The sequence below is a fragment of the Anthonomus grandis genome, chromosome 13, assembly GCF_022605725.1.
Source record: "Anthonomus grandis grandis chromosome 13, icAntGran1.3, whole genome shotgun sequence".
Taxonomy (NCBI): Eukaryota; Metazoa; Arthropoda; class Insecta; order Coleoptera; family Curculionidae; genus Anthonomus; species Anthonomus grandis.
Window position 1 is genome coordinate 1,904,463 of NC_065558.1, and position 288,358 is coordinate 2,192,820.

General features: G+C 30.0%; 1 protein-coding gene and 1 long non-coding RNA gene across 4 annotated transcripts; one reads left to right on the forward strand and one right to left on the reverse strand.

The window, feature by feature from the left end:
• Window positions 1-8,892: 8,892 nt before the first annotated feature.
• Window positions 8,893-220,155, reverse strand: LOC126743757 (LIM domain transcription factor LMO4-A). 3 transcript variants are annotated; one of them, XM_050450975.1, is made up of 6 exons: window positions 220,131-220,155; window positions 105,493-105,760; window positions 86,177-86,521; window positions 26,627-26,810; window positions 26,392-26,540; window positions 8,893-9,404 (listed from the first exon to the last, which is right to left on the reverse strand). In XM_050450975.1, exons 2-5 carry the CDS (start codon window positions 105,638-105,640, stop codon window positions 26,417-26,419), a joined length of 801 nt encoding a protein of 266 aa, XP_050306932.1. In that variant the 5' UTR covers window positions 105,641-105,760; window positions 220,131-220,155; the 3' UTR covers window positions 8,893-9,404; window positions 26,392-26,416. The 3 variants fall into 3 exon arrangements, with proteins under 3 accessions (XP_050306932.1, XP_050306931.1, XP_050306933.1); XM_050450974.1 differs by lacking the exon at window positions 220,131-220,155 and adding an exon at window positions 150,819-151,184; XM_050450976.1 differs by lacking the exon at window positions 220,131-220,155 and adding an exon at window positions 150,819-151,180 and having other exon boundaries at window positions 26,627-26,803; window positions 86,179-86,521.
• An 8,573-nt stretch (window positions 220,156-228,728) lies between these two features.
• LOC126744259 (uncharacterized) lies at window positions 228,729-229,651 on the forward strand. Its single transcript, XR_007663093.1, has 2 exons — window positions 228,729-228,778; window positions 229,073-229,651. It is a non-coding gene; the product is annotated as an uncharacterized LOC126744259 (long non-coding RNA).
• Window positions 229,652-288,358: the final 58,707 nt, after the last annotated feature.

Genomic DNA, 288,358 nt, shown 5'->3' on the forward strand with positions numbered 1-288,358 from the left:
TGTATTCAATAATACAAATAATAATAAATCCGCACCCACCTCGCCCCATTTTCAATTTTAGCATCTCGCCGTTTAGCAAACCGAAGAGCCGGCCCAAAAACCGAAAACAAAACGCGGATACTAAGTTCTCTTGGCTCGGTAATTAAAATAACTTAATAATGATTAAAGTTGTAAGAGAAAATAATTACTTAGTTGGTGGTTTGGCAAAAGCGGGCGGAAACCGCGCTTCGCTGCAATTAGACGAGAATGCGAGTGGAATGCGCCTCTTATAAATTATCGCTATGTAAACGGGATATTGAGGATTCGCCGTCTGATGCGAATAATATTAATAATTAGACTTTCTAAGTAAATAAGAAATATGATAAGGTGTCATGAATCATTATCGTAGTTTATGCACCAGTAAACTTAACTCGTAGATACATGAAAGACTCTGGAAAATATTCGTGTAGTGTTAACAACTTGACGTACTATGATCTTAGAATTCAAATTCAAACCGCTTATTTCCAATATCAAAAAATTACAAAACAGTTGTCAATGCATGTCGTTTATAAAAACCGTTTCTCAAAAAATACATCCTCAAGAAAAAGCAACAAAAAAGAAAACAAAAAAAAACTTTACGTAATATCTTTTCGATACATTTTGATGGAAGCGCAGGAGAGGAAACACATCCAAAATATATGAAAATGTAATAACGAAAATGTAAGTGTAGACTTGACCCAGTACAGCTATATGAATATGACACAACCTGAATGAAAAGAGACTGGAAAAAATCCAATTGACATTAATCTCATTACATATTTAATTATTAGGCATCAAACTGTGACTGCATAAGCATAATTCTTATGTCTTTCTTATTCTTTAACACAATAAAGCAAATTGTTCCACAAATGAACTGCAACGTAACTAAATGATTTTTGAAAAGCTACTGTTGTATGCTGAGGAACCCTCATAATATTAAACCGTCTGGTATTATGGATGCACATTGAGAAGTTTTCTTAGATACGGTGGATTTCCCGACTACAAAAATTCTGTATATGAAAGAGTACATGTGATATTTACGTCTATTTGACATTGAAAAAATAAAATGATTATTAAGACATGAGGTAATATGACTTATGTAGCAAATATTAAAGGAAAAACGCATACAGGAATTTTGCACTTTTTGAATAGAAGATGAAAGTGCCGAAGTAATTGTATTATTGTAGATTACATCACCATAATCAAATAATGATAATATTAAAGAGTTGCACAAAAAATTAAAATTAATTTTAAATATTTAAATATTTTAAGAGCATATAAGCAGTGGCAATTTTTTTGTTTATGTGGGTTGAAAAAGACAAAGTATTATCAAAAATAATACCCAAATGCTTTGCTTCATTAAATACCGGTACTACTGTATTATCTATTTTAACCACAAAGTCTTGAGAAACATATTCTGTGTTATTTCTATTGGATCCTAGAAATAAGAGACACGATTTTGAAGGGTTTAGTTTTAAATAATGAGCCTTAGCATATATATGTAAATTATTTAAGTCGGAATTAAATTGTGTTTGTGAATGTCGTAAGGAGTTTAATGAGAACGATGTATCAGTCTGAGAATCATCTGCGTATTGTTGTAGTTTTGAATAAGATATGATATTTTTGATATCAGCAACGTATCATAAGAATAATAAGGGTCTTAATAGAGATCCCTGAGGTACCAGGAATAAATTCAGATTTTGAGTATAAGGGGTGAAAATCAATCTCCACGCATTGAAACCTGCTGGTCAGGTAGGATCTTAGTAATGCCATAGAAGTATTAGAAAAACCAAAGAAATTTAATTTAGCTAGCAGCATATCATGATTTAGAGTGTCAAATGCTTTACTAAAATCCAGCAAACATATGGTGGTTTTTGTTCTTCATAGTACCTGATATCATTCATAAAATTTACCAGGCAAGTAGTTATACTAAAATGTTTCTTAAACCCGGATTGGCATTCAAGTATAATTTTATAGGAATTTGAAAATGCAGTAATTTCACTATACATGTGTCTCTCTAAAACCTTAGACAAAACAGGTAAAATTCTAATAGGGCGTAGATCTTTAGCTTCCTTAAGGCTTGAGACTTTTGTAACTGGTTTAATAAAGTGCTTGCAGTGCCTATAACTATAAGAAAATGAATAACTTTCTGGCCGCCATTAACTGGTATGAGTATGCTTTAAATATGAACGATTTGAATCTAGTTACAAATCTATTTTATCAAATAATTGTCATGTGTGTATTTTGTTCAGTTGAAGATATACAGAACATCTTTATTTCCTAAGTGGTTCTCTTTAGAATTGAGAAAGTTGAGTGTATTCACAAGATCGCACATATGCAAATTAAGACTTTTGAAACTCTGGCGTTTTATTATAATAATTAGTCTACTTCTACTGGTCAAGATATTGCCAATCTTTTTAAAGACTTTTTTCAGCCCGTTAACAGTGATAAGCAAGATTTGCCATTTTGAGGTGAGACAGTTACCGACAATAATGTAAGTAGTAATATAAATAGAGTAATATAGTTCGAGAATAATAAAAGAGAAAATCTTTGAGCGGATAAGCTTTCTCTACCTAACTATTTTTTAAAGCAATGTGTTTGCACAACTACCTTGCCATTGTATATTTTCTTTAATAAATTATTGGAAATTTCGGTGTTTCCTGATGCCTGGAAGGAAGAGTTAAAGATAATATTGAGAATTATTGGGGTGTCTCTACCCAGTCTCTAGTTGCCCAACAGCTTTGCTGAAAACAAATCTACTCTTACAAATTTGATTACCCACCAATCAAACGCATTGATTGATAGAGTATAGATAACATTGGTAGAGTACAGTATAAATACAGTAAGAGTATAGATGGACATGAACTGCTAGACTATATCTTTACTGACTTTTCTGAGGCATTCGATCGCTTTAACCTTTGTATCATATTGGGGAAGTTGGTGAAACAGAGAATTTATTGGCAATTAAGGATGATCTTTTAAATCCTCTAGTTTTCTCAGAAACTATTAAAAACTCTTAAGAATTTTGGCTTTATTCCAGGCAGTTGATTTTGTTAACCTTCTGAACTTCTTAGAAACTATTAAGAAACTTTAACTTTAACTGCCTGGAAGAATTTTGTTTTTATTCCAGGCAGTTGACTTTGTAAACCTTCTGATCTTCTAAGAAACTATTAAATACCCTTGGCTTCAATTGTCTGGAATAATTTTGTCTTTATTCCAGGCAGTTGAATGACTAAATCTTTTAATATTATCAGAAACTATAAAAAACCTTGGTTCTAATTGCCTGGACGAATTTTGTCTGTTTTCCAGGCAGTTAATCGACCAAACCTTCTGATCTTCCCAGAAACTATTAGAAAACCTCGGGTTCAACTGCCTGGAAGAATTTTTCTTTATATTCCAGGTAATTGTTCACCTAACCCTTCTGATCTTGTCACATACTATTAAAAAACTTTGACTTTAATTGTCTGGAAGAATTTTGTCTTTATTCTAGGTAGTTGATTGAGTAAATCTTCTGATATTATCAGAAACTATAAAAAACCTTAGTTCTAATTGTCTGGAAAAATGTTGTCTGTTTTCCAGGCAGTTGACCATTTAAACTTTCTGAACTTTCCAGAAACCATTAGAAAACCTTGGCTTCAACTGCCTGGAAGAATTTTTTTTCTTTATTCCAGGCAGTTAATCTAACCCTTCTGATATTGTCACAAACTATTAAAATACCTTGAGTCTAATTGCCTAGAAAAATTTTGTTTTTATTTCAGGCAGTTGTTTTTGTAAACCTTCTGATCTTCTTAAAAACTATCAGGAAACCTGGGCTTCAACTGCCTGGAAGAATTTTGTCTTTATTCCAGGCAGTTGATTGATTAAATCTTCTGATATTATCAGAAACTATAAAAAACCTTAGTTCTGATTGTCTGGACAAATTTTGTCTGTTTTCCAGGCAGTTGACCATTTAAACTTTCTGAACTTCCCAGAGACCATTAGAAAACCTTGGCTTCAACTGCCTGGACGAATTTTCTTTTAATTCCAGGTAGTTGTTCATCTAACTCTTCTGATCTTGTCACAAACTATTATTAAACCTTAGCTCTAATTACCTGAAAGAATTTGAACTATTCAAAAACCATGGTTCTAATTGCCCGGATAAATTTTGTCTGTTTTCCAAGTATTTGATCATGTAAACTTTCTGACCTTCTCAGAAACTATTAGAAAATCTTGGCTTTAACTGCCTGGAATTTTTTTTTTCTTATTCCAGGCAGTTGATCTAACTCTTCTGATATTGTCACAAACTATTAAAAAACCTTGAGTCTAATTTCCTGAAAGAATTTTTTTTCTTTATTTCAGGTATTTGTTCATATAACCCTTCTGATCTTGTTACACACTATTAAAAAACCTTGGTTCTAATTGTCTGGAAGAATTTTGTTTTTATTCCAGGCAGTTGATTTTGTAAACCTTCTGATCTTCTTAGAAACTATCAAAAAACCTTTCCTTCAACTGCCTGGAAGAATTTTTTTCTTTAATCCAGGCAGTTGTTTATCTAACCCTTCTGATATTCTCACAAACTATTAATATACCTTGGCTCTAATTGCCTGGAAGAATTTTGTTTTTATTCCAGGCAGTTGATCGACTAAATCTTCTGATATTCATTATTCATTCAATTCAATTCATTACAACACACTCAATACTAATTTCCCAGTTTAGTTTTGATAGTGGAAAAGTAAACATAAACCATTGTTGTGTGTTGACACACCTTCTTAATTAATAAAAATTAATTGATAATTAATCAATGAATAAATTATTCCAGGCAGTTGAGATCACGTCCCTGAATTACTTCAAATACCTGAAATTTCCAAACGTGTCCTGTTATTCACTAAAGTTATAGGAGTCATTTATTTTTTATTTTGCAATTGTAGGCAACCGAGATAGACTAATTCTACTAGTTTAATTGCCTGGAATTACCAATAAAATAAAATTACATATCAAGAATTCTAGGCAGATGATATTATTCCAGGCAGTTGATCGACTAAATATTCTGATCTTATAAGAAATTATTAAAAAACCTTAGTTCTAATTGCCTGGAAAAAATTTGTCTTTATTCCAGGCAGGTCATCATGTAAACTGTCTGACCTTCTCAGAAACTATTAAATAACCTTGGCTTCAACAACCTGGAAAAAATATTTTTTTAATTCTAGGTAGTTGTTCATCTAACCCTTGATCTTGTCACATACTATAAAAAAATTTTAGTTCTAATTGCCTAGAAGAATTTTGTTCTTATTCCAGGCAGTTGATCTTGTAAATCTTCTGATCTTTTTAGAAATTATTAAGAAACCGTTGCTTTAACTGCCTGGAAGAATTTTGTCTTTATTCCAGGCAAAAAGGGGGAAAAAGTAAACTCAAAGTCCAAGTCTCATAAATCAAGCGTCTATTAAAAGGCAATGCTGCATTAGGACATCATCAGACCTATTTGAATACAAAAAAATACCCACTCATTCACACATACATAAATAAAAATATAAAATAAAATAAGTTTACACCATCGTGTACTATTATTGACTAAAATATCTAACATTAACGATACACGATGGTGTAAACTTATTTTATTTTATATTTTTATTGAAGCAAGATCAGAAGGGTTAGATGAACAAATACCTGGAATAAAGAAAAAAAAATCTTTCAGGCACCTGAAGCCAAGATTTTCCAATAGTTTCTGAGCAGATCAGAAGAACCCTTTGCTTTAACTGCGTGGAAGAATTTTGTCTTTATTTCAGGCAGTTGATCGACTAAAGCTTCTGATATTCATTATTCATTCAATTCAATTCATTACAACACACTCAATACTAATTTCCCAGTTTAGTTTCGATAGTGGAAAAGTAAACATAAACCATTTCAACATATCTTCTTAATTAAAAAAAATTAATCAATGAATGAATTATTCCAGGCAGTTGAGATCACGTCCCCGAATTACTTTAAATACCTGAAATTTCCAAACGTATTCTGTTATTCACTAAAGTTATAGGAGTGTCATTTATCTTTTATTTTGCAATTCTGGGCAACTGAGATAGACTAATTCTACTGCTTCAATTGCCTGGAATTAAAAATAAAATAAAATTACATATCAAGAATTCTAGGCGGATGATATTATATTCCATGCAGTTAATCGACTAAATCTTCTGATATTAACAGAAACTATTCAAAAACCTTGGTTCTAATTGCCTGGATAAATTTTGTCTGTTTTCCAGGTATTTGATATTGTCAACTTTCTGACCTTCTCAGAAACTATTAAAAAATCTTGGCTTCAACTGCCTGGAAAATTTTTTTTCTTATTCCAGGCAGTTGATCTAATCCTTCCGATATTGTCACAAACTATTAAAAAACCTTGAGTCTAATTGCCTGAAAGAATTTTGTTTTTATTCCAGGCAGTTGATCTTGTAAACCTTCTAATCTTCTTAGAAACTATGAAGAAACCTTGGCTTCAACTGCCTGGAAGAATTTTTTTTTTTATTTCAGGTATTTGTTCATATAACCCTTCTGATCTTGTTACACACTATTAAAAAACCTTGGTTCTAATTGTCTGGAAGAATTTTGTTTTTATTCCAGGCAGTTGATATTGTAAACCTTCTGATCTTCTTAGAAACTATCAGGAAACCTTTGCTTCAACTGCCTGGAAGAATTTTTGTCTTTATTCCAGGCAGTTATTCATCTAACACTTCTGATATTCTCACAAGCTATTAAAAAACCTTGGCTTTAACTGTCTGGAAGAATTTTGTCTTTATTCCAGGCAGCTGATCGACTAAAGCTTCTGATATTCATTATTCATTCAATTCAATTCATTACAACACACTCAATACTAATTTCCCAGTTTAGTTTCGATAGTGGAAAAGTAAACATAAACCATTTCAACATATCTTCTTAATTAAAAAAAATTAATCAATGAATGAATTATTCCAGGCAGTTGAGATCACGTCCCCGAATTACTTTAAATGCCTGAAATTTCCAAACGTGTCCTGTTATTCACTAAAGTTATAGGAGTCATTTATCTATTATTTTGCAATTCCAGGCAACTAAAATAGACTATTTCTACTGGTTCAATTGCCTGGAATAACCAATAAAATAAAATTAGATATCAAGAATTCGAGGCAGATGATATTATTTCAGGCAGTTGATCTAACCCTTCCGATATTGTCACAAACTATTTAAAAAACTTGGCTTCAACTGCCTGGAAGAATTTTATTTCTTTATTCCAGGCAGTTGATTTTGTAAACCTTCTGATCTTCTCAGAAATTATTAAAAAACCTTGGCATCAACTGCCTAGAAGAATTTTGGTTTTATTCAAGGCAGTTGATCGACTTAATCTTCGGATCTTCTCATAAACTTCTTCTTCTTCCTCAAATACAGTTTAACGTGGGTTCCGAACCACAATATTTCGTTTTTATAAGACAAACACAAACAACCATGTCCATGCCGGGATTCGAACCCGAGACCACACGATTGCATCGTGAACGCTTTGCCCACGGTGCTACCGGGGTCGGCTTCTCATAAACTATTAGAAAATTTTGGTTTCAACTGCCTGGAAGAATTTTATCATGTAATTCATCTGAGCTTCTCACAAAATATCAATAAATCGGTCAAGTGCCTACTTTTCCAGTTTGTTTGGTCATGTTCAAATTGGAAGTTTTTTGTCTATATACGTTAACTCAGGTGTTCCTTAAGGTGGACACTGTTCGTCTACTATTTAATTTATTTGTATATGATATTACTTATAGTTTTTACAACAGTAAATATCTAAAATTTGCTGATTTGCAGATCTGCTATGGGTCCATTAGACCAGGAACTCCTGCATCAAGCTCTTGATAGATTGTGTGTTTGTTGTACGAAAAATCTTAACATAAGGAAATAATGCGTATTTATTATTAGGCAATTCGAATTAATTCAGGCAATAAAGAGAAAAAAAATCTAGAGCTTTTAATAAAGATATTGTTGTATTACTTTGTTATTTAAATAAGTTTTTTTTTGTAATTTATTAAGAAAATCAGGTATTTTTCTACTGCTCCACAGAGTCAATTTTACGAAAGGCAACAAATAGAGATTTTTTCAAATTCACGTTCACGCAATTTAGAACTTATTTCTTTGAGACTATTACCAAGTCCAGGCAGTTAAATTTATTTCTTGATCTTTCAAGGCAATTACGAATATTTCAAAATTTCTTAGGCAATTCTAATTATTTTTTCACATCTAAAGCTCTATAGGAAATTTTGCATGGTTTGTCTAAAGAATCATTTTTAAGCAATTTAGACCTAAATTCTTTCAGACTGAAATCAAGTCAAGGTGTTTCTTTTTGTTGCTCCTAGAGATGTACAACTTTTTTTTTTTTTTTTTTTTTTTTTTTTTTGGGGTCGGTTGAGAATTTCTTTATGAACACTGGTTACGCGGCGCCGCCCCCAGTAGTGTGGGACTCAGTGTCGAGTCTGTTTCGTCCTGTACCCTGTGCCTTGTGGCTCCCTACACTGCGGTCTGCTAAGAAGCAGTCCTATTGTGTCCCATATGTTTAGTCCCACAGGTTCAATTCTGTAGCTTCAAGGAAGTCCAGGATTGTGCCCAGTGGTAGATTTCTTATACCCTCTGGTGAGGGTTTCTCTTCTCCCAGGAATGTTGCCCTGGTTTGATTAAATGCTTCACAGAAGCACAGTATGTGCAGAGTTGTTTCGTCCTCCTCATTGCATATACAACATGTACAACTTAGTTCAGGTTGCAATATTTTAATGAAATTCAAAACAGAGCCTATGTAGTTTTAACTCTCTTATAATCAATCTAAGAAATTCATAGTCTTTTTTTTCAATTGACTTAATTATGGTGAACCCAAAAATAAAAAAAAAACCATACTCAGAATTAACAATACTTTATTATTTACAAAAATAACAACAACATACCAAATAAAAAAAAATGATCGCGATTGTTAAAGATCCGCTTATTGGTCACTATACAGTTCGCTCCCTCAAACAATCACTATTTTTTTTCTTTTATACAAGAATCACCGACAAATATGTACAATGAATTCGTTAACAAATTGACAAAAACTGGGTTATTTAATTCTAAACGAGATCCGAGAGAATATTCGGGGTCAAGATGATCACCTAGATTGTCATTAATTTAAGCATAAAAGCGATCATTTTGAGTAATATTCCTCTGATAATGATAGCGGTGATGGGAGGATCAAAAATACAAAATAGAAAAAGAGGGGTCGCTTAAATTGCTTAGGTCATATGTTCATCATCAGCACGATCATTTTGATATGACGGAAGATGAAAATGGTTCGGGCTTGTTCGCAATTTCTTGTTGTATTTATTGCACGTCCATGTGGTAGTCGGCTCCTGGTTGGACTGTGTACGTCAGAACTGAAAAGAAAGAGAAGAAAATATTAATTGAGAATCGTAGTAAGTTTGTCGAAAAAAAGGACAGAATTTGGCCTTATATATTAATTGTCACACGCAAGTAGTTGAAAGTAATTCAATGTCTTATTTGCAGATTTTTATGACCCTGGAAGAAAGTTTTTTTTACATAGAAATTTAGAAAAGCAGACAATTAGAAGCAGTTGGGATTTTTCTTGTAAACTGGACCTTTTGCACTTCAAGGTCCATTAAAAAAAAAAGGCATTCCTATAAATCTAGCTGTATAAAATTTTGAATTTCTTAATGGTTTCTCCAGGTTTCAACTGCCTGGAAGAAATAAAAAATTTAATATTGGCTCTCGCATAATCCGATATACTCAATATGTGACTACCAGAGTACAATCCTACTGACTGCACTAGATTTAAACCGTTCGCAGATTTTCAATTTTGAAAGAAAGTTCTTATTTTTTTAAAGCAGCCACATCCAAGAAATATCCATATCCATTTTTTAAATATTTGAAAAAGGTGATTTTAAGGTTTGAAAAAAATTGTTGCTTCTAAGATTTAAACGCGGAACGCCTGCATTATTCACAGTATACCATATAATATAGTTTTTAGACACTACATCGATTAAGAAAATCAGGAAATTTGGCAGGTATTAACTGAACTGCCTAGAAATTTTTTTTACACTACATTAATAAACTTTGCAATCAAAATAAAAATGATTAGGTAACCGACAATTCCAATAAACTACTTCTTTTCTAGGTTTATTAAATCAAATAAAAATAGTCTTCCACACTTTTTTTAAGTATTTACCGATTTCTTGTAACTTACAATTTTTAAGAGTCATTTTAAATTTTATTCTAGGCATTAAGTCACCCTAAATTTTACCTTCACGTATATCACGTATTTTTTGTTTGTCTTTCAGGCATATTAAAAAATAATGATTTATTCCTTCCTAGTATTTAAAGTAATTTTTGAATCCCTAAGTTTTAAAATTCACAAAACATTAAAAAGATTAGCTGAACCTTCTTCTTGCTTGAAAAGAAGTCTGAGAAAACATAAGAAACCCTGCATTTTAAAGTTCCTAATTTTGACGTAATTTTTAATTTTTTCCAATATAAGATGTCTTATAAATTCAAGTATTTTAGAGTTGTTTGCAATTTTATTCTAGGTATTTAAACCTTTTTTATTATTAGTTTACCCTTTTAATTTTTGATTTTACATTTTATTTTCATATTTTGTTTCGTTTAATTTGGTAATTTATGTAGCTTAATGTGCGTAATTGGTGTTATGTTTCTCTTTCATTTATAAAAAATAGGGCAGTATAATAGCAGCAGGTAATAAAAATTAAGGCAGTAAATCTACTGCCTTAATTTTTATTACCGGTTGAACTAGATGAAGAAAACCTAAGTTTACTTGAAAAATTTTAATTTTTATTGTGATTTTTTCAGTAATGGTTTTTTTTGTAAAAGAGTTATCTTGAACATTTATTTTTTGACACCTCTAGAATATCATGAACATTTTTTATATAGTCAGACCCTTCGACAAAGTTCTGAAAAATGTAAAAGTGAAGTCAATAAAGACCATGGTAGTTTCGCCTTCTGAAACATCCTGCACGGTTGATAAAAAATTTAAGAAAATGATGTGGATGTTATAGAATGGACGTCACAATCACCTGATCTTATGCCAATAGAAAACCTCTGAAATCAAATAGACAGAAGTATCAAGTCACACACTGTAAAAAATAAGAAAAAATTTATTTAATGCAATAGAATTGAAATGCGCAAAATTAATGGACTCTATGCAAAGTAGCGGTAGAGCAGGATTAAAGGCAAAAAAATGTTGCCACTAAATACTAAAGTTTAAGAAAATATTTACCGTATAAACTGTTTATTATTTAATCGTGAATAACTAATTAATTATTCCAGGTAGTTGAGGCTTAATTCTATTTAAAGTGTCCGAAGTTTCGAACTAAATCAAAAAGTCAACTGCCTCTTATTTTTATTTAAATGTGAATAATAATTAATTAATTAAATATTTATTCCAGGCAATTGAGGCGCAATTTTAATTAAGGTGTTTGAAATAAAAAAAAAATCGGCGAGTCAACTGCCTGTAAATATTATTTAAATATTATTAATTAATTAATTATTTCAGGCAGTTTAAGCACAATTTTAATTAAACAGCCAGAAATTTTAAATAAAATCAAAAACTCAACTGTCAGTTAATGTTATTTAAATATCAATAATAATTATTTAATTAAGTATTTATTCCAGGCAATTGAGGCACAATTTTAATTGAAGTGTTTGAAATTAAAAAAAATCGCCGGGTCAACTACCTGCAAATATTATTTGAATATTATTAATTTATTAATTATTCCAGGCAGTTAAGGCACAATTTTAATTAAAGTGCCCAAAATTTCGAATGAAACCAGAAAGTCAACTGCCTGTTATTGTTATTTAAATGTCAATAATAATTAATTAATTAAATATTTATCCCAGGCAGTTGAGGTACAATTTTAGTTAAAGTGCCCAAATTTCAAATAAAATCAAAAACTCAATTGTCTGTAATTGTTATTTAAATGTCAATAATAAATTAATTAAATACTTATTCCAGGCAATTGAGGCACAATTTTACTTAAAGTGTTTGAAAAAAAAATCGGCGGGTCAACTGCCTGTAAATATCATTTAAATATTATTAATTATTGAATTATTTCAGGCAGTTGAGTCACAATTTTATTTATAGTGCCCGAAATTTCGAATAAAATCAGAAACTCAACTGTCTTTTATTGTTATTTAAATGTCAATAATTAATTAATTAAATATTTATTCCAGACAATTGAGGCACAATTTTAATTAAAGTGTTTGAAATTTAAAAAAAAACCGACGGATCAACTGCCTGTAAATATTATTAACTAATTAATTATTCCAGGCAGTTGAGGCACAATTTTAATTAACGTGGTTACAATTTAAAAAAAACATCGGGTCAACTGCCTGTAAATATTATTTAAATAATATTAATTTATTAATTATTCCAGGCAGTTAAGGCACAATTTTATTTAAAGTGCCCGAAATTTCGAATAAAATCAGAAAATCTGCTTTAATTTCGAACTGCCTGTAATTTTTATTTAAATGTCACTTATTAAAATAATTAGGGAATTATTCTAGGCAGTTACGGCACAATTTTAATTAAAGTACTTGAAATTGCGAAAATGAATCGGCGAGTCAACTGCTTGTAAATATTATTTAAATGTCTTTAATTAATTAATAAATTAATTATTTCAGGCAATTGAAGAACAGTTTTAATTAAAAAGATTTAAATGTCGAAAAAAAATCAGTTATATAAACTAACACACCGAACATAAACTGGAAGTTTATTAGAAGAAGTCTTATTCTTTATACTGTGACTAACAGTAGTATAAAAACGTGATAAATTTAAAACTTTTAAAATCAATAGATCCAATCTTGGCTGTATATTCCATATAATATTCTAAATTCATGATTTGATTCATGATTGACTGTGTTATAAAATCCATGCCACAATTCTTGCCAAAAATTCAACTACAAGGTTTCCAATTTGCACATTTGAAATTTATATTTCTAGGCAATTAGAACCATTCATGGCTAAGAAACTCATTTTTTTAATATAAAAACATGTAAAAAAAGCTTAAAAAACAAAAATAAATCTAAATTGCTTGACAGAATTTGCTGCCTGCAATTGAACAATATGAAAAATATGTTTCAAGTACCTGGAATAAATATAAAATTTAATATTATCTTGCGCTTAATTTGATACACTCAATATGTGACTACTAGAGAGCACAATCCAACCGACTGCACCAAATTTACCAAACCAACAAAAACGAGTTTCAAAATGGAACCATAGGTTTTAAATTTCCAACTGGAGATATAATTAGATCGACCTATTTTAATTATTAATTAAATCCATCGTATGTACTATAAGAGACTTTTTTTTTAATTTTTTAGGTAAATTCCTATAATTTCAAATACTTGTATTTCGCTTTTTTTTGTTATTCTTATTTTTCTGGTTAATAATTATAGTCAAACTATATGCTAAATACTAGCTATGTATATGCACTAACAGACGTATGGAAACGTGAAACTAGGCAGAACTGGCTGTCTGTAATTTAATAAATTAAAAAATATTGAAAATTTGTTTCAACTGCCTGGAAGAAGCAAAAAATGTAATATTGGCTTTCGCTTAATCCCATACACTCAATTTGTGACTTTCAAAGAATACAATCCTACTGACTGCCCCAAATCTAAACCAATAACGACGAGTTTCAAAACGGACGCACAGGTTTTAAATTCCCAATCGGAATGTAATAACATCGACCTAAACAAAAACAAGATTAAACAGATTTTCTAGAAAATTAATATCGAATCCCTCCTGCGTTTCATTTTTCCCTCCGCACCCTCCGCATCATTAAAATATTAATAACATCTCGTCTTTGGAGAAGTGTGTATTAAATTTAACGTTACAGGGTAAAAACAAGATCTACCCTAAGAGAAAGAGAGAGAGAGAGTGAGGCAAAATTTTAATGGAAAAAGTAAATTTTCTGGAGGGATAATTTCATTTAGCATCAAGACGAGAAACAAAGTTTGTAATCCGCCGGCTCGAGTCTCATCAATATGCTTTTTAACGTAATTTGCTTGGCGGGTCGCCTCTCTGCGCCAATTAATATTTTGCGGCGTTTAAGTTATTATACCGCCCCGTTAAATCTTGAACAATACCGTTACTTTGCGGCGTATAATTGAAATTAAGCCTTTATTACAGTATATTACATAAATCGAGTATAGAAACTAAAAAACTACTTTATAAGTAACTTTTCACACACTTCAAGGGAATTGTTAAAGATATTTCTTCTCCTTCTAAAGCGGTTTAGATTTTTTATGATTTCTTTAAAATGTCATTGTGTTTTATAATCTATTATTCCTTCTTTTGGTCAAAAAAATTTGTAACAATCTTTTAGCCTTTATTAGAGTATTTTACATATATCGCGTACAAAAAGTGAAAAACTACGTTATGAGTAACTTTTCACACGTTGTTGAAGACATTTCTTGTTCCCCTAGAGCAGTTTAGATTTTATATGATCTCTTTAAAATTTCATTGTGTTTTTTAATCCATTTTTCCTTTATTTTGGAAAAAAAAGTTTCAATTTTTTTTAATTTTTCTAAATAGTCGGAGCATATTTCTTGACGACCTCAAATTTCAGAAAATGTTACTATTTGAAATTTTATATAAATATTATTAATTAATTTATTAAATAATTGATAATTATTCCAGGCAGTTGAAGCATATAAAGTTTCCAAAATTTTGAATAAAATTAGAAAGTCAACTGCCTGTTATCGTTATTTAGATGTCAGTAATTTTTTAAATAATTATTCCAGGCAATGAAGGCACAATTATAATTAAAGTGTTTGAAATTTCAAAAAAAAATCGACGGGTCACCTGCCTGTAACTATTATATAAATATTATTAACTAATTAATTATTTCAGGCAGTTGAGGCACAATTTTAATTAAAGTGTCCGAAATTTCTAATAAAATTGGAAAGTCAATTGCCTGTTAGCGTTATTTAGATATCAGTTATTAATTAAATAATTATTCCAGGCAATTGAGGCACAGTTTTAATTAAAGTGCCGTAAATTTCGAATATAATCAAAAAGTCAATACCTGTTATTGTTATTTGGATGTCCGTAATTAATTAAATATTTATTCCAGGCAATTGAGGCACAATTTTAATTAAAGTGCCCGAAATTTCGAATAAAATCAGACAGTCAACTGCCTGTTAGTGTCATTTAGATGTTAGTAATTAATTAAATAATTATTCCAGGCAATTAAGGCATACTTTTAATTAAATGTGTTTTAAATTAAAAAAAAATTGACGGATCACCTGCTTGTAACTACTATTTAAATATTATTATTATTTAATTGATTATTCCAGGCAGTTGAGGCACAATTTTAATTAAAGTTTTCGAAATTTCGAATAAAATTAGAAAGTCAACTGCCTGTAATTATGATTTAAATATTAAAAACTAATTAATTATTTAAGGCAGTTGAGGCACAATTTTAATTAAAGTTTCCGCAATTTCGAATAAAATTAGAAAGTCAATTGCCTGTTATCGTTATTTAGATGTCAGTAATTAATTAATTAAATAATTATTCCAGGCAGTTGAAGCACAAATTTAATTAAAGTGCCCGAAATTTCAAATAAAATAAGAAAGTGAACTGCCTGTTATCGTAATTTAGATGTCAGTAATTAATTAAATAATTATTCCAGGGAATTGAGGCACAGTTTTAATTAAAGTACATAAAATTTTAAAAAAAAGCAGCGGATCATCTGCCTTTAACTATTACTTAAATAATTTTAATTTTATTAATTATTCCAGGCAGTTAGAGCACAATTTTAATTAAAGTGTCCTAAATTTCGAATATAATCAGAAAGTCAATATCTGTTATTGTTATTTAGATGACAGTAATTAATTAAATATTTATTCCAGGTAATTGAGGCACAATTTTAATTAAAGTGCTTGAAATTTCAAAAAAAAATCGACGGGTCACCTGCCTGTAACTATTATGTAAATATTATGAATTAAATAATTATTCCAGGCAATTGAGGCACAATTTTAATTAAAGTGCCCGAAATTTCGAATAAAATCTGACAGTCAACTGCCTGTTAGTGTCATTTAGATGTTAGTAATTAATTAAATAATTATATCAGGCAGTTAAGGCACACTTTTAATGAACATGCTTGAAATTAAAAAAAAATCGACGGGTCACCTGCTTGTAACTATTATGTAAATATGATTAATTAATTAATTATTCCAGGCAATTGAGGCACAATTTTAATTAAAGTGTCCGAAATTTCGAATAAAATCAGACAGTCAACTGTCTGTTAGTATCATTTAGATGTTAGTAATTAATTAAATAATTATTCCGACCAATTAAGGCACAATTTTAATTAAAGTGTTTGAAATTTAAAAAAAAAATCAGCGAGTCACTTGCTTGTAACTATTATTTAAATATTATTATTTAATTAATTATTTCAGGCAGTTGAGGCACAATTTTAATTAGGGTGCCCGACATTTCGAATAAAATCAGCAAGTCAACTGCCTGTAATTATTGATTAAACATTATTAACTAATTAATTATTTAAGGCAGTTGAGGCACAATTTTAATTAAAGTTTCCGAAATTTGGAATAAAATTAGAAAGTCAATTGTCTGTTATCGTTATTTAGATGTCAGTAATTAATTAATTAAATAATTATTCCAGGCAGTTGAAGCACAAATTTAATTAAAGTGTCCGAAATTTCAAATAAAATAAGAAAGTGAACTGCCTGTTATCGTAATTTAGATGTCAGTAATTAATTAAATAATTATTCCAGGGAATTGAAGCACAGTTTTAATTAAAGTACATGAAATTAAAAAAAAAAAGCAGCGGATCATCTGCCTTTAACTATTACTTAAATAATTTTAATTTTATTAATTATTCCAGGCAGTTAGAGCACAATTTTAATTAAAGTGTCCTAAATTTCGAATATAATCAGAAAGTCAATATCTGTTATTGTTATTTAGATGACAGTAATTAATTAAATATTTATTCCAGGTAATTGAGGCACAATTTTAATTAAAGTGCTTGAAATTTCAAAAAAAAATCGACGGGTCACCTGCCTGTAACTATTATGTAAATATTATGAATTAAATAATTATTCCAGGCAGTTGAGGCACAATTTTAATTAAAGTGCCCGAAATTTCGAATAAAATCAGACAGTCAACTGCCTGTTAGTGTCATTTAGATGTTAGTAATTAATTAAATAATTATTCCAGGGAATTGAGGCACAGTTTTAATTAAAGTACATAAAATTTAAAAAAAAAGCAGCGGATCATCTGCCTTTAACTATTACTTAAATAATTTTAATTTTATTAATTATTCCAGGCAGTTAGAGCACAATTTTAATTAAAGTGTCCTAAATTTCGAATATAATCAGAAAGTCAATATCTGTTATTGTTATTTAGATGACAGTAATTAATTAAATATTTATTCCAGGTAATTGAGGCACAATTTTAATTAAAGTGCTTGAAATTTCAAAAAAAAATCGACGGGTCACCTGCCTGTAACTATTATGTAAATATTATGAATTAAATAATTATTCCAGGCAGTTGAGGCACAATTTTAATTAAAGTGCCCGAAATTTCTAATAAAATCAGACAGTCAACTGCCTGTTAGTGTCATTTAGATGTTAGTAATTAATTTAATAATTATTCCGACCAATTAAGGCACAATTTTAATTAAAGTGTTTGAAATTTAAAAAAAAAATCAGCGAGTCACTTGCTTGTAACTATTATTTAAATAATATTATTTAATTGATTATTCCAGGCGGTTAAGGCACAATTTTAATTAAGGTGCCCGAAATTTCGAATAAAATCAGAAAGTCAATTGCCTGTAATTAATATTTAAATATAATTAACAAATTAATTATTTCAGGCAGTTGAAGCACAAATTTAATTAAAGCACTTGAAATTTAAAAAAAGCAGAGGATCACCTGCCTTTAACTATTACTTAAATAATTTTAATTTTATTAATTATTCCAGGCAGTTAAGGCATAATTTTAATTAAAGTGCCCTAAATTTCGAATATAATCAGAAAGTCAATAACTGTTATCGTAATTTAGATGTCAGTAATTAATTAAATAATTATTCCAGGCAATTGAGGCACAGTTTGAATTAAAGTACTTGAACTATTACTTAAATAATTTTAATTTTATTAATTATTCCAGGCAGTTAAGGCACAATTTTAAATTTCGAATAGAATCAGAAAGTCAATACCTGTTATTGTTACTTAGATGTCAGTAATTAATTAAATATTTATTCCAGGCAATTGAGGCATAATTTTAATTAAAGTGCTTGAAATTTAAAAACAAAATCGGCGGGTCACCTGCCTGTAATTATTATTTAAATATTATTAACTAGTTAATTATTTCAGGCATTTGAGGCATAATTTTGTTTAAAGTGCCCCAAATTTCGAATAAAATCAGAGAATCAACTGCACGTTATTGTTATCTAAATGTCAATAATTAATAAATTAAAAAATAATATATAGATCATATTTCTTGAGGACGTCAAGGATCAGGAAATCTGCTTCTTTGAAATTGCTTAATAATCTAGATTTTTTGCAATAAATTCTTTTCAGGTATGTAATATTCTTATGATCTCCAAAAAACATTTTTTACAGCAACTATTTTAGATTTTTGGTAAGGCGGTTAAATTCTTTAATTATTTTAATATTTTTTATGTTACTATCAGAAATAATTTCTTTTCTAGTTTTTTTCAACCTTTCTATTTTTATCTAGTAACTTCCATTTTTTTAAAAATGTCACTATCAGTTAATATATATTTTCTTTTACCAGGAAGCCTTTTTTCCAATAAATTAAAGTAATGTGCAATTTTAAAAGTACAATTTTACCAGAATCAATCAGTCAAGCCAATTTGTATTTTGTAAAGCTGTAGTTGCCATGAAGTTTTTTTTTAATTTAAATTAAAGATTTTTTTTAGAATTTTAATTCGATTTTTATTAAATCTATTTCTGGCAATTAAATCCAATCCATTTTTTTAAAGAAATGAACACTTGGTATTTTTATATATTTTTTTTTTAATTAAACAATTCTTAATCTTGTAAAATTTAATTCCAGGCAATCCAATCCTCCAATTAAAAAATTTACCAACGCAATATTTAAATATTTTAATAATTTATTTTTTGTTGTCAATTTTCAGCTTTATATTTTTGTTAATACCTAATAATAAGAAAGAAACTTTATTTAAAATTAAAATAATTTTCTACATTTTAATCAGGCAGGTTAATGTTGTTTTTTTTTTTAAAATTTATTCCAGACAATTAAATTCAATTTTCAATTTTTTTAACGCTTCAACTGCCAAGGCCATTTTAATTAATTTATAAATTTAAAAAAATGATTTTTTATAATAATAATAATAATTATAATTTTTTTTTTAATTTATTCTGAGATCTGATTCTTATCATTATAATTAATTTTTTTTAATTGCAATACTGTATTAATTCTTTAATAAATTTATTTCAGGCACTTAAAGCCAATCCCTAGTCTAAAATTCTGCACATTTTTCTTAAGGCCTCTACTACCTAGAATTTTATTTTTAAATTAAAGCAATTGTTACATTGTTAACAGATGTTTTAATTATTTTTGTTAAATTTATTTAAGCCAATGGAAACTAATGATTTGGTTCTCTAAGGCTTTAAATGCCATGAAGATATCTTTGAATTTTACCGAGATTTTCACGTTTTTTTTTTTTAATTTTAAAATTTTCAATTTTAATTATAATTTTTAAATTTGATTTCAGGTAATTCAATGCTCCAATTTTGAATTTATTTGAAGCTTCAACTGCCAAGGCGAATACTTTACGTTTTTTATCAAATATTTTAATGATTTTTTTTTTATTTATTCTAGGTAATTTTTACATTTTAATTTGATTCTAGGCAATCCAATCCTCCAATTTTAATTTTTTTAACGATTTTAGGCGAATAATTTAGGTTTTCGAAATTTTAAACTTATAGAAAGATTTTTTATTTAAAATTAAAATAATTTTTTTTTCAATTTAACCAGGCGATTAAATAAGTTTTTTTTTCTTTAAAATTAAAGCAATTTATACACTTTTAATAAAGATTTTAATTATTTTTGTTATAGGCACTTGGAACCAGTCCTTAAATATTGAATTACTTTTTTAGACTTATTTTTTAATTTAAAGTTTAAGAGACATTTTAATAAATATTTTTATCACCTCAACATCTATGAGAATCTATATTTTACAGTTTATAATCATTTGCAAAGTTTTTATGCTAGATAACGAATATCATATTTTTTTTTGTTAAATTTCAGGCAATTTTTCCAGGCAGAAATATCCACTTCAAGGCACCTCCATTTATTTAGAAATACTATTGTTTTTTTTTACATTTTAAGTAATTATTTGAAAAATTTAGCTTGAAAAGTGTCTGGAATAAGTTTACCAAAAATAATTAAATTTTCTGATTAAAATTTAAAAAAATACTTGTAATTTAAAGAAATAAATCTTCCTGGCAGTTAAAAAAATGCAAAATTCGAAATTGAAGGATTGATTTTAAGTGCCTGGAATAATTTTAACATAAATAATTAAAACGTCTGTTAAAAGTCGCATTTCTTAAGGTACTCTAGGGAGATAAAGCCGACCTTTTAAATTTCAAATAAATTAAATAATATCTCTGGAAAAAAAACATTCAAATTTAGATATTTTTTTAATAAAGATATATAAAAGTTGCTTCTTATAAGTACTTTCGATTAAAATTCTATATAAAAAAAAACCCTTAAAATAAGTGATTTTATTGAATAAAAAGTGCGTAATAGATTTTAAAGTAAGCAAAGAAAACACACCTTTAGTAGTAGCAGCAGGGGCTCTTAGCGATAGCGGCGGTCGTTCGGGGTCCTAGAGAATAACGAATTGCAGCAGTAAGGAAACCTAATGCTTTTACTGCAGCATTATTCTTAAAAGCTTCTTTTAGTTCCAAAAAAGGATCAACACTAATGTAAAGTGTAAGTACTATGACTAAGTGTTAAGGCGACGCCACCCTAAGTAATCTAAAGTTTCTACTCTCCCCGTCGCTACTGCTATACTGCCGCTGCTAAGGGAAAGACTGGCTTTTTAGGATTAATTTCGTAACAATGGGACTTTCTCGCTAATTTACTACGTTTGTTGTTGATGCTGCGGCGCTTTTTAATGGACACGCTTTTAACTTTTTTTTTTTTTTTTTTTTTGAGGAAAAAATTAGTCCCAGGTTACGACTTAGTGAGCGTATATTTTTGTCAGTAAGAGAACCATATACCTAAGCAATAAATGTGTCGTTGGATATTGGAAACCGATAGTTTGGCAAAACAAAACGATTTAAGTTATTATAAAATTGATACAATTATTAAAAAAAAAAAAAAAAAAAAAATATTATGATACATGTATTTAGGCTTCCAGTACAAGTTGTGGCCAAGAAACACGAAATTGCATTAATTCAAAATTACTTTAATTATTAATACTAAGAACGAGTCTTGTTACACTCTAACACAGTATGAAAATATGCTTTACCTCCAATGGGATCAGAAGTGTGCAATAATTTAATTATGGGTATTTGTGATACGGCACATCTGAAGCATTGGCCTTTATTACAATTGTACCATACGCTTAAGATCTTAAATAATTAATTAATTCTTGCTTGTTTCTATGGATCCTTTGCCCATTATTTTACCCTGCCTAATGGTTTTCAGTAACTTAAAATTATTTACCCTTCATAATATGTCCTAAGTATTGTAAGATGCGCTTAATAATAAGTATTAATTCTCTTTCTTTCTGCAGTATTTCTACGATATATCGACATTTCAAATACTTGTGTCCTCTTGGTATCGACCTTATTCAATGTCAAAAGATCGATACCAAAAGATCTTTTTATTTATTTTTTTTCGGTAAAAACAGTTCCTAGGTAATATATTTTCTTACGCTTTTAAACCATAAATATAAAGGAAGTTTCGTAGTGATTAAAATACTACCCTGATTTTCCTGATGTGCATTCTACTATTCTATTTATTAGTACCTACAGATTTTCTAGGGTCAATTAATTAATTTCAGCTGCCTATTAATTTTCATTTAAAAAAATTAAAAGTGTCTTACAGGAGCTAGATGATCGTTAAAAAATGGATTTAATTAGGGCTCGTTATAAGCCGCCCTAATAAGATCCGCCAATTCTTACGCTATATAACATTGTATAGCGCAGACTGCGGGCTCTTTGTCTCTCTAATTAGACAATCCTTTGTTTCAAAAAGCTGGGGGGGGACGGGGACGTGGAAGGCTAAAAATGGCTAAAAGAGGCCCTATAAAGTATACAAAACAAGCAGGGCTCATTAGAAGAACGACCGCGCGGTGGTATTTTAACAATGGCGGCAAGACTCTCGGATCCGCCGAAATCCCTAATTGACCGACTCTCCTCTCCGATAGATTTTTGTACGGTGAGGAGGGAAGGGTGAAAAAAATGTTGTCGATGATGCCTAATTAATGTTATTGCAAATTTTCAGTCTGGTCACGTAAGAACCCTCTAACCAAACCCAATTAACTTGCCATATATTATTAGAACGATTCTAAGAACGCGTTAAAACTTAGAACGTCATTTTTTTTTCTTCATCTTCTTCTTGGCTTAATAAATTAAATAAGTATTTTTTTAAACGGTGTTAGGTAGTGTTTTGTATGTAAGGGACTCTTATGTCTTATTTGACCTATTAAACAGTCCCAGTTAAATTAAACTTTCGTTCTTAAGTACAAACAAGATAACGATGCAACAGAAAAACATAGAATAAATGAGAGAATTGGCAAAATTGTAAAATAAGTTGAGCCTATCCTACAGACAGGGAAAGAGGAAATATTGGTGAAAATCTTCAAGGAGAAACTAGAAATAATTTTATTTATGTCAATGAGCACATGACACTTATTAGATGTCTTACAGTTTACTCTTGTATGTAAATTAAGGAGACTTTGCTTGACATGTGAAAAAAATTGAGAGGATAAGGAAATGTGATGTTTTTTTTTGTCTCTTTTTTGTCCAGAGCCAATTCCGGGCAGTCCATTAACTTAAAAAAAACGCTCGGACCCGTCGATTTTATTTTCGAGGGGGACACTTAATAATCACAAAATCACTTTCCCACCTACAACTGCCCTTAAAATCTTAAATGGGAAGGGGGGTCGAGTGATACCTCATTGGAAAGGTCTTTTAATTCTCTTTACAAGGGTACTTGGTTTGACGCAATTTAAGTAAGTACTTTTTAAAATTTTCGCATTCAAACCTTAAAAGGTAATTTTTAATATTTTTACTTTATCATAGACTACTAAAGGTACTTTTAAGAAAAACAATGCCAGGCAGTAGGACAAAACCATCAAGTATTATGAAATATGAGACAAAAAATGAGATAGCTCTATCATATTACAGAATATTTAGACTTTAAGTTAGTCATTCAATAATTTATCGTAAAAATAGATTTAAAAAGAATTTGCGTAAGTGTTAGCTTATAATAAATGGTCAATATGGCCACCTCCATTCTCCATACAATAAAAAAGATTTTGCTCAAAGCGTTGTCGCACGTTCTGCAATACTTCAGGCGTGATTTGAAGACACTCATTTACAATTCTGCCTTGTAAATCTTCTAACGAAGTGTGTTCAGTCTCATAAACCTTGCTTTTTAAGTGACCCCAGAGAAAAAAGTCTAATATTTTAAGTATATTTTGGTAATACCAATCTTTAATAAAATTTGTTTACGTTTCTAAAATTGTTAATTTGTTGGTTTTTTATTACACTTAAAATCATTTAAACATTTTATGCCTCAAGGTAATTAAAGTGACAGTTAATTAATTTGAGTACCTTATTAATAAAGTGGCTACCTTAACTTTTTTTACACATTTATTTTTTATTTAAACCAGATTTTTTTTAATTGTTTATTAATAATATTAGGTTATAATATTAATTTTTGTATCTCATAACTTGCTTTTCGTCAATTTTCACAAAACCGGTGATATTTACCATTTACCGACTTTTACTAAGAGCACCTTTTTTATGTAAAAAGCATAGGAACATCATAATCTAATACCCAAACGGGCAGAAATTAAAGTCTTAAAGAAATGGGCCTAAATTTACCAAATACCCCCCTGATTCTGAAGCCCCTGGTAAATATTTTTTTTATTTAGTTGGTTCAAAAAAATAAACGTACTAACAATAACTTACCTCCCAAAATTGGTTGCGGTAGCTAAAGTAGTTCCGGAGCTATTAAAAAAAAACTAGTTTTTAAAGCTTATTTTCAAAGAGCTCTAGCTCCCTGAGGAAGCTTTTCCGAACCCATGTTTATATGAAATTTTGTTGTTCTTTTGACGTTTTCTATCTGCCCTAAAAGTTTTTAACATGATCACCGGAACACCCTGTATAATGTGAAATAATCGAAACAATATGAAAAATCCTGATTTTTTAAGAGCCTACGAAACCTAAAAATTCTTTAAAAAAGGCATGAAAAAATAAAAAAATCACAAGAAAAAAAGCCCTAAACCCCTAAAAAACTTAATACAAATAAAACCAAGGAAACCAAAAAAAGTAAAAAAAATAAAGCAACAAAATAATAAAAGCTGAAAATACATAAGAAACTGTGCACTAATTAACCCATGGAAATGTGTGAGAACCTTAAGAATTAAAAAAAAATATATAAAAAATTGTGAAAACAGAAAACAACTAAGTCCAAGTTAAAGAAACTAAATTCAAGGAAAATCAATAAATAATTCTTAAGAATTATTTTTCTATTTTCCTTGCATCTGAAAACCAAATTAAGGATATCAAAAAAAAATGAGGTGTCATAGAAACAGAAAAAATATAAAAAAATATTTCTTGTTGTGCATCTTTTGCCTTATAAACACAAAAAATAAAAAAGACTTAACTATATTTCAACAATCTCCTTTTTCTAACTATACTGTTCTACTTCTTAACTATTTTTTTAAGTGAATATCTTTTTATTTAATTAATAAATAATTTATATTAAGAAAATCAATTTTGTGAATATACGGCAAAAATTTAAATATATGTCTAGGAAATTCCAAAAAGGCCCTTACTTTCAAAATAATACACAAAATATAGTAAATATTTTGGCTATACAAAAAATATTCTTCTAGACAAAGTATGTAAAAATGTCTTTTTTAATTTGTAAAAATTATTAAAATAAAAGGAAAAATTCTTGAAATTTAAGATGAAAATATAAAGAAGCAAAAAGACTAAAATCCCTAATAAACTGTATATAATAAACAAATCCAATGAAATGGTTTTGTACGAATAAACCTAAAAAACCCCTAAGAAATCTCTAATAAAAAAGTGTATAATGTGGAAGCATGAAAAAAATATAAAAGTTCTGAAGTAACTTCATATTCTATAACATAAGAATCCGTTGAAAAAATCATGAAAAATATAAAAATTTCAATTAAAAAAAGGCTAAAATCTCACCCAAAACAAACCCAAGGAACTTGAAAAAAGCCAAAGAAATTCCTTGAAATAATATTAAAATGCATAATAAACTTTGCACAAGCCAACCCATGGAAATCTATAGGGAAAAACATAAAAATTTATGAAAATTATTAAATAACAAACCTAAGGTAAAAGAAAAAAAAACATCAATATTCGCAAAAAATAATAATAATAATAATAATAATAATAATATTAGATTATTAAATATACCAATATCAAATTTTAAAAAAATCGTAAAAGTTGAAATAGAAAGGGATAAATTTCATGAAGAGATTGATGCTTAACAATATACAAATTTAGTTTTGGAACAAAACAAATTAAATTTATTAATAACAGTAAATATCGAGGTATAAAACTCAAAAAAAAAAACAGAACCTAAAATCCCAAAAAGAAAAATCACCCTGTACAATTTAATTTTATAAAGTCTTTATAAGACAAAATTAAAAACCGAAAATAGTCCCTTTGATGTCCACAAAATAATTAGATTTTCTTAGAAAAGGACTCCGGATGGAGGTCTTTAAGCTCCCTCCTCCTTTAATGGGGCTTTAATTATAATCAGATTAAATTTAATCTAAATTTAATTTACTAAAGTGGTCACGTCTGAGTGCGGTTACATTAAGAAAAACGAATTTACTTAATACTGTACCGATATGGGAAATACTTAGAAACCAACTGATCTTCCGGAATTATAGACAGCCGAGTATATGAAGAGCCGTGTTGCCGCTGGAAGTCAGTTGTCAGTTAAGTGAAGTGTGGAATATTGGCGCGAAATTTAAATAATTGTAAATAAATACAGTGAAAATAAATATCTCTGGTAGTTGTGAGTGATTGTGTTTTTGTAGTGAAGTGTGCAAATAAGTTAAAATAATTAATATAGGGATAATCTACCTGCGTCAATTTGATTTTCCATTATTCAGTCTCTACTTCTGCGCGGTCGTCCCACTTTTCCTTTTCGTACCGTAGGCGCCGCCGCTGAACTTTTGAGCAATTTATGCCAGTCTTGTTCGCACACCAAACTACCCGCTAACATGTAATACCTAAAAACAAGAAAATTATAATAGAATTATAATTAAATATTATTGCCTAAAAATTAAATAGAAAAAATGAAGTTACGATTGCTTACCTATCGCCGGGCACCAGGGGTGCCAAACACTTGCTACACATAAAACACTTGATGTGGAAAATGTGTAGCGGAGCCCCGGGGGCGGAGGGATTGCTGCCGCCCCCGCTGCGCATGACGAACTCGCTGGCCGGGATGCTCTGGCCGCAGGCCGAACACGCTCCCGAACTCCCGAACAACCTGCGGGACCAACAAAAGGAAAAGGTAAAATTAAATTTCAATTTTACAACAACGAAAAACGTATAAGAAAATTCATGGTTAATTAATGGGGTTCTCTTAATGGCGAAGGTTTAATTAATAACAAAAACGTAGATTTTCGTAAGGCTTTTGACATTATCAAGGTTCTTTCGTAACCGACTCAATAACTCGAAAACGGCAGTATTTATAAGAGAGCCGAATAAAAACCAACATATTAGCAAGTTTGTTTTCATCTTGGTCTATATTGACCATCAAAAAGTACCCACTGGTGGTTTTGAACCCTGGGAAATGAAACCCTCCAGTTTCAAAAGAACCTCTATGAAACGTGGGCTTCGAATAATTTTGAAATGTTACTTTTCTTATGTGATTGAACTGATCACAGATGTGTACAATTAATTTATTACGACTGGCAATGATTTCTGGGCCTCAAATAGGTTTTGATACCAAAAAGGGGGTCAAAAGATTATTATTTGGCATTCTACCGCATCTCACCTTCCTAAAATGCCGTAAATAATTTAAAAATGTGACTTTTCGTATGTACCTAATTTAATCACAGACGCAAATTTTTAATTCGTTGCGATCGTCAATGATTCCTGGATCTCCAATTCCTGGAGGTCCAAAGTCCATTATTTGGCATTCTACCGCATCTCACCTCCTTAATATGCCTCGAATCATCTTGAACTGTTACTTTTCGTATATAATTGAACCAACTACAGACGTAAACCATCAATTCATTGCGATCGTCAATGATTCCTGGATCTCAGATAGGTTTTCATACTAAAAAAGAGGTCAAAAGTCCATTATTTGGCATTCTGCCGCATCTGACCTCCTTAATATGCCTCGAATCATCTTGAACTGTTACTTTTCGTATGTAATTAAACCAACTACAGACGTAAACCATCAATTCGTTGCGATCGTCAATGATTCCTGGATCTCAGATAGGTTTTCATACCAAAAAGGAGGTCAAAAGTCAATTATTTGGCATTCTACCGCATCTCACCTCCTTAATATACCTTGAATCATCTTGAACTGTTACTTTTCGTATATAATTGAACCAACTACAGACGTAAACCATCAATTCATTGCGATCGTCAATGATTTCTGGGTCTCAGATAGGTTTTCATACCAAAAAGGGGGTCAAAAGTCCATTATTTGTCATTCTACCGCATCTCACCTCCTTAATATGCCTCGAATCATCTTGAACTGTTACTTTTCGTATATAATTGAACCAACTACAGACGTAAACCATCAATTCATTGCGATCGTCAATGATTCCTGGATCTCAGATAGGTTTTCATACTAAAAAAGAGGTCAAAAGTCCATTATTTGGCATTCTGCCGCATCTGACCTCCTTAATATGCCTCGAATCATCTTGAACTGATACTTTTCGTATGTAATTGAACCAACCACAGACGTAAACCATCAATTCGTTGCGATCGTCAATGATTCCTGGATCTCAGATAGGTTTTCATACCAAAAAGGAGGTCAAAAGTCCATTATTTGGCATTCTACCGCATCTCACCTCCTTAATATACCTTGAATCATCTTGAACTGTTACTTTTCGTATATAATTGAACCAACTACAGACGTAAACTATCAATTCATTGCGATCGTCAATGATTCCTGGATCTCAGATAGGTTTTCATACCAAAAAGGGGGTCAAAAGTCCATTATTTGGCATTCTACCGCATCTCACCTCCCTAATATGCCTTGAATCATCTTGAACTGTTACTTTTCGTATATAATTGAACCAACCACAGACGTAAACCATCAATTCGTTGCGATCGTCAATGATTTCTGGATCTCAGATAGGTTTTCATACCAAAAAGGGGGTCAAAAGTCCATTATTTGGCATTCTACCGCATCTCACCTCCCTAATATGCCTTGAATCATCTTAAACTGTTACTTTTCGTATATAATTGAACCAACTACAGACGTAAACCATCAATTCATTGCGATCGTCAATGATTCCTGGATCTCAGATAGGTTTTCATACCAAAAAGGAGGTCAAAAGTCCATTATTTGTCATTCTACCGCATCTCACCTCCTTAATATGCCTCGAATCATCTTAAACTGTTACTTTTCGCATGTAATTGAACCAACCACAGACGTAAACCATCAATTCGTTGCGATCGTCAATGATTTCTGGATCTCAGATAGGTTTTCATACCAAAAAAGAGGTCAAAAGTCCATTATTTGGCATTCTACTGCTTCTCACCTCCCTAATATGCCTTGAATCATCTTGAACTGTTACTTTTCGTATATAATTGAACCAACCACAGACGTAAACCATCAATTCGTTGCGATCGTCAATGATTTCTGGATCTCAGATAGGTTTTCATACCAAAAAGGGGGTCAAAAGTCCATTATTTGGCATTCTACCGCATCTCACCTCCCTAATATGCCTTGAATCATCTTGAACTGTTACTTTTCGTATATAATTGAACCAACTACAGACGTAAACCATCAATTCATTGCGATCGTCAATGATTCCTGGATCTCAGATAGGTTTTCATACCAAAAAGGAGGTCAAAAGTCCATTATTTGTCATTCTACCGCATCTCACCTCCTTAATATGCCTCGAATCATCTTAAACTGTTACTTTTCGCATGTAATTGAACCAACCACAGACGTAAACCATCAATTCGTTGCGATCGTCAATGATTCCTGGATCTCAGATAGGTTTTCATACCAAAAAAGAGGTCAAAAGTCCATTATTTGGCATTCTACTGCTTCTCACCTCCCTAATATGCCTTGAATCATCTTGAACTGTTACTTTTCGTATGTAATTGAACCAACCACAGACGTAAACCATCAATTCGTTGCGATCGTCAATGATTTCTGGGTCTCAGATAGGTTTTCATACCAAAAAGGAGGTCAAAAGTCCATTATTTGTCATTCTACCGCATCTCACCTCCTTAATATGCCTCGAATCATCTTGAACTGTTACTTTTCGTATGTAATTGAACCAACCACAGACGTAAACCATCAATTCATTGCGATCGTCAATGATTCCTGGATCTCAGATAGGTTTTCATACCAAAAAAGAGGTCAAAAGTCCATTATTTGGCATTCTACCGCTTCTCACCTCCCTAATATGCCTTGAATCATCTTGAACTGTTACTTTTCGTATGTAATTGAACCAACCACAGACGTAAACCATCAATTCATTGCGATCGTCAATGATTCCTGGATCTCAGATAGGTTTTCATACCAAAAAAGAGGTCAAAAGTCCATTATTTGGCATTCTACTGCTTCTCACCTCCCTAATATGCCTTAAATCATCTTGAACTGTTACTTTTCGTATGTAATTGAACCAACCACAGACGTAAACCATCAATTCGTTGCGATCGTCAATGATTCCTGGATCTCAGATAGGTTTTCATACCAAAAAGGAGGTAAAAGTCCATTATTTGTCATTCTACCGCATCTCACCTCCTTAATATGCCTCGAATCATCTTGAACTGTTACTTTTCGTATGTAATTGAACCAACCACAGACGTAAACCATCAATTCATTGCGATCGTCAATGATTCCTGGATCTCAGATAGGTTTTCATACCAAAAAAGAGGTCAAATGTCCATTATTTGGCATTCTACCGCTTCTCACCTCCCTAATATGCCTTGAATCATCTTGAACTGTTACTTTTCGTATGTAATTGAACCAACCACAGACGTAAACCATCAATTCATTGCGATCGTCAATGATTCCTGGATCTCAGATAGGTTTTCATACCAAAAAGGAGGTCAAAAGTCCATTATTTGTCATTCTACCGCATCTCACCTCCTTAATATGCCTCGAATCATCTTGAACTGTTACTTTTCGTATGTAATTGAACCAACCACAGACGTAAACCATCAATTCGTTGCGATCGTCAATGATTCCTGGATCTCAGATAGGTTTTCATACCAAAAAGGGGGTCAAAAGTCCATTATTTGGCATTCTACCGCATCTCACCTCCTTAATATGCCTCGAATCATCTTGAACTATTACTTTTCGTATGTAATTGAACCAACCACAGACGTAAACCATCAATTCATTGCGATCGTCAATGATTCCTGGATCTCAGATAGGTTTTCATACCAAAAAGGAGGTCAAAAGTCCATTATTTGTCATTCTACCGCATCTCACCTCCTTAATATGCCTCGAATCATCTTGAACTGTTACTTTTCGTATGTAATTGAACCAACCACAGACGTAAACCAACAATTCGTTGCGATCGTCAATGATTTCTAGATCTCAGATAGGTTTTCATACCAAAAAAGAGGTCAAAAGTCCATTATTTGGCATTTTACCGCATCTCACCTCCTTAATATGCCTCGAATCATCTTGAACTATTACTTTTCGTATGTAATTGAACCAACTACAGACGTAAACCATCAATTCATTGCGATCGTCAATGATTCCTGGATCTCAGACAGGTTTTCATACCAAAAAAGAGGGTCAAAAGTCCATTAGTTGGCATTCTACCACATCTCATCTCCCTAATATGCCTTGAATCATCTAGAACTGTTACTTTTCGTATGTAATTGAACTAACCGCAGACGTAAACCATCAATTCATTGCGATCGTCAATGATTCCTGAATCTCAGATAGGTTTTAATACCAAAAAGAGGGTCAAAAGTCCATTATTTGGCACCTTACCGCACCTCACACCTCTCTGCTATGCCTTGAATTATTTCGAAATTTTACTTTTCTTTCTCTTTTACATACTATAAAAATTTAATTAATCCATTGCAAAAAATAACTCAAAAACGCTTGATTTACCTTGGTAAATCTTAAAATCATCCAACCTAATAATAATTAAACCGTCACTAAACTAACTACCCTTAAACTTAAATTAATACGGCAAAACATATAGAAAACTCCTACGCAGCATCATCATGCCCTAATTGAAGTTTGACAGGAAACTGTTTACTTTATATGCCCTCCCATCATCTCGGGGTACATATAGAGAACTTCGGCCCTTATCGGACCTTGGCAGTTGGTCCCTTAAGTCGAGTTTGATATAATATGCACACGCGAAACTTTGACGCTGATTAATTTCCAGGATAAACTTTAAAAAAGAAACTAATAAACGGAACGCTAATTGACGGCGCAGAATTTCCAATTTGCATCCCTTATGGCCCGTCACAAAGGGGGTGCAAATTGGCACCCTCGTTAACCGGTCTTTATTCGGGAGCCCAGGCCGCTAAAAAGCCGAATGTAATGAGCACCAGACACGTACGTATGTGTGAAGTTGGTTTTTTCTTCTTTTCGAGGCACTCACTAATGATCGACGAAGGAAATTTGTGCAATTTGGAGTCGGTTTTATTTATTAGGGAAGAAAAAAGGGGATCGGGTCCATTTAAGTTATGCTCACTTTTTTTTTGGTTTTGGCATACAAATTAAAAATAATGATAATATGGTTATTTTGTAAATTTACAGAAATAAACGAAAAAATGCGATGATAATAAATAGCAAAATGGAGCCAAAAAAAATTTAAAATTAAAAAAAAAAACTTTTTTCAAATCCAAGCCCGATTTCCCTTTGTTTATAAATGTTTGCAACATTTTAGCTTACAATTAAATTAAGATACTGATGCTTCTGAACAATTAAATTTAAAAAATGGTGCCTTACATCATAATTTTGCAAGAGTAATTTTTTATCCAAATTAAATGGGGAATCCAACAGTTGACATCTTATAAAAAAATTATTTATCACCTCGCAGATTTAGTCCCTCTGTATGTTAGACCACTGGCAATTTTTTTTTAAATTAGCTTTATCAATAATTAACAATTTACTACAATAACCTGCATACAAAATTTATTTCAAATCAGTATGCTTTTAAAAGTTATGATAAATAAACAAATAATTATTCTTTAATTTAAAATTAACCTGACAAAAACTTTATAATGAAAGTATATTTCTTTTTAAATTCTCTATAACCTATAAAATTTAATGATAATTAAACTGGACCACCCTGTATAAAGTCTATATACTATGACTTAAAGGACACCATTTTAGAAAAGAAAATATTATATACGAAAACTAATTGTGTACATTATAGAGCTTGGTTTAATCGGAATGAAATTTTTTAAACTATTTTAGTTAGGTCAAGTAAAGTAAACTTTTTAATAAACAAAAATATTGTGCATAACCTAAAAGTACATGTCGAACATTTTTATATTATTTTATCATAATGTCCTCAATATGATTCATATTAATAAAAAAAAAAAAAAAAAACGTTTCTACATAATTTACCTACACCATCGCGGTCCATTAATATTAAAACACACACTGTAAAACAATGACATGAGCGCCCACATGAATCTAACGGGACTTCTTTCAGTCTTCCCACATCGTGAACTCATACTCGAAAACGGTGTTAAAAATCATATAATGTTTATTCATTTTTAAACCATATAGTATTTCGTCCATCCGTCCTTTATAGATAAAGTGGAAAAGAGTGAGGAGGAAAAGCATGGCCCCTTTTATGTGAGGAGGGACCTACGCCCTCGGGCCGTAATCTAATTAACACAGCGCAGCAAACTAATAATTTCCTCTACACAACGCGCCCATAATTGGGTTCGTTAATCTGAAATTGCCCGCGGACAATCGCGCCATTTTCCACAATATAAGATACTTTTAATTAATGTTGCCGACGGCGTATCGAGTACACTTCTTCGGGCTATGGGCTATGGAGGGCTATAGAGTTTTAACCGGCGGTTTCTATCCAGTTCGATTAATTAAGGATTTTTTTTTTTTTTGATTCGAACATTCTATAGTCACATTTTGTCAATTATCAAATCAAATCGTTGATTTTTATCGAGATTTTAACAATGTATAAGAATTGTCAATAGGAAAAACTACAATGCAAAAATATCGTTTGTAATGTTGTTGGGTTTAGGGATCAATAAAGTATTCAATTCAACGTTTTGCAACATATATTTACATCTTCCTATATTAAATAAAATTGATTATTCTAATTCTAGTATAAACAACGTTAGACATATAATACCAACGAGAACAAAAAAAAAACTTTAAAAATTTTGGACTTAAGTGATAAAAGATTGGATAAGTCAAAAAATAGATTTAAAATTCAAGATTGAAAGCGGAAACAGATTAAATCATGTTGTATGCCCCCCCCGTGTTTAACATTTTTTCTAAATTCAAACCTGTCTCTATGTTAAAAATGAAAAATACTCTAAAAAACTTAAAAAATGTTGGTGGCAGTGAATTTGGTATATCAAAACATATCCTCTGGATGTCTCTCTTGTGGTTGGTAATAGATTGTTAGATATTATTAATACTTCTTTGTCTAACGGTGTTTTCCCAGAAACTGTCTACTGTTATTCCTGTTCCCGAAGTACAAAACACAAATTTGCATAATGAATTTAGATCCATTAATACGGTACCTGTCTATGAAAAGCTCCTTAAGAATTGTGTTAGAGAACAACTTGTTGAGTTTTGTGATAAAGGCAAAATAATTGTTCCTGGACAGTCGGAATTTCGTGAGCATCATTCTTGTGAATCCGTTGTCGTTAATATTTGTGATGATTTTCTCAAATCTATCGACTGTGATAATCTTGTTTAAGCGGTATTTTTAGATTTTAAGAGAGCCTTCGAAACGATAGATAGACAAATTTTAATTACCAAACTACAGCAATTAGTAATTAGGGATAATGCTTTGAGTTGGTTTAAGTCGTATGTGTCCAACAGAGTCCAACGTGTAATATTTAAAAATAGGATATCTCAGTGTGCTTCTGTTAATTATGGTGTGCCTCAAGGTGCATGTGGTGCGCCTTTTAAATTATGCATAATATTTTTATTGATTAAAAAAATGTCCTTAATCCGACCCTAAAACGTTAATATTTTATCTCCTTCTCTTAAACACGCCAAATGGAAAACATGGGAATTTTAATTAATTATTTCATTATTTACAAGGTTTTTTTTTAATTACTTTACTTAATTAAAATAAACGTCATCAAATGGGGTCCCGGCTTCTGGAAAATTAATTATTTTACAGAGCGAGACCGATTTGGGTAAACGTTACTTTCGGACCCGGTTTAGAGTTATACAAGGAGAGAAAGACTCGTTTGTTTATTTAGGACAATTATGTGTTTTTTTTTTTGGAATTTTTATAGTAATACAGAGTGTCAATTAGCTGGGATAACATAAATTTTATAAAATATGCATAACTTAATTGGACATGATATCGTAGTTTATCAGGAGAAAAGAATAAGGCAAGTTTTGATGAAGTAGACTTGATTTTCTTAAATCTATATTTCACGCTACAGGATAGCCATTGTTGAATCTTTTAACTTAATTCTACAAATTAGTGAAATACCTAAAGATCTAAATGTAAAACTCATTCAAAAACACAGATCCGAAGGGAACCAGAACAGAATCGCCATAGAAATATGCCTCCAGCAATTAAAAAATTTATTATTTATTGACAGCTAGTAGAATTATGTACTTGTAATAAAATAATAAATAAAAATCAATCTGGGTTTAGAAGGCATCACTTATGCTATAAAATTGCGTTAATTGAGGACTAAGACTTAAGGTTTTTCTTGTTCTCAAATCTTGTATTAATGGTATTTTTTTAAAGAAATTAGTACTGCAACTTCCATTACTTGATGGTCCATTTCCAAAGATGATGAAGGCAAAGTTGTTCAATTAATTAGAGTAATATTAATAGCTGAATTGGATTGAACACTCATGACATTCTAAAGAATAACCCAGTCACACCACTGGCATTCATGACGAATTCAATTTCGAAAAATAAACAACAAAACCGAAAAACTGCCCCCCCCCCCCCATCAAAGCCGAGAAAATAAATCCTTTCTCAACAAACGCTATCGGCCTCATAATGAAGTAATTTAAACAGAAATAAGATTATAAATTGAAATACATTTTAAATTTGCATTTAAATCAGTATCCGTGTAATCAAGTCGAGGCGGCGGCGGCGGTGGTGGCGGCAAGCGAGGGTTTGAACCGCCCCTTCGTGCCGCCACTTTTAGAGAACGAGCCGTTACGTAAACACCGTTTTCAAAGAGAAAAGAGACTGGGGGGGTGAGCTGCTTATTTTGCGGTGCATAACAACACGAAAAAGACGAGATTTTTTTCTGCTAATTTTTGAAGCCTATAAACGTTCGGAAACCGCAAAAGTACATTTAATACCGCGTTTAGTTGGTTGATTTCTTTTCCGCTTCGAGAGAACTTAAACGGATTTTAATTTGGTTAGGAGTAATCAGAAATAGTGGGATCGCGATTACTTCTTCTTCGGCATTTAAAATGTTTTTTTTTTGTCTCTTTTAGTGATTAATTTTTATTTGCAAACTATTTTTTTAAATTCTTTTATTGCGTTACTCTTTCTTTTTCAAGTAATAAAGGGGTAAGGGTTGTGCCGATGAAAAGCCATACTTTTACAGAAAATATATATTTAATATTTAGTATGAAAACAGCGTTATTAGATTGCATGATATGAACGAAAAACAGTAATTTTTCAGAAGAATTTCATCAAATATTTGAGGTATAGTTTTAGCATATTATGCCAGAAAGCATAAAATCAGAAGTGGGATTAGCCAAAAACGTGTCTTACCCGTTACGTGAGCTATTGTGAACTAGGATTGCATTAATTAACCGAAATTTGTACCTGGATGAGATGACTTGTGAGGATGGGTGAATGATCGCTACTAACTTATGGAGTACTGGTATACTTATGGCTGCAATTGAAAATTGTTTTGAAGGGAGGTGCGTTTAAAAAGAGTTTTGTGTGAAAGTTTTGCAGGTAGTGCAGATTTTGGTCAATTAATGTCCGATGCATTGGCCTATCTTTCTGACGGTTGTCCATCTTTTGGTTCATACGGTCGTTTAAAATTACAACAAAGAAAGCCGGAGCAACTTATAAGTCTAATTTGTTTTGGTGCAAAGAATATCACTTTACAATCCCACTTCTGATTTTAGAATATTAGATTTAAATGAAGGTCTAATAAAAATTAAAAACACACTGAATTCGTGACTGAAAATGAGGAATATCAAATGTGACCGTTTACACCAAGGCTCGTAAAACATCGTTGAATAAAAATATATTTATATGATGTGTTACTTGGGATGCGTTGTAGGTAGGTATTTGTTAAAGAGGATCATACAGTAGTCTTTCCAGCAGTTAATCTTATGACTAGAATTATTTTAGTTGTTGTTCCTTTAAATAATAAGGACATAGTATTTTATGAAATTAAAGATCTTATTAGTCAAAATAATAAAAACGTAAATCAGGATCTTTAAGATCATAAGAGACAAATTATTTTGTTCCTTATAGGTACTCCTGGAATAAGAATTACAAGAATTATTACCTAACAATAGAACTGAGGGCAAGAACATTAAAGTGCTATGTGTTTTCAATATTAGATTATGATCAGAAACATTGGATATTTAAACAAGCGGCAACCGTTCGAAAAGTGATGTTATAGAAAGATGCTTACAACAAAATTAACCTATTTAAAATATAATATTTCTTAAAAGACTATAATTTTAATCATAGGAAAAAAAGTGAAAATGGAAAGTCTAATTAACCAAAAAACCATAAATTCCTCGAGAAACGAACTATAATTGGCAAATTTCTCATAGTACTACTCTCGTGCGGCATTTTTTCCATTATTCGCCGTTTCCTATAAACGTTTTAATAATATTAAATAATCTGAGACTCACGTTCGGCACTGAAAATTACAAATCGAGTTTCGCGTTATAATTGACTCCATTATCTCGGTCGACCGTACAAGAAATTTAGCACGTTTCGCCGATAATATTTTCTCTTCTTTAGCCGGATTACATTCATAATATTAAAGGTCCTTTTACGAATTAATTCGTCTATTTTTCTAACTGAAGAAGAAAAAGAAGTCATCACGATCCCACTTTTTCTTATTACTCTTAACCAAATTAAAATCCGTTTAAGTGCTCTCGAAGCGGAAAAGAAATCAACTAACTGAATGCGGTATTAAATGTATTTTTGCGGTTTATGGGCTTTAAAAATTAACAGAAAAATATATTCATTCATTTTGGCTATTTTCTGAGATATGGAGAGAGTTGTCCAGGGAGTCTAATAATTATTGTAATTGAAGATATATATTAGAAACACTCTCTATTTTTAGGGCATTTTTTGTGGTTAGATATTTAAAAAATGGACACTAGTAAGCACTCAAGTGTTCTGTACAAGGTACACTAAATTATATTCAAAAGTTATATTTTATAATAATTTATTTACCTGATAGTAAAAGTACAAAATTATTTGAAAATCCTAGTATATAGAGTTGATTTAAGTGTTGAGTATGAGTAACTCATATAACTGCGAAATACTTAAATTATTATAGTATAAACTAGGTTTCTCATAGAGCAACAACCCTTAAAAACATTGGATAACAAATATTTCAGGAAACAATAACATTAATAAAAATACGGTTTTTATTGGTAATTTTATGTAAAACTAGGAAAAAACAGCAATTTGGATGTGGTAAATTATGTCCTTCAAAACGCAACTAGTTTGAAATTATTAATTTAATATATTTAGGTAGGAAAATGATAGGGAATGAGGTTAAGGTTTTAGCGGGTATACAGGTTTGTCAACTTTATCATAAACCATTTTTTAAAATTTTTAAATAAACAGAAATATAAATTGGAATGTCCCATTTCCATTATTTGACATACGAGCTAGCAATTGCTGGGATCCTGATTTACGTTTTTATTATTTTGACTAATAAGATCTTTAAAATTAGTCATTCATTATCTTCAGGGCTCTTGTAGTCGAAAACTATTGATTGAAGTTTAAAAAAAAATACTATAATCAATTCATAGAAAGTTAAGATAATGGAATTCTTATTTCTGGAATATAGGATTGTTTTTAGTGTTACAAACGCATTTCTTGCTGTATATATTCTAATTATCGTTTTTGTTGTTTGATCATTGTTTCCTGTAATTTAGGCTTTTAGATGTTTGTATTTTCGAACCCCTTTTATTTGCCGATCTAGTAAATTTATGTGTTTTATGCTTTTGGTTATAGTTCTCTCTATTCCTCTCACTTTCAAGTGCCTGGAAGAAATATATAATTATTGACTAATTCCAGGCAAATGATCAAGTAATTTTTTTAATCCTTTTTGATATTTTTAAGGAGAAATAAAATGACAAAAGGGCTTTATACTTTTGGGAACAGTTCTCTCTGTCTCTCTCTCTCTCTCTCAAGTGCCTTGACGAAATATATGATAATTGATTAATTCATCTTTCAATTTCTCTCTTAATAAAATCATTCTTATAATCCTGTGACACTCTCTCTTTGTCTACTTCAATACCCTGTAAGGGATAGAAATATTTTACTAATTCCAGGAAGTTGATCGAAACATTTTATTAATCCTTTAATAGAAATAAATATAAAGACAATAGAGCTATATTCTTTTGAATAAAGTTTTCCCTGTCTCTCTCTTTCTCAAGTGCCTTCAAAAAATATATAATAATTGACCAATTCCAGGCAGTTGATAAAGTCATTCAAATAATCCTGTGACACTCTCTCTTTGTCTGTTTCAATACCCTGTAAGAGACTATTTTAGTAATTCCAGAAAGATGATAAAGACATTCCTTTAATCCTTTCATATTTACAGGAAAAAATATAAAGGCAATAGAGCTTTATTCTTTTGGATACAGTTCTAACTGTCTCTCTCTCTTTCAAGTGCCTGTAAGGAATAAATAAATAAAGACAAAAGAGGATTATGCCTTTAGGCACAGTTATCTCTGTCTCTTTCTCTCTCAAGTGTCTTGAAGAAATATATAATAATTGACTAATTCCAGGAAGTTGAGCAAGACATTGCTTTAACCCTTTGGTATTTAAAGGAAAAAATATGAAGACAATAGAGCCTTATTTTTTTAGATATAGTTCTCTCTATCTCTCTTTTTCAAGTGCCTATGAGGGATAAATAAATAAAGACAAAAAAGAGGATTATGCCTTTGGACACAGTTATCTCTATCTCTCTCTCTCAAGTGCCTTGAAGAAATATATAATGATTGACTAATTCCAGGCAGTTGATAAAGTCATTCTTACAATCCTTACAATCTTGTGACACTCTCTCTTTGTCTCTTTCTCTTTCAAGTGCCTGTGAGGGATAAATAAATAAAGGAAAAAATATAAAGAAAAAAGAGAATTACGCTTTTGGGCACAGTTCTCTCTTTCTCTCTCTCTTTCAAGTGGTATGAAGAAATATATAATTATTGACTAATTCCACGCAGTTGATAAAATCATTTTTACAATCCTTACAATCTTGTGACACTCTCTCTTTGTCTCTCTCTCTTTCAAGTGCCTGTGAGGGACAAATAAATGAAGGGAAAAATATAAAGACAAAAGAGCATTATGCCTTTGAACACAGTTTTCTCTGTCTCTCTCTCTCTTAAGTGCCTTGAAAAAATATATATTTATTTACTAATTCCAGGCAGTTGATAAAGTCATTTCTACAATCTTGTGATACGCTCTCTTTGTCTCTTTCTCTTTTAAGTACCTGTGAAGGAATAATAAACAAAGGGAACTATAAAGACAAAAGAGGATTATACCTTTGGACACAGTTCTATCTATCTCTCTCTCTCCCTCTCTCAAGTGCCTTGAAGAAACATATAATTATTGACTAATTCCAGGCAATTATTAAAGTCATGCTTACACTGTTGTGACACCCTCTCTTTGTCTCTTTCTCTTTCAAGTGCCTGTGAAGCAAAAATAAATAAAGGGAACTATAAAGACAAAGGAGGATTATGCTTTTGGACACAGTTCTCTCTCTCTCTCTCTCTCAAGAGCCATGAAAAAATATATAATTATTGACTAATTCCAGGCAATTATTAAAGTCATTCTTACAATCTTGTGACACTCTCTCTTTGTCTCTCTCTCTTTCAAGTGCCTGTGAAGGATTAATAAATGAAAGGAACTATAAAGACAAAGGAGGATTATGCTTTTGGACACAGTTCTCTTTCTCTCGCCCTCTTTCTCTCTCACAAGTGCCTTGAAGAAATATATAATTATTAACTAATTCCAGGCAATCGATAAAGTCATTCTTACAATCCTTACAATCTTGTGGTACTCTCTCTTTGTCTCTCTCTCTCTTTCCAGTGCATGTGAAGCAAAAATAAATAAAAGGAACTATAAAGACAAAGGAGGATTATGCTTTTCGACACAGTTCTCTTTCTCTCGCTCTCTCTTTTTCTCTCAAGTGCCATGAAAAAATATATAATTATTAACTAATTCCAGGCAATCGATAAAGTCATTCTTACAATCCTTACGATCTTGTGACACTTTCTTTTTGTCTCTATCTCTCTCTCTCTCTCTAGTGCCTATGAGGGATAAATAAATAAAGGGAAATCTGTCTCTGAAATATCTCTCTGTCTCTCTTTCAAGTGCCTGGACGAAAGATATAATTACTCACTAATACCAGGCAGTTGATCAAGTCATTCCTCTAATCCTCTTTGATATTTCCAAGGAAAAATATAAAAACAAAAGATTCTATCATGTGGATTCCATTTATTCTGACTCTTCTTAGGCCTTTGACAGATCACCTCCAGAATCAGAAGGATCAACATCAGAACTTCTACTAATTAAATTTTTACAGGTAGTTGAGTTGGAACTTAATGATCAATGACTTCCTTGTCAGTCGGTAGAACACATTCAACTGCCTAGAAGAAACAAAAATCATTTTTATCTTAGTTGTTTTGGACACTGATCCTCTATGTCCTCTTATTGAGCTAGTAAAAGGGCACTCAATTTCCTGGAAGAAATAAGAACTCTCCTTCAGAAATTTAGGTTTGAGCCTGATACTCTATGTTAGCGAAAGGAATGCTCTCAACTCCATCCTTTCTAATTAAACTTGCTATGGAGGTATTTTTCGGCTCTGCTTTACATGTTAATGTATGATGATCTGTATGCAGCTTATATCAAGACATATCATAACCATAACCTATTATTATATCATAACCTATTATTATATTTGATCCATAAACTTATTGTTGTGACTTCAGTTTAGATGTATGAAACTGCTATTTATAGTAGTTTACTCTGGATTACACTGGTGTACTGCTAGACTTCATTTGCTTTATATTCTTTTAGAAGTGCATTTACGATATTGACACAACTGTTCACCCTCCCCCTTAAATTTCTAAGCCTAAAATAGCTTAATCACTTTAACTTCTTTTTATTTTCAAAAGAGCATAATTTTTTGTAGATAAATCATCTAAATTGCGGCAATTAAAAATTAACGGAGCCGAATAAAACGAACATTCAGCAATATATGCTCGCACACAGGATCGAGCACCGGCCAAAGCAATATCAGCATTATTATCGATATTACAATAGGCGTAGAATGATTTAGCAGGAGGAAGGGAGGAGGAGGAGGAAGAGGAGGCACGTCCAGTTTGTATGTTTGGCTACCTATAGATCTGCAAATTAATATCTTCATTACGGACGAACGGGCATCATTAAACGATAGTGGTGAAACGGAAAGCGGCATCGACAAAAGCCCTTTCGCCTATTTAGGCAGTCAATTCGGTCGAATTTGGGCCATAATCAACGCTTTGTGCATTACGTATTGGCCCGGTGCACGTAGCGGCGGGGGGTCCCGTACCCTAATAAGCATCGGACAAATTGCACGGACGGGAGCACTTTTATTAAATTTGTATTAGGAATAGGTCCAAAACTATACGACAAATTACCGGACGATATAAAGATTAGCAGAAGCGTTTCGATATTTAAAGGAAAGTTAAAGGAATTCCTGGACAATAAATGTTTTTATGGTGTAGATAGCTCTCTAGCCGATTAGGCAGTTAAGTATTATATTATTTTTGACTATTTTAACTTTTTTTGTAATATATAGTATAGGTGGATATTTTTGAATTTTAGTTATCTAGGTAGTTAGTAATATTTTTTTAGGCCTTCCATACACTTTGTGTCTATTTTTTTCTTATATAATAAAAGTTTTTGATTTTATTTCTGATTTATTTTATATCATTCAGAAAAGGCCTTGTTAGTCAGTGAAATAACAAATTGACGATAGATTTTAATGAAACCTTCTTAAAACTAATCACAACTTTTTCTGGTGGATCGTGAGCTTTCCATTGGGCTTATATTTAATAGACACTATTTGACTGTATTTCTTATTATTATTCTTTCATTGTTCCTAACAGTCAAATTAATAATTTCTTCACGTCTTTAATAATAATAATAATAATAATAGTAATGGGTAACTAAAAATGCTTCGGTCATCCTCCACTAAATTTATTTAAAAATTATTCTTCGTCCTACATGTCTCAGACATATAACATGTCCATCATCAGGGATCTATAAAGAACCAAGGAAACTTCCAAGACTCAAAGTGTTAAATCTTACGGTATTAAAAATACTTACACAAATTGAGGGTTTTCGTCAATACATATAAAAAGTTATAGTGCCTCTAAATTAACAATGAATAAAAATGGCATCTACAATAATGATAAAAAAAGCCTTAATTAATTAACGAATAAACAATTGGACGTTGAAGACAAAAAACTTTAAGTTTTCTTACTTGAGTTTTAAATATCATAAATTTTTTATTCAATCAAATGCTCAGCACGTAATATTCTTCCCATCGATACACGTTGGAATATTTCTCAAATGCTACTTATGACATTAGAAGAATCTACAATTCTGTTACTTAAATCATTCTCATCTACAACTGGCGTCGCATAAACCAGTGATTATGCATATATCCCTAAAAGAAATAGTCCAGAGGATTCAGGTCTGAGAAACATGCTGGCTATAGCTGAGAAAAAGTGTTATTAAGATAGTTTCGAGCGACAAGACCACATACAATGAGACAAAAAAGTTCAATTTTTAATTGTTTCATTAATAAAAAAAATTAGCACTCGAAAAGGAAGCGTCTCCGGACTTTTTTACTTAAAAAAATTAGGGGGATTAAAATTGAGGAGTTACCTCTTAAAATTAAAGTCATAACTTATGTTACACCCTGTATATGGCTCAATATACACAAATAATTGACAGCGATTTTACTGACTTGTTCAAGTAGGGATTTAAATGTTGTTCATTTTATTGTAAGAAGGATGGTTAAAAATTTTGAAAATTAGTTAATTAGACTTTCTTTACTGCAGTAAAAACTGAAAAAATGCACTTATTGCCCAATTTTTGACGTTTAAAAATATTTGAGACCCATGAATCCTTGACGATCGCTATGAAATGATGCTTCACGTCTCTAGCGGGTTTAACTAGTTAAAAAAATTAAAATTTCAAGGTGATTCAAGGCGTGCCTAGACCATGAAATGCGGTAGAAACCGAGAAAATCCGCCTATTGCCCACTTTTTGATCTTTAAACATATCTGAGACCCATGAATCCTTGACGATCGCTATGAAATCATGCTTCGCGTCTCTAGCGGGTTTAACTAGTTAAGAAAAGTGAAATTTTAAGGTGATTCAAGGTGTGCCTAGACTATGAAATGCGGTAGAAACCGAGAAAACGCACTTTTTACCCACTTTTTGACATTTAAACACATCTGAAACTCACGAATCCTTGACGATCGCAATGAAATGATCCTTCACATCTCTAGGTGGTTTATCTAGTTAAGAAAAATTAAATTTTAAGAAAATTTAAGGCGTGCCTAGACCATGAAATGCGGTAGAAACCGAGAAAACGTACTTTTTACCCACTTTTTGATATTTAAACACGTCTGAGACCCATGAATCTTTGATGATTACTATGAAATGATGCTTCGCGTCTCTAGCGGGTTTAACTAGTTGAAAAAAGTAAAGTTTCAAGATGATTCAAGGCGTGCCTAGACCATGAAATGCGGTAGAAACCGAAAAAATGCACTTTTTACCCACTTTTTGACATTTAAACACATCTGAGACCCATGAATCCTTGACGATCGCTATGAAATGATGCTTTACGCCTCTAGACGGTTTAACTAGTTAGGAAAAGTAAAATTTCAAGGTTATTCAAGGTGTGCCCAGACTATGAAATGCGGTAGAAATCGAGAAAACGCACTTTTAACCCACTTTTTGACATTTAAACACATCTGAGACCCATGAATCCTTGACGATCGCTACGAAATGATGCTTCGCGTCTTTAGTGGGTTTAACTAGTTAAGAAAAGTGAAATTATAAGGTGATTCAAGGCGTACCTAGATCATGAAATGCGGTAGAAACCGAGAAAACGTACTTTTTACCCACTTTTTGACATTTAAACACATCTGAGACCCATGATTCTTTGACGATCGCTATGAAATGATGCTTTACGTCTCTAGACGGTTTAACTAGTTAAGAAAAGTGAAATTTCAAGGTGATTCAAGGCGTACCTAGACCATGAAATGCGGTAGAAACCGAGAAAACGTACTTTTTACCCACTTTTTAATATTTAAACACATCTGAGACCCATGAATCCTTGACGATCGCTATGAAATCATGCTTTGCGGCTCTAGCGGGTTTAACTAGTTAAGAAAAGTCAAATTTCAAGTTTATTCAAGGCGCGCCTAGACCATGAAATGCGGTAGAACCCGAGAAAACGCACTTTTAACCCCCTTTCTAACATTTAAATAAATCTGAGACCCACGAATCCTTGACGATTGCTATGAAATGATGCGTTACGTCGCTAGTCGATTTAGCTAGTTAAAAAAAGTGAAATTCCAAGGAGATTCAAGGTGTGCCTAGACCATGAAATGCGGTAGAAACCGAGAAAATGCACTTTTTACACACTTTTTGACCGTTATGATGATGACTTTTGAAAATGGATGATTCAAGGAACTTGCATTTTTGCAATCTCTTGATAAATATTATTAGAAATCCATCAATGCCAGCTTTACTTAAGAACCGCCTTATATTTAAAAATGAACTTTATAATAAGGCTCTAAGTTTTCTATGCCTCTTCACCGAACGGCCATGTTTCAAAGAAATTTTTCATATAATGCTGTCAAATATGACCCTTTGTTTGGAATTCATATGCCAGGCAGTTGAAACCTAATTGTCCTTTGACTATCTGAAAAAGTGAAGATGTTTCAATTATCTGCGTGTTAAATTTCAGCATCAGGTTCAAAGGTTCAACCAAAGGAATACTAAATTTCAACAGTCTGATTGGAATCTTTAGATTTTTCTAATGATAGTTTTCCAATCAATTCAGTTTAGGTAGGAACGTACTAAAAATTCCGGTTCAAAGGACCAGAATTATGTTTTCCTTGGCAGCAAGGTTTGTTTAAAATTATAAACCTAATTTAGATTTGTTGAGTCCTAAGTATAACTTAATACGAGTCGAAACTGAGGAAATCACCTCTTCTCGTTTTATATTCAAAATTTGTGTTAATTTCCTCGTTATTCCAGGCCCTTAAATTAACTGGAATTCATATGCCAGGCAGTCGAAATCTAATTGTCCTTTGACTATCTGAAAAAGTGAAGATGTCAGAATTATCTGCTTCTTAAATTTCAGCATCAGGTTTAACTAAAGGAATACTAAATTTCAACTGTGTGATTGGGATCTTTAGATTTTTCTAATGATGGTTTTTCTACAATCAATCAATTTGGTTTGGGAGGAACGTACTAAAAATTCCGGTTCAAAGGACCAAAATTACGTTTCTCTTTTCAGAAAGGTTTGTTTTAAATTAGGACAACAATGCCCTGTCTGCTGATCTTGCCTTACTTTCTCATAAGCAATTTAGGTCTAAATACAAATATTTTTGATGAGGAATTTCTTACTACAACTTGAATTTTCTATATAATTTGTGTCTTTTAATAGAAAAGAGATTATATGATTATGTTATGGTTGCGCCATAATATACTTAGTTTAATTTTCCAATCATGATTTTTACTCGGTTAAGTAGAGTAGCTATATTAGCTAGACTGCGCCAAGTAGGGACTAAACAAGTTGTTTAAAATATTGTTATTTGTACATATAATAATGTTATAACTCGACTTTTTTTTTCTTTTGTGTGTATATTAAATACTAAGATAATAAATGAGGTATATACAGGGTTACTGTACCTACCAAAATTATAAAAAACAAAAAAAAAATATTATATATGCCGATGGTGCAGTTTGTCCCTATCGGCCTATATCCCCGTGTTCCCTGATTGACGAGTCGTGTGTTCCCGGCAATGATGAGGATCCCGCTCCCGGGCACAATCAACTACACGACCGACGACGACGGGATTCTCGCGCCTTTCTGCCCTCACTCTGCCGCCGTGCCTCTGCCATCCCTTTTTCCTCCCCCACGTAGGGCGAATTATTGTCAATCAGCTGAGTTTTGTATTTTTCCTGTGAGTCTGTACGCGCGATGCTGACGACCCCTGACCTGATTATCCCCAGTCATTCAGTCAGGAGAGAAAACCTTCGTTAAAAATATACCGGAGAAAGTGAGCGACGAATACGACGACGGGGGGAAATGAAAGAAGACGAATCAGGACGGTGATTAGATGGAGTATTGTTTCGTTTTAAAGGGAATTTAGAGAAATTTATTTGATTGTATAGAGAGCCCTTGTGTATAATCGGATTTTAGGTAAACTTCAGAGGAACTTCAGGGGCCAATTATTATTGATCTCAATCGTGGAACAATTATATAATTATATATCATGTTACTCATCGAATTTCTTAGAATATAAAAAGACATTGATATATAAAGTGTAATGATTACAAGAATGGAAATAAATAAATAAATAATACGTCTGTTTAGCTAAAAGCTATATATTAAAACAAAATAAATGTATAATATATAATTACTAGTAAGTTATTACAATTTTTTTTTAGTATAGTCAGTACCCTACTTGTCTATCTTTTTAATGTAAACACTTGTTCCATTTGGTGACCATCTATATGGATATCTGTTCCAGAAACATCATCATCGGTTACATGAGTCTCCAATCATTCATAATAATAATATTATTAATAATAATAGTAATAATAATTCAGCTTTCGACAGCCCCTACTAATTGTTAGGATGCTAAAAATTAGGCCATTTGATCCCGCACAATTATATTAATATTATTTCTTTTACAGCAATGTAAATATTGAATTGTTAATTGTATTGGGAATTAATAAACGTTATTATTATTACCAAAATCCTAACATCTATTCCAGCCTAAATTTATTATTTATTTACATATCAACGAGTTATAAGTATTAGAGTAGACTTACTATAAACTAAAGAAGTTTATAGTATTTATCCTTCAAAGTAATTTTATTATTTAGATCAAAATTATTTTCTATTTATCAGCAATATTCAATAATCAACTAACCTGAAAAAATACCTGACATATAAACTCTCCCTAATAAATCAAATCTAGAATTGGCTTTCAGTTTCCAATTAATTGCCAACCTCTCAAATAATAATTAATTGCGGACCGTGTGACCCTCGAATTTACCCTTTCGAACGAAAAGAAGTTTTCCTCCTGCTGCGCCCTTATATACACTTTGATTGAAGACGAAAACATGCGACTTTCGAGGAGCGAAGTGTGGATAAAGAACCGGGGGGCGAGATTTTATTGGAATTAAAAGTGTATCGAAAGAAGTGTCCAGTGAGGGCTATTCTAGTGGGTGTACAAATATAATTAATTTAAGTGGAGAAGTCGAGGTAAGGTCGATATAAATGTCGATATTTTGGCTCTCCTAAGACCTATTTTATCATGGGCGCAGTTTGAAATAAGTGAAGAATTGTTAGGAAATGAGTGTTTTCGTTCGTGATTGGATAAGAGAACCTAATGTCATAGACGTAACAATTAATAAAATAAATATTTTTTTTTTCTATGTTCCTCTCTTACCAACAAAAAAAGGGGAAAAAACCCGCCTACAAGTGTGTGTAAAAATGCAAATATAATTAATTAATTAATTAAGCAATGGGCGAGGGAGGAAAAACGGACACGAGGGAAAAGCGCACACCGTCCAGCGGTAAAAGTAATGCGCGTGTTCCTTTCGCTCCGGGACGTATTTGCATTTACGGGATTGTTAATGTAAAGTGGTTGCATTAATCAGGGGTCTCTCGACCGCAGTGACAACGGGGGTAGTCGGCCCACGACGACGATATTAAATACGCCACGGGTGGCGTAAGTTCAGATCCCCGTGCTCTCGCAATTTAACCTGCTGATGCCAGTTTAAACTACTTTAAGAGGAAAAATAATGAATCTTTGACCTGCGATAGGCCTTTGATAACATAACTCACCCTTAAGAAAACCCTTTAAAATCAGGTTTATTTAGGGTTACAGCTATATTTAATTATAGCTGTCGTTGGTGAAATATTGAATCCCAAGTAAGTGTGCACTTATTACACCAAAGAGATTTTTTAGTCTAAAGTATGGTGCCAAGGGAATATCTGAGTTGGATTGAGGAGATCCAGGGCAGTTTAAAGCAACAACGGAAGGAAGTAACAAAATAGCTTTAACCAAGATACTGATGATATAAGCACTATAGTGGAGAAAAGCAACTAAAATGTTTTGAATATGGTCATGCAGAGCATTTAAAGAAAGATTGAATTAAAGATAAGATGTTTAATTTTTCTAAAAAAAAAGGGCATGCTATTAACGACTGCTGGCTTCACAAGCATGGCAAAAGTGTAATTAATGCAATACAGTAAATGATGGCTAGATAGTGCAGCTATAGAGCATATGTGATAACATAGAGAAAGATTTAAGAAAATTACACTTCCTTAGGAAACTCGATTTGGAAATGATACGCCAATGTTACAGGCTTTGGTAAATGGAATGCTAAAAATTGGGCTTGTGTAACATATTATTGGTGCCTTTTTTTGTCTATAAAATCCAATCTAATAGCACTATTTTTTTATTAAATATTTATTAATTATACCAAATTTAAATTAACAAATTACGTTATTAGATTAAATTTTAACTAATTAATTCATGCATAATTATTACTATGGAAAATAATGATTTTTCAAAGTAATTTATTACTGGTAAATTATGTGGGGGGTAACGGTAGGATTAATGAAAAATGGTTTTTTGCATAAAATAATTGCTTGAGAAAAATATGATTTTTAAGAAAATTACAGATGATAAAAAAATCTATAGTTTTTGTATTTGTACATTTTTTACATAACCTTTAAACTTTAAACTTTAGGTTCAAAGATACAGTTTTTAAATTAAAACTATTTGCAATTGGTATATTTTATATTATTTGTAATTGGTATATTTGCCAACCGTATATGGTTAAGGTATATTTATTAACTGTAGAATTTACGTATATCATATACGATTCTGTTCACGCAAGAAAGAAAATTTTAGCATTTAAAAAAACTTGACAACTCAAAAATTACACTCAAGTCACTACACCTCAAATATGTGATAAAATGACTTCGATATCACATATATGGAATACTATATGCAAAGAAATCTAGAAAATAGTAGAAAATAAATTAACGTGTATGAAACAATAATATTATACCAAATAAGATATACAAATAAAAAAAAAATCAAGAATATTAATTTGCTCAAAACCATAGAGAAATATTTAAGAAAATTACACTTCCTAAAGGAACTCGATTTGGAAATGGTACGCCATTAAATATTCTAGGCATTGGTAAATAGAATGCTGAAAATTAGATGAAGATAGACTTGTGTTACGGTGCCTGACTTGGAAGTAAATTGTAGTCACCAACTTTTTTATTTCATCATTTTCTTAATAGTGTTCAGATTAGATAAAAATAGTGTTTTTCTCTCGTAATGTGTCTAATTATACACGAAGAACATCATTTAATTCCCATTTTCTTGTAATTTTCGAATTAAGATAAGGATATATAAATGAGAATTCGATTTTTCTACCTATTTTCTAGTGTTTAGATTGCCTGCTTATAGTGTTTTTCTCTTGTAGTATGTCTAACTATACCGGAATAACATCCACCGGAGTATTTGAACTTACTACAGTTTAAACTGGTGAAGTCAACTTAGATAAACAAAATGAATTTGGTTGTTTAGAGGACAGTGTTGAGGAATTTTCTGATGTATCTAGCAAAGAAAATTCTGTTTCAAGTGTTTTGGATGATCTGGAAGCGAAAAAATACACACTTGGAGAATCTGAAGAGGAAATTAGATAAAGCCATTTATAGACTTAAAAGTAGTCCAAAGTGTTGGTATTGATTATTTCATAAAATATTTAGGTCAGAAAATGACAGTGGTCTACATTTTAAATGTGCAAGAGATATGGAATTGTTTGCATTAATTTACGTTGACGACTTACTTATTTTAAGAAATGACGTATCCTTAAAGGATATTAAAAATTTAGGTATTAACATAAAGCAGAACTTAAAAGAGGAATCTACTCAAATAAGTCAAAAAGTTTATTTTTTATTTTTTTTAAAACCATTTTCTAGTAATTGCTCTTAGAATAAAGCTGAGGTATGTAAAAGGTACTAAAATTAACTTGACACTCCAGGTAATTTCATATGAGAGTTTGTAGAGTCTGATTGGGGTGCAGATATTCAGGATATGAAGTCTACAATGAACTATACATTTAGAATGTTAGATGGTAGAATATCATGGCTAAGCGAAGAAGCAAGGATATATTTCAATGTATTTAAAAAAAACAGAGCTTCGCCGTGACTAAAGTTGTTAGATAAAGAAGTTAATTAATGATCCATCCATAAAATTATTCGAAGATAACCAATCAGTTAATAGGATCGCTTATAACCCTGAAAATAACAAAATATTTAAGCAAGTATGTATTAAAAATCTACTTTATTAAAAAATAGTGGATTTACCATTTTCAGGTGGGACAGTAACCGACAATAATGTAGGTAGTAACATAAACGGTTCGAGGACAACAAAAGAGGAGATCTTTGAGCAGATAGTTAAATTTCCCTCGAAGCTTTCTCTACCTTATTTTTTAAAGCAATGTGTTTGCACAACTACCTTGCCATTGTATGTTCTCTTTAAATAAATCATTGGAAATTTCAGCGTTTCCTGATGCCTGGAAAATAGAGATAAAGATAAAATTAAAAATTATTGCAGTGTCTGTATTCAGTCAGCCGTTCCTAAGCTGTTTAATTCTCTAGTTGCCCAAAAGCTTTGCTAAAAACAAATCTACTCTAGCTAGCTGATCGATCAAATCTTCTGATCTTCTCAGAAACTATTAGAAAATCTTGGCTTTAACTGCATGGAAGAATTTTTTTCTTTATTCCAGGCAGTTGTTCATCTAACCCTTCGGATATCCTAAGAAACTATTAAGAAACCTTGACTCTAATTGCCTGGAAAAATTTTGTCTTTATTCCAGGCAGTTGATCGACTAAATCTTCTCAGAAACTATTAGAAAATCTTAGCTACAACTGCCTAGAAATTTTTTTTTTCATAATTCCAGGCATTTGTTAATCTAACCAAGTTCAAGATTAAATAACAGACATTTTCGCCAAGCCACTTGGCAGAACTAAATTTAAAATAAAAGTTAAGAAAATACCTAAAGGCTAAACTAAAAGGATTTAGCGATATATTATAAAGTTGAGCTCCTTGTGTATTATATAATTAGTGCATTATTAATTTAACAACATAGGTAATGTTGTTTTTTTAATGTTCAAATAGTTGTTAGAATATAGACAATAAAATATTGATTGTTTCATTCTTTCATTGTGGGTGGACGCCTTTTTATATTATGAAAGAAGGAAAGGCGAATAAACATAACATGTGAGTTCCTTGAAGGAGTAAGGTTTTACTTATTGGAGTTGTTTGTTTTATATTCTCTCAGAAATTTAGGTAATAATAGGGTAAGTCGTAAATTCATTTTTTTTTTCAAATAAAATTTTATTTAGCAGATCCACAGTGTTTTATTGTTAGCACAGATTATGACCTAAAGGAATACTCTCTTTTGATTACAACAAATTGCAAGAAATGGCCGAAAAAGTAAAAGAATTCTGATTCTAAAAGATTCTGACAAAACTAAGCTATTATGCATTGGCAGTAAAATCAAAAGAAACTCTATTAAAAACAACTTAAAATTAAAAATAAATGATACTACATTAAAATTTGTATCTAACGCAAAAAATCTTGGCTCAGATCTCAGATTTAGTGCACACGTTCAGAATATAACAAGAAAAAGCTTTTATGCGCTGAAATTATTAAATAATAATCGGCACAATCTTTATTACTCGTTGGAGAAAAAATTATGACACATTAGTACTCTCACATTTTAACTATGTTGACTTTTTATACGGTCCATGTCTCGATATATGGAAAACCGTAGAAAACTACATCTTTCTAAAAATAAATATTATATTGATAAATAAAAACTTTTTTAGTGAAATGATCGCAGAAAGTACAAACATTATATAAAGTATAATAACATATAAGCGTTCTACTATGCGGCGTTGCGATGTTGTCGCCTTTTTCTCTAATATAGTGACGTTATCTACATTCCTTGAATGTTGATTTCTTTATAAAATATCTTACTATATTTTTAATAAAGCGGAATAATATCCCAAGCAGCACAGAAAGTCAACTATGAAATAATTTTTTTTTATATTAGTTATATTAAGAGTGTATTGAGCAATAAAATATTACTGAACGGTTTTAATTAAAATAATTCTCTCTTATAAACAAACTTATTTTATAACAAAGTTTTATATATTTATTAAAATATTTTTATAATGCAATAAATAATTTGGTATAAAGCATTTATAAAGGAAGGTTTTATAACTATATTGTGTTAAGCAAAATTTGTTATTTAGTTGCTTTATAATTATTTTAAAACATATCTATAAAACAGATATAAAATCATTTCATTAGGATTTTGTAGTAAAATTAGGTGAACGAAGACTTTATTATAAAACAAATTAATTTTCCTGATTTTATAGTTTTAACTATTATATTTATAAAAATATTTTATTACACGCTCTAAAATGTTATTCATTATGTATAAAAGTTTAATAAAATTAATATGCGTTTTTCTTTACAAAAATGTTGCTTAAGATGAATATATAATAATTTTTAAAGACTACGCTCTAAATTAATTTAGAATAATAAATAAATTATAAAGAACCTGGTTTGTTTTTTCTTACCAATAGATATTTTTAAATTATAATTTTTTTTAAATGTCTAGATTTTTTTCTTAAAAAAGCACTAAAAATCGGGACATTTTAAAATTAAAGTAAAGAAAAATATTTTAAAAATCATTCATTCGAATTCAAATATTAGTGAGATAATTAGATCGCTTTCAAATTTTGTGCATAAGCTTCTCAATACCACTAACACCTTGAATACTCTTAAAAATTAATTCATTACCTTATATAGTTCCATACCTGATAATTTTAAAATATTTAATATGAATAAATTCGAATACAAAATGCGTTTATTTTTATTTAACCAACAAACTCACCATGAATAAGAAAGGATTTCTTTTTCTTATTAAAGAGAAAAAGACACTTAAAATGAGCATGTTAAGGTAATACTTACCAAGAAAAGCATATCTAACTTGTGTAATAAACCAACCTTATAATATATTTAAAGAATTTATAAACAGGTATTGGCATTGTAAGCTGAACTGGACTAGGTTTTGAAATTATTTCACTATCTACTTTTTAAAAAAAAACTCTACCTGCCACTGGATAAAGCCATTAGATTACGGTCTATTGTATTGCACAGTTTGTCGTTGTGTATAATAATTTTTTAAGTAACTTTCATTTTTTATGTCCCTATAGAAATGCATGTATGACACTCACAACCGTAAATTATTTGTTTGTTAAATAAAAAACGTTTATTAATATTATTATTATTAGTAAGACTTGGGATGCACTGGATGGATGGACCATAATAGCTTACTATCTCTGAATTATCCTTAGTATGGTATTAGTGTATATTGGAATTGACCATAAATTACTGAATAATAATAAAATTAGAAAAAAAGAGGATAATATTCCCTGTCCACACTATAAAACCTGCGAGCCGTCAGACAAAGCAACATTGTTCCTCCCTTAACAATGCAAATTGCTATACGGCAGCCGCAAGTTACTTATATATGTATGTTGCCATTATGTTCTATATAAGAAGGTTAATTGGCCCGGGCCGGCCAATTATCCGAGAACGGGCCTATACGAGACGTTCGCTTAAGTAAACGCAAAGACCGACTCTATTTTAATATGCTCGCATAATAAATTCCCGACTGCACGCTAATTGGACGGACGTTTGACGGTTAATGTTTACTATCTGAAGCCTTTAGTCTCATCTTTTGACAAGTCTTATTGGGGAATTGATCAAAAATCAAGTAGGATTGTTTTGGCATTATTTAATCCAGTTTTTTCATTTTTCAACGTTTAGTCTAATGAAGTACGTTAAAAAAAACGCATAAAGTAAATTTAAAGCGTAATTTATTAATAATAAATATTTATCCTTTATACCGATTGTTACCGATTGACTTTGACGAACGAGCATGATAAAAGCGTTTTTTCGCTTTTTGGCATAGAAAAAAATTATTTATTGTAACATTGTCAATGAAAAAGTTGTTCGTCTATAATTATCTTCTTTTTTTGTTATTTTATTTATATGAATATACTTGCATGTACATATCTATATCACCGACTAAGTTGATTTAATTTTTTTAAGTTTTCCAACTTTGTTTACATTATTATTATATTGTGCACTCATGTACTACTATGTATTATTATCGCAAAAGGGTCATTTACACGTCAATGTATTTAATGCATAAAAAATTTATGATTGGGAATAAATTTCTTCAAAAACGGTTTTTAAATTACGTGTTGAGTTATTGTATTTTTTATTTTTTTTGATTTCTTGTGTTTTTGTTTGCTGTTTTTGCTTTGTGTTTCTATTTATATCTCTGTATTTCTGTTTTACATATTAAATTTATTCTAAGTATTTTATGGTTCTATGATTTTAAATTAGGTGTTTGCTTTGGCCATTATGTATTTTTGTATTTTGCATTTCTTTTTAATTATGTTTATTTCAATTTTGTTACTCTACCTTATTTTGTAATACCTTACTTAGTAATATTGTAATACATTACCTTAGATTTTAAATATTTAAAAATGTAAAAGTTTTAATACATTTGTGTTTGGGCTTAAGCAGTGCCTTACGACACTTCTATTGTAAGGTGTCTGAGGAGCCTTTTAGGACATATTGCATTGAAATTTCTGTATTTTTGGTTAATATTGTTGGTCCTAATAAACGAATTATTAAAATACTATTGCTACAACTAAGTATCGTTATTCTTTTTACACATGAAAAAAAAGTAACTAAATTGTACTATTTATAAATTCTGTTCAATATGACCTCCCAAATCTTGTACGCACGCAAATGAATCAGTAACTTTTTTCAATATGATTGGCGTAACTATTTGAAACATCTTCCGAATTTTGATTTTACCAATTTTACTAGTGATTGTTGTCATTTGGCATATTTTTTCACTCACATATCCAAAGAAGGAAAAAATCAGTTTGGTCAAATCGGGAGATCTTGCTGGCAAAGCTTCATCTACCTCTAAGTCTGATTGGTCTATTTTCTATTAAATTCCAGATAGTTAAGCCATAAATACAATTTCAGGCAATTCGGTAAAATTTTCCTTAAATTCCAAACGGTTTAAAGACGATATTCATTTTTGATTGTTCCAGGCAGTTGAGCTATAAATTCGTTTTGGAATTTCCGGAAGAACAAAAAGAAGAAGAAGAAAATAATGCGATGGGGAATTTTAAAGTAAAGCCGCCACGAAAAGTCCCGTCAACGGGGTGTATTTTGTCGTGAGATGGATTAGTTACATAATTGAAATGTATCACGCGACATTTTACATCGGCAATAAAGCGACGGGCCCCGGCCAGCTGTCAGTCTTTACGATGGCGAACAAATTGAGTTTTCGTCCGGTAAAGGGGGGGACAAATAATAAATTGTGTGTCCGGCAGAGACCCATAATCCCGAGGTGCAATATCGACTCGGTATCGGCGACGTCCCTCCTCCTACTACGTCTCTTCCTCATTTTGGAGTTTTTTTATCATCCTGACCTTCTATGCTTAAAACATTGAAAGACTAGAATTAGCATTAGTGGGGAACTATGGGTAGTTTGTTTGCTTGCAACATCTATGATGCTTGAGTAGAAATGGCACAAAAAATTCACTTATCAAACTTGGTCTCATAAGCATTTTAAATCGTGTTTATAAACTAAAAAAGGGTACACGCTAATAAAATACTTTAATTTCATTAAACTCGTTTAATAGTTTTTTTAAAGATTATAGAGTCAATTCAGGTCATAATGAAGCATGTACAAAATTATTTTTTATTATTGCCTAACTTATAAGACTATATAAATACCATTATAAAATATCAATAGTTCAATCAACACAATCATAGAGATTATTAGCTGATCATACCTGTAATGATTTTTATAAAGGAAAACATTGTGACCATGACGCATATTGGTTTTTTGTATTTCATTTATCTCGAGAATGGTAAGTTTTTGGAAAAATTTGTAAGAATAAGAAATATCGGGGAGATCATTTTCTACAACTCTTCTCATTGAGACCACTTGCTGCGATGAAAATTACTAGAAGTAGATGGCGCCAAAGTACCCAAAAAACTTCTTATAAAAAATCTTAGGTCCTTGTAAAATCATTTAAACATCCTTTTACAACCATTGTCCGACTATGCTTGAGAAATGATCTGGTCTCAGTATGATAGTTAAACTATTAAAAAAATTTTAATGTTAATTTTGATAAGTCATCGATTCTCAAAATGCTCAATTATCAAGATTTTAATAGAAAATGGACCGAGCACAGTTAACTGGAAAAAAATCTAGAAATTCGTGATTTAATCCCCGGAAATTCCAAAACGAATTTATAGCTCAACTGCCTGGAATAATCAAAAATTTATATCGTCATTAAACTGTTTGGAACTTAAGGAACATTTAACCGAATTGCCTGAAGTTCGTCAAGATTATGGAAAAATTGTATTTACGGCTTAACTATTTGGAATTTAATAGAAAATGGAATTTAAGGAAAATTTAACCAAATTGCCTGAAGTTCGTCAAGATTCTGGAAAAAATTGTATTTATGGCTTAACTATCTGGAATTTCATAGAAAATGGACCGATCACAGTTAACTGGAAAAAAAATCTAGAAGTTCATGATCCCTGGAATTTCCAAAACGAATTTATAGCTCAACCGCCTGGAATAATCAAAATTTATTAAATTAATTTTTTTTTATTTATTAATTTTTCATAGACATTGTGTATTTCTAAATTTTTATATTGTATTTTGTACTTGTTTATGAAAATTAATAAATTTAGTTTATTATTATTATTATTATTATTATTAACTTTCAATGTTCATGATTCTATTTTCTTGCAAATGGTAGGCAAGTCAATGATCCTTTTTTAAAACTCGAAGAAATTTTGACTTAGAAGAACCGAGTGTACGAGCTGCTTATTATTCACGAAGAGTTCAGTTTAAACAATTCCTTTATTGCTGAATAATAACTCTATTTTGCCCTTTATCAAGTCCAATAGTTTTGAATCGTTAGTGCATGTTAACAAACACTGAGGAATTCGAATAACGCCTTCCCCGTTTTAATTTTTCACCCGGGAACGGTTCCTTGTACGTAGAAAAGTCAAAAAACAGAATTTGCTCCAAATTAAAAAAGGATGTTATTCAATATTTTCGTTTTTAAAAAATCGGTGGCATAAAAATATTTAGTCTCCAGGCAATACGAACGCCACTGGTAAAATAAAGAAACTATCCTTTTTTTTATTTTTCAAATTTCAAATTTCATAGAAATATTTTAATCAGTGTAAAAGTTATAAATAAAAACCTTTTTTTTTTCTTATATATTTTATACCCAGTTTCTTGCAGAGGAAGTAGTTCTCGATATATGTCTATATAAGAAACTTGGGCATATTTTTGACGTGGTTGAGATCTAAACCATCCTGTTTACTGGATTTCAGGAGCTTTTTATATTACAGAGGTGTATTTGTCACAAAGAATTAATATACCTTAAAAAAAATATTTATTTTTGTTTTTGCTAGAAATAAACAATTAATTATATTATTTTTAAAAACATAAAAATTATAAGACAGAAAAATTAAATAAAATTAAGAGACAGGAATAAAATTAAACAAGAAAACTGAGAAATAACGACAAACTTTTAGTAAAACGCTAATAAATACCTAAATAGATGTCGTAAAAAGACGCTTTTGGTATTTTTTAGTAGTTCTTGTCGAGCTTAACCATACCCACCTAAGAATAGAAGGCAAATCTTTGATTGTGGGAAATAATAATAAATATATTAATAAAATAAAATTTTTGCCTATAAAAATATAACTGTAATTAAATGCTTTACTACGAGAAAGATCCATTTTCTTATTCTCACTATTTATTTTTTAAATTTCAAGTTTCACAGAAATATTTTAATCAGTGTAAAAGTTATAAACAAAAAAAATTTTTTATTATATATTTAATACCCTGTTCCTTGGAGAGGAAGCATTTCTCGATATCTGTTTATGTGACCAACTTGAACTTATTTTTGACATGGTTGGGATTTGTCACAAAAACTTAACATACCTTTAAAAAAATATTTTTTTTTTACTAGAAATGAACAACTATATTATTTTTAAAAACATAAAAATTAGAAGACAGAAAAATTAAATAAAACCAACAGAAAAGAATAAAATTAAACAAGACAAATGAGAAATAATGACAAACTCTTAGTAAAACCCTAATAAATACCTAAATAGATGTCGTAAAAAGACGCTTTTGGTATTTTTTAGTAGTTCTTGTTGAGCTTAACCATACCCACCTAAGAATAGAAGGCAAATCTTTGATTGTGGGAAATAATAATAAATATATTAATAAAATAAAATCTTTTGCTTATAAAAATATAACTGTAATTAAATGCTTTACTACGAGAAAGATCCATTTTCTTATTCTCACTATTTATTTTTTAAATTTCAAGTTTCATAGAAATATTTTAATCAGTGTAAAAGTTATAAACAAAAAAATTTTTTATTATATATTTAATACCCTGTTCCTTGGAGAGGAAGCATTTCTCGATATCTGTTTATGTGACCAACTTGAACTTATTTTTGACATGGTTGGGATTTGTCACAAAAACTTAACATACCTTTAAAAAAATATTATTATTTTTTTACTAGAAATGAACAATTACATTATTTTTAAAAACATAAAAATTAGAAGACAGAAAAATTAAATAAAACTAACAGACAAGAATAAAATTAAACAAGACAAATGAGAAATAATGACAAACTCTTAGTAAAACCCTAATAAATACCTAAATAGATGTCGTAAAAAGACGCTTTTGGTATTTTTTAGTAGTTCTTGTTGAGCTTAACCATACCCACCTAAGAATAGAAGGCAAATCTTTGATTGTGGGAAATAATAATAAATATATTAATAAAATAAAATTTTTTGCCTATAAAAATATAACTGTAATTAAATGCTTTACTATGAGAAAGATCCATTTTCTTATTCTCACTATTTATTTTTTAAATTTCAAGTTTCATAGAAATATTTTAATCAGTGTAAAAGTTATAAACAAAAAAATTTTTTTATTATATATTTAATACCCTGTTCCTTGGAGAGGAAGCATTTCTCGATATCTGTTTATGTGACCAACTTGAACTTATTTTTGACATGGTTGGGATTTGTCACAAAAACTTAACATACCTTTAAAAAAATATTATTTTTTTTTACTAGAAATGAACAACTATATTATTTTTAAAAACATAAAAATTAGAAGACAGAAAAATAAAATAAAACCAACAGACAAGAATAAAATTAAACAAGACAAATGAAAAATAATGACAAACTCTTAGTAAAACCCTAATAAATACCTAAATAGATGTCGTAAAAAGACGCTTTTGGTATTTTTTAGTAGTTCTTGTTGAGCTTAACCATACCCACCTAAGAATAGAAGGCAAATCTTTGATTGTGGGAAATAATAATAAATATATTAATAAAATAAAATCTTTTGCCTATAAAAATATAACTGTAATTAAATGCTTTACTATGAGAAAGATCCATTTTCTTATTCTCACTATTTATTTTTTAAATTTCAAGTTTCATAGAAATATTTTAATCAGTGTAAAAGTTATAAACAAAAAATTTTTTTATTATATATTTAATACCCTGTTTCTTGGAGAGGAAGCATTTCTCGATATCTGTTTATGTGACCAACTTGAACTTATTTTTGACATGGTTGGGATTTGTCACAAAAACTTAACATACCTTTAAAAAAATATTATTTTTTTTTTACTAGAAATGAACAACTATATTATTTTTAAAAACATAAAAATTAGAAGACAGAAAAATTAAATAAAACTAACAGACAAGAATAAAATTAAACAAGACAAATGAGAAATAATGACAAACTCTTAGTAAAACCCTAATAAATACCTAAGTAGATGTCGTAAAAAGACGCTTTTGCTATTTTTAAGTAATTCTAGTCAAGCTTAACCATACGTACTTTTGTTGTAGGAAACAATAATAAATATATTAATAAGATAAAGTCTTTTGCCTATAAAAATTCAACTGTAATTAAATGCTTTACTACGAGAAACATCCAATTCTCTTATAATTATTAGCCAGATCTCTCAAGACGTCAATCCATAAAACAATTTCCCTAAATTCCTCTAAAAAAAACAAAACCCCATAATCCCCATCTCTTAAACCATCAAGAAATGTATGCAAACGCGACTTTATAGGCAGTAAGTGGGCATGTAATTGGCCCCAACGCGGCGCGCCGCCGCTCTTATTGATTGGGGGGCCCCGGGGGGTGAGGGAGAGAAGAAGGGTGGCGGCGACGGCGACGCCGAACGTCCCCCCCTTTTTCCCCCTCGAATCGAGTTAGGGACCACCGGAGTCCCCAGGGGGGCTCCGGGGACCCCGTTCCACGTGTGCATTACGCGATCGCCCTACGGCCAACTTTCTACTTATGACGCGAATACCGAACGGTTTTATTTAAGTAAAAGGGATGGGGCCGAGGGGTTGCCTTAAGAGGGTTTTGTGTAGGAAATGTGTGTCTTAGGGTTTTTTTTCGGTACTTCCATTTATATATCAATAATCAATTTTAAATATTCAACCTCTGATTTTATGGTGCTACTTAGTTTTATGTAGTTTTGGTAGGTTTTTAGAACTAGAAAATTTATTTACTTCCAGGCATTTGAGTACTTAATTCCAATTCAATTATCAGAATTTTGAAAAAGTATCTTCCAAGCAGTTGGGTGCATTTAACCATTTCGCAGAAGCAAAAAAGAGGGACAGTCTGGGATACAATTATCTTAAAGAATTTTTTATTTAATTCCAGACATTTGAGTGTATTTTACCATACTATCCAAAGTAAAGACAGCAAAAGCCTCTAACTCAATTATGTAAATTTAAAAAAAAAATACTTCCAGGCAGTTTAGTGAATTCAAGCATCACACCAAAGAAAAAGAGACAAAAAAAACTGTAACACAACTCCTTAAAAGAACGTTTTATTTAATTCCAAATTTTTAAGTATAATTAAGTTCACTATCCAAAGTGAAGAAAGCAAAATATTCCGATTCAATTATGGGGATTTAAAAAAAAAATGAAGGCTCTTGAAACAGACTCTGTAACTACCTTCAAGTACCTGAAAGAAGTTTACAAGTACTTAGAAGACACTCACAGGCAGTCAAATTGACTCAAACTCCTGGAAGGGATTTTTAAATTACCTTCAAGTACCTAGAAGAAGAGTATGAGTACTTAGGTGATACTTACAAGTAGTCAAACTGAGTCAAACACCTGAAATAGATCCTTAAATTATCTTCAGTCGCCTGAAATAAATTTGTGAGTACTTGGGAGACACTCACGGGCAGTCAAACTGACTTGTATACATCCTTAAATTACCTTTGAGGTCCTGGAAGAAGTTTATCAGTACCCAGGACATACTTACAGGCTTTGTGAGTAATAAGAAGTCCCTTACAAGCAGTCAAACTTTTTAACAATTAATTCAGGCCCTCGAGATATTTTGAAATATTAAAAATTTAAACAATTTATTCATGCGTTCTAGATTTTTTAATATTTATCATTTAGATATTAAAATTATTTTGAATTTTAAGCATGAGGCTCTGGAATAGAGTAAGAATCGAACTTTCAACTGCCTGGAAAAAAAATTATTTTTATTTATATTAGGATGAAAGTAATAGCTTGAAAGGCTTCAAAAATCACTCTAAATACCTGAAAAACCATCAGAATCAACCACTACAGTTGCTTAGAAAGAATAGGAAGTAAAGCGTCGTTTTACGAAATCTATTTAGGTAATTATTAGAGGTTTATTAAAAATTCGTCGCTGTTTCTCGGTTTTCTTGTTTAATTTTATTCTTGTCTTTTAATTTGATGTTTTTTTTCTGTCTTCTGAAGAAGTTTACGAGTAATGAGAAGACACTTACAGGCAGTTAAACTGACTCAGACTCCTGGAGTAAACCCTTATATTTCCCACAAGTGCCTGGAAGAAGATTATGAATTTTAAACACGAGGCTTTGAAAGAGAGAGAAACACAAATAAAAAAAATTATTTTTCTTAATATTAGGATGAAAGCAACTGCTTAAAAGGCTATATACATAACTGCAAAAGCCTGGAATCCATTTACTATAGTTGCCTAAGAAAAATAGGAAGTAAAGCGTCGTTTTACGAAATCTATTTAGGTATTTATTAGCGGTTTATTAGAAATTCGTTACTGTTTCTCGGTTTTCTTGTTTAATTTTATTCTTGTTTCTTAATTTTATGTTTTTTTTCTATCTTCTAATCTTCACATTAAAAAAACACATTATTTATTTCTATTAATAATTTAAAAGAGTATACTGATTTTTTGCGACAAATAAACTCATGCAACCAGAAAGCTCCTAAAATCTAGTATATATTAACTGAAAAGAGTCTTTTTACTATATTTATTACGGATATAACATATGTATACGTTACCTATATAGTTGAAAATCGCCTCTTTAGGATTTTTCAACTTTTCTGTTAAATTTTAGTTTGTTGAAATAAATCTTTAAATTATCTTCAGTTGCCTGGAATAAATTTGTGAGTACTTGGGAGACACTCACAGGCAGTAAAATTGACTCAGATTTTTTGTATAGATCCTTAAATTACTTTCAAGGACCTGGAAGAAGTTTCTGAGTACTTAGAAGACAATTACAGGTAGTCAAACTGACTCAGACTCCTGGAGTAGACCCTTACATTCCCCCCAAGTGCCTGGAAGAAGTTTATGAGTACCCAGGACATACTTACAGGCTTTGTGAGTACTAAGAAGTCTCTTACAGGTAGTGAAACTCCTTCTAAAATTATTGATTTAGTAGAAGAACAATTTATTCTGAAAAATTATTAAAAAATTAAAATATCTCAAATGCCTGGACAAGTTATCAAATATTTAGGCTACATAGTTGTATAAATTAATTTCTCTAGGCACTTTAGATATTTCATAATATTTAAACAGTTTTTCCTAATATTCGAAGTTTTTTTAACTTATTAACAATGAATTCAGGCCCTCGAGATCTTTTGAAATATTTAAAATTTAAACAATTTGTTCATGCATTCTAGATTTTTTAAATTTGTGTCATTCAGATATTCAAATTATGTTGAATTTCAAGCATGAGGCTCTGGAAGATAGAGAGAAGCCAACTTTCAACTGCCTGGAAGAGATATTATTTTTGTTAATATTAGGATAAAAGTAATAGCTTGAAAGGCTTTAAAAATTACTTTAAATACCTGCAAAATCATCAGGATCTATCCACTATAGTTGCTTAGAAAGAATAGGAAGTAAAGCGTCGTTTTACGAAATCTATTTAAATATTTATTAAAGACTTATTAAAAATTCGTCACTGTTTCTGGGTTTTCTTGTTTAATTTTATTCTTGTTCCTTAATTTTATGTTTTTTTTTCTGTCTTCTAATCTTTACACAAAAAAATACATTATTTATTTCTATTAATTATTTTAAAAAGTATACTGATTTTTTGTGACAAATTAACTTTTGCAACCAGAAAGCTCCTAAAATCTAGTATATATTAACTGAATAGAGTCTTTTTACTATATTTATTACGGATATAACATATGTATACGTTACATATATAGTTGAAAAGCGCCTCTTTAGAATTTTTCATCTTTTCTGTTAAATTTTAGTTTGTTGAAATAAATCTTTAAATTATCTTCAGTTGCCTGGAATAAATTTGTGAGTACTTGGGAGACACTCACAGGCAGTAAAATTGACTCAGATTTTTTGTATAGATCCTTAAATTACTTTCAAGGATCTGGAAGAAGTTTCTGAGTACTTAGAAGACAATTACAGGTAGTCAAACTGACTCAGACTCCTGGAGTAGACCCTTATATTCCCCCCAAGTGCCTGGAAGAAGTTTATGAGTACCCAGGACATACTTACAGGCTTTGTGAGTACTAAGAAGTCTCTTACAGGTAGTGAAACTACTTCTAAAATTATTGATTTAGTAGAAGAACAATTTATTCTGAAAAATTATTAAAAAATTAAAATATCTCAAATGCCTGGACAAGTTATCAAATATTTAGGCTACATAGGTGTATAAATTAATTTCTCTAGGCACTTTAGATATTTCATAATATTTAAACAGTTTTTCCTAATATTCGAAGTTTTTTTACCTTATTAACAATGAATTCAGGCCCTCGAGATCTTTTGAAATATTTAAAATTTAAACAATTTGTTCATGCATTCTAGATTTTTTAAATTTGTGTCATTCAGATATTCAAATTATGTTGAATTTCAAGCATGAGGCTCTGGAAGATAGAGAGAGAGAAGCGAACTTTTAACTGCCTGGAAGAGATATTATTTTTGTTAATATTAGGATGAAAGCAACAGCTTAAAAGGCTTTAAAAATTACTTTAAATACCTGAAAAATCGTCAGGATCTATCCACTATAGTTGCTTAGAAAGAATAGGAAGTAAAGCGTCGTTTTACGAAATCTATTTAGGTATTTATTAGAGGTTTATTAAAAATTTGTCACTGTTTCTCGGTTTTCTTGTTTAATTTTATTCTTGTTTCTTAATTTTATGTTTTTTTTTCTGTCTTCTAATCTTCACATTAAAAAAACACATTATTTATTTCTATTAATAATTTAAAAGAGTATACTAATTTTTTGCGACAAATAAACTCATGCAACCAGAAAGCTCCTAAAATCTAGTATATATTAACTGAAAAGAGTCTTTTTACTATATTTATTACGGATATAACATATGTATACGTTACATATATAGTTGAAAAGCGTCTCTTTAGAATTTTTCATCTTTTCTGTTAAATTTTAGTTTGTTGAAATAAATCTTTAAATTATCTTCAGTTGCCTGGAATAAATTTGTGAGTACTTGAGAGACACTCACAGGCAGTCAAATTGACTCAGATTTTTTGTATAGATCCTTAAATTACTTTTAAGGACCTGGAAGAAGTTTCTGGGTACTTAGAAGACACTTACAGGTAGTCAAACTGACTCAGACTCCTGGAGTAGACCCTTATATTCCCCCCAAGTGCCTGGAAGAAGTTTATGAGTACCCAGGACATGCTTACAGGCTTTGTGAGTACTAAGGAGTCTCTTACAGGTAGTGAAACTCCTCCTAAAATTATTGACTTAGTAGAAGAACCACCTGAATTTAAAACCTTAAAAAAAATTAAACGAATGCCTGAAAAATTATTAAAAATTTAAAATATCTCAAATGCCTGGACAAGTTGTTAAATATTAAGGCTACATAGGTACATAAATTAATTTCTCCAGGCACTTTAGATATTTCATAATATTTAAACAGGTTTTCCTGGTATTCGAAGTTTTTTCATTTTATAACAAATTATTTATGCATTCTAGATTTTTTAATTTTTATTATTTAGATATTTAAATTATTTTAAATTTAAATTACGAGGCTTTGGAAGAGAGTGAGAAGCGAACTTTGAAATGCCTGGAAAAAATATTATTTTTATTAATATTAGGATAAAAGTAATATTTTGAAAGGCTTCAAAAAGCACTTTAAATACCAGGAAAAGCATCAGAATCTATCTACTACAGTCGCTTAAAAAGAACAGGAAGTAAAGCGTTGTTTTACGAAATCTAATTAGGTATTTATTAGAGGTTTATTAAAAATTCGTCACTGTTTCTCGGTTTTCTTGTTTAATTTTATTCTTGTCTCTTAATTTTATGTTTTTTTTTCTGTCTTTTAATCTTTACACTAAAAAAATACATTATTTATTTCTATTAATTATTTAAAAGAGTATACTAATTTTTTGTGACAAATTAACTCTTGCAACCAGAAAGCTCCTAAAATTTTGTATATATTTACTGAAAAGAGTATTTTTACTATACTTTTAATTTAAACTTAGATTTACTCTTGTTAAATTTTAGTTTGTTGCTTAGTTTTTATTATTCTGATCACTATTTATCTTAATTTTTTCAAAACTATATATGGCGATTAAAATACTTAACCAACATCGTTTTCTTCGAGAGCCTGGAAAAAGTTTATCAGTACTAAGAAGTCTCTTATAGGCAGTCAAACTCCTCCTAAAATTATTGATTTAGTAGAAGAACAATTTATTCATGCATTCTACATTTTTTAATTTTTATTAATTAGATATTCAAATAATTTCGAATTTTAAACACGAGGCTTTGAAAGAGAGAGAAACACAAATTTTCAACTGCCTGGATAAAAAAAATTATTTTTGTTAATATTAGGATGAAAGCAACAGCTTAAAAGGCTCTATAAATAACTGCAAAAGCCTGGAATCTATCTACTATAGTTGCCTAAAAAGAATAGGAAGTAAAGCGTCGTTTTACGAAATCTATTTAGGTATTTATTAGAGGTTTATTAAAAATTCGTCACTGTTTCTTAGTTTTCTTGTTTAATTTAATTCTTGTCTTTTAATTTTATGTTTTTTTTTCTGTCTTCTAATTTTCACATTATTTATTTCTATTAATTATTTAAAAGATAAGAGTATACTGATTTTTTGTGATAAATAAACTCTTGCATATATAGCTGAAAAGTGTCTCTTTACGATCTTTAATTTTTTTTTCAAAAACTGTATATGCTAATTAAAATACTTGACCAACATCGTTTTCTATAGATAAACATTTTGTGACGTATAGAACTAAATAACTGATATGTTAAAGGTAGATAATCGAAACAGTTCATATAAAAGAAAAGAGTTATCAATCAAATCCTTAAAGACGGAATAGGGGGGAAGCAAAAACAATAATCTCCCTTAGCCGACAATTTAATAATTCCTCGTTGGGAAAAAGAAAAGCCGGTCGTAATAGATTTTAAAACGACGTCGTCCGTGGGAACCGTCGTCGTCGTCGTCGTTGGCGTCGTCGACGACATCGATACCTACGACGTCATAATCGTTCAGCGAGCGATTTTTGCCGCGGTTTCAACGGCTTGACAATTCCCCGGGAAACCATAAGGAACATTTACATTTACCCCCGTTTTGCCTGATGCTCGAATCCCCGTGTTTACTTCCGGTGCTCTTGTTCTTCTTCTTTTCTAACTCTTATTCTTTTCCTCGCGTTATTGCGGCCCATTTGTTTCGAGTGGAGGATCTCTTAAGTGCCACCACCGTTGCCCTTTTTTTCGTTTTACTCCTTGCCATCGTCTCTCATCGCCTCGTGTGTTTAGTTTTTGAAATGTGCATCAGGTGATTTTTGTGTTTGCCCATTTCATGTATTCGGCATAAATTTGCTTAATTCGTGAAATAAGCAGTAGAGTTGACGATTTCTTTTAATAGGCAAAACTGTGTCTTAATACGTGAACTCGGCATATATATACAGTGTGTCCAAGATAAGGATGTTTATCAAGGGGATCTCGGCAGCTATAGAAGATACGAGGTTGATTAAATTAGAGAAAAATTGCGCATTTTAGAGCCTAACAATACGATGTTTAGGCAGTTTTGAAATTTTGAGTAGTTCCGGAGATATTCGAGAAAAATCGAAATTTGCCGATTTCGTTTTTATTTTTTCTGGCGTTATTTGAAGAGATATGGAAAAACAAAAGACATTTCTCGTGACCACTTTTTAAGCTCATAACATATAGCCTACTACATCAAAACTATCGGAATTTAATAAAAAATCATTTTTTACAATTTGAGTGTTATAGAAACATAGTCTGTCATACATCGTTGTAATCGTAAAAAAATATGCTATTTTATACAGGGTGTACTTTTTTACGCGCCTTATAAAAAATTAAGTTGATGATGGTTTCTTCGAAATGAAACGTCGTACGAAAAATCTCGCAATGTTATTTTTTAGAGCTTAAAAAGTGGCTATGAGAAAGTGTCTTTTGTTTTTCCATATCTCTTTAAATAACGCCAGAAAAAAAAAATTTGGTTTTTCTCGAATATCTCCGGAACTGCTCAAAATTTTAAAACTTTCTAAACGGCGTATTGTTAAACTCAAAAAAGCGCATTTTTTCTCTAATTTAATCAACCTCGTATCTTCTATAGCTGACGATATGAAAAAATTGTAATAAAAACGTTACAAAAAATAGGCAATAACGAGGCAGTGAATAAAAATCGACAGTTCTATCATATCAAAAGTTCCTTTAAATTAGCGAATTTAGCTGGAGTAACAACGGTTTGTAGAATTAAAGATAATAAAATAATGACTATCAAAATGAATGCGTGGAACGTAATTCGAGATTTACATACAGCATGCGGACAAAAGTAGAAAAAAAAATTGCTGAACATTATTCTAAGAAAACAAATAGCACAGGCATTGTCGTACGACCAATAATAAGTAGAGATCTAAATTCAAGAGCCCAGATTGATTTATTAGATTATCAGAGTTTGCCCGATGGCCCGTATAAATTTATTTTGCACTATGAAGAACACTTCTTAACAAAGTACAGCATCTTAAGGCCGCTCGTATGTAAAAAAGTTGCCAAAGAACTTTTAAATATTTTTGGAGCTCCAATCGTGCTTTAATCTGATAATGGCGGGGATTTACTGCCAATATAATTAAAAAGTTTGTTGATCTCTTTGTCCAGCTTTAGTTCTTGTTAATGGGAGGCCAAGACACCCGCAAAGTCAAGGAAGTCAAGGAAGGAAAGGGGTAACTGTGTTGTAAAAGAGTCATACGTTGAGTCTCAATTGCCTAGAAAATAAATATTTAATTTCTTCCAGGCAGTTGAAGTGCACCAACCAAGTTACTGCCCGAGGTTTCAACTGCCTGGAAGTAATCAAATATTTATTTAAGACGTTACAATAAAGATCTTACATTAACTTATAATTGCCTGGAAAATGTTTTTTTTTTCCAATAAATTATTAACTTGATTTTTGTACCTCAAATGCTTAAAAGTATTTTTTTCTAGGCTCATCTGCTTGGAATTTTTTTTACAGACAATTAGAGGAACTGCCTGGAATAAAGAACCTCATGCTAAGCCTCAACTGCCTGGGAAATAAATATTTAATTTCTTCCAGGCAGTTGAAGTGCACCAACCAAGTTACTGCCCGAGGTTTCAACTGCCTGGAAGTAAACAAATATTTATTTCCCAGGCAGTTGATGCTTAGCATGAGGTTCTTTATTCCAGGCATTTCCTCTAATTGTCTATAAAAAAATTCCAAGCAGTTGAGCCTAGAAAAAAATACTTTCAAGCATTTGAGGTACAAAAATCAAGTTAATAATTTATTGGAAAAAAAACATTTTCCAGGTAATTATACGTTAATGTAAGATCTTTATTGTAACGTCTTTAATTTAATGGAAAAAATCAGTTTTTTTTTCCAGGCATTTGTGTGCAGCAACCAAGTTAATTCCTGAGGTTTCAACTGCCTAGAAGAAATCAAATATTTATTTTCCAAGCAATTGAGGCTCAACATGAGGTTTCTTATTTCAGGCAGTTACTGTCAACATTTCTTTTAGACTCTAATTATCTATACAAAAAAAATCAAGCAGTTGAGGTACAAGAATAAAGTTACTGTTTTAGTATTCAACTGCCTGAAATGAACCATTTCCAGACAGTTATAGGTCAGCATATGATCTTTACTGTCAAGTCTTCAATTATCTGGAAAAAATCGCTTTTTTCTTCCAGGCATTTGGGTGCAGCAACCAAGTTACTGCCTGAGGTTTCAACTGCCTGGAAGAACTCAAATATTTATTTTTCAGATTCTTTAATCTAGGCAGTTACTGTCAGCATTTCTTTTGGACTCTAAGTGTCCAAATTCAAAGCAATTGAGGTACAAAATTAGCATAAAATAATCTTACAAGCAGTTGAGGTTTAAAAATAATGTTACTACTTCAGTATTCAACTGTCTCAAACAAACTATTTTCAGACATTTATAGGTCAGCATAATATCTTTACTGTCAAGTCTTCAATTGCCTGGAAGAAATCAGCTTTTTTCCAGGCAGTTGAACTGCACCAACCAAGTCTCTGCCTGAGGTTTAAACTGCCTGCAAGAAATAAAATATTTATTTTCCAGGCAGTTAAGGCTTAGCATAAGGTTCTTTATTCCAGGCAGTTCCTCTAATTGTCTATAAAAAAAATTCCAAGCAGTTGAGGTACAAGACCAATGATACTGTTTCAGTATTCCACTGCTTGAAATAAACCATTTCCAGGCAGTTATAGGTTAGCATAAGATCGGTACCATCAAGTCTTTAATTGCCTGAAAAAGAGTGATCTCAATGAGTTACTGCTAACATTTCTTTCAAACTTTAATTGCCTAGAAAAAAATACTTATAAGCATTTGTGGAAAAAAAAAATTCCAGGCAGTTATAAGTTAATGTAAGATCTTTATTGTAACGTCTTTAATTTAATGGAAGAAGTCAGTTTTTTTTTCCAGGCAGTTGAAGTGCATTAACCAAGTTACTGCCTGAGGTTTCAACTGCCTAGAAGAAATCAAATATTCATTTTCCAAGCAATTGAGGCCCAACATAAGGTTTTTTATTTCAGGCAGTTACTGTCAACATTTCTTTTAGATTCTAATTATCTATAAAAAAAATTCCACGGGGTATAAATACAACTTATCACGAAGCCATAAAAATGGAGCCTTACAAAGCCATGTTGACGGACAACCTCCAAAAGTAGGTTTGAGAACAAAAATATCGCAAGAATTTCCGGCTGCTATTTCCAATGGAATAATGGAAGAAAAGATAAATGAATTACTTAAAAATCCAGAAAATTAAATGAAATGTGGACCTTCAAAAATATGCTACAACGTCTCATAATGAAGAAAAATCAGAAGACATAAAACTTCAAGCAGATAGTATCATAGAAAGTAATGCACAAGATTTGATCTGCAACCAACGAACTGTGATAACTGTTACTTCTGTTGAGATAGAGGCGGAAAAAGGATTGAACATGAACGATAATTACGTCATAATCATGGAAACTGGTGTAAGTATTTTTTTTAAATAATAAAAATTAAATTAAAATTTTAGCCGTTTCAGGAAAATTATGAAGAACCGTATGTACCTTTCTAAAAGGATTTACTTATTACTGAATCTCAAGAAGTGGGCGTAGATTACGACATGGGTGATGTTGTGTTAAACAAATATGTTGTTATTTTAAGCAATCAGGTTGGTAAATAGAAAAATCATTTATATTGTTAAATTCCATTCAAATTTTTCTTTTAAGATTATTGGCAAAGCTTTTACTGAAACGTATGAAGTTGCCTCTGACAATTCACATAACATTGAAAATCAAGACGGGCATCACGAAAATCTTTTAAATCAGGCTTCGAACATAACCGAAAGATCAAATAAAAAACTGGGCTCATTAAATATTGGTGAAAATGTGCTTGTAGGTAAAAAATAAACAATTCCAGGTATTAGCGAATTTGACAGAAGAAGAGGGGGTCCAGCCAATCTTATTGGAGTAGTTATGGATAAGAAGGATGGAAAATTTTAAATTGGTACAAAGCATTGCATTGTAAATACTTGGCTTGAAAGGAATTCCGTACAAGCAACAAAATTTAAGAAGCTTAAATTAAGTGAAATTGAGTGTTCGTAAAAATTCAATAGGTTCTAGACAAGGTTATAAAAGGTGTAATTGTACTAAAATGTGCATATCAAAAAGATGCAAATGTTTACAAAACAACTATATATTTAATTCGGCTTGTCATACTGGACGAAATTGTGACAGTTTGTAAGCATATAACACGTTTATAAATCAATAATGTTTTAATTTTCAATTTAATTTTCATTTATTTCTCATTAAAGTATGTAAAAAATACATATTATATAAGTTGGTGATAAAAACATTGTGCTTATTTCGTGAAATAAGCAATTTTAACTAAACTATTTGTCTATTACAAGAAATCGGCAACTCTGCTGCTTATTTCACGAATTAAGCAAAATTTTGCTGAAATTACACGAATGCGGTATAACACATGTCCCAACGAAGGCGCTTCTTTAGTTATTTTACAAAGCGATTAGGGCCACGAATTTTTGAAATTTTCACTGAAATGTCCTGCATGTTTTAAGAGGGTTTTATCAACGGAGACCACGCTGAACCTGTTCGTAAGTACATTTGTCAGTACACATCTTGATGCAAAAGTAACATATTAACAAATAACGTTGAAGAAAACTCAATTTTTGACTGTCCACGCATTTAGGCTTCTAGAATATCCTTATAGGGAGTTTAAGCGACGCCTGTAATCTATTTTTATAAATGCATTATCCGATTGCCTATAAAACCTTAACAATCCCCTTCACCCGTCTGAGCTTTTACGACCAATCAAATAATGCATTTTAAAAATTATTCCTTCGCGCTCGCTCTACTTTAATTTTGCAAAACTGGGCCCTTATCCCCGCGACCGTAAATTTTAATAAAATGACGAGGGTAAATGTCGTAAAAAAGACAAAGTAATTTTGGGTTATGGCATATGACATAAGGATTTTTTTTTTAATTGAAAATAAACAGTTGTGTTAGGCAAAATAAATAAATGAGAGTTCTAACCAATCGACTATTCGTTGCTGTCACTAAATAATCTTTTATGTATATAAGGAGTGGCCGAAGAATGTCCGTGTCACGCGGAAGCACGAATGACTAGTGAGTCATTAACATTTCGAAAGTGGCAATTTTTTAAGGTAAATTAATGGGCCTTAATGGACGATTTGACAATGGATATTTAATGCCCAACCTTATAATTTAATATTAGGTCAGTTGGGTTTTAATTAATGAATAAATTTTATGTTTTAAAGGCAAATTTTAATTTAACACAATCAAATCGCGACCTTTCATAGTAAATTCCTATTTGCTTGTAAACTTTATTTTTTGTTTGTATACTTTGTTTGAGAGAACAAGTTAATCATAACAAAAATTGAAATATAAATTTAATGACATTTTAAAATTTAATGACATCCCTAAAATAAATATTTATTTTTTTTTAAACGAGAGCAATAAAAACAAGATTAAAATTAAATAAGAAAATTGAGAAAAATGACAACCTTCTGTTAAAATAATGATACATTTTTGTATCGTAAAGAGGCCTGTCTTTCGACTCTTACTTCTGCATAACTTTATCTAAATTTAAGAGAGGACAAAATTAATATCCCAACAAAGTATATAAAGGAATTATGCAGAAAAAACAATTTTTTTCTTATTATTACATCTTTTTTTTTGACACTCTATATATTACAGTTTCTTGTTTCTTACCTTCCTTAAATGTGAAAAATTCAAATTTTTAGTTTTTAACCTCAAATGCCTAGACTAAACCTAAAATTCAAGTCTAATATTCGTCCAGGTATTTGAAATTCCATTTAAAATAAAAATATTAACGCCAACAGCGTGATATTTTTATTTATGTTTCCAGACTTTATTGACAAAATACTGCTGCTTTAACTAACTAGTAAAAAATAAGTTCTAATAAGTGCCTGGAAAAAACAATTTTTTTTTAAATATTTCAGGTATTCTAAATTCAAAACAACTGTCAATAAAAAACAAAATTAATAAAGTAAGCCTGTGTTCTTTCAGGCATTTTTAATTTATATTAATTGACACAGAAAAAAACAAAATATTTAATAAGCAATAAAGAAATCAAAATAAAAAAAAAGCACAGAGAAGGTAAATAAATTAAAAAAACAAGAAAATCGAGAAACGATGACAGACATGTATTAAAACTGCAATAAAATTCAAAATAATTATCGTAAGGAAACGCTTCTGCTACGAACGGTTATTTCACTTAAATTTATAAGAATTATTCTAGCAAAATTCTTGGATAATTTTTTTCTCATTCTATATCAGGACCACACCCTGATATAGAATGAGAAAAAAATTAACCAAGAATTTTGCTTAAAGAAGAATATATGGTTTTTTTGTGTACTATATTAAATTCGCTTGCTTGTTACCTTCCTTAGATGTCAAAAATTCAAATTTTTAGTTTTTGACCTCAAATGCCTAGACAAAATTTAAAATTTAAATATAATATTCGTCCAGGTATTTGAAATTCTATTTAAAATAAAAATATTAACGCCAACAGCTTGGTATTTGTATTTATATGTTTTTCCAGACATTTAAGATCTTTTCCAGGAGTTTGGAAGATAAAATAAGGCAACCTTGATTATTGAGAAAATACTGCTGCTTTAACTATTTAGTAAAAAATAATTTCTAATAAGTGCCTGCAATAAGAATAATGACGTGAATCGCCTGGAAATAACAGAACTTTTTAAGATATTCCAGGCATTTTAAATTCAAAACAACCGTCAATAGAAAACAAATTTAACTGGCTGAAAGGCATTTTTAATTTATATTAATTGACACAGAAAAAAATGAAATATTTAATAAGCTATGAAAAAATCAAAATATACTTCAATATTCTGATCACCAAATTTATCAAATTCTTATGCAGAATGAGTGGATATGAAACGAAATAAAAAAAACACACAGACAAAATAAATAAATTGAAAAAATAAGAAAAAAATTAATCAAGAAAATCGAGAAACGATGACAGACATGTATTAAAACTGCAATAAAATGAAAAATAATTATCGTAAGGAAACGCTTTTGGTAGTGAGGAATTGAAATGATAGTGAGTGTAGAATTTTGCTTAAATAAGAATTAAAAGAAGAAAAAAGAAAGAAAATTTTAATTTATGATCTAAAATGCGTAGAAAAAAATTAATTATAATATTCGTTCGGTTATTAGAAATCCTATTTAAAATTAAAAAAAAAATGTCAACTGCATGGAATAATTGTTTATATCTTTTCCAGGCATTTAAAATCTATTTCCGGCATTCGGAATATAAATTTAGACAACCTTGGTTTTTGGGAATACCAGAAAAAATTAAAAACTTGAAAACTATCTTCTAGATATTTTTAATTCAAAAAAGTCAAAAAAAATTAAATGCCTGGAAGAAAGAAGGATGTCAACTGCGTGTAAATAACAGAAATATTAAGTAAACCTGCATTTTTTCAGGTATTTTTAATTCATAACAATTTCCACAAAAAAGCATGATGATAAAATTTATCAGTTCTTCTGCAGAACCGGTAGTTATAAAATGAAATAAAAAAATGAGAGACACAATAAATAAAATGAAAGAATAAGAGGAAAGTTAAACAAGAAAATCGAGAAACAATGTCAAGCATGTAATAAAACTGCCAGAAAATGAAAAATAAATAGCCTAAAGAAACGCTTTTGGTTGTATTGGCTATTTTACTCCAATAAGATGACAACGAGAGAAAGGTTATCTAAGAATTTTGCTTAAAAGAAATATTTTTTTTTTGATACTCTGTGTATTAAAATCGTTATGTTCTTTAGACTTAAAAAACTTAAATTTAAGAGAGTCGTTATCATAATTTTTAACTTATGACATAAAGTGCCTAGAATAAACATATAAATGAATGAAATTATTCGTCCAGGAAGTTGAAATGGCATTTAGAATAAAAATATCGACGTCAACTGCATGGGTTAATTATGTTACTTAATATAAATTTATTCGCAATATAAAATAAGGCAACCCTATGGTTTTTGGGAAAATATAACAAAACATTTACTTATAAGTATGTGAAAAACTCAAAGTATATTCAAGCAAATATCACCGAAGAATTGATACTTATAATATAAAATAAAATAAAACGACAGACAAATAAAATAAAATGATAAAACAATAAGAATATTAAACAAGAAAATCGAGAAACAGTGACAGACATGTATTAAAACTGCGATAAATTAAAAAATAAATGTCGTAAAGAAACGCTTTTGGTAGTAACGATTATTACACTCAAATTTATAACGTGGCTGTGATGTGTGTATTAATAAGAAGGTTATCCAAAAATTTTGCTTAAAAGAGAATATAGTGTCAAATTTTATTTCACAATTAAATGTTCACGTACTATTAGACACTATTTTTTTACTATTAGTCCTGATCTAAAAAAAAATCAACCTTAGGACCGAAAATTTGCAATTTTTCCCACTTTTCGTTAATATGACTTCTGTCTAATTCAATTCACTTGGTAAATCAATAAAGCTATTAGTAACGACATGTATAATACATTTCATTGATTACTAAGTCGTCTAATGCGGACCAAACTAAGTGGAGCTGTCTCGAAACTAAAACTCAGCTACACGGCAAATCCATAATATAATTTAAATATACCCCTCCGCGCGCTTATCGTTGTACATAAATCGGACTCAGCTAAAAGCTTTAACTTGTAACACAGTTTTTTTTTTGCCCGAGCCAGGTTTTATCACAAATTATTGGTTCCATTAGGCCCTAAAACGCTCGTTTCAGTAACAATTTTAACTAAACAAATAACGCTCGTTACCGGACTCTATATCGTTTTTTTTTCGTTACTTTTTTTCATTAAATGGGCAATTCGAACCCAATTACCTTTATTGTCCGATCTGGAAATCTCATCCCTTCCCTCCTACCCGTTGGACATATTTATTAATAATAGATTTATTGGTTTTTGACGATGTATTTATTTTTTAGCAATTGAACACTTATAAGTTTATTTTAACTGACATGGGCAGACGTTTTTCATGATAAGTCTGGAAGTGTTTCAGATATTTTAAAATGGTTTTCAGTGTCATCTGAAGCAACGTTCAAGGATTCATTTAAGGTATAAAACGTTTTTATAGGTTAAGAACTCCAAGATATATCTTAAGTCATTGGGCGCTACCTGCTTCTAACTGACATGGGCAGAAATTTTTTATGATAAGTCTAAAATGTTTTAAAACTTCAGCGTTTTTTGAAAAATGGACATGGGGTTGAGAAAAAAATAATAATTAAAAAAAATTTTTTTTTCTAAAAATTCCACAAAATGCTCATAACTCAAAAACTAGACCAGATACAATTTTGAAAATTTGCACACAGATTCTTTGAATTATTTCATTAGACACCTATTTCAGCGTTTTTTAAAAAATATACATGGGGTTGAGAAAAAAAATAATTAAAAAAAAAAATATTTTTTTTTTCAAAAAATTCCACAAAATGCCCATAACTCAAAAACTAGACCAGATACAATTTTGAAAATTTGCACACAGATTCTCTGAATTATTTAATTTGACACCTATTTCAGCGTTTTTTGTAAAATATATATGGAGTTGAGAAAAAAAATAATGTTTAAAAAGAAATATTTTTTTTTGTCTAAAAATTCCGCAAAATGCTCATAACTCAAAAACTAGACCAGATACAATTTTGAAAATTTGCATACATATTCTCTGAATTATTTTATTAGATACCTATTTCAGCGTTTTTTGAAAAATATACATGGGGTTGAGAAAAAAAATAATGTTAAAAAAAAATATTTTTTTTTCCAAAAATTCCGCAAAATGCTCATAACTCAAAAACTAGACCAAATACAATTTTGAAAATTTGCATACATATTCTCTGAATTATTTCATTAGATACCTATTTCAGCGTTTTCTGAAAAATGTACATGGGGTTGAGAAAAAAATAATAATTAAAAAAAAAATTTTTTTTTTCAAAAAATTCCACAAAATGCTCATAACTCAAAAACTAGACCAAATACAATTTTGAAAATTTGCACACAGATTTTTTGAGTTATTTCATTTGACACCTATTTCAGCGTTTTTTGAAAAATGGACATGGGGTTGAGAAAAAAATAATAATTTAAAAAAAAATATTTTTTTTTTCTAAAAATTCCGCAAAATGCTCATAACTCAAAAACTAAAACAAATACAATTTTGAAAATTTGCATACAGATTCTTTGAATTATTTCATTTGACACCTATTTCAGCGTTTTTTGAAAAATGGATATGGGGTTGAGAAAAAAATAATAATTTAAAAAAAATATTTTTTTTTCTGAAAATTCCGCAAAATCCTCATAACTCAAAAACTAGACCAGATACAATTTTGAAAATTTGCACACATATTCTTTAAATTATTTTATTTGACACCTATTTCAGCGTTTTTTAAAAAATGGACATGGGGTTGAGAAAAAAAATAATGTTTAAAAAAAATATTTTTTTTTTCTAAAAATTTCACAAAATGCCCATAACTCAAAAACTAGACCAAATACAATTTTGAAAATTTGCATACATATTCTCTGAATTATTTCATTAGATACCTATTTTAGCGTTTTCTGAAAAATGTACATGGGGTTGAGAAAAAAATAATAATTTTAAAAAAATATTTTTTTTTTCTAAAAATTTCACAAAATGCCCATAACTCAAAAACTAGACCAAATGCAATTTTGAAAATTTGTACACATATTCTCTGAATTATTTCATTAGATACCTATTTCAGCGTTTTCTGAAAAATGTACATCGGGTTAAGAAAAAAATTATAATATAAAAAAAAATATTTTTTTTTTTTTAGAAATTCCGCAAAATGCATCACTCAAAAACTAGACCAGATACAATTTTGAAAATTTGCACACAGATTCTTTGAATTATTTTATTAGACAGCTATTTCAGCGTTTTTTGAAAAATGGATATGGGGTTGAGAAAAAAATAATAATTTAAAAAAAAATATATTTTTTTTTCTAAAAATTCCGCAAAATGCTCATAACTCAAAAACTAGACCAGATACAATTTTGAAAATTTGCACACAGATTCTTTGAATTATTTCATTTGACACCTATTTCAGCGTTTTTTGAAAAATATACATGGGGTTGAGAAAAAAAATAATTATTTAAAAAAAAAATATTTTTTTTTTCAATAAACTCCACAAAATGCCCATAACTCAAAAACTAGACCAAATACAATTTTGAAAATTTGCATACATATTCTTTGAATTATTTCATTAGACACCTAGCTTTTTTAATTTTAGCTTCGTCTGACGCAATATTTATACCACATCTTCTGGAAAGATTATTTTTCTGGCATGGTTTATCTAATTAAACTAGAAAAACATCACTTTATTCTAATACTTTTCTAATTATTAAACTGAGATAAGGATATACAAATAAGAACCCCGTTTTTTTACCTACTTCCTATATCATCGTATCATTTCTTTAATAGTCTTTGGATCTCCTGGAAATAGTGTTTTTCTGGCATGGTTTGTCTAATTAAACCAGAAAAACAACATTTGTTCCAATACTCTTCTAATTATTGAACTGTGATAAGGATATATAAATGAGGACCTCGCTTTTCCACCTACTTCTTATATCATCGTTTAATTTCTTTAATAGTGTTTGGATCTTCTGGAAATAGTGTTTTTCTAGCATAATTAATATGTATACGCAAATTTGCCATTCCACCATTCAATTCAGCACCTCTCTACTATCTGAAATTTTCAACCGATCATGAAAACCTTTGGTGCCGAATTCCATGGCAAATATAGTCCGCCAAAACTCCCTGTAAGGCAGTTAAGATTTCCTTTAATAAATTTGAAGTCATTTTAAGTAAATTCATGGAATGTGAACTCATATTAGTAGCTGAAGTAATTTCTTTAAAGCAGTTGAAATATTTGTTTATTTCTTTAAGGAATTTGAAGTAATTTCTATATATTTCGAAATAATTCTATGCCTCTTCTGTAAACAATAAATAATATTCATTTTTAATTTTCTTTAATTTGTGGGCTCTTTATGAGAAATCTGTTCCATTTGATAAGCACCACTTGCCATTCCACTATCCAATTCAGCACCTCAGTCTTACTACTGTCTGAAATTGTCAACAAGTCAATTAATCCAGTGGTGCCAGGAACTCCATGGCGGAATGGCAATTATAGTCCGACAAATCTGTAAGGTAAGTCATTTTAATTTTTTTATGGCACTCAAAGTCATTTAAATAAGTGAAGTAATTTCTTCAAGGCAGTTGAATAAGTTGCTTATTTCTTCCAGGCATTTAAAGTAATTCAATTAATCGTAATTTAATTAAATCAAAAAAACCAAGATTTGTTAAATTTTTCAATCAAAAAATAAGTGTAGGTTCCAAGATTCAATTAGAACCAATTCTAACAAACTGGAATATTGCACAATCTTCAAAGGCTCCATTGAAGGTATTAAGAAAGGCGAGAACTACATACGAGAACCATCACTTCAAGATAATTAGCGCTCTTAAATAATAATAGAACGCAGCAATTCTTATTTTTGTCAATTTCAATACTGAAATAAATCCTAATTATTGAACGCAGCCTTTTATTACATCTTAGTGGAAGTCAGAGTCAGTAACGATACTTTTAAGAACTAAGTTTAAAACTTTAAAAATATTTTATGAAACTACAGTATTTTTTTTTTTTTAGTTTTTTTATAGTAGCTTTGATAGCTTTTTCTATTGGTTAAATGGAAACTACCGTAGAAAAGAAAGCTAGAGACAAAGAAGTGATTTTTTTAATTACTTAGTACTAAAATATTTTAAATATTGGAACGTAGCTTTTTTGATACTCTAGGGAACATAAACGTGAAATAAATCAGCCAAATAGATTTGTTGGAAATAGTAAGAGCCAGATTGACCAGAAAAACAGGTGAAATCCTCAGCTCTGTTACCTCTGACACGCCAAATTCAACCTAGAAGCTCCGAATCGATCTAAATCCAAAGTACAAAATTACTTTTAGATTGTAGATTAAATTCAAAATTCACGAGAAAGATAAAATATCAACTTATTAACCGCGTACTCAATCAAATCAAGAAAATAAACCGCAAAAGCCTGTAACCCAGAAACCCCGAAAAAACGAAAGTCCCCGAGACATCCCCCTCTATTAAATTATCTAATCGTTCCTTCGCACAGACCTCGGCAATCGTTTCCATCCCCCGACTGTTCTTATTTGCCGTCAAATTATGTTCACGTCTGTCATTCCGTCAAGGGAGGAAGAAACCCGGAGACGAAGTAGGCACGTGACCCTTCACTTCTTATTCCAAAAGAGGCAAAAACTCCCGGTACGTGAGCGATTTATGTGAAAAACTGGATTTCGTCTAATATAAGTCGTTTGAATATAAAAGGGTAAGTTATCGACTAACCTAGTTAATCCCTAATTCGCGTGTGATAAACTCAATAATACTGTTGCGCGGGAGAGAGAGGGGGAAGGAAATTAAAGGGCGGTTGATTTATTAAAACGAAACTGAAAATCGTGATTGGGGTGCCCCACTGCGGTTTTTGTAGCGTCATATTTTAGTTAAAATAATAATAATAATAATAATTATGCATCGATCTGCAATGCGGTCCTGTTTAGAAACAGCCCCCTAATTTATTAGCATAAGTTGTATGTATACGCCGCGGGTTGTATCGATCTGCCACCCTTTCTCTTTTCGCCTCGTACTCTTTTGGCGATACAGTAGAAAGGTTAAGGGCAAACAGAATTATTTGTTTAATTTTTCCTCAGGATCATTTACTAGTTTTTCCAGTACATTCTTGGATTCTAGAACGTAGCTTTTTTATAGTATACTAGATTTAAGAGTGAAGTTATATATCTAGAACTAGGCTAGTAATTTTATTTTTCCTGGCTATTAATAGTTAAAGTGTTTTTAAATCCCAGAGCGTAGCTTTACGTAAAAAAGTGATTGTTTTTGAAAATTGATTCAGACCTTCTTTAATTTTTGTAGGTTTATGCACTATTCATTGAATATTTTTATAGATCACCTAAAAATCTTTACCACAATTAGGAAGGGATCAGATTTTCGTGCCCCGCAATCTGATCGTGCAAATTTTGAAAAGTACTGTACCTTAAATAAATTATTTATTAATCCAGAAAAATGTCCATCTCAGTTACAAAACAAATGTCCTACAAGTACATCATCATAAATGAGAAATTACCTGTTAGACCTATTAGATCTTCAAGTCATGTGTGCCAAGGGGGATTTTAAGGAGTTTATTACGGATGATTTACCTTCTGCAGTAACTAAAGCTTTACTATGCTTAAGGAGCTAAATTCCTTTAGTAAAAAAGACATTTGGACCCGAAAATTCGAATATTCTAAAGCAAAAGAGAGTAGTGGAATGTGAGAGTGAAGAAAGCAAAACTTATCGTGCAAAACTGTTTGCCAAAGGATCTACACACAGAGAAAATGTATACTATGCACGTACTTTTACCCTTGTACTAAGATTTAGTACACTTCAATTATGAAGAGCATTAGCAGTAAATTTAGAGTTAAATATGAATCAAAATTGTCTTCTCTTTCTTGGAATACTAGACTTGACGCTTTTTTTCATAAGTTAGGATCCAGTATGTCAATGTTTGAACCTTCCTTGAATACTAAAAGGAAAAATTATTTAATTTACTATATTAATCTCTAAAGAAGTCCGAAATATCAAATGATATACAAATGAACCAAAAAGAATATCCCTGGAATTGGAAAGTTTCCTATCAAAACCATCTTGGTGTATCCAGAGGGTGCTGTCTACTCATGGAATTATTTTTGGATCTTGGTGACCTAAATTTATTTACTTATCCAGAAAAAAGGAATAATTTCCTAAAGGTATTCAATGAGATAAGGATCAAGGAAAACGCGTTCAAACGCCTAGAAGAAGATAAGAATTACTTTAACTGCCTATGGTAAAAACAAGGTAAATTTCAGAATCTTAAAATAAGGAAAAACTGCTTTTAAATGCTTTGAAAGAGGATAGGAATTACTTTAAATGCTTGTGGTATGAGTAACTTTAAGGATTCTAAAACAGGAAAAAACTGCCTTCAACTGCCTGGAAGAAAATAAAAACTACTTCAATTAATTAAAAACTGCGATAAAACTAAAATATCACACCAACCATTCCAAGTACTTGGTATATCCTGAAATAAAGAAAATATGTCTTTGATTGACTTAAAGTCAATTAAATTGCTGAAATTTGACACCAAGACACTCCCTTATCTATAGGAGATAAAAATGAATTCTGTGTAAAGTGGTAGAAATGATTGGCAGAGTCTATAAGTGAATCCAGAAGAATGATTTCAGAATGCCTTCTTAAGTTGATTTATTGTATCCAGAAGGTAGTGTCAATTAAGAATTATCCTTGAACGAATTCTGAAGAACTTAATCATCCTTGAGGAAGAGGGATGGGTTTAAATAGAGGTTCAGTGCTCCTCAATGTACTCAGATGTGTTTAAAAGTCAAAAAGTGGGCAATCAGTGCGTTTTCTCGATTTCTACCGCATTTCATGGTCTAGGCACGCTTTAAATCATCTTGAAATTTAACTTTTCTTAACTAGTTAAATCCCCTAGAAACGTGAAGCATCATTTTATAGCGATCGTTAAGGATTCGTGGGTCTCAGATGTGTTTAAAGGTCAAAAAGTGAGTAATAAGTGCGTTTTCTCGGTTTCTACCGCATTTCATGGTCTAGGCGCGCCGTGAATCATCTTGAAATTTAACTTTTCTTAACTAGTTAAACCTCCTAAAGACGTGAAGCATCACTTCATAGCGATCGTCAAAGATTCGTGGGTCTCAGATGTGTTTAAAGGTCAAAAAGTGGGCAATAAGTGAGTTTTCTCGGTTTCTACCGCATTTCATGATCTAGGCACGCCTTGAATCATCTTGAAATTTAACTTTTCTTAACGAGTTAAACCGTCTAGAGACGTAAAGCATCATTTCAGAGCGATCATCAAAGATTCATGAGTCTCAGTTGTGTTTAAAAGTCAAAAAATGGGTAATAAGAGCGTTTTTTTCGGTTTCTACCGCATTTCATAGTCTAGGCACGCCTTGATTCATCTTGAAATTTTACTTTTCTTAACTAGGTAAACCCTCTAGAGACGTAAAGCATCATTTCATAGCGATCGTTAAGGATTCGTGGGTCTCAGATATGTTTAAAGGTCAAAAAGTGGGTAATACCCGCGTTTTCTCGGTTTCTACCGCATTTCATGGTCTAGGCACGCCTTGAATCATCTTGAATTTTAACTTTTCTTAACTAGTCAAACCCCCTAGAGACGTAAAGCATCATTTCATAGCGATCGTTAAGGATTCGTGGGTCTCAGATGTGTTTAACGGTCAAAAAGTGGGTAATAAGCGCGTTTTCTCGGTTTCTATCGCATTTCATGGTCTAGCCACGCCTTGAATCATCTTGAAACTTAACGTTTCTTAACTAATTAAACTCCCTAGAGACGTAAAGCATCATTTTAAAGCGATCGTCAGTGATTCATGGGTCATAAATGTGTTTAAAGGTCAAAAAGTGGGCCATAAGTGCGTTTTCTTGGTTTCTACCGCATTTCATGGTCTAGGCGCGCCTTGAATCATCTTGAAATTTAACTTTTCTTAACTAGTTAAACCTCCTAGAGACGTGAAGCATCACTTCATAGCGATCGTCAAAGATTCGTGGGTCTCAGATGTGTTTAAAGGTCAAAAAGTGGGCAATAAGTGAGTTTTCTCGGTTTCTACCGCATTTCATGGTCTAGTCACGCCTTGAATCATCTTGAAATTTAACGTTTCTTGACTAATTAAACCCCTTAGAGACGTGAAGCATTATTTTAAAACGATCGTCAGTGATTCATGGGTCATAAATGTGTTTAAAGGTCAAAAAGTGGGCCATAAGTGCGTTTTCTTGGTTTCTATCGCATTTCATAGTCGAGGCACACCTTGAAGCATCTTAAAATTTAAGTTTTCTTAACTAGTTAAACCCCTTAGAGACGTCAAGCATCATTTCATAGCGATCGTCAAGGATTCATGACTCTTAGATGTGTTTAAAGGTAAAAAGTGGGCAATAAATGCGTTTTCTCGGTTTCTACCGCATTTCATGGACTAGGCACGCCTTGAATCATCTTGAAATTTAACTTTTCTTAACGAGTTAAACCCCCTAGAGACGTGAAGCATCATTTCATAACGATCGTGGGTCTCAGTTATGTTTAAAGGTCAAAAAGTGGGCAATAAGTGCGTTTTTTCGATTTGTACCGCATTTCATGGTCTACACACGACTTGAATCATTTTGAAATTTCCAGTTTTTTCTTATAAAGTAAAATTGAAAATTCTTAAGCCTCTTAGCCTAGACAAGCTCTAAAATACAACTCATACTGTTAACAATAAACAGAACTCAACTGAGCAACTTCTCGCCATTAAGAGCCCCAGTAATGCAACAAACGTTAAAAATTAAAAAAAAAAGTACCAAATTAGTTACTTACCTCATATAATCCTGTTTGCACAGGATCATGCCGCCTTTGGTAAAACACGAGGTGCCGATATCGGCCAACATGGCGCCACAACACGAACACTTTAAACAGCCGTTGTGCCAATATCGGTCCAGCGCGTGCAACAAATATCGTTCCACAATTTTACCGCCGCAACCCGCGCATATTTTCACTGTATTGTTGTTGTTGTTGTTGTTGTTATTGTTGTTGTTGTTCGATATGCTGCCGGGGTTCTGATGGTGGACTTGGTGAGGGTGGCCGCCGTCGGGGGTGGGCGTGCCGCTGTTACTGTACGCGGGATGTTGATGGTGAGGGTGGCTCGGACCGTTCTGCAGACCTGCAGCAAAGAATTGCGTCAATTTAATGTTGAAAGTTTTACTTTTTTTGGAACCTAAAGGTGCCATAGTTTGGAAACTGGTTGAAGGGGAATGGGGTACCAATGATACATTGATTTTTTTTTAAATCATTCTCAAGGCACTACAAAGAGTCATCAAAGACAAATAGGGTGAAGGAGGGACTGCTTGGCATATAGGGACATATTAGGTTTGTTCTTACTGCAAATTTCTTCACTACAAGTTTGAAACTGTTTCCAAACCATTCCTAATTCGTATGCCTAAAATATTACAACTTCTAATCGATTTGAAAGCGTCTGTGCGAATATCGAATACGGGTTGAGTAGAGTCCATATTAAAAAAAGAAGAGCAAGAAAAATAACCTCACTTTTTTATGCCAGTGGGAAATGGGAAAATAAATAAAAAATAAACAAACAAAAAAGTTACACTACAACCATACAACAGATGTATATTATTAATAGAGTTTAAAATTGTGTAATTATTTGCTACTTCAGGGTTTACTCTAAAATGGTCGAGAAATTCTATTCTATTAAATTGAGAGACAGTTTTATCGGCTTATCCATTCTTCAAGTAAATCTTCTTTAAAAGTCAGTATCGGATTCAAAATCACTCGTTTCCTTAATGTGTATTTTTAGACTAATCCGACAATTTAAAATACAATTTTTCAAAACGACTATATAAAACAACAATTTAGAGGTTATGTTCATATTCCGAAGATCGGCGTTGACTGGCTACACGAATTCTCTGACACTTTGCCTGAAATAAATCCGAAAACAAGTGTGACTCTCAGATGACGATCAGAAATTTGTTTAAGTACATCAAACCGATCAGAAGGTGCTGTGCGAACGCATTTTACTCTATTGCGCATGTTTATTTATAAAAAACTTGTTTCTTACTGCTGTGAGAACAAACCTATTTTCACAGTAGATTTATTTTAATTTTTCTCACCCTAAACATTGCTCCTTAATAAAATTACACTTATACAGAGACATGGCAATGTTGCTTAAATACTTAGATAATAAAAGTAGTATTTCAGTGTGCTCTTCAGGGCCTTGAAAGCTTGAGCAATTAACAGAAGACTGAAGAAGCTAAAAAATTTTTTTCCCTGAAAAAAATGCATACATTTGGTCGTCAAAATTTTCAAAATTCGAAGAAAAAAAATCTCTCAAATCTTTTTGAAAATTTGTTTTTTTATAGATTTCGACCCGTACATTACGAAAATGCTATTCAATTTTTCCAAAAAAATTATCTTATATTTTTTTTTTAACTCAAAGTCAAAAATTTTTTTAAAGGTGAAAACTAGTCCAACTCTGATAGCCATAACTCAGCTACATCGCTGACTTCGGTAATGCGGATTGCGGCCAGTTATAGCGAAGGGATAAAGCTATATGCCAGTATACTCGGCTCCATTCAACTAGTCGAGAAACAAAAAGTATGGATATCAGAAGATGACCTATTTTTTTTTAATGGTGAAATCTAGTCCAACTCTGATAACCATAACTCAGCTGCATCGCTGACTTCGGCAATGCGGTTTACGGCTAGTTATAGTGAAAGGATGAAGCTATATGCCAGTATACTCGGTTTCATCCAACTAGTTGAGAAACAAAAAATATGGCGATCAGAAGATGACATATTTTTGTAACTTTGAAACTTTGAGGTCAAAGTCAAAAAAAATATATTTTTATATGGTGAAAACTAGTCCCACTCTGATAGCCATAACTCAGCTGCATCGCTGACTTCGGCAATGCGGTTTACGGTAAGTTATAGTGAAAGAATGAAGTTATATGCCAGTATACTCAGCTTAATCCAACTAGTTGAGAAACAAAAAATATGGCGATCAGAAGTTGACCTATTTTTGCAACTTTAAGGTCAAAAAAAAATATAAGATAATTTTTTTGGAAAAATGAATAGCATTTTCGTAATGTACGGGTCAAAATCTATAAGAAAACAAATTTTCAAGAAGATTTAAAAATAAAAATTTTTTTCTCTGAAAAAAATGCATACATTTTGGTCGTCAAAATTTTCAAAGTTCAAAGAAAAAAAAAATCTCTTAAATCTCCTTGAAAATTTGTCTTCTTATAGATTTCGACCCGTACATTACGAAAATGCTATTAATTTTTTCCAAAAAAATTACCTTATATTTTTTTTTTACCTCAAAGTCAAAATTTTTTTTTTAATGGTGAAAACTAGTCCCACTCTGATAGCCATAACTCAGCTACATCGCTGACTTCGGTAATGCGGTTTGCGGCTAGTAATAGTGAAAGGATAAGGCTATATGCCAGTATACTCGGCTTCATCCAACTAGTTGAGAAACAAAAAATATGGATATCAGAAGATGACCTATTTTTTTTAATGGTGAAATCTAGTCCCACTCTGATAGCCATAACTCAGCTGCATTGCTGACTTTGGCAATGCGGTTTGCGGCTGGGTATAGTGAAAGGACGAAGCTATATGCCAGTATACTCAACTTCATCCAACTAGTTGAGAAACAAAAAATATGGCTATCAGAAGATGACATATTTTTGTAACTTTGAAACTTTGAGGTCAAAGTCAAAAAAAATATATTTTTATATGGTGAAAACTAGTTCCACTCTGATAGCCATAACTCAGTTACATCGCTGACTTCAGCAATGCGGTTTGCGGCTAGTTATAGTGAAGGGATGAAGCTATATGCCGGTATACTCGGCTTCATCCAACTAATGGAGAAACAAAAAATATGGCTATCAGAAAATGACCTATTTTTTTTTAATGGTGAAATCTAGTCCCACTCTGATAGCCATAACTCAGCTGCACCGCTGACTTCGGCAATGCGGTTTGCAGCTAGTTATAGTGAAAGGATGAAGCTATATGCCAGTATACTCGGTTTCATCCAACTAGTTGAGAAACAAAAAATATGGCTATCAGAAAATGATCTATTTTTGCAACTTTAAGGTCAAAAAAAAAATATAAGATAATTTTTTTGGAAAAATGAATAGCATTTTCGTAATGTACGGGTCAAAATCTATAAGAGAACAAATTTTCAAGAAGATTTAAAAAATTTTGTGACCTTAAAGTCAATTTTTTTTTTAAATGGTGAAAACTAGTCCCACTCTCATAGCCATAACTCAGCTGCATAGCTGACTTCGACAATGCGGATTGCGGCCAGATATAGTGAAAGGATGAAGCTATACGCCAGTATACTCGGCTTCATCCAACTAGTTGAGAAACAAAAAGTATGGATATTAGAAGATGACCTATTTTTTTTAAATGGTGAAAACTAGTCCCACTCTGATAGCCATAACTTAGCTGCATCGCTGACTTCGGCAATGCGGTTTGTGGCTAGTTATAGTGAAATGATAAAGCTATATGCCAGTATACTCGGCTTTATCCAACTAGTTAAGAAACATAAAATATGGCTATCAGAAGATGACATATTTTTGTAACTTTGAAACTTTGAGGTAAAAAAAAAAATATATGATAATTTTTTTGAAAAAAATGAATAGCATTTTAGTAATGTACGGGTCGAAATCTATAAGAAAACACATTTTCAAGAAGATTTAAAAACAAAAATTTTTTTCCTTAAAAAAAATGGTCGTTAAAATTTTCAAAATTCGAAGAAAAAAAAATCTCTCAAATCTTCTTGAAATTTTGTTTTCTTATAGATTTCGACCCGTACATTACGAAAATGCTATTGATTTTTTCCAAAAAAGTTATCTTATTTTTTTTTTTGACCACAAAGTCAAAAAAATTTTTTTTTTAAATGGTGAAAACTAGTTCCACTCTGATAGCCATCACTCAGCTGCATCGTTGACTTCGGCAATGCGGTTTGCGGCTAGTTATAGTGAAAGGATGAAGCTATATGCCAGTATACTCGGCTTCGTCCAACTAGTTGAGAAACAAAAAATATGGCTATCAGAAGATAACCAATTTTTGTAACTTTGAGGTCATAAAAAAAATATAAGATAATTTTTTTGGAAAAAATGAATAGCATTTTCGTAACGTAATATAAACATTGATGACATTGCATTTGCATAAATAGTAGAGAAATTGATTCTGAAAGGATATTGTTATGTTGAATCCATGGACAATAAAAGATACAGATTTCTGGGTTTTATTAACAGGCCCAATATGTTTAATACTTGGGTTTAGATTTTTAAGAAACCTCAGTAATAAACAGTAACTATGCATGTGAAAATTTAAATTACTCCTGATTTATTCATTCCCAATGCAAGGAGTGGTATTAAACCAGAGGTCCAAAGTCATACCTTCAGTAAACCTCCCAGTGTTATTACATGGTAAGTTAAAATGTAATTTGTAACAAATGGCCCCACCAGAGATGGTAAGCTTAAGTTTAATTATTAATGATAACCCGCTTAATTTAAAGTAAGTTTTTTAAGTACTAATTTACCTTTATCATATGCTGAACTAGCAATGTTTGCGTTAAAGTGACATCAATGTTGTGTGGCCAAATGACGTTGTTTTGCTTGATATATTTGAAATTAATATTAAAAAAAAATTATTTGAGTCCAAGATGGATAGATTGAAATGTACCTACAAAATGTACCTAGGTCTTTAGCAATTGCAAGCATAAGATTCTAGATAAACAATATAGCACGATTTAATTTTTTTTGCTTGATTTAATAAATGAATACCTCAAAATTTGCCATCTATTTCTAGACAAAGTACAATGTTTAATATGGAGTAGAACAAAAGTCCCGTTTTAACACTTTTTCTATTTGCGTACCATAGTTTCCAAAAGAACCACACTATTTCAAAAGAGTGTGTGTGCAAAAGCAAAATTTTAAATTTCCCGCTCCTATGACGTCTCAAACTCATTTTCATATCCAGTTAATAATACTCCTCGACATTCAGAGGGCGCGACGTTCTATTAGCTCTTATGGAGGGAGTTTTACATTCTAAGAAGTATTTGGTTAGGTTTGTCTTAACTGCACGTGCTGCTCAGACAAAGGCATATTATGTCGATTGCTATATATTTAGAGAGATAGATTATTGTTTTACTTTAAATTATATAAAGAAGAGAACCTACACAAAGCTTTATCTGAAATTAAAGATGGAGAAAGAATAGTTGCTATTAAATATGGGTAATTTACACCTTAGGAATTGACTTTGTCAATGTTTTTAAGTCGTTTTTCATGTATTCCATGCAGTTTAGAACTCAAAGGTACGTATTTCCAAGCATTTTAAGCCTCAAATTCATATTTTATGTTTTTTTCAAACAATCAAATCAAACCATAATTAATTAATATTTGTATTTATTTCATGTGGTTAAAACGTGTATTTCATAGTATTTCTTACTCTGAAGATACTGATACAATACTTGATTAAAAAATTGCTTATCTGTGCATAGTAGTCGGTACATACAGCTTATTAAAAATGTTTCATTGTCATAACCCTCCAGTTCAATTTCAATTATTTTTATAGACCCAACTTGTACTAACTTGTGGGTACAAGATAATTTACTTTTAATAAATACTACACATCCATCACATTTATTGACTTGGCCCTTATTACAGATTGTATTGTAATAGTCAATATGAAAAAAGTATAAATTTTCAATATAGTGTGTTTCAGTTAAAACAATAACATCAAATTTCTGGTGAATACTACGTATATTTAAATGAATTAATTTAAGTCGATTTTGAGGAATACCTTTTTGAAATAAGACAATATTTTTGTTATCATAATTGGGTGCCACAAGAATTGGCTCACTTTGATAATCACATGAATAAAATAAATTATTACCAGATTGTTACCGACTAAACTACAAAAAAATTTATTATGGCTTCATAAAGAGAAAAACATGAAACAAAAAGTCAATTAATGAGAAATAAATCCCTAAATAAATTTAAATAAACAAAAAAAAAGGTTCAGGATCCAATAAAACCTTGCCGAAACGAAAAATTGCCTTTCATATATTTTCTCAATAAAGCGACTTAATAACCGAACCCGCCGACTGGAAAAATGGGAAATAACAGAGGAAATTAGATCCGATATGAAGTTCATTGGGAAACCATCGGACATTTCCTTTTGTTTTTTTTTTAAACCACAAAAGACCACTTGAACAGCCCATTTTGACAGGCAGCGACGAACGTAAACGGTCATAATAATAATTATTCCCGATCAAGATTGACGCGTTTAATGGGGTTTTTGGCCGGCTGCGTCACACGATTTACAACCGCTGGACGTCGATTAGCGACCGCCGTTTTAAATTTAACGGTCGCATAAAACACCCGGTATAAAATGTAAAACGCGATAAAATTAGGTAAAAGGTGTTGTTGTGGTTGGACAAAGTAACATATGGACATGTGTGTGTGTATGGAGAAAAGGTGTTTGGTTACCGATAAGGATCTTAAAAAGGGTTATGACACCTTTTAAATATCTAAATTTTTACTTAAAATCCGATAAAAATCTAGAATAATGAGTGTATTTTAAACCACTAGTTAAGAAATCTAGAAATTTTTGCCAAGTATTTTCTTGTATAATTTAATTAAATTAATTTTTTTTAAAGGTAGTTTATATTATTTTAAATAGCTTAGAAGCATTAGTTTATGGTAGTGTAAATCTCATACATCGTTGTGTATGTATATGGTCAAGGTATATTTATTTAACTGTAGAATATACGTATATCATATGCTATTCTGTTTACAAACGGGAGGAAATTACGGTATTTAAAAAATTGATAAGGGATCTACATATATAGTGTTTTTAAACTTGATTACTACACCTCGAATATTTCATGAAATTTTCCTGAAAAATCACTGTTTTTCATCCATATTATCTAATCTAATAATGCTGTTTTTAATCTAAATATTTTATATATAAATTTATATTAGATTTAAAGAAACAGTGTTATTAAATTGAATATTGCCTATAAATTTTCTGCAAAAACATTGTTTTTTATCAACAGAACCCTTACCCCCCCACCCACCCCAAACATTTTCCCAGTAAGAAATTCTTTTGAAAAATCACTGTTTTTATTTTATAATATTCAATTTAATAGCACTCTTTTGTATTAAATATTTATTAATAAACATATATATATTTATATTAAATTTAAATAAAAAACTGTATTATTAGATTGGATATTAACGACGAAACTAGCTGTTTATTATGCGTATTATTTTAGAAAACAATGATTTTTGAAAAGAATTTCTTACTGGCAAATTGTTTGGGGCGGGTGGGGGGTTAAGGGTAGGGTTAATGAAAAATGTTTTTTTTGCAGAAAATAATATTCCTAAAAGAAAAAAAGACTCAAGAATACAAATTTGCTCAAAACTAAACAAGGATTAAAAAAATAAAATTTATTTTAGAAAAATACAGTGGTGTAATTTTATTTAATAAAAAAAATATTAGAGGAAAGTAGCCTAATACTGCATAAGTTCCTAATATCGGACATTACTCTAAATCTGTAATAGCACAACATCCATAGTAATCAAGAGAACTATTACGCAGATCATTTCCTACAAGAATTACAGAATCCTATAATTGTTTATAAAACGTCATTTTGCTACTGTAACGGTTTTCGATGTGCATAGATTTTAACAGTGTATAATTTTTGGCGTTATTTCTGGAAAAGGTAGGTTAAATTATTTGTTTGTTACATACCATATCATTAAGTAGATTGCAGATAATACCTTTTAATGCTTCTTTGAACTATTTTTTAGATGTAAAAAAAAACGGTAAATTTAGTGAGGTTATGTACCGTAATATCGGATACTTTTGGTTTCCTAATATCGTATAGTATCCGATATTTGGAACCAGTTTTCTGGAGCTGCTTTTAAATGAATCAACTGATTTTCTGTCATAGATACTTGCGTTTTACTCTCTTTTTTTTTAATAATAAATGAGAATAAGTTACATATAACATATTATTATGCTTTTAACCTTGATTAAGGAGGTTTTTTGCTTTTTTTTTCTAGATGAACCGAAAACAAGAGAAAGATCGTAAAACATGGGATGCAAGAGCCATGGAGCTTGCGGTAAATGCTGTTAGAAGCAAAGAAATGGGGTATTTAAAAGCGTCAAAAATATATTAAGTTCCAAGAAGTTGATTACGTAAAATCAGACAAGCCAACAGAAGTATTAACAGCTATACGAAATTAGGAAGAAGACCTGCGCTAAGCAACGAAATTGAAAATCTTTTAGTTACATATTGTTTAGATATGGAGTAAGAGTTTCCGATATTAGAAGGCTAGCGTTTTAGCTAGCTATCCAGAACGGGCTACAACACCCTTTTTCTATGACGAAATCAAGTGCAGGAAAAAAGTGGCAAAAAGGGTTTTTAAAGAGACATCCTGAACTGAGTTTTAGAAAGCCACAGGGTGTATCTGCAGGGTTTACTCGAGAAAATTGCGCGGCTTTTTTTGATCTGTTAGAGCCAGCCTTAGCAGAAATCAAATTGAATCCAGCCGGATTATTTAATGTAGATGAAACAGGCATTACAACTTGCCAGTTGGGGCCTTGACGACATCCGAAAGGGGAGTTCTTGTTACTGCAGTGACTTGTATGAGCGCTACCGGAATATATTATGTTCCACCTATGCTAGTATTTCCTAAAAAAAATATGAAGCCTGAACTTCTAAATGGAGCACCGCCAGGAACGATCGCCAGATGTCATCCTTCCGGTTGGATTCAGCATGATCTGTTTACAGCTTGGTTAACACATTTTATAAAGCATGTTAAACCAGCAAAGGGCGATCCAGTGGTTTTAATATTAGACGGGCACAGCTACTCTCATACGCGCAACATCCCTTAAATTGATTTAGCAAGGGAAAACTATGTGCATATTTTATGTCTACCTCCTCATTCGACACATAAGATACAACCCCTAGACGTAGCTTTTATGTCTCCATTTAAAACATATTATGCATTGGAGATTGAGTCATGGCTCAAAAATAACCCAGGAAGGGTGGTAACTCACTATCAGGTCGCTGAACTGCTAGGGAGAGCATACCTACGTGGCCGTAAATGGTTTTAGAAAATGTGGAATTTTTCCGCTCAACAGGCAGGTATTCCGAGACGATGATTTTGCTATTCATTCCCAACGTGAAAGAACCCCGCCACCACCCCAACAACTATCTTCTCATCAGGCCAGAATCGGAGGAAACAGAAAGCGAAGATGAAATACCTCTATCTTCTATGAGGGACAGGATTAAAACACCTGATGCTATCCCCACAAAACCCTTAATAAATAGCTTGACCACTCCTTCTACAAACAGAAAGTTGGTGAAACCGCGACAGATATCAGCCCTATGCCTAGTTGCTCGTACACGTCCGGATCTACAAATAAGCGAGGAAAACGTGGCATCACTACTACGTTAATAACTGGATCGTCTTACAAATCAGAACTGGAAGAAGCTTTAAACAAAAGAAAATTAAAACAGTTCAGAAGCACAAAAGCTAAACCAAAAAAAAAAATGGTAAAGGGAAGGGAAAAGCTAAAAAACTCTCACCTCATCCAGTGATGATGACACTGATACTGAATTGCAGTTAGTAGACAGTGATGATGATATGGACAGAGATGCCGAAGACGCCGAGTGTCTGTATTGCAATAATTTTTAATCAGAGGACAGAGCAGGGGAAAAGTGGATCAGATGCAATCAATGCTTTCGTTGGTGCCATGAAGAATGTGCAGGAACTGACAAAAATCTATGGTGTATTTGTGAAATGTGCTTAGATTAACTTTAAGGTTTTTCATAAAATTTTTGAACGTATTTTCAATTTAATATTAATAAAAATCTAAACAAATACCTATGCTTTAGCAAAATAATAATTTATGCACTGTTATGTTTTGTGAAAGTTAGAGCCAGTTAGAGCTATTTCGTGTCACATAATGAAAGAACATATATCATCCTTTTAACATGCAATTAATTTATGTGGTATGTAGGTATTTTTTGTTAATTAAGAGAAAAAAGTATTCGATAATAGGCAACTTTCCTCTACGAGTCCCTTATGCACGCCACTGGTAAAATTTTTTCCTTGTACGTCGAAAAATGCCCCCCGAGGCATTAAACACATCAGCTAATTTAAAACAAAAATATAAAGTTATTTAAAAAAAAAATTAAAAAGAGTAAAAAAATTGGTACCTACTACAGAGACAAGAATTCCGAAAAAGCCAGATAAGATAAAGTGAAATTTAGTCAAGATAAAACCTAAAAAGAGTAACAAAACTATAAAAAAAATAATGAACTAGTTATACAAAAGATGCAAAAATTAATAAAGAAAATATTAAGTTCTTAATGCATTATTTAATAAATTGAGTTAAGACTGGAGAAAGAAGAAAGTTGACTTTTTGCAACGGTTCTTTTTAAAGGTTCAACACCTTGTAGATCCAAAAAAAAAAGACGTTTAGAACATATTAAATTCACAATATTATATTCTTAAACATATATCGTGCGGACATTTTATCCGATATTTATCCGTTAGAGTTCAACCAAAAATGTGCAACTGGTGTAAACCAAAAATCAAGGTCAATATTAATATAAGAGGGGTGAATTAAGAATATCACCTTCAATGTCTGAAAAATATTATTTTTTTTGACCAATAATTCAGAAAGTGGTTTTTTATCGGTTTCTTAAGGATTAAAATTTTTGTGTCAGGTAGTCAAAGTAATTTATTATTTTTCAAGGAGTCAAAGAAGAAAATAAGCTATGACAGGAAAAGTGCATTTTTTCAGCAATAATTCAGAAAATTTCGAAAAATGAAAATTATTAGAAAAGACGTGTTTGTTTTTTTAAGTAATTTAAATTATTTATATTTTTCCAGGTAGTCAAATAAAAAATTACTTTTATAATTTCTTATTTTTTCAGAAAATATATAGAATATTAACCACAAATGCCTGGAAAAGTACATTTATTCTTTTTTATTTAAAGGAAAATTAAAGGATTTTGAAGGACTCTTTTGAGGTCCAGTCAAAAAAGAAATTACAGTTTTCTTCGTGTAAATAATAACAATTTCAAGCAGTTCAGTGGAATAATTTTTTTTTTAAATTTGAAAAGTCAAAACTCCAAAATTTTACCAAAGTAAGAAACAAAACTACCAAACGGGACGTTTATCGCTAAAATTCATTATAATACACGACCGTTGCGTCACTAAATAAAATAAACTTAAAAAATAAAAAGCGACTTCCGGCCCGCCATTTTCACACTTTCCGCCCACTGTGTCCCACGTCTGTAATACAAATTATTTCATGCTTCGATCCCTCCGGGGCATTTTGTTCCGCCGGTGGGACCCCATAACAGGAAACCTGGTTTTCCGGTGACCAGCTTTTGCCATCAAATCGCTTTTAAGTTATGCGTTATTATTTAAGTTTTTGTTAAAAAAAAAATGGACATTTCAAATGTTTACTAATACACTTCTTATTTATATTTTTAATTAAAATGCTCGATAGGAAACTATAACAGTAATTAAAACTGTTCATTGCTTCTTAACATGTAAACATTAATTAAAAGATATTGATCTGGGCAAGCGTGGTCATATGTTTACCACTTAATTGTCTTTGAATGTGTCTGTCTACTGGGGTTATAGCATAATGGTTGTTAATTTACTCTTGTTATGGTCGAGTTATTAAGGCCCCCTATACGGAAGTGATTCAACCTAAATTTATATTAAAAAAAAAATGAATCTCTTAATAAAAAGCCTCTGGTGCATATTATTAATTTAATATTTAAGTCTGGAGAAGTACCTCAGGAATTTAATTAATCTATAGGAACCCCAGGACATAAGGCAGGTGATAGTGGTCATATCCCGGTCGCAGTTCATAGGATAGAACCCAACCCGACCTTTTAATTAATTTTTACAAAAAAAAATTAGTTTGTCGAAATTCATACCCACTATAAACCGATTTAGTTATCCATTGTTAATATCTCGATAAAAACTGATTAAAACTCCTTTGGAATTCCAGCAGACACGGGCATTATATTGATTAAATAACAGTGGGCGCGGACTATAAATATGTTGCTGGGAAACGACATATGCTGCGTTCTCGATTGTTCCAAAAAGTGATAAATTTTTTCTCGAAGTATGAAGCACTGTTGCCAAACTAATCAAATTTTCTGTAAAACTTTCCAAAAAAACCGCTCATTTAAATAACCCCTGGCAACATAGCGAACACTAGCAATTAGCCAGATAATAATAACTATTATAGTCGCGGAACAAACAAACAAACAAACAAACATCAGGCAGCACGATTCGAAAACCCGAAATCCAATTAAGCAGCGGCAGCGTCTAATTACCAGCGATAAATAATAGAAAAAGATTTTTTAACAACAAATAACGTTAATTGGCAATAAGAGTTGCGGCGCGGCGAGGGGGAAGAGGCGCGAGGGACCCCGTTAATCAAGGAAATAAATGTTAATGAGCACGTTATTGTTGGAAAAATTAATTAAAACGAAGGACGGGGACATGTCATCCTAATTAAAGATGATAAATAGAACATAATTAGCGTTTTCATTAGATATTCTAGTTCGTTTTCTGTTTTAATTGGCACTGGTGTTGATAAACTAGCAGTTTTAATTACTTGTGGCCTATAGGCAAATTTGTTTGATCGCCTCAAAAAAAAACATGCCTTATTACATGCGTTTGTCTAAATAGTCGAGATAATTTCATATAATTTAATATAAAGCGACTAATTTTTACTTAATTAAATTGTAAGGACTTTAATGTTGTTAAGGTTAGAAATTCTATATGATAAACAGCTATAAGTTGCACTTAACTATTAAGGAATTTTTTTTTTGTATTTTTATTTATATAATATTAGATCTACAGCACTAGTAGCAGCCAAAAAAAATCAATTGTTTCTTATTTTATTCCGTTTCAATAATATATTTTTTATTTAAGATGGAATATATTAATTTTATATTTACTTATTGGTTTCTTATGAAGCAAAAAGAGCATTTACTTCCAAAATATACACTTGACAATTCTAACGGAGTTAATCTCTTAAATTCTTAATCTTCTTAGTCATTTTAAAGAGCATTTTGTCTTCTGCTCTTTGCTTTCCTCTTACTGTTTATATTAATTTGCTTTTTTAAAATTTTTTTATTATGGAGTCATTTTCGTCAAAGGACAATTTGACAAAAAACCCTTTGGTTTCCGTTGCAATTGCAGCTGTTTGAATTGATGAAATTTTTTTATTACTGAAATGTATATGGAGGCGCAATTCTTGCAGAATGTTAGCTTTCTCTTTTCTCTTTCTTTTTTAATTCAACGCATTCAATTATACAGGGTGTTTCTTAACCTATACGCATTAACTTGGGAAATAATTGCTGACGGCAAATAATGACTAAGAGTGAATAAAAAATTAGTAAAATAGTTTTAGTTACGGAGATAAGCGACTTATTAATTAAAATTTAAAAAAAACGTAAATTCTCCAAAATCAATGTTTATTTAACTATTATAGTAACTGTTTGAAGTTATTTCCATGACTTTCAATACATAATTGAGCACGCCTAATCCAAGAGTTGCAGACAGCAGCTAATCCAGGTTGTAGTCGAATTTCCTCGGCGGCAGCAAATATCCGATTTCTTAATTCTTGTTCATTGTCAACTTCGGTTACATAGACCAGAGATTTTAGGTGGCCCCAAAAATAAAAGTCAAGCGGATTAAGGTCGGGTGATCGAGGAGGCCGATCCAAATGCCGTCGCACTGTTTTTTTCATTGGTCTAGTTTAGAAACTAGTTTATTTTCTTTTCATTGGTCTTTAAATTTGTAACTCTTTAAAAACATTTTCTTTTTTTATTCTGGCTTATAATATATATTATCTGACTTTTTTCAAATTCTATTTTCTGTAAGAAAAGCATATCATCGTTTTTTATCAATTCCCGTCCTGTATTTTTTTTTTTAATTTTATATCTTAATTCATTGATTTTCTATAAAAATATAAAATAGTTTTTTAATTCCTTCCTGTTTTAAAATTTTTAACTCTTCTTTGCTGCTTAAGTTCGTTGCATATCGTCCAAATTCATGTCGTAACATTTTTAATATTTCTTCCTCTGTTTATTTGTCTCTATTTAATCATAATTTTAATTTTCTTTTCTTTCTCTAATTTCTTAAATAATTTTTATCTTGGCATTAAGTTTTTTCCAGTCACTCTTATTTACTACTAAAGTTTGTATATGAACAGTTTGTATATCATCCATGGCTTTCTTTTTGAAATAAATTCGTTATATATTAATAAAAATTTTACCCAAAATTTTAATCCATTATAGTTTGTTTTTGTCTCTATAAATTCTCTATGGCCAAGTTTTTCTCTTCATTTTTTCCCAGCCATGCTTTGCTGTTTAATAATTAATAGTGGTTTCATCTCTTCTCCATCTTCTCACTCAGTTTCGCTCTTTTGTTAATTTTTTCATTATATAATTAATAATCAGTCTTCTACTCCTTGCTTTTCATTGCAGAGGTTAATGTATCGATTTACTCATCGATTCTTTAGAAGGAAAATTCTTTATTTATTACATATAAATAATATTCAATAGTGCTTATGTCAGGATGCTTTTCGATGATATCTAAAATCAAATTCTCCAGATTTAAAATGCGCCTAGGTCTAATGGCTCCACCATGTTGCCCTGGCCTCGGCCGCAAATTTCCAGTTTCTCTACCCCGCTGAACCACACGCAAAAAAGCTTCACGCGACGGATGATACTTATGAGGGAACCTTTGTGCATAAAGATTAGCTGCAGCCACACTGTTTTGTCTTGATTCCCCGTATGCCAGTAACATGTCGATTAGTTCCTCATTTGAAAAATTATGCGGCATAATTTTAATAAAAAACGAAATACGACCACAACTGAATTAACTGATAGCAAAGTAGGTACTACTAAACATAATAAACATCATCCGGATTTGTTTACTTCTAAATTTGAAAACAAAATTCCACCTGATAAAGTTATTACATTTTTGTGAAAAAAAAAAGAATTATCTCAGAAACTAAAAATATTTTACTTAATTTTTTTTTCACTATTAGTCATTATTTATCATTAGCAATAATTTCCCAAGTTTATGCGTATAGGTTAAGAAACACCCTGTATATCAAGAATTTAATTTTTTTTTAATTTTTTTTGCAACTAGTTTATTTTCTTTTCATTGGTCTTTAAATTTGTAACTCTTTAAAAACATTTTCTTTTTCTATTCTGGCTTATAATATATATTATCTGACTTTTTCCAAATTCTATTCTCTGTAAGAAAAGCATATCATCGTTTTTTATCAATTCCCGTCTCGTATTATTTTTTAATTTTATTTCTTAGTTCATTGATTTTCTATAAAAATATAAAATAGTTTTTTTATTCCTTCCTGTTTTAAAATTTTTAACTCTTCTTTACTGCTCAAGTTCCTTGCATATCGTCCAAATTCATGTCGTAACATTTTTAATATTTCTTCCTCTGCTTCTTGGTCTCTATTTAATCATAATTTTAATTGTCTTTTCTTTCTCTAATTTCTTAAATAATTTTTATCTTGGCATTAAGTTTTTTCCAGTCACTCCTATTTACTACTAAAGTTTATATATGAACAGTTTGTATATCATCCATGGCTTTCTTTTTGAAATAAATTCGTTATATATTATTAAAAATTTTACCCAAAATTTTAATCCATTATAGTTTGTTTTTGTCTCTATAAATTCTCTATGGCCAAGATTTTTTTCCCAGCCATGCTTTGCTGTTTAATAATTAATACTGGTTTCTTCTCTTCTCCATCTTCTCACTCAATTTCGCTCTTTTGTTAATTTTTTCATTATATAATTAATAATCAGTCTTCTACTCCTTGCTTTTCATTGCAGAGGTTAATGTATCGATTTACTCATCGATTCTTTAGAAATAAAATTCTTTATTTATTACTGGAGTTGTTATAGAGCAATAATGCATTAAAAACTAAATATTTTCTTTATTAATATTTCTGTGTTTTGTATAACTATTTTGTTATCTTTTTAATTGTCTTGTAACTCTTTTTAGGTTTTATCTTAACTAAATTTCACTTTCTCTAAGATCTTTTTCTATTATCTGGCTTTTTCCGAATTCTTTTATCTGTAGTAGATATTATTTTTTTTACTCTTTCCTCAGAAAAGTTCCTTACATATCTTTGAAAATCGTGTCTTAAAATTTCCAATATTTCTCCTTCAGTAGTAGTTTCTTTCTCTCTTTTAATCATCTTTGCATTATTTTTCTTCTCTGTCTCTAAATTTTTTAAATTTTCTGAATTATTTTGTATATTATTAGTTTTCATCACTCAGTCAAGTTTATGCATCATCCGTGCGTTTCTCATAAAGTAAATTATTAGTACGTTATTTATTATCAATTTTTTTATTTTAACTTACTAATTTGTTTCTTCTATTTAAATTCTTCGTTTTTTCTAGGTCTTCTACTTTCCTCTGTGTTTTTTTTGTTTAAATTTCTCTCTTTCTTCCACCTATACTTTCGAATTAAGTCTGATAAAGTCACTTTTTTTGATGACCATCGTCATCTTGTCTTTACTTTATGTTTGTTATCGATATTTACTTATATCTTTCAAAATATTTTTCTGCTTCTTCTTCCTCTTTTGTTATTGGTTTTGTGGCTTTACTATCTTCGTCCTTTTCCGATATCAGTAGCCGATTCTGCTATCTTCTTTTCTTTTTCAGTTTCGCTCTACTATTTATTTTTCCTTTATATAATAATTAATCACACCTCTCCTTGTTTTTCTCGTAATGATGATTTTATTATTTTTTTTTCTTAATCCCTTTTAAGGTTTTCATTGTAATTGCAGACATTATGTATTGATTTAAGTATGTGATTTATTGTGTATAGAGCAACAGTTGCAGAGAGTTAGTTTTCTCTTTTCTATATTTCTTTTTTACTCAGTGCATTTAATTAGTCTTCAAAAATTATTGGTTTTTGTAACTAGTTTATTATCTTCTTAATGGATCTTTTTCTATTATCTAGCTTTCATTCAAATTCTCTTTACTTGTTATCGGTTGTTTTCCTTTTTATTTATTATGGAAGGCTATATTATCGTTTTCTAATATACTTCTCACTCTTTAGGCATTTTGAATTTTTCGCTACTAGTCAAATTCCTCGCATATCTTTCAAAATCATGTCTTCATATTTTCAATATTTCTTCTTCTGCTTCTTCCTCTCGTTTTCAGCAAGTTTATCTTGTAATTTTTTTCTCTTTTTTCTCGAATTTTTTAAAACATTGTCTCTTTGATTTTTTGACTTTTCTTTTAATTGGTCTTTATTACTGAAGCTTATACAGCATAAGTTTGTGCATCATCCGTGGATTTTTTATGAAGTCAATGCGTTATTTGTTACCAAAGATTCTCTTCAAATATTTGACTTACTGTAGTTTTGTTTGTTCTCTTAAATTCTCTATGACCATTTTTCTCTTCTTTACATCTGTTTGTTTCAATTCATTCGTTCTCTCGTCCATACCTTGCAATTAAGTAATAATCTGATAAAGTAAGTTTTAGTAGTTTAGTTTTTCCCTTTTAGTAATCCTTTTAAGGTCTTTTTCTTCCTGTTCTTTTCCTTCTTCTCTTCTATCATCATCGGTTTCAATAGAATCTTATAATTTAGATATTATGCATTTATTTTATATTAACTTATTCGTTTCCTATGAAGAAAAGTGGCAATTTATTATCAAAGTGTACACGTGACAAATTCGACAAATTTGTTCGCTCTACTGTTTATTTTTCCTTATTATAAAATCAAAAATCAGTGTATTTTATTCTCTGCTTCTTACTCTCCTCTTGAAAGATCTTTTTATTGTTATTTTTTCTTAAAGTTTTCCTTTTCTTTTCTCTTGTCTTTAAGTCATACCTCTAGTTTTGATTGTCCATTTTCTTTAAAATTATTGTAAAATCGTTGGTTTTCTCAAACTTATCGATTAACTCATCGATTTTTAACCAGGAAAATTCGTAATTTATTACCGGATTACATGTAAAGCAACCCTTGCAGAAAGTAAGTTTTAATTCAATGCATCAAGAATTTATAATTTTTTTCTACTCTCTTTTGTATAACTGGTTTATTCTATTCTTAATGGGCTTTAATTTAATGACGTTTAGTCTGGTTTTTATTAAAATTTTTTGCCTCTCAATTTTTTTAAGAAAACCACATGATCGTTTTCTACTATACTCCTTTCTTTTCAATGTTAATTCATTAATTTATGAGAAAATAAGCCAATTTTTACTCCTCACTCCTTTAACATTTTTTTATTTTTCTCTGCTGCTTCCTTGCATATCTTGCAAAATCCTAAAATTTTCAATATTTCTTCTTCTGCTTTTTTACTCATCTATTTCTTTACTATGTTTTTCTCTTCTTTATCCCAAATTCTTTTCTCTATTTTTACAAGTTTCTTCTATCACCTTTTTCTTCACCTCTCTACTCAATTTTTTCTGGTCAATACTTATTTGCTTAATTTAAAAAGAAAATATTATTCAATTGAATGAGAAAATAAGTACAAAAATAGACAATCTTGTAAATAAGTAAAAAAAGAAATAAAACAACTAATAGACTTAAGACGATATAGATAAAAAAACAGAAACTACAATGCAAGAATAATCAATAATATAATTGAAAAGAATAAAAACATGAAAGTAGTTAAGACGCATATTATCAAGGGAAGAACAACGTATACATCGAATTAAAAATTAAGAGAAACAACTGATCACTAACATCACAGAAGTCATCCAATACTTTGATACCGAAATAATATAAGCTGTTCACAAAGAGCAACAGCAGGAACTCCAAGAGGCTTTACTACTATTGACCACTTACAGACCCTACGAACCATTAGATCTGGAGTTTGTAGACTTCAAAATGGCTTTCGACTCTATAGAATCCTGGTCAACATCTAAGGAACTAAGCTACGCAAGAAAAATGATATCATAGAATCATCGACAAAATACTATCCTGCACATTAAAACAGTAAGTGGAAATCGCTTGAAAACTCTCTTTCTAAGACATATATACATAAGTGATCTACTTACCAATAGATCCAATAGAATGTCCATTGGAAGGATGCATGCCTCCGTGGGGTCCTCCGGGCCCCCCATGGTAGTTATTGTTGTCAGGTGATGGGGGATGGGGCGAGGTGAGCTCCCCTGGCCCCCCATACGGATGGTAGTGCGGATTCATCGAGGCGAGGGCGCTTGCTGCCAGCTTGACTGGAATAATGCGCTTTGGGGCGCTTACACGGGGGGGCAGGGGGAGAAACAGGTAAAGTTCTTAATAAATTAGGACGTCCTCGAGGTGTTTCTGAAAGATAAGAATGAGAAATTTCTCAATTATCGGTTTGATAATATAGAGAGGTTGTGGAGATTAAGGGGGGTTTATATATAATTGTTACAGGATTTCTGATTTTAAGGCGTCGAGTGATCGCTTTGGAGACTACCGCCCTCTACTCAAAAACACTCCTTTTTTTAGAAACTATTACTTGGTCATGTTTGAACTATATGCAACATGTGTCGAGCATATATTTTTAATTGTTCTACTTCCGGTTTTACTAGAATGTCCCTCTCTCTAGTTTCTAAGTTTTTGAAATTGGCCTCTACTTATCTAGACCCATACTTGTAAATTCAAATTTTAAAAATAGTTTATTCAATAATTGCTGAAAATACAACTAAGTAAAAAAATTTATTAAATAAATTAATTATGGAAAAGAAGACATCTACTAAGGCAACTAGTGCGCCAGCGCGTAGCGTTTCTTCGTCCTTCAGTCTTGCTCTAATAACTAGTCCTTTGTAAGGTTTATCTTAAGTAATTCCATTAATTAATTTATACTAATCAATTTTAAAAATATAAAATTAGAAAATCGACAAGAACTAAACTATAGCAAGTATAAATAAAATAAGTACTAGAAGATAGTACTTACATACTGTGACTAAAATAGACTAAAAAAGAAAATGACTAAAAAACTAAAAAGACCAAAAAAAAAGAGGTTTTTATGCAAATCTCGATTTCAACTTTCCACAATCAAAGTTCAAAATAAACGCTTTTACGGCTTTTTTAAACTTTGCTCTGTAGTGCATTATTTTCTTTAGATCGGTAAAAAGCAAATTAAATATTTTATTATTATTTTATTAATGTTTATTAAGTGGGAATATCGGGGAATTCAAGTAATCAACTGCCTGGAATAAAAACAAAATTATTTCAGGCACTCGAGGTTCATTAATTTTTTGAATAAGAATATTAGGGAATTTAGGTAATCAGCTGCCTGGAATAAAAACAAAATTATTCCAGGCACTTGAGATTCATTAATTTTTTGAATGGGAATATTAGAAAATTTAAGTGATTAACTGCCTAGAATAAAAACAAAAAAATATGCCATGCAGTTGAGATTCACTCGTTTATTATGTGGGAATATCGGGGAATTTAAGTAATCAACTGCCTGGAATAAAAACAAAATTACTGCAGGCACTTGAGGTTCATTAATTATTTAAATGGGAATATTAGGGAATTCAAGTTATCAACTGCCTGGAATAAAAACAAAATTATTGCAGACACTTGAGGTTTATTAATTTTTTGATTGGAAATATTAGAAAATTTAAGTGATTAACTGCCTAGAATAAAAACAAAAAAATATTCCGTGCAGTTGAGATTCACTCGTTTATTAAGTGGGAATATCGGGGAATTTAAGTAATCAGCTGCCTGGAATAAAAACAAAAAAATATTCCGGGCAGTTGAAATTCACTTGTTTATTAAGTGGCAATATCGGGGAATTCAAGTAATCAACTGCCTGGAATAAAAACAAAATTATTACAGGCACTTGAGGTTCATTAATTATTTAAATGGGAATATTAGGGAATTTAAATGATCAACTGCCTGGAATAAAAACAAAATTATTCTATTATAAGAATATAGTCAGCAGTGTTTTTTATTAATAAAGGGGTTATGTTGTCAAATCCAGGGGCTTTATGGGTATTTAAGCTAAGTATATTGCTTTTTATATCAGTTTTATCTATGGGTTTTAGAGAGCAGAATTTTGTATTTTGCATTAAAAGTATGTTTTTTGGTATGGGATTTTTATTTTTTCGGCCAAAAACTTTCCCACGTCGACAAAAAAATTCATTAAAATATTCCCACTCATTAGAGTATTCCTGCTGCTATTTTTTGTTTCTCCTGTTTGATTTTCATCCTTTTATATATTTAGTGCATTTTTTATCGTTTTCCAAAATGTACGAGGGTTGTTTTTATTTTCCAATAGCTGTGCTTTGTAGTATTTATTTTTTGATTTTTGTAATAATATATGAATTATGTTCCTATATCTGCTGTCCCGTCTTTAAGGTTTTCATCATGGAAAGTTTGTCCTGCATTTCAATTGATTTTATTATTGCATCTGTTATCCAAGGGGTTGTTTTCTTTGTCCTGTTGTAAATTCTTACGTTTATAGACATTTAAATATTCCTATTTAGGACTTGTACAAATTCGTTCAAATACTTGAATCGGGATTTAGATGTTTATATATATCATTCCATTTTTCGTTTGCTAAAGTATATTTTAATTTATTAAATATACAGAATTTTTGCTGCGATCTTTTCTTTTCGCAAAGTTTAATGAAATTGACATACCTACTGCATAGTGTTCATCCGTTATTTTTGTTATAATTATAAAAATTTAAAATAAATCAAAAGACAACAATACGAAGTCTTGGTCTCATTTTTTTTTTTTTTTTTGAGACCAAACCTCAACACCGAACAACCGAACAAGGTCTCTTTGAGAATATTCTTCTTTCAACTAGACATCTAAATTTCTCTTATCCCAGACAAACTCCCCGCACTAAAAACAAACGAAAATAAATAAAGACAGCTGCTGTTGCTGCTACATATGTCTGTCTGTCTCGGAAGTTTCGATCCGCTCGTCCAATTATTTCTTTAATGATATTTCAGTAATTAGGGCCCTGCAATCTTTCTCATCTGGACTGGATCTAATTGGACCTCTTAATAGATACACAACCAGTTTAGATAATTAGCAAGAGGCCTCCGGAGAAAGGATAACCTCTCATTATCATTGATTAAGGGATTTAATTAGGCAAAAGAAATTAATTAGGAGAGATTTTCGATTTTCCCCGGTCGCATGTTTTTCAACACAGCATTAAATCATATCTCTTTTTTTTTTTGTAGGTAAAATTATAATCGTATGTATAATAATTATACATAATGCGACCCCTACAAACTTATTTTTAATGAAGATTAATCCCATGATGATTATAATTTGGTACGTAGCGAAGGCCATTAGCGGTCCGATTAAAAATATATGAGATTTGAAAGGACGCTTTAAAGCTCCTAATTCGTTGTAACTTTTTTTTTAATGATTATTTAATAGTCCGGTCCTCTATGAGAGAAATCAAACATGTTGGAGTGGGAGAGACAGAAGATGAAAAGAGAGTCGAAGCAGTGGGGAGAAAGAAAGAGATATTGTTGCAGCACGAGAAAGAAAAAAGAGCGAGAGTGAGGTTGAAATAGAGGGAGAAAGAGAGGGGCATTAGCTAATCATTTTTTTATATCACTTTATTATGAATCAAAAAGAGAGATACTGAGAGGCTGAAATGTACTGTCAACGAAGAAGAAGGAGACAGTACAATTGACACTCTTTACGTGTCCAGAAGACGTTAATTAATTTATACTTTGCGATGACGTATGAGTTGAAAAGAGAGAGAGTGGGAGATTAAGAGGTTACAACATATTTAAATATCACATCTATTAATGATGCCCTCTAAATTATATATTAATTAGAAATCATTTTGTAATTTTGAAGTTACTGTTAATATAAAAACCAACTGATACAATGAAATATGTAATGAAAAGAGAAACCAACATGTTAAATAGATAATCAAATATATTGACATACTAAATCTAGAGATTGACAAGCATATGAAAGAAAAAAAGTAATGTCGACGAAGGAGAGCGAGAGAGAGGAGTGAAAATATCTGATACCCTTTACCCGTCTAAAAGACGTGAGCCATTTTATTACTATGTCATGGCTTATGAGCTGAAAAGAGAGAGAAAGATTGAAGAGGTTGAAGCTGATTGTATGTAATATAATAATGAAAATTCATTTTATAATTTTGATGATTCTTTTGAGAGTAAAACGAAGAGAAACCGATATAACAATATATAATTATACGCAAAGAAAAGAGAAACGAACATGTTAAATAAAGGATTAGATAAAACGACATATTAGAGCTCGAATTAGACGAGAACGAAAGAGAAGTGTAAAAAAAGAGATCTAATTGCAGAATATGATAGAAAAAGAGAAAGAAAGTGAAGTTGAAAAGTACTGTCAATGAAGGAAAAAGAGACAGTACAACTGACACTCTTTAATTAATTTAATATTTTGCCATGACTTATGAAAAGAGACAGAGAGAAAGAGCGAGATATTAAGAGGTTACAACATATTTAAATATCACATCTATTAGTGATGATCTCTAAGTTATATATTAATTAAAAAGCATTTTGTAATTTTGAGGTTACTGTTAATATAAAAACAAAGAGACACTGATACAATAAAATTTAATTACATGTAACGGAAAGAGAAACCAATATGTTAAATAGAAAATCAAAAATATTGAGATTGACAAGCATATGAAAGAAAAAGAGAGAGAGTGTGAGGCTGAAATGTAATGAAATTTCTGAGGGAAAGAGAGGACATTAGCTAGACTTACATCTTTTTTCTTGAGATAGTATATATATCTTATGGTTGACATGTTGTCAGAAATTAATAATTATTTTGCCGTCGATTATGAATGAAAAAGAGAGATACTAAAAGCAATGTAAAGTCGACGAAGGAGAGAGAGAGAGAGAGAGAGAGAGAGAAAGTGAAAACATCTAGTATCCTTTACGTGCTAAAAGATGGGAATCATTCTATGACTTTGTCAAGGCTTATGATCTGAAAAGAGAAAGAGTGAACCGGAACTGCTTTGTACGTAATATAAAAATTAAAAATCATTTTATAACATTGATGATTCTTTTGAGAGAAAACAAAGAGAAATTTATAAAACAAAATATAATTACATGCGAGGAAAAGAGAAAACAACAGGATCAAATAAAAAGACATATGAGAGCTAGAGTAGACGAGAATGAGAGAGAGTGGAAGAAGTGAGGAGAAAAAAAGAGATCTAATTGCAGAATATGATAGAAAAAGAGAAAGAAAGTGAAGTTGAAATGTACTGTCAATGAAGGAAAGAGAGAGACAGTACATCTGATACCCTTTACGTGTCCAAAAGACGTGAATTATTTTATTAATTTGTCGTGACTTATGAGTTGAAAGAGAGGGAGAGAGAGATTAAGAAGTTACTTGGTAAATAATCCTATTCTTTGCGCATTATAAGAGGTTTAGTCATGGCTTATGAATGAAGAAGAGAGAGAATGAGAGAAAAAGAAGAGAAAAAAAGAGATGGTACGTTTGACATATTAAAAGACGCGAGTCATTCTATTACTTTGTCATGGCTTATGTGCTAAAAAGAGAAACATACTGAGAGGTTTCAGCTAATTAGTTAAGTTGCTTGTAAGAGAAAAAGAAAGAAACATCTATGGAAATTTTGAAGTTTTCAGCAATTTCAGGTCTGGATTCTTTCCATGCAGTTAAAGTCTCTTTTTCGCAATTTCCAGATTGATTTTCCAAAGCAATTAAAGTTAGTTCAGTTTTGACCAGTTCCAGGTTTTCTTTCAGTGCTTCCAGATTGAAATTCTAAAGTTAATCGAACTCTTTCGCGCCTAGAGTTTTCCAGATATTGAGATAATATCACTTTTATATTCAGGCAATTAAAGCTACCTGCATTTTTCCATATTCTGTTGAAGTTATTTTAGTTTTTATTATTCGTAGGTTGTTATCCAGCTTTTTTCTTTCAAGTTCAGCACGAAATTTGTCCGGACACTTTTCCAGATTTTTTTTCCTGCTAATTTGATCCTTGACTATAAGACTTTATAATTTTAAACTGTAGTAAAATTTGACTATATAATAAAATGCAATTACATGTAACGGAGAGAGAAACCAACATGTTCAAGAGAGAGATAGCGGAGAAAGGATGAGATTTTGTTGCAGCATAGGAAAGAAAAAGAGAGAGGGTGAGGTTGAAACATAAGGTCTACGAAGGAGAGAGAAAGAGGGAGAGAGAGTAGATCTGACATTTTTTTCATTGTAAAAGACGTTCATTATTTTATTACTTCTTCATGATTTATGAGTTGAAAAGAGAAAGAAAGAGACTGAGAGGTTGAAACATAATATTAGTCTGTCACTCTCTTCCACTTATTATTTTCGAACTAAGGTTGCTCGTGACAGAAAATTTTCCAATTTTCAGCAATTTGAAGAGTAGATTTCTGAATTTTTTCCAGGCAGTTGAAGTCCTTCTTTTGTCATTTTCACCCTTGATTTTTCCAGAATTTCAGTAGTGCCTGGACGAAAATTCTGTTTTTTCTTTATACAGTTGACGTTATTTTAGTTTTTTTATATGCGTTCCAGGTTTTCTCCAGGACGAAATATGCCCAAACATTTTTTTTTCTATGAATTTGACCTCTGACTATAGATCTTTACACTCTAAGACAATAAAAAAAACAGTTAGCTAATTATTTTTTTAAATAAACACAATAGTCCTGCCCTGTACAAGTTATAAGAGGGTAAGTAATTGCATTATTTTATCGTGGCCTGTGTGAGAGAGAGGGAGAGAAAGAGAGGGTCAAATGTAATTACGTTTCAGTGAGGGAGAGGGCGCCAACTAATTAGTTTTTAAATTCGAGGCGATCGATGGGAAAGGAGCGAGTAAATTGGATCCTTAATTGTTTTACACCTGGACTACAGTAAGTACGGGAAGGGTGAGGGGGGAGGAGAGAGGGGAGGTAATTCGATTTTTTTTTAATGAGTAGGCCGGAAAAATTAAAAATTGTGTTTTTTCCCAAGGGGAGCGTTCTGATTGGTTGATTGGTTAATTATCGCGAGAAGGTTGATTAAAGTCGCTTAATTGGTTGGGAAGTTAATTAACGGGAATTTAATGAGTATTTTAAAGAATACGTTGGTTGGTTGGATGATTGAAAATTGTATGGTTCCAATTAACTCGATAAATATCTGAAAGTTTCTTAATTGCATAATAGTTTCATTAGTGTAATGAAAGTTAGTTTGATGATGGGGTGGATTATTGCCAAAAGTGTGGATTTTCTGGGGTTAATTTACCCTCCCGAGGATTTAGGAAATAATCAATATTTCTTGGAAGATGGGACAAAAATTCAATATTTTATTCAGTTCAGATTTTTGTTCAAAAAAACCTAAAATTGGTCTTTTGGATTCAAATAAATTAAACCAAAAAATCAGACAAATAATTTTATTAAGTTTTTTGGAATTTCACTGAACCGCAGAAAAACACAATTTTAGAATGATACCGAAGATATTAAAGAGCTGAGACAGGGATATGTCCGAAAAAGTCGAGATTTTTAAAAATAAGTATAATATTATTCCAAAAAAAGTCAAATTTTATTTAATTTTTTTTAATTTACTGATAAGAAAATAAATTTTTATATAAAGTATTTTTCACCTAAATTAAGTTCCTTATCAGTCTATACAATTAAATTAAATTTATGGGTACAAAAAATGGAGATATAAGTCAAGAAATTAAAAAAGATATTAGGAGTCATACAATTACCCAAACCTGTTAAGAAAATCGAAGGAACATCTCAATTTTTTCACATTAGAATTCTTGTAAGAGCATTATTCTGACGTAAATTTAATAAAATTTTAAATTCACTAAAAACTCACTTTTTGGATTTTTTCTGGAATTTTAAAAACTTAGAGAACTAAGAAAACCACAAAAAACCCAAAGAGTCACTAGTATTGTCAAGAAAACTTAAATAAATCTCCGAGTTTCTTTAAGCTTCCTTAACTTTTTTAATTTTTTTTAGTCATTCAACCTATTTACTATCAAATTTAGTTAATTTTTATCAATTTATTTATCTATTTACTTTTATCTATTTTTTTAGATCTATTTAAGTGTACTAAGTTCTATTTACAACTTGTTTTCTTTGAGATTCTGCAGTTCCCTAGGTTAAGTTATTGAAATTCTCTTTTAATTTAAACAATTACGTTCAACGCATTGTAATTTAATTTTTCTCAACTTCAAAACAATTCTGAAAAAAATTAAAAACTTGGACATAGGTTAATGTAGGATACCCGACATAAAAATAAACCGTTTGAGCTCAATATCGCTTAGCAAAATGTTATTGGTTTTCATTCTATAAGGTATTAAAACTAATTTTTTACCAAACATTTATTGAAATATTTTGGAATCCACTGGACAGATTAACCTAAAATTTGATGACGCCACATACAACAACATTGAGTGATTAAAATGGTCATAACTTTTTTGACCTCCCTGTACGTACATTTGCGAGAGAAAATAATAAAACAGCATTTAATTCTAGTCAAAAAAGGTAAACTTCTTTGATCTTCAAAAAGTAGACCGGGTTCGAAATAAACGCATTTTTTATTAGGTTGCGTATGAACACATAATCTAAAATTTAATTAACAACGATAAAATTAGAATTGGCTGTTGATTATAATAATTGTTCAAAATGTTCACCATCCACTAGGACACATTGTCTAATTCTTTTATTTAAATTTTGCCTGACTTCAAACAATGATTCTTCTTGGGCCCTGATGGTATTGACTCCTTCCACAATCTTTTGTCACAATTCCTGACAGTTATTTATTCTATTTTTATACACAAGTGGTTTCAAGGAGCTCCAGAAATAAAAATCTAAGGGATTAAGATCGGGACTATGCACAGGCCACGGATATTCACTACCTCATCCATTTATGAGGATAAATTTCGTCCAAGTAATTTCTGACTTGCAGTGAATAATGTGCCGGTGCACCATCGTGCATATACCATATAACTGTCACGTCTTAAATTTAGAGGCACATCTTCTAGAAGAATTGGTAGATCGTTCCTCAAGAAATTTAGATAACGTTCTCCATTGAGTTTAGCTGGCAATTCCAACGGTCCCACAATACAATCCCCACCAAATATTTATTGAAAACTCATGTTGGAAATGGTGTTCTTGGAAAACATGAGGATTTTCCATCGAGTAGATATGATTGTTACGCCAATTAAAAACACCTCTCCTTGTAAACGTGACTTCATCCGTAAATAAAATTTTATTACAAAAAAATGGATTATTCAATTGGCGCTCTCTTAAAATTTGACTGAATTGGAGTCTTGCAGAAAAGTCTTGAGGAAGAAGATTTTGAACTGGAGTGAAATGATACTATATATAATTTTGGACACCGAAGATTTCCTTACATCAGTAATAAAGCCTCAATACGTCTTGTGCTGGTTTCAGGATTTTCGATAACACGAACCAACATTTCATCTTCCATATCTGCTCCAATTATCCTTGGTCTTCCCGCATTTACGTTTTTTGAACCGTTTCGCCTAATCTATCGTACAACGCTTTAAATGTTTGATGTTTTGGCTGCCTTCTATCCGGATACAGATCTAAATAACGCTGCGCTGCTCTTCGACTACGAAAATTTTCTTGAGCATATACACATACCATATTCCGCATCTGAGCATTAGAAGAATCATTCAATAAGCGCCTGCTCATTTTGGTCGCAATGTGCGTGAGTCGATGAATAACCATTTTCCTGAACGTTGGATTGGTCGAGGTGGTCCTATAAATTGGCCTCCTCGATCTCCAGATCTAACTTCGTTAGATTATTATTTATGGGGACATTTAAATGAGTTGGTTTATGCCGTGGACATAAATACCCGTGAACAACTGATGCAAAGGATTAATTGGGCTGTTAATGAAATAAAGAGAAATCCATTTTTTGTTTTAAGGGCCACTCGCGCAATAACGCATAGGGCAAGATTGTGTCTTCAGCAAAATGGAAAGCACTTTGAACATTTGTGCTTTTTTTTGGTGTTTTTATGTTTTTTTTTTACGTAATAAATTAATTGTTCCTTTTTTTTACCTATTCAATTACATTAAAAAAAAACAATTGTGAACTCGAAAAACAATTTTTGATCTTAAATAAAGTATTTGTGATAGTCTGAGGTCATGGATTTTTAAGATGCTTTTTAATTTTATTAACTCTTATCAAAATAACTTACGCGTTCTCTTCGCAAAACATTTACATCTAATTTTTTCGAAAACAGAAGCTCCTATCGAAATTAGACGAGAGCACCTTTTTTATGTAAAAATGTTTGTTCTTTTCAATTCTAATACCAAAATTATCACGGAGTTGCTAGAAAAAAAGTTTTAACAATTCAAACTTTACCGACCACTTATTTTACACCACCCTGTATACATTTTGGCAAAAATGGTTGCAATATCAGTTTTTAATAAAACCAGTAGTAAATGTTGAAAATTTCAAAAGATTACAACTAGGCGTTCCGGATATATTAACAAAAAACCATCTTTAACATGATTCATAAAACACCCTGTAACTTAAAAACGATGCACTTTTGAACCATACTGTATATGGACTTTTTGTCTTATTTTTACACCCTGTATATTATATATCGTCTTCTTCTAAAAAAAATTACATCTGAGTTTTCTTCAAAAATATTAATATTTTCCTCGATTCTATTACGACATCTCTCTACTTTCTACTAAAATTTCAAAAAACTTAATTAATTATTGACACATCTTGTGATGCAATAATTAATCATTTTCTTTATTCCTCATAGGCTAAAGGCCTAAGTTAATTTTTATTTCTTCCAGGCATTCGAAGCCTTTGATTTATTCATTCTAGGCAATTGAATTTATTGATTTTTGTTTTTAAAACAGGTAAAATAATTTATTCATATGATTATTAGGTAAGAGTGTATTTTTTAAAATTTTGTTCAGTTGAGTTTTCGGGCAACTGTAATGCATTCATTAATCACCAAAGCAGTCTATTTTATTTATTGTATCTCCTTACAAGCTGGTTTAGTAAAAAAATAATAAACTTTATATCCATTGAAAAATCCATTTTTAATTATAACAAATTTTTAATCCATTGAAAACCGACCAAGCATACCTAAATTTCACAAAAATAAATCCTAAATTTCAGATAACATATTTTTTTATTTCGTCCAGGCATTCCTATCAATTCCTAATATCATAGACTAATTTTTTTCTCAGATAGATAGAAAAATTATTAATTATTTTATCGTGTATTCGTTATTTATTTTAAGACAGTTTAACATTGAAAACCAACCAAGTATACCTAAATTTAAGAAAAATAAATTCTAAATTTCAGATAACATATTTTTTTATTTCGTCCAGGCATTCCCATTAATTCCTAATATCATAGACTAATATTTTTCTCAGATAGATAGAAAAATTATTAATTATTTTATCGTGTATTCATTATTTATTTTAAGACAGTTTAACATTAAAAACCAACCAAGTATACCTAAATTTCACAAAAATAAATCCTAAATTTCAGATAACATAATTTTTTATTTCGTCCAGGCATTCCTATTAATTCCTAATATCATAGAATAATTTTTTTCTCAGATAGATAGAAAAATTATTAATTATTTTATCGTGTATTCATTATTTATTTTAAGACAGTTTAACATTAAAAACCAACCAAGTATACCTAAATTTCACAAAAATAAATCCTAAATTTCAGATAACATAATTTTAGATTTCGTCCAGGCATTCCTATTAATTCCTAATATCATAGAATAATTTTTTTCTCAGATAAATAGAAAAATTATTAATTATTTTATCGTGTATTCATTATTTATTTTAAGACAGTTTAACATTAAAAACCAACCAAGTATACCTAAATTTCACAAAAATAAATCCTAAATTTCAGATAACAAATTTTTTTATTTCGTCCAGGCATTCCCATTAATTCCTAATTCCATAGACTAATATTTTTCTCAGATAGATAAAAAAAATTTTAATTATTTTATCGTGTATTCGTTATTTATTTTAAGACAGTTTAAGTAATTTATTCATTTCTATTCTCTGCATAAGATTGTACTATTATATTCCTCATAGATGGCTGATGTAATTATTTAATTCTTCCAGGCACTGAGAACATTTTTTATTCATTCCAGACAGTTGAATTTATTTATTATATTTCCCCGCAAACAAATTTATCAAAAAAAATTTTTTTTTATTTATATTATAATCTAAGAAAATCTAGACAAAAGTATGTAAGAAATTGAAGCCAAGAAACAAACAGTAAAAATAAAAATTAGAAAAAATATCAAAAGTCCTAAAATGACTAAAAGAACCTTATAAAAAATATCCTAATTTCCAAAAAACGTAATTTTTAATATTTTGAAAATATTTAGTTATTTATTGCAGGCATAATTTATTTTTTTAAGAATTTAATTACTCTGCAAAAGATTATATTATTTTATTCCTCATAGACGGCTACTGTAACTTTATCCAGGCATTTAGAGATAAAGTAAAACACTAGAAGGGTTATTTGGTATTAACACCCCAAATAAAAGTCACTATTCCCAAAAATCCAATTTATTAAGCTGACTACTTTACAGATGACGTAATTTTTATATAAACGCGACTGAAGAATCTCTCATACTCATTAAAACAGTCGCAGCAGTTTTTCCTTATGGCGGCATTTGACCTTAGCTCGGCCATAGTGCTGACTTAACATTTTGGTGGTATAAACTGGGTATTTTAAATTATCTGCTTACATACATACTTATCACAGACCCAATGAACATAGGACATTAAATTAAAATGACGATTTTCTTAAGAACTAGGTCAAATAATATAAGGAAATAGAAAAGTGTCGGGTAATAAATAATACCGAAAAACAATCCATAGCCCTCAAGATATTTCATCGCTATTTGTTTCCATACGTGAATCTTCAGCTGTTAAACCTCCCAATTTAAAACCGAATTCTTTTTTTCTTCTTCAGTTCTCTTATTCGTTTTACCCGAATAACTGAAATTTTCAAGTTGACTTCATATTTCTAGGTAAACCACTTCACGGTTGTTAATGCAGCTTAAATTACACGGTCTGCTTTGTCGGCTTAATAAGTAGGTAGGGCACGTAAAGGATTCCGGGGCTTAGGACCTTCAAAAAAAAAAAAAAAGAAAAAAGGGCCGACCCCACGGTGTATTTAAAACCCATAATTATTTGTAAGATATCTTCTAGGTCTAAAAAGGGTAAATTAAAAAAAAAAAAATATATATTAAATTTAACTGCCTGAAATAAATGAGTAAGAAATGTCTTACAGCTGTCTGAAAAAAGTAAAAGCAACAAACCTGGAACAGGAAAATAGTTGCCTGAAAATAAGGATACTGGTAAGAAATAAAAAATTACATTATCCATCGATAGATAATAAAATAATACTAAAGTAAATAACGAATACGTAATACAGCTCTAACTGTATAGAAAAAATATTATCAGGTGCCTGAAATATAACGAAATTCAACTGCCTGGGATAACTAAAAAAAAGGATCCAAATGCCTGGACAAAATAAACAATTATTCTTGTGAATTGGTGATCGAATATTGTGAGTTTGAAGTGGTGTTTTATGGGGAAATTACTTTTTTTTGAAAACTAATTCACTCGCAAAATACGTACAACTTCTAATAAAGAATTATGTTATCGTGAAAATTGGGATTGTTTTTTTAAAGTTTAGATATCCATGGTTGGTTTTTGATAAATTTTCCAGGGTTTTCTTAATTTGCCTTAAATTCTTTAAACCTTTTTTTTATTGATTCTAGGTTCTTGAAAATTCAACTGCATAAGGAAAAAAATTAAGAGAATAAAAATACAATTTTGCCTGAAAGATATGAATAAATGACTTCAACTGACTTCTAATAAGAATTAATAGATTTAACTGCCTGAAATGAATAAAAGACAGGCTCCAATTGCCTGGAAGCAAAGGAATAAAAATTTACTTTAGCTTTCTGTGATAAATAAAGTAATATTTTTTTTAAGAGTAATAGGAATAAATAAATGACTTTAACTGTCTTAAATAAATAATGAGTAAATGGATAACTCTTTGACAAAAATTGTTAATTTTAATGGAATGCCTAAAATATATAATCAATTTTCTACAGATGCCTGGAAAATAGCAAAATTAAACTGTTGAGTTGATGAAAAAAGATGAATTTTTGGATGCCAAATGCCTGGATGAATTTTTGGTTGGTTTTCGATAAAATGTCATCGATTCCTGAGAGTTTTATTAGTAATTCTAGGATCTGCAATGTTTTTCTTGAATTATTTTTTTTGGTTACCTAGTTTCGATTTCCTCGATTTTCTTTAAAAATTTGCCTTTTTCCTTAGATGTAGATATAAAATTTATTATTTATTTTAATTAACCAATTTTTGGAAAAAATTGCTAAGTTAAATAAACTGCCTGGAGTAATTAATTAATGCTTGCTTACAGATGCCTGAAAACTCAACTACTTCAATTAAATAAAAAAAATACAAAAATATAGTTTGGTCTAAAAAATAATATAAAACTTCACCTATTTTCGTACAAAAAAGGTCTAAAATGCCTAAAATAAATAAAAAAAAATATATATTATTACCAGCCTATGAGGAATAAAATAATATAATCTTATTTATTGCAGTAAAAAAAAATTCAACTGCCTGGAATGAATAACTGATGCGTGGAAAACGTGCGAAAGTCAACTGTCTGAAGTGTTTTTAATATGTAAACCATTAGAAAGATTTGAAGCTACTTCTTTTCAATAAATAAGAGATATTAATTAAAAACCTAAAATTTAAAAAAAATATGGAGTTGGTTAGTTTTTGATGAATTTTCCAGGGTATCCTTAGTTTGCCTTAAATTCTTTAAACCTTTTTTTTATTGATTCTAGGTTCTTGAAAATTCAACTGCATAAGAAAAAAAATTAAGAGAATAAAAATACAATTTTGCCTGAAATATATGAATAAATGACTTCAACTGACTTCTAATAAGAATTAATAGATTTAACTGCCTGAAATGAATCAAAAAAAGGCTCCAAGTACCTGGAAGAAAAGAAATAAAAAGTTACTTTAGCTATTTGTGATAAATAAAATAATAATTTTTTAAGAGTAATAGGAATAAATAAATAACTTTTTAAAACATAATTCAACTGCTTTAATTAAATAATGAATACATGAATAGCTTTAACTCTTTGACAAAATTGTATTAATAAATTTAAATGGAATTTGTGGAATGCCTAGAATAAATAGTCAATTTTTTACAGGTGAATGAAAAATAGCAAAATCCGTATTCATCCAAATGCCTGGAAATTAGGATGAGTCTTAGGTATTTTTGGTTGGTTTTGTGATGGAATAGCATGGGTTTCTAAGAGTTTTTTTAGTGACTCTAGGACCTCCAATGTTTTTTTTTTAATATTTTTTTTTTATTTTGATTTCCCGGATTTTCTTTAAAAAATTGCCCTTTTCCTTGGATGTATAAATTTTATTCTTTTTTTTATTAAACCAGTTTTCGGGCAAATGTAATGAATAAAATAAACTGCCTGGAGTAATTAATTAATGCCTAATACAGCTGCCTGAATACTCAACTACTTCAATTAAAAAAAAATACAAAAGTACAGTTTTGTCTAAAAAATATAAAAATTTTTGAATAAAATAAGGGTTCAAAATGCCTGAAATAAACAAAAAAATTACATTAGCTGCCCTTAAGGAATAAAATCATATAATTTTAATCACAGTAAATAAACAGTACGGAAAAAAAATGAATAATAACTAAATAAACATAATAAATAACTGACGCGTTACGTCTGCCTGAAAAAACGTGCGAAAGTCAACTGTCTGAAATGTTGTTAATATGCAAACCATTAGAAAGATTTAAAAAAACCTAAAATAAAAGAAAAATTATGGAGAGTACCTAAATTCTGTTTTTTTTTTTAAATACTGAAAATAGCATAGGACTAGTCACTTATATTTTGCAAATAACTAACAAATTTTTGGAACAAAAGTGTATTTGTTTTCTACAAGAAATAAAATAATAATTGAAGAATAAATAAATGACTTGGTTTAAAAAAAAATTATCCAATTGCCTAGAATGAATAACTAATATATTACAATTGCCTGAAAAATGTGCAAAAGTCAACTGTCTGGGATAAGTAAATAAGCTTCCAAGCGCCAGGAAGAAATAAGAAAATTACTATAATTGAACATTTTAGGGAAGAAAAATTGAAATTTTAGCTATTCTTTCCCAGTTTCATATAGAGTTTATTAATTTTTTTATTAAACTACATCACAGTAATTCGGACACATGTATCCACCGACTTACAAAAAGCTTTTGACAAAGTAACACCCTGCCATAATAAATGCCCTTGAAAGAAATAAATGTAGAGCACCTGCTCTTATTATGTTGTAAATATCTTACTTGTCAGTGAGGCAAAATATTGTAAAGAAATTTAAAATCAAGGGTCAAATTTGATACCATTACTTTTTATTGCTATAGTTAATGACATGTGCAATCATGCGAATATTCTACTGCCATTTGTGTTCTTTGAAATTGAGTCTCTCTACGAGTATTGAATAAAAAATTTTATAGACATGTGTGTACAAGATTAATGATTCATCTCTAGTAAGAAAAACCTGGCTGTAATATTTGGTGCTGGTTCAACCCCTTGATATTGGTACCAAAATTCAAAGAAGCACATAAACTCTTGGGGTTTGTCATTATTAGAAGCACTAAGAGTTTTAACGAAAGTGTATGCTATGTGTAAGTTTTGACTTCCCCCCACCACTTTATTTTAAGTAATATAGAAAAAAAATTATAACAAAAGACAAAGGTAATTAAGAAAGCGTTAAAATGCATATATTATAAATACCACTTATTTTTAAAAAAATCGCAGAAATAACTAGTTTTCTATTTGGTCATGCCTGTGATGCCCTCTGGCGGCTGTGCCACAATCTCGAAAATAATTGCCAGCATTTTCTTTTAAGCACTTTTGTAAAAAAAAAAATTACCGGAACGCTCTATCTCAATTAGCCGCTGAGATATAGCTGGTGAACATTCTTATTTGCCCACCCGGTACATAACTGATAAATATCGATACTGATACTATAGTTTAATTTTAATGCGTGTTTGTAGGTATGAAAAAAAACTTCTGGTTAATTTTGCGTTTGTTAAAAGTTTAAAGTTCAAATTATACAAATGTTGTTTCCTAGCTATCTGAAGAAGTCTTAAATCCGAAACGAAACGTCATGCTTGGAAATCTTTTATTTATAAGAACTTTACAGTACTAGTAATGCCAGTTCCATTGCTGATATATTTGTTTAATTTTCTACATTCTTTAGATTCCTTTAGGTTACGCCTAATGAATGGACCAAGACTAAGTAAAAAAAAAGTCCCGATAAATTCAAATCTGGCTCCGAACATCAAAACTAATGAAAAGGCACCGAAAGTTTCCCACCTCATTACTTCACCGCGGAAAGGAAATATTAAGGAAAACATCAATATTTAATTAAGAACAAAACCTATTAAAAGTTTCTTGAAATTTTCCTTATATATAGACAAGGGAGGTGGTGGAGGCGGAGGAGGAGGGAGGCGACGGCGGTAGAGCCATTATTAAAAAAATTAATTAGTTTTCCGAACTCATTAGGTGGGATCCGAAGAAATTAAAACGGTAAAATAAGATTTATAATTTTAATAACCGAATTGACTTCATAACAAGTTAAATAAGGCGTGCTCTCGGCTGCTTATTAAGGGGCCTCCGTCAAAAGGATTAGGAGCGCGAACGATAGAAACGGCTCTTATTTTCGATTTTTCGTTAAATTAATTGGTTTTTGGGGAATTTCAGTTTGAATAAGAATTATATTTTAGGCGATCGAATGAGAAACTTTGAATTGACCTAATAGAAGGGCAAGGGAACACGAGGCAAGGTCGCATAAACGGAAAAATTACTTTAAATGAAGTACTGGAGGTCCTAGATGCACTAGGGTTAAAGGAAGAGAAATGGGAAAATTCAGAAAACAAATGCACTGCAATATATGGAAGTAAAAAATTTGAGGAAATGGAAATATACAGACTCAATCAAAGATTCAGTTCAAAGAACAACTCAATAAACTGAAGAAAAATTATAAAAAATTCAAGGAACTTAGTATACAATTAAATAAAGGAAACCAGAAATTTTGAAGGAACTTAAGTTAATCTAAGGAAATAAAAAAATTTAGAGAAGGGAATTGAAAGAGACTGAAATAATTATTTAAAAATTTTCTAGAAACTACTAAGAGAAGATTCTTAGTAACTTTGGTTAATCCGAGGAAATGTAGTGCTAGAGATTCCAGGGTAATTTATGGAAACATATTATAGAATCTTTAAGAAATTTAATTTAATTTAATCATTTAAGAATAGCTTAGGAAATATATTGAAAATTAACGAAATTAAAAAAAGCGAAAACAAAGCTAAGAAAGATTAAAGCAAGCCTAATAATCTTCAAACAATTTTAAAATATATATGAAAATTGAAGAAAATAATAAAATTCTGAGTTACACTTACATTAATCTAAAGAAATGTAATGTAAAAGATTCCTTTATAGAAACTTAAGAGGATAAAGGGAAACTTAAGAAAACTCCTGGAAAGTTTAATTTTGGGAATTCAGGAAAATCCAGGAAATTCGAGAGGTATTAAGAAACTAAAATAAACAGAGAGTAGTCTAAGAAATCTTAAGAAAAGTTTAAAATATCCAAAGAAACAAGAGCAAATCTAAGGAAATCAAAGAAATTGCCAGGAGAGTTAAGCAAAGTCCAAGAAATTTTAAGAAAACAGAAGGAAGCATCAGAAAATATAGGAAAAGATATCAGGGGAAAACATAAAAAAATTAAAGGAAATTAAGGAAATGTACGATATTTTATTAAAATTAACAAAAAATCCAAGAAAGCTTTAGGATAGTCCTAAAAATGTTAACAGAACTTAAGAAACTTGTACGAAACACCAAAAACCAAGAAGACGCTTTAGGAGAATTTAAGACATTTTGGGGAAATATGAGAAAAATGAAAAAAATTGAAGCAAATTAAAGAAAATATAGGAGGAAAAGTAAGGAACTTAAAGAAAACGCATGAAGTTTCAAGAAAATTTAAAAAAATCGCCTTAAGGAAGGGCGAAAAATAGGAGGGAAAGGTAAGGAAATTAAAGCGTACTAAAAAAAATTAAAGAAAATGCAAGAAAAAATAAGGAAGCTTAGGGAACGTCTGGGAAAGTTGGAAGAAAGATAAGGATAAGATAATACCCCAAAACTTAAGGGAAATTTAAGAAATCCCAATGAAATATTAAAAAGTCTAAGAAAAGATACCCAAATTTAAGAAAAACGCATATAAATCTAAGAGGCTTACGGAAAGTTCAAAGAATATCAAGGAAGTATAAAAAATATATGTAAATTCAAGAAAATCCATGAAAATAAAAGCAAATTCAATAAAATTAAAAGAAACGTAAGGTATAGTAAGGAAATCGAAGGACGCTTAAGAAAAGTCCATGAAATGCGAAGGAAGTATAAGGAAATCAAGGTGAACCCTAGGAAATTAAAAAAAATACAGAGAAAAGTAAGGAATCTTAAGGAAAGTCCAAAAAATCTTAAAGAAAAGTTAAGGTAACCTAAGGAAAATCAAGGAAAGTACAACAAATGTGAAGGAAATATAAGAAAATCTAGGAACAAAGAAGCATACCCAAGAAAATTGAGGAAAAAGCAAGAACAATTAAAGAGTATCAAGAAAAGACCAAGAAAATTTACAATAGTAAAAACAATCTAAAAGAAATTGAAGAAAACGCAAGACAGTTTGAAGAAAGTTTAAACAAATATAAAAAAATCCATGGAAATATAAGCAAACTTAAGGAATATAAATCGTAGCAAAATATTAAGAAATTAATAATAATGTTTCTTTATTTAGCATCATGCTACAAAAAATTACAAAGAAAGAAAATTTTAGAATATAACTAAAAATAAAAAGGAAAATTTAAATGGCATATAGTAAACTAACAAATAGGTATTATAGGTATAAGTATAAATTATACCAACAAATGACAACAGATAATTTAAAATATATATATATAAAACTTAAAACTATCATAAATTTGAAACAATAAAATTTAAGACCTTAACTAAGATAAAAAAAAAAATAAAAATATGTAAATATAAAAAATTTAAAACCTAATCTAGAGCCTAAAAAATTTAAAATTGAAAATATAAAACCTTAAACTATATTAAAAGAGTAAAGATAAAATAATAAAACACAAAGCAATACAACCAAAATAAAACATTTATACCTTATACCTATACAATATAATATAATTTAATTTCTTGGGATGGAATATATATATCTTTTTAATGTTTTTCTAAATGTGACTAGGCTTTCACTGTTCTTTAAATGTATTGGCAATTCGTTAAAATATTTGAGGCCTTTATGGAGAATGGTATTTGTCATTCTGTCTGAAGTATGTCTCCCCATTAGTACAAAATCCCCTCGCTGTCTGGTAGCATAGTTATGCAAATTTACGAATTGTTGTTGTTGTAATATTTTGTAACCATTGTATATGTAAAATTTTAACTTTCATTTTAAGCCCACAATTTTATCTTTACCACTTTATATTAGCAATTAATTTTAATTTTAATCTTGGAATTGTATTTACAACTTTAAACTTTTTTACCTTTACCATTTTTAATCTAGGTTAGCTTTTATCACTTTTTAATGTTTAGTTTTTCGTGCTTCTCAAGGTTTTTGTATTTTTTTTCTTCTTGCAGCCTTATGCATTTTGTATATTTTATATACTTTTTTGGTACTAGTTTTTTGTATGTAGCTATTATGCTAAGTAAAGGATATTATTAAATTTATTAAAGTCCATATAAATAGAACCAAAGCCAAGAAAATTAAAATAAACTCAAGAAAAGTAAAGAAATCTAAGGACGCTTAAGAAAAGTCTAAGAAATGTGAAGGAAATAAAAGAAAATCTGAGGAAATAAAAGTAAAAATAATGAATTGAGGAAATTGAAAGGAAAAGTAAGGTATCTTAAAAGAAGTCCAATAAATCTCAAAGAAAAGGTAAGGTAATCTAACGAAAATCAATGAAAGTCTAAAATATGTGAAAGAAATAAAAGAAAATCCAAGGAAATAGAAGCATACCCAAGAGAATTGAGGAAAAGGCAAAAACAGATAAAAAGAATTAAAGAAAAACCAAGAAAATTACAAAAATTAAAAGAATTTAAAAAAAATTGAAGAAAACGCAAGAAAGTTTGGAAAGTTCAAAAAACATTAAAAAATCCCTGTAAATATAGGCAACTTAATAGAACATTTATAGAAATAAAAGCAATCCCGAGAAAATTAATATAAACTTAAGGAATAACTAAGGTAAGGAAATGTAAAGACATTTAAGAAAAGTCGAAGAAATGTGAAGGAAATATAAGAAAATCTAAGGAAACCTAAGGAAGAACAAGAAAACTCCAACAAATGTGAAGGAATATATAAGATACTCTAGGGTAATAGAAGCATAATCAAGAAAATTAAGGAAAAGTAAAAATACATAGAGTATCAAAAAACGACTAAATAAAATAAATAATTAAATTCAATTAAATTAATTCTAATAAAATTCTCATTAAATGAAATAAACGAAAATTTACAAAAATAAAAACAATCTCGAGGAAATTGAAGAATTGGAGTTTAAGAAGTTTGAAAAAAAAACATTCAAAATTCAAACTTAAGGAATAAATAAGAAATTATAGCGAAATATTGAAAAATTTAAGGTATCATAAGCAAGTTTAATAAAATCGACGAAAATGGAAGCAAAACCAAGAAAATTAAAATAAACGCAAGAAAAGGTGAGAAAATCTGAGAAGAAAGCAGGAAAAGGTAAGGAGTCTTAATGAATGTTTGAGAAATCTCAAGAAAATATAAGACAATTTAAGGGTATAAAAGTAAGCGCAAGGAAACTAAAGAAAACGCAAGGAAGGTTAAGAAAATTTTAAAGAAATATAAGCAAACTCCAAAACCTAAGGAAAATGCAAGAAATCAAAGCGAAATATTAAATGGTAAATAGAAAGACAAGCAAATTTAGGTAAAATTGATGGAAGTAAAACCCAACTAAAGAAAATTAAAGTAAATACAAGAAAAATAACAAATTCAAGAAAATATCAGAAAACCGTTGAATATATAAGAAAACGTAATGATTGCTCAAGAATTTTTAAGGAAGTAAAGAAAATTCAAGGTTACATAAGCATATCCAAGGATATTACAGAAAATTCAAGAAAACCTTAGGACACTTAACAAAACTAAAAAAAAATTTAAAATAAAATTAGGGAATCAAAGCCAAGACAGAAAGCTTCATTAATCCTAAAACACTTTTTTTTTTTTTAATTACCCTTTGATTTGATCAATTTTCTAGCAAGAAGAGCAATTTTTGTAGACATTGCTAGGAAATGTCAAGAATTGTCAAGAAAGTGGGTTTTTTGGATTTTGTGTTAAGAAATGCACATCTGAAAATACCACACCAGAAAACCCAAAAAGGTTAACCTCAAATGCAAGCAAATCTAAGATAATTTTTTTGGCCTTTAAACAGTAGGACACTTTCTAAAAAACCTACTTAACCACAGAAATCCAAGATCCAATAGAATTTCTTGACTAAAGCTTGAAAAAAGTTCTTAGGAGTAATATTTTCTTTAGTTTCTCTTGAGTTTCTTTAATTTTGTCGAGCTTTCTTGGATTTTATTTATACTCTTGCAGTCCATAATTTTTTTCCTTCATCCTACTATCACAACACTCACTCAGGAGATCTTAGAGCGTTAGTTCCCTTAGAACTACATCTGCTATATTTATAAATAGCAGCATCTGAATACAACGTATACCCGCCTTAAATAATCTTCATTCAACCAAAAATACCAATATGCGGTATGCCGTACTTCCTGTACTCAACCACGTCTAGAAGGAGAAAAACCAACCGAACAGAGAGAGAGAAAACGAAAACCCTCGACTCGAAAGGCTTCCATAACCGGTCGGGCAACTCTGCATTAAATAAATGGCAGACAACCGCCTTTAATTAAAAGTTAAAAGAACAAAAAAAAAAAAGAAAGAAACGAAGGCGTCGGTATACGGTGATATTCATTTAAATAATAAAGGGAAGGCCCTTTATCTGTCTTTTAAAGGGCTTATGAACGTAAAATTAGATTGTATGGGCCCCGCATCAATCAGACAATTTTTTTTTTTTTTTAATGATAATTACAAAGTATAATTGGCCTTGATGTGGAATTTTATGCGCGACGATCATCGGTAATAAAAATTAACGATTCTAATTTTAGTTATTTGTTGCGTTATCTTTGAATTATTACGCGGAATTGTATCGAGTGAGTTTATGACGATCAATTTTAGTGCAAACCGTAGAAGAGGAAAGTTGGAAATTGGGTCAAAATCAAGTGTTTTTCTCAGCAAGATTATTACAAGAGTGACTTTTCTAATATATTATCAAAATCTATATTAATTACCTTAGTAAGATATGGGAAGCATTAAAGAAATACAGGAAAATCAGGAAACAAAAGCAAATAAACCTCCTAAGGAATTTTAATAAAACTGAAAGAACTTTAGGGAAACAAGAAATTTTAAGGATATTTAAGGAAATTTAAGAAAAGCCAATTTTCCATCATTTATTTTGGAAATTTGCTATTATTTTTGACTCTTTTTGAAAAAGGATTTTTTTTCAACTTATTTATTTTTATTTTTTATTTCAAAATTATAATAATCATTAATAGCAAAGAAAAGCTTCTTTGGGATAAACTGGATGGCTCAAGTTCAAATCCCCACATGAGAGTAATTTTATATTCTTTTTTATAAATACTTTTGGCCTTTCAAATTTATATTTAATAAGTTGGCAAGATTGCTAAATTAAAACAAAGAAATGGGAGGCAAATTAAAAAAAAAGACTTAGGTTAGAAGAATAAAACGTACAAATTGACAACGTCGTACTAGTTTTCGCCTTGGCATTTGTTCACTAAGCAGAGTTGCCATGTCGGGGATTTTTTCCTAAAAATGACTATAGTTTGTCCTTAATAAAATTTATGGCGTAATCGTATATTTTTAAGGACTTATTTATTTATTACTTTATATAAATAAAACTTACAAAACTAATGAGATCACTAAACGGGGTTGCAATGTTGGAATATGGTTCGTAAAATTAAGCATTATTTTTCTTCAGTAAAATTTGACAACGCTGCGTTCCGATTGATTAAAAAAACATGTCTGTATTTATTGAATTTTAATGTTGCCAAGTTGAGGAGTTTTTAAACATTATCCTTAACAGTTTTTCCTAAATAAAAATGTCAGAAAAATTAAAAATGTAACTGCATGAAAATATAAGAAAAATAAAATAAGCAGGAATAAATATTACAAAAAAAGTAATAAACTTTCAAAATTATTTTAATCACTAATAGCAAAGAGGCTTTAAGTGGATAGCTAGAGTTCAAATCCCCACATGAGAGTAATTTTATATTCTTTTTTATAAATACTTTTGGCCTTTCAAATTTATATTTAATAAGTTGGCAAGATTGCTAAATTAAAACAAAGAAATGGGAGGCAAATTAAAAAAAAAGACTTAGGTTAGAAGATAAAACGTACAAATTGACAACGTCGTACTAGTTTTCGCCTTGGCATTTGTTCACTAAGCAGAGTTGCCATGTCGGAGATTTTTTCTTAAAAATGACTATAGTTTGTCCTTAATAAAATTTATGGCGTAATCATATATTTTTAAGGACTTATTTATTTATTACTTTATATAAATAAAACTTACAAAACTAATGGGATTACTAAACCGGGTTACAATGCTGAAGTATGGTTCGTAAAATTAAGCATTATTTTTCTTCAGTAAAATTTGACAACGCTGCATTCCGATTGATTAAAAAAACATGTTGAGGAGTTTTTAAACATTATCCTTGACAGTTTTTCCTAAATTAAAATGTCAGAGTATTTAAAGATGTAATTGCATGAAAATATAAGAAAAATAAAATAGGTAGGAATAAATATTTAAAAAAAAAAGTAATAAACTTTAGGGAAAATTGAAGGAGAGGCACAGCAATATACTAAACCTAAAGAAAACGTAAATAATTTTTCTCGACACACTGTATATTTAATAAAGAACGCTAAAATACGTGTCTAATGAATTCATTCATAGAATTTAGATATAAGTTTTTAGAAGTGTATCTGTTCTAGTTCTTGACCTATGGCTTTATTGTGAATTTATTTATATAACTATAAATTATCAAAGGTCTACCTGCTCTAGTTTTTCAGGTTTTTGAGCTATAGGCACTTTATCTTCTACATATAATTCCATTTATCTTAACACCCTGTATATCGGAGAAAAAAAAAAGGAAAAACTCCAAGTCTCAGTCTCAAAACATCTTTTTATATGCCACGAAGGTGCATGTTTCGCTAATAAAGCATCATCAGACCTTATAGCAGTAAGATCTTAAGCAGTACTTAGCAGGTCATCTAGCTATAATGTCTGTCGATGCTTTATTAGCGAAACATGCACCTTCGTGGCATATTAAAAGATGTTTAGAGACTGAGGTCTCTTTGAGATAATGGACGAGTTCTTTCAACCCTGTATATCTCCTAAAAAACGTTGAAATGCCTGTATAATGGATTTATTCATATAATTTGTATATAAATTTTCAGAAGTGTATCTGCTCTGGTCCATGAGTTATGGACTAATTTATATACAAAATATCACAGGTCGATCTGCTCTATTTTTTGAGTTTTTTAAGCTATAGGAAATTTATGACAGTTTAGAAAAAATGATCCTCTTACTCCAATATTCTACTTCATGTTTCATTGTTACTCCATTTTTCCTAACATTCTATACAATTATTAGGAAATGCTAAAATACGTGTCTAATGGATTTAGTCATATAATTTTTATATACATTTTTAGAAGTGTATCTGTTCTGGTTCTTGAGTTACTTTAAATTTATTTATATAATTTAGATGTATACAAATTGTCAAAGGTCTACCTGCTCTAGTTTTTCAGAGCAATATAATTCCATTTATTCAACCTGTATATCTATTAAAAAATGTTGAAATACGTATCTATATTTATAATGGATTTATTCATATAATTTATATATAAATATTGAGAAGTGTATCTGCTCTTGATTGATTGAATTCTTGAATTATGGACTTTTTCTAAATTAATTTATATAATTTTTGTACAAAATTTCAAACGTCTACTTGCTCGAATTTGTGAGTTTTTTGAGTTATAGGCAGTTTATCGCAGTTTAAAAAAATACTTTTTTACATATAATTCCATTTTTTCGAATACCCTGTATATTTGTTAAGAAACGCTGAAATACGCGTCTAATAGATTTATTTATATAATTCTTATATAAATATTTACAAGTCAATCTGCTCTGGTTCTTAAATTATGAACTTTTTGTGAATTTATTTATATAATTTTTGTACAAAACACCAAAAGTCTATCTGCTTTAGGTTTTAAGTTATAGGCAATATATAACAGTTTAGAAAAAAATATAATTTTTTTGTATAACTCCATTTTTCCCAATACCCTGTATATTTATTGAGGAACGTTGAAACACGTGTCTAATGAAATTATTCATATAATTTATATGTAAACTTCTAGAAGTGTATCTGCTCTGGTTCTTGAGTTATGGACTTTTTGTGAATTTATTTATATAATTTATTTACAAAATCTCAAAGGTCTATATGCTCTATTTTTTTGACTTATGAAAAATTTACCACATGTTAGAAAAATATTAACCTCCAGATATTATTCTATTTTTCTCAAATTCCTGTATATGTATCAAAAAATTATAGTTATTTTTTCAAATTATAGCTCGTATTTATTAAATTCTCACTTTTTTCATCATTCACTTCTTTTTACAACTTTTCATAATTTACGTTTAATATGGCAACGCTGCATTACAATAAACCGTACCAGAGTTGCCAGTTTGAAACGTCTTTCATAACCTAAACAATTAGTTTTAATATAAACTTTAAACCAATAATTTCTTTATAAAATTATAAGTAGTAAACTCGTTGTCATTTTAAATTTGTAAAACCTGAGAAGATTAAATTGTAAGTTTGACAACATTGCATTCGAGATAGTATATTATTTTCAGGCAGTTAAGGTAGTGTCATAAAAGAAATTTCAGAAGAACTGCCTGGAATTCTTAAAACATTTCTGCCTCATCCAGACACGCAGGAAAGCTTCAAAGAGATCATAGAGCAGAGTTGTCATATTGCAACGTTTTTCCTAAGCTTGACATCAAGTCGTAAGATCCAAAGTTTTCGAATCTTTGTCTTGTTAAATGACCTTAGAAGTGCTCTCATTGGCCTGGCCATTGATCGTATAGAACAGTGTTGCTAAATTATGGAAATTTTCAAAAAAAATCATCAAATTACTTACTGTCCAAAGAAAATTATGGCATTGTTGGCTTTCTAAAATCTCATGATAAAAATCCATTCATTAAATAATTTAGTATAATAATTATTACATTAAAGAAGACGCCTAAACTCTATCAATATTCTAATACAAAAAAAAAACTTTTAAAAGTCCATTAAGCAGATAAGACCCCCAATTAATGGATTAGTAAACAGCGTAGTAAACGTTTCATATAAATAATCGATTGCTTAATTTACGCTTTTGATTTAATTAATACGCCCGACCTGGAAATCAATTAAACCGAACTGAGATAAAAATATTGTTTATAAGTTCGAACAAAAGATTCGACTGTTCTTAAAATGTTTCCCATGATCGTGTTGTGTTTCGCTGACTGTTGCGTTAAGAAGGTTTTATGAATCATCGGCATCATCATCATCATCACTTTCTATAATAAGAATGTCGTTACCAGAACTGCTTTTGTCATAAGCATTATTATACAGTTGATATTTAAGAAGAAGAGTTTTCTTTTGGGATTTACTTTATGGAAATTTAAGGAAATCTGTATTGGGATTTAGAACTAACTGTTTCATCCCAATAAAGCTAAAAATGGAACCTATAGGTTAATGCATCTGACTTTCAAGGTGTAAGGAAGGTGAAAATATAGAGATCGTTTAAGCAGAAAATCTGAAGGTGAAGGTGAAGCCTAACGTATTAAACTTTCAAGTCAAAAAATCTGAAAATGGACACTAAAGAAGGCTGTCAAGCTTCCAGGATCAGTACCCAGAAATTTGAAGATATAGTTAAAGATTGACGCTAAAAAACAGTTGTTTAAAACTAATTAAAAAGTTAAGTTTTTTGATTCTGTACAAGCAATCCTAAATTTGTTTGGCCTCCCAATGTCGAGAATGAGAACTCTGGAAACAATTGGGTTAATTGACCGCAGAAGTACTGGCATCAAAATATAGAGCTTCCAGAATCTGGGAAAGCTGGAAAGGAAGCCTTATGGTTAATGCTTTTGACTTACAGACTAAGGCTCATATAGAAACAGCAGAATCATGATTTATTTCTTACAGGCAGTTGAGATCTAAACACTAACTACTAAAGAAATGCTGGGAAATCAAAGGAGAGTTTCATAATCTATTCGTAGATCAGTAAACGCAAAAAAAAAAATTATTTTGGTCCTTCGAACCGCTCGAACCACATGTTACATGTGTTATTCTGAGTTATCTTGGTCCTTTGAACCGAATACGTTTGGCATTTATTTGATCAAGAATTTAGGAAACACATAATTCTGACTTCTTCACTTTTCCAGTCAAAGACAATTAAGATTTTGACTGCCTGGAATAAAAATTCCAGTTATTTTAATTGACTGGAAAAAGGACGAAATTAACCCGAATTTTTAAGGAAAAAAACTATTTTGGTCCTTCGAACCGGAATTTCTAAGGCGTCTCTCCATAAACTGAATTGATCCAAAGTCGGAAAACTATCAGTCGAAATTGAGTTTTCCTTTAACTGCCTTAGATAAATAAAAAATTGCTTATCGCATCATAAATGTGTTTTGGTCCTTTGAACCGAATGCGTTTAGCATTTACTTGATCAAGAATTTAGGAAACACATAATTCTGACTTCTTCACTTTTCCAGTCAAAGACAATTGGATTTTGACTGCCTGGAATAAAAATTCCAGTTATTTTAATTGACTGGAAAAAGGACGAAATTACCCCGAATTTTTAAGAAAAAAAACTATTTTGGTCCTTCGAACCGGAATTTCTAAGGCGTTTCTCCATGAACTAAATTGATTCAAAGTAGGCAAACTATCAGTCGAAATTGAGCTTTTCTTTAACTGCCTTAAAGAAATAAAAAATTGCTTATCGCATCTTAAATATAAGCTATTTTGGTCCTTTGAACCGAATGCGTTTGGCATTTATTTGATCAAGAATTTAAGAAACACATAATTTTGACTTCTTTACTTTTCCAGTCAAAGAACAATTAGATTTTGACTGCCTGGAACAAAAGTTCCAGTTATTTTAACTGACTGGGAAAAGGACGAAATTACTCCCGAATTTTTAAGAAAAAAAACAATTTTGGTCCTTCGAACCGGAATTTCTAAGGCGTTTCTCCATAAACTGAATTGATCCAAAGTAGGAAAACTATCAGTCGAAATTGAGCGCTTCTTTAACTGCCTTAAAGAAATAAAAAACTGCTTATCGCATCTTAAATCTAACCTATTTTGGTCCTTTGAACCGTATGCATTTGGCATTTATTAGATCAAGAATTTAAGAAACACATAATTCTGACTTCTTCACTTTTCCAGTCAAAGACAATTAGATTTTGACTGCCTGGAATAAAAATTCCAGTTATTTTTATTGACTGGAAAAAGGACGAAAAAACCCTCGAATTTTTAAGAAAAAAAAACAATTTTGGTCCTTCGAACCGGATTTTTAGCACGTCTCTCCATAATGATCGAAAATAGGAAAACCGGCGTTAGCAAAATCTGAAGATCCCAATCAAACAGTCAAAATCCAGCTTTCCTTCGACTGCCTGGAAGGAATAAAACATTAATCACTGCATCACGAAAAAACTGCATTCGATCCTAAAAACCTGGACATATTCAAGAAACCTCCCATAGATTTCCGCAATCTGTTCATAGACTTTAAACAGGCATATGATAGTATCTTTAAAAAAAATTATAGTAAGCACTAGAACAACTTGGAATATACCAATATATCAAATTTATAAGAATCATTAAAGTATTTTTTAAGGGATCATATGGTACAATTAAGATAGAAGGTCAATACAACAAAATTTGATATTTAACAAGCGAACCGTCTTTTAAGTAGGAAATTTAACCGTGAAGATGAAGCCTGAGGTGAAATATTAAACTTATAGAACATATGGAATAGAACTAATGGATACTAAGCAATATGGTCATTAAGTTGAAGGCTGACGTTAAAAAACGTTGCTCCTAATATGGATACTGCAAAACCTGGATGTTGATATAAGAACAGTAGACTTGATATGGGGTAAAAGCCTGAGATGAACAATTTTATCTTCCAAAATAAAGGATTGGATAATTCCTTATGAAAGATAAACGAAGATTGTCAAGTATTCCTTTTCACAAAAAATGTTTCTCCATATAGAGAATGACAAGAAGATGAGGTTATGAACTTAAAAGCCTGGACTTAGAGATACAGACTAAAAACATAGATGAAAACTAAGAAATATGGTACAAATTGATAAACCTAGACGAAAATATGAAAGTCATATTGGTTCTCAAGAAGATTCTGTTGCTGTAGAGATCATTTTTCAAGAAGTAGTCATTGTTTTATCTCATCCTGAATATTTGCAATAAGTCGTCTGCAAAAGAAATAACTAAGACCGCTTCGAATATACATTTTCATAGCACAAATACTATCATAGCTTTACTGTGTTGTATAGTTACATTAATCAGAGTTGCATCATCTGCAAACGAAGTAGCTAAAGTAGGTCATATATAAACAATTTATTCTCAATCTTTGGTTACTGTAAAAGCTCAATAATCTGTTAATGTTGAATGAAACTCAGAACAGGATGGAGAATTGTTTTACTGTTTTATTTGTGGCATTCTAAAGTCATTATTGGGCAAATTGAAAATATCGTTTACATGACTGGCAATCGACTTTATAGATTCCACTCACTGCTGCAAAGCTCTAACAATTTTTTTCATAGAAATAATAGAAAATCTCCCAAGATCAAGAATGGAAAATTAGTAGATGGACTTCAATCAAAAAATTAGAAGACTGATTAAAGAAAGACTCAGATTACATTCTTTCGTTGCCAAATCTCGGATATATGCAGATGAAGATAAGCCTAATGTAAAGATATCGATCTCCCAAGTTGAAAACAAATCTCAAAATGTAGTCTAAAAAACTGAGACTATGAAAACAGTGTTATATTGACAATTCTGATGGATAGAACCTCTATGACCGAACTATAAGCGAACACTTTGTTTCCACGTACCCTGCTCCCATTGATTTTTCGAAACAAATTAGACGCCAATAAATCAACCCCTCATCCCCTTCTGGTTTCATAAACACTGGCGCGCCATAACTCGTCCCTAAAATAGTTTTAAACTCATATCCCGTGTCCCGAATAAAAGTGCCCATTGTGCCATTCAAGTAAATTGATAAATTCTGAATATTAAAGGCAATAAATTACCATACATTACTCTCCCTCCCTTATATACATATAGATATATATATATATATATAGCTGGAAGCTTTATAAGCTATATTGCATTACGATCACTACTGTTGCATTAAGGGTTCGGTCTTCGTTAGGGGTGGGGGGCAGGCCGGAGCGACGGTTAAAACGGGAATTTTTGTACAGGGGTGTATTTGTGGGAGATTACGCAGTACTGAAGTCGTAATAATTCTACGCTATTTTTAAACTGATTTAGACATTAAGCGAAGTTTAGTTATAGATAAAACAAACCAAAAATATCATTAGGAACACCATCACAGTCAATAAATAAGTAGCATGAAGATAATAAAGCAATACTCAAGGAAAATAGGATTTAACTAAGTTTATTGATTTTTGTTCAAATCGGTAGTAATGAAGTTTATTATATAGCAACTGTTGATTTATCGTGTCAAACGCCTATGAACAATCCAACAATTTTCATTAGGTTATTTAGAGACAATATAGACACCTTCCAAGACTCAACAACAGAGTTTACCCCATCAGAACCAAGTGCTTTTAATTTAATATTTAAGACATTATGAACCTCTTTCACTATAGTTAAACTGAAGGAAGAATTCCTGTCTCTGTGTCTTATTAATAATTTTTCATCTTTATCTGGGATGTTCGATCGGGCACAGCTGGAGTGCGACCCCCAAAGTCTGGTATTCGACAATGGAATTCTTATACGTTTTGAATGCACGAATTTTGTAAAGTAAATAAAGCCGCTTCTCAGGTAGATATTATTTGAATGGGCATGTATTAAGGCTGTTTTGCTATAAATAAACCTAAAGAGTTTGTAATAAATCTTATGGCGAGGATTTTAAAAATAGAAAGTGTTAATAACCTACTTTTCCCTGAAATAAGTTATGGATGTAATGTAGTGTTGTTTTTTTTGAATTTTTAATAGGATGCTAAATATTGGGGTTTAAAATTGATATACTTTTTATACTTTTGTCTTGTACCTATTTTTCCATATAGCTTAATATACTCATATAAGATAGTAACATAAACCTATTATCATTCTTTTCAAGGTGTTCCAAGTAATTTTTTAAGCAATTAACGTAATTTCTTATTTCCATACTAATTTTTATTTTTGTTTCTAACTAGTAAAAGTTCTATAATATTTCTTCTATACAGTTAAAGTCCTTTTACTTTTTAGGAGATATATATTAGAATACTTAAAATGAAGTTGTTTTAATTTTTTTGGGATTTGTTTCAACTCACATTTTCCAATTTATTTAAAATGAAATTCAAATAATGAAAGTTAATTTGAAAACTTCACGGATAATTGACTTTCAATGGTATTTACGTCATTTTGTTTCTTTAAATAGGTGTCCAACCAAATTGTCCACAGAATATGGGTACAAATTTTGAAAATTGTATCTGATCAGCTTTTTCACTTATGAACAGTTTATCAAATTTAAAAAAAAAAAAAATTTACAAATTTTACAAAATTTTTTTCCAAAATTTTGTATGGATTTTTAAAAACGTTTAAATAGGTATACAACCAAATTGTCTAGAGAGTTAGAGTACCAATTTTCAAAATTATTTCTGACCTAATTTTTGAGATATAAACAATTTCTCAAATATTATAAAAATAAAATTATTTTTCTTACTACTAAAATATTAAGAAAAAAAATCATTTTTGTTCGAAAGTATTTTTTTTCTCAAATTTTTGTAAGAATTTAAAAAAAAACGCTAAAATAGGTGTCAATGAAATTGACCAAGGAATAAGTGTAGAAATTTTCAAAATTCTCTCTGGTCTAATTTTTAAGTTATGGACAATTTTTTAATTTTAACAAAAAAAAATTACCATATCTGAAAATATTTTATTTTCTAAAAATATTGAAAAACGCGCTTAAATAGGTATCCAATCAAATTGTTCAGGGTACATAGGTACAAATTTTCAAAATTGTATCTGATAATTTTCTTGAGTTATGGACAATTTCTCAAATTTTAAGAAAAAAAATTATTATTGATCAAAAATTTTTTTTTTAAAAATCATTTTTGTTAAAAAATGATTTTTTTTTTTAAATTTTGTACAAATTTTGAAAAACGCTTAAATAGGTGTCCGACCAAATTATCCAGAGAATTAGTGTATAAATGTTCAAAATTATATCTGATCTAATTCTTTAATTATGGACAATTTCTCAAATTTTAACAAGAAAAAATTACCTTTTCTCAAAATAATTTTTTTTTTCTAAAAACCTTAAATAGGTGTCCAATGAAATTGTCCAGGACATATGGGTACAAATTTTCAAAATTGTATCTGATGAATTTTTTGACAAGTACTCAAATTTTAAGAAAAAAAAATTATTTTTGTTCAAAAATATTTTTTTTCTCAAATTTTTGTACTAATTTTGAAAAACGCTTAAATAGGTATCCCATAAAATTGTTCAGAGAATTTGTGCGCAAATTTTCAAAATTGTATCTGATCAATTTTTTGACTTATGGACAAGTACTCAAATTTAAACAAAAAAAATATTTTTGTTCAACATTTTTTCATCAAATTTTTTTTTGGAACAAAAATAATTATTTTTCTTAAAATTTGAGTACTTGTCCGTAACTCAAAAAATTGATCAGATACAATTTTAAAAATTTGTACCCATATACCCTGGACAATTTGATTAGACACCTATTTATGCGTTTTTTTTTTAATTTTTAGAAAAAAAAATGATTTTGTGAAAAGGTAATTTTTTTTTTCTTAAAATTTGAGAAATTGTCCATAATTAAAGAATTAGATCCGATACATTTTTGAAAAATTTATACACATATTCCCTGGATAATTTAGTGGCACACCTATTTAAGGATTTTTTTAAGATTTATACACAAATTTGAGAAAAAAATATTTTTGACCAAAAATAGTGTTTTCTTCTTAAAATTTGAAAAATTGTCCATAATAAAGAATTAGATTAAATACATTTTTGAAAATTTGTACACTAACTCCCTGGGCAATTTGAAATACGTGTCCAGAATATGTGTATAAATTTTCAAAAATGTATCTAATGTAATTCTTTAATTATTGAAAATTTCTCAATCTTTTGAGAAAATTACCTTTTGCTCAAAATAATTTTTTTTTTCTCAAAACCTTAAAAAACTTTTGAAAAACGCTTAAATAGGTGTCCAATCAAATTGTCCAGGGTATATCGGTACAAATTTTCAAAACTGTATCTGATCAATTTTTTGACTTATGGGCAAGTATTCAAATTTTAAGAAAAATAATTATTTTTGTTCAAAAATATTTTTTTTCTCAAATTTTTGTACAGATTTTGAAAAACGCTTAAATAGGTATCCCACCAAATTGTCCAGAGAGTTGGTGTACAAATTTTCAAAATTGTACTTGATTTAATTTTTAAGTTATGGAAAATTTCTCAAATTTTAAGAAGAAAAAAATATTTTTGTTCAAAAATATTTTTTTTCTCAAATTTGTGTATAAATTTTGAAAAACCCTTAAATAGGTGTCCCACCAAATTATCCAGGGAATATGTGTATACATTTTTAAAAATGTATCTGATCTAATTCTTTAATTATGGACAATTTCTCAAATTTTAAGAAGAAAAAATTACCTTTTCTCAAATTATTTTTTTTTCTTAAAACCTTAAGAACTATTAACTACTGCCTGGAAGTAGTAAGAAATTACTTTAAAACTCTTAAAAATTGAAATTTGTTACCATAAGGACTATTGATAAGGATTCCTCATGGCATTTATCTTATTTCGCAATAATCAGAGATGTATCATCTGTAAAACGAATCACTCAAATAGTTTCCACAGTATAATGAGCTCAACAGCCAGGAAGTACTACAAAATTCTTTCAAAATTTCTAAGACTTCTTTACGTCATTTTCACCAACTGCAGTGATGTGTCATCGGCAAAAAAATAGAGATAAGATCAGAAAAAATTGACATGGCCATTTTTGCTAACCGTCTAATTGATCACGTCTTCTTTTCACCTAGAAATTTAATACCTAAAAAGTGTCTGTAATTATTATAAAACGTTTAGTTAAATGAGTAATGTACACCGTTAACCTGACTCTGGAGTGATGCGAGGACCTCATATGAGATGGAGAGATACCATGAATTGATGTAAGTAGAGAAGGATGGACACAAAAGGTTGTAGCATTGCTGATTATCATTGAGAATGATCATGCAATTCAATATTTCATTCGCTTTATCACATTTTCCAGTAACTGTTCCTTAATATTTGGATCTAACGTTTCCAGGTCAATGGCTAGGGAGTAAGGTAAGATGCCTAAATCCAATTTCAATTCCCTAAAGTAGTGACACATTGCTTAAACTTAAGGGAAATTATTATCTCGTAAAACGTCTACGAATCCAAGGTAAATTAGCTTTTAAAATAGACATTCGTAAGAAATTGGCATTCTTAATTAGGGTTTTGAAATTTGAACAAGTGAAACCCAATGACCCAGACATATTGGTCCAAACTAAGTCGAAATAACGATGGCTGAAAGGACATCTTAGGACATTGAATAATAATTTTCTGCTATTCATTGCACTTCAAATAACTCTTTCATACCTTCATAAATGACATCCAATGACTAAAAGATATTAAAAAAATACGTTGAAATAAAAAAAAACTTCCTCAAATGTCTGGAATAAAATTTAAAATTATTCCAAAAGATGCAAAACCATATTTTGCAAATCAGTCAAGGCATTTACATCATTTTATTTTAAGAGATGTGTCAGCTGCAAAGGAATTTGACGCCATAGTTCTAGTCTTGGTAAATGTCAATAATTTGAGAATTATAATTCATAGTCATGGCATCTGTAAATAAATAATCGAGACAGTTAAAAAGTAAAAAAGATGAAACTGAGTTTAAATAGTAACACATTGCTCTGGCTCATTGAGGCTCATTAACATAGATGCAACTTTTTGAGAACTATTTATTGTTTCTACATTATGTTGTACATTAAATTTGCATTATTCTGCCAAAAAGAATGTAGAAATTATGTTATTCACGAAAACTGAATGAAATTCATAGAAACTGATAGGGACTAAACGATTTATCATTTAAATACCGAATCGTTGATTTCAGTATGAATAAGCAAAATGAGTTTTTTGTTTGAATCATTTTAAGATACAAAACAAAAAAAACGGCTCTTATCTTCACTTATAAGCTAAAGCTATAAAATTTACCTGTAGCTCATAATTTTATCCATTTTCAGCCAAGCCTTCTACATTTCACCCAAATTAAATTTACACCCTGATTTTCCTAAAAATCATATAGAGAGCTCTAACTGAATTACCAAAGCATCCTAAGTTAAAATTTGTATGTTCAGCCACTAAAAGAACTCGCAGAAAACACCCTAATCCGATAATTTTGATCTATATTGGCTCAAAATCCGCTTCCACCGTCCCGTTTTTGCACTTTTTCTCCCTCCCGAAATCTAATTAGTTCGGTTCCTTGCTTGGCCATTACTTCCAATTAAAAAAATCCACATTTCCCGCTCTCGTTACAAAGATAATATACAACTTAAGACCTAACTAACCGAAGGTACATAAAGTGAAATCCTTAATTACCCTACGAGAGATAATTTAAAATGGCCGGGCTTTTACGGGTTATTGGTTTCCTATATAGCAAGGCGAGTGCTAATCCTATTTTAAGAGGCTATATAATACGAGAGATTTCAGCTATTAAGGATTTTAAATCAGTTAAACACAGAATTAGTAAGTAAGTAAAACTGGAATATTATCTTGCTTACTTGGTTCAAAAATATTCGTACGTTTTCTACCTCTCGGGAACCCTCGAGGGTCCCAACCATCATAAATCTTCATAAAACCAGGCATAAATGCACTTTCGGCCGTTTCATTTTAATACAAAGGAATAAATGAGATGAAGAGAAGAAGGATATCGTGTGGGTCGTCTACCTGATGCAATATAAAAGAGAACTTATAACCCAGGTGGACCGCTTTTAACTCCCTGGAATTGGATTTACTACCTGACCTGGTGGTTGAATTTGGGTTATGACGTGAACTTAGAAATTTCAGTTTTTTTGAATGCATATTAAGTTCATGTTTTATAGAATAATTTTTTTTGACTTCACATATGTTTTTCTTTTCAATTATTTTGCAGATTTATTGCTTATTTAATATCATAATTAGTCTTGAAAATATGTTCTTTGTTACAATAAAAAAACGATGTCAAAGTGAGACTAAATAAAATATTAAAGAACAAGAAGAAGAAAGAAACAAATAAAAACTCTTGGAAAAATTATTCAATGCAGTTGAATTAATTCACTGAATAAGTAGATTGACTGTAACTGTTTAAAAGAAGTGGAAAAAGGATGGTTTATTATGATAAAATGATGTTACTTTTTCGGGTATGCGAAGTCCGAAGTGGATCCAATGGTCTCTGGTTCGATCCCCATTAAATCAAAACATTTTTTGAAAATTTTTTTTTAATATTTTTTGTCCTTTCATTATTGTATTTGTTTTTATTCCTTTTAAGACAATATGTATTGGATGTAATATTTGGCGTTTTAAATTTCATATTTTAGTCAATAACGATACACGATGGTGTAAACGTATTTTATTTTAATTTTTTTATTTATGTTAGTGTGAGTCAGTGTGTGGTTTTTGTATTTTGATAGGTATGTCTTTTCTGTTAATTAGCATTCTGTTCGGTATCATTTAATTTTGAAAATTTTATTTAGGTCTGATGATGCCCTAATGCGGCGTAACCTTTAATAGACGCTTATTTATGAGACTTGGACCTTGAGTTTACTTTTTTCCCTCCTTTGGTCATATACTTAAGTCTCTTTGAGAGTAATGGATGATTATTTTGAATCCCTATCTAAGTTTTAAAATTAGAAGAGGATGAGAGTAAAATGATGTTTTTTTGGTAAAAATTACACACATTACGGGAGAAAAACACTATTTGCAGAAGATCCAAGCACTTTTTTGAAAATAAAATGATGACATAGAAAATCATTATATATATATATCTAGGGATGTAAAATGACGGTCATTTATTGGTCATTTTTGTCATTTATGGTCATTTATATTTTCTGATTTTCAATATCAGACTAGGTACTTCTTATAGCAATAAAAACACACATTTTAAACAAAAAAATATAATACAACGTAAAACAAAACATAAATTCTCATAATAAAAAATATTTATAAATAAAACAAAGTTGTATTATTAAAAAATAACATAAATATGTAAATTCAAACTAAATGCTTATAAAGGTAGGTAATAAAAGTAATAAAACTGGATTTAACTAAAATTCGTAATTTTCTTCTTCTTCTTCTTCAGTCTCATAATTATAGATATCACTGAAGCTAATATCAAGTTCATTTTGAGATTTGGAAAGTATACCTTCCAGCTCTTCAATAAGACTAATGCTTTTGTCAGTGGTACTACCTTCTTGGTCACTGGTACAGCTTACATGTTCATTTCCGTTATCAAGTAAGGTTTTAGAGGTGGAGGTAGAGGGTAATAGTGATTTTGACGTTCCAGACGGTTCTGTTTTTTTGGTGACTGTTTTTTCTATATTTCTTAAAATAAAAATATTAATGTTCATACCTAAACGATTTTGTTCTATCTAGAATACACATGTCTGACATGTCTTTCCTTGTCAACTAATCCTAATCCGAAACTTATATCTTTGCTCGGTTTTATGAGGAAATAGTTTTAGATTGTGATGTATATAAGTTAGCATACCAGCTCTTTTTGTTTTCCTAGACGATTCCTAGTTTTAGAATGTATAAATCCATAAGAACTGAAAGTTCTCTCAGTATAGCTGCTGAAGTAGCTGGCATGCCAAGTACAGCTTCTGCCACATGTCGAAGTGGCATTTCAGTACAAATACCTTTCCAGTATATCAAATGTAAAATGTTATTTAATGTTATTAAGTTTTGTTTAAGTATCAAAAAAAATTACCTTTATATCGATGATCCAAAATGTTTGCAGCAAAGTGTATTTCTCTAAGGCACATCTGTTGCCTTTTGAGTAGACTTTCTGTTACTTTTTTTCCTCCAGCTTCAATAAGGGCGAGGTAGACAATTGGTTTTCAAAAACAATAGCAATTTCATAAAATGCAACAGTTACTTCACTAATGTTGCACTTGTCTGACTTAAAACGAAAAATCCATTTCTTTATTGATGGTAATAAAGTAAAAAAATGTTCGATTTTCGTCCAGAATATATCAACAAGAATATCATGTTTATTCCTTTTTTCAAGCAATGTCTGATACACTTCTGTGATTGCCATTGCTTGAAGAGTGCTTTTGTTTTTCTGTAGGCTCTCAAAACTTGTAACTATGGAAGCCCATCTTGTTGCTGCTGGAAGTTTAAGGATGCAGGATTCACCTTTTTGCTTTTCCTTTGAAATTCTTTTAAATGCAGAAGTTAAAACCGATTTATTTTTTATTGCCTTTATTATGGACTTCGAGGCATTAAGAAGAGTTTCTGTGGTCTTTAATTTCATTATATCAGTAACCAATAAATTAAGTGTATTTGCTGCGCAACCGTAAAATGAAATTGGTTTGTCTGGATATCTACTTTGTAGCAAATCCCAAGATTTCTTCATATTAGCGGCATTGTCTGAGCAAAAGCCGATTATTTTGTTAATTCCCACCTCATTGTATACCATTTCTATTTGATCTGCCCTGGACTCACCTGTATGTCTACTTTCTATAGTAGACAATGATTTGTAAAAAACAAGTTGGGGTGTGGTTTTAAGAAAATTAATTATGCTCTCATTCCTTATGTTTGTCCATGCATCGCATTGAATGCCCAGGACTTTAGCATTTGTTAAATTATCTATCACTTCGATTGCAACTTATTGATTAAATACAGCATTTAAAAGCGAATTTGATAAAACAAAACGTGAAGGCAACGTCAAGGACGATCTGATTTTTTTAAAAAGGTCTATTCAATATATATTTTCTGTTATATTTAAGGGCAGACCTGTAGCATAAATTGTCTTTGCTAGCATCAACCAAATTTCATCTTGATCGTCGGGTTTAATGTTGTCAATAAAACTGCTTAGAGTGCTTAGGGTACTGATTGAGCTACATTGACTACGACTACCCAATCTCTGGACTTTAGATGCCGATGAACTGTTCCTTACCTCCTCTAACTCTGCTTGCTGTTCTGCTGATTCAGCCACCGACACATCCAGTTTCCTCTAGTTTGATTTTTCTGACTCATTCAGCTTTAGTTCACTTTTTAACATTACTTTAACATTGTCAGGGCACATTTCACATGTAACCCCATTCTAGTTGCATGGTGTGCAACCTGTTTTTTACAAAATTTTCAATTTCTGTCCTGGCTTATTTGGAGTATTAAAGTATTTATATACAATACTGTTAATTCTACTTATTTTCTTGATGTTTAAAAAACAAAACACAACAAAAATAAATAGGCACAGGATATTTTTGTGACAGTAAGATTTTAATTGATAAAAAATAAATGACGTGACCGTCATTTTCAATATGACCGTGACGTGACCGTGTCAGCAAAATTTGCTCACATCCCTTTATATATCCCTAATTTATATATCCCTATCTCAGTCTAAAAATTAGAAAATGATGGGATTAAAATAAAGTTTTTCGGGTATACTTAGACTTATTAAGAGAGAAAAATACTATTTCAAGACGTAAAAAATGAACGATGATATAGAAAATAGGTGGAAAAATCGAATTCTCATTTATATATCTCTATCTCAGTCTAAAAATTAAAAGATGATGGGAATAAAATGAAATTTTTCGGGTTTAGTTAGACACATTAAGAGAGAAAAACGCTATTTCCAGACGATCCAAACACTATTTAGAAAATGAACGATGATATTTATAGAAAATAGGTGCAAAAATCGAGTTCTCATTTATATATCCCTATCTCAGTCTAAAAATTAGAAGAGGATGGGAATAAAATGAAATTTTTCGGGTATAAGTAGACACACTGAGGGCCGGTTGTATAAATCAATTTTGATCTTAGGTTCAACGGAACGCCGATCAAAATGTGAACTGCGTTCATTCGATATTCTGTTGTTCAATGTAAACTGAACTTTAGTTCAGCTGAACTGAGGTTAGTTTAGGTTGGCACTACAAATATTTAGTTAAAAAAAAGTAAAAGCAGTAAAAGTTTATAAAAAGTGTATTTTCTACTTGGTGTGGCTGCTACTACTAATTAAACTTGATTTTATATACCTATAGGTAAGTACAAATTGATATTTTTGCAAGCCGTTAAATACTTTCGAATTTTATTGTAGTAGGTATTGCTTTTATTTTATTGGGTACAGTGTTTAGTTTTTGTAGATTCTTGTTTGGTGGTGGAATATTTTATAAATGGATCCTTGTAAGAAAAGAACTGTTAATTTCAGTAAAAAGGAGGTTGGCATATTAATGAGCCTTGTACTAAAATATAAGGGCACAATTGAATGTCGAATGACTGACAAAATGAACAAGGACTTAAAGCAGAAAGCTTGGGAGCGTCTATCAAATGAATTTAATAGCATTTATGGAGAGCCTTTCAGAGATGCAAAAGTTCTTCGTGGCTAGTATGAAAATCAAAAAAAAAGGTTGCTGATGAAAAAACATACCTACGAGGAACTGGAGGAGGGCCTGTAAAACCTAAGATAATTGACGATATCGACAAACAAGTTAAAGAAATTATAGGTACTCAGATGACAGGCTTTGATTCAGAATTTGATGGAGATAGTAGTAAGTTTTAGAAAAATTAATAATAATTCAATTAAAAGTTGTATTTGTTTCAGAATATGGCAACATGCAGATGGAAACTCCTGAGGGATCTCGTTTTAATATTTCTGATTCAGGTAAGACTTTATCGTTGTTTTTAATGAATAGCGTCTATCAATGATTTTTTTTCCAATAGAGTTACCTAATGAAGACATAGAGCAAATGGAGGAAGATGGCAAACATTCTAATGAGGAAGATAGTTTATTGTCAGGTATAGGTAAACGCTATCCCTATACTTATGTTTCAATTATTAGTATTAATAAACAATATGTTTAGATGATACTTTCTTCTATTCTGACTATTCTTATTTTAGCTGCTTTACCTACCAACTGGAACAAAATAACCCGAGAAAAGCTTCGCACTCCAAAATCGAAGCCATTGAAAACCATTTTGAAGAAGGCTTGTGCTAATAAGGGTAAATTTTATTATAATTATTATATTTCAAATTATTTTAATTTTAAGAAAATAAAAATGTTTTGTCAAATAAAATTATTTCCTCGGCTGCAAATAAGGCTGAATTAGTCTCCAAGGAGATAGAATACCTTGAAAAAGAACATCTTTTGAGAGTAAAAATGATGAAGGAACGCCACAAACATCAAATGGCACTAGAAACAAAGGAGAGTGATGAAAGAATTCTTATTCAAGCTAAGAAAGCTGAACTAGAGCTGGAGATCCTTCAACTGAAAAAAGATCAGCTGCTATCTGAAAATAAATGATGTCTGTTTTTAAAATTTAAAAATATGTATTTGTAAAATAAAAAAAATGTTTTTAAAATTTAACCAATTCTTGTTAATTTTATGCGTGGAAATGCAAAATTAAAAATGATTTTGTGGAGGGTGGTGGGTGTCAAAGTAATAAAAACCGTATTTTTTATTGCAATTTTGAGTTCTACTCATGTGCTACATTATCTAACAAAGGCTGAAAATACTCAGTTATCAAAGCTTGCCGAACCACATTATTTAGGGCTATATTCTCAACATATTCTCTCAACTATATTCTCAACCTGGTTGTACCACAGGTATAGGGAGCCGTTTCAATTTCTTCATTTACAAGGGGAACGTCATCTCTCAACATGCATGCAATATTATGAAGCACTGCACATGAGACAACTATTCCTTCCACTTTTTGCACATTTAATTTAATTGCTAATGCTAATATTGGGAATCGACGTTTTAATACACCAAAGCATCTCTCTATTGGGTTTCTCGTTCTTATTTGTGCTTCGTTGAATAAATGTTCTACAGGAGTGGTTGGGTTATCAGGTATGGTTTGTTACCATATCCACTATCACCTACTAATAAATTTTCGCCAAAATCACCATTTTCAAATCGAGCTCGTACTGTTGAGTTCCTAAATATATTTGCGTCATGAGCAGACCCAGGCATGTTGAAAATCACTTGAACGAAAGTTCGGCTTCTTGAACGGCGGCAAGTGGGCGTTCACTTGAACTTCGAATTTGAACTTAGATCAGTGTCAAATATTATTGATACAACAACTTTTTTACTTTGAACTGCAGTTCAACAATAAACTACAGTTCAAAGTGTTTATACAACCGGCCCTAAGAGAGAAAAACACTATGTTTAGACGTACCAAACACTATTTAAAAAATGAAACGGTGATATAGAAAATAGGTGGAAAAATCAAATTCTCATTTATACATATATCCCTATCTCAGTCTAAAAATTAGAAGATGATGGGAATAAAATTATATTTTTCGGGTATAATTAGACACATTAAGGGAAAAAACACTATTTCCAGACCTACCAAACACTATTTAAAAAATAAAATGATGATATAGAAAAAGGCGGAAAAATCGAATTTTCATTTATGTTTATCTCAATCTAAAAATTAAAAAGGATAGGAATAAAGTGATATTTTTCACTTTATTGTCAACAATAATTAAGGAGCAATTATTTTAGTATATCTTATAATTTGGACATTTAAAAAAATTCTTTTTTGCCAAAACAAGGGCCTAAAATGATGCCAACAAATAATTTTTATCTAAATAAACTTTGACGTTTAATTTTAATGTAAAACGTTTAAGTGTTACATTGTCAAAAAGCAGTTTCTTGCACAAAAATGCATTATACCTTTATTATGCTTTATGCCAAATAAAGGTTACTTGTATAGAAAATTAAAAAAAACATGTTATAGTATCACATTAAAAAATTTAACTCTGCATTAATAATGAGCACTTTAACATGATTTAAACACAAAAAAAAGGGGAAAAAAAGTTCATGTTTAGGTGCCTCAATTTCACATCATGTTTGCCATTATCACCATTTAGTCAATGAAAAAAAAATAGTGTAAGACTAAATAAATCAATATACCTAACAAGAGTTATCAATAATAAATGTGTGCAAAAAAGATTATGCTAGGAAATTGCCTGAAAGGTAAAATTAGTATAAAAGGAGTAAGCTTCAACTATTCCATTCTATTCCAATCAGGTAGTTAGAGGCATTTTTCTTTTGACTTTAATTTCTAACTTAAAAGGATTAACTTAAGTGGGAAAATATCAAATTTGAGTGTTATGCCTATTGGAAAAAAAGCTTCTTTCTCATACAAGCTTGAAGGTCAATATCTGATTTAAATATGAAGACTTTTGAAAAATCACGCATATATAGCACATTTATTATTAAGTAATTTTTGCTCAATAACAAACACATTTTTGATAAAGTGTGCACTATACCTTTAAAAGTTATGCCAGTCATAGCTTCTTTGAACACCTATGATGTTTTAGTGCTACACTTAGCATAAATATAGACAATTTTACCATGATTTGAGCATCAAAAGAAGGAAAAAAATCATGTCTAGGTGCCACAAGTTCGTCATCACTTTAAAAGTTATGCTTCCTATAAATTACTGTTGAAATAAAACGCGCTTCTTGCATTATCTGCACAGACTGACTGACTTTATTTTAGTAGTAAAAATATAAAGAAGACAAATATGCTGATGCTTCTATAATCAGAAACAACAGTGGCGTAACTATAGATCTGAATACTTTGGGCTTTATTTTCAACAATTACAACAAATGATTAACATAAGAAAACAATTAAAAAGCACTTACATAAAAGAAAGTGCTCGGCACCGGAACAACCATCCATGTTCACAACCACACCGAAGAAGAAAAAATAATAAATCACTGTAATCCAAATAAATAAAGTAAAAATAAATAATCACAAAACACGAGCAAAAACAAAAAAAAAAAATATGCACGTTTTTTAAAGAATTTCCTACTGTAGCAACAAGGCCAGACGGGCCAGACAAGCTCTCATTTCAAATTATACGAGCGAGCAGCGTGTGGGGACTAAGCTAACTATAGTGTGTTACGCCGAACGTATACGAGCACAAAGTTCGTGCGTTCCACGTAGAACGAAATATGCACACGATCCCGTCACTACGACGTCCGGAATTCAACTGAATCCCGTCGTACCCTACTCCACTCCACGACGACCGAGAGGAGACGAGACGACCGTGGTGAGTGAGTGAAACGGGCGAACGCCAACAGCGTCGTGTGAAGTGAGAGAGAAGTTATATCGAAAAGCAATTTGTGAATCGCACAAGTCGGGAGCTCTACGAAGGAAGAGATTCTACTCTACTCTACGGCTCGGATGTGATGTGATGATGTTGCGTCCGTCCGTCCGTTCGTTCGTTCGTCCGTCCCGACGGAGGGTGAGGGTGAAACTAAGGGTGGTCGTCGCGGTGCGGCGCTTTGGGGTGTCTCGAGGGGGGTTAGAGGGTGCGAGGAGGCCGTTCTTGTAATAATCGTCTTGATTATTGAATTATTTCTGGTCGTATGTGGGGTTGGTATTTTTTATAATGGTGATACAGTGGGTGTCTTGGTTTATAGGGCACTGGGATTCTTTCACTTATTTTTATTAGAAGTAGTACAGTCAATATAGCATTTCGGTGGCGTAACTACAAATTTCGGGCCCTCCTGCAACTTTGGAGCAAAGGACCGCTAAAAATTCAAAATACCATTAAAACAAATTCAATCAATCAATAAATCAAATATGTTTTATTAACAAAAAATTTAAAAGATTTTGTAGTCAAAGCTATACATAACAAGCAAAACACACAAATATAGAAACGAAAATACAAGTACTAAATAAATATATACAAAACTGAGTATAAAAGACATAAATGTACCTGGTCAAATATCTTATACTAAATGTAAAAAGTATGAAAATAGGCAAGTAAATAAAAATAGTAATAAGAAAGTAAAATAAAAAAAGTAAAAAAACAGTCAAAAACATTGCAAAAACAGTGCGTGCAATATTAAAAAATTAATATAAAAAAAAATCATCTACTGCATATAGAGCTCTCTCCAGTAAATATGATTTCAAAGCATTGCGAAATCGAGGAAAAGATGTCAATGGTTTAATTTCCAAAGGCAGACGATTGTGCATTTTTTTAGCTCCGTAAAGAATAGAGCTTTTTATTAATTTTGACCTTGGTATTGGCACATAAAGATCATGCTCTGCGTTTCGAAGTGGATAATTGCGAGATGGTCTATTAGGAATTCCTGATATATGCTTCCGAATGAAGCAAATAGATTCAAGAATGAATAAAGATGAAAGAGTTAATATTTTAAATCTTTTAAACATTTCTTGGCAGTGAGCTCGCCTATCAAGTCCTAGTAAATAGCGAACCGCTCTCTTTTGTAGTTTAAAAATGCGCTCAAAGTGAGTCGCACAGCATGTGCCCCAGAATGGAAGGGCGTAACGAAGATGGAACTCAAAAAGGCCATTGGAAGATAAATTATGCTGCAGTTTTTGCACCTTATCCTATATCGATTATTTGTTCAAATAAAACATAATCTGCGTGGAACAACATTATCGTTTTCTAATAAACATGGCATTGACGAACGATCAGGACTTAAAGTTAAAAAAAGATTGTAGAGAGTACCTAAATTCTGTTTCTTTTTTGAAAAATACCTTAAATAGCATAGGACTAGTTTGTTACATTTTGCAAATAGATTGTAAATGCTTGGAAAAACTAAATAATTGTATTTGTGTGTCTACAAGAAATCAAATATTAAAATCCTAATTGAAGGATAAATAAATGACTTGGTTTAAAAAAAAATTATCCAATTGCCTGAAATGAATAACTAATATATTACAATTGCCTGAGAAACGTGCGAAAGTCAACTGTCTGGGATATGTAAATCGGGCTCCGAACGCCTGCAAGAAATAAAAAAATTACCCAGTTTCATATATAGAGTTTATTAATTTTTTAATTGAACTGCATCACAGTAATTCGGACACATGTATCCACCGACTTACAAAAAGCTTTTGACAAAGTAACACACTGCCATAATAAATGCCTTTGAAAGAATGAATGTAGAGCACCTGCTCTTATTATGTTGTAAATGTCTTACTTGTCAGTAAGGCAAAATATTGTGAAGAAATTCAAATGCTCCCCAAGGGTTCAAATTTGATACCATTACTGTTTATATTGCTATCATGCGAATATTCTACTGCCATTTTATTTTCTGATGACATTAAAGTGTTCTTTGAAATTGAGTCTCTCTATGAGTATTGAATAAAAAATTTTATAGACATGTGTGTACAAGATTAATGATTTATCTCTAGTAAGAAAAACCTGGCTGGAATATTTGATGCTGGTTCAACCCCTTGATATTGGTACCAAAATTCAAAGAAGCGTATCAACTTTTGGGGTTTGTTATTGTTAGAAGCACTAAGAGTTTTAACGAAAGTCTTGATTTTCCAAAACTAGAATATGGCTTTTCGTAATGTGATACTTGAGTGAACCGTATTGAGGTTGTACAACTCTCCGAATGCCTGGTCTGAAAAAGACTATTATGTTAGAAAAAATGGGGTTTTCAAACTTGGAGCACCGCTTACTACTGCTGACTGATATCGGAAAAATTTTTAAAGAACTTTCGGCTATTTAAATTTAAATTTTTTCCTAACATTTAATTAGTTATTACCTAAAAAATCTGTCCTGTAAAGTTGCAGGGGGCCCCCAAATACTTTATAATTTTAATGTTTGCAAGGTTATCAAAATTTTTTTCGCAAAATTTTCGTTTCGACTGTAAACTATTAAAATATTTTCTAATGTTTTTGAGTATAGAGTTTTTATAGAATATATGGGGCCCCTACCAAATTTATGGTTACTAAAAATCATATTCACATTTTTCTACATTTTTATTTGATAATGATCTACTGGGGAAGATATTTAAAGCAAAGAAAATCGGACACTTTGTTTGTAAATCTAGCCTACTTCAGGCATTAAAAAATTAAGATATCTTCGTGTCTTGGCCAAATAATGCAAATACAGGTCGGGGGCCCCGACATTCAGCTCCTTGAACTTTATTAAGGTTTTTTCACGGGGAACAATGACAAGAAAAGCATCGAGATTTCATAAAAATTAAGATTTTATGTAATGGAAAGTTGAAAAACTTATATTTTTCTGGAAAGGTAAAATAATTCAAGTTTTTCCAATGAAATTTTTTCAAACAATTCATAAAAATTTGATTTAATCAATCAAATCCGTACTTTTTATTTACTGATTATTATTCTATCCCTAATTTTAGCGTCATTCAATGAAGTTCTTTAAAAAAATATTTTTAAATTTAATATTGAAATTTTTTATTTTCAATTTCAATATCTAAAGTTAAATTGAAAATATAAACTCACGAAAAAGCATTTCGATTTTGCAAACGTGGGGCACCGCAGAAGTTTTCACTGTTAAAAGAAAACGTCTCCCTAAAATAATGTTTGATGAAAAAAGTGGCCATCATTCCATCACTGATGATGAAGAATATTTTAAGATCAATGTTTTTTATCGAACCTTAGATATATTGACGACTCAGTTGAAAGAACGTAGTGGCAGTTTCGTTAAAATCAACAGCATGTTTTGCATTGTATCTCCTTCATATTTGACGAGTTCGTCTGATGGCGAAATATTCAATGCAGCGACTGAATTTCCTGAAAGATACTCTGAAGATATTTCTTGTGAATTAGGAAATCAGTTGTTATCTTTCAAAGCTTGTTTTGGCAACAGTGTAAAGAAAATGGAGTCAACGAAACAAATGTTAGAATTCATTTTGATTGAAAACTATTCATCGTGTACTAGCTTCTCAGAAATAATAACGGCTTGTTACATGTTTTTGACTATCTCAGTTACTATTGCGAGTGCAGAAAGATCATTTTCAAAACTGAAAATCATCAAAAACTTTCTAAGATCCACAATGGGACAAGAAAGACTAAGTTCATTAAGTTTACTGTCAATAGAAAATAAAACTGCACGAAATTTTGATATTTGTCAGTTGATAAAGGCATTTGCAGAAGCCAAAGCACGAAAGAAACATCTTTAATGAATATGTTTATGCGTACCTACTGTAAAATTTAATTGGTTAAGACAATCATCTTCGGCATTTTTGATTAATACAACAAAACCTATGTTATTTTCATTATAAAAATATTTTTATTCAATAAATTATTTTGAGATTGAAAAATGATTGTATTTTCACTTATGATATGCAAGGACCGAAAAAACAGGGGGCGGAGGGGGCCCCCGTTAGTGTAGAGGGACCCGTACGATTTTTCGAACACAGCAAATTTCACCGTTGTTACGCCACTGACCAAAGCATCTACGAGAAGTGGACCCAGGTTTGACATTAAACTTGAATTTTATATAAAAAAAATTGTTTTGATCATTCTGTTCATTTTTTAGGTCTTTTATAGGTTGCGTCCTTTGCTTCTTCTCTTTATTATGTTCTTCTTGCTTGTCTAATCTTTTTTATTTTTTATGTTTTGTCTTTAATTTTTTCCTTTCTTTCCATCTTCCATTTGCCTTTTATAGTTTTCTCAGTTTGTCTTTTGCTTGTTCTCTTAGAAATTCTTGGATAAATGAAAAAGTTAATAAATGAGTCTTTTTTTCCATTTTTATTGCTGGTATTTTGATCTGTGTTGCAACCCTTTCCTCTGTCATAGAGTCGCTCTGGCTTACATATCTTGACTGTTTAAATCTCTAACAACTAAGCCATCAATGTCTTATCTTTCTGTTTGATAATTGAATTACTGCTGAATATTTATTAATGTCTAAAACTTCGGGTAATCTAAGGATGTCAACAAGTGCAGAAGGAGCCTGTATTACAATTTTATTTTCTATTATGACAATTTTTTCCGTATCTTCATTTTAATGTATTTATGTAATTTTCTGTATTTTTCTGGTCTAAAAATATTTCGCCATATAATTTACTAGTTTGTCAATTAGATCTTCTATTTGTATATCTATCACATGGTTATCTTCATTAGTTTCAGTCTCAAAATTAAAATCCATTTTCAATCTTTTTAATAAGAAAAACTGCATCAATTCCTAATGATTTACTCGACCCAATAAGTTCAGTAAACTTTTATTAATAAATTAGTAACTAAACATTTTCAGTCTCATTTCTGTCGGTCTGTTCATGATTGGAATTCGCTGTTTTTTGATACTGCTTTAACGTTTGCTATAATCAATCGAATCTGGATTCCAGGGATATAATCCACAAGCTTTAAATCCGATATGGGCAACCTAAGATTTTGGAGAAATTACAGCTTCTTTAATGATTTTCGCAAAATCTTCCAATACATTTTTTCGACCCCAATCTAAGAGCGATTTCTTCCGCACCAATGTTTTAATTATTTTAAGTTTAGAAAACGATCTTTCGTTACTTGCCATGTTTACAGGTAATGTTAGATATAATGTTGATGCTTTGATTGTGTTAGGAAAGCTAGAAACAAATGTGAAATTTTGTAATAATAATGTTGACAAAAGTGAATATTTTCATCATAAACAATAATGTATTATTTCTTATGGCAACTAGTTTAAGGACCAAAGATTCAGAGTCTGTAAAATACAAAAATGATTTTATTTTTGTATTTTACAGACCATTGTATTTTACGGAACCATCCCCTTTTTTAAGGTTATTTTCTGGTGTTAAAGAGAGGAAATCAGATGGATTAAGAAAAGTACATGTTTTATTTACATGACAAGAAGATTTAAAACGGGAATTTATTTTAAAGTACCATAAAACATGTTTACTTTAGACCTATGTTCAGAATCTAAAAACATAAAATTAGAACACAATTCATTAAAATGTGATTTGATTTTTGGTGCTCTTTTGGAGGTAAATTTTAGTTTTATATTCCATTTTGACTGCTTCTGCTTTTATTTCTTCATCCCGCTCTACTTTTTTTTTTCAATGTTATGATTATTTTATTTTATTTAGTATCGTTACTATATCTATATACCGAAATCTTATAGCCGTTCGTGACTGTAATTGATCGGAGCATCTGGTGGAATTTAAACTTTTACGTTTTGTAGCAGAATTGTCTGTAAATGTATAAAGCAGATCCCAGCGAACTATGATTGACCCAAAACATAAATACATTTTTTCTTCCATTTTAAATTTTTTTTAGGCATGGAACTTTTTTATGAAAATTCCTATATTTTTGATAATAAACGAAAATACTGGGAAGATCTGGGAAGAAATTCACAGCACTTAAATATTCCCAGATTAGCCTTTTTTGACCTCAAAGTTGACTCAAAAAAAATGGCCAAACTTCAAAAACTATAAGCGTTACAATCTGGCAGATAGTCTCATTATATTTAAAAGGATGAGGTTATGCAAAAACCATTAAAATTATGAATGACAATCCCACAGTTTTCCCACAATCGCCTTCCAAAGTTGGGAATTTTTAATGTTTCAAGTATCTCCGCACGTGAATTTTGTTTACGATTGAATTGACTACAATGATAGCAAAATCTCACTCTGCAGATCACGAAAACACCAGACTGACGTCAAGGCATTATGTAAAAAATTTGTCTTTGTTTGTTTACTATAACAGTCCAGGCGTATCGTGAAAAAATCATTAATTATTTTATTCATTAATTGAAAGTGATCTTTTACGGATAGAGCACAGGCCTCTGGAATATAAAATATGTCGTTACTGTACACCTCTCTCTCTTCCAACGTCAAGGCATATTGTGATAAGGCCTTGTTATTATATTATGAGGGAGAAATCATATTCCTTGGAAACCACTATTTCCACTTTTACTGTCACACTATGCCTAAATTAAATTAACTGATAAATCAGTTTTTTTAGCACAGGCTCTTGGATTATAAAACATGTTGCTACTTTACAGTTTTCTTCCCTCCCACCGTCTGTCTTGACGTGCTGTGATTAGTTTGTCTTTGTTTGTTCGAAAAAAATTTTGATTTAAATTGATCATTTGCCTCAACCAACAATAGTTTTTCTGTTTGTTTGTTAAATATTTAGTAGTTGTATTGTCATTTATTACTGTGTCTTTTATGCTCTAAAAATAGGATCTTATTGAAATAGTGATCAAACGATGATAAAGAAACCAAAAATTATTATCAACCATCGTAGTCAATATGAATTATTGCTTTCTTGTTAAATTAAAATTCAAGTTTCGTAATTAATTTAATTTTAATTAGTTGAAAAACAAACCAAATCCATTATCCTTGAATTTTATGGCCAATTACATATATGAAAAAAAAACCTTATAAACCTGAACCGCCGCCTAACAAGCCCATAAGAACCCCACTACACATTCAAAGAAGTAATAAAGGTGAACCTTACACAACCGTTTACAATAATTACAATAATCAATTTTAAGAAACTAATTACGAGCCGGCTTAATACGAAAGATAAACAACAATAACCGACTCTATTTCTTAACTGAGGACCTCAGCCACTATTATAGTGTGTGATTAAAAATGAAAACGAACGACGGCTCTTTCGCAACCATCAATTATTTTACTGAAATAATAACGTTTATTATAATGGAATAAATGTTGCATTTAAATGTTGACTTGAACCGTTATTTATATGAGGCAGAAGTAAAAGTTATTTTATTCGGGGGGTAATTAGGATGTAAAGCGATGCTTTGAGCAGCATATTATTATTATTACTTTAATGAAAATTATAATTGAGGGCATAAGGGAAAAGCATTTAACTCCTAAATGGGAGGGCGGTTTGTGAGTCCTATCGGGAGTCTGTTAACGCCTTGTCTTTACAAATTAACACAAATTTCGGTCAGGCGGTCAGATTAATCTCGACGACACTATCCGTGTTTGAATTAGAAATTTGATATTTTATTATGATTTAAATATCTGGGAATACTTGTGCATACAGGGAATAATTCTATTATATTTGCTTGGGTCTGTATAAGCGACTGATTTATTTCAAGAAAGTAAGGTTCTTAAGTAATTTTGCATTCTACAAATAACTTGCATCATTTCCCTATGATTCTTTTTTTGTAAATTAATTAGTTCAAATGTTAAACGCAATATTCCAGATATAGATAAAGTTCTTTCGCCAGTTGCTGGAAATCCTTTTTTAGCCTTAGAGCTTTGAACTTTTCTAGGAATATTCTGTATCATTACGAACTTTTTTCACTTTTTAAATTAGAAAACTCGAGTAAAAAGATGTTAATTAATAAACTGGCGTTGTATTGAATTAAATCTAAAAACTATAACTAATAATTGAAACATTTAGACCCTTGCAGAACTTGGGGTGGAGTTTTATCGAGGATTTGCATTTTCCAGTTTAAGTAGTGTTTTTCCAAACATTTTTTATTGCTCTTTAAAGAACAGGTTAAAATAACGTAAGTTCTCATCAAGGTTATAAGGAAACTACGTTTAACTGCCTGTAAGAAGCTATTTATTTGTTGTTACTAATTTTTTAGTCCACCTTTTTTATGCAGTTGAAGTTACTGCTTGACCTTGAATATATTAATAAAATTGGCAAAAAATTTTTTTGGACACCTATTGCATCGTTTTTGAAAATGTTTATATAAAATTTTGGTTATACAAAATACCTATAAATCAATACTCAAGCAACTTAGAGCTTTGTAAATTTCAAAACTTCTTTAATCAATTTAATTGGGTACATATGTATATCAGCGTTTTTCAAAATATTTACAAAATTCTGAGAAAAATGCTTATAACTCAAAAACCGAGCAAAAACTAAGTTTTTAGCAACTTTCCAATTGCCTGGAAATTTTAAGCAAAATTTCTGACTTAAGCTTCTTATTTATTAAAACTAAATAAATAGGAATATAGAAAAGTTTCCCTACTGATCCTGATACTAGTGAACTGAACTAAATCTTTCTGAGGTGTTTCCTTAATTCGTTTAGGTAGTTGCAACAAATTAATGGAACCGAGGGAAATATAAGAAAAAGAATTTAAGAAAATGTGGAAATCTGTAAATCGTGATAAGACTATAAATTCCATTAGATATAACCTCAATTTCCTGTGAGAAATCAATGAATAATTCCAGGCAGTTGAAGTGTTTTTCTGAATTCGCCTTTCAAAATGCCTTTGACCGCATCTGCAGTCAATTTTACTTAACTAACTAAGACTTCATGATATAAGGGGTGCTCCGTAATTGTTTGTGAGCTCATATTTCTTAAATCGATATTAAATTATTGAGTATGAGAGCAAAGGATTATCATTAGTGCTAATACAATTAATGTTCTGCTAGGATGTTAAGTCCTGCTACATGATTAATTCAGTTGAAGCAATTGAATATACTGATAATACCTCACAAGCATGTGAAGCCAAGAACAATATTTTAATTTAAACTAACTCAACAGTTTCTTTATTCACTGAAATTTATGGTAGCCACTGCTCAAATAGAGAGCAACAAAGATGCTTGAATCATGCAGTGCAAGTATCGTCTGCAAATGATAGGACAAAAGTTTCTTCTGAGGATAATTTAAATATATTTAATTACATATGAAGGGACGTGCCACATGAATTATTACCTAAACTACTTTCTCATTGTTCTCGTATTGTTTTTTTCGTGCACGGCACCGATTTGTTTCCATCTAATGAATAAATCCAGTAAATTATTTTTTAATTATTAATTAGAACTGGGGAGAAAACCGTTTTGACGTTGACCGCCGTACACGCAGAGACAGGACCGGACTCAACCATAAAATGAAAATTAAGAAGCGAAAATTAAAAAAAACGGTTTTTCAGGTAGTTAAGATAAGCCCCAATGGCAAACAGAAAATCTGTTTGCCCACGTTATTTATTTATTGCGTCGCCTCCTTGATACGAGCGGTTATCTTATCTGCTAAAGGAAATGGTAGTCGCGGTATTAAAAAGTAACCGTGCTTACTGATAAATTTTAATTTAAAAAATTGAGGTTATAAATGTTTAGGAGCCGCGCCATCTCCTCACCCCTCCCCCTAACACCAAGTAAAACTTGAAAACAATTAAGGGCTCCTTAAACAAAAACTAATTAAACTTTGTTAATTAAAACTCGTCGTCGTATATTCGTCTAAAAAGAGGCTCATCTCGCACAAGTGGAAAATATTACTATAAAACATGTTGTAACGAGCGAAATCTTAATTGGGCCACACACACACGAAAGCGTCATTTTTAATCTTATTATAAAGGCGATACGCCCCTCTTCCTACCTCCCCCGCCCCGGTAAAATAATAATTATTCTTCTCGCGAGCTGATTTTTAATTAGCTGTCAAATGAACGGAATTGCATTTGAAGGGTAATTATTATGTTTAATAAGTCGGACGGGTTTAGGGACCCTTTTACCGATAAAGGTCAGTGTTGTAATTAGGTGAAAATTAATTTGATATGTAGGAGTACGTAAGGGAATAACTAGGAGTACGTAGAAAATAAATTATATACTTTACCGGTGATTTATTAAGAGCACCAAAAATTGAAGTGTATTTTTAGATACTGTAAAACACCCCCAACATCCTATTTAATAATTTCAAAAAAAATACCATTTAGCTTCCTAAGTATTAAGCGTAAAATATAGGCCTGCCTATATTAAAAAAATCATTAAAATATACAACCAAAACAAAAGCCAATTTTATAAGTTGGACGGGTTTAGGGACCTTTTTACCGATAAATGTCAGAGTCGTATTTACGTAAAAATTAAATTAGTTTATAGGAGTCCGTAAGGGAATAACTAGGAGTACGTAAAAAATAAATTACATACTTTAACTGTGACCTATTAAGAGCACCAAAAATTGAAGTATATTTTTAGAAACTGTAGAATGCATCTAACGTCCTATTTAATAATTAAAAAAAAAATACTATTTAGCTTTTTAAGTATTAAACGTAAAATGTAGGTGTGTCTATAATAAAAAAATCATTATAACCAAGAAAAAAGCCAATTTAATAACTCGGACTAGTTTAGGGACCTTTTTACCGTTAAAGGTCAGGGTCGTACTTACGTGAAAATTGAATTAATATGTAGGAGTACGTAAGAGAATAACTATGAGTACGTCAAAAATAAATTACATATTTCAACTGTGACCTATTAAGAGCACCAAAAATCAAAGTGTTCAGAAGTATGTTTTTTAGAAACTGTAGAATACATCTAACGTCCAATTTAATAATTAAAAAAAAATACTGTTTGGCTTCCTAAGTATTAAACGTAAAATGTAGGTCTGCCTATAATAAAAAAATCATTATAACCAAGAAAAAAGCCAATTTAATAACTCGGACTAGTTTAGGGACCTTACCGATAAAAGTCAGAGTCATACTTACGTAACAATTAAATTAATATGTAGGAGTACGTCAGGAAATAACTATGAGTACGTAGAAAATAAATTTCAAAATTTAATGGCGATTTGTTTAGATGGCACCAAAAATTGAACTACCCGAACTATATTTTCAGAAAATATATCTAATGTCTTATTTACTAATTGAAAAGAAAATTAAAAAATACCGTTTAGCTTCTTAAATTTAAAACGTAAGATATAGGTCTATATTATAATAAAAAAATATAAGAGTCGTACTTACGTGACAATTAAATTAATATATAGGAGTACGTAAGAGTATAACTAGGAGTACGTAAAAAATAAATTACATACATTACCTGTGACCTATTAAAAGCACCAAAAATTAAACTGTGCAGAAGTATATTTTTAGAAACTGTAGAACACATCTAACGTCATATTTAATAATTTAAAAGAAATACCGTTTAACTTCCTAAGTATTAAACGTAAAATATAGGTCTGCCTATAATAAAAAAATCATTAAAATATACAACCTAAACAAAGGCCAAATAAATAAGTTGGACGGGTTTATGGGCCTTTTTACCGATACAGGTCAGAGTCAAATTAAATAAAAATTAAATTATTTATAGGAGTATGTAAGGGAATAACTAGGAGTACGTCAAAATAAATTACATATTTCAACTGTGACCTATTAAAAGCACCAAAAATCAAAGTGTTCAGAAGTATATTTTTAGAAACTGTAGAATACATCTAACGTCCAATTTAATAATTAAAAAAAAATACTGTTTGGCTTCCTAAGTATTAAACGTAAAATGTAGGTCTGCCTATAATAAAAAAATCATTATAACCAAGAAAAAAGCCAATTTAATAACTCGGACTAGTTTAGGGACCTTACCGATAAAGGTCAGAGTCATACTTACGTAACAATTAAATTAATATGTAGGAGTACGTCAGGAAATAACTAGGAGTACGTAGAAAAAAAATTTCAAAATTTAATTGCGATTTGTTTAGTTGGCACCAAAAATTGAACTACCAGAACTATATTTTCAGAAAATATATTTAATGTCTTATTTACTAATTAAAAAGAAAATTAAAAAATACCGTTTAGCTTCTTAAATTTAAAACGTAAGATATAGGTCTATATTATAATAAAAAAATATAAGAGTCGTACTTACGTGACAATTAAATTAATATATAGGAGTACGTAAAGGAATAACTAGGAGTACGTAAAAATTAAATTGATACTTTAACTGTAACCTGCTTAAGCATTAGTTTTACTCCGGCTATTACAGGAGGTAAAGAAAACATGTGTTGTTGTTAATTGTCCAGCTTTCTAGTCCTTAATATAGTATTGAAAACTCTTTTCTACTGTGATATCTCTGAAACAGAGGATTGTGATCAATATAACCTACTTCTTCCTCTTTATAATTCTACTTCTTATTTTTATTTAGCCAAACTGTGTACAAATGTCGGTCGGTTATCCTAATCTATAGATTTTGTAGATTTTATTCGTTATCAGTGACAATAAGTAGATCATGTCCTCGTTTGGCGCTAATTTCTTAATTTGGTGCCAATACAACATGACAACTATTCAAATATGTTTGCCATATATCCCTGTTATTTTTAGAATTTGTAGCATCTCATCTTGGCGTACTTTGCCAAAAGCCTTTTCTAAATTAATTAACCTTTTGAGTTATTAGCCTCTTAGAAAAACCAAACTTTGTAAAGACTGCTCACCACTATTAATATTTTAGAGGCCAATTGATGCTTTAGTTAATTTTTTGAAAGGCAATTGTCCAAATATTAACGATGTACTTTGCGACTTGACTAAAGCATTCGACTGTCTTAATCTACTTTAAAAAAACTGTAGAAAGTTCAAGAGCAGAGCAAACTTCATGGGGTATACATATATTCTAATATAAAATATAAGTCCTTAAAAGAATTTAATGACAGACCGTATCAAAGGCCTATGCTCGGTCTATAAAAGAACTCACCACTATCAGTACCTTAGAAACCAATTGACACTTTAGCTAATTTTCTGGAATGAATGGTATTATCTACAAATAAATTGTTCAGGACGAATATTTAGCATTATATTAATGAGACAAGGTTATATTAATTTTTGTTTTAGAAATAATGCACTTACATCAGCCGAATAGTTTTTAATTACAGTACCTTAAAATAATAAGAGATTTTGTAGGTGTACATAAAACTTTCCTTCTGCTATACGTAGATAATAATCCAGTATATTTCATTAACTGAAGGAGAATGAAATTGCAGAAGTTACTTACATTCAAAGTCAGTCACCTGGTGGTCCTAGGGCAGAACAGTTTCGGAACAGAAAAGGGCATGTCTCAGTAAATATGCAAATAGTTTGTGATTATAGGCTTAGAATTCGAAATATAGTTGCTAGATGGCCTGGTTCTATATCAGACAGTTTGATATTAATTAATTCACGATTAAAAGGTATATTTGATAGTGACCTAATAGAAAATTGATATAAACGCTCCAAAGCCAAGAGAGGACAACTCGCTCAAATTACAACTAGAAATGACGTTGAGGCAACTATAGGTCTGTACTCTACTTGATGATAGAAAATGGTGTATCTAATTTAAGGAATTTGAAAAAGAAAGTTTCTCATTTTGTCCTTGAAACTGTGAGCTAGTGGCTACCCCTTGATTGATGAAGATTTGGAAGAGTACATCAATAACGTTTTCCCATACAAAATGCAAAGAATGAAAACCTAGTGGTTCATTAGCAGGAGCTGTTGTATTTAATGACTTAACCAAAGCATTCGACTTATTTATCCTGCTATATGTATCAGCTTAAAAAATACCTTTAAGACGTGCCTCATTAGACTAATTGTTCCATTTGCTTTCTCTTTTCTTTTTCCAGATCATGAAAAAAGTTGATGTTTGCCCAATCCGTTAGTATTATTCTAATCTTGTAGATGAAGTTTTGTGAGGTTTATTCCTTTAGCACCAAACAGTTCCAAAATTTCAGTATTCACTTGGTCAAGTAAAGTTTAACTTCATTCCTAGTAACTGGTATTCTTTCATCGTCAAAAAGATCTCCAATATATTCTTTACCTCTTATGTTGTTTCCATATTAACCTTCTAGATATGTGATTATTGCCGCTAATTGCTTTGTTATGTTTTTGTCTCTTAGGCTAGTAGTATCGATTCGAGGACATTACTTCTTCCATTCTAATCCTAATTTCGATTACTGCTTGAACTCTCTGGATCTTCTAACGGTAATAAAACATCTAATCTAAAAATTCTCATATTGTTTTATCATCAGTGTCATGTGACTGGAATGCGTCTTCGCTCCCGCTTATGTACATTGTAAAAGACTCGTCCCATTTAAATGCTGGTAAATTATTAATTTATGACGCTAATAAATTAAACGTCAAACTCATACCGGCTCGTAATTAATTATTCAACGTAAACGGTCTAAAGTTCCGGCTAAATCGTTATGTTAAAGCGTTATTATGGGGCCGAGGACAATAAATTACCGCCCCGGATTACTATTATACTTTTTTTTTTCGTATTATTTTATAAGATCCGAAAATTTCTATGGCAGACAAGATAATAATGAATCCGCGAGTGAGTGACAATGTCGTCTTTATTGTCGGTGTAATTGTGTGACGTCGGTAGGGGAAAGAATTAAAATTTTATTATAAATCGTTCAAAAAATTCGGAAATTTCATCGGTACGCGACGAGGCCCTCGACCCTCATTTTTTTTCTACCTGAACCCGGTCCGAATGGTCTCTACCTTGTTGCCAACTGTACCCGAAATGGGTTCGCTTACCTACAATGAAATCAGTCATTATTCAGCTTGTGAACAAAAGGATGAGCGCGGTAGTGTTCGAAACAATTCAATCGTTTGATATGACTAATAGAAATCCTTTAAAAAAGTAAACGAAGAAAAAAAAATCCCAATTAAGTCATTTTTGATGGGGTGTTGTTTTGAATTTAAAAAAGAAAATTACTTAAATAAATTTAAAAAAAGAAGTATAAGCCCTCCGGTTAATCGAGTTCCCTCAAAAACTTAATAAGTTTTTGCCAATTTCGTGTTGCTTAAAAACTAATTTAGTTTTTAATTAGTATTATGGCTCTTTTGGCGGGACCCCGCGTAAAGGGGATTACACCGGTTTTTTTTTTCTCTCTTTTACTAGATGGCTTCGTCGTTTTTAATAAATCCTTTAAAGGGTGAAGGGAAATTAAATAACTCGGATAGTTGGGATAATTTAGTCGGCGCGCTTAATTTCTATACTTAATTAATAAAAAGGCGATTTGGTTTTTCTTTTGAAATTGGAGCTTAAAAAAAAGGGTTTTAAGGACGCATATAGAATTTAAAAGGGCTATTACAATTTTTTTTATGTAAATAAATAAATGAATATATTTATTTTATATTATCTGGTCGACTAATGGCTAAGATGGGGTTTTTTATGATTAATGTTCAGTGCAAATTGTAAAAATTTTAGGTGTTGTTTTTTAAAGCCTTTTTTAGGAAAAAAAATAAAAATTCTTCTGATTTTTTATTTAAAAAGAGTATCGGATGCATTAAGGAAGAAGAAAATTAAATGGAATTTTCAAAAACATGAATTTTTTTTTTAAGATTTACTCTACGGAAAGAAGAATGAAAAATACATGATTTTTATTGGTGTAACAAGGATAATTAATTACTAATATTTAATTGGGTTTGTTTAGTTAAACTAATAAATATTTTTGAAAATGTCTAAGCAAAATGTGTAATGGAAATTGAGGAATTTCTAACAATTTCTATTCTTTTACATTTTCTTTGAGAAGTTAACATTTTCTTCATCATGCTTCTCTTCGTGGTTCTATAGATATCAAAAAAATTAAATTTGAAAATTATATAAAATTTTCGAAATTTTTAATTATAAATAACTTTGATTCGAATAAATAAATAATTTTAATTTAAAAACGAGTATCACAAAAAATACAAGATCGGTTAAATGAGGTCCGCGAAGCGTAATTTAATGCTTATTAACAGGTAGTTTGGACATTTTTAAAAATTCAATTATTTCAAAAAATAAATTCAGACGAAAAAGAAAAAAAATTGATGTTAAGATAATAACGAAATAAATTAAATTTTTTTATAGCCACTTTTTTCGCCCGAAATAATTCAATGCTCATCCTTAAAATGCGTTTAATATGCAAGTGTGTCTATAATACCAGGCAGAGTCTTTTTATAAAAATTTAACAATTTTTTTGAATTTTCATTAGTGTATATGCATTTTTTTTAAATTTTTCTACATAGTAGTCTTAATTCAATATTAGTTAAAAAAATTAGAATAGTTAACTTTACCTAATTATTTTTGAATTTTTGATAAAATATTCCTTATAAGAGTTGTACCTAAGTAATTGTTGATTTTGCTTGTATATTTTTTATAAAACTTGTTTTTTTTTAATTAAATTAATTACATAAATAACAAAAGAGTATCGCAGTTAAAATAATTTTTAAAATCTTTCACAGTTTAAAAAAAATGCCCAAAAATCTGATCAGGAGCTTATTTATAAGGAAATGACTTTTTTATTAACACAGAGATTTCTTACGTACTTTATTGCCTTTTTTAACGTAAAATATATATTCCAATCTTTTATCCAAAAAATACAATAGACTTGATAATTTTAATCATACCCCTTGTCGTTGATTTTGGTTTGTAAATTAATGTCTCTTTATAGGTACTTTAATTAATTATTGTGTAATGTATTACTGGCCAAAAAAATCAATGAATAATAAAATGAATGAAATAATATCATCATAACCTAAAAATGTGATAATTTTAATCATTTCTTCACCAATGAGCGTTCATCAAAATCAAATCACAATCAATTAATCAATTCCGTGACTACAAATCTACAAATTTAAACAAATATGTCGAAGCCTTATTATTATTTTTTATTTAATTACTGTTAATATAATGATAATTTTCTTAGTAACCTTTTTTTTTGATTTCTATAATTAATTTATCAATTCCAGGCTTACAAAAGTATATTTTTTTGAAATATCACCCTTAGCACTACTTTTTGTCTAATTACTATTTAACGAGGATGATAATTTTATCAATTCCAGGTTGAAATATTGATCTTAATCCCACACTTGTGGTTGATTTTGGGTTTGTCAATCAAAACAAATATTTTTTTTGATTTTATGCCAATGCCTCTTTACGGTCTTTTTATTTTTTGTAAGCCATTTACGATCACTCCTATATACGTTTTCAATTAATTCACGGCCTAAGAAATCAATGAATATAACAATTGAAAGAATAATTTGATTGGAATCAAATTAAAATGAAATCAATTTCGGGCCTATAAATTTATTGTTTTAAAAAAATATGACTGTTATGAATAATTTTTTTATTAATCACTATAACGATATTAAGGATTACTTTATCAATTTCAGGTTGCGATTATAATTTTTTTTACCTAATTTTGGGTTTGTGAATAAAAACAAATATTTTGTTGATTTTATGCAAATTCCTCTTTACAGTCACTTTGGTTGATTATTTTTTAAGGCTTTTCTTTCATGAATTTTTACTAACTCCTGGCCTAAAAAATCAATAATTAATCGAATCAATAGAAGAATATTATCACAACCTTAAGGTCCGTTAACTCTTAAATTAACTCTTACTTTAATTGAAAATTTAATCAATTTCAGATCAATATCATATTGAGTATATTATGGATCAATGAAATAAATTTAACAGGCTTTATAGGAATCAAAACGTGCTTAATTTATTGGTTTTAAGTCTACTTGTAGTGCTATAATTATTTAATATATTTTTATTATTTGAATAATATGTCTATAAATTTTTATAAAATATTAATATATACTGTTTGAAAAGTGAATTAATTTTTAAACATATTTTTTTTTCATTTTTTCATATTTGCTTATATTAATACTTAGACAAAAAAAATTTAGAAAATTTAATATGTCAATTAAAAAAAATTATGACAGTTTTTTTTGTATAGTCTTGACAAATAATTTTTCATTATTTTTCACCAAACATTATGATATGATGATTTAAAATTTTATGGGCGTTTTTATTCAAGATTTTGGCCAAAAAAAAAACGTTTCCTTAACACTTAGGACCCTTTTTTACATAAATTCCTATTTTTTAGTATTATAATAGTAATCGTCTTTATTTCCATACAGAAAACGATTACAAGTATATAAAAATAACTGAAATTTAGAGAAATAGACGATATTTAGCTTAATAGCTATTCTTACATATACCCTACTAAATTACTTTAAATAATACTTTTAAATAGCTTAGTAGCAATAGATACAAAAAAAACGTTTACAATTTTTAATCAGCTTTTACGTCTGAAAAACCTCCATAGCATTTATTTTATAATCTAATTAATTCCAATAATATAAAATGACAAAACATGTATCACTTATATAATTTATTTCGTGCAAGAACATTTTTCTATCTTGAAATTGAATGAATATTTTCTTTACACGTATAAAATCATTTCGTATTTCATTCAGGCAGTCAACTAATAAAAAAATTAATAAAATTGCCTTGAAAAATTAATTTTAACTGCCTGGACAAAAGGCATATATGTTAATTTGTCCAGGAATTTTAATTATTTTTTTTTATATTCGCACAGTGGTGCGTTTTTTTTAATCACACATTTAAAGTAATATTTTATTCAGTTCATACAGTGAACTAATAAAGAAATTAAGTAAATTGCCTAGAAACTTTCCAACTGCCTGAAAAGTGACTTTTTATAAGCAAAATATTGAAAGAGCTTTTAACTAAGCATAATTTATATTGTTTGAGTTCTTCTCAGGTCGTCAATGCAATTTTTTGCCTTTCCAAACAGTTTCAGACATTGTTTTGGACAATAGATTTAAAGGAATATTTATTATTTAGTCCAGGTAGTCGAACAAATAAAAAAATTAACAGAATGCCTGGAAAAAATTAAAAATTGCAATCGAATAATTTGAAAATGCCCTATTGCTATTGGTTTTTTAAAAAGAGAATAACTTATTTATTTTCTTTTTTTTAAATATTAAATTACATAATAAAATTTTTTAGAGACCTAGAAAGCTTTTAAGATAGGTTTTTTAATATTGTTCAATTTTCTATGAAAATCAGCTTTTTATATTTAAAAACTTTAACCAAGTTACTAATTTTTTTTTCATAGATTTTGAGAAATATTCCTGTTTAGATTTGAAATTTTAGATAAGCATAATATCCCTTTGTACGAAAAATAACATTTGCTAAAATTAAATTAAACTCATATATTTTTTGACTAACCAAATATAATTTAAACCTCGGTTTTAGTTGAAAAATTGTATGTTTTTAATTTTGATTAATACATTTTTTAAAAAGGGCTTTTAAGAAAATTAAATGATTCTTCAATATTTTATATAATGAAGACATTATTTATAAGATCGGATAATATGGACAAAAAAAATGAGACTTTTCAGAAAAATTTCATTAAAATTTGAGGTGTAGTAATGGAGTTAAAAAACTAAATCTGTAAATCCCGTGTCAATTCTTTTAAATTCCGAAATTTTCTCCCTTTGGTAAACAGAATCGTATATGATATACGTATATTCTACAGTTTAATAAATATACCTTGACCATACAGAGCAAAATTATACAAACGTTTTAACTAAAAGAACCCTTAAAGAAGTGATTGTAATGCCTAGAAAAATACATGAAATTCTCTTCCCCTTTTAATAAAATTCTAAAATTTAATTTCACCAAAAATCTAAGTGCTTTAGTAAAAAGTTCTTTCATAGCTTTGGAGATATTTGCGACAAACAATTGGTCCTTCGAGCCGGATTTCGCGCTTAAAGTGTCATAATCCTGGAAACTATTGAGGATTTTATAATAAGAAAATAAAAGAACAAAATTGCCCTGTTTCAGAAGTTATAAAATTGCCTAAAAGAATGCAAAGAAGTGATTGTTTTATCTAGAAAAAATATTAAAATAATGTTTTTTTCTAAATGTTTAGACGAACTTTTCAATATTTTTAAATGAAATAAACTTAAATTGAATTTCTATTAAATGAAGCTTGAAAAAATGCTTAGGGTAAACGTACTCAATGTACTCAAACGTACTAATGTACTCAATAAGGCACTTTAAGGTAAATTCTAGTTTTATAAATAATATCCAATTATTGGCACCCAAATGCCATTTATTTACACGACATATCTTCCAATTATTGGCATAAAATATTTTGCAAGGTACTTATCTATAACTGGATAATAATGCCTACTAAAAAGATAATTTAGTTATGGTTATACTATATATTTGTTTTGATACAAAATACTTTTTAAATACATTTATTAAAGTTAAACTATCACACTTTAAAAAAAAATAAAACAGAAGTCTTAATACTGACAATTTTAAAGTAAAATAATAACAACTTGTACCTGTACCTAAGCTTATTTACTGCATTAAAATTGGACTTTATATATAAAGTCTCTAGAGCTTAAAATATGTATATTATATGTAAAGTCTGGATACACAAAAGATAATAATCTGTGAAAATTTATGAAAAAGTTTATCAGATTTTTTATTTTTTTGATTGTTTTTTAGGTTCATGCTTGTTTTGAGTCTTTTTATTATTTTATTGTTGCTGTTGCTTCTCTATCTTTTTTGTTTATTCTTTTCTTTATATTTTTTTATTTTCTTCCATATACCTTTCATAATTAATTGAATCAATTATGCACAAATGATGTCCTCTCAAATTGTCTTTTACTTGTTATTTGAGGCGTTAATGAGTTAATGAGATAATGAGCCTGTTTTGCAACTTTTAATGTCTTTTTATCCGAGTTACCAATCTTTCTCTCTGTTTCCTTAAAGTCCCTTTGGCTAATGTGTAATTCCCGGATCTATTAATATCAAACACCCTGTAGCTGTCTCCTATAGTGTACTAGATATTCGCGAAAGATAATTGGTCCTTTGAGTCGGATTTTGCAACTTAAGTCTATTATCTTGGAAACTGTTGGAGATTGACCTATTTTAATTAGAAAATAATTCTCTTTTCCAAGTGCCTAAAAAACATATACAAGTCATCAGAGTTCATATTACCAATTCTATTAAAACCAAATACCCGATGGTTGTTCGGTTTCGGATAATATTTACGATAAACTTGAGACATACCTACATATAATTAATATTCTCAATTGACTGGAATAAAGTCTCGTAATTGTTCCCCTGTAAAATTTACACCAACATTTTCGTAGAAAGAGAAAAATTTCCCGCCGAACAATTGGCCGCTTTCCACACTAGTGTTTTATTTATTTTTTTTTTTACGTCGTCGTCATATCGCTCGGATTTAGCCAGTTGAACAGTACATTGAAATGTCCACGGCAAAACCCATCGGCCGTACATAACCGCTGTGTACTGTCATTCGCATGCTTAAACCGGATAAAACACGGCCTAAATGGCCGAATAAAATTATGCGAGGTGAATTTTGAAAAAAAACCCTATATTTTCTAAATAGGGTCGCTGTTTTGTATGGGGTGAAGAATGGTTTTAAAATAATGGTCTTGTAGGATTTTTAAAGGGTTCTTTGGTGTCTTTGTTTATTTATTTATTAATTTGCCTTTTATCTAACAGTCTTATATTATATATTTATTAAATCTATGCATGATTTTATATACTTTCATATCTAGCAAATGTTTAGCATAATAACATTACATAAAGGTTAGTAATAACACGGATAAAGTGGAATTTTAGACAGTATCTCCGTTTCTACTTTCTATTCTATTCATTATTTTAAAAAATCTATATAGTATCATTATATTTCTATTATGATATAATTTTTTACTATAAAAAGCTATTATATCAAACAGTCGAAATGTAGTCTATACACCAAAGTATCATACACCAAAAGAAAAGTATCATACACCAAATGGAAAACTCAAAGGGAAAAAGTCGAGATTCTGGCTCGTTTAAGAGCTTTTTAAATATTTTTTTTTATAAAAAGTCATTTTTATCTTCCAAGCAATTTGATTAATTTTTTTATTTAATAATTGCCTTGACTAAAGATTACTGTAAAAGCGACACGAAAAAAATGCATGAAAGTGCCTAAAAATAAGAAAAATTACTAGAATGAACCTTAATCTTGCAATTAATTGGTTTTATAGCTAATTAGTTCTAGAATTACGATACCGTTAAGCTAATAATATAACTAGAATCAGGTCTGATCTGGACTATATCTTGCACATAACCAACAAATTATGATAATCGCTTGGAAATTTATTAGGCAAACGAAAACATTTTTATACTCTCGACTAATTTGAAATGCCAATGGGCGAAAACTCCGGCAGTGTAACACGGTTTCTTTTTTCCGGACGTCCCGGAGCTCTAATTGCCGGAATATTTTCAAATGATTAATTCAATTAGGGGCCGCGAGCTATTTTTCTCGTACGCTTTTAAAAAGCGCCAGTCAGTCTTCATTTGTTTTGCTAAAATGGGAGATTCCTTTTTTTTTTGTTTTTTTTTAAGACGAAAAAGGATTTTGTTGTATTTATTATACACAATAAAATCGGTGTTTATTCGCGCTAATGAAAATGGGTTGACAATTAATTCGTCAAGGATCTTAAATCGTCGTCGTCTATTGTTTACGTAATTACGGGGGCGATTGTTTCGAAAAATTGTTTTTCCTCGATTGTGTCCGTCGTCTTCGTCCCTTCTCTCCACGCCTTTTAAAGGATTTATTTTATTTATACAATGATTATTTTTAAAGGATTTGTTGTTACCTTTAAGTGAAGAACTTGAGGAAAAAGGTTATTTTGTTATAAGAACCTTTAATGATTCAGTGGCCTTGATTCAGGTAATATAATAGTTAATTGGCAGTTCAATTAAAATTGTTCAAAATTATTTATAAACTTTTAGGTAGTTAAAGCGTTTGTATAATTTTGCTCTGTATGGTCAAGGTATATTTATTAAACTGTAGAATATACGTATATCATATACGATTCTGTTTACAAGAGGGAGAAAACTTTGAAATTTAAAAAAACTGTCACAGGATTTACATATTTAGTTTTTAAACTCCATTACTACACCTCAAATATTTGATGAAATTTTTCTGAAAAATCACTTTTTTTTGTCCATATTATCCAATCTAATAACGCTGTTTTAATACTAAATATTTATATATAAAATTATGTCAAATTTAAATAAACAGTGTGAATTAATTGAATATTAAATATATATGTTCTGCAAAAACATTGTTTTTTATTAACACGACCCTTACCCCCCCCACCCACCCCAAACATTTGCCCAGTAAAAAATTCTATTGAAAAATCACCGTTTTTTGTCCATGATATTTAATTTAAAACCACTGTTTTTGTATTAAATATTTATTAATATACATATTTATAATTATTTATAAATATTTAATAACATACATTTATATCAAATTTGAATTAACACACTGTATTAGATTAGAAATTAAAGATGAAACTAAGTGTTATTCATGTAGTAGTTTTTACTGGTAAGTTGTGTGGGGTGGGTGGGGGGGTAAGGGTAGGACTATTGAAAAACGAATTTTTGCACAAAATAATTGCTTGAAAAAATAAGTACTTTTTAAGAAAATTATAGATGATAAAAGTATCTATAATCTATAATTTTTGTATCTATGAAGCATTTTCACATCTAAGGAATTCCTGTTATATTTAGCATTTTCTAGCGGGAAAATGTGCGCAAACTTCCATAAAACGATATTTTTTTAACTAAAATATATTCCAAGTAAATAAACAATTTTTTTTTAAATTATAATAATGAAAAATTTAATTTAATTTAAAGAGTTTGAAAAATGCATTTAAACATTTTATAGGAAAAACATATTTTTTATTCAAACAATCCAACTGGTTCCTAACCTTCTTTTATTTACTACTATTCAATTTCAGCCACTTATCAATTTTTTTTTTTAATAAAACAAAAATTATTTTTAATTTAATTTTATCTTTTAATTGCATTTTTATACCGCCACTGACATAACATAGACCTTATAATATAAAACGAGAACGCCTACATCCAATTTTTGTTAAAAAAAAAATAATTGAAAGCGGAGCCATTTTGCCGAAAGTTTTAATTAATTTTAAAAAAAGTCAGCTCGACAGGGCAATTATCGCATATATGTGTGTATATATATAACGACGCAACAATTTTATTTAATTTTCTCATTATTAAAAAAAGAAAATTAATACAAAAGTTAGAGACGTCAATCGTTAAAAAGAAGCGAATCAATTGAGTTTTCAAGGGGCGTTAATTAAACCTTCCTAAAAGTTGATTCGCATCAAGGAAAACTAATTAAAGCGGCGGTGACGAGCACCTCGGCACAAAACGCAATTAAATGTTTTGTTTTTTTAGAATAAAAATCCATCTGCGATACTTTCCGTTCTGTAATTGATTCGAGAAACAATCATATAATTTTACGCCAGTCCTGTTAATTCTTGGCAGATCGCGTGAACGCCGCTTAATGAGAGATTTAATCGACAGCAGCTACGGCCATTTTTTTTTTAATTCGTGTTTTGCGTTTTTAGGCTTATTACCAAAAAAAACAGGATAATGACTTGGTCTGCATTATTTAAATTTAACAGTCCATATCATATAATAATTCCATTAGGACTAAGACTTTTAAGTCTTTAAGTTTTATCCTGTATGTACATTTATAGCTCATCTGTTAGTTTTTATGCTAACGATATTAAAATTTTAAAAATTATACCAACAAAGAACAGAACTTTATTTAAATTTAAATTTAAATTTTTTTTGTCTAACAGGAATATCATAAGTTTAGCACATAAAATTTTCATACTGTATTTTTATTTTATTTAATTCTAGTTTTTAACACGCGGAATAATTTTTGGTTTTATTGTACAAAGATTTATATTATGTATCTATGATTATTTGCATTCTATGTTATCTGTATTGTGATTGCTTGTATGTTTTTTATTAGCTTTATCTACAAATTAGCTTTATACACAAAAAGATTATTATTATTTTTAATTTTTTTGAGAATATTTATTTTTTTATATCTTCCAGGCAGTTAAAGGATAATATTAATTCTTACTAGATTCTAATTATTTCCAAGCAAATTTTAAGAAAAAAAATCCTATTTATTTTAATTAAAAACACTTCATATTTCTATAATATGTAATAAATTAATCATTCATTTCAGGTTTAATTAATTAATTTTCCATTCACTACTTACTTAATATTAGTTATTTATTTTGTCTTATTCTGTAACCTTTGTAGCAATTTCATGCTAAATAATAAAACTATTATTTTTATTGTTACAAAAAATTTGAAAAATAAAAGTCTAATTTTTAAGTAAAAAACTGTGATAAATTTAAATAAAGAAAATATATGCCAATCAAAATCATTAAAAATAAAATTGGTTTCTGGCTTGAAAATCAGGGAAAATTTAAATTTAATTAAAACAATATATATTTTAATGGAAAAATTCGTAGTAACTTATTCTTTTTTTTAAATCATGGAAAATTAGAGGTTTAAATAAAAAAAAATTATTCCAATAAAATCCAAAAAAAAAATTGAATTTTCTGTGCGAATTAAAAAATCCTAAAAATTTTGGAAAATTTAAATTTTAAAACTTTATTAAATAATTTATTATATAAAGATATTTTAGGAAATTATGAAAAAATTAGTTTAAGAAAAGAAAAGTTTACTCAAAAAAACATTCCAGTAAAATTAATAATACATGCTCGAAGTACTTTCGAAAAGAAAAAGAAAGATGTGCTAAAATTTAAAAATCATGAAATGGTCTACCTCTGACAGGATATTTTTGGAACCGGGATGCTTCTTCTGGATTACCGAGACCATCCATAGACTAACCGGAGTGTCCTGATACAGCTATGGCCAACTTATACTTTTACTCTATTTTTTCATTTATGTTTTTATTGAATGTAGCTTTTTCGCTAAATAAAGATATTATTTATTTATTTATTTATTTTTAAAAATCAAGGAAAATAAACCAGTGAAAACCATTAAAAAAATTGCACTTTAGTTTTTGATTTACAGATCATGGTAAGTTGTAATTATAGCTTAAAAATTTTTCCTATACCCAAAATTGGATAAAATTGAGTTTAAATTTTAATTTTAAAATTTGTGGAGAGCTTAAATAAAAAAAAAATTATAGCAATAAAATAATTCACAGAAAATCAAAGTATTTTTGAAAAAAAATAAAAACTTCAAGCAAATTTTGATTTAAAAAAATTATTTCAATAAAATTGATAAATTTTTATTGAAGTATTTAAAAAAAAAAAAAGGCGGAAAAGTGCTTTAAGGTTTAAAAGTTATTGAAAATACAAATTTTAATTAAAAAAAATAACAATTTAAATAATTTCGTAAAAAAAAACTTCAAATTTTGATAAAAAAAATTATTCCAATAAAATTGATGAGAATTTATCGAAGTATTTTCAAAAAAAAGGTGCTTGGAAGCTTAAAAATTATTGAAGAAAAAAATTTTAATTAAAAAAAATAACAACAATTTAAATAACTTTGCAAAAAAATTAAGGAATGTGCTTTAAACCTTAATAATTATCGAAAATTTAAATTTTAATTGAAAGGTTAAATTTAAAAAAATTATATCAATAAAATTTTGCTTACAAGTAAAAAAATCTGCTTAGAAAAAATCGAAGTGTTTTCGAAAAAAAAAGAGAAAAGTGCTTTGAAGTTTAAAAATTATTGAAGATATTAATTTTAATTAAAAAAAATAACAAAAATTCAAATAATTTCATAAAAAAATTAAGGAATGTGCTTTAAAGCTTAATAATTATAAAATATTAAAAAAAAATTATTCCCATAAAATCCAAAAAAAAATAGAACTTTCTGTGTGAATTAAAAAATTCAAAAAATGTTGGAAAATTTAAACTTTAACACTTTATTTAAGAATTTATTATATAAAGATATTTTAAAAAATTATGAAAATTTTTTACTCAAAAAAAATATTTCAGTAAAATTGATATTACATGCTCGAACTATTTTCGAAAAGAAAATGAAAAATGTGTTTTAGAATTTGAAAATCATGAAAAAAAAAAAATTTTAATAGAAAAATAATTAAATATTAAATATATTTATAAAAATCAAGGAAAATAAACCACTGAAAAATCATTAAAAAAAAAATAGGACTTTTCTTTTTGATACATAGATCATGATAAATATAAATTCTAGTTTAAAAATTTCCAATACCCAAAATTGGAAAAAATTATATTTAATTTTAATTTAATAATTCGTGGAGAGTTTAAATAAAAAAAAATATATTAATAAAAAAATCTACTTAGAAAAAATCGAAGTATTTTCGAAAAAAAAAAAGCTTCAAATTTTGATATAAAAAATATTCTAATAAAATTGATAAGAATTTATCGAAGTATTTTCAAAAAAAAGGCAGAAAAGTGCTTTCAAGTTTAAAAATTAGTGAAAATAAAAATTTTAATTAAAAAAAATAACAATTCAAATAATTTCGTAAAAAAATTAAGGAATATGCTTTGAAGGTTAATAATTATGGAAAATTTAAATTTTAATTGAGAGAGTAAATTAAAAAAAATTATATCAATAAGATTGTCTAAGTAAAAAAATCTACCTAAAAAAATTAAAGTATTTTCGGAAAAAAAAACTTCAAATTTTGATAAAAAAAAAATTCCAATAAAATTGATGAGAATTTATCGAAGTATTTTCAAAAAAAAAGGAAAAAAGTGCTTTAAAGCTTAATAATTAAAGAAAATTTTAATTTCAATTTCTAAAGAGATACTCTAATAAGAACTATATAAAAGTGAATTCACATAAGACAAAAAGTGAAAGAAATCAAATGTGTTAAAATAAATGCATTTATAGACGTCAATGTGAAACAACAAAGTACTAGAACTGTACGAAATCGCAAAAAAAATTGTAATTTAATTATTTATTAGGAAAATATACTCAAAATATTAAAATAAAAGAAAAAACATATTTCTGTTGCATTAAAAAGTGAAAAATAAAAAAACATATAAATTATAAAAATCCATGGCAAATTAGTACAAAAGAAATAATTTTCTGGAAAATCTGTATTGTACGAAGATAAACAAACAAAACATAATCATTAAAGGCTAAATTAAGTGAAATATATCTTCCATATCTTCTATACAATTGGAGAATTTAATTTTTAGTTTTTTACCATTAAAAATTAAAAAGGTAAATACACTTATCGACCCATATTTTGGCGACGTTTTTACTGAAATAATTAAAAAACCATTTTAAAAATCATATAAATAAACTATTATTTTTTTTTAAACTAAAAAAGAATTTTCTCATATTTTTATTTTAATTTCCTTTAAAAAATCTTGTTTATTTTGATACCATAGATTGATACCATAAGATTGTCTATATTTTTGGAAAAAATCTTCGAATCAGGAAATCTAGTTTTTCTTTCAGTCACTTAAACTTGCAAAGAACTCATTATTTGCAGAGAGAAATAATCTAAGTATTATCAGCATAAAAATGGCTCAGATCGGATTACTGAATTACTGAATTTAATATGAAAAGCCTTTCTTTTTTTATAAATTTACGAAATTAGGAAAATTCAATATTTTTTTAGGAAACTTTGCATATCTTCTAGACAATTGAAAAATATTATTAATTCCTTCCAATTTTTTCTGGAGCCTTCGGTTTTTATTGAGTTGTGTAGTTAGTTTTTTGAATTTAAATGAGTTATTAAATATACAGGATTAATAGTGATTCCATCGAATTACTTAGTACATCATTAATCACAGAGCGTCCATATCTATTTAAATAAATAAAAATATACTGAGTGTCTCGTTTAAAGTAATAACGCTCTATTTTACTACATGAAAAAGTGCAAATATTTCATTATGAAATTTGATTTACTATCAACTATGAGCGTAATTTTAATCAAGTTTAATTTCAGAAAAATTCATTCATTGAAAAAATATCCCTTTAATGGAACAATTTTTTTTTGACAATATACTTTCATATACCTCTAGCAAACCCTGTACATATAAAACGAAATATATAATCTTGAAAAAACTGTAACTAACAGTGTCCTTCGTATATGAAATATCTTAATAAAATGTATAACAATGTGCACCTGGTAAACTAAGATATCACTCAGGGACACGTTTCTACTATGTTCATGTCGCTAATTAGACACGTACAGCTCCACTGAATGCCCGTATTGTATACATAATGTTGGGTAAATAAGTCGGATGTCGTCGTCTATTGATGGGCCCTCTCAATTAAGAGTCAACATTATATTATTCAGGCGGGGTACGTACCAATAAGACGCGTTTGTTTATTTATCGTCCTGCGTGAGCGTATTTAATAGACGCATTTTAAATGCACTTATTTCTAGACAATATTTTAATAAACCAACACAACATCTTAATTAACTGCAGGCAATTTAAGTTATGCAAGTTATTTATATACACAAGTAGATGTAGTCTGCATCGTTTTTGTAAGGTTTTATTTAGGACATTATTGCAGTATAATCTATTAGTACTTTTAGGTATGAAAGATATGTAGGAAATACCACTGACTTTAAGAATTTATTTTTTCAGATTAATTAAAAATAGGTCTCTTTGAAAACATTTAAAACTGAATTAAAAAAAACAGGATTTTTAAAAAAATTAAGTATATATACAGACAATTTCAGTATAAACAAAAAAACACAAGCTAAAAATAAGACTAAAAAAGACATACATTTAAATAGTGTAGTCATCAGAAAATTCACATATTAATCAAGCATTTTAATCTACGTCTAAATAGGGACCTACCAGATTTTTTTTTTATCACTGTGAATAAATGATTAAATAGTTAATGATCATTGAAGAGTATTTTTTAATGTAGCAGTTTTTTTTTTAAATATATTTTGCCCAAAAAAAAATGTATATTGCATATATTAGAAGCTCTCTGGAATATGCGTCTGTTGAACGATGTCCATTTTAACAATGTAATAAAACTTAAATAGAACGTGTATAAGATAGGATGTTAAAAATGTTAAAATATATACCGGTCTGACCAATATAGTTCATGAGTGCGGAAATCTGCTTGCAATAAGTCTAACATTTTTTCTCTCAGTGTAGATAAGCGATTAGATATAGATTCACTAAAGAGTTGTCATGCCTATACATTTTCTGATGGATATTTCCTGACACTAGAAAGAAATTTACCAGTGGTGTAGATTTTGAGAGAAACAAATTCCTTTTTAATCAATAATAGCGTGTTAAATTTTGAGCCGGGACTCATTTTTAATAACATCTTGTAGTCCCTTCCTTTCTTTTCAAGCTATCGCACGAACGGTGTGGCCTAGCGGTCAACGCAGCAAACGGTAACACTCTTGCTGCAAGGTTGTAGGTTCAAATCTCGATAGTTCCTTTTTACTTTTTTATTATTTTCTTGTATTCAAGTTCTATGTTATGGTTTTTTTTTCTTATATATTTGTGACGTCAGTTTTTTAAACTTATATTTTACCGTTCAGTGTGTGTCTATATATTTGACCCAGTCGGGCGTGTTGAGGTATACTTTTTTGTTTTACTTTAAGGTCTTTTTGTAATTTTATTTGGTTTTGTTTACATTATTTTTTAGGTCTGATGATGCTCTTAGGAGCGAAACACGTGTCACCACTCTAACAAATTAAAGAATTTGTTGAGACCGAGATTATGTGTTGTTCTCCTTTGATTTATTAATAATTAATCAATTTCTTTTTCAATACATGAGTAGGAATCTTAGGATATTGGCTTGGAATTTTTTCACCATGTAACAAGAAGGTTCCTTAATGCTTAAATCCATTTATTCCCAAAGGTATGTGTTGAATATAGAAACAAGAAAGATGCTCTGCGATTCTTTCACATCTGAATTGCTGTGATAGTTGTGATACTGTTTAAGGGTCTTGTCTTGATCAGAGGGATAAGAAGCGTGTGCAAAAACTTCAAAATGCATGTGTGTATCACACAAATTAAAGGACTTGCACTGGCTAAATATGTCTCAAAGAATAGACTTAAATTACATTGTGTTTTACTATAAATCCTTAAGAAACAAATGTAAGACATCGAAATCCTCTGGACATCCCATGGTATCGCAAAGAAATTTTTAAACGCAGCTTTTCCTATAATATCGCGACATGTGTAAATAAACAGATGTTGGACTTCTCGCCATCAATAAATGCTTTTCGAAATAATAGAAGAAAAAGGCTTATAACTGTCTTATTATAATATTGTATGTTAAGTCCATACAACTTTTAATTGTTGAATACCTACTGCTTATAGTGAATTAAATATTAGCAAGAGTTAGGTTTAGTTGTTCCTATTATACAAATTTTATTATCTGTGTCTGAACTTGTATTGCATCCTAGATTTACAAATTTGTGTTACACCTATTCCTTAAGGTTGTGACTTGTGTTTTTTGTAGGTGATTATTTTATTTACCAGCTTTTAACTTTCTTTAGAAGCTGAAATTTGCCGCTTTCTAATCCTTATGTGTCTATTTTCTATTTTCTTGAGGATTAATAAACTTTTTTATTATATTATTATTATTACTATTAAAAAATAGTATTTTTATCAGAATGACCACTTAAAGTGCACCTTATAATACATCAGTTTTTTCATTTATGTGATAATTATGACGATCTGGAATCCATGTATTCTGAATTAATTAATCAATTAATTAAAACCCGCAAGCTTTCACACACATAAATGGTGCTCTAATAACACTCAGTTCCTTAAAAAATATTGTATTGATAATTCAATTCCGACATATTATATCAAAGAGAAAAATATAAATAATAAAGTTTTAGGTCTATCTTGGGATCCTCAAAATGATACATTTTTGATCACTATTCCAAAATTTTAAATAAATCTGTAGTAACTAAAAGAGAAGTACTCTCAATAATAGCTCAGATGTTCGATCCTCTTGGTTTAATTGGACCTATCATTATGATTGGTAAAATTTTAATACAACAAATGTGCTTATCAAATTACTCATGGGATGAGCTTCTAAATCAATCTCTTGTTAAAGAATGGCACAATTTCGTTAACAATATTTGCTATTTAGAAAATTTACAAATACCTCGCTCTCTATTTCAGAATAAAAATATTTAAAAAAATGAAATACAAAGATTTGCTGATGCATGCATGAAAGCTTATGGTGCATACATTTATCACCAGACCCAGTTGCTCCAATAAAAACAGTATCTCTTCAGAGACTTGAATTATGTGCAATACATCTTTTACCAAAACTCATTACAAAAATAATTTCAATTTTTTAAAATAAAATAACTATGAACTCGGTAAATCTCTGGACTGATTCCCAAATAGCATTGGATTGGATTCAGTCACATCCCTCAAGATGGTCTGTATTTGTGGCCAATAGAGTTTCACGAATTTAAGAATTAACCAACTAAGTCTTTAGAAAACCCTGCTGATTTGTTATTACGAGGCGTTTTACCTGATGACATATTAATGTCACGATTATGGTGGAATGGTCCTAGTTTTTTGCAAGATGCTACAAACATAAATGATTTCAATACCAATGTTAAGATAACAAATTCACCTGAAGAGAGAAAAATCGCCTTATTTTTCCTAAAACAATTGTATCTCGCATATATTAGAAGCTCTAGCTGAACAATTCTGAAGTATATTTTTCCGAAGAATGTATACACAATAGGATGATAAAATATATACCGGTCTGACAACCTGAGTGCGATAATGAAGTTCGATTAACTAACTTAGATTGCATTTTAATATACCAATATTTTAAATAAATGATGCTGTATATTACATATATTAGCAGAATACTCCGGATACTCTGTTGCTCAAGTTATCAAAGTAATAAAATTCAAAATGTGTATGCAGTAATAGGATCTTAAAATATGTATATACCGGTCCGATCAACTTAGTTTATGAATGCGAAAGTCAACTTGTAATGACAAGCATAATATTTTCCTTTTTAGTGTAAGTGAGGAATTGGGTAGTCAGTGAATCATTGTCGTGCTTACGATTTTCTGATGGACATCTTCTCATCCGAGAAAAAAATTTATCAAACAGGTACTATTTGCATTATCCAAAATCAATTCTTAGGAACTCTGTTCTAAACTGGTATGGCTTGTTGTATTTTATAACCGAAAATATTATTTAAATAATAAGTCTTATTATTATTATATCTTAAAATTTGTTCAATTTTATCAAAAAGGCCACTTTAAATTCGTCCATTTTGAAGATCTAAAGGATCGAAATGCAGCAGGCAAACTAAATACGTTCCGCGAAAATTTCTTATTCTTGCCGAACGACAAAGGCATGGGAATGTGCCTCATTTTTCATCGACACGCTTTGAACTAAATAAAAATTTGCATTTATCAGAAAGCCAGGTGTTAGGGAAATCAGCATAAAAGATCAAAAAACAAATCAAATAAAATATTTTCCCATAGGAGCCTAATCAAACGGTGTATTTTATTATAGAAAATAGTGCGGGGGCGTGGTGTTGAATCGTCGATGAACACCGTCCGACTCTCAAATTCTACGCCCACCGTTTGAATTCAACCTGTTCCATTGTATGCTATTAGTAGGTGTAAATTGGCTTTTATGTTCGTTGTAAATAATAATGATTTTTTTATTATAGAAAGAGGTATATTTTAAATGTAATACCCAATTAAATAGGCAACCAAGCAACACGAACTCTTTACCAAAATATAGATTTTACTTTCTGATCATATTAGCCTCTAAAATGAGGCTCAAAGAAAACCCACCCCAATAATCAGACATTTTTACATTGGAAATGCAAAATCTGAAACCTTTTTGATATATTATTACGCTCGGGCCATATTTTAAAAGGAGTATTGTTATTAAACGGCGCTCGCGTTCAATTTCGAAAGGATTCGAGCCCAATTTTGGAGTTTATTGAAATTAAACTGGGCTTTTCGAATTGGGGATTTATTCGGCATTATGGGGCCTCTGTATTTTATAAGAGGATTTTCGATTGCGTTATTTATTTATTTATTTTTTGTATTTTTTTTTTTTTGATAAAACGAAGGACCTATTTTTTTTTTTTTTGGGTTGTAGTAAATGAACCGTGCGATGTTATAAATCGAAAACCGAGAGCCGTGAATGATTTCATTACGCCCCGGTGATTATTTCATCAATGTGATGAGAATTTAAAAGGGTATCAAGTCGCACGATGTGAACCTCAAGATTAAAGGCGGCTCTTTGATACCTAATATAGATATTTTTTTTTAATTTGTTGCTCCAACTACTTTTGAAAATGCATCACTATGATTTTATACGTTCAACTCTAAGAAATAAAAAATTACTTACTAGGCAAAAAATATTTAAACAATTCCAAGTCAATAGGATATTTTTTTGTAAATGGCCTCTAAAAATCTTAATATTGATTATTGCATTAAGTGACTATAAAATCAATTTCAATTTAACTCAAACGGGATTTTTAAGGTATCCCTTATAAGTGTTACAAATCACAGTAATATTAAATATTTAACGGAGTCACTATATGTATAGTCAATTCCAGGTAGACAACGCCTGTATATGAGAAATAGATGGTTTGTCTAAGGAAAATATTCTAGCAGTAATTTTTTTTAATCACTACATTGATTGACCAATCAATCAATTTCATGAAATAATGGAAATAACGATTACCACAATTTATTATCAGAAGAGCTTTTTTTAATTTCGGGCTACTTTTTATTATTCATTAGGCAATATTGAGGTCATTTAATGCAAATTGGATCTTCCGACTTTTTTATTCTATTTATATTAATAATTTTTAAAATGACATGATAATCAATCATCTGAATATAATCCACAAAAATTTAATTGTTTAGAGATAGAGAAATAAAAATGAGTTGAGATGATGTTTTCTATATCATCGTTTCTTTCTGGATCGCCTGGAAATAGTGTTTTTCTTCCACAATGTGTCTAACTATACCCGTCAAGTATTATGTTAAAATATAAAATGTTTACTATTTTATCTCATTTCTCAAATTTAATGGCCAAAAAAAAATAATAATAAGACATAAACATGCTTGTTTGGGATTCGGTTTTATTAACTTATTAAAAAATATCAATTTTGACCTCAAATTTTGACATTTTATGATCCTTATTAATAAAACTAGATTTGGCTGTAGTAGCCGAAAAACAACATTGTGTTGAATTAATTATTTAATCCAACACTACCTAACGAACCTACTTTGCCAAATTTAAGGTGTTAAATTAACTAGCCCTGTCACATAAATTATTACAAGAAATGATTGATTACACGTGTTTCGCCCCTAAAGGCATCATCGGACATAAATAAAAATAATAAAATACCAGAAGTCACCAGTTTGTAAAATTTACCTTCATAAAATTAGCTTTTTTATTCTTTATATTTTTCTAGTTTACTTCTTATTTGTTTTCGATTCTTGTACAGATAAAAAATCAGATAAAATGAATAATAAAACGTCACTAGATTTGTCAAATCTGGTGGCGCTCGTTGCAGTTTTATAAAACTTTTTTGACAATTTTTTTCATCCTAATTAATAACGAACTAAATAAATACATTTAACATCGGACCTAATTTTTGTTTTCAGTAATTTTACACCCCTATCATTACAAGCAAACATTCAGCGGAAAAAAATCGCGTCCCCTCTACTGTTGACGTACCAAACTGGATTTTTTCAAATAATTTATTTCCATCCAATCAGTTAAACACGTTTATTTTTTCCGTCAGGGTTGTATTTTTTTTTTTTTTTTTTTTTGCGAAAAACCGAACGCTGATCCCAATTAGTGCACACCGAGCCTCCTGACGACCGAATATAAACTGCAGTGTAAATAAAATTAAAACTTTTTTCATTTTGGCCCATCACACCCTCACGAAAATTAATTACGTATGCATCGTTTATCAAATAGACGTTTTTTTCGTTTAATTTGCGTCCCATATGCGAAATTTTTTAATTTAAACTAGTTGTATTTGCGTCCGAGAACAAATTGGCAACCGATAGCAATTTTGACGATGAAACGGCCGATGCTCCATCATTTGGGACGATTAGCTTCCTCTATTGTTCATTTTGTATGTATATATGCATCCTATTTATTTAATTCCTTTTGTTTATTTACATATATCGTGATGAACAACTTTCTTTAAAGTAACTTAAAAATGGTTGGAATTAATGACCAGTACGGGAGTAATTAATACTAAATTTTTACAAGAATCTCCTTGTGTGTGTTTTTTTGTAATCATATTTTAAACACAAGAAGTCTGCCTAATTTTTTTTTTAATTTGGTCCATATTTTCGCACTTTTTCCAAGTTACATCTTGACTCAACGATGAGAGCCATAGAAGAACTATAGAAAAAATCATAAAATGGCTAAATTATTTGAAAAAAATCGTTACAAACAAAAAAACTGCGTGGTAACATTTCTGTTCTTCTATCTATCAAAAAGTAGCAAATTTAGGCATTAATTTAGACACATTGACCAAAATATTCTTCTATTGGCTAAAAAATACTTCACTTTTGGCCAGTAGTAGCAATTATGGTTGAAAATTGAGCTGCTATTAACTATATATATAGTCGTACCCATTCTGACTTTTTTACCAGTTATTTTTTAGTTTCAAAGTTAGCCATTATATTGCTCATATTAATTAGCCTAAGAAGTACTTCTGGTTTGAAACTGTATTTTTTGGCAAAAAATTAAGCTATAAAACGTACTGATGAAAATACGTAAATAATACAGTAGCTATATTTGCTTGGTATTTAGCTAAAGTTAATTTTTATTGCTAGTTTTATTAGCATACATTTCTGGCTTTTTGGTATAATTTAGCAACGTTATTTGGGTTTGTAGTAGATCTCAAAGAGGCTAAAGGAAAAAGGTGCTAAAAATATAACATAAGTTAGACATTCTAGAATAAGGTAACTGAAAGGAGGTAATATGGTGGTATTTCAAACTTAAATTATGACTTTTAAGCATTTTTATAGTACTTGGAAGGTATGCTTCATTATACTCGTTATAAATCCTCCTAATTAATATTGATTTTGCCAAAAAAACAAAATTTCCTTAAAATGAAGAAAGTTCTCTCTTGGAGGTACGATTAAAAATTACACTTAATATCACATTTTTAAAATCAAGTCTATCTTTGCCAAATTAAGTGCCTTCCTTAGAATTTTTGGAAAAGTGAGTTTTTTGCCTACAAAAGTTACAATAAATAAAAAAAAATAAATCACGAATCCAAAAGGAGAAATTTTAAAAATTCCTATGTATGTACCTATTGAGAAATCCTACCAATTTCCTGAAACCTTCCAAAAACGAATATATGCTCATAAATTAAAAATTTCAATAGTTTCTTAAATAGTTAGATCCTTGAACATTTTTACGTGAATTACTCCATTAATGTGATCAAGAACCTATTTCAAGGTTTTCTGATTAATTAATAATGGAGTGAAAAAAAAGATTTTTAAGTAAAATGTGATTTTTTCATAAGAAAACCAACCAAAATACTCATAACTCAAAAATCCAAACGGTTAAATGCTTGAGAATTTTTATGTGTGTAACTTAATTAAATTAATTTGTAAATCGATAAAGAATTGATTTTTTTTTAAGAAAACGCTAATTTTTCACCCATATGCTCATTAATCAAGAATTTAGATAGTTATTCTATAGAAACCTACCAACATCTTCATAAAAATCCACTATAATCAATTGATAAATGATTTTTTTACCGATAAAATGGTGATTTACAAAAAATCTTGCTAACATGCCTGTAACTCAATTTGGTCACGAGATATACTTTGGTTCACGTCACCTCTTATTCAATTTCCATAGGTGTAGAATGCAGTTTTTCAATTTCTATTTATTTGTTTTTTTAATTGTAGGTTTTATTTTAGTAAAAAAAGTCAAAATCAAGGGCACCTGTCAAAAGAAATGACGCATTATTCAGCCGTTTATATCTCAAAAACTATTCGAGCAAACTATGGCGAGTAACCGCTCAAATTTTTCGAAATTTTTCCAGTAATCTAAAAATGAAATAATATACAGGGTGTACCATTTAAAAAAAACACTTTCTGCGCAATATCAGATTCTGAACACTGTAGAGAAGTGGTTTTTGAAAAACCGCGTAAAACTATAAAAAAAAATTCACATACACTGAAAGTTATTTTAAAGTTTTATTGAATTAAATATGTCTAAAAATGCAAATTTTTTGACATTTTTTGTTGGCCAATTTTAGCCATTAGTAGTGAGTATGGATTTTTATTTTAAGTTTTTCAACGCATTTAAAATCGTTCTATAAGTCCAGGCACTTGAATTTTTCTATGTTCTCGGTTTTCGTATTTTTCAGGTATTTTCACCAATTTTTTTTTTGTAGTATTGCTATGAGTATATAGGATGTGACAAAAATTGGCGCCCAACGTGTGGGTTTTTTTTTTTAAATAACTTTAGTATTTTCAAGTTTTCTGTAATAAATTATCTTTTTTTAAGGAAAACATACAAGCCCGTAATATAAGATTATCAATAATTTATCATAAAGATTGTCTGGAATAAAATGAAGATTAAAAACAACTGCCTGGAATAAAATTACGAATTAATTCAAATATATAAGACATTTGTTTGAAATCTATAAAGATATCTATTTAAATTGGAAATCTGGAATAATTTAAAAAAATAGTACTGCTGGAAGAAATTGAAAATCTGAATAGTTTTAAAACAGAAGAAAATTGAAAATTCCATGTTTTGGGTTTGGCATTGGAGGAAAATTGGCGCCCAACGTGTGGTTTTTTTTTAAATATCTTTAGTATTTTCAAGTTTTCTGTAATAAATTATCATTTTTTAAGGTAAACATACAAGTCCATAATATAAGATTATCAATAATTTATCATAAAGATTGTCTGGAATAAACTTGAAGAATATTCCAGAGGCACGAACTTCGTAAGGAAAATTGTTTAATTTTTTTAAACAAGTGGCTACGAGAGTCTGGAATAAAATGAAGACTAAAAACAATTGCCTGGAATAAAATTACAAATTAATTCAATATATACGAAATTTCTTTGAAATTTATAAAGATATCGATTTATAAATTGGAAATCTGGAATAATTTAAAAAATTAGTACTGCTGGAAGAAATTTAAAATGTTTTGGTTATATTTAAAAAAAAAACTATTATATATTAAAAAAAGATATTCATAAGATTGTTATCCAGGCATTTAGGATAACTTTTTGGTCTCCTTGGTATTGGTAGTTATTTTCCATATTTTTTCAAGGCATCTGCATTTATTTTTCATTTTATTCCAGGCATTTTTTTAGGACTACCAGATCTATATATATTCTTTTGTTTAAAATTTCTTAAATTTTCCAGGTATTTAAAATGTTTATTCATATTTTCCAAAATCTTGAGCTATTTCTTGGTTTTCCAAAGTTTTTCTATATATCCAGGCATTTAGAATTTTTTCATGTTCTCCAAGGACTTGAATTATGCAGTTTTTAGACACTTAGAGTCATTCTTTATGTCTTCCTAGTATTGAAAGTCAATTTTGAGATTTTTCACGTAATTCTATTCCAATAATTAAAATTTTCTGTTTTCGTGTTTTTCGTAAGCTTTGACTATTTTTTTTCCTAATATTGGTATGGTGAAAATCTGTATAGTTTTAAAACAGAAGAGAATTGAAAATTCCATGTTTTGGGTTTGACATTGGAGGAAAATTGGCGCCTAACGTGTGGGTTTTTTTTAATATCTTTAGTATTTTCAACTTTTCTGTAATAAATTATCGTTTTTTAAGGAAAACATACAAGCCCATAATATAAGATTATCAATAATTTATTATAAAGATTGTCTGGAATAAACTTGAAGAATATTCCAGAGGAACGAACTTCGTTAGGAAATTTGTTTAATTTTTTTAAACAAGTAGCTACAAGAGTCTGGAATAAAATGAAGATTACAAACAACTGCCTGGAATAAAATTACGAATTAATTCAAATATATAAGACATTTGTTTGAAATCTATAAAGATATTGATTTAAATTGGAAATCTGGAATAATTTAAAAAATTAGTACTGCTGGAAGAAATTGAAAATCTGAATAGTTTTAAAACAGAAGAAAATTGAAAATTCCATGTTTTGGGTTTGGCATTGGAGGAAAATTGGCGCCCAACGTGTGGGTTTTTTTTTAAATATCTTTAGTATTTTCAACTTTTCTGTAATAAATTATCGTTTTTTAAGGAAAACATACAAGCCCATAATATAAGATTATCAATAATTTATCATAAAGATTGTCTGGAATAAACTTGAAGAATATTCCAGAGGCACGAACTTCGTAGGCAAATTTCTTTAATTTTTTAAAATAATTAGCTACAAGAGTCTGGAATAAAGTGAAGATTAAAAGCAACTGCCTGGAATAAAATTACAAATTAATTCAATATATACGAAATTTCTTTGAAATTTATAAAGATATCGATTTAAATTGGAAATCTGGAATAATTTAAAATATTAGTACTGCTGGAAGAAATTTAAAATGTTTTGGTTATATTTAAAAAAAAAACTATTATATATTAAAAAATATATTTAGAAAATTGTTATCCAGGCATTTAGGATAACTTTTTGGTCTCCTTGGTATTGGTAGTTATTTTCCATATTTTTTCAAGGCATCTGCATTTATTTTTCATTTTATTCCAGGCATTTTTTTAGGACTACCAGATTTATATATATTCTTTTGTTTAAAATTTCTTAAATTTTCCAGGTATTTAAAATGTTTATTCATATTTTCCAAAATCTTGAGCTATTTCTTGGTTTTCCAAAGTTTTTCTATATATCCGGGCATTTAGAATTTTTTCATGTTCTCCAAGGACTTGAATTATGCAGTTTTTAGACACTTAGAGTCATTCTTTATGTCTTCCTAGTATTGAAAGTCAATTTTGAAATTTTTCACGTAATTCTATTCCAATAATTAAAATTTTCTGTTTTCGTGTTTTTTGTAAGCTTTGACTTTTTTTTTCCTAATATTGGTATGGTGAAAATCTGTATAGTTTTAAAACAGAAGAGAATTGAAAATTCCATGTTTCGGGTTTGGCATTGGAGGAAAATTGGCGCCCAACATGTGGGTTTTTTGTAATCTGTTTTAGTGTTTGTAAGTTAGATCTAATAAATTATTATTATAATATCTGCAAGGATTTTTTTTCCTCTTTTAGTGGTCGCAAAGAAGTCACTTTGTATCGATTATTTACGTTTCTTCTTTCATTCCCCATTTAATCTCTATAGCACGAAATCTGTTCAATCAAATTTAGATTAGTGTAAACATTTTGTTCATTAGACTCTTGTCTGAAATAGATTACCTGAATTATTTTAAAATTATACGTTTTCATGTAAATTGCGTTAACACATTCACTATACCATCATGTTTGTTCATCATTATTAAAAAAAAACATTGAATTTTGCTACCTTTCTTCCTCTTTTTATTTCTCTACTACAGAAATAAAAAGAACGCCTTCACTTAGTTGCAGTAATTTAACTCAATCAATATCGTCCGGTTCGAAGGACCAAATCAAAAAAAAATCAGTTCACATGCAAAAAATATCCCATTTCTAATCACTACCGGGTCCACATCTCTCATTTCCCATAGTTGATGATGTCGGTCAAAGCGTAACATTCGTATCCCATTAACGAATATTATCGTTCGGGCCCTATAATAGTGCGTGTGTAGCGAGTTTTTAACCGGGATCTCCCATCAGTAGTAGCGGCTCGTGTTCCCCATTAGAAACACCGTTTTGCAATTTCAAAATCCAAATTTTAGTCGGGGGTTAAAGTTCGTACTCGACCACTGTATACGATACGGACCAAGAGAGAGAGAGAGAGAGAAAGTTTCTCGTATTTGAATGGCCATTGGCGTACAAGCAAGAACGAGTTTCGGTTTAAGATATTAAAAATCCCTTTCAAAGAGTCATCATCTTTGGTCTCACTTCTAAGCGCTCAAGTATTGTAACTCTAACTTTGCTTGGATCACTGTATTGAAGACCATGAAATTCTATTGTAATATTCCTATTTTCTATGCTGTCATCTCTAATATAATTATTGTTTTTTGCAACAAATTTGCAATCAAAGTCAAAAAATCTAACCCATTTTTTATTTACTATATTTTTTTCTTCTTATTACTGGCACATTTTTCTTTTATACCTGCTTCTCTTCTGATTTTCATTTTTTATTCAATTTTTATCCTCTCATTCACTATAAAGTCTGTATACCTTTAATGCTACATTCATTGCTTATTTGAATTTAATGGTATATGTACCAACAGCGACAATTACAGATTGGTCCTCTCAAGGATTCGGATATCGGCTATACTTGGAAAAATAAGAAAAATGCACCATATAAAGTGGAAAAAACTGGATCTCAACTGCCTGGAATAAGTTCAAGATTTCTTTGCTACTCTTACAATTGGAACTTAAAATAGATACTCAACTGCCTGGAAGAGAATTGAATAATTAGGTAATTACCCCCGAAAATTCGGTTGATAGTAGTCTCCGATTTGCATCCAAACAGTCTCAGGTTCAAATCCGCTCAATGCTATTTAAATTTTTATTTTTTTAAATGTTAGTTGGGTCACAAACGAAATTTGGTCGCATATTATTAATATCTAATATATTTCACATTAAACTATTTAAATCAAATTAAAATTTAAAAAAAAGAGAGCGAAATATGACCTCGCCTTCGTTTTACACGCTACCTCTGATGATGATCGCATCAGCAGCTGCACAGACCCTCCCCGCCCATTATATTAATTTAATCAAGTTTCCGGGTTTGATATGGGAATCCCATTATACTCTACATGGACATTCAATTAGTAAAACCGTGGTATTTCATTAGGTGCAGTTAATGAAGTGACGCGCACCGAACGATATAATATTATCAATCATCTTTCGCGACTCGATTTATACCCTAAAATGGTCTTAATCTCGAACAAAGCCCCGTCGTTCACTTAAATATGCAACTAATTAAAGTCCCGACAACGTATACGTCTTTTCCCTCATTAAAATAAAAAGCGTGTACATCATTATGGTTCGTTCGTCTTTCTCTCTCTCTCTGTTCTCTTCGGTTTTTCGGAAAACTTTGCCGCAAAATCCCGACACACACACACACACATTGAATAGACTCCTTATTAAACCGGGACAGAGAGAGAGTGAAGGAGAGTCTGCATGTGGCCAATTAGGAGGTATAAATAAATTCAATGCCGTGGCTGTCACTTTATTTTTTTGACGAGCATGAGAACGAGGATTTAAGAAAAAGACGACAGCATTTTTTCGGACCATGAGGGACCCTGATGTGACGGTATGCCACCGCACCCGGAGGGTTAGAGATCAGCTTACAGGGATGGATTTTCATCTCCTATTACGGTTTTTCATTTTTTTTTAATAATAATAAGGTTTTTTAAGGTTATTTGTCATCAATTTTAATGGAAATATCACAATTGTAATGTCGAAAATTTCAGTAAAAAGTTACAAAAGATCATATAATGCTATTCAAAAAAAATAATAAGCTATTAAAAACATAATACGTATAAAGAATCATAACAAAAATTGATTCTACACAGCTAGTAATTCAAAACGAAATTACTCATTCTCTTAGTTCTGCTCGAATCCTGTTAAAACCCGTTTTTTTTCCTAATATAGGTGGTGAGAGCAAGCCACTGGTACGAAGTTAGTTTACGGTTTCGACAAAAATCAATTTTTGGCGAAAGAACTCGATATGAGGAGGTATATCCAAGAAATGAAAAATCCCATACTTTGGAGGTCGACACTTAGTTTTATCCCTTCGAATTCAATGACATTATCTGCAAGGTCGTAGCTCTTATGATAAGTGAAATATTGCATATTTAAAGCCCATCTTTGGCCTCAAAAACGAGGTCGAAATTATGACTTTTTCCAAATATTCAAAGTGCTCTCATTCCCTTAGTTTTGCTCGAATCCTGTTTTAACCCGGTGTTTTCCTTATCTAGGTGATGAGAGCAACCTGCTGGTATAGTTATTTCGAATTCGAAAAAAATTAATTTTTCTAGAAAAATTTACTTAATACGGAGGATTATTTTGAGAGTGTGTTAAGAGAATTTAAATCAATATGATCATTATAATTATCACTACTTTTTTTTTTAATTTTTATAAAAAAAAATCAATTTTTTCACAAAAAATTAATTTTTTTAACTCCTTGTACATTCATTAAAAAACGCTGAAATAGGTGTCTAATGAAATTAATTGAGCAATTTGTGTACTAATTTTCAAATTTCTATTTTCAGTGGTTTTTGAGTTATGGGCATTTTGTGGTGATTTTTATAAAAAAAATTCAACTTTTTCACAAAAAATCAATTTTTTCAATCCCTTGTACATTAATTGAAAAACGCTAAAATAGGTGTCCAATAAAATTAAGTGAGCAATTTGTGTACCAATTTTTAAATTTCTATTTTGAGTGGTTTTTGAGTTATGGGCATTTTGTGGTGATTTTTATAAAAAAAATTCAACTTTTTCACAAAAAATCAATTTTTTCAACCCCTTGTATATTAATTAAAAAACGCTGAAATAGGTGTCTAATGAAATTAATTGAGCAATTTGTGTACCAATTTCCAAATTTCTATTTTGAGTGGTTTTTGAGTTATGGGCATTTTGTAGTGATTTTTATAAAAAAAATTCAACTTTTTCACAAAAAATCAATTTTTTCAACCCCTAGTACATTAATTAAAAAACGCTGAAATAAAATGAAATTAATTATCGGATTATCTAATGAAATTAATTGAGCAATCTGTATACCAATTTTTAAATTTCTATTTTGAGTGGTTTTTGAGTTATGGGCATTTTGTGGTGATTCTTATAAAAAAATTCAATTTTTTCAACCCCTTGTACATCAATTAAAAAACGCTGAAATGGATTTTTAATGAAATTAATTGAGCAATTTGTGTACCAATTTTCAAATTTCTATTTTGAGTGGTTTTTGAGTTATAGGCATTTTGTGGTGATTTTTATAAAAAAAAATCAATTTTTTCACAGAAAATAAATTTTTTTAACTCCATGTACATTAATTAAAAAACGCTGAAATAGGTGTCTAATTAAATTAATTGAGCAATTTGTGTACCAATTTTCAATTTTCTATTTTCAGTGGTTTTTGAGTTATGGGCATTTTGTGGTGATTTTTATAAAAAAAATTCAACTTTTTCACAAAAAATCAATTTTTTTAACTCTTTGTACATTAATTAAAAAACGCTGAAATAGGTGTCTAATGAAATTAATTGAGCAATCTGTATACGAATTTTTAAATTTCTATTTTGAGTGGTTTTTGAGTTATGGGCATTTTGTGGTGATTTTTATAAAAAAAATTCAACTTTTTCACATAAAATCAATTTTTTCAACCCCTTGTACATTAATTAAAAAACGCTAAAATGGATGTCTAATGAAATTAATTGAGCAATTTGTGTACCAATTTTCAAATTTCTATTTTGAGTGGTTTTTGAGTTATGGGTATTTTGTGGTGATTTTTATAAAAAAAATTCAACTTTTTCACAAAAAATTAATTTTTTCAACCCCTTGTATATTAATTAAAAAACGCTGAAATAGGTGTCTAATGAAATTAATTGAGCAATTTGTGCACCAATTTTTAAATTTCTATTTTAAGTGGTTTTTGAGTTATGGGCATTTTGTGGTGATTTTTATAAAAAAAATTCAATTTTTTCACAAAAAATCAATTTTTTCAACCCCTTGTACATTAAATAAAAAACGCTGAAATAGGTGTCTAATGAAATTAATTGAGCAATTTGTGTATCAATTTTCAAATTTCTATTTTGAGTGGTTTTTGAGTTATGGGCATTTTGTGGTGATTCTTATAAAAAAATTCAATTTTTTCACAAAAAATCATTTTTTTTAACTCCTTGTACATTCATTAAAAAACGCTGAAATAGGTGTTTTATGAAATTAATTGAGCAATTTGTGTACCAATTTCCAAATTTCTATTTTGAGTGGTTTTTGAGTTATGGGCATTTTGTAGTGATTTTTATAAAAAAAATTCAACTTTTTCACAAAAAATCAATTTTTTCAACCCCTAGTACATTAATTAAAAAACGCTGAAATAAAATGAAATTAATTATCTGATTATCTAATGAAATTAATTGAGCAATCTGTATACCAATTTTTAAATTTCTATTTTGAGTGGTTTTTGAGTTATGGGCATTTTGTGGTGATTCTTATAAAAAAATTCAATTTTTTCAACCCCTTGTACATTAATTAAAAAACGCTGAAATGGATTTTTAATGAAATTAATTGAGCAATTTGTGTACCAATTTTCAAATTTCTATTTTGAGTGGTTTTTGAGTTATAGGCATTTTGTGGTGATTTTTATAAAAAAAAATCAATTTTTTCACAGAAAATAAATTTTTTTAACTCCATGTACATTAATTAAAAAACGCTGAAATAGGTGTCTAATTAAATTAATTGAGCAATTTGTGTACCAATTTTCAATTTTCTATTTTCAGTGGTTTTTGAGTTATGGGCATTTTGTGGTGATTTTTATAAAAAAAATTCAACTTTTTCACAAAAAATCAATTTTTTTAACCCCTTGTACATTAATCAAAAAACGCTGAAATAGGTGTCTAATGAAATTAATTGAGCAATTTGTGTACCAATTTTTAAATTTCCATTTTGAGTGGTTTTTGAATTATGGGCATTTTGTGGTGATTTTTATAAAAAAAATTCAACTTTTTCACATAAAATCAATTTTTTCAACCCCTTGTACATTAATTAAAAAACGCTAAAATGGATGTCTAATGAAATTGATTGAGCAATTTGTGTACCAATTTTCAAATTTCTATTTTGAGTGGTTTTTGAGTTATGGGTATTTTGTGGTGATTTTTATAAAAAAAATTCAATTTTTTCACAAAAAATCAATTTTTTCAACCCCTTGTACATTAAATAAAAAACGCTGAAATAGGTGTCTAATGAAATTAATTGAGCAATTTGCGTACCAATTTTCAAATTTCTATTTTTAGTGGTTTTTGAGTTATGGGCATTTTGCAGTGATTTTTATAAAAAAAATTCAACTTTTTTACAAAAAATCAATTTTTTCAACCCCTTGTACATTAATCAAAAAACGCTGAAATAGGTGTCTAATGAAATTAATTGAGCAATTTGTGTACCAATTTTTAAATTTCTATTTTGAGTGGTTTTTGAGTTATGGGCATTTTGTGGTGATTTTTATAAAAAAAATTCAACTTTTTCACAAAAAATCAATTCTTTTTAACCCCTTGTACATTAATTAAAAAACGCTGAAATAGGTGTTTTATGAAATTAATTGAGCAAGTTGTGTGCCAATTTTCAAATTTCTATTTTGAGTGGTTTTTGAGTTATGGGCATTTTGTGGTGATTTTTATAAAAAAATTCAACTTTTTTACAAAAAATCAATTTTTTCAACCCCTTGTACATTCATTAAAAAACGCTGAAATAGGTGTCTAATGAAATTAATTGAGTAATCTGTATACCAATTTTTAAATTTCTATTTTGAGTGGTTTTTGAGTTATGGGCATTTTGTGGTGATTTTTATAAAAAAAATTCAACTTTTTCACAAAAAATCAATTTTTTTAACTCTTTGTACATTAATTAAAAAACGCTGAAATAGGTGTCTAATGAAATTAATTGAGCAATCTGTATACGAATTTTTAAATTTCTATTTTGAGTGGTTTTTGAGTTATGGGCATTTTGTGGTGATTTTTATAAAAAAAATTCAACTTTTTCACAAAAAATCAATTTTTTTAACTCCTTGTACATTAATTAAAAAACGCTGAAATAGGTGTCTAATGAAATTAATTGAGCAATCTGTATACGAATTTTTAAATTTCTATTTTGAGTGGTTTTTGAGTTATGGGCATTTTGTGGTGATTCTTATAAAAAAAATTCAACTTTTTCACAAAAAATCAATTTTTCCAACCCCTTGTACATTAATCAAAAAACGCTGAAATAGGTGTCTAATGAAATTAATAGAGCAATCTGTATACCAATTTTTAAATTTCTATTTTGAGTGGTTTTTGAGTTATGGGCATTTTGTGGTGATTTTTATAAAAAAAATTCAACTTTTTCACAAAAAATCAATTTTTTTAACTCCTTGTACATTAATTAAAAAACGCTGAAATAGGTGTCTAATGAAATTAATTGAGCAATCTGTATACCAATTTTTAAATTTCTATTTTGAGTGGTTTTTGAGTTATGGGCATTTTGTGGTGATTTTTATAAAAAAAATTCAACTTTTTCACAAAAAATCAATTTTTTTAACTCCTTGTACATTAATTAAAAAACGCTGAAATAGGTGTCTAATGAAATTAATTGAGCAATCTGTATACGAATTTTTAAATTTCTATTTTGAGTGGTTTTTGAGTTATGGGCATTTTGTGGTGATTTTTATAAAAAAAATTCAATTTTGTCACAAAAAATCAATTTTTTCAACCCCTTGTACATTAATTAAAAAACGCTAAAATGGATGTCTAATGAAATTAATTGAGCAATTTGTGTACCAATTTTCAAATTTCTATTTTCAGTGGTTTTTGAGTTATGGGCATTTTGTAGTGATTTTTATAAAAAAAATTCAATTTTGTCACAAAAAATCAATTTTTTTAACTCCTTGTACATTCATCAAAAAACGCTGAAATAGGTGTCTAATAAAATTAATTGAGCAATCTGTATACCAATTTTTAAATTTCTATTTTGAGTGGTTTTTGAGTTATGGGCATTTTGTTGTGATTTTTATAAAAAAAATTCAACTTTTTCACAAAAAATCAATTTTTTTAACTCCTTGTACATTAATTAAAAAACGCTGAAATAGGTGTCTAATGAAATTAATTGAGCAATCTGTATACGAATTTTTAAATTTCTATTTTGAGTGGTTTTTGAGTTATGGGCATTTTGTGGTGATTTTTATAAAAAAAATTCAATTTTGTCACAAAAAATCAATTTTTTCAACCCCTTGTACATTAATTAAAAAACGCTAAAATGGATGTCTAATGAAATTAATTGAGCAATTTGTGTACCAATTTTCAAATTTCTATTTTCAGTGGTTTTTGAGTTATGGGCATTTTGTAGTGATTTTTATAAAAAAAATTCAACTTTTTCACAAAAAATCAATTTTTTCAACCCCTTGTACATTAATTAAAAAACGCTAAAATAAGTGTCTAATGAAATTAATTGAGCAATTTGTGTACCAATTTTCAAATTTCTATTTTAAGTGGTTTTTGAGTTATGGGCATTTTGTAGTGATTTTTATAAAAAAAATTTAACTTTTTCACAAAAAATCAATTTTTTCAACCCCTTGTACATTAATTAAAAAACGCTGAAACAGGTGTCTAATAAAATTAATTGAGCACTTTGTGTACCAATTTTTAAATTTCTATTTTGAGTGGTTTTTGAGTTATGGGCATTTTGTGGTGATTTTTATAAAAAAAATTCAACTTTTTCACAAAAAATTAATTTTTTCAACCCCTTGTACATTAATCAAAAAACGCTGAAATAGGTGTCTAATGAAATTAATTGAGCAATTTGTGCACCAATTTTTAAATTTCTATTTTGAGTGGTTTTTGAGTTATGGGCATTTTGTGGTGATTTTTATTAAAAAAATTCAATTTTTTCACAAAAAATCAATTTTTTCAACCCCTTGTACATTAATTAAAAAACGCTGAAATAGGTGTCTAATGAAATTAATTGAGCAATTTGTGTACCAATTTTTAAATTTCTATTTTGAGTGGTTTTTGAGTTATGGGCATTTTGTGGTGATTTTTATAAAAAAAAATTCAATTTTTTCACAAAAAATCGGGACGTGACGTCATTTGTTAGCTGACCAATATTTTTGCTACGGACATCAATATTGTAAGGTAAAATTTTATGATCTTTTTATATTTGGGATGGTACCGGTGTGTTTAGTTGTTTAGTTTATATTTCGAAAATTAGTCCATTTTAGCATTTGCTTGCACAAAATATTAAGACTTATCCTATATTCATCCTAATTTTAGGGAAATAATGAGATGCTTTGAAAAGAAATAGACAATAATTTAAGATTTTCTTCCAGGCAGTTGAGGCTCGTTTTCTCTACCTTGTAACTCCTCAGTGTCATTCCATTGTCTGATAAAAGCAGTTGATAATATTTTGATTTTTTTTAGGCAATTAATGTAAGCGTTTCTTTATTTAGTTCTTATTGCAAGAAATAAAATTAAAAAATTCTTCTAGGTAATTAAAATCCAGTTTTCTCTTTCTTCAAATGATCTTGCTATAATTTTATATAGTTTCCTATCTCTAAGAAAATTTAACTTTTTTTTTTTACAGGGTTTTTCATTCCTGTTTTTCGGCCTAACTCTTGCAAGACTTTTATGGGCCCCAAATTCAGTAAAACTGAACTTTTTTTAAGTTCCTCAATTACAACGATAAGTATAAACCTTCCACATTTTAAAGTTTTTCTTAAGTTGCGTGTGTGTGTGTATCTGAGTGAGTGCATGTACCGCCGCAAAACAATTAAGAAAATGGCTACGCTCGCATGTTAAAGGAAACCCGTTAAAGTTTCCCCGAACATAAATCAAACAAAATCTTAATTAAAATTAAAGCTCCTCGAAAAGTAACGTAAACGATAAAAGCGCACCGGATAAAAGCTTAAACGGACAGACAATTAAAGCAATTAAGGAGCGTCCATTCGGACAAATTAATTCGACAAGAAACAGAAGTGATTAAGCACCTCATTTGACAACCGATATGGATTTGCGAGGGGGAGGGGGGGGTTTTAGGTACGTTGTCTAATAATAGTACAAGTTGCCCGATGCGGATATAAGCCGAATATGGAGGACCACCTACATTGTCTTTCGTTTAATTATCGGCCGAACACGAATTGTGTGATTCAGTTTTATTGAATATGGCGAATTCTGCACGAATAATTGGACTTTTTTTTATAAGTTTAATGAGAAATAAATTTTGAAAAGAGTTGTGAAAAAAACAGTTCAAAGCGCCTAAAAATTTGAGTACAAAGTGGCTAAAATTGAATTACATATGCAAATATAAATTTGAATTATAGAATAGCCAAGGCATTTTTCCTTCTGATATAAAAATCCCATTTTTGGCAAGAAGTACCTATTTTTATCGAATTTTGTTTTTTTTAAATTAAATCCTATAGGCTCTGAATGCCTATTTACATTTCATTAGAATTGAAACCTAGTGCAAGTGAGTTTAATTTTTTTTGGGGAAAATCCTATGACTGAAAATGTAGATTTCTGGAAAAATTCGTAATTGCCAGTGGTTTTTTCACATTCCTAAATTAATAATGATATTAACCTAATAAATCACAAGTGATCACTCGAATGGGTCGAACTTTGGGAACTGAGAAAAATTATGACAAATTTTACACTTTTTTAAAACGATTCCGCAGAGAAAAAATTGGTAAATTTAAACTGTGACAGCAATGAACAATATCGGGGGCGAATTGAAAGCAGATTGCGGATTTAGAGAGAAAAAAAATAAAATAAAACGTAAATAAATAAAAATAAAATCCTGATTTCGCAATCAGACCGGCTATTCCAGGGCAGTAATCAAGCAGCGAGTCTGTATCCCGACTGTTGAGTCCCACAGGCAGAACGAGACCGCAACCGTAGACAACTTGGACAATCATCGAACGCTATGGCCGTAACTTGTGAAGACTATTTTTTTTGTTTGATTTTGTTAAGTTTAATATTTAAATTTTAAATTATTTTTAGTAATAAAATGTCAAAAATAGTAAATTTCTTAAGAATTCTCATGGATTTACTGTGCATTGAAATGTAGCAACCAGTGACGATGGAAAAGATCAAAGTTTAGTGAAATAAATTCCAGCTAGAAATTTTTCATTAATTTCAGAGATTTTGATAACCAATATATAAAGCAGGTGAGACCACTAGAAATTATTTTGGTATTTAAAAACGAATATTAGTTAGTATCTTAAATATGTTAAAGCACACTAAACACCTTCAACCACTACTACAAATGGAAAAAGCCATACTTGTTAATTGTGTGTCTGAGGCTTAAGGGTTTAAAAAGATAGGTTCAAAAAAAAATAAAAAAATATATTTTTTTGGCTCGTGAGTTTTAGTTGTTAATCGGGTTGTTATTCTGAATAAATTGGTTGATTGGCTTCCAAGACTTTTATTATCAAAAGGTTATGGGCCCATGCTCGCAGTTTGCCAGAGAGTTGTAATTGGCGGATTAAGAATACATGTGAAAGAATAAAAAGTCCCGGTCTAGTGTGAAGTTTAAAACTGCAGGAGTCTGAAGTCGAAGTAAAAAGGGGTAGTACAGGTAAATACATTATTGAGCCGTTAAATGGAACCTTATTAATCAAATCGAATTATCACAATTGGAAGTTTAGAATGGAGTTAATTTTGGCGGAGAATGCTGTAAAGGGGTGTGTAGAAAAAGAGATAGATCCAGAGAAACCCGAAGAGGTAAAGAAGGATAACAGAGCTAAATGCTTGATTGTTCAATGTGTAAATGACATGCAGATTGAAAGTTTACGTGCATGCAATTCTTCATATGACATGTGGCAAGTTTTAAAGGGAAAATATGAAAAAAAGGGTTTGCCAGGACAAATATTTCTTAAGAAAAAGTTATTGTCAATGAAAATGAAGGAAACTGATAGTTTAGGCAAATTTATAGAAGAATTTGAAGGTATAATTAGGCAGCTAAAGGACGCAGGAACTGAAATGAGCCAGGAGGATGTGATTTGCAGTTTATTTTTAAGTTTACCTTCATCTTTTGAGACAGTTGTTACAGTGCTAGAAAATATTCCAGATTTAAGTTTCGAGTTGGTAAAGTCTAAATTACTAGCTGAATATGAGAAACGAGAGTTAACTGGGTCATTAAGTAATGCTGCAAGATCTGTGGCGAGTGGTTCAACAGCATTTGTTGCTCATGGCAATTGTTTTAAATGTGGGCAACCAGGGCATTTCAAAAGGCAATGTACAAAAGGCAACACATATGATGGGGGCAATCAAAGACAAAGAATGAAGTTTCAAAGAGGCAGAGGTACACATAGAGACAGATCAAGACCAGTATGGAGTAATCGAGGCTATAGAGGTCAATATGGGCACTACAACCAACCCAGAGGGCAGTTTCATGGCAGTTATGCGGATAAGGATACTTCAAGAGGTGACCATCAATCAAACGAGGCAGCAAATGTGGAAGAAAACCAAAAAGCAGTTAGTTTTATGGTTGACAGAGGTAAAGAGGAATCTGGGTTAAGTGATGTTGATAAGTTGCATTTTTATGTAGACTCAGGGTGCACGGACCATATGGTAAGCAACAAACATATTTTTTCTGATTTATTAATGTTAAAAACACCTATTAAAATCGCTGTAGCTAAGAATAATACTTATCTAGAGGCAATAGGCATAGGAAACATTTCTGTTTTGAGTTGCACAGAAAATGTAAAATGTGATATCAAGAATGTTTTTTATGTACCACTGTTAAGAAAAAATTTACTGTCGGTGAAAAAATTAGAAAGTAATAATGTGTCAGTAATTTTTGAAAATGCTAAGGTTATACTTAAGAATTATAAGAGTGAAATAATAGCAACAGGGTATAGGAAAAACTTGTATGAGATTTCTTTTAAAGTAATAAAGCCATCTGAGTGTCTTAATGTGGAAAGTATTGACTCTGATTTTATGAAATGGCACAGAAGATATGCTCATATAGAATTTTCTGGTCTTAAAGAAATAATAAACAAACAGTTGGTTACTGGTATAAATAAAGAAATAGTTTGTCAAAAGGTAGAATTTTGTGAGCCTTGTCTTGAAGGGAAAATGACTCGATTTCCATTTAGGGTGAGAACAAAGAGTAGTAGGTTATTAGAGATTATACATTCAGATGTGTGTGGGCCTATTACACCAGAGACACATGATGGCTTCAAGTATTTTGTTACATTTATCGATGATTTTTCCAACTTTACAGTGGTCTATTTAATAAAGTGTAAAGATGAGATTTTTCAGAAGTTTAAAAAATACAAAAGGTGGGTTGAGAGTAAGTTTTTAAATAATAAAGTAGCAAAGTTAAGATGTGATAATGGTGGGGAGTATAGTTCAAGGGAAATTGTGGAATATTATAAAGAACAAGGGGTAATTTTAGATCATACTTGTCCTTATACCCCACAACAGAATGAAAAAGCTGAAAGGAAAAATAGAAGTCTTGTAGAGAGAGCTAGGGCTATTTTAGCAGATTCAGGGTTATCTAAGGAATTTTGGGGTGAAGCAACATTTTATTGCAATTATGTAATGAATAGAGGTTTATCAACAGGTTTAGGTAATGTCACTCCATGCGAAATGTGGAATGGTGTAAAACCAAATATAAGTAGCTCTAAAATATTTGGTTGTACAGCATATAGGCATATTCCGAAGGAGTTAAGGACTAAGTTTGATTTCAAGACAGAAAAATGTGTCATGTTAGGTTATGCACCTACAGGTTATAGGATTTGGAGCTTAGATAGACAAAAATTAGTTATTAGTAGGGATGTAGAATTGATGAAAATAGTTTTTATTTTAAAAAGGAACAACTAATATTAGATGTAAATGGCAATGAAGGAATTCAAGATGAATTAAAAAGCAATGAAAAACAAGACAACAAAAGAGAAAATAGAACAGACAAAATGACAGAGATAACAAAATACTATGATTCAGACGAATATGAGTATAATTATCAAGAAAGAAATGAGGCAAATCAAAATTATGACAACACAGAGGATAATAGACAACATAAAAGATCTGTAAGAATACCAAAGAAATATGAAGAATATGAGTTGTATATGGCTTTTGATGCCAATGCTTTCATAGAAAATACACCAAATTCATATACAGATATAGAAAACAGGAAGGACAAAGATAAGTGGTTTAATGCAGTAGCGAGAGAGCTTAAGTCAATAGAAGATAATAACACATGGAAAGAGGTGGAAGAACCAAAAGACATTAATATTCTCGACACAAAGTGGGTATTTACACATAAAATTCTGGAGGATAAAGAAGAAGACAAGTAAAAGGCAAGATTAGTTGTCAGAGGGTTTGCTCAAGAAATAGATGAAAATTATATTGATTTATACTCACCAGTTGCAAAATTGGTTACAATAAGAGCGCTTTTGTTAACAGGCAATCAAAATCAATTTTATTTTTTACAGCTAGATGTGAAGTCAGCGTTTTTAAATGCATATTTAACTGATGATGTATATATTTATTTTCCTGAAGGGACTAAAGCAGTAAACTCTAAAGTTTTGAAATTAAATAAATCGCTATACGGGTTACGTCAATCATCCAGATGTTGGAACGATGAAATTAACAATTTCCTATTGACTATTGGATTTTACAGATCAGAAAGCGATTACTGTCTTTACATTTTTAATGATAGGTCTAAAACTATATATTTACTAATATACGTTGATGATATGATTTTAACAGGAAAAGATTTGATATTATTAAATAAAACTAAAGATCAACTAATGAATAAATTTGTTATAAAAGATAAGGGACTTTTAAAGGATTTTTTAGAATTGGAAATTTTGTATGATCGTGACAAAGGGAATTTATTTATTCATCAGTCAAAGTACATAATGCTAAAGCTGATAATACTAAGAAGCCTATCCGAGAGTTAGTAGGATGTCTTATGTACTTGGTGCTGGGTAGTAGACCTGACATTTCCTTTTGTCTTAATTATTTTAGTCCTTTTCAAGACAAAGCATCTGAGCAGGTATGGATTAATTTAAAGAGAGTGTTAAGATACTTAAAAGGTACCGCAAATGTAGGGTTAGAATATAAAAGAAATGAAAGTGATAAAACTTTATGTTGTTTTGTGGATTCGGATTGGGGAAGCGATAAAAGTGATAGGAAATCAGTGACGGGATATACTTTTAAAGTGTTCGGTAATACATTGATGTGGGTTACTAGAAAACAAAACTGTGTTACTTTGTCAACTACAGAAGCTGAGTAAGTAGCACTTTGCTCTGCTGTATGTGATGGACTTAGGTTAAAGAAACCATTTTTAGATTTAGGTTTTAATTTTAGTAATGTAACATTTTTTGAAGATAATCAAGGTTGTATAGCCCTTGTTAAAAATCCTTCAAATAACAAGAGAGTCAAACATATTGATCTTAAGTTTAAGTTTGTGTGTGACTATTATAATAAGGGTATAATATCTGTAATTTACGTTAGTAGCGAAGATCAACCAGCAGATACTTTAACTAAGGTTTTGCCTAATGTATTTTTTAATAGATTTAAGGTTCTTTTGGGGTTGAAGGTATTTAGCGAGGGGGGATGTTAAAGCACACTAAACACCTTCAACCACTATTACAAATGGAAAAAGCCATACTTGTTAATTGTGTGTCTGAGGCTTAAGGGTTTAAAAAGATAGGTTAAAAAATAAATAAAAAATATATTTTTTTGGCTCGTGAGTTTTAGTTGTTAATCGGGTTGTTATTCTGAATAAATTGGTTGAAAATAAACCCCTAATACAAAATGTCAATCAAATTGACCTTATAAGAAAAATATTTTGACTGCTACGTAACCTTTACCTAAACCTTAAGAAATCCTTGTATCTTTAAGTAACTTTAATTAATTATTTCATAAATTTCTTTAAACCTCAATACTCCTTGAATGCTCGGCTCAAAAGTATAAATAATTACATAAAGGCTTCATATTCATATTGTTATCCTTATCCCACTCATTGCCCTTGAAAATCTAAATCTATAAAACGTCATTACACGCCTATTCTTCCCGGCTTAATAAAGTCGTTTCAATATAAAATTAATACTAATATTTGGAACATTCAAAATTTTCCAATATCGTCAGTATCATTTCTCAAACATTTTAACCCTTTAATTCGTGAAATTAAAAAGTCAGTTCCCAGCAGCAATTGCCGCCATTTGCTTGAAAATTTGATTCAAATGCTTTGACATTGGGTGCTGGACCACTAACTTATTGTTAGGTGAGATCCGTCCCCGAGGTATTGAGGATATGACTGCCTGATTGTAGTAGCTAGTTTTTAGGGTTTTTCGTGGAAAATGGCGTTTTGCAGAAAAATGGTAAGATCTTAATAAAAGCGGCTCTTAGTGGATGATAGTTAGATAAATTCCGAGTGTTTGAGGAAAAAAATGGTTTTCGTAGATGGTATAGGTATACCACTATGAAGCGTCAAAGTAAATAAAGCGTAGAGCAAAAACTACTCTACAATAAAAGTGGCAAATGATGTCAAAAAATATGTTTTAAAAAGTTATTTAAATGCTAAAAGTTTGAAATTTCTAAATGCTGCCAATAAAGGCTTAAAAAGGGGTTTATACTTTTATATGCAATGCACCCTGTATAACACCGCAGTTTAAAGCTAAAAGATTAAGCTTTTAAGTGGCGTAAATAACTTGATAGTCTTCTTTGTATTAAAAAAATATTTCTATAAAAATTCACCCTTTTGTTTCTTGAAAAATAAACATTCAACTGCAACACTGAATTATTCTCAAAACCCTGGCCAAAGAGCGATTTCGCCATTAAATTTCTTAGTATTCAATTTAAGTAACCTTTCCTATTATATGTTATTTCAAGCAATTGCACTATCAATAATAATTAGGTCACCCTTAGCTGTAGTTTCTGCCTCATTTTTGTCAACCTGTAAATTCCTTTGCAATTATTCAAGATTGAATTAACTCCTCCGTTGCTTCACCTTAAGATGGTGACGTGCCAATAAGAAATAAGAAATTATGTTTCTTACAGGCACTCCTGGAATAAAAATTTCAATTTCTTGACTTCTAGTGAATGAATTGTAGTTAGTTCTTTAACTTAGCTACAGCACTGACAGCTGTATCATCCACTGTTTTCTTTACACTAATCTGTACGGCAAGATTGATTTTCAAGAAGCATGGAATGACATTTACTGAACGTCTCCTAATGGTTTGATAATATTATAATTCTTATGCTCTTTTACTTCTAGTTCCTTTAACAATCCTAAAATGCACAGCACTTTAGGGTTCGACATTTTTCCTCGGATATACATATACAAAAACGTAGTGAATTATCCCTCGACGGCCGTAGCACTCCGGACAATAATATCTCATTACGAAGGCCGACTTTCCGTCTATACGGAGAATGAACGGGCACAATCACGCGATGCGGCGTAGATCATTATGACCCCCATTCACACGTTTCACAATTCTTCGTCATTTGCGTATTTCACTTGTCATTTAGACGTATTGTCGTCCGGCAAAATGCCTAAATTTCGAACCCCCCCCCCTCCCATCCCTCTACCGACACCTAAAAACCGGTATTATCGCACCCTATATATGATTTTAATTTGCCTTATTATGTTAAATCGAGAGCAAGTAAGGAAAAATCCATTAAAGATGGTGAGATGGCTCTTAAATTAGTAAGTGATCGCAACAACATCTGGAGGTAATTGATCCGGTTTATAGAACCTCGTATGTCGTCTACTTATCGGATTTATGGTAATTTTAGTTATGCGGAAAATGTGTTTTTTTTTTAATAATATGGACAGCTGCGTCAGAATAATACAATTTCCTAGGAAGTATGGGATCAAGGCACTATTCAACTTTCCGCTGAGATAACCTTTGAAATTTGACTGCTATTCACATTTCCAGACTATTTTGTTCTCCAAATTATCTGGAAAAGCAGTTTAATTGGATCCTAGTTAGGCTAGAGCTTTAAATTTCTGCTTTTCTCATCTTACTTTAATTACATAAATGCCAAAGTACGTGAAATATATGTGTATGTAATGTGTCTTGAAATCTGAGTGACACTTCGCATCTAGCTCACTCTGCTTAAACGGCATATCGTCAAATGATGTTGACATAATAATCAGGACTTTATAAATATTCAACTTCCTTCTCTCTCAAATATATTTCAAATTTGCATTGTCTATGATTTCAACAGTGAAACTATTTTGAAAAGGCTTAATGAGCTAGGCAAAATTTGACATAAACGCTATTTGGTTTTCTACTAAAACCACCCTTAAAATATAATATATATTAAACTTTCCAGACTATTCTGCTTGCTAAATTCTCTGGAAAGGCACCTAAAGTACCTATAATTAAAGTTTAGTCAGACCAGTAGTTTCGAGAATTGTTCTTTATTGTCCAAACCAATACCAACTTTTCAAATATCTATAAAGTTTTTGGTCTGAATTCACAATACCCAAACTATCAATCATAGCAGGTAGTAAGTAGTACCTTTTTAATATTTTTTCCAAGCAGTTGAATAAATTCTAATTTTCTTCCAGGCAATTCAGGCTCGTTTTTTCTACTACTCTTCCAGGCAGTTTAAGAAAGACTTTAAATAAGTTATGATTTAAATATTGAATGCCTTTGGAGTGCTTGCTAAAAAAATGCCTTTTTTCCAAGCATTATTTAACTTTCCTACAAGACAACCCTCACATTTCACAAATTTCCAGACTATTTAGTTCTCCAAATTATCTGGAAAAGCAGCATTAATACCTTTAATTAGATCCTAGTTAGGCCAGGACTTTTAGTTTTTTTTTCTTTCATACTTTAATCGCATGAGGGACACAAACACCAAAGTACGTCAGTAGTCATCTGAGTGACTCTTACATTACTTTGCTTAAATGACACATTGTCATATGAAGAAGAAACATAAAAATCAGGACTTATACAATCCAGCTACCTCCTTTCCCATTACTTGCATGAAAACATGTTTCAATTTTCCTATAATTTCAATAGTAAAAATATTTTTTGAAAGTCTATGAGCCAGGCACAATTGGACATAATCACCATTTGACTTTCCGCTAAGACCACCTTTAGAATTTGATATCTATTCATATTTCCAGACTATTCTGTTTTCAAAATTCTCTGGAAAGGCACCTTAAGTACCTCCCAATAAAGTCTAGTAATGACTAAATTCATTCACAAAATCCAAACTACTGAACCTCATCCTTGTAAAAGTCTAAAATTCTGGAACATGAATAGGGTAGCAACCAGTGCCTTTTTATTATTTTTCCAAGCAATTGACGAAATTCCTATAGCACCTAGCATAACAAATTCTCCCTTTCCCTTATAAAATTCTTATCCAAACATAACTAAATAATTCCTCAAATGGAAATGCTAAACGTGTTACCTTAATAGACGTCATATTTAAATTTTAAAATATGGTCTGATTGCTCCTTTTGTTTCGGTTTATTCGTTATTTAGCGAGTTGTTAGCGCTGCTGCCGTCGCTGTGTAGCTCAGCTTCCAGATAGCTGAGCTACACAGCCACGCTATTCTCTCTGATGTTTAACGTGGCGGTGGCGCTCTTAATTTCGATGAATACATTTTTAATGACTCGCCTGGTATATACAGGTAAATGAGCCCCTTCTTACCGAAAAAAAAGAATAAATCCCTTATATAAAACTAAATCAGGTTTTCCAATTAGGTTTCAATTTACTTCCACGTATATCTCGTTCGTACACTACTAGCCGTATTAATTGAGCTGTACAATTTCAATATATCCATATAAATAGGAGCAATTCGAGCACACAATGTGACTAAATTGAATATTACATAATGCAAACGAAAATTGAATAATAAAATAGGGATGGGGGTCAGGTGGTGGCGGGATTCAACCCCTCACGGTTTCGAGAGGTATTGTTAAAGTGCCCTAATTTATATATCTGTTATTATTTGCTGTTTAAGGGCGAGGGAATGGAATAATGAAGGGTTAAAAGCGTTTTTTTTTTGCGTTAAGAAGGTTTGCTTTAATTTAAGGCTTTTAGAAGCCGTATATACTATGATCATGTTCTCTAAATATTTGTTTTGGAATGTTTTTGTAAGTTAAAGTAACTCGGAAGCCTGCAAGATCTACAACCTGTCCTAAAATCAGGCAGTTAAAGAGGACACTCAGAAGAAGAATAAGATCAACATATTATCGACTGTTTTTATCAGAAAACAAAATTGCTTTGAGGAATTTCAAGCTCGGAAAAACAAGCCTCAACTGCCTAAAAGGAAATTGCAATTTCGTTAGTTGCTTGGACAAATATTTAAAAGGCACTATTCTCTACCTCTAGGTTCAAGATTTTGACCAGGTTCAATAGCTTGAAGTTTGTAAATTTTGTAGATTTTTGAAAAGTTGGTATTAATTTGCCCAATAAAGAACAATTCGCACAATTTCTCGAAAGTACTGGTCTGACTAAGCCTTAATCAGAGGTATCTTAATGGCCTTTCCAGAGAATTTGGAAAACAGAATATTCTGGAAAGGTGAATATATGTCAAATTTCAAAAGTGGTCTCAGTAGAAAGTCTAATAGTGCTTATGTCCAATTCTGCCTGGCTCATTAAGACTTTCCAAAATAGTTTCACTCTTGAAATAATAGACTTAATTAAAAATTAAAACCTATGTTGGTTCAGGCAATAAAAGAAAAGAATTTAAAAGAGATCAAGTACTTTGGCATTTATGTCCATTATGCAAACAATGTAAGTAGGAAAAAGCAGATATTTAAAGTTCTGACCTAACTAGGATCCAATCAAGGGTGTTCATACGGCCTTGCCAGATAATTTGGAAAACAGAATAGTCTGGAAAAGTGAATAGAAGTCTGACTTCAAGAATTCTCTTAGTGAAAAGTTAAATAATGTCTAAAGAAAAGGCCTTTTATTAGTTCTTCTAGGTAGTTAATGAAGACAAAAGGTATTTAATATTTAAATCATAACTCATTTAAGGTCCTTGAGCTGCCTGGAAAAGATCGAAAATCAATAGAGTTGCCCCGAGAAATTTCTTTTATTTAATTAATTTTATAGTTATCTTTGATGCTTTCTTCAATTGCCTGGAAGAGACAACATATGACTTTAACCTCCTTAAACAATCTAAGGAGAAAAGAGTGAAAACAAACTATGGTAATATTAGATAGAAAAAGAATCTTATATCCTAAACTTTTCCTGAGAGAATTGACTGATTTCTTCAATTATTGCCTATAAGAAAAAATAAAACTATAAAGAGGCTTTCTTTAAATTGGTCCAAATGTACAAGTTCATCCAGTTCTATGGTCCATATGCTTGTTCTTCGATATTTTGAAAGAACTGAATGGTATCCTCAACTGCCTGGAAGAAATAGCAAACTTCTTTAACAACCAAATCTGGATTTTGAATGGTCAAATAGACTCAAAATGATTCAGAATCACTCAAAGACTATGAAAGTGATGCTAAAGCTTTTAAAAAGTAGAGGTACTAAATTCTGAATGCACTTTTAACGTCCAGGAACTCATTGATTACTGAGAGAGTCTTATTCAATTGTCTGGAAGAAATCAATAAATAGTAAGTTGTCTTTACTGCTTTTAAAAATCTTGGTTTTAAATAATGAATCAACGGAATAACTCAAAATATTATTTATTTTAATTCACTTAATGCAAATTTAATGATCTTTGGGTATATAATTAATTCTGGGTAAATAAGGGAAAACTTATTAGAAGTTTAGCCTTTGTTTATCATACTATGCATAACATTAATTATTTAATAGTTATTGGAGTTACTACAAAGATTATTTATTAAAATACAGTTCGAGAATGACTGACTATATAAGAAACACATTGTTTTTTTTAAGGAACTAATCCGATTAATATTGAAATCTTTTCTAAAATCACTATTATTGATTAATGACTTATCAATTTTAGGCAATATTAGAAATATCACTCATCACCATCACAACAATAATATTCTTTGAACCATGATCAAAATATTAACATGATTTTTGATTAAAAAGTTGGCATAAGCCATTCTCAAGGTTATATGAAAAAATTATAAAAATCTATGGCGTACAATTTTTGGGTCACCTAGATTACGGAAACACCGGGTTATAACAGGATCCGAGCAGAACTAAGGGAATGAGAGCACTTTGAAAATCCTGAAAAAGTCGTTTTCCAGGTCCGTTTTTGAGGCCAAAAATGGGCATCAAAAATGCCATATCTCGGCTATCGTAAAAGCTACGACTTTGCGGATAGTCTCGTTGGATTCAGAATGACGAATCTAAGACAAAACCGTTAGAATTTTCCCGATAGCTCCCATAGAAGCCGAGATATCGACTTTCAAAATTTGGAATTTTTCATTTTTCGGGTATACCCCCCCGTATCGAATTTTTTCACCAAAAATTGATTTTTTTCAAAATCAAACTAAGTATACCAGCGTCTTATTTGGGTCACCTAGATTACGAAAACATCGGGTTATAACAGGATCCGATCAGAACTAAGGGAATGAGAGCACTTTGAAAATCCTGAAAAAGTCGTTTTCCAGGTCCGTTTTTGAGGCCAAAAATGGGCATCAAAAATTCCATATCTCGGCTATCGTAAAAGCTACGACTTTGCGGATAGTCTCGTTGGATTAAGAATGACGAAACTAAGACAAAACCGTTAGAATTTTCCCGATAGCTCCCATAGAAGTCGAGATATCGATCTTCAAAGTTTGGAATTTTTCATTTTTCGGGTATACCCCCCCGTATCGAATTTTTTCACCAAAAATTGATTTTTTTCGAAATCAAACTAAGTATACCAGCGTCTTATTTGGGTCACCTAGATTACGAAAACACCGAGTTATAACAGGATCCGAGCAGAACTAAGGGAATAAGAGCACTTTGAAAATCCTGAAAAAGACGTTTTCGACGTCCGTTTTTGAGGCCAAAAATGGGCATCAAAAATGCCATATCTCGGCTATCGTAAAAGCTACGACTTTGCGGATAGTCTCGTTGGATTTAGAATGACGAAACTAAGACAAAACCGTTAGAATTTTCCCGATAGCTCCCATAGTAGCCGAGATATCGACCTTCAAAGTTTGGAATTTTTCATTTTTCGGGTATACCCCCCCGTACCGAATTTTTTCACCAAAAATTGATTTTTTTCGAAATTAAACTAAGTATACGAGCGTCTTATTTGGGTCACCTAGATTACGAAAATACCGGGTTATAACAGGATCCGAGTAGAACTAAGGGAATGAGAGCACTTTGAAAATCCTGAAAAAGTCGTTTTCCAGGTCCGTTTTTGAGGCCAAAAATGGGCATCAAAAATGCCATATCGATATTTTCATATTATTATGGACAAAATTCATACAATTCGTAGTAATCCGCTTTAGAACTCAATCTTTACTATTTCTATTTTACCGATTTTTGCTTTAAGAGATAGCGTAAGCAATTTTTCAATATCAATAAAAAAAATTAAGTAATAAAAATATTACTTATCCAAATATTACTGATTATTATTTAAATATTTCTTAATAATCACAACACTGGATACCTAATCAATTTCATTATAAGAAGAGTTAAATCAACTGCGTTGTAAATTAGGTAAATTACCTTCAAAGCTACAATATTGATTATTAAGTTGATGGACCTAATCACTGAATATGGTAACAAACAAAAAGAAATAATTTGATGCTGGTAAATGAAGACTATTTAATGAAATGTTACAAATTAGTGAATTTTAATCTGTGTTTCTTTTTTTAGGCATTGGGGTCAATTTCTCTTTTTGTATATCTGGAGAGAAATCTAAATTTACCTCAACTGCCTGGAATAAATTAATTAATTTTGCTTTCTTCCAGGCATTTTTAATATATAATACCTGGAAAATGTAAAAACTTACTTCAAATGTCTGAAAGCAGTTTTATCTATACTTCCTAAACGAGTTTATTTAATTTTTTTATATATAAAAATTTGCCTTAAATGCCTAAGAGTAGTTAATTAATTTGTTTTTGAGAACCGTCTGGAATAAATTAATTAATTTATGTTTCCTTCCAGGAATTTTGGTTAATTTTTAATTTGTGGAAAAAATTGACTTTTAAAATGTTCTAAATTAATATGAATATATACGGGAATCCGTAGCAATAATCGATAGATATCAAAAAAATTATCAATTTCATAAAACTGACTTAAGGAAAGATGATTTAATCAATTCCAAGAAACTTGATCAATATATTTTATTTATAGTATCTATAATAAAATAATTGCTTAAAAAAATATTTCAAACTAAAATTTCTTGTTGTCATTTCAACGATCATTAAATAATAACTGCTAATTAAAATCATTAAATTGATTAATTATGAATCATAGTAAATATTTTGTTGAGTCAAAGAATATTGATTCTGTGTGCATCATTTAACGGATATTAGGGTAATAAAAGCTTATTTGAATTACTAAATTGATGATTTTATAAATCATAGTGGAGACTAATTCGTTCATTTTTTTTCTTTTAATTAATCGTAAAATTCTTAAAGTGAAAATATCCTTTTACGAAATTTTAATCTTGTTCCAAAAAAAGGGATGAAATTTTTTCGTTCTTTTAAACAATCGAGATTTGTCATTCAACGAAATAAATCCTCTATATACCATTCAAATAATAATAAATTAATTTTTTTACACGATCCTATTGTTCGCCCCGAATGTCCATAAAAGTGCCTATTTTTCTCTCAATAATTCACTGAAAATAAAATTAATTAAAGTATTGTACGTTGAAAAATGTTAACTCTTGAACATATAAAAGGGTTTCATTATATTTCAGAGTGGAAAAGAGTGAGAGAGAGAGAGAGAGGCGGAGGGGGCAGCGCATAATTGTTTTATACTAAATTCAATTGAAAACCAATATTTAGGTAATCACATGGCGTGGCCTCCGAATATAAATTCGTTTTTTAATTAATTTTATATTTTAATGAAAAGCATTTTGTGCGTCAGCCAAAATAATTAATTTAATTATTTATTTTGTTTGCTAATTTTAAAACAGCGTTTTTATCTTACGGTTTACCGGGCCGCCTCCGGCCCTAGTTTAATTAATTAACTAATTGAACAATATATAATATATTTTTTAATTGTGGAGTTTATACATACATTTTACGACCTTTAGGGTATTTTCACGTTTTAAATTTTGGGAATAGTAAAATTCGCAAGAAAATTAATTAATTAATCGTCACTATGATTCATAATTGATTAGTGATTCAGATAAGCTTTTATTATCCTCTTATCATCACATAGAATCAGTTCAACCAAACATTTATTGCGATTCATTAAATGGGACTCATGAAGCGATTATTGATCCATATTTACCAGAATGTTTTGTATGATTCAAATTAGCAATTAGGTTAATTAGGTTCCCTGGAATTGATCATATAATTTTTCTTTAAGTCAGTTTCATGGAATCAACAAACTTTTAGTGGTCTAGTTTTGGTGTAATTATCTAATTAATTTAATAATCAATAAATATCGTATTGATATCAATCAATTACTGCCACAGATTCCAGAATATATTTGTAATAATTTAGAATTTTATGATTTAATTTATTCCGTTAATTAAAAATTAGAAATTGGAGCAATAGAGCAAGTAAATTAAAATTTTTCTCCACATAGCCAAAAACAGAAATGTACCCAAATGCCTAAAAAAAATAATAAAAATTAAATTTTCATAATTTACTAACTTATAATATTTGACTAAATAGTTCTCTTTATATATAATATTTTAATCAATTTTTTTTTCAAATCATCATCATAATTTAAGAGAATAAAATTATCAATATTCAGTGATTCAAACAAATCTTTTCAATCAACTAAATAATCAATATTTTAACTTTAAAGGTGATCTACCCAGTTTACAATGAAAGTAAATCAACTTCTCTTATAATAAAATTGATTAGATATCCACTGTTGTAAATTGCAAAACATAAAATTCAGATCTTGATCAGGAATACGTAAAGTCTGAAAATTAATAACATATTCCTTAAGATTTAGTTAAAGTCTTATTGACCTGAAATTGTTGATTGACTTTTACAGCAAAAAAATGATAAAAAAAAAGGAAAAGTCGAGTTGTAAAGCGGATTGCATGAATGTTGTCCCTCGCCTTATAAAAATATTGATTAAAAGATTTCCGATGCATGAATTTGCATTATTTTTCCACAGAACCTTAAGAATGGCTTATGCCAACTTTTAAAACATAAATCATGATTTAGAGAATATTATTGTTGTGATAGTGATGGCTGATATTTATATTATTGCCTCAAATTGACTAATCAATTAGTATAGTGATTCTAGATAAAATATCAATTCTAATCAGATAATTTCCTTAAAACAAACAATCTCTTTCTGACCCCAATAATAATTAAATTATTGTTGCTATTATTAGCAGTAACTCAATAATCAACCCAAAATTGATTAAATACCTAAGAATGTAGGTAAGCATACATCAAATAAATCATTAAAAGTAGCCACTAACTAAAAAACCTAATTATTGGTTTTAATATGTCAAAGATAATATTTTCGATACTCCATAGAATGAATTGATGAATCATTGTAGTGATTTTAGCAAAAAATATCAGTAAAAATTGTAATATTAACCGATCTGTTGGTCCTATAGTAGCTTTTTACTTGGATTTGACACTGTACTTTTTTATAGTGATTCCATTAAATATTAAATACGTAATTTCAATATTAAAGTGATTTTTAAAATTGATAGAGATAACAAGCGAATATCATTACTGTTGGCTTACTAATTAATAATATTTCATTTTATTATTCAAATTATTTCAATAATCAATTCTTAGTTTTAATAGGTGCAGGTTAAGCTTCAGTTAATTCTACCATAAATAAATACTTTTATGGATGATATTCAGATGATCTCCTATTACCTAGACCTAAATATATAAATGATTATCTTAATGATTATTAAGAACTAAAAAGTCCTAATTTGCATTTAATGGCATCAATATTAATTTATCATAAAAAGCATCTACAAGTTAATATCAAAAACTGTTCTGACTTTGTTAATTATTAAATATTTAACTTCGGTATTATTGTGATTTTTTAAAGCGATAGCGATAACACACAAAGATCATTTTTATTAACTTAGAATTAATTAGAAAATGATATATAGAAAATAGGACAAAAAATCGAATTTTCATTTATATATCCCCATTTGAAATATATGATCAAACTTCTTTAAACCATATAGAAAACGTTGACAAGCATTTTAAGCATTTGTACTTACAAGATCCAAAGAGAATCACAGTAATTAGGGTGCGACAGTATAAGAGAATCACACAGTTGTTTCAATAACTCAATATTTATTATATGTCTATTATTCTAAAGTGTTCTTTAAATCTTAATTAATCGTTCAAAATCATTCTAAATTCTTAGCAGACTCAACATATGCCAATATTGTACCATCAATATAAATTTTAATATTAGATTTTAGAATTTTTAACAAATTTAATTTTAAATTATGGAATTTTAATAAAGTAGCGATTTTCAATCTTGATTGATGTAGAATTATGGATCTAAAGTAAATTTGAGCGACAACAGCTAATGCTTGTATATCAACGATCTTGATACATCAGCTGTATAAATTTTGAAAAGCAAAGAACGTTGACGGACACCACAGTGATAATGATTTGATCTGAATATCTATTATCTGAGAATACTCGGTAACTTCTGTTGGATAAATATAACTGCAAGAAAAATGAAAGAATCACTGTTAAATCCATCATGTTTGCTTTAGTCAATAATAAATTATGATGATGATATCGAAGGCCTTAGAAAAATCTAATAATACCAGAATACTATTCATATTTTTATACCAAGTATATGGAACTCAAACTAATTTAAAAAATAATGGTTATACTAAAGCAAGTAAGTTTGACATAACAAGTGCAATTTTTAATTATAAAAAAGCAAGTACTAACAATTTAACTTATATTAATAAATAAAATGATTTAGATTCTACATGATCAGAAAAAAAAATCACTTTATTATCCACGTCCCTTGACCAAAACTATAAAAGACATTAAGGTTATGGTCGCCGGTTAAGTATTTTATGGTTTCGCGGATGGTAAACCCGAAGTTTATCGCGTCCACTTTACCTGATGTTTAAAAGTTTCAAACTAGTTTCAACAACAACAACAACGACGACAAATCGCTTGACCCCCGCTTGCACGGATCATAAACGGTGACAAATTTCCGTTTGGTACAGTTGGACATTTTAAACGCGCTTATACGAGAAACCCGAACTACCGATCAACTTTGTGACGATTTTATTTTATTCTCTTTTTCAAATTTAATGCATCAATTAAATTTCAATTATATCGAATACACGCATCTCGGGCACGTGTGAATTCAAGTTATGTCGATCGCCTCTCGTATAATATGTGGCCTTGTAATTTTATTGCTCGCGTATATGTATGTTTCTTTCAGCATAATAATAATAATTATGTTGTTTCTTACCGTTATGTTCTCTTGGGATTTATCTGTTACGTTAATAAGATTATATCCAGATCTTGGGGTATTTGAAGAGAAAAAAGATTTGTTCTACTAATGTGCGTAAGTTGCTAGTAAATAAGTTTGATGTTGAGAGTCTTTATACAAATCTGCCCATCGAAGAATCTCTTTTAACATTATTATAGCGCAATGCACTATATTCTTACTGGAGGAATTGATGGACCTTTTGAAGGTTTATCTTCATGACTCCTCTGTTCAATTCAAAGACCCGTTTTGCACTTAAGATGGAGAATTGCCAATAAGGTCATCATTATTTTCAGTGCTAGTCAACATATTATACAGGGTGTCCCAAATTCGTAAACTAGAAAAGATACGAGGTCGGGTAAATTGATGCAAAGTTGTGCAATTTGGTGCACATTAAAACGCCCTTTTGAAATTTCAAAAATTACGAATACTTCCGAAGATATTTGGAAAAATGGTGTCAGATTTTCAAACTGACGTCATCGTCAAGATTGTTTTTTTTTAATACGACCCTGGATTTTTTATTACAGATTTTAAGAGCCCCTTATGTTCCTAAACCAATGATGTATCGCACTTATTCAAAAAGTTTATAATAATAAATATTTCCATAAGGACTCGTGTGCTAAGAGAAAGACGAAAAATATATTTTTAATCGGATTATTAAAAATAAAAAATCCAGGGCCGTATTTAAAAAAACAAACTTGATGATGACAGTTCAAATACGAAACGTCAGTTTGAAAATCCGACAACACCATTTTGTAAAATAGAAGAGAAAGTAGCAATGAGAATGAGTAATTTATTTTGTTATATCTATTCAAATAGAGTCGTAAAAAAATAAAAATGAAATCGCGAATATTCGGTTTTTTTCGAAATGTCTTCGGAATTTTTGAAATTTTAAAAGGGCGTTTTATGTGCCAACAAAAAATTGGATAAAAAAGTTTCTAATCCAAGAATTTTGATAATTTTTTTATTGAAAATTGAAGAGTAGTGAACAGAAGTCTCTTAAAGAAAAATTATGCAAATATAAGCAGTAGAAGTGAAGTTATGTACTCAAGTTCCTGAATAATAGTGGTTAATTATCTAATTAGACATTAGACCCAATTTTCAAAAAAATGAATAACAGATTTTCTAGTCCAAATATTTTAATAATTTTTTGATTGAAAGCTAAAGAGTGGCGCAAAGAATTGTTTAAAAGACAAATTATGGTAATATGAGTACTAGGAAGTTATAGACCAAGTTATCTAGGACTAGTGGTTAATGCTTTAAATAAATACTATAACCAGTTTTCAAAAAATTAAATAAAAAAACTTCTAGTCCAAGGATTTTGATATTTTTTTTACTAAAAACACAGGAATAGTGCACAAAAGCCTCTAGAAGAAAAATCATGTAAATATGAGGAGCACGGGTGACGTTATAGACCATTTATCTAAGAATACTAAGTATGCACTAGACCCAATTTTCAAAAAACTGAATAAAGAAATATTTAGTTTAAGAATCTTAATAATTTTTCCACTAAAAGCTTACGAACTTTTTAGAGAATATTCTAAAAGAAAAAATCACGTAAATGTAAGCAGTAGAAGTGAAGTTATTGACCAAGTTGTTCAGGAATACTGGTTAAGTCTCCCAGTAGGCCCTAGACCAAATTTTCAAAAAATTGAATAAAAAATTTTGTAGTCCAAGGATTTTGATGATTTTTTACTGGAAGCTAAAGAATAGTGCACAGAAGCATTTGAAAGAAAAATAATGCAAATACGAGCAGACGAAGTAAAGATATTGACCAAGTTTTGCAGGAATACTGGTTAATTCTTCAAGTAGGCATTATACCCAATTTTCAAAAAAATTAATAAAAAAATTTTTAGTCTAAGATTTTTGATAATTTATCCACACAAAGCCTACGAACTGCTTGAAGAATATTCTAAAAGAAAAATCACATAAATGTAAGCAGAAGTAATATTTAGTGCACAATTTGGTTTTAAACCACATTATTCTACCGAACAGGTAATTTATAAATAATAATTATAATAATGGTGAATGGTTTTGGGAAGAGGTGACATATAACAAATTAAACAGTTAAGAGTTTCGAAGTTTTATTTCTCTATTTATTTACATTAAACCACCTTACAGGTAATAAATCCAATTATAAGCTAGATGAATACTAAGAATTATACAGAAGATAACAGCGTTACAGATTATGTAGATAATTATATATAAAAAAATTGAAGACTAAAAATGAATTTAAATATAAAATTAAACCAAGTACTGAAATAGAAAACAAGTTGTTGAGGAATACTGGTTAATTCTCCCAGTCCAGGGTCTACCAAATTTTCAAAAAATTGAATAAAAAAATTTCTAGTCCAAGGATTTTGATGATTTTTTACTGGAAGCTGAAGAATAGTGCACAGAAGCATTTGAAAGAAAAATAATGCAAATGCGAGCCGACGGAGTAAAGTTATTGACCAAGTTATTTAGGAATACTGGCTTATTTCATAATTAGACACTAGACTTAATTTTCTAAAATTAAATAAAAAATCTTCTAGTTCACGGATTTTAATAATTATTCTATTGAAAGCTGCAAAGCTGCATAAAGAATATTTTAAAAGAAAAATAATGTAAATATAGACAGTAGAAGTAAAGTTATTGACGAAGTTGTCCAGGAACACTGGTTAATTCTTCAAGTAGCCACTAGACCCAATTTCCAAAAAAAATTATAAAAAATTTTTTAGTTTAACAATTTTAATAATTTTTTCACTAGAAGCGTACGAACTGTTTAAAGAATATTTCAAAAGAAGAATCACGTAAATGTAAGCAGTAGAAGTAAAGTTATTGACCAAGTTGTTCAGAAATACTGGTCAAGTCTCCCAGTAGGCCCTAGACCAAATTTTCAAAAAATTGAATAAAAAATTTTGTAGTCCAAGGATTTTGATCATTTTTTACTGCAAGCTGAAGAATAGTGCACAGAAGCATTTAGAAAAAAAATTAATGCAAATATGAGCTGACCGAGTGAAGTTATTGACCAAGTTATTCAGGGATACTGGCTTATTCTACAAGTAGACAATAGACTTAATTTTCTAAAATTGAATAAAAAATCTTCTAGTTTGCGGATTTTGACGATTATTCTATTGGAAGCTGCAAAGTTACCTAAAGAATATTCTAAAAGAAAAATTATGTAAATGTAGTCAGTAGGAGTAAAGTTATTGACCAACTTGTCCAGGAATATTGGTAAATTCTTCAAATAGGCTCTAGACCAAATTTTCAAAAAATTTAATAAAAAATTTTTTAGTTCAAAAATTTTAATAATTTTTCCACTTAAAGCTTACGAACTGTCTGAAGAATATTCCAAAAGAAAAATCAAGTAAATGTAAGCAGTAGAAGTGAAGTTATTGACCAAGTTGTTCAGAAATACTGGTTAAGTCTCCCAGTAGGCCCTAGACCAAATTTTCAAAAAATTGAATAAAAAATTTTCTAGTCCAAGGATTTTGATGATTTTTTACTGAAAGCTGAAGAATAGTGCACAGAAGCATTTGAAAGAAAAATAATGCAAATATGAGCAGACGGAGTAAAGTTATCGACAAAGTTATCCAGGAATACTGGCTTATTCCATAAGTAGACACTAGACTTAATTTTCTAAAATTGAATAAAAAATCTTCTAGTCCAAGGATTTTAATGATTATTCACTAAAAGCTGAAGAATAGTGCACAGAAGCTTTTAAAAGAAAAATAATGGAAATATGAGAAGTTACGAAGACTTACTCTAAATGTTTTCTTGCCAGTTGTGATGGCATCCAATTTACATGCAAAAGATATCAGTTTCCAATTAACCCAATATCAGTTTTCTTAGAACGCATAGTTTCCTTTGACAGTGCCTTCTTTATTTCAGATTAATTTCGGATAGATTTTAGGAATGTCTTTAGTTTTTCTAAATTTAATCAAAAACCATTCATCCCTCGACGTCTGCCCTTATGTGCCTGATATGTGCAGTCTAACCCTTTATAACAACGGTGTCATATTCAAGTAATTTTGTACCTATTGTATCTCTTTTCAACCTTTAAATGATTTGGGGTCTCTATTCATATTTAATATTAAATCTATCTACAGGGTCGAACTTTCATTAGCACAATTTCTGTAGTGTTTCTGCTAAGGAGGTTTTAATAATTTTTTTGTTGGAAATTGTATAAAAACAAATTTGTTTTTAAAACTCGTTGTCGTTCTTTTTCGAGATTCTCAAAAGAAAAAAAAGTTAGCACATTTTCTCAACCTCGAGCAAGTGTAAAAAATATCATTTCCAAGTCGCTCAGATTGACAGACAGAATATAAGAATCACATTTAAGCAGTTAAAGAATCTTCGTTGTTTTCTTCCTGTAGAACACAACCCTTCATGGATCGTCATCTGTGAGTCGTCTTCACCTATCCTTATCCAACACAACCTCGTTTTACTCTCATTCTTTGATATTGTACTTCCATCTTCCTTAAGAAAGATCAAGACTCAAAAAAGTCTTTTTTCACTCCACTCGAACTATCGATCGACAAAAATCTCGTTTGATGAATGCTAGTTTGCAATATACAAACGTACTTTTTTTTTTCTTTTTTTTTTAAATATGTGTTGGGCGCCAAAAGATTTTAATAGGACATGATCAGCGGCATAGGTAAAAGGGATTTTTTTTGGGCGTCATGTCTTTCAGTATGCATGTCACAATTAAAATTATGGCATACTAGCTGTGCAATCTTAAAATGTATTTTTTTTTCTTTTTTATCTCCTACTTATCTAGAAACTTTGGAATGCTTGGAAAAGTTGGACAAGAAGCAGGCTTTACTGCTTGGAAAGTTTCCATAAGTCTAACTGTTAACAAAATTAGAGTTTTTAAAAGAACATACTCACAAGATAGGCCGACAAGGACTAAGAAAGTAATTGAGTTCCTGATCCACAAGAACTGATGAAAGAAAGTGATACTCTAAACTATCAAAGTGATAAACAGACTGATCCTAGAAGAATAACTCAGTCAGCCTAAGACCATCTGACCTGTAAACTTGAACTTGCATTCAAATTTAAGCGGAAAAAAGTGAACATTGAGGCGCAAGTTGAATGCAAATTCCCAACAATGTTTATTCATCGAGGAGCCCCCGCGAGAAAATAATAATAATTCATCGATCGCTATTAAGATTAGGTCGGAACACGAGGCAGGTGGAGAGAGAGAGAGAGAGAGTTCCTTCTGCCTAATCAACATGGAAATTCTAAATGTGTTGCCTTAATTGAGATATTTAAATGTGATGCGAGCGATGCCCTGATTGCTGATGTTCTTGCCGCGGTTTCGTTTGTTTATAAAAAGGAAGACAAATAAATTAAGATGAAGGAATGATGGGGATTACATGTAGTAGATTTAATAGGTTTGGGAATTAGATGAGTTAAATGAGCTGTTTAGGGGATATAATAAAATTAATTCTAATCAAATATCTATTGGTGTTTCAACAAACTGTTTTTTTTTATTTGATGCAGTCTGAAAACAACAATTTAACGTTAGTCTATTTTCGATGCAAAATTAAAAAGGGTATTGTTTGAAGGACAACATATTAATAGCTTCTCTTATATAAGTATCTATATATCTTTGATTTTCTTATAAAGATCTATCACGAATGAAGATTTTCAAATTTGCTTTTCAACTTTCTGGAAGAAACAAATATTTTATCTAGGCAGTTGCTCAGTGTAAGTATAGAAGATCTCTAATATTATTTTTAGAAGCTATCATCATTTATTTTGTTCCCCAGGTAAAAATCAAATAATAATAATAATAATAATAATAGTAATACCAGTAATATTAATAGTAATTAATATATTTAAATAAAAAAAAAATATTAACTTTTAATCAGTACACACTGGGAAAAGGATAGGGTAAAGAAAGGAGATTGACATAGAGTTATATCTGTTCGAATAGATTTTTTTTATAATATTTTTAGAAATTACTAATCTTTTTATTTTAAACTAGTTAATTAGATATGCTACGGAATACGAAAAACGACCATTTAAAATAATTTCGTTATTATATTGTGGAATTGTTAATAAATTTTTACGTCTTATGTTAATGTTATGCACACCTATTCAGTAGCTGACTTTTCTTAGCAAATAAGGAGGAGACTAAAATTTACAGATTTTATGAAAGAAACAGAGAGAATGCAATTTAATACTACGTCTATTTTTATTTAATTTTATAGTGAACCATGTCAAATGCCTTTGTAAAATCCAAAAGAATCGATACAGTGGCTTGATTATTATCAAGGGCTCTAGATATAAGATAAATTTGTTTTGATTCTCCATTTTTTACAAAACTTTAGAGAGAACAAAGAGAGTTAATATAGATCTAACTTCATGAAATTCCGTGAGATATTTTACTTGTTTTTTCGATTATGATATGAGTTCAAGAATTAAGTATAGCAGGACAGCATAGCAAAATTAAAGTTATATTTAAATTATCAGCTCCAAATGCCTTACTCTTTATAGTTTTTAAGTATCAATTATAAGGCCCTGTATTACGAGCGTAAATTCAATTTTTTTTAATATAAGTTATTTTGTTGAAAATGCTCTATAAATTGATATATAATCCGGATTATGGATGTTTTTATTTAAATTTGTAAAAAAATTATTAAGTTCATCCACGTTTTGCAAAGAGTTAGAATGTTGAATTTTTTGTTTTTTAAAGATAATGAATGCTACGCAGTTTAATTATTCCGGCTTAAATTGTGCCAATTTAGAATTACAATTATTCGCTTCTAGAGTTTCTGTATTCTTATTCAAATTTTTTTGTAATAAGTAAATATCTATATCTAATTTTATATTTTCTGTGTCTTGTGAAATTATTAAAATGTAACTTTATTTTAGCCCTTCCGAATGATAGGAACAATAATATTAATACAAGTTACACTTACATTAATAGTAATTGCCAAATACTCTTGACCGTATTTTGAATTGCCAATTAATAAAGGAGTTTTTAGGCAAATCCTACTGACCAGTTGAAAATTGGTTTTGTTGAAATTTTCTTTAAAAAAAAACCCTTTTATAAAATATATAAAATTATAAAGTAACCGTTCTCTTCAAAACCAAGCTTGAACTAACTGCTTAAGACATAAACAAAATTATGATATAAAATAAATGCTAACCGAAGCTTAGGATAACAATATGCCTATCTATATAAGGGGTATATAACTCGTGAGACGAGTTCTGTGATAACTTTCCAATAAAAAGAAACTAAATTACCGAAAAAAAAATCGATCAAAATCCATTCACACTCACACAAAATAATCACATTCCAGACACATCGAATAACGCACATCAACGAACCCCGCGAGCTCCTTATTAAATCTCGGTATTCCCAGCATGACGTCTTATTACGGGGCAATTTCATCAAACCCGAATCAATCATCGTCGGCAACCACCCGATGCCCAATCGAGAAACAATCAAACATAAATAAAAAGCTAATAATTGGCAATACGAAGAAGAAAATCTCCGTAATCACCGAGGGCTCATCAATACACGACGATGTAAGAAGAAGCACGATTCTGATGCTCCCTGATTGGCGATTTCGGTATTTTAAAGAGCCCCTTTGAGGGGGAATAATCACGAGAACGTTAAATTACGGGGTTGGATTTGAATATATAATTTTTTTCCTCGGAAATATTGAAAGCAAGTCGATAGTTGACGAGTTTATTAGTGGCAACTGAAAAGTAAGTAAATTTCTCAGGAGTTAGAGTTAGTGTTCAGTCATTTCTTCAATAAATCAAAAAGAACCCTCGCTGATCAATTATTAAAAGTTATATTTAAAAATTATTAAAAGTTGTATTTTATTCCACACATGTTGATGCCCGATTTGTAAATCTGCAGTAACTAGTTTTTAGTGATAAATCAGTTTCAAGGCAATCATGTCTAAGGAATTTTCTTTTTCTTTCTAAATATTTGCTCGAAAAGTGGTTTGAAGCTACTAAGTCGTCCTAATTACTCTAATATTAAAATTGAGTCTTTGGAAAAAAATAGGCTAGATAGTAAAAAAAAATTGATTTTTTTATAATTAAAAGATCATTGACCTCTTAATTAATTTTTCAATATTTTTTGAAAATTTCAGTTGTCAAAAATTCCTAGAAATTCGCAAATATTTTTTTATATAAAAATGTCTCTTAACCCATAAAACCGCGAGTAATATAAATCTAATAATGACTTTTAAATGTCAAAGAAATTATCTGAAATATCTGTCATAAAATTTTAAAAAATGCCTCCAAAAGTCTAAAAAAGGTAAGAGAAAAGTTCAAATACCTCAAAAAATCAATTATAGTTACATAATTTTTCCAAACAGGTACCATCGTGCCGAAAAAAAACTGAGACATTAAAATTTAAGTAGGGAATTGTCTCCTGGTCTATTATAGTAATAAATTACTTATAAAATTAACTTTTACAACATTATTCTAATAGACCAAGAGATTTAGGAGATTTTGTTGTCAAAGTTTTTTTTCAGCACGATGGTATCTACCTGAAATAAAATAGAAAATATTTAAAAATTTCTGGAATATACAAGTAATTATTTTACAGGAAAAAACGGAATAAACTTTGCAGAAGCAGATGTGCAACCAAATGTCATTCTAAGAAAATGATGAATAAATGTGACAAGACAACCAAACTTAACATATCCTAACTAGTAACCAATATCCAGAAAAATTACAGTTAGGAATCAAAAATAGTACCCATTTTAAAAAAAAGATGAACAAGAGAATGTAAACCAATTTCCTTATAAAGCGACTTTAGCAAAATCCTGAAAAAGACATCAGAAGTTAGAACGATGAATTCATGGACAAATTTAACAAAAATCAGTACGAGCAAAAGTAACACTTGTGGAGCAACAAAAGATCTACTAGATTACATAACTAAAAAGATACGTACCGTAACATTTTTAACCCTCGGTATGCGGCAGCGACATCTCTGGAGACACGTTGAAGGTTAACGAAACTGCCCTCGCCGCTAGGAGGCCGGTATATTGGCGCCACATTTAAATAGTAGCAAATAAATATAGTAATAATAATAATAATAATAATGTATATTTATTTAGCAAAAAATGTGTTACATATATAAATAAAATATGATCCTGCTAAAAAAATACATTATACAATTAAATTGTTATTCGTTGTGTTCCACTTTATTTTCGAAATATCAACAATCGATGTTACTGCTGATGTTGCATCACAAGGTCGGCTTGTATTTATTTTTCGAGCATGTTTTCTAGGTCGACCCATGCTCAAGAGGGCATTTCGATTTCCTGGCAGACATTAGATATCCATGAACAATCACCGCCTCCGGTTTTTCAGAAATACCCCGCCAAGTCATCAGGTCACAGCCTAAAGGTGTCGAATAACAATAAATGACACTAATTATATATAATACTTTACATAAAATTAACAAAAAATATTATATAAGACCTTAAAAAACTTACTATTTAGATAAAAATTTTCGCAAGAGGCCTTTAAACCGATTAAAATTGTCACAGTTTTTAATATTTGTAGGCAAATTATTATATTCAATCAAGCCTCTGTTTAGAATTAAGTTGAGCATTTGAACCGTATTATACATCTGTTGACTAGGACGAAGTATGTACGATTTGTTGTAAAATAGTGATGTACATCAACTCTTTACATATGTATTCCGGCAGCATTTGATGTTTTAATTTTAAAATAAATAGATAGACAATATACTTAATTTTTTGGCTTACAGACATCATATCTAGAACCGTAACATGGATAAAACAGGCGTATATCGATTACAACTTAAGATCAGTCTCATTGCTCTATTCTGCGTTTTTTCAAGTCAGTTCATCTTTTAACGTGGCTATACAATAAAGTGGAGCAGTACTGTATATGAGGAAGAGCAATGGCATTATAAAGCAATAATTTTGTGCGCAGCCATAAATTTTTACCAACAAATCCACTTTTTTTGAAAATTTTCTTGTTACATTATCTGCATGCGCATGAAAGTTTAAGTTAGCGTCAAAAATTGTGCCCAAGTATTTAATTTCTCTTTCATACCAAATGTTCTCCCCATTAACAGTAATCCTGATATCGCCAACATTTAGAGAATCCACCCTTGACTATTCACCAAAAATACAAAATTTCCGATTTCTTTGCATTTAAACTCAATTTATTATCGCAGAGCCAGTTAAATAAATTATTTTGTTCATTATTTATGTCCTGCTGCATCTGAAGGATATCTTTTTCCACTATAAATATCTTTGTGTCATCAGCAAGTAACACTACTTTAAACTTTTGAGTTACATGTACCATATCTTTAAAATATAATAAAAACAAGGACCTAAAACTGTTCCTTGTGGCACATTATATTTGATATTAATACTTTCAGACACACTATTTTTATACCTAACACATTGAATCTTATTGGATAGGTATGACTCAAAAAATTATTTTTTATTCCCAAATGCTCTAATTTTTTAATTAAAATTTCCCTACTGACTGTTTCAAATGCTCTTTTAAAATCTAAAAATACAACTAAAACGAGGCTATCAGAGTCTAGGGCTTATAAGAACAGACCTACATGAGTGATTCTCATGGAAGCCTAACTGAACCGGGACAATCAATTTATTATTGTTACAGTGGTCAAGAAGTTGTTCTTTGACACAAACTTTGAAGCTTGCTTATGCCTGTTCGTGGATCTTTCTAAGGCATTTGATACTGTCTGTCATGAGATACTCTTAAAAAACTACAGAGCTGTGGACTCCGAGGCAACGTTTTCGATTTGCTTAAAAGCTACCTCACAAATAGAACGCAGCGTGTTGACTTTAATGGAACCATAAGCAGTGAAAGAGATGTTAGGTATGGAGTACCCCAGGGAACTATGTTGGGTCCTTTACTTTTTAAAAAACGACATGCTTAAGCTTAAATAGCTTAAATGGAACGCTGGTTAGTATTGCAAATGACACCGTTTTACTCTGTAGATCAAAGTCTTGGCAAATTATAACAACCCAAATTAAAAAAGACTTTGTGGAATTTTAAATATACAAAAAACTAACTACATGTCTTTTGCAACTTACAGAAGTTCCCTTCAAAGGCTTGGCAACATTAAAATTGGGGATTGTGAAATACCCGAAGCAACATCTTTTAAATATCTCAGTATTTAAATTGACAATTTGTTGAAATGGGACCTTCATGTCGATAAAATGGTTCAGAAGTTAAGGGGACTTCTCTCAAAATTTATGTACCTTCGAGACTTTTTGACTACCGCACATCTAAAAATTGTATATATGTTTCTTGTACAAAGTCATTTAGTTTATGGTATTTTGGGATGGGGGAGCGTTTTTGAAACATATATACAAAAATTAAAATCAATTGAAAAATGGTTTTTAAAAATCATTTTTGGCAGAGACAGAATATATCCCACTGATAACTTTTTTTCTGAAAGTAAGATATTAGATTTGCGTCAACTCTATTATTTAGAAATTCTTAGATATATAAATAAAAACAAGATAGAGTTAAATATCAACCAAAATTCATCTACTAGACAAAACAACTTGGCATATCCAACCACGACTCGTAAAACTCATGGACAGAGGAGCTTAATATATTTTGCTCCGAGATTGTATAACATGCTCCCAAATGATATAAGGATGGTTGAAGGCTTTGACTCTTTTAAACGCAAAGCCAAAAACTGGATATTTTTGAAGGGTAGAGAGGTTTTTAATGATTTAATAAATCTTAAATAGTTTCAGGGTGTTTTGAAACATCAACATACAGGTTTATATTGTTCTGAGTGTACCCTGAAACGAACTTTTTAACCCGGTTATAGTCTGTTTACCCAATAAGGACATAATTGCCTAAAATTGACATTTACCCGATTATGTAACCACAAATCACGCACAAGTGCTTATAGTGTGCTTCAGTGATATTTCTAAACGTTTATATTTTTTTATTTATTGTATTGGTTAATAAGTATATTATGTATATTGTTTAATAAACGTTATTATTATTATTATATTATTAAAACTTCTAGAAGCTTCTCATAGACTGGCACAGTATTAATAGGTCGAAATTCATTTTCATGTTTTGTACTTTGGGAACAGGAACAACATGTCTCTGGAAAGATGCCAGTACTCAATGAGGTATTAGCAATATCCAAAAAAAACGATCACCAATAGCATAAGTCACATCACAAGTGTTGTTCAAAACACACGAGCGTTTTAATTAATCACACCGAAATGAACGATAAAAACGTAACGGTAGCCATTTCGATACAGTGAACGTTAATTTGCTAGTAAAAATGAGATTTTCAGATGTCTGTCTTAAGTTCTCATAGGAAGCTATTGACTCATGACTTCTTCCCAAAAGTCCAATTTAAAATGTTCCCGTTTCTCATACACCAACAGGAAATAATTCGTTTCTGAACGTTTATATAAACGTTGCACCGGTTTAGTCATAATAAGCTCCATTTTCACCTCTCCGTGATCTTTACGACCCAAAGATTTATGGTAACGCTGCCATCTTTGCCAAGTAAGAAGGAGGCTTCATTATATTCCTAATTACGACTAGCAAATTGTTCTGGTTCGCGTTAAATAATTTATAGCGCGATCGGCGAGACTCTTTTTAGACTTTCCCCGCCCCAGGTGATTGCTTTTAAACTAGGTGTAGGCTAACTATCAATTTAAATCATCTCGAATGTATATCCGTGTGGTAATGTGATTTAAACTAATGAAGTTTACGTTGTATAATTTTTTTTTTGTCTTGACCGTTACGTAGAAATTACCTCCTCCTCCGTCTCCCACTTATTTAACCCTCGTCGTAGCCATATTTTACACATTCTATTATGCTATCTTGCGGGAGCGCACTTCCTTGGTTTTATGTTCTCTTAAAGCCAGATAGACTCCCTAATTCGCCTTTATGTGTTATGGGAATAAAGGGCTTAGTTGTATGTCTGTGTGTGTGTGTTGCTGATTTATGTAAATGGTTTTATGGTAATTATTTGCGGAAATAAATTAGATTTTGGGGCTTGAATTTCACTCAAAATAAAATTGGTTATTTCGAGTCGCTTCTGAGGTTTTATTATTTATATTATTAAGGGTTCTCCTTTTTTTTTAAGCTAATTTCTCTGAAATGGAACTATTCCAATTTGTTCCTATAATCACTATTTGGTTTTAAAATATCATTTTATTGCCATTCTATATGATACGAATTAAATGGTGATATTTCATTTATTTATAATCACAAAATTAATTTATAAGTACAAAATAAGCACCTAAGTAACTTAATACTTGTGTATGCCTATATAAAAATATATTATTCAGGAAATTTAATACGTTAATAAAACTACAATCCGTTCTCAAAGCCACTTGATACAATAATAATAATAATAATAATAATAATAATAATAATAAATATTTTTTATTTGCATAGAAAGAAAAAAAAATACAAGTTTATAAAATCTAGTTATAAATTTACGCAAATAAAAGGCCTACAAATTCAGAATTCTGCCATGGTAGATTCTGGTCTTTAACATTGTGGCCCCACACTTCATCAAAAAAAATGGTAATTTCAGTAACGTTTATTAACAGTAACGCTTAACTAAGAGCTGATTGAATACAGCTTTTTCTTTAATCATATACCTAATAAACCTACATATAAAAGTTCTAAATTTGACAGTTTAACATCAAGCAAAACAATACAGATTGCAAACACCCTAAAGACAGATTAAATTTTTTGTTAAATAATAAAAAATAGAAAAATTATTACAGACAGTAAATAAATAAATAAAATGATTTCAATACGAAAAATTGTAATAAATTACTCAAAAAAACAACCATTCAAAAAGTGAAAAAAGAGGAAATGGGATTCGAGCAGAACTAACTGAATGGGAGTACTTTGAAAGTTCGTAAAAAGTCATTTTTCGACCTCGTTTTTAAGGCCAAAAATGGGCTTTAAAAATGCGAAATCTCGGCTAATATAAGAGCTACAATCTTGCGGATGGTCTCGTTGTATTCAGAAGGACAAACCTAAGTAAAAACCGTTAAAATTTTGTCGATAGTGCCTATAGAAGTCGAAATATCGACCTCCAAAGTTTAGGATTTTTCATTTTTCAGGTATACCCCCGCACTTTGTCTTATGGAAGTCTCCTTAATTAATTCTTTCATACCATTCAATTTTATTCTTGCATACTTTTCTCATATTCAATAAAGAACATCATTTCATCAGCATTCTTTTTGTACTTTAAGACTGAAATGCGGAAGTACCGTCAGAATTTAACTTTTTCATTTCTCTACCTCTCTTTGAACCTTCTGGAAATTGTGTTATTTTTCCATACTACAATGAAAAAATCCCGATAATCTCAATACAAGTTTCCATTACTAAATAAATACCATTACATTTTGTTCAATAAAAAAACAACCGAGATGTTCTAAGAATCGCCATTTCTAATGAAGACATCGCACCAGGACCAAGTAAAATGCAAATGAAGCGGGTATCGCGAGGTGTGAACCGAAGGTGTTCGATTCCCATCCCATAATGAACTCGTTCGCTACATATTCTCATAATTAGTTCGTACTATATACATTAGGTTCTAAGAAAGTGCGGAGATTAAATCCGCCGCACTAACAAACATGAAACCCGTTATTAAACTAATGCCAAACAGTCAGTCAGCGGTAATTAACTGGATTTCTATAATTATCCAGGCACGCTCTAATTGCCAAAGTTGCATTAAAAGATATACCAGCAGCCGTGGCAGATATACGACGTATCTACGTTATATGTGTGTATATATATATAGAGTCGATATCTATTTGGTAAATGGGCAGAGTTTCAATTAGAGCGAACGCATGTTTGACAAATTAAATGTACTGATTTGTATTACCTGCGAGCGGGAGCTAGTTACGGAATTAGATTTGATTAGGTCGCGGGGGTTGAAAAGGTGAGGGGGGAAGAAACGTGACTTGATTCTTATTATAATTTTTAGTGTGTTTAATAAAATACCAAAAAAAATTATTTGGAAAATTCATTAAACCCTTATTTGTGATGTTCCATTCTGAAAGGTTACACAAGTGAAGCTGGGAAGCTTTTTCAAAATTTTATTTAATGATTGTAATGAAATGATGAAAAAAAAAATTTTATGATCACTCTTAATTCTGTACTTTGGTAGAATAAAAGCCAATGTCCATTTCAGCTGTTTTGAGAAAAACAGGGTTAATGAGATGGACTGACTTTATATTTTTATAAATTGTGATCCTTTTTTCCTACTTTACTTATTTTTGGGATTTTAAATCTTAAGAAGGAATTCTTTTTGAAAATGTATTATTAGTCTTCTAAATTGCAAAAAAAATGGACATTGGCCCCAAGAATCGAAAAGCAGTACGGATATTGGTCCCTAAGCGCGGACATTGGCCAAGGCGGTATTAAAGAGCTAATGGACATCGGCCTTTTTGCTACAATAAAACAATCCCAATTACGAAAATAATCTTTATTTATACACGAAATTCGTATTTTTTAGCATTAGAAAATTAATTTTCTGTGGCCATAAATCTTTACTGCTTATGATACCTACACTAAAATAACAGAGAAAGTTAGTTATTTTCTTCATGCTCAGGGTTTTGTATATCTTCAACATTTAAGTCAGAAGAGAGCGTTTCCTTGTTCCAAAACTTTAAATAGTTTTTACTTCTTCTGTTTCTTCTTCTGTAAGATTTTTACCATCAAATGTCTTTAACTTTACATTTAAACTGTCACATTTAGAGCAAGTGTCGTTCGCAGGGGCATGAAATGAAAAGTTGAATTCTTCATTAAAAATCTGTCTGTAAAGTGACTCTTTTTCGGGGCTTATGTTTTGTTCCTCGCAATACTGAATGTAAAGTCGATACATTTGGGCAATTGAAAGATCGGGACTTAAATATTTTTTTGATGTCCTCTCTCTAGAGTAATGACTGTTGTATGTAGGAAAACTATTAATATGTGATTTAATAAAATATCTTTTTTCCTCGGTAACTTTATAATGATTTTGATGTTTTCCCCGACCGTCTGAAGAGCAAATATTTGAATCATTTAATCTTTTTTTTTCGACAATTACTCTCACTTTTTAAGGGTCAAATCAAAAGTATTTAGGTACGTTTTCTGACAAACCTCCAAATTCTTGTGATCTTCATTTGTGACTAGGTTTAATTTGCTTATCAGCTGATTTTCTTTGCCGTTCTCTAAATTTTGCACATTCCTTAACAGTTTCCGCTATAAACTGATCTTGACCATGCCTTGATAAATTGTAGAAATCTCTAAATAGATTCTGCCTTTGGACATCTTCAAATTTTCTGCCAACATTTTAGTTTACATTCGCATGGCTCCTTTAGCTCTTTTGCCCTTTTTGGATTCCTTTTTTTGTCTTATATTCTTTTCCTTTTTCTTTGCGATCCCTTGTTTTATTTTCTATCGAACTTTTTTCATTCCTTACACGTTTTTTAGTTTTTTCTCAGTCATCTCTGCAAAATTTCCAGGGTCCTTTTGCTCATTTTGATAATTTAACGTTATTCAAACACAGAATACAGTTTACTAATAATATAATAAGTTACACTAAAAATTTGAGGTTATAAAAACTAGGTACGCATTAAAATCTTAAGGCCAATCTCCTAAATAAAATAATACCAAAGGGCCAATGTCCATATTATGAACTTTGGCCATTTTATTTATTCTTCTAATATATTGAAAAGTCCAGAGATTGGCCTTTTTTCTATTAACTAGAATTGGACATAACCCTTTGTGTATTTTGTTTATTTCGCTAAAACACAAGTATTTTGGACTTTGGCCTTTTCAATAATGTTAAGTCATTAATAAACTAACTTCCTATGCCTATAACTCAAATATGGGAAATTTGGAGATTGGCCCTTTTTCTACCAAGGTACAGAGTTAAGGTTTTTGTTTAAGTCATAAATTTTATGTAGAATATTATGAAAAAAATTTTCTGACTAAGAAAATGTGACTGGCCAATTATTTTTAAAAGCTGATAAGTATGGCTTATCACGTGGTATTAAATAATAAAAAAAAAATATTTAGACCAGTAAAAGCATGCATTTTACTCTAATTATTAATTAAAAAATACACAAGTATTGGCTCAACTAAATGGCTATTGGCCAACATCTGAATATCGACGATCTTTTTATTCCTAAATAGCTGAACATATTCATCGGTTAATGGTTTGAATATTTAGGCCTAAAATTTGGCTTTATTGTTCAAAACCCAATAATGAAATTTCTTTTTTATACAGTAATATTAATTATTATGGTTAAACAATATTATTTAATGGCTTACATCTTAGCTTCAAGGTAAAAAAAAATACACCGTTAATAGCCTTAATAAACAGTCATGCTCAATATTTGGCTAAGATATGTGTAGCTAAAACTTAAGTTTATTAGCCAAGATTATATGACATTATTGGAATTTAATTTTAGTGATATATAAGCAGTTTCGTATAAATAAATAATCAGAAATAAGCAATGAGAAAATGTTATTTAGTATCCTACAAATTATTGGCTTTTTATTTGTAGCCAAAATTTCGATTTTTAGCTACTTAAGGATAGTTAAATTTTTTTTTAATTTTTTCTAGTCATTAGGCTTTTAGTAAAAACACAAATATTGGATCAAATTGGATTGGATCTAACCCGTTATGTTCAAAATTCGTTAGCTCAAATATTTTTAATCCGAAATAACTGGATATTGTCCTGGATGGCAAAATTTGACCTTATTGTCCAAAACTCATCAATAATTTTTTTTTTCAATTTTTTAATTATTAGTAACAATTACTATGGCATGCCATTTAGTGGCTTACATCTTAGCTCAGTGTAAAAAAATACACAATAAATAGCTCAACTAAACAGTCACGTTCAATATTTGTTTATTGCTGATATTTAGATTTATTCATTAAATTTCAGATATGAATTAATCGCAATTTATTTCTAGCCATTTGTAAGCAATTATGGCCGAAAAAAAAGTCAACCATTTAGTGGCTTATAATTCAGTCATCTCAAATAAAATTGGCTGAAATAGTTGGCCATCCTTATCATTTTTATCGACTTAAAAAAAACAGATAATAGCTCGAATCACGGGTTTATTGACAAATATCCAAATATGGACATTTTTGGAACTTATTTAGCCTGAAAAAAACTATTTATTGTGCTTCAAATTATTGACTATGTTTATCATTTGCTGGGTAAATATTCAAAGCCGAAATTTGGATTTTTTGGCTAATTGAAAATTTTGGAACTTTATTTTGAGTCATTAGCTATTATGATTTTAGCAAATTTTAGGTAATTTCAGCGTATATTTTAATTCCATTATAAAATAAATAATACACAAATAATAGCTCAAAAGTGATGACATAGGACCCATATTCAAGGTGAGGAAGAACCAGAGTATACTAAAAGAGTTTAATGAAGTGAGTAGGTATATCTTGAAAATATCTGGTGCCCAATATTTGTAGAGACTTGGATACAGCTGATATAACATGAGATGATATGGGAGTCACACTGGTGATAACTTATAAAGGGGTACCTTCAATGGAATAAATATAAGTCTTCGACTATAAATCATAGAATGATACTTTCTAATATTTAGGTCCCTACAAATAATTTTTCGCGATGCAACAAGAGATCATTATATATATTGTGCCAAACTGAGATAATATAGTTAACAAAAAAAAACATGATTTACGCGATCAAAAGCCTTTGATAAGTCAGTAGACACTCCGTGTTTCTGACGTAGTTCATCAGAAAACTGTGTGGCAAAATCGATAAAATTAAGGAGATTTAGCTCAGGCGATCTTGCTGCCAAATTGGCTTAAACCCTTTTAGTACTAAAATTAAAAATATAGAAATAATTAATTGGCCACGCTCAATAATTATTATTAGTTTAAATTTTTGTCGAAAAACTACGTCTATGAAATTTTGTACCTTATTGGCAACAATCATTATGGCTTAAAAGAATACAATATTTATGGCTAATCATCAATTTATTGACCAAATCCCAAATATACTAAAAAATTAAGGATCATGGGAAAAAAGTAGATTTATATTAAAAGATGGTGCAAATAATGGCATTTATTGGAATAAACTTTAATGGTCAAAATTCGGCCGAAATCTAAATATGAAATTTCGGTACTCATTGAATTATGGCTTAAAAATGTTATATAAGATGGCCATATACATCTTGAACTACAATAAACATATAAGGCCCAAATGTACTTTTATTGCTGAAGTATGACACATTTGCCCCCTTTCCTCTACAGTTTAACCTCCCTCAGTTAATGCCATAAACTTACAAATTTAAATAGAAAATAGATAACAATCAGTGTTTAATTTAAAGTGAATTTCCTTTATGCTCTTCCTCCTCCCTATCCCCCCCATTATGGTCCTCGGGCGTTTTCCTTTCGTTCGCCTTACATAATTGCACTCGTCTAATTACTTAGCAAATTACAATAATGATTCGCAAACTTTGTCGGCAGACTAAGCCAATTAAAATTAATGATTTAGATTCGATTACTAAACTAATTCGGAGCGATTTAATTGTGCCGATGCCGGAGCCATTCTTAATATTTAATTAAGACCCCGGACCTCTCCTTCCTCCCTCCTACCCCTTATTCCCCCGTTAGTTCCTTTTTTGCTTTTGTTGTCTGGATTTTTTCTAGGTTATGAAGTAATTGTGTTTTGCCGCCCTTTTGTAATGAAACTGTAGAAAGTAAAATTAATGCTTTTTTACCATTGAAACAAGTGGTCAAAAGTGGACGATGAAGAATGAAAAAGAAGTGCCGCATCACGGATTATACAGTTTTTTGTTCCGTTCGGTTACATTCATGGATTTTTCACTTTTCAGTTGTAATTTTAAGGCGTTTTATGAACGAATCCTTTGTCGGTTCGTTCACCGATTTTTCACTTAAAAAAATTCACTTTTTACAAAAAAAAATTATTTCTCAAAAACCTAATTTTTTTTCAAAAAACGCTGAAATAGGTGTCTAATGAAATTAAATGAGGAATATGTGTGCAAATTTTCAGAATTGTATTTTGAGTGGTTTTTGTGTTATGGTAATTTGTTTGATTTTTCACTTTAAAAAATTCACTTTTAAAAAAAAATTATTTCTTAAAAACCTAATTTTTTTCAAAAAACGCTGAAATAGGTGTCTAATGAAATTAAATGAGGAATATGTGTGCAAATTTTCAGAATTGTATTTTGAGTGGTTTTTGAGTTATAGTAATTTTTTGGATTTTTCACTTAAAAAAATTCACTTTTTACAAAAAAAAAATTATTTCTCAAAAACCTAATTTTTTTTTCAAAAAACGCTGAAATAAGTATTTAATGAAATTAAATGAGGAATACGTGTACAAATTTTCAGAATTGTATTTTGAGTGGTTTTTGAGTTATGGTCATTTATTGGATTTTTCACTTAAAAAAATTTACTTTTTCCAAAAAAAAAAATTATTTCTCAAAAACCTATTTTTTTTTCAAAAAACGCTGAAATAGGTGTCTAATGAAATTAAATGAGGAATATGTGTGCAAATTTTCAGAATTGTATTTTGAGTGGTTTTTGAGTTATGGTAATTTTTTAGATTTTGCACTTAAAAAAATTTACTTTTTACAAAAAAAAAAATTTTTGCTCAAAAACCTAATTTGTTTTCAAAAAACGCTGAAATAGATGTCTAATGAAATTAAATGAGGAATACGTGTACAAATTTTCAGAATTGTATTTTGAGTGGTTTTTGAGTTATGATCATTTTTTTAGATTTTTCACTTAAAAAAATTCACTTATTATGAAAAAAAAATTATTTCGCAAAAACCTAATTTTTTTTCAAAAAACGCTAAAATAGGTGTCTAATGAAATTAAATAAGGAATATGTGTACAAATTTTCAGAATTGTATTTTGAGTGGTTTTTGAGTTATGGTCATTTTTTGGATTTTTCACTTGAAAAAAATTCACTTTTTAAAAAAAAAAATTATTTCTCAAAAACCTAATTTTTTTTCAAAAAACGCTGAAATAGATGTTTTATAAAATTAAATGAGAAATATGTGTACAAATTTTTAGAATTTTATTTTGAGTGGTTTTTGAGTTATGGTCATTTTTTGGATTTTTCAATTAAAAAAATTCACTTTTTACAAAAAAAAATTATTTCTCAAAAACCTAATTTTTTTTCAAAAAATGCTGAAATAGGTGTCTAATGAAATTAAATGAGAAATATGTGTACAAATTTTCAAAATTGTTTTTTGAGTGGTTTTTGAATTATGGTCATTTTTTAGATTTTTCACTTAAAAAAATTCACTTTTTACAAAAAAAAAAAAATTTCTCAAGAACCTATTTTTTTTTCAAAAAACGCTGAAATAGGTGTCTAATGAAATTAAATGAGGAATACGTGTACAAATTTTCAAAATTGTATTTTGAGTGGTTTTTGAGTTATGATTATTTTTTTAGATTTTTCACTTAAAAAAATTCACTTTTTATAAAAAAAAAAATTATTTCTCAAAAACCTATTTTTTTTTTAAAAAACGCTGAAATAGGTGTCCAATGAAATTAAATGAGGAATATGTGTACAAATTTTCAGAATTTTAATTTTAGTGGTTTTTGAGTTATGGTAATTTTTTGGATTTTTCACTTAAAAAAATTCACTTTTTACAAAAAAAAAATTATTTCTCAAAAACCTAATTTTTTTTCAAAAAACGCTGAAATAGGTGTCTAATGAAATTAAATGAGGAATATGTGTACAAATTTTCAAAATTGTTTTTTGAGTGGTTTTTGAGTTATGGTCATTTTTTAGATTTTTCACTTGAAAAAATTCACTTTTTACAAAAAAAAAAATATTTCTCAAAAACCAATTTTTTTTTCAAAAAACGCTGAATGAGGTGTCTAATGAAATTAAATGAGGAATATGTGTACAAATTTTCAAAATTGTATTTTGAGTGGTTTTTGAATTATGGTCATTTATTAGATTTTTCATTAAAAAAAATTCACTTTTTTCAAAAAAAAAATATTTCTCAAAAACCAATTTTTTTTTCAAAAAACGCTGAATGAGGTGTCTAATGAAATTAAATGAAGAATATGTGTACAAATTTTCAAAATTGTTTTTTAAGTGGTTTTTGAGTTATGGTCATTTTTTAGATTTTTCACTTAAAAAAATTCACTTTTTAAAAAAAAAATTATTTCTCAAAAACATAATTTTTTTTCAAAAAACGCTGAAATAGGTATCTAATAAAATCAAATGAGGAATATGTGTACAAATTTTCAGAATTGTATTTTGAGTGGTTTTTGAGTTATGGTAATTTGTTGGATTTTTCACTTCAAAAAATTCACTTTTTAAAAAAAAAATTATTTCTCAAAAACATAATTTTTTTTCAAAAAACGCTGAAATAGGTGTCTAATGAAATTAAATGAGGAATACGTGTGCAAATTTTCAGAATTGTATTTCGAGTGGTTTTTGAGTTATGGTCATTTTTTGGATTTTTCACTTGAAAAAAATTCACTTTTTATAAAAAAAAAATATTTCTCAAAAACCTAATTTTTTTTCAAAAAACGCTGAAATAGGTGTCTAATGAAATTAAATGAGGAATATGTGTACAAATTTTTAAAATTGTTTTTTGAGTGGTCTTTGAGTTATGGTAATTTTTTACATTTTTCACTTAAAAAAAATTCACTTTTTACAAAAAAAAATTATTTCTCAAAAACCTATTTTTTTTCAAAAAACGCTGAAACAGGTGTCTAATGAAATTAAATGAGGAATATGTGTGCAAATTTTCAGAATTGTATTTTGAGTGGTTTTTGAGTTATAATCATTTTTGGGATTTTTCACTTAAAAATATTCACTTTTCACAAAAAAAAAATTATTTCTCAAAAACCTAATTTTTTTTCAAAAAACGCCGAAACAGGTGTCTAATGAAATTAAATGAGGAATATGTGTACAAATTTTCAGAATTGTATTTTGAGTGGTTTTTGAGTTATGGTCATTTTTTGGATTTTTCACTTAAAAAAAATTCACTTTTTATAAAAAAAAATATTTCTCAAAAACCTAATTTTTTTTTCAAAAACGCTTGAATAGGTGTCTAATAAAATTAAATGAGGAATATGTGTACAAATTTTCAGAATTGTATTTTGAGTGGTTTTTGAGTTATGGTCATTTATTGGATTTTTCACTTAAAAAAATTAACTTTTTCCAAAAAAAAAATTATTTCTCAAAAACCTATTTTTTTTTCAAAAAACGCTGAAATAGGTGTCTAATGAAATTAAATGAGGAATATGTGTGCACATTTTCAGAATTGTATTTTGAGTGGTTTTTGAGTTATGGTAATTTTTTAGATTTTGCACTTAAAAAAATTCACTTTTTACAAGAAAAAAATTATTTCTCAAGAACCTAGTTTTTTGCAAAAAACGCCAAAATAGGTATATTAGTTGTTTTAATTAAAACGATTCTGCCTTTTAAAGGATCATATTTTATAACAAAGTGTTATAGATAATTAATGTAATAAAAAAATAATAAATAATTTAATTTTTGGTTTTTAACTTGATATATTTTAAAGTTCCAGAAGAAATCGCTATTGTCCAGCTTAAAAAAATACAAAAATAATTTTAGTTTTAATTTAATAGCATTTAGTTGATTTTATTTCATCTCTTTGCGCGTTTAATGAGTGCATCTAATCAAATTTAAAAAAAAATAAAATCAAAGGCAAATTTATACAAAAAAAATTAAGTAACTAAAAAAAAATACTAATTAATTTGTTTTTACAAAAAAATCTAAGCATTTTTATTCTTCTTTCTGTAAGCCTGGAAAAATGACCTTAAACTTATTACAATATAATTTGTAATATTTATTTCAGGTATACGGAACTCGCTGTTAAATGATCTAAATAAAAATTATTATATTTATTTCTGAAAACCTAGAAAAAATACATCTTGAAGTATATTTTAGGCATTTATATTTTCAACTGCTCTGAGCTTCCATTAAATCTATAAAAAAATATCCTCTAACAGACTGCTTTAATAACCTGAAAAAATGTATTTAAACTCATTACTTAAAACATACAAAAAATTAAATTTTTACAGGATTTTAACTACCTAGAAAAATTCTTTTTTATTTTTAAAATAATGTATGGATTCAAGAAGTAGACACTTTAAACGAAGAAATTAGTTAGGTTTTCTTGAAAATATAGAAAAATTATTGATAAACACTTACAGGCAGTTGAACCGTTCTTCAATTACTTAAGCAAATATCGACATTATCATTTAAAATTGTATCAAAATTTTAATTTTAAAAGACCTACATAACATTTTAGAAACTTATTTAATTTTTTTTTTATTTTTTTACAATTTAGTTTTTTTTCGAATAAAAAAGAAAGATACAGATTTGGAAAGATGAAGTAGAAATTAATTTATTTTTTCGCTTCTTTCAAAGCTAGAAAGGAGATTTTGAATATATGCCAAATTTACTTTTTCTTCAGAAATTTACACATTAATAGAACCTTCAATGAAGTAACAAGAAGTACAATAAAGAAGCTTTGTTTTACTTTAAAAATTCCATTCTCGAATTGACAGCAAGTTTACGTGAATTTTGATCCCAAATTTTAAAACAAATCATGTTGGGCGCCAAAAGTTGTTATTTGTAGGTATTAGGGTTTAGTAAAAGAAAACTTTTAAATCAATATTGGGTAGGTTTTCGAAATAACAAGGGGTGAAACAAGGGAACAATTAAAAAAAAAACATGTTCCTTAGGCCCTTAATATAACTAACATAAAACAATTTTATTTAGTAGTAGGACTATTTATGCCTCTGAAAGGGTGACATTGAAACATTCCTCCCCAAATATTACCAACAATTAATTTTTTTCTTATCTTTAAGAGATCCGAGGTTAAAAAAAATCGTTTGCCATATCGAAAAGGGCTGAAATGTAAATGAACGGGCAGCAATTCACAGACACACGCGAACGTAGGAAATTAGAATTGCGTATAGAAATGGGAGAGGGGGAGGCGATATGGTAACCGAGTAGGGTGGAAAGAGCGAGGGTGCGGGAAGGGAGGTTTATTAATTAAGCGGGGGCTAATCGAGACCACTGAAACGAGTCGACCGGCACACATGCCCCGGCTGCTTTTTTGACCTACTATGTTATTATAGACGTATGGATATAAGATTCCAATTTTTTTTATATTCAATTATTATGTATTAAAAATAATGGCAAACTTTAATAAGAAATCATCTGGTTAATTAAGTATCATGTAAAAGTTGCTATTTATTGGCTTGTAATAAATGAAAACTGTATATATTTCATTTGTTTTATTTGGTACAATCAGATTTATAAATTGTGTTATATGCATGAAATATTTGCATAAATATCCAATATTACCTTAAGCTCTTCCTTTCTTTTCTCTTTCCTAAACTAAATATATACATTCTTTATATGTAACTTTAACTGTAAATCCAGTTTATAAATTAAAAAAAGTAATGGATCATATTTCATATTTTAAAAGGGAGGTAGGATAAGCACAGGGTCACTCTAGATTAGGGAATTACTCCGATAGTCTGAAAGATACAAAAAATTACTCTGAAATCCTAAGGAATATGGTCCAAAAACTCTTGAGGAAAAAATGAGGTCAAATATCTGGGATAATATGATAAATAGTTCCAAGTAATTATTTATCTTGTTTAAACTATAATAATATAGTTATATTTTATTCCAGGGATTGTTTATGTTTATAAAGCATGAAAATTTGACCCTAAAGGCCTGGAAAACGTAAACAATTTTTTAAATGCCTGGAATTGATTGAGAAATAACTTGAAGAGCCTGAAAGATACAAAAAATTACCTCAAAGGCCTATAATAAGTCAAGAAAAGCCTGGAAGAGATAAAAAATTACACGAATATGCTCCAAAAGGCTAAAAGAGATAAAAAATTGTATCAAATTTTCACTTGGAGCATAAGAAAATACTCCAGAGACCTGGAAAATGTGTAAGATCCCTTCAAATGCCTGGAATGGGATGACAAATGACATCAAGAGCCTGGAAGGTACAAAAAATTACCCCAAAGGCCTAAAATAAAAAAAATAAGACAAGAAAAGCCTGGAAGAGATAAAAAATTACACGACTATGCTCCGAAAGGCTAAAAGAGATTAAAAATTGTATCAAATTTTAATTTGGGCACAAGAAATTACTCCAGAGGCCTGGAAAATGTGTAAAATCTTTTCAAATGTCTGGAATGGGTTGAAAAATGATACCGAGAGCCTGGAAGAGGTGAAAAATTATTATTTAAAATTTCATAATATTATGTATTCAAAATATAATAGTTTAAACATCAAATCCAATTTAAGAAATAAAAGTAAAGGATCATAACTTTAAAGTGAGGTAGGAATAATACAAGGAGATTTTTATATAATATTGCCAGCATATAAAAGGAAATAAAAAGTTTACTAGGTTTTTAACTTGATTTTTTTACATTTTTAAAACTTTTGTGAATTTCACTAAACATCGAGTGTTAATAGAAATTGTATGTTATAAGCCGGAATATTTTTGCTATAAAGAAATTTATATAAATTGTTTTTATGTAGAACATTGAGAGGACACTTAAAAAGAATGTTAATAATAAAACTAATTAGGAAAATGACTTCTTAAAAGCAAGTCTTTTCTTAAAAAAATAAATCGCCAATTTTAATGTCAAGAATAATGCATTTCGACGGTAATATTAAAAAAAAAAGAATGTGTGGTTAGTATCAACATATTTCTGCAAGAATAGTTTGAGTTACCTAAAATTTTGATTTTGTGTGAATAGGCCATATCTAACCTGGATGATTAGACTTTAATGTAGCTACGTATCAGTGATATATGGTTGTATAAAAATTACCCAAATCTTTAGCAATTTTCTACCTTTTTTTCAAAATATTTTTAATTTTAGTTACACTGTTCAGTAATACAAGACTCTCAATACACCAAACTTTTAAAAGAAGGCAGATATCGGTAGAATTAAGAATTTTATCAACAATTTTATTTCCTGCTATATCGCTATTACACAAATAAAGTTATTATTAGAGAAAAGATTATTTGATATTAGACACATAGTTTTTTTTTATAAAATGATTGAAAATTCTCTTCTTCATCATTCGCAATCAATTCTGAAAGAAAATCTGTTAGCATAAATCCATGTTTGCATCTATTGGACATTACGTAATAAATGGCAGCAACCTCTGCAATAAAAATAGATGCATTTTTTCAATTGTAAAAGTATAATTAATGATTATTTACCGAGAGTTATCAGAATGCCTCAACCATAATAATTAGCACATTTTGTTCCTTGAGACTCTTTAAACCTTTAAAATGTTCTCTTAAAATCTGAGAACATCCCTCTTCCGAAGGATATTGTATATTAACAACTATACAGGAATAAGGATCGGTATAAAGTACATGGTGATATACACAACTATGGTACTAGAAACATAAATAGGCTAGTTCCAATTTACCAACGCTTAACAATGTGTCAGAGTGGTTCCGGATTTCTAGCTGTTAAGTTATATAATAAACTTCCCATCGACTCTGTGGATTTGGATTTGGAACGTTTTAAGAATAAAATAAAACAAATTCTAGTCTCTAATGCCTTCTATTCAACTGAAGAGTTTTTAAACTTCACATTCTATCTGTGATATTGGGTACCTACCTATTGTATATTGCATTTTATTTAAGACATATTGTGATTGTGTCTTATTCACAGTATGTATATCAGTCATTGTGTTTTGGTTTTAATGAGTTTTATGTAGTGTTTTAGGAAATATTTTATTATCAATTTTTATAAACAGTCACCCTATTTCTTAACTTTGTAATTCTTGACTTGTGTGAATACTATTTTGTATATTGGTATTAATAAATTGATTGATTGATTGATATATTAAAATCTAATAGTCTTGTTTTGTATTCAAGTTGATGTAAGTTTTGAAATCAAAAAAAAGTCTTTTGTTATTCATTAGTTTAATTGAATTACATAATTCATATGCATTAGCTAATGGCATGGGTCAAATAGAACTTAATCAAGAATTTTGCTGTTAAGTATTCCCTCTGATAGCATAGTGGTTGTTCTAGATTTTGGACAAAAGCCCTTGGTACTAGGAGATGAATTCATGGCTTCTAGACATGTTTTTTCAGCTTTATATTGCATTCTGTCAATTTTTAATTAATTAGCTTTACCAGTAAAGTTGTTCCATAAAAAATAGATCCATTATTAATTATCGAGATTCAGCATATTTCTTGATGGGCACACCAAAGTTCTCAAAATATTCGTCGAAGTTAATTAATGCCTTCTTCTGCTTTCTTTATTATATTGTTAATATGTTCTTTCCACTAAAATTTAAAAAAAAATAATTAACTGGTCATATTTTGATGTAATTTTGGATAAAAAAATTAATGAATATGGTTGAAGACATTGTCACAAAAAAAATATTATTTAATCTACCTTTGCTGAAAAAAAAACGTATTATTGACTTAAATAAAGTCGAATAATGACATTAATGCAAAAATCTTTGAATAAAATTTGGCTCTATTTATTGGCCAAAATTAACCAGTTTTGATATAATTTCTTGACGTATGGCTAATATTAGTATCGTTATTTTATAGCTATTTTGCAATATCTACGTGCCATAATTTATACAAATCGATGTGATAAATACAGACTTCTTCAAGGCTTTTGATAGAGCTGATATCAATATTCTGTCGCATAAGTGATCCCAAGCTTTTCTCATAGTATGGATTTTTAATTTGAAGGTTTTCTTTCTTCTTCACTATCTGGTATTTTGCAAGTTGGCCATTGTTTGTTATTATTGTTCCTTATGATATCATATTTTGCTTCAAAAATAACACACTTCTATTGATCTGAAATTCCATAGGGTTATAGGTCCAGTTGAAGATTCTGAATTCTATAGGGTTTTATGCAAGACGACTACGGCTTATAGACTAGTGCAAGAACAACTCTTTATACAAGGTGTTCAAATAGGGTATCGGCACTTTATTTGTGCATTTAATCTCCGCCACTTACGGTGGGAGTCAAAATGTAAACGGGTTTAAGGAATTTTAGTTGCAATAGAGCCGTTTGCCGGAGAGCAACGCGCTTTTTGTGTACGTGCATTTTACCAAAACAATAATTCAATCATGACAGCACGCCGTCTATATCGCGCTCATTACCAATTACATGATATTCAATTATCACCTAACCTTGATGTTATTAGAAAATGGATCAGAATGTTGGATCCACACTAAAAATCCATAATCCAGGCCGCCCACGAATCCTAAGAAGTGCAGAAAACATCGAGCGAGCATACGTAAATCAGTCAGAGAGAATTCAGCCTTATCTGTACGGAAGCGAAGTCAGACGACTACTCTTAAAAGATCATCTTTACATAACATTTTGACCAGAAGACTTGCATCTGCATGCATATAAGATACAGTTAGTGCAGGAATTAAAACCTAGGGATTACAATACACGGTTAGAATTTGTCAATGAAACGATGGAACGATTCGTCGATTTCAATAACATTTTATTCAGTGCTGAGGCTAATTTTCATGTAAATGGCCACGTAAATAAGCAAAATTGCAGGTACTGGTCTGACGATAATCCTTGCAGAAAACACGTCCACTGCATATCCCCAAAGTGGTCGTATGAGCTGCTATGTCTGCTGATGGCATAATTGGGCCGTATTTGTTTGAAGATCAAAATGGACGGACACCGGTAATACCGAGCGGTATTGTGCAATGTTACAAGATTTTCTTGCACTATCTCTCCGACAGTTTTAAGGTTTTAACTTAGAAACCTGGTTTCAGCAGGATGGTGCGATATGCTATACGTCAAATCGGGCAATTAAAGCTTTTATTCCCCAGCAAAGTCATTTCAAGAAGAGGCAATATTAACTGGCCTTCTAGGAGCCCGGACCTGTCGCCACTTGATTATTTCTTATGGGGTTACCTCAAAAGTAAGGTCTACGAGAATAATCCAGCTGATACAGATCAATTAAAGCAAAATATCCAGGAGCAAATAAGATTAATATCAAGGGAAATGTGTGGACGGGTTATCAATGATATTCGTTCTCGATTTGAATAGTCCATGCAGCGCAACGGACACCATTAAGACAACATTGTTTTTGGTTCATAAATTTCTCTTGACTGTATATTAATGATCATAGAAATATGGTGTATTTGGTTTATGCAAACATCATATTGCTGATACCCTTTTTGGACACCTTGTATAACATAAATGGTTTTAGGTTTGGGTACACTAACATTGTTAAAGATGGTTAAAATATAAGTAAAATATAAATATAATAAGTAAAATCTGTATTGTTGTGACGAATTCATAATGAGTTACTTATTATATTGGGTATTACGTCACTTATAGCAAAAATCAATTTAGAAATCTTTTATCTCACACGCTCAACAATTATTGAAAAGAAGAAGAAAATAGACTTATTCACGTATTTAAAAGAAATATGAACTTAAATCTGTAACGATACCGTTCGATATATTTAATTTAATTTAAGTTCAATAAGTTTTAAATACAATAATTTACTTGAGGTATAATAGATTTTTTTTATATACCTAGGAGCTGAGGTTCAATCTATTAATCTCTGAGCTCGTTTCTTCTTTTCAATATCCTACCTAACTTTGTTATGAATATTATAATTAAAAAACGATAAAATACATAAATTAGGTATTTTTTAAAAAAAGTAGGTCTTCTTGTTGTATTTTATCGTTTTTTAATTATAATATTCATAACAAAGTTAGGTAGGATATTGAAAAGAAGAAACGAGCTCAGAGATTAATAGATTGAACCTCAGCTCCTAGGTATATAAAAAAAATCTATTATACCTCAAGTAAATTATTGTATTTAAAACTTATTGAACTTAAATTAAATTAAGTATATCGAACGGTATCGTTACAGATTTAAGTTCATATTTCTTTTAAATACGTGAATAAGTCTATTTTCTTCTTCTTTTCAATAATTGTTGAGCGTGTGAGATAAAAGATTTCTAAATTGATTTTTGCTATAAGTGACGTAATACCCAATATAATAAGTAACTCATAAATATAATACTTTTACAAGTAATTTTTCTTCATCCCACTATTTATATTGTCATGCAAATATTAAATGTCTTGATATATATTTTGCTGAGCAACTCTTAACTTGTGGCCTTTGCAAGTAGTCTTAAATATGCACTTAAATTACTCTCGACCGATTGCTTGATCGTCAATAAATTTTCAAAACAAAATAATCAATATGCGATATATTGACCTTTAATAATCCCATCCTACCGACTGCTCCAATTAATTCTGGTCTGGATTGTAAAATTACTCTATGTATTGGCTAAAAATTTATTGACCAAAAAAGAAAATGATTAGGGACATTCGGAGTCTTAGAATTAATTACTAATACAATTAATACTGGCTAAATAAACAATACAATAAACACTACATACAAATTGACTAATTCCTTTATTCCGGCCGTCGTTTTCCTATAGGGCCCCTTCAATTTAATCTTCATTTAACAGACGCGTCCGAAAATTAACTTGATAACTAAAGTAAACAATGCCCCCGCTAATTAATTTTCAAATTCTCTACTACGCTCCTATTTCCGCGTCCTTTTGTTACTCACCTAAAGGGGTGAGTGATAAATTTTTATTATATATGCTCCTCCCTGTATATTAAATATAAGTATTTAATATTACTGATGTGAACCGGTCTAAAGTCAACAGCCGCGTAGTATACGTACCGAAATTTTAACGTAATTAACTTCTCGTTTTACTTAATTAAATGGAATGCGACAATTTTAAATTAAATTTTAATATTAAAATTTACATGAATATTCACGAGGGCAGAATATGCGTTCGGGAATAATTAAAAACCGGTATAGGGACCGAGCACATGATTTTCTATGAAAATTTTAAGGTACAGGTGTATGATATAAGTAAATTAACCCTTTGTATAGTCTCAAAACTTTTAAATATGTTTGTATATTCCCACGTGTACGCGACATTATCGCTATTCGATAATAATATAATTAGGCGCGATAAATAACTGTCATTAGCATTGAAACCCGCATACATGCCTTCATGTAATTTTCGTTTTGCACTTCGTGAGCTTGATATCGTACTGTCTATAGATTGCGATTGTCGTTTTGTACCGTGGAAAATCGCCAGTACCATTGTTCTTTTCTGTGGGTCAAATATTACGGTGTCAATTTTGAAATACATCTTAATATTTGTCAAAGAAAGAGAAGAGAAGAACCATGAATGAACCAGAGTTTTAGAAGAAATGATGAGGAGTTGTAAAAAGGGTTAAAAAGTAAGAAGAATTATTACTGTTTTTAGTTCTAGTAAAGTCTAGTTTCATTATACAGGTCTTTTGAACCTAATAAAAATGTTAAAGCATCGATTTTTTATTATTTGAAATTGTATGAATATTGAATTTTTATTGCCAAGTTTCGATGTTTTTTTAGGGTAAAAGGATTTGTATTTTTGTGGTAACTATTGGATCTTAGAAGAGAATTGAGTAAAAAATAAACCATAAAAAAACTTAAAGAACACGATTTTATTGCTAATCGTCCTAAAAAGTAGAAAATAATTTTTAATTACAAGGAGTTCTTATTACTAGGAGTTACTAACAGAATAAAAAGCGTGCAGTGCTCGATATATTAAATATGGCCAATTTTCTATTGGCAACTATCTATGAGAGTTATTAAAATAAAGTAAAATGCAAGTACAAATTAAAAAATATCTGGTATAAGATGACAAAATAGTTCCAAGTAATTATTTATCTTGTTTAAACTATAATAATATAATTTCATTTTTTTCCAGGCATTGTTTATGACTTCAAAGCATGAAAAATGACCCTAAAGGCCTGAAAAATGTGAAAAATGCTCTCAAATGCCTGGAATTAATTGAGGAATATCTTGACGAGCCTGGAAGATACAAAAAATGACCCCAAAGGCCTAAATTAAGTCAAGAAAAGCCTGGAACAGACAAAAAAATTACCCGAATTAAATTTTCACTTGGAGCATAAGAAATTACTCCAAAAGCCTGGAAAACGTGAAAAATCCTTTCAAATGCCTAAAATGGGATGATAAATGATACCGAGAGTATGGAAAAGGTGAGCAATTATAATGTTAAATTTTATAATATTATGTGTTTAAAATATATTAGTTTAATCATCAAATTCAATTTAAGAAATAAAAGTAAAGGAGGGAGGTAGGAATAATAAAGGAAGATTTTTATATAATATTGGCAGCATAAAAAAGAAAATAAATATAGGAGCAGGAAATAAGGACCTTACCACGTTTTAAGTTCATTTTTTGCATTTTAAAAGCATTTGTACATTTGCTGCTAATGGACATAAAAAGAATGTTAATAAAGAAAATGTTTTCTTAAATAAAGTAAGTCTTTTCTTTACAAAATTAATCACCAATCTTGATTTTCATTTAATGATAATAACGACGATAAATTCCTTTAAAAAAAAAAAAAAAAAACATTACCCTATTTTCCGCAAGAACAATTTGGGTTATCAAAAATTTTGATTTTATGCAAATAGGACGGAAATCTGGATGATTAGACTTTAATGTCCAAATTAGATATATTTACTCTCTGTTTTTTTGCTATATATTTATGAATTTCATAGTATTACTTGTAATATTATTTTTTTTGTATTTATCCCTTATAGTACCGAAATAAAAAAAATTGAGTTTGGGGTTTATATTTATTTTACCCCGATAAAGTTAGGTTGAAAGGTACGGAAAATTATTTTTAAAAATATTCGAAAGGGTTAAGGGTGGGATTTAGGGAGTACACAATTGTGTGTCTAGGGAGCCAAAATAAGAGAAGCACAACTGTGAAACAAAATTTATTACTTTGTATGGAATGAAATAAAACAGTTTTTATCTTTGGTTAAACAAAGAAAAACATTACATTTTAGGCAACGCATTCTGGACCGACTTTTGCACCCTTTTAACCTACATTTAACTGGGTTCTTCATTTCTTCATTCTTTGGCCAGTGTTCAAAACCATCAAAGCGTTTGTCTGCACAGGGCAAACTGGAAGACATTCTTCTCTTTCTTATTTCATTTCCTTCAACGCTAGTCTCTTCCTCTATATTTTCTTGGCATTCTGTTTTCTCCAATACACGCATAACATTTATAATTAACAAAGATTATACTGGTGAAATTCCATGGCAGTTTTTTACTTAATTTTTCCTCTAAAGTTTCCTTTGAATGCAAAAGTTCTCATATTAGTCTTGGGATCGGTGAGTTTCTTGCATTCGTTATTGGGGCTTACTTCTGGAAATCCCAACTGAAGAATACCATCCTTGTTCCTAAGTAGAATTTCCATTTTTTTTGTAAGGCAGCAAAAAAAAAAGTCTTATAAGTCATATTTATTGCAGTACAGTTTTTCTATATAATCTACTTACGTGTAATTTATTTTTGATTCCTTCGATTCGTAGATCATATAGAAGCGCTCTTCATTCTTCAACGTCAACTTCTTGATTCTCTGCTTTTATAAAGAAATTTCTTTTGTGCCAGTCTTTTTCAATACTCTCTTACCAATTCACCTAATTATAAAGTCTTTGTAATTAATTTCGTTTTAATTTCTGGTAAAAGAGTTACAATTATTATTAAAAGTTTATTAAGTTTCCAATCATTTTCAAGGAGTGTGAAGTTGTTAACCCAACCGGTCTAAAGACTTTCAGATCATCATCAAGAGCAAATTTATAATTATGAAATATTGAGGATTATCATTGATATATGTAGATGATAAAAAAAGGCCCAAGAAGAAATCCTTGTAGTACTCAAAGTATGGTTTAACAATGAATATCAAACCTAATAAGCCTAAGTATACACTTTATTTAAATAAAAAAAACTAGATCTTTTCACTGGAAATGACATTTGAGAACAGAATTTTTTCAGGTTCTTTATAAGTTACAGATGGATTATTGATTATTGATAATGGTTTAATTTGCTTAATAAAAATTAATGGGAAAAAGACTATTGGTCCAGATGGCATTCCAGCTTATGTATTAAAGGATTGCCTTGATTATTTGTTTAATATCATTCTTAGAATATTAATTTAATTAGATAAAACCACGTAAGAAAAATTACTTTTCAATGCCATTTAAGCGTGACTGAGAAAAAAATGGGATACAAACCCAAAAAATTTACTTTTTATCCACTTTTTGACCTGATTTTCTCGTCAAGTCTCAGGAATCATGGATGATCGCTATCTAGGATTGTTCTCGTCTATAAAGAGGATCATTACATCATACCTATTATTCATCTACATTATATTACATTACATTATTCATCTACAATTACATCTACCTATTATTTGCAAAACGTTTGCCTGCTTTTTATTGTATTTTTTTTTGGGGACTAAGGTTATTGACAATTTTATACATATAATTGTGTACTAAAAATTATTTTATTTATGTATTTCTACCAAATTGTACAATTTGATAATTTGTACAGTATTTTTGTTTTGTTATGTACCTATTTACTTTGTGTATATTTTGTCTGAGTATAATAAAGAGTATAATAAAGCATTTGATGATGATTTGATGATGATTACATAAAAAAAATATCTTCCAGGCAACTCAGGATGTAATTAAAGAATAGGATGCGGTAGAATCTTATTAAGCATTAGTGAGATGTGAAGGTAGAAACCCAAAAAATTGACGTTTTTTGACCTGATTCTCCCTTTAGGTTTCATGAACTATGCACGATCTTTATACAATGGTGTTTCACGTCTATAGGGAGTATCACTATACAAGAGAAATAACTTTTCCAGACAGTTCAGGATGCAGGTCATTGTCTCTAGTTTTATAAAAAAAATTAAAAGTATACTTGTAGAGTAAAATCTGATTTAAAAGAAACTTTTTAAGCATTTTTCCTCTAGATCTAATACTTTTCGAGAAATCTTGGAATTTAAGTGTTGACACTTGAGTGGTAGGTTTGACAAGCAATTTTATTGCAAATATCTCAGTTTCTATTAGTTTTACCGAAAAATCATTAAAAAGGAAGGTTTTAGATTAGAACCTAAACTACAGGAAACTTTTCAAGTATTCCTATTCTAAACCTAATAGCTTTGACAAATCTTGGAATTTACAAAAAACTTTCCAAGCAATTTTCTTGTAAACCCAATATTTTTCGTGAAATCTTGGAATGTAAGTGTTGACACTAGAGTAGTAGGTCTGACAAGCAGTTTTTCTGCAAATATTTAATTTTGTATGAGTTTTATCAACAAAAACAATAAATATCAAACTTGTAGACTAGAACCTGGTCTACAAAAAACTTTCCAAGCATTTTTCTCGTAAACCTAATATTTTTTGAAAAATCTTGGATGTTAGGTGTTGACACTAGAGTAGTAGGTTTAACAAGCAGGTTTTCTGCAAATATCTAATTTTCTATGAGTTTTATCAAAAAAATAATAAATACCAAATTTGTAGACTAGAACCTGATCTACAAAAAACATTCCAAGGATTTTTCTCGTAAACCTAATATTTTTCGAAAAAACTTGGATGTTAGGTGTTGACACTAGAGTAGTACGTTTGACAAGCAGTTTTTCTGCAAATATTTAATTTTCTATGAGTTTTATCAAAAAAACAATAAATATTAAACTTGTAGACTCTCGAAGCAATTTTCTTGTAAACCTAATATTTTTCATGAAATCTTGGAATTTAAGTGTTGACACTAGAGCAGTAGGTCTGACAAGCAGTTTTTCTGCAAATATTTAATTTTCTATGAATTTTATCAACAAAAACAATAAATACCAAACTTGTAGGCTAGAACCTGATCTACAAAAAACTTTCCAAGTATTTTTCTCGTAAACACGTAGACACTCGCTTCACTGACATCGCAGTCATACCTGAAGAGCTGTTGAAAAAAATCTCGTGTAATTGTAAAACAAGCTGCTCAACAAATAGATGCGGATGCCGCAAACACGGATTAAAATGCACGGTATTATGTGTAAAATGTCAGAATTCAGATAGTTGTTGTAACACTGAAAAAATTGTGGAAGATCTAAGTGATTCCGAGGATATTTCCTATGAATTAGAGCAGCCAAGTATTAATTTAGATCCAGAATGTGAAGAAAAATTCAGTGATATTGAAGAAGAGTATGAAGATGAAGAAAGCACAAAATTCAATGAAAGTACGGATGATGAGCAAGAAATTATGATTTTGTCTAAAAGAAAAAGATTGATGTAATTTTGTAATATTCCATAATGTAAGCTGTGATACGCTACATATAACAAAAATCTAGTTTCGTATAAAAATAATAAAATTTTCTTTTGTACTTTTTCCTGTAGAATTAAATTATGTAATTAGTTTTTTAATTTCATAAAAATTCAAACAAATTATTAAGAATAACTGTAAAGTTTATAATTAAAAGATTTTTGACTTTTTTGCATGTTTTTTTGTTAAAACTGACAAACTAATGATTTTTGCGAAAAATATTTTGAATAAAAGTTGTAGACAATTTAATTTTAAATAATTTTTGTTTCTTGTATTTTTTTCGAAAAATAATTATTTTCTATGAAAATCGAGAAAATACATCAAGAATGTGATTGTATTTACACGGTGTACAAAGCCCAACTGTGCCCAATTAAGTTTCCGGTAAAATAATGGTACATAGTTTCTTTTATATTTTTTCCGTAGAATCGAATGGTGTGATCTGTTTTTTGATTGTTCAACTAATTTAAATAAGTAATTAACAATTTCTAAAAATGTTATTGCTGTAAAAATCATTTTTGACTTTTTTTGCATTTTTCGACGTTTTTTCAAATAGGAAGTATATAGTTTCTTTATTTCATAAGAAAGTATTTGTGAAAACAAAAAAAATTAGCCCCGGATGAACCCTGTAGCATGATTTTCTGAAGTACAATTTTCATTTAAAAAAAAACATTTTTATCCGAAAAAAACGCATATCTCCGAAAGTTTTTAATATTTCGATCTGAAAAAAATTGAGGTTATTTAAGATCTACAAAGGTATATTTTCATAAATTTTTACAAAGATTGAAATATTTTCGTGAAAATAAAAAATTAAAATTGAAAAAACGAAAAAAAAAAACGGTTTTTCGCATTTATCTTGGCTATTTTGAGGTTATGTTCAAAAGTGACCTGTACAAAAATTATAGATTTTCTTATGGTCTACAACTTTTCTATTGAACATTTTTCAATTGGACGTCAACTTTCGCCGGAAATTGCAAAAGAATATTTTTCTACCCCTTTTCACCCCCCCCCCCAAAACAACCCCCTACTACCCCATTGTTGGATTTTCGTTTTTTTCACTTGTTATGACCCCTCTACCAACTCCAACAGTCAGTTTCCGGATAGCAATTTGTGCATTTTTTGAATAAATTTGAGCTAATTCGCCTGGTCTATAGGCTAAAACCTGATCTACAAAAAACTTGTCAAGTATTTTTCTCGTAAACCTAATATTTTTCGAGGAATCTTGGAATTTAGGTGTTGACACTAGAGTAGTAGGTCTGACAAGCAGTTTTTCTGCAAATATCTAATTTTCTATGAGTTTTATCAAAAAAACAATAAATATTAAACTTGTAGACTAGAACCTGGTCTACAAAAAACATTCCAAAAATTTTTCTTGTAAACCTAATATACTTCGAAAAATCTTGGAATTTAGGTGTCGACACTTAGTAGGCCTGACAAGCAGTTTTTGTTGCAAATAACTCAGTTTCTATTAATTTAATCAAAAAATTATTAAAAAAGAAAATTATAAATTGGAACCTGATCTAAAAGAAAAATTCTAAGTGTTTTTATTGTAACTGCAATAATTTTCAAAAAATTTTCAAATTTAGCAGTTGGGCCTTAACTAGTTGACTTGACGAGCAGATTTTGATAAATCATCTCACTGATTTTAGTCTGAGTATAATCAAGAATGATCCTAAGAAAACTACACTCATTTTAATAGTTTCTTGTGCATCCTTGAAAACCTTTACTATCTATTTTCTAAAAAAACTTGCATTTTCTATTATATCTTTATCTATAGAGACTACCCAGACCTTTAGTCTCAACACAATGCAAGCTGTTTCAATATTTTATCCAATATTTCACCACCACTATTACAAGTCATTTGAATTTCCTGTTTATCTGATACCAGCTAGAAAATTTTGGATCAAAATCCATCTTAAAACTCTTTACTTTCTTCTGGATATCCAGGAATTCTATTTTTACTTTAAGAAAATAATGGCCTTCATCTTTTTTATTATCTTTCTCTAACTTAGAATCAGTCAAAGAGCATTTGGACTGTAAGAGAATAACGTCGATTCAATGGAAAATCGCGGGTCGATATTATCTATAAATATATAGAAAAAGCACTGCCAGACAATGTGCAATTTTGAAATATTCCTCAGACTTAAATATATTTTCTTATATTATTTTTCTCAGGTTTCAGTTTATTGAAATTAAAGGTTCCAAGTCATGTGTCTTCAGAAATACTTCTGCTGTTCCACAGATCTCTAATCTTGAACCACTTTTGATTCTGTTATTCAAAGTGCAAAGAATTTACTAGTTCAAATGTTTTCTTAATATATATGCAAATAAATCTCTGGATATAATGCTCGAACTACCAAGGAGCTAAATGCTGAAGTGAGTATTGATCAGAGAATGTTGACATAATATTACCAGGACTTACTTAAAAATTACCAAACTTAAAGTCACAAATTTCTATTCAAAAAAAAAAACAAACAAACACGAACCAGTTTATTAATAGAAACAATAAATTCTCATTTAGGACAGCTGAAATATTCACGGAGAAAGTTAAACGTCAACGAGGTCGTAGTCGGTGTCAGTGGGTACTATTACGTTATCGCGGTTTATAATTATCTTATACAAGAAATTTCCTTTGCTCAGATTAATGCTTAATTCGTAGTTAACAAAAAAAAATCATCACACGATCTAAACGTCTTATTTTCATACGGTCACATTTTAACATCCCACATGCTGTGTGTGGCGTATCTTTTATCGGGGCCGTTTATCTTGATTCATTTATAATTGGGGATAATTCCTTATTGCCTTTACGAGATGGATGGAGTACAACAACGAGAGATAGAGAGAAAAATGCCACGGAGTGACGTACACCACCGGAGGGAAGTTGATCTATTAGGCATCACGTTGGAATTTCTTATGGAATTAAATGCCTTCGGCCCCTTTTAGATTTACCGGCATTATATGGAATGCGTATGCGGCCATTATCATCATTATTACTATTATTAGTGGATGGTGTGATTGCGGATCAACTAGACGTGGAGCTCATTGTAGAAATTGTTTGAAGTACTCGCATCTTCAGTTGTTTCAAGTGAACTTTTATAAAAAAATTCTGAAGGTACTCACTCATTTATTAGAAGCTCCAAATAGTACTTATGTATAAGGTTTATTAAGCAAATATGATATGAGGCAACGGCTCATGAGTGATAAACATAACCTAGTTCTTAGTAATCTACACCTGGTTCTTTAGACAAATCTAAAAATTCCTATGACTATTAGAGAAAATAATAGAGATTTATTTCGTAATAAATCTTGTCCTTGAAGCAAGATGATAAAGTTACAATGACCACACAGCAGGTTATTATATTTATATTGCTATATGTATTTCAGGCAGTACAACAATCTGCAATTAATTATCATGTTATTTGCAAGCAGTAGAAGTCAGTTTAAATTTTTAAGGCATTTTTCTGGTTTTCCAGGCAGTTGAGCATAAACCAAAATTTTTTCATCTTAACTTGATCCTAAAATGGTTAGGAAATTCATTATAAATTTCTGTTGCTTCTATATTAAAGGGTAGGTATCTCGGCACTGAAAATAAAAATCTGCCTGACGTGTATATTTATTTTAGCTATACATTTCTCTTGTTGCCTTAATAGGCGATGTCGAAATATAGACTTATTTGTATGTTGTCGAAGTATTTAAAGGCTTTTGACGAGTGTCACACATAACATTTGAAATATAAGAATAGAGCCTGGTCTTCACGGTTATTTTCCATGCATTATACCGGTCTTGCAAACAAAGGTCTTCAGTGCAGAAATTAATGTATTGGTCATAAATTAAAAAGAGGCATCTTTCATACTTAAGGCTTTGCATAAGATTTCTAAGTCATACGTATTTCAAATAAAATTGTACTTTTTATGACTTACTGTACTGCCAAGGCTAATGCCTTAGCTTTTTCATCTATAACCTAAACAAGCTGCATCCTTATCTGTCCCGAGAAACACAAAAGAGAAAGAGAAACATTACAAAATGAAAAAGTAGAGTGATGACCACAGTTAAACATAGTTCCACCTTGTTCTTAATTATTTCATGAGCTACCTGGCCTTTTTAAAGAGTAACTCTTCTTTCCTTTGAAGGGTCATTTTTTCGTCCACTGATTCATCATTTTCACATAATTCAGTTTTCATTAGTAATATATTAATAGTAATATATTGGATAGTTCACATCTCGTTCTATCTCTGACGTATACTTGAAAAAAGGTGATTTTCCATCTAACGAAATTAATTCGCCGGGTAAAGGTACAACTTGTGTATTTTTAATGACGTTTGCAAATTCCACTAAATTTGTCACAGAACAAGAGGCTTTGAACCTAGTGACATTTCTTAGAACTCAATTCAACCACTACAGAAACCACTTATTTGCATAAATATGTTAATTAATTTGTTTCCTTATATAATTACAGTCCGAGCTTTGTTGATCTGGAATATCCAAGATCATGGTCACTTTTGCTCGTCAATATCATGATTTGATGTTCGAAAGACGGACGTAAGGTTTGTCGTATATTATATAATTTATATTGTTCTAAATTAAATTTTTCTTAAAATCTTTAAAAATAAATCAAGTAAGTAAATATTTGACTGGAGAATATTGGAATATAGAAAATAACTGGCAAACTGGACCTACTTGACCTACACAGTGAATAAGATCATATTTTCTTTATTCACTGTGTTTTACCAATGAAAAATACCTCTCATCGCGTGTTAATCCATCAAGCAAATAATTTCCCGAAAAACCTAACGGAATCCGTCATTATTCCGACCCAGTCACCATAAAAATATAAAGATACGTTACCCGCTCAGATAAGTTATGGGAATAGTTTCTGGGACGTCGTGGTGCGTGTCCAAAAAAAAAAACACTTAATAATAATAGTAGATAAGCGGTTGATTGTTACAGAAATTTCGGGATCTTTTTGACGGTTCTTTTTCACGGTTTGTCTGTTTTATTTTCTCACACATAAACGTGTCTACGATCAAGATCAAGGTGGAAACTCCATAAACCATAAACGAGCTGCGGCGGATCGATTAAAATACGAGTTGAAAACGCGGCATATAATCGTCACCTGCCTAACAAAAACCGGACAGAAAAACAGTCATAAATGAAATATTGTCACGCCATTTAAACTTGACGGCTTTATACCGCTCATAAGAGAAAAAGTCGACCGACGGAATTTGATTGATTGGACGGGATATGACGCGTTTCTCTTTATTGCTTATGACTTATTCTTCGGGTTCAATTAGCCGTTTTTTTTTCCTCGAGTTAAAGCTTCACCCGAACCACTCATGACAAGTGTGTAAATTGCTGTATAAGAATTTAAGCGGTTTTTTTTGGCAGTAAACAAAAGAGAGTCTTATCTCCCCTTTATCTTGAACACAAGTAAACCGCTTATATCCCCCATAATATTTATCGAATTAGAAAGCTATCCTGGTATCTACCCTAATATCGCGCTATTAGTAAATCGGAAATCATTCGCCTCATGATTTCTTTTTGAGCTTACAATTCTGCCCTTGATGGGGGATCCAGGATCCCTCTATGGAGTTTTTTGTGATAAATAAGGATGCAATTTGCTTGGAGATATTAATGTCATTCAAACGTATGTAAAAAAAATAAAGAAATAAATTAAAACAAAAGAAATACAATGTAACATTTTAAAACTACTTTACAGTGATACAACTTACGTCACTTTTCCCATTCTTCACACAGTGAGCATGAATTAAGTTGTATGAGTGCCAATTAGAATATTATCAATGAGTTTAGGAATAAAGTTTGTAAATTGTGTGATATAAGTAAGTTAATAATTGTACTATCTATATATTTTTAATATTAGTATTTTTTTTATTGAAACCCACTTAATAAATATTGGTTTGCAAAATTCAGCAGATACATCTAAAATTAATCAATCATATATTAAATAGCTGATTAATTTCATCATATAAATATTTTACATAAGCAATATGGCTGCAATATTACACATCGAATTTCAGTGTATATCACTATATCGCATTTGTGACGGTTATTAAATATTGCAAAAGTATTGCAGGTGCAATATAGATGCAAATAAATTTAACAGTATATACGCAATATTGCTGGAATTTTATATAAACAATATTACAGCAATAGTGTGCTTGCAATAAATATGCAACATTACACTAGCATTTCACTGATATATTGCATTTTCAACAATAATGAAATATTGCAACAATATTACAATTACTACACGTGCATTATTAACTTTGCAATGTATGTGCAATATTGTAGCACTAAACATGTCATATTATATTTGTTATATTTTAAATGCAATGTTACTGTAATGTTGTAACAATATTGCAGAAGTAATATATCAAAAGAATTATTGCTGCAATATAACATGCCGACAGAGTTGTTTTAAAATAGGGTCTCTTTTAACTTAATTATTTTTTTTTTAACAAAAAGAGGGATTGGCTATAGGTTCTTGTGTCTCTATTCTTGAGTATGGATTACTTAGAACAAATAATCAATTACAACAGATTTTCCAATAGTCTGTTTTTTTACAAAAATGTGTGGATAATTTATGCATCTTGTGGAATGTAGGATATGCCAGACTCAATGATTTGTTAAAGCTCATGAATAACTTTAATCCAAGAATTAAATTTATCCTTAACAATACAAAAAATTGCCCTTCTTGGACGCTCTTTTGATAAAGGGAAACAATAGTATTGACAGTTTTAAAACATTAAAGTGTTTTTCTGTTGTAGTGATTGAATAATTAATTATTCATGCCTTCCAGATATTATAATTTAAAAAAAAAATCACGTTTTCCAGACTTATAAAGTCAACGTATTTGTTTTCAAATGCCAGAAAATTTTGTTACGAGCATTTCAGGTCGTCTCTGATGTCTTTCTGGAATAATTTTAAATATTGTCCACATCTTTCAACCATTTTAAATATTCGGTATTTTAATGTATTTTTATTTAATGTTTTTTTAGAAATTCAACCGTAAATTTCTCAGTACCTGTTGACACTTACTAGCTAGTGTCAACAGATGGTTTTGAAAAAGCTTCGATTAAAAGTGCAAACCGCATTTGTCTATGTCTAACCGTTTGGATTTTATAACATGTCAAAAGTGCAAATATGCCGATCTTCAACTGTCAATAACTCAAAAACAAATGAAGATAGGTATAGGACATTGTACATGAAATATGTCTAGAATTTTCTGTTCTTAAAAAATAGGTATTTCCATTTCAAAAATTAAAGTTGATGATCGTAACTTATTTTTGGACCACCCTGTATACATAAAATTATAGTATGAAAACCCGCAGTTAAAAATAAAAATCGACGTGTCCGAGCGTTTTTTTTTAACATACCTCCTACCTTGACTTTTGGCTCTCACTGTATAATTTTACATAGTTGGTAAATTTGCAGGAGTTTTAAGGACAGCTTTGTTTGTGTTATTTGGGTGTAAATATTTGGTGTAACTAAATTGTGGTTTTCTTGGGTTAAGGGCCGTAAAAAAGATATTTTCTATGTTAGAATTTTTATCGTTAAAAATTCCTTGAAAACTATAAGAGTTTCTAAGTACGTGAAGTATGTTTTTATAACTTCTAGAAATTAAATGTTTTTTTTTTCAGTACTTTGGAAGGCACATACATTGATTCTGAACGTCTGGAGAAGCTTTGAATTTTTTTTCCTTGGATGCCTGGAAAATATTAATAATTCAATTGTCTGAAAAACATGAAAAATTTATTTCAAAAACCTTGAAATACATAAATTAAATTCCTTTATAGAAATCGTAATTTCGTGATAAATATTTAAAATTAGTTCAGTTTGCATTTAATGTTTGCATATATTTCAGGATATCAAGGTGATTTATTAAGAAATTATAATAGTTTTTACTATTTCAGAAACTTTTAAGTTAACTCTCTTAATTTTTCTAAAATTAGTGATGATCCTCAATTTTTCTAGGAAGTTTGAGTAATTTTTAATTTTGTCCAAAAAATTAGGAAAAAAATTCTTAAAAGATTCAAAGAATTGTCTTTTTAGACTGTTTTTCTGCAGGTATTTTAAATGTTATTTAATGTTTGGCTAGTAATTTGGCTTAATTTTTTGTATGGACATACTTCAGGAAATAAATTAAATCAATTTTTACATTGACTCCTAATCGTTGGACAATCTCTACAATTTATAGAACATGTCACTGAACCCCTGAAAATTAATGATAACTGTCTGGAAAATATGAAAAATTGAAATCCTTGTAACATATAAACAAAATACCTATATTGAAATATGGAATATATGGAGGAATATTATACATTTCAAAATGTGTCAAAACTGACGCTATTTTCCTAACTGACATACTGATTTCGTATTCGCTTTTCCTGTAATTTGAATTAATTTTTTGTTTATACTTCAGTATGTATATGTAAAGAACTAGGGGTTTATTCATCATAATTTCAACATTTTAGATGATTTTCTTTGTTTTATTTGGGTGCAATTGACATGAAAACAAATTTTAATTATAAATTGCTTGAAAACTATTATAGCGTCCAGGCTTTTGAGGTATTTTTTATTCGACTAAGAATAATTGATTTTTCCATGAATAAAATTATTTTTTTTCAGTACTTGTAAGCCAAATAAATTGACTTCAATTGCTTGGAAAAGCCAAATGCCTCTGAGGTTTTTTTTATTACATAAATAAAATAGAATAAATAAATAATTGTCTAAAATCCCTGTTAAATATGTTAAAAAAATACGATATAAATATCGACGAATCGTACCTGGAAAATATTTAAAATTATTCCAATTTGAATTAAATATTTGTATGTAAAGATTTTCTTTGAAGAGATTTAAAATCAGTTATTTTAATTTGTAATAGTTCTTAATTTTTTTCCAGGAATGTCAAATAGTTTCCCGAGAACGTGGATTAATTTTTATGCATTTTATAAATTTAAGGTAATTTTTTTTTTTTAATTATATTAATTTTTAATTTTGTGCGTTGTTTTAGTAACCCAGTCCAATTTTTTTAATTTTTAACGGTTTAATTAGATAAATGGTCAAAAAAAAACCAAGCTTTTCACATTTTTTCTTTAGTTGCCAACGTTTATGGCCTATATTAAAACCTATACTAATAAAAAAAATTAATTTTTAATTTTTTCAGGATTTTGGGGTTCATTCTTAGAATTTTGTTTAATTTTAAATGTTTTTCCAGGAATTTAGATTAATTATTGTTTGCGTGTACTGTAGAAAATAATATTTATAAAAAATGTCACTGAATACATGGAAGAACTAAATAATTTATCTGTCTGGAAACTGCAAAAAAAATATTTAAAATACCTACAAAATAATTTAAAAAAATTCAATTATTTCCTAAAAAAAAAATTGAAAGTATTCCAGGAAGGAATTACTTAAAATCTCTCAAACACGATAATTTATTTGAAATGCCTAGAAAATAAATAGAAATATTATAAATTCGATAAAGTTCTCAAAATTTAAAGTATATTCCTGGCTGAAATACTGTTTTTCAAGTTTAAAATTTGTAAAATTCTTGTTTTTTTCTCTAGGGTATTTCGAACACATATTTATATTCTCCTGCAATTTGGATTAATTTTTTTTGTATATTCTTTAGGAATTGTATGTACATCTAAAAAATTAGGAAAATTCTCCAAAAAGCTTGACAAAAATTATTTTTGGAAATTGGATGATAATTCTACACTTTTTCTATTTTAGTTGTGGGAAAACTAGAGATTTATATTATTTTTGGCCTAAAGCATACAAAATTAAACATATTTGTGATTTTTTTTTAATCAAGAAAACTAGGGGTTTATTCTTTATAATGCAAGAAAAATTGTCTAAATTGCTTAATTTTTCTGAAAAATTATAATAGAGAATTTTGGAAATTTTGGGAAAATTCCACACTCATTGTGGAAAAACTAAGATTTCTTAATTTTTCTCCTTCTGGAGCATGGAAAATTAACCACAAATACGGTTGTTCTATCAAATTAAAATAGAGTTAAAGCTTCTATTTTTAAAAAACCTAGGGGTTCACTCATTATAATTTCAACATATTCGTCTTATGAGAACGAGAAAATTGACCAAGATGCAATGTTTCTAGACAAATTGATTTTCGGAAATACAGCATGAAAAATTAAACACAAATGTGATTCTTTCAAAAAAATTACAATAAACTTAGACGTTCTACATTTAAGGAACCAGGGATTTATTTTTTTAAATTCAGCATATTTTACTTACTGAGAAAGGAAAAGTTGTCTAAAAAGTTGCAAATATCCCTCAAGAAAATTGACTAAATTGTTAGACCCATGCACACCTGAAAATAGATAGAATTTCTTTTATCTCATCTTAAAATTTAGTAGCGATTATTGAAAATGTCCCAACTTGTTCGTTCCTAAGACTCCATATATTGTAAGAAACCTACAAATTTCATCGTTCTATATTAAAAACTTTCTAAATTTCTTAATTGCCTACCTACAGATTAAACCCAAACTGATGCTGCCAGTATAAATTCCCAATTATTCGTTAATTGCAAGCGAGAAGAAGAAATTTTCCTCAGACACACACATACATACATTGAAATTTATGGCGTTATGATAAACTGCTCTTAACGTAAAAGTTTCCGTGTGCGTCCGTTCCTCTTGATAAATTTATGGCGGAATTTAATGGGAGGCGGTCTGCGAAATTACCGATGATTATGTAATTTTTCTTTTTTCGGAGGCTGTGGCATCGGGATTTTGAAAACTGGTTTCGGCACGCAACCTCATCTACAGAGTGGAAAAACCTTTTGATTTTATTATCAAATAATTCACCATAAATCACCTTTGCCTCATTTCCATTAGAGTCTGCATATCCCAAGATACACATGGAAAAACTCAGTTTTCTTTTTTTAATCAATAATTTGATATCAACCTAACTTAATTTCTCGCTATTTATTGGGCACACCTTATACATCCCATCAAATAAAGCCGGGTTGCAAATGATAATTTAAACCAAATTAAGTGTCTGTCATTCGTGGAGTTATTATGAGTTATTATAGTCAGGATTCAAAGAAATTTATAGCCTGAAGTTGGTCGAGGTTATTAATACCGATTTTTCGCATTTACCGGCCATTCCCTGTACAGCGAGGAATGCTACGCTATGCATAACATATGGCTATAATAAATGCGAAATTAAAGAGAAATAAATTCTTATTATTATTTGACTTTGATTATACGGGGAGTTACAAATTAGCGTATTAGTAACACCACTTCAAACCAAATGCGATCTAGTAATATTAGTTTAGTTACGATAACATCAACCAATGTAAAGATGTTTAAAAAGAGAACATTATTTTTGATAGATTATATGGAAAAACATTTTTATGTTGAAACTGCTATTCAAGTTTGTATTAAAGAAAACAAATTCCTCAATTAGCTACTGTTAACGGATTTTGTTATCCTCCTGTGCCACCAGATCTTCCAGCATTAACTCCCATTGCTGAACGTTTAATTTCACCTTGTCTGCCTTTTATCCAAACTAGGAAGGTCCATTATTTTTTTGGTAGTCAAAGATTAGTGGATCAAATAATCAGTATTCCGGTTAATGTAAATAATATGGTCACATATTTTCCGCGAAATATTAATGACGATTATGCAGTTAATGTAATATTAAAACGTCATATTCTTCTATCTAGCAGAATGCGTTTCAAAAAGTGTTTTACGCAAATGGTTATTATATTTAATAAATAAGACCTGTAGACCTTTGTTGCCTAAGCCTAAATTGTTTGTTTTTCTCAAAATATAAGTAAATTTGGTTTTCAAGTAAAAATTTTTTAACATTTAGGTTAAAAGGTTTTAACATTTCTGATATGGAAGGAACTACTGTAATGGTTCAGGAACTACTTAAAAAGGGACGAAAGAAAAAATATAATATATTTACAACAAGATTAGCTGCAACTGGCTATAAGCAAAAGTAGAAAAACCTGGGAAAAACCTTATAATGACTGTAAAATAACTAGTAGTTCATCTAATCAATAGGTCTAGTTATTGAACAACCAGGAAAAATTTACAATTTATTTTATCGGCCTAAGTCATGGAGTAATGTGCAGAACTCCCTTCGTACAAACTTTTCCAAAAAAAAAAACTAAACCACTAATTAATTAATTAAATAAACTCCTAAAACACTAAAAAAAAAACAAATTATGATTACTACGTGGGTGTTCGGGCAAATGAAGCTAATTAATGTACACAAATATATTTTCATGTGAATGACGGAAGACAACGACGGCGGATTATATAGGAGGCGGCAGCCAGACTTCTCTCCTTAATTATTAATTAAAATGAGAAACTCATTACTCGAGTGCGTAATAGATTAGATGGTTTTGCTGGGTACGCGCTCGGCTCTTATTCGTTGCGGTATTATATAGGGCCCCTCTCCTCTCTCCCGTTAATTATCTTAACCTAAATAAGTTTCATTATAGTAGAAAATAACGTTATCAAATAATTGAATATCCACAGCGTTGGGCGCCAAAAGGCAAGCGTCCTTGAAATTTAGAAAACCAAAAAAAAAAATTTAATCAAACGCCCCACGCTGCCGTCAATATCCCAAATCCCGATGTCCATTTAATATTAAATCTCCGAATTTTAATATCGGCCTTTTACGCTCCGCGTAAAAAGGGTCAGTCAGGGTGTTTCCAATTTTCCCTGAACTGAATTAAATCCTGCACCTCCACACGTGTGTGTGTGGCTGTGTGTATATATGTGCTGTCCAGTTCAGATTTCAATTTTGAGATCCGCATAAACAGACTGAAAAAAGTCATCTTGAGCATTTTCTTAGGATTTTCCTTTAAAACGTAAGATTTAGTTGGTTATTTAATAGGAGCTGAATTGGTATTTGTGGTTAAAGATTTAGTATTAAGCTCCGCATGATATTTGTAGTTTACTTAACTGCTTAATAAAAAATATTTTATTTACTTGTAAGCAAATAAATATTTTACTTTAGGATATACAGGTTGGGGAACTCAAATGTACCCATTGTCCAAATAGTTACAATGTTTCCGCTCATCTATTTTTGGGCTGGTATTTTATGTGACCATATTATAAAGACATTTTGTATTGATAGGACTTTAATAAATGGCCAAGAATACGTTGCTGCAATATCAAGTTCTTTCTGCTGCGATGTCTGATATTGTTGATCCAGTTTTCGGTCGATTGATAAGAAAAATAAGAAGATTTTATTAAAAGGAAAATTGGATAAAGTATTTATCACTTCCAGGCAGTTGAAATTAGAAACTTTTTACGAAAAAATTCAAAAGAATGTTTCAAGTTGAATACAGCAGTAAAATATAATAGAATCATAATATTAAATTTTAAATATAAAGTGTGATAAACAAAGCATGATAAAAAACAATATGACAAATCACATCATTTATTTATTTATCTCGAGAGTGCCCATAGAAGCCGAAATATCGGCCTTCAAAGTTTGGGTTTTTTCATTTTTCGGGTATAGTTCCCGTATCGAATTTTTTCAGAAAAATATTTTTTTGTTTGGAATTCGAACTAACTATACCAGCGGATTGTTCTCATTAATTAGATCACGAAAACACCGGATTATAAGGGAATCCGAGCAGAACTACGAAATCGAGTATTTTTTTGACATCGGCCCAAAATGAGCCGATGTCAAAAAAATGAGTGAGTTCAAAAATGGCCCAACAAAAATGCGAGATCTCGGATACTATCAAAGCTACGACTTTGTAGATAGTCTACAAGTCATATCATCATTTAGGACATTGGATTTAGAAGGAGGAAATTAAGAAAAAATTAATTGGAATTTTCTTGATTATAACCATACAAGCCGAGATATCGGCCTTTAAAGTTTGGGTTTTTTCGTTTTTCGGGTATTTACCCTCGTATCCCTTATCCCGTATTCCACATACCCCCGTATGTTTTTTTTGCAGAAAATAATTGCCAGAGATAAAAATACTTGAAAAAAAAATTTATAAAAAAATATATAATTTTTGTATCTATACTTTTCTCACATAACCTTAAGGTTTTCGAAAAAAATGTAAAAAACTCTTTTTTATTTTATTTCTTCCAAGCAAGGCGTATCGCTATGAAATTTAAAGTAGCTGTGCCATTTTTTATCGCAAATAAGTAAAAATTCAGTTTTTTTTAAATCAAATCAAATCATTTATTTCCATCGACATCATAACAATGTATAGGAATTGTCAATAAAAAACTACAATGCTAATAAAAATAGTATAGAATTACAAAGATATGAAAGGAAACAAATTTAACTTAATTTAGTCAATAAATCTACAGTTAAAGAACTCTGTCAACGAATAAAAAGGACAGTCAGCTAACATGGTCCTAAGAGCCCTCTTAAAAGTTGGAAAAGTCTCTTTATTCTACATGGGAGATAATTAAAAATTTTGAGAGATGTAATTTCCGGACCATCCTGTACCTGCGACAACCGGGTAAAAGGGATGTATAATTTATCTGCATTTCGAATTTCATAAAAATTAAGATCTCCAGATCTCACCTAGTTTGAAAGATTTGTATGTACTTGACAAGCGCACTCCAAGATATAGATGTTAATTATAGTTAGGATTTTTTCTTTTTTAAAAGTACCACGGCAAGTTTCTCTGAAGAAAAGTCTAAACATCGTACGTACAATGCGCTTTTGATTTATTAGCACACTCCTAATACTGGAGAAATTACCCCAAGCTAATAAGGCATAGCATAGCGTGGAATGCACTGAGGCATAATAAAAGCTTTTAAGTGTATATGCATCCACATAGTCTCGAAATTGCAAGATGGCATAATTGCTGCGGGACAATCTATTGCACACAGATTCCACCTGAAGATCCCACGATAGATGTCTATCAATTACAATTCCCAAGAACTTGGTGGAGTGTTGTTGGATGAGGCTCTCTAAGGAGTAAGCTCCGGTCCTGAATAGCTCGAATCGAGTGAAAACAATGAAATTGGTTTTCAAACTATTCAAACAAAGACCATTTTTCTGGCACCACCCTGCAATATCAGCTATACACTGGGTGGCTTTTGAGTGGATAGACTGATAGTCAGTACCCGAGACAACTGCTGATGTATCGTCGGCAAAAAGTGTTATGTAGCTGTCATTAACCAGGAGAGGCAAGTCATTAATAAAAAGTAAAAATAAAATGGGCCCAAGAACACTACCCTGTGGAACCCCAGTGACGACAGTTGCCCAATCAGATATGGTCACCTGACCACTAACTCTCAATCTAACAGCCATTTATAAGCCGGACCTCTTATACCATAATGAAAGATCTTATTTAATAGTAAAGCATGATTAATGATATCAAATGCTTTAGTAAGATCAAAAAAGATACCAACATATTTTAATTTCAATTCAAAATTATTCAATATATTTGTATAAAGAGATATTATAGCATCTGATGTAGAGAGTCCAGACCTGAATCCAAACTGATGACATGACAGTATAGCAAAAGAATCTAAAAATGCAATAAATCTTCTTTTAAAAGATTTTTCAAAAATCTTTGAGAATACAGAGAGGAGGTAGGTAACAATAGGCCTATTGCTGCCTATAGTTACTCACTTCTGCCGTCTCCCCCTTTTTATGAAGAGGTATGACAACAGCTGATTTTAGCTCTTTAGGAAAACAGCCAAACTGAAATATTAAATTCAGAAAATCGGTAAGTGGAGAGATAACAAGTCATCTACACCGGATGACTTTTTCCTGGAGGAAGATGTTATAATCTCAAGTGCTAGGGAATAGAAAAAGAAATTGGAATCAAGTGTTGAAAGGCACATTCATTCCCATGGGTGCCTGAAAATTATCTGTGCTCTTTCGCACTGGCTGTACAAAAAAATTATTAAATGTATTAGCAATATTGAGGTTGCCAGTAACTTTCTTTCCATTATCAGTAACCAAATTAGGAACACACTTTGTTCCGCGATTTGAGAAGTTCGTGATTGAATTAATAATTTCCTACGAGGCTAGAGTTATATTGTTAGAAGTAAGCAACTTTGTTGAATTATAGGCTTTTTTAGCATTTATGATATTTTCTCTATGTACCTTCAATTTCCTTCTATAAAGGATGTCAGTAACTCATGGTCACGAAAAGTCTTTAGTTGAGTATGAAGTAGCCTCAATTGCTTGCTCTCATTTATTATCAATGGTGTTTTTCACTGATGAGACTTTTCATCAGAAAAGGATCTAGAACTCATAGAAAATTTGCTTAAATCGTGACTGATTGGGTTTTCCAAGTCAAAACTTAGTATTTGAGCACAATGATCAGAAAACGCTACTTTAAAGGTTTCAGTTAAAAACAGTGCAGCGTTAGTGAATATATTATCAATCAAGGTACAGGATGATCCCTGAGCTCTAGAAGATTCAGAAAAAACTAGTTTAAGACCATATGAGCTAAATGCATTCACAATATGTACTGCTTCTTTACATCTGGAAATAAAATCATAGTTAAAATCACCACAAAAACACATTAAAATATTGGGTTTATATAAAAGCTTTAACAATTTCTCAAAGTATTCAGTAAGTTCAAAGTTCTAAAATCAGAGCTAGGAGGACGATATATACAAAAAACTAAAATCTTAACACTATTTACAGCCTGGAGAAGAGCAGCAGCACATTCAAAGTTACCAGACAGTGAAAAGTCTTTATTCTCTACATGTTTATAAGTACTGAAATCAGATCTGACAAATATTGCCACACCACCACCACCACACGAGTCCCTAAGGTAGTACGGCGCGACCTCATAGTGGTTAAGTTTAAAACATGTGATCTCTATATCCGACAACCAAGTTTCTGTGATGCAGACAATCTCAGGATAGGCATTCAAGTGTAAGAATAGTTCCAAGTCAGCAGATTTAAGACTTTAATTTTTTTTTTGGCCTTTCCCGAATTTGGTTGACCTAAAAAATGCAGATGATGAGATGGATCTTCTACAGATCTGGGCTCAGGCGTCCTCTGAGACTGCAATGCTATATCATTATTTACAACAGTAATATCACAGATATAACTAGCTAACGCAATTTTTTTAGCTAGTTATATCTGTCTATCACATTTTATCGTCTTATCTGCATTTAGGTAATATAGTTCCGGCTCCCATTTCGATCTTCCGATATCTTATTTATTTAGTTGTGACATAGCCTGGCAATGAAATCATGTTTAAAAATTGGGTAACGTAGATGCTCCGTCGCAGTGAAATTTAAAGGCAAAAAAGTAACATTGGAATTGCGGAAGTGGTGTTCAAGAATTCTATCTTGCTCTGTAATAAAATCATCCAACACCGGTCGATTTGGAGATTGTGGAGCACCAATTAGAAGCAAATTAGTATGCTGGGATGCCCCAATGAGTTTTGTGATGGCGGGAGTATCAATTGGAGTTCCTCTTAAGGCATTTTCTTATCCCACAAATAGAACTACACAGTCCTTTTTAGAGAGTTTGCTGCTATATTCCATAAATTCAGAAACCAAGTCCTTAAATGGTAGCCTATTACGCCATTGGCAGTTAACGTCGTACTTTTTTTTTGTGGAACATTTAAAAGTAAAATTCGTACATCTTATAATATTATTACCCAAAAGCAATAGTTGAGGTTTGACGTTCAGTTTTTGTTTTAATTGAAGATTTTCAGAATCGTTTTTTAAAAGATTGCCGTCATTAATACATTTACATTTCTCCTTGTTTTTATCGGCTAGCTCTAGTTCCAATTTGTCAATAGTTTGTTTTATTATTTTCATTTCATTGAGATACATGTCGTTTGTCCTTTCTAACGTATCTATCGTTACAACCATGTTTTTGCTAAGTCTGGATGTTTCCTCATAATCTTGTTTCAGTTTATTTTGTGCTAAATTTTGTTCATTTAGTTGTTGTAGTAGATTTTCATTATTTTTTTTAAGCACTTTAAGTTGACGTTTGAGCTCGTGTATTTATTTATTTTGCTTTTCCAGTTCAGCTGTTAATTTGTCTTCTGCCTCCGATGCCATGCTTAAAAATGCCACTTTTTAAATAAGTCAGTAGTAAATAGTATATATAATAATAAGTAAATAAGTAAAAATTCATTTTTTTTTAATATGTGTTGCTTGGGACAGAAGGTCGCTCTAATTTAAGCAAGTATAAGCACAATATCTCAAAATTTTCTAAAAATTCGACAATTTCATTCTAAATACAACTCAAATACCAGCATTTATTTAAATCGAGTAAATACCAATAAAGTTAAAAAAAATATTCCCACATAATAATTAGGACCCGCTGCGTATTGTAATTTTTGTCTAGCAAAATGCCCTTTATTGGTCCACTGTGGTGCATGAAAATACGGTAAATTCTTAAACGTCAGAACTTTCCCCAATTATCACCCCTAAAACAACACGATTTGTTAAAAGATATGCATATATTCGGATTGTCCAGAGTCTCTTGAATTTTTCTATACCAATTTCTGGAAATTTTGAGCTATTTTAAACAATTTATTAAAGAAATTAGGAAGCAAGTCCAAGCAGATTAAACCTATTTGACGCCATCAAAATTGGGAAAATGATGACCATAGACGTCAAACTCGACCATTTTCAAACGACGTTTTAGGGTATAAAAGAAGCGTTTTACTTTACGATATAAACATGTAAAAATAGTAGAGATTTAAATTAATTCCAATACGATTCCAATCAGTTTTAGTATGTAAATTTCGATTATAAAAATGGTTTTTTTTTAGCGATTATCCAAGGCCATGGGCTGCTTGCAGGGTGATTTTTCACGATTGGTTTCTTTTTTGGCAAAAAATAATTTTAGAGGACTTGTAAAAATACCGAACAAATGAGACTTTAGTATGTTGTAGTAAAATGAACGACGCATTTGCTCGATGAGTTTAAGCTCATGCAGGGTACACACAATTAATCTTGAAAAATTCATCATTCATAAATTGTTTTACTTGATTCTTCCAGGCAATTGAGTTGTACACTCTTACTCTCTCTGTCTCTTAACTGATTAAATAAACTCAACTGCCTGGGATAAATAAAAAGATTCTTTTGTGAAATTGACTTGAACTCTCCTAATTTGCTTTTCTCTCTCTATCATGTGATTAAATGTACTCAATTACCAATAATTACAAAAAAATTTTTCCAAGCAATAGAATTACCGTGAACTCTCTTACATGAATGGTTGATATAGGAAAATATAGTACTATAAACCGTCCATAAGCAATCACTTACAGTATTTTATTGTAAACAAAAATTCTACAATCTGTATTGAGCCTCGTGCCAGATAATCCTGGGGCAGTAGCAGCTGGAGAGAACGTTAAATATTTAAAAGTTTTCCATTAAGGTAGAATTTAAAAATGCGCACGTTTAGTAGCCTTAACAACGGTTAATATAAATGCGCGCGTTAATAGAGCCCTACCTATCTATCCCCCCTAATGGACTGATCAAAAATTGATATAAAATAAAGTGGCTTAAAATGAACGCATAACACATATATTGATGCGTATAATAATAAATGCGCGAATACCCGGCTAATGCCGAATGTAATTTGGTTATTTTAGGGTCATTGCCGGAGTCAAATATGAACTGCCCGTTTAATCAACGAATTATCTGGAAAATTAACTGGCCGCCCATCGATTGATAACGTTTACCTTTCGTATTTAGTGTTTGTCGATCAAATATTTCGTTCCGCGGTGTATTTCGGTGCTTGTTTAGCTTTTAGAGGCCGGCCCCGCAAATCAGGGACTACGTGGGGCCCGAGTCAGTTCACTTAACTTATTAGCATTAATTAATGCTGACATATAATTTAATTAAAACGCTGACGATGCATTTACCGCACCAAAGGCCGTAAAGGACCGAAATTCACTGCGGGATGGGTTCTCTCTAATCAACAGATATTGTTAAATATATTATCATTATTATAGGAATATTATTGCTAATTAAGGATATAAAATGATTCATTTAGGCATCCAGTAGTTCTTTTACTGAAAATTTTCTAATAAGTTTAATTACCTGGATTGATTTTTAAGAGGATAAAATGATATGAAATAATTTCATAGTGATCGTCAATGATTCATGGGACTCAGATCCGTTGATATGCCCAAAAGGGGGTAAAAAGTCCACTTTTTCACTTTCTACCGCATCTCACCTCTCAGGAACATTCTGGATCATTACGAAATTGTACTTCTCTAATGTATTTAAGAACTTTACAGATGGGAGAAATAATTTCATAGTGATCGTCAATGACTCATGGGACTCAGATCAGTTTATATGCCTTAAAAGAAGTAAAAAGTCCACTTTTTCACTTTCTACCGCATCTCACCTCTCAGAAACATTCTGGATCATTATAAAATTGTACTTTTCTTATGTATTTAAGAACTCTACAGACGGGAGAGATAATTTCATAGTGATCGTCAATGATTCATGGGACTCAGATCCGTTGATATGCCCAAAAGGGGGTAAAAAGTCCACTTTTTCACTTTCTACCGCATCTCACCTCTCAGGAACATTCTGGATCATTACGAAATTGTACTTCTCTAATGTATTTAAGAACTTTACAGATGGGAGAAATAATTTCATAGTGATCGTCAATGACTCATGGGACTCAGATCAGTTTATATGCCTTAAAAGAAGTAAAAAGTCCACTTTTTCACTTTCTACCGCATCTCACCTCTCAGAAACATTCTGGATCATTATAAAATTGTACTTTTCTTATGTATTTAAGAACTCTACAGACGGGAGAGATAATTTCATAGTGATCGTCAATGATTGATGGGACTCAGATCTGTTTATATGCCTAAAAGGAGGTAAAAAGTCCACTTTTTCACTTTCTACCGCATCTCACCTCTCAGAAATATTCTGGATCATTATAAAATTGTACTTTTCTCACGTATTTAAGAATCTTTCAGACGGGAGAAATAATTTCAAAGTGATCGTCGATGATTCATGGGACTCAGATCTGTTTATATGCTTAAAAGGAGGTAAAAAGTCCACTTTTTCACTTTCTACCGCATCTCACCTCTGAGAAACATTTTGGATCATTATAAAATTGTACTTTTATTACGTATTTATGAACTTTAGAGGCGAGAGAAATAATTTTATAGTGATCGTCAATGATTCATGGGACTCAGATCCGTTTATACGCCCAAAAGGGGGTAAAATGTCACTTTTTCACTTTCTACCGCATCTCACCTCTCAGAAACATTCTGGATCATTATGAAATTGTACTTTTATGACGTATTTGAGAACTTTACAGACGGGAAAAATAATTTCATAGTGATCGTTAATGATTCATTGGACTCAGATCCGTTGATATGCCCAAAAGGGGGTAAAAAGTCCACTTTTTCACTTTCTACCGCATCTCACCTCTCAGGAACATTCTGGATCATTACGAAATTGTACTTTTCTCATGTATTTAAGAACTTTACAGACGGGAGAAATAATTTCATAGTGATCGTCAGTAATTGATGGGACTCAGACCGGTTTATATGCCCAAAGGGGGGTGAAAAGTCCACTTTTTCACATTCTACCGCATCTCACCTCTCAGGAACATTCTGGACCATTATGAAATTGTACTTTTCTCACGTATTTAAGAACTTTACAGACGCGAGAAATTATTTCATAGTGATCGTCAATGATTCATGGGACTCAGATCCGTTGATATGCCCAAAAGGGGGTAAAAAGTCCACTTTTTCACTTTCTACCGCATCTCACCTCTCAGAAACATTCTGATTCATTATGAAATTGTGCTTTTCTCACGTATTTAAGAACTTTACAGACGGGAGAAATAATTTCATAGTGATCGTCAATGATTCATGGGACTCAGATCTGTTTATATGCCCAAAAGGGGGTAAAAAGTCCACTTTTTCACTTTCTACTGCATCTCACCTCTCAGAAGCATTCTGGATCATTATGAAATTGTACTTTTATTACGTATTTAAGAAATTTACAGACGAAAGAAATAATTTCATAGTGATCTTCAGTGATTGATGGGACTCAGACCGGTTTATATGCCCAAAAGGGGGTGAAAAGTCCACTTTTTCACATTCTACCGCATCTCACCTCTCAGGAACATTCTGGACCATTATGAAATTGTACTTTTCTCACGTATTTAAGAAATTTACAGACGAAAGAAATAATTTCATAGTGATCGTCAATGATTCATGGGACTCAGATCCGTTTATATGCCCAAAAGGGGGTAAAAAGTCCACTTTTTCACTTTCTACCGCATCTCACCTCTCAGAAACATTCTGGATCATTATGAAATTGTACTTTTATTACGTATTTAAGAACTTTACATAAGGGAGAAATAATTTCATAGTGATCGTTAATGATTCATGGGACTCAGATCTGTTTATACACCCAAAAAGGGATAAAAAGTCCACTTTTTTACTTTCTATCGCATCCCACCCCTCAGTTCCTTGAAGAATCAATAACAGGAATAACATAAAAAACTTCCAAGCTTAAGACCACACGTTTCGGTTACAGTAGTGTCCATCATTAAGGGGTCCTGTAGATATGGTGGTCCAGGCTTTTTTTTTTTTTAGTAAAAAAAAAACCTCAAAAATGGTCACTTTAAAACATGATGTGAAAGTTTACTAAAATATTTCAACTGCCTGGAATAAGTTTAATTAAATTCGTTAGTAAGTTAATTATTGCTCAGCCTGTTAAATATTTTTTTGCCACAATAGTGACACAATGGCGAATGCGCCTTATTGTAGAGAAAAGCCAGAATGCATTAAACAAAAAACTCTTTTTTTGTCAAATTTTCAATAAAACTGGCTTCACGACTCACACTGAATAAGAAAATAATGCCTAAAATTTTCGCTAAATAATTACTTTAATACTTTAAAGGACACAAATCTATTTAGCTGAAAAAAAGAGAAACAATTTAGCAATTATGAGGTAAAAAACGTGGTTGAAATGATCATTTTTGTTACTTAAAACGTTACATACTTTAATCTCGGTGTTCTCGTTGTTCGCGTTAATTCGGTAAAACAACATCAATCTCGGCAGCGGTAGCGCAAAGAAAAATAAACTTTTTCCCTCCACTTTCCTTTTATGTGTTTTAAGCAGCGTCTTTGCGTTTACAAATGTAATTTTTCACTGGCGCGCGTGATATGACCAAAGTTTTTCTCATATTTCTCGCGGCGGCACCGGTTTAATAAAACCGACGACGGCATCCATAAAAACCGCCGCGGACCCCCGTATTTTTAATTATTTTCCGACGCGTTTCGGGATATATATATATTTTTCCAAAGTAATTTTCTTTAGTTTCCCACCGAATTACCTTCTTGATGATTTAATTAAGGTTTTTATTAAAGGCGACGTTGTTTCTACTTATAATATATACTAATACTAATAATAAGTATTGTTACGGACTTCCCGTAGGTTCAATAAATAAGCACACTTAAACATTAAACTTTTATTCACTTACTATTTCTAATCACTTATTGATTATTAAGCGTACTTATATCACAACTATATTCTTAACATCGAATCAGGTAAAGTTCCGTTTAGAGATCTATTAGAATCTTTGATGTGCCGCGAATAGTCTGTGTGCCGGTGTTGCTTGTATTGTCACATGGCATGCATGTTTAAATCGCAAAATTTTATGTGAAAAGAGTCATAAATTAATATTCTAAGTGATATTTAATAATTCCATTAAATAAATAAATGTTTTAAACATGTTTCTTATAAATTTATACATTTGATTCATAAAATTTGACTACGTACGCCCACGTACTATTTTGTTAGACGTCTGACCACAGTCCCAGCCACGCACGCATGAAAAGTTGCACAGGTCCGGCCTTAAAATTTATTTGTATTTACACTTTTAATATTTCGGATTTTTGGGTTTGGTTTTATAAAGTTAGAAATTCAGAATAGTTGATAGTAAGATATTATTTAATTCAAAGATAAGATTTAAGTACGTAAAATCAGTTTAACCAACAATTTTAATTTAATAAGTTTAGTTTTTAAGGCCATTAGTGGGGTGTTCATAATAAGTGATGAAAGAATAGGTGGCCCATTTATTCTGTAGATTAATGCATTAAAGATTTAATTTTTGACATAAAAGGGTAAAATGTTTTGGTTTGTCTTCAAATTTTATATATTTCCTTTTTTGGGTATTGAGATTTATTTTTATTTGGTTATTATTTTATTATTATTTTTGTTTTAATTTATACATATTTTGATATATTATAATAACCTACTCATGAAAACCCTATCCCTATATTAAGTACCAACATCTTTTGATAAAAATTAATTATGTAGTCACAAAAGTATTTTTTTTTAAATAAACTTTTACAGTAAAAACCATCTAGCTGTATATTTCTTATACGTGTAAAAGACACAAGTTTTACTTATAACAAAACACATACTTTATCATCAACACATCACATCCTGAATTTAATATTTATTAATTTGTTTGGCTCATATTTAGTTATGACTTATGACCACTTGTTTGAATCTGAATTTTGACCTAACCAAGTAGCAGAAATAGTTTTTAAATTTAATTAATAATAATAATAATAAATTTACAATATTTTTTTTTAAATAATTATAACTCAGATGTAAAATAGCCGTTTTTCTTCCAGTGAATTATAAAAGAAGAAGTAGTCTTGCCTCTCTGGGACAGTGTAGCAGTAACTGTAAAAAAAACAATTAAACTGTTTTATAGTAATTTAATCTCCGTAAGATAAATCATGGACCAAAAACTGTAAAAAACAAAATTTTAAACATGTTTATTTAATAAAAATAGGGTTTTCTTACCGTATGGAACAATAACTAGTTTAGCCACAGATCTTCAATTTCTGCATCAGATTCATTATTATCTAAATTTATAATGAAACGGTCCCCTCCATTCAAAATAATCTGATGCAAATTACGATATTCCTCTTCATATTTTATAATTTTTTCCTCAGACCTTCTCCACTCTTCCTCTCCTAAATTCATGACTTCCTCCTTAATCATATTTATAACTTTTTTATCCAATTTTGGATACTTATTTTGTCTGCGAATTCTCCTTTTTAGTTGTCCTCAAATAAACTTAATAGGACTAAACAAACAATAATACGGAAAAAGTCTGAGGACAGTATGACCATACTTTTCAGCTATCTTATCTATTACATACTGCTTTTCCCATGATTTGGTATTTACAACTTCCGATAATTGTTTCTTTGTATAAGATTCGTGAACAGTGGGATCGTGTTTTAATAAAAATGTCTTAATTTCCAATGTATGTGAAGATGTGTTTGGAATTTTTTGAGAAAGCCTGGAATAGTTTAATGCATTATCCTTAACAATTGAACTATTTTCCTTTAAATTTGGAATTGATGTTTTCTCAAACCAGGTCTCAAATATATCTGCATGCATGTATCTATGATAGTCCACATTGCACTCTTTGCTTTTTTTTTGCCACATAATTTCAGTCCATCTTCGAATCCCCTGTTTGGTGGGACATCTTTTAGAAAACATTTGTTAAAACTATTAGTCCAACCCTTTTTTGCCGTGTCATGTGTATCCTACCATGTTTCGTTTAAATAATATATGGATCTTTCTTCCTCCTAAATATTTTTAATTTTATCCAAATATTCTATACGTCACCTGACAATTCGAGTACTTTCCATTACAGCAGCCCTTTGGTTAACCATTTAAAACTTAAATCCAAGTTTTATCAGGTATCTCCGCAAGGTTGAGACTGAGAAATGTCCCTATGGTCAGAACCTCTATGTTTTTGTATTTAGAATACACAACTTCCCTTAGCAATTCGGCAATATCCGTGTCAAGTCCCTTTTATTGTCCTGCATTTTTCTTTTTTTTATCTTTAATCCCTTTTTTACACAATAACATATTGTACTATAGGGAACCCCTGTTAAAAACGCTGTTTTTTGCAAAGCAGTACAATCATTTGTAAACTGAGGACCTGTCCTTAGATTGTTATAGACATTCAAACAAATTTGTTTAGCGTCTGTACTTAAACAATTACGTTTTAAGACTGCTTGATGTTCTGCTGTAGATTTTGTGATTTTACCTTTTATAAAAGTGTATGACCAGCATCTTTGGGATAATGCATGAATTTTTCGAGTTACAAGTGTTATTGTCTTTCTTATGCACCCACGGTCTCCATAAGCCCTTCAACAAACACTTTCTTCTTCATTTGCCAAATTTTTCTGCCTATTATCACAGGGTCGAAACATTTTAGGTATAATACCAAAACAAATCCACAAATAAAAAAAGACAGTTCCTCACAGTAAAAACTGCAAAAAATTTAGACGAATACAGGCCAAATTCTAATTTCTCCAATTCTCTAAACGTGTAAAAAGTAAAACCCATCACGTCAAATAATAATAACCTCACATGACCCCTCTCCCAACTATTAAAGGTGATAAACACATCCTTAAAACTCTCTTCAAAAACATGACAAAAATTTATCTGGGTACGGCCCCGTAATCGTCAAAATCAATGCAATAGAGAGAGATACACAATCACTTGCACAGCCTAAAGTAGGAATCGCCAGAACGCAGATGTTTTGTCTCTGTTCAATATACTGGCTAAAAAGAGGTGAGGAGTTTGTGAGTGTTTAACATGTTTTGTAAGATGCTTGGATTTTAGTCCGCGGCCAATTTTTGATATTATTTTCTTTCTAAAAATTCATATTTTCGAAACAAAAATAAAAAAATAGGGTTTTACGTATATTTAAAATAATTTCGATAAATTATATAAATTTTTGCCATTTAAACATGTATATCATGCGATAATAAATACGACATAGGCGCACGGGCTACTTAGTGCGGCATCTGCGACACATCAAAGATTCTAATAGATCTCTTTACCCAATAAGATTCTTCTACTAATTTCTCGAATTTTAACAGTATATTCAACACGTTCAGACAAGAATATAATTTTAAGTTAGAAAACTGAAAAATGTAATATGGAAAATTCACAAAACGTGTACAAAACTCTTTGAAAAACATAGGAAAGGATAAGGTACCGTCAACCGGGGTTATATCGGACGATGTGATTGTATTTCAAATTGCGCGCGCTACAGATGTTGGGTGACAGTTCGCTTACTATAAATAAAATAAACAATTATAATAAGCAAAAATACCCCTAATAATATTATAAACAAAAATATCCCTAGATTAACGGATAACCTACCAGTTGTACAAGGTTACTATTTAATAAACTTATGCCTTGGTACTCATGCTTAATTGACTTCGCTATGCTAACCAGAGTATTGCTTTGACCTTATGGAAGGCAGCTGATTTTGTCTTTATATATATGCTTGCTCCTGAACTTTGAACGGTACCATAGACTAAACGAGCTCTTACATATTGATCTACTTCTTATCGACTCCCTATATACATCAATGTTAACTTGAAAAGGAAAAAAAAAAAAACAAAAATGTCCAGCATTTAATGTAAATTCCCCGGGTGTCAACGTAATAAAGTTCCCCCGTTTAGATACGGCGGTAACCGTATCCCTAGCGTGGAGAGGCTGATATCTATCCCGGCAATCTATCTTGGCGCTTTTAGCGTCGCTGTTTTCCTTAGTCAGCGACACAATAAGTGATAGCGGAGGCCAACACAAATTCAATAACTGTCCTATTAGTGACACCGGGGTCCTTAAAGCGACATCAATCGGCCAGTTGTCAGACAAAACACCAGTTAGCGGTCTCGTTACCGGGTCTTTTACAACCCCTTACAAGGACGAGAGAGTGAAGAGTGGTAATTGGCTCGTTTACTCTTCTTCTTCTTCTTCTTCTCATCAGGATGAAGATGATTATGGGACGAATGGGTTGTTTATGGGTGAGATGTGAACGGATTAAATTTGGCTTAGACTCTTATATTTTACGCTCTTAGTTTTAGGAAGAAGTAACTTTCTTAGGAAAGTAGGAATTTTTTAAGGGTGAGAGATGAGAAAGAAATAAAAGTGGTTTTTGGAGTATTGTGCTTCAAAAAATCATATTTTTTTATAAATCGTGTATCAGCTCACTAGAATAAATTCTATAATAATATTCTAAACATTTTTTATGTACAATGTCCTACACAATTTTCAACTGTTTGTATTTACCAAAATTATCTCAAAAAATTGACCAGATGTCGTATTGAAAATTTGTACACATATTCCAAGGACAATTTCGTTGGACACCTATTTCGGCGTTTTTCAAAATTTGTACCAGAATTTGAGAAAAATTTTTTTTTTTTAAATTATTGATTTTTTTTTCTACTTATTCGACATAAAGTTCATAACTCAATAAATTGACCAGATGTCGTTTTGAAAATTTGTACACATATTCCAAGGACAATTTCATTGGACACCTATTACAGCGTTTTATCACATTTGTACAAGAATTTGAGAAAAAAAATATTTTTTGAAATTATTGATTTTCTTTTCTACTTATTTGACATAAAGTTTATAACTCAAAAAATTGACCAGATATCGTTTTGAAAATTTGTACACATATTCCGAGAACAATTTCGTTGGACACCTATTTCGGCGTTTTTCAAAATTTTTACAAGAATTTAAGAAAAAAAATATTTTTTGAAATTATTGATTTTTTTTTCTACTTATTCGACATAAAGTTCATAGCTCAAAAAATTGACCAGATATCGTTTTGAAATTTTGTACACATATTCCAAGGACAATTTCGTTGGACACCTATTTCGGCGTTTTTCAAAATTTGTACAGAAATTTAAGAAAAAAAATTTTTTTTTGAAATTATTGATTTTTTTTCTACTTGTTCGACATAAAGTTCATAACTTAAAAAATTGACCAGATATCGTTTTGAAAATTTGTACACGTATTTCAAGGACACTTTCATTGGACACCTATAACAGCGTTTTATCAAATTTATACAAGAATTTGAGAAAAATTTTTTTTTTGAAATTATTGATTTTTTTTCTACTTATTCGACATAAAATTCATAACTCAAAAAATTGACCAGATATCGTTTTAAAAATTTGTACACATATTCCGAGAACAATTTCGTTGGACACCTATTTCGGCGTTTTTTCAAATTTGTACAAGAATTTGAGAAAAAAAAATATTTTTTGAAATTATTGATTTTTTTTCTACTTATTCGACATAAAACTCATAACTCAAAAAATTGACCAGATATCGCTTTGAAAATTTGTACACATACTCCAAGGACAATTTCGTTGGACACCTATTTCGGCGTTTTTCAAAATTTGTACAAGAATTTGAGGAAAAAAATATTTTTTGAAATTATTAATTTTTTTTTCTACTTATTTGACATAAAGTTCATAACTCAAAAAATTGACCAGATATCGTTTTAAAAATTTGTACACATATTCCAAGGACAATTTCGTTGGACACATATTTCGGCGTTTTTTAAAATTTGTACAAGAATTTGAGGAAAAAAATATTTTTTGAAATTATTAATTTTTTTTTCTACTTACTTGACATAAAGTTCATAACTCAAAAAATTGACCAGATATCGTTTGGAAAATTTGTACACATATTCCAAGGACAATTTCGTTGGACACATATTTCGGCGTTTTTTAAAATTTGTACAAGAATTTGAGGAAAAAAATATTTTTTGAAATTATTAATTTTTTTTTCTACTTACTTGACATAAAGTTCATAACTCAAAAAATTGACCAGATATCGTTTGGAAAATTTGTACACATATTCCAAGGACAATTTCGTTGGATACTAATTTCGGCGTTTTTCAAAATTTGTACAAGAATTTGAGAAAAATTTTTTTTTTTTAAATTATTGATTTTTTTTCTACTTATTCGACATAAAGTTCATAACTCAAAAAATTTACCAGATATCGTTTTGAAAATTTGTACACATATTCCAAGGATAATTTCGTTGGACACCTATTTCAGCGTTTTTCAAAATTTGTACAAAAATTTGAAAAAAAAAATATTTTTTGAAATTATTGATTTTTTTTTCTACTTATTCGACATAAAGTTCATAACTCAAAAAATTTACCAGATATCGTTTTGAAAATTTGTACACATATTTCAAGGACAATTTCGTTGGACACCTATTTCGGCGTTTTTTTTAATTTGTACAAGAATTTGAGAAAAAAAATATTTTTTGAAATTATTGATTTTTTTTCTACTTATTCGACATAAAGTTCATAACTCAAAAAATTTACAAGATATCGTTTTGAAAATTTAAACACATATTCCGAGAACAATTTCGTTGGACACCTATTTCGGCGTTTTTCAAAATTTGGACAAGAATTTGAGGAAAAAAATATTTTTTGAAATTATTGATTTTTTTTCTACTTATTCGACATAAAGTTCATAACTCAAAAAATTTACCAGATATCGTTTTGAAAATGTGTACACATATTCCAAGGACAATTTCATTCGACACCTATTTCGGCGTTTTTCTAAATTTTTACAAGAATTTAAGGGGTGTAAATATTTTCAAAAATGTCTACCTAAATCTAGTACAATTTCTTAAATAGATTAATCCGCTTAATTTAAGACTATAAAGTAACTGAGCCAATTAAGACATAAACAGGCCCTCCTAATCAAAATATTTTATTAAGCATAACAGTGGCAAAGCATTATTCACAAAGTTAGTCAGAACAAAGCGAAAAGCT

Excerpts from the sequence above, each read along its gene's own strand:
- LOC126743757 (XM_050450975.1), bottom strand. The coding sequence starts at position 105,640 with ATGAATCCGCACTACCATCCGTATGGGGGGCCAGGGGAGCTCACCTCG. Across the intron at positions 86,522-105,492 it reads ACATTCTATTGGATCTATTG|GTCTGCAGAACGGTCCGAGC; the intron begins GTAAGTAGATCA and ends TCTTTGCTGCAG. Across the intron at positions 26,811-86,176 it reads CAAACAGGATTATATGAGGT|CCCGCAGGTTGTTCGGGAGT; the intron begins AAGTAACTAATT and ends CCTTTTGTTGGT.